General features: G+C 46.1%; 3 protein-coding genes and 1 long non-coding RNA gene across 6 annotated transcripts in view; 2 read left to right on the top strand and 2 right to left on the bottom strand.

Moving 5' to 3' along the window:
- The window catches only part of LOC134928198 (maternal DNA replication licensing factor mcm3), a 97,779-nt gene extending 6,060 nt beyond the window's left edge, over positions 1 to 91,719 (top strand). For both annotated transcript variants that reach the window (XM_063923660.1, XM_063923661.1), the window contains 15 exons: positions 26,316 to 26,524; positions 34,140 to 34,270; positions 34,431 to 34,669; positions 45,115 to 45,223; positions 45,299 to 45,452; positions 45,546 to 45,677; positions 45,849 to 46,057; positions 55,707 to 55,881; positions 74,697 to 74,820; positions 76,283 to 76,433; positions 77,741 to 77,881; positions 80,156 to 80,232; positions 80,319 to 80,410; positions 91,084 to 91,165; positions 91,429 to 91,719. In XM_063923660.1, coding sequence (XP_063779730.1) covers positions 26,316 to 26,524; positions 34,140 to 34,270; positions 34,431 to 34,669; positions 45,115 to 45,223; positions 45,299 to 45,452; positions 45,546 to 45,677; positions 45,849 to 46,057; positions 55,707 to 55,881; positions 74,697 to 74,820; positions 76,283 to 76,433; positions 77,741 to 77,881; positions 80,156 to 80,232; positions 80,319 to 80,410; positions 91,084 to 91,165; positions 91,429 to 91,627 — 2,224 coding nt within the window. In that variant the 3' untranslated portion in view covers positions 91,628 to 91,719. The remainder of the gene's footprint in view (positions 1 to 26,315; positions 26,525 to 34,139; positions 34,271 to 34,430; positions 34,670 to 45,114; positions 45,224 to 45,298; positions 45,453 to 45,545; positions 45,678 to 45,848; positions 46,058 to 55,706; positions 55,882 to 74,696; positions 74,821 to 76,282; positions 76,434 to 77,740; positions 77,882 to 80,155; positions 80,233 to 80,318; positions 80,411 to 91,083; positions 91,166 to 91,428) is intronic.
- An 11,147-nt stretch (positions 91,720 to 102,866) lies between these two features.
- Positions 102,867 to 103,505, top strand: LOC134929289 (uncharacterized). Its single transcript, XR_010178446.1, has 2 exons — positions 102,867 to 103,069; positions 103,379 to 103,505. It is a non-coding gene; the product is annotated as an uncharacterized LOC134929289 (long non-coding RNA).
- A 13,191-nt stretch (positions 103,506 to 116,696) lies between these two features.
- LOC134929649 (meprin A subunit beta-like) lies at positions 116,697 to 235,358 on the bottom strand. Its single transcript, XM_063925229.1, has 19 exons — positions 235,302 to 235,358; positions 227,580 to 227,598; positions 220,415 to 220,465; positions 220,291 to 220,331; positions 216,130 to 216,208; positions 199,671 to 199,788; positions 195,395 to 195,573; positions 190,447 to 190,665; positions 187,466 to 187,618; positions 165,598 to 165,813; positions 159,795 to 160,250; positions 149,955 to 150,134; positions 140,567 to 140,722; positions 140,164 to 140,284; positions 129,174 to 129,363; positions 128,746 to 128,801; positions 128,369 to 128,433; positions 127,878 to 127,991; positions 116,697 to 116,824 (listed from the first exon to the last, which is right to left on the bottom strand). The coding sequence occupies exons 1-19, from the start codon at positions 235,356 to 235,358 to the stop codon at positions 116,697 to 116,699; spliced, it is 2,598 nt and encodes an 865-aa protein (XP_063781299.1).
- A 24,780-nt stretch (positions 235,359 to 260,138) lies between these two features.
- Positions 260,139 to 288,358, bottom strand: part of LOC134928197 (meprin A subunit beta-like) — a 155,953-nt gene continuing 127,733 nt past the window's right edge. For both annotated transcript variants that reach the window (XM_063923657.1, XM_063923659.1), the window contains 4 exons: positions 274,037 to 274,489; positions 263,974 to 264,153; positions 261,093 to 261,228; positions 260,139 to 260,512 (listed from right to left, as the gene is read on the bottom strand). In XM_063923657.1, the coding sequence (XP_063779727.1) occupies positions 260,371 to 260,512; positions 261,093 to 261,228; positions 263,974 to 264,153; positions 274,037 to 274,489 (911 nt within the window). In that variant the 3' untranslated portion in view covers positions 260,139 to 260,370. The remainder of the gene's footprint in view (positions 260,513 to 261,092; positions 261,229 to 263,973; positions 264,154 to 274,036; positions 274,490 to 288,358) is intronic.

Below are 288,358 nucleotides of genomic sequence, written 5' to 3'. Positions count from 1 at the left end.
CGGCACCGAGGGTATTTACCAAGGTAATGGCCGAAGTACTTATTCCGTACTTGGACGATCTCCTTATAAAGGCGAGGTCCAGGGAGCAGTTGTTCTTCGGAGTAGCACTATCTCGGGAAGTGCTACAACAGCACGGCTGGATTCTGAATATTCCAAAGTCGCAGCTGGTTCCTACGACGCGTTTACTGTTCCTGGGTATGGTTCTGGACACAGAACAGGATAAAAAGGGTTTCTCCCGGAGGAGAAGTCCAAGGAGTTGTCGTCTCTAGACAGAGACCTCCTAATACAAATACAGGTGTCGGTGCATCAATGCACGCGAGCCCTGGGAAAGATGGTAGCTTCTTACGAAGAAATTCCATTCGCCAGGTCCCATGCAAGGATCTTCCAGTGGGATCTGTTGGACAAGTGGTCCGGGTCGCATCTTCAGATGCATCGGCGGATAACCCTGTCTCCAAGGGCCAGGGTGTCGCTGTTGTGGTGGCTGCAGAGTGCTCATCTTCTAGGGGGCCGCAGATTCGGCATACAGGACTGGGTCCTGGTGACCACGGATGCCAGCCTTCGAGGCTGGGGGGCAGTCACACAGGGAAGAAACTTCCAAGGACTATGGAAAAGTCAGGAGAGTTCCCTACACATAAATATTCTGGAACTAAAGGCCATTTACAATGCCCTAAGTCAGGCTAGACCCCTGCTTCAACACCGGCCGGTTCTGATCCAGTCAGACAACATCACGGCGGTCGCTCATGTAAACCGACAGGGCGGCACTAGAAGCAGGATGGCGATGGCAGAAGCCACAAGGATTCTCCGATGGGCGGAAAATCATGTGTTAGCACTGTCAGCAGTGTTCATTCCCGGAGTGGACAACTGGGAAGCAGACTTTCTCAGCAGACACAACCTCCACCCGGGAGAGTGGGGACTTCATCCAGAAGTCTTCCAAATGATTGTACACCGTTGGGAAAGGCCACAGGTGGACATGATGGCGTCCCGCCTCAACAAAAAGCTACAAAGATATTGCGCCAGGTCAAGGGACCCTCAGGCGATAGCTGTGGACGCTCTGGTAACACCGTGGGTGTACCAGTCCGTGTATGTGTTCCCTTCTCTGCCTCTCTTACCCAGGGTAAATGAGAATAATAAGGAGAGGAGTAAGAACTATACTCATTGTTCCGGATTGGCCAAGAAGAGCTTGGTACCCAGAACTCCAAGAAATGATCTCAGAGGACCCATGGCCTCTGCCGCTCAGACGGGACCTGCTGCAGCAGGGGGCCTGTCTGTTCCAAGACGTACCACGGCTGCGTTTGACGGCGTGGCGGTTGTACGCCGGATCCTGAAGGAAAAGGGCATTCCGGAGGAAGTTATTCCTACGCTAATTAAAGCTAGGAAAGAAGTGAACGCAAACCATTATCACCGCATATGGCAGAAATATGTTGCGTGCTGTGAGGCCAGGAAGGCCCCAAAGGAGGAATTTCAGCTAGGTCGATTTCTGCACTTCCTACAGTCAGGGGTGACTATGGGCCTAAAATTGGGTTCCATTAAGGTCCAGATTTCGGCTCTATCGATTTTTTTTCCAAAATAGAACTGACTTCACTGCCTGAAGTTCAGACTTTTGTTAAGGGAGTGCTGCATAGTCAGCTCCCGTTTGTGCCTCCAGTGGCACCGTGGGATCTCAACGTGGTGTTGGATTTCCTGAAGTCGCATTGGGTTGAGCCACTTAAATCTGTGGAGCTACAATACCTCACGTGGAAAGTGGTCATGCTGTTGGCCTTGGCGTCGGCCAGGCATGTATCAGAATTGGCGGCTTTGTCATGCAAAAGCCCTTATCTGATTTTTTATATGGATAAGGCGGAATTGAGGACTCGTTCCCAATTTCTTCCTAAGGTGGTATCAGTTTTTCATGTGAACCAACCTATTGTGGTGCCTGCGGCTACTTGGGACTTGGAGGATTCCAAGTTACTGGACGTAGTCAGGGCCCTGAAAAGTATGTTTCCAGGACGGCTGGAGTCAGGAAAACTGACTCGCTATTTATCCTGTATGCACCCAACAAGCTGGGTGCTCCTGCTTCTAAGCAGACTATTGCTCGCTGGATCTGTAGCACGATTCAACTTGCACATTCTGCGGCTGGACTGCCGCACCCTAAATCTGTAAAAGCCCATTCCACGAGGAAAGTGGGCTCTTCTTGGGCGGCTGCCCGAGGGGTCTCGGCTTTACAAATTTGCCGAGCTGTTACTTGGTCGGGTTCAAACATTTTTGCAAGAGTCTACAAGTTTGATACCCTGGCTGAGGAGGACCTAGAGTTTGCTCATTCGGTGCTGCAGAGTCATCCGCACTCTCCCGCCCGTTTGGGAGCTTTGGTATAATCCCCATGGTCCTTGCGGAGTCCCAGCATCCACTTAGGACGTCAGAGAAAATAAGATTTACTCACCGGTAAATCTATTTCTCGTAGTCCGTAGTGGATGCTGGGCGCCCATCCCAAGTGCGGATTGTCTGCAATACTTGTTTATAGTTATTGCCTAATTAAAGGGTTATTGTTGAGCCATCTGTTGAGAGGCTCAGTTATATTTCATACTGTTAACTGGGTATAGTATCACGAGTTATACGGTGTGATTGGTGTGGCTGGTATGAGTCTTACCCGGGATTCAAAATCCTTCCTTGTTGTGTCAGCTCTTCCGGGCACAGTATCCTAACTGAGGTCTGGAGGAGGGTCATAGTGGGAGGAGCCAGTGCACACCAGGTAGTCCTAAAGCTTTCTTTAGTTGTGCCCAGTCTCCTGCGGAGCCGCTATTCCCCATGGTCCTTACGGAGTCCCAGCATCCACTACGTACTACGAGAAATAGATTTACCGGTGAGTAAAATGTTATTTTTTTCTACAATATCACAGACATGCTGCTCTTAGCGCTCCCCCCGCTCTTAGCGCCGGTCCCGGCGGCCGCGGCTCACTCCCCCCGCACGGATTCCCGTTTAGCGCGGCTCACAGAGCCGGCACGGGGATCGTGCTGGAGGCGCTAGGCAAGTTTGAATTAGGCGCCTTTGCGGAGGGGGGCGGAGCTTAGTCCCGCTCTGCTCCGCCGGGCTCAGCGTGCGCTGGCGGCCATTTTCCGAGGCTGCAGCGCAGGGGGAAGAAGCGAATTGAGTCCTCTGGTCACAGTGAGCCGGTTGCAGGGGGCACAGGGGCACCTATACTTTATTAGGGCTTGCACAGTAACGTGCAGGATACATTGGAACGGCTGTGGCTGCGCTTCTCCCTGCTTCACCCCCCCCTTCCCTCCCTTTCTGCAAATTGCTGTGATTAGGGGAGGGTGACAGGTGCTAGGTCCTGCCATGGCATCTAAAGGCTCCAAGGCAACACAAAAACAGGGTCTCCAGTTATGTGAGGATGGTGGGTCAGAACCATCTGCCCAGTCCTCATCAAAACCCCAGAGCACCCCTCCATGGACAACACAGCTCGCAGACGTTATGTCCCTGCTGACTGGGGAACTGAAGGCCTCTCGGGAAGATAGAGAGGCGACCCGGTACCGGAGTCAGAACCAGCATGGGCTGTTTCCCTGGCAAAATCAGTAGAAGGGCTCTCTAGGGCTGTAATCCATTCCCAAACCCCATCCTTTAGTCCTCCCCCACAGGCTTCTAAAAAGAGATTGCTAGCCTCTGTGTTGCAGGAATCTGACGATGATATGCCTCAGTTAGTTGAGGCGGTGGTAGATATACAGGATACTGATGACGATCAGGTGTATGAGGACTCTGAACCAGTAGCTCAGGGTATTGAGGCTCTTATTACTGCAATTCGCTCAGTATTACAGGTGGAGGAGACTGAGCAGGACGCCTTACACCCTTCAAGGTTTGGCACCAACCAATGCTTGCCGGTGACTTTTCCAGTTTCGGAGGAGCTGGATGCGCTCATCACGGCTGCCTGGAAACATCCAAACGCGTAGTTTCAGGTATCAAGAAAAATGTTGTCTTCCTATCCTTTTCCCGCAGATAGCAGGACACGTTATGAGACCTCTCTGAGTGTGGATTCTTCGGTGTCTCATCTGTCCAAGAAGACTGTTCTACCGGTTCCTGGAGCGACTTCGCTTAAGGAGGCGTCGGACAGGAGGTTGGAATCCACCTTGAAGACTATTTACCCGGCGGCGGGGGTATTACATCGCCCGGCGCAGGTAAGTTGTTGGGTCAACAAGGCGATGGAAGCTTGGGCGGAGCAATTGTCCTCTGGAATTTGTGACGATTTGCCGGCGGATCAGCTGATAAAGTTGGCAGAACACATCCGTGAATCAGCCCTCTATCTTTGTGAGGCTTCCAAGGACATCTGTATTCTCGGTGCTAGGATTTCCGCTTTAGCAATTTCGGCCCACAGAGCTCTCTGGCTGCGGCAGTGGCAAGCGGATACGGAGTCCAAACGGGCTGCAGGAGCGTTGCCCTTTACGGGAGAGGTCCTGTTCGGTAAGGGTCTGGATGCCTGGATTTCTCAGGCCACCAGAGGTAAGTCAACTTATCTTCCTTCTGCTGCTCCAGGCCCTATAGGGGTCCATCCTTTCGTGCCCCCTCCAGGTTTCGAGGCCAGGGGAGGAGCTTCCGCCTCCCGTGGCCATAGGGGTAGAGGCAGAGGTTCCACAGCCTCAACCCAGTCAGAGGTAAAGTCCTCCACCACTACCACAGCATGACTGGCTTCCCTCTCACCTGGGAGACCACAGGGTGGGAGCTCGTCTGTGGGACTTCAGAGAGGTCTGGGTACAGTCCTGTCCAGATGCTTGGGTAAGGGATCTCATCATTTGCGGTTACAAGCTCTATTTTCAAACCCGACCGCCCTAGTGTTTTTTTACCACGGGTTTACCAGTTTCTGACGACAGAAGAGTTGCCTTACAGGCAGCGGTCCAGAAGCTTCTATCCGCAAAGGTACTGATCCCTGTTCCCGCTCATCATCGGAAACAGGGCTATTTCTCAAGCCTGTTTCTCGTACCGAAGCCGGACGGCTCGGTCAGACCAATCCTGAACTTGAAGGATCTCAATCTGTATTTGAGGGTATTAAAGTTCAAGATGGAGTCCCTCCAGTCTGTTATTGCGGGTTTGGAGCAAAACGAGTTTCTGGCGTCCTTAGACATCAAGGATGCATACTTACATGTTCCCATTTGGCCTCCTCATCAGGTTTTTCTCCGGTTCGCGATTCAGGATGCTCATTTCCAGTTCCAGGCCCTTCTGTTCGCTCTCTCTTCTGCTCCCAGAATGTTCACAAAGGTCATGGTGGTCATGATGGCCCTCCTTTGGAAGCAGGGTGTGACGATTGTTCCCTATCTGGACGATCTGCTCATAAAGGCTCTCTGCAGACCTGCTACTTCAGAATATCCGGATAACGCAGGACCTTCGGCACGGGTGGATCCTGAACTTCCCGAAGTCTCACTTATGCCCTTCACAACAGTTGCTGTTTTTGGGGATGATTCTCGACACGGTCCGTCAGGTTTTCCTTCCACAGGACAAGATCCTGTCTCTGCAGACGCTGGTAAGGTCGTTACTTCGACACCGTCGGGTGTCAGAGTATCTGTGCATTCATCTTCTGGGAAAGATGGTAGCGGCGTTCGAAGCTCTTCCGTACGGTCGCTTCCACTCTCGACCGTTTCAGCTGTGTCTTCTACATCAGTGGTCAGGATCTCATCTGTTCCTTCATCAGCGGGTGACGCTATCTCCAAAGGCAAGGTCGTCGCTTCTCTGGTGGCTCCAGTCAGCACATCTATTGGAAGGAAGGCGGCTCGGAGTGTGGGATTGGACTCTTCTCACCACAGACGCAAGTCTGTGAGGCTGCGGGGCAGTGAACCTCGAACATCGGTTTCAGGGGTGCTGGTCGATCCACAAATCCATTCTCCCCATAAACATTCTCGAATTATGGGCGGTATACCACGACCTACTTCAGGCACATCACCTGCTGCGCGGTTGAGCGGTCAGAGTTCAGTCCGACAACGCCACAACGGTAGCGTACATCAACCGTCAGGGCGGCACTCGCGGCCGTGCAGCGATGAGGGAGGTCACCAACATCCTTCTTTGGGCAGAGGAGTATGCTCTGTCATTCTCGGCGATATTCATTCCAGGAGTGGACAATTGGGAAGCCGATTACCTCAGCCGACAGGATATGCACCCGGGAGAATGGTCACTTCATCCCCAGGTGGTTTGGCAGTTGGTCCGCCGGTGGGGAAGACCACAGATTGACCTCATGGCGTCCCGCCTGAACCATCAGCTGCCTCTTTATTACTCTCGAATGAGGTACCCGGCGGCGGGGGGCGTGGATGCTCTCACAGCTCCTTGGAATTTCCAGTTCATTTACCTCTTTCCTCCTTTCCCACTGTTGCCTCGGGTTCTGCAACACATCAAGAGAACGCTTTGGTCCTCCTGGTGGCTCCAGATTGGCCACGCAGGGCTTGGTACTCCACCCTACACCTGTTGTCAGTGGCCGAGCCTTGGCCCCTGCCACTACGGGACGATCTTCTACAACAGGGTCCTTTTCTTTATCCAGACTTACGCAGGCTTCGTTTGACGGCGTGGCTGTTGAGAAGGCCATCTTGAAAAAGAAGGGGATTCCTCGTACGGTTATACCAACTATGCTTCGGGCTAGAAGTCGGTCACATCGTCTCACTACTACCGTATCTGGAAGGCCTATGCGGCCTGGTGTGAACGTCGAGAGTTTTCTCCTTCAGTTTTCCGCTTAGCCCGCCTTCTCAGGTTTTTGCAGGCGAGTTTCTCGGCAGGCCTAAGACTGGGTTCACTAAAGGTGCAGGTCTCTGCTCTTTCGGTTTTCTTCCAGAAGAAGTTAGCCTTGCTGCCGGAAGTTCAGACTCTTTCAGGGGGTTCTACGAATACAGCCTCCCTTTCGCCCTCCGACAGCGCCATGGGACCTCCATCTTGTCCTCTTTTCTGCGATCTTCGTTGTTTGAGCCTCTGGAGTCAGTGGAGATGAAATCTCACCTGGAAGGTGGTTCTTCTCCTAGCTCTCGCTTCGGCCAGATGGGTATCGGAACTTGGGGCTCCCTCTTGTCGACCTCCTTACCTAGTGTTTCATGCTGATAGGGCCGATCTCCGTACTCGCATGTCTTTTCTACCTAAGGTGGTGTCCGATTTTCACATCAATCAGCCACTTGTGGTTCCAGCCTTCTCTGTGGACTCCCCGGATTCGAGATCATTGGATGTTGTCAGGGCGCTCAAGATCTATGTGGATAGGACTTCAGCTATTCGGAAGTCCGACTCCTTATTTGTTCTATACGATGCTGCCCGCCGTGGTTGGCCGGCTTCTAAGCAGACCTTGTCTCGATGAATTCGGCTGACCATCAGACAAGCTTATTTGGCAGCTTCTCGGGAACCTCCGTCTTCAATTTCAGCGCACTCTACGCGTTCTGTGGGGGCCTTCATGGGCGGCTGCTCGTGGGGTATCCATGACTACTTTATGTCGGGCGGCTACTTGGTCAGGCCGACATACGTTTGTCGAATTCTACAGATTTGACACTTTTGCGGCCTCTGCATCACAGTTTGGCTGAGCGGTTTTACAGGACTCTCGGCGCTCTCCCGCCCGTCTTGGGAGCTCTGGGACGTCCCCATTGTAACTGCACTCCAGTGTTCCCTAGTGGATGAAGGAGAAATTGGGATTTTGGTACTTACCGATAAATCCCTTTCTCCGATTCCACAGGGGACACTGAACGCCCACCCAGCGCTGTTTCCTCCTTTTTTTTCTCTTAACGGTTCGCAGATCACTATGTGACTGCTTGTTTGGTTCAGGTTAACCTTTTGTTAGGTTAGGTTCCAAGTTGGTTTTTTCGTGTTATCTTGGTTTACATGGCGGCGTTAACCTCCTCTACTTTAACGTTGGTTTATTCCAGCTCTCCTCGGGCACAGTTTTACGTAGACTGGCTTGCAGGGGGGACATAGTAGGGGAGGAGCTAGCCACAGTGTGAGTTTTAAAGTGCCAGCTCCCAGTTACTGCCTACTATTTCCCCATTGTAACTGCGCTCCAGTGTCCCCTGTGGAATCGGAGAAAGGGATTTATCAGTAAGTATCAAAATCTTGATTTCGGTATGCTGTTTGGGCAACAGCATACCTGCGCCGTGGGAGTTAGGGGGGGGGGGGGGGGAGGGCGGACGGTCACTGGCCTCATGAGGGGCAGAGTTGCTTCTCCGTTGCAGGACCACCGTCCTGAGGGTCTGTTTGTTCAGCGGGGCACTGCGCCTTAGCTGTCGCAGCCGCAGCTTGCCGCATATCCCTAACAGAGCCTGAAGGTGATCGTCGTGGTGAGTACAAACCAGGGGCCCCCGGTTCATTGTGCGGCAGGCGCGTGGGTGAGGCATACGGGTCCCTCCTGGGGGGGGACCTGCGGGTGCCCCTGCGTGAGACTGGTGGGAGGTATGCTGTACCAAGCATTTATGTGAGGCTACTCAGCCTGTGGAGACATTGCCAGTATAAAAATCTTATAGTAGCTCCGGCGCCATAGCGGGGGGTGGAGCTACATCAGAGCGGGCTCAGCAGCATTTTGGCGCCTTCCTCTGCATAAGCGAGCAGCAACAGCCTCATACAGCTCCTCAAAACGGTCACAGGAATGCTGGTACCGGTTGTAGAGGGGGAGAGCCGCTATTAGTGCAGTTTACAAATTATCTGTACAGCAGTATCACTTTCTCTATCGTCCTAAGTGGATGCTGGGGTTCCTGAAAGGACCATGGGGAATAGCGGCTCCGCAGGAGACAGGGCACAAAAGTAAAGCTTTTACAGGTCAGGTGGTGTGTACTGGCTCCTCCCCCCATGACCCTCCTCCAGACTCCAGTTAGATTTTTGTGCCCGGCCGAGAAGGGTGCAATTCTAGGTGGCTCTCATAAAGAGCTGCTTAGAGAGTTTAGCTTAGGTTTTTTATTTTACAGTGATTCCTGCTGGCAACAGGATCACTGCAACGAGGGACAGAGGGGAGAAGAAGTGAACTCACCTGCGTGCAGGATGGATTGGCTTCTTGGCTACTGGACATGAAGCTCCAGAGGGACGATCACAGGTACAGCCTGGATGGTCACCGGAGCCACGCCGCCGGCCCCCTCACAGATGCTGAAGCAAGAAGAGGTCCAGAATCGGCGGCTGAAGACTCCTGCAGTCTTCTTAAGGTAGCGCACAGCACTGCAGCTGTGCGCCATTTTCCTCTCAGCACACTTCACACGGCAGTCACTGAGGGTGCAGGGCGCTGGGGGGGGGCGCCCTGGGAGGCAAATGTAAACCTTTAAAAAGGCTAAAAATACCTCACATATAGCCCCAGAGGCTATATGGAGATATTTACCCCTGCCTAAATGTACTAAATAGCGGGAGACGAGCCCGCCGGAAAAGGGGCGGGGCCTATCTCCTCAGCACACGGCGCCATTTTCTGTCACAGCTCCGCTGGTCAGGAAGGCTCCCAGGTCTCTCCCCTGCACTGCACTACAGAAACAGGGTATAACAGAGAGGGGGGGCAAAATAAATGGCAATATATTAATATAAAAGCAGCTATAAGGGAGCACTTAATCATAAGGCTATCCCTGTCATATATAGCGCTTTTTGGTGTGTGCTGGCAGACTCTCCCTCTGTCTCCCCAAAGGGCTAGTGGGTCCTGTCTTCGTATAGAGCATTCCCTGTGTGTCTGCTGTGTGTCGGTACGTGTGTGTCGACATGTATGAGGACGTTATTGGTGTGGAGGCGGAGCAATTGCCAAATATGAGGATGTCACCTTCTAGGGGGTCGACACCAGAATGGATGCCTTTATTTGTGGAATTACGGGATAGCGTCAACTCGCTTAAGCAGTCGTTTGCCGACATGAGGCGGCCGGACACTCACTTAGTGCCTGTCCAGGCGCCTCAAACACCGTCAGGGGCTGTAAAACGCCCCTTGCCTCAGTCGGTCGACACAGACCCAGACACAGGCACTGATTCCGGTAGTGAAGGTGACGAATCAACCGTATTTTCCAAAAGGGCCACACGTTATATGATTTTGGCAATAAAGGAGATGTTACATTTAGCTGATACTACAGGTACCACTAAACAGGGTATTATGTGGGGTGTGAAAAAACTACCAGTAGTTTTTACCGAATCAGAAGAATTAAATGACGTGTGTGATGAAGCGTGGGGTGCCCCGATAAAAAACTGCTAATTTCAAAGAAGTTATTGGCTTTATACCCTTTCCCGCCAGAGGTTAGGGAGCGCTGGGAAACACCTCCTAGGGTGGACAAAGCGCTAACACGCTTATCAAAACAAGTGGCGTTACCCTCTCCTGAGACGGCCGCACTTAAAGATCCATCAGATAGGAGGATGGAAAATATCCAAAAAGGTATATACACACATGCAGGTGTTATACTACGACCAGCTATTGCGACTGCCTGGATGTGCAGTGCTGGGGTAGTTTGGTCAGAGTCCCTGATCGAAAATATTGATACCCTGGACAGGGACAATATTTTACTGTCGTTAGAACAAATAAAGGATGCATTTCTTTATATGCGTGATGCACAGAGAGATATCTGCACACTGGCATCACGGGTAAGTGCTATGTCCATTTCGGCCAGAAGAGCTTTATGGACACGACAGTGGACAGGCGATGCGTAGAGGAGTTATTTGGGGTCGGTCTATCGGATTTGGTGGCCACGGCTACGGCCGGGAAATCCACCTTTCTACCTCAAGTCACTCCCCAACAGAAAAAGGCACCGACCTTTCAACCGCAGCCTTTTCGTTCCTTTAAAAATAAGAGAGCAAAGGGCTATTCATATCTGCCACGAGGCAGAGGACGAGGGAAGAGACAGCAACAGGCAGCTCCTTCCCAGGAACAGAAGCCCTCCCCGGCTTCTACAAAAGCCTCAGCATGACGCTGGGGCTTCGCAAGCGGACTCGGGGGCGGTAGGCGGTCGTCTCAAGAATTACAGCGCGCAGTGGGCTCACTCGCAGGTAAATCCCTGGATCCTGCAGATAATATCTCAGGGGTACAGGTTGAAATTAGAGACAGAGCCACCTCGCCGTTTCCTGAAGTCTGCTTTACCAACGTCCCCCTCAGAAAGGGAGACGGTTTTGGAAGCCATTCACAAGCTGTATTCTCAGCAGGTGATAGTCAAGGTACCTCTTCTACAACAAGGGAAGGGGTATTATTCCACTCTTTTTGTGGTACCGAAGCCGGATGGCTCGGTAAGGCCTATTCTAAATCTGAAGTCCTTGAACCTGTACATAAAGAAGTTCAAGTTCAAGATGGAGTCACTCAGAGCAGTGATAGCGAACCTGGAAGAAGGGGACTTTATGGTATCCTTGGACATCAAGGATGCGTATCTCCACGTTCCAATTACCCCTCACACCAGGGGTACCTCAGGTTCGTTGTACAAAACTGTCACTATCAGTTTCAGACGCTGCCGTTTGGTTTGTCCACGGCACCTCGGGTCTTTACAAAGGTAATGGCCGAGATAATATTTCTTCTTCGAAGAAAAGGCGTATTAATTATCCCATACTTGGATGATCTCCTAATAAGGGCAAGGTCCAGAGAACAGCTAGAGATGGGTTTAGCACTATCTCGAGAGGTGCTAAAGCAGCACGGATGGATTCTGAATATTCCAAAATCCCAATTAATGCCGACAACTCGTCTGCTGTTCCTGGGGATGATTCTGGACACAGTTCAGAAAAGGTTTTTCTTCCCGAAGAAAAAGCCAAGGAGTTATCTGACCTGGTCAGGAACCTCCTAAAACCAGGAAAGGTGTCTGTACATCAATGCACAAGAGTCCTGGGAAAAAATGGTAGCTTCTTACGAAGCAATCCCTTTCGGCAGATTCCATGCAAAGGGATCTGTTGGACAAATGGTCAGGGTCGCATCTTCAGATGCACCTGCGGATAACCCTGTCGCCGAGGACAAGGGTATCCCTTCTGTGGTGGTTGCAGGAGGCTCATCTATTGGAGGGCCGCAGATTCGGCATGCAGGATTGGATCCTGGTGACCACGGGTGCCAGCCAGAGAGGCTGGGGAGCAGTCACACAGGGAAGAAATTTCCAGGGAGTGTGGTCGAGCCTGAAAAAGTCTCTTCACATAAGCATTCTGGAACTAAGAGCAATCTACAATGCTCTAAGCCAGGCGGAACCTCTGCTTCAAGGAAGACCGGTGTTGATCCAGTCGGACAACATCACGGCAGTCGCCCATGTAAACAGACAGGGCGGCACAAGAAGCAGGAGGGCAATGGCAGAAGCTGCCAGGATCCTTCGCTGGGCGGAGAATCACGTGATAGCACTGTCAGCAGTATTCATCCCGGGCGTGGACAACTGGGAAGCAGACTTCCTCAGCAGACACGACCTTCACCCGGGAGAGTGGAGACTTCATCCAGAAGTTTTCCACATGCTATTAAACCGTTGGGTAAAACCAATGGTGGACATGATGGCGTCTCGCCTCAACAAAACACTGGACAGGTATTGCGCCAGGTCAAGAGATCCGCAGGCAATAGCTGTGGACGCGCTGGTAACACCTTGGGTGTACCAGTCGGTATATGTGTTTCCTCCTCTGCCTCTCATACCAAAGGTATTGAGGATTATACGGCAAAGTGGAGTAAGACTAGTGGCTCCGGATTGGCCAAGTAGGACTTGGTACCCGGAACTTCAAGAGATGGTCACGGACGATCCGTGGCCTCTACTTCTGAGAAGGGACCTGCTTCAGCAGGGTACTTGTCTTTTTCAAGACTTACCGCGGCTGCGTTTGACGGCATGGCGTTTGAATGCCAGATCCTAAAAGGAAAAGGCATGCCAGAAGAAGTCATTCCTACCTTGATAAAGGCAAGGAAGGAAGTCACCGCGAAGCATTATCGCCGTATTTGGCGAAAAGGTTGCGTGGTGCGAGCAGCGGAGTGCTCCGATGGAGGAATTTCAACTGGGTCGTTTTCCTACATTTCCTGCAATCAGGATTGTCTATGGGTCTCAAATTGGGATCTATTAAGGTTCAAATTTCGGCCCTATCAATATTCTTCCAAAAAGAATTGGCCTCAGTCCCTGAGGTCCAGTTTTTATCAAAGGAGTACTGCATATACAGCCTCCTGTGGTGCCTAAGGTGGCACCGTGGGATCTAAATGTAGTTTTAGATTTCCTCAAATCAAATTGGTTTGAACCACTAAAGAAGGTGGATTTGAAATATCTCACATGGAAAGTGACTATGTTACTGGCCCTGGCTTCGGCCGGGAGAGTATCTGAACTGGCGGCTTTGTTTTATAAAAGCCCTTATTTAATTTTCCATTCGACATAGGGCAGAGCTGCGGACGCGTCCGCATTTTCTCCCTAAGGTGGTATCAGCGTTTCACCTGAACCAGCCTATTGTAGTGCCTGCGGCTACAGACGACTTGAAGGACTCCAAGTTGTTGGACGTTGTCAGAGCCTTAAAAATATACATTTAAAGGACGGCTGGAGTCAGAAAATCTGACTCGCTGTTTATACTGTATGCACCCAACAAGTTGGGTGCACCTGCTTCTAAGCAGTCGATTGCTCGTTGGATTTGTAACAAAATTCAACTTGTACATTCTGTGGCAGGCCTGCCACAGCCTAAATCTGTTAAGGCCCATTCCGCAAGGAAGGTGGGCTCATCTTGGGCGGCTGCCCGAGGGGTCTCGGCATTACTACTCTGCCGAGCAGCTACGTGGTCAGGGGAGAACACGTTTGTAAATTTTTACAAATTTGATACCCTGGCAAAGGAGGACCTGGAGTTCTCTCATTCGGTGCTGCAGAGTCATCCGCACTCTCCCGCCCGTTTGGGAGCTTTGGTATAATCCCCATGGTCCTTTCAGGAACCCCAGCATCCACTTAGGACGATAGAGAAAATAAGAATTTACTTACCGATAATTCTATTTCTCGGAGTCCGTAGTGGATGCTGGGCGCCCATCCCAAGTGCGGATTATCTGCAATACTTGTACATAGTTATTGTTAACTAATTCGGGTTATTGTTTAGGAAGCCATCTTTCAGAGGCTCCTCTGTTATCATACTGTTAACTGGGTTTAGATCACAAGTTGTACGGTGTGATTGGTGTGGCTGGTATGAGTCTTACCCGGGATTCAAAATCCTCCCTTATTGTGTACGCTCGTCCGGGCACAGTACCTAACTGGAGTCTGGAGGAGGGTCATGGGGGGAGGAGCCAGTACACACCACCTGACCTGTAAAAGCTTTACTTTTGTGCCCTGTCTCCTGCGGAGCCGCTATTCCCCATGGTCCTTTCAGGAACCCCAGCATCCACTACGGACTCCGAGAAATAGAATTATCGGTAAGTAAATTCTTATTATTTCTCTTACGTCCTAGAGGATGCTGGGGTCCGCATTAGTACCATGGGGTATAGACTGGTCCACTAGGAGCCACTGGCACTTTAAGAGTTTAATAGTGTGGGCTGGCTCCTCCCTCTATGCCCCTCCTACCAGACTCGGTTTAGAAAATGTGCCTGGAGGAGCCGGTCACAGCTAGGGGAGCTCCTAGAGCTGCTTCAGTTTTATTATTTTTCTAAGAGTATTTTAGGCACAGGGAGGCTGCTGGCAACAGCCTTCCTGCTTCGTGGGACTTGGGGGGGGGGGGGGGGGGGGGGAGTAGTGTCCGCCCTGAGGGGTTTTGAGCCGCTATCTCCGCTGACAGGACACTGAACTCCTGAGGGTGATCGTTCACTCCCGCAGCATGCCGCCACCCCCTAACAGAGCCAGAAGATTCAGGTGGCAAGTGAGTCACCGACCCCCCTGGCAAGCGGGGAGCCGGTATGAAGATGGCGGCAACAGGGTGGGAGCACAGTACTAACTGCGATCCGGAGGCTCAGCGGTACACAGTGCGGCGCTTTGAGGGGCGCCCTGAGCCAGTGCCTATGCCCTACATTGGCCACAAAGGCTGTCAGGGACCTCAGTAACGCTGCCAGCACCATACCTCAGGCCAGTATAAAGAAGTGAAGAGCGGCAAGCAGCGCCATGTTTAGGGGGCGGAGCTTCTCAGAGTGGACACAGCAGTGTTCAGCGCAATTTTCCTGCCTGCAGATCCAGTACAGAGACGCTGACAGTGAGAGCAGTCCCTCCACGCAACTCCAGCTATCCTGTGCGGTACCAGGGGGTTGTAAAGGGGGGGGGGGGGGGGTGTGGCGGGCTGTGAAATTACTGTGTAGTCTATTAAGGTACACAGTCAGCGCAAGGTAGTTATATTATATCTACCTGTGAAGCGCTGTGTGTGTGCTGGCTCCAAGCTCTGTGTTTCTCTGTGGCATACTTGGGGGGGGGGGGGGGGGGGACTGTGTCTGACATTTTCCTGTGTGTGGGGGTTTGTTTTCTCACAGCCATGTCTAGGGACTGTGTCTTATTCTGCTGAGGACATTTCTTCACCAGAGGAATCCATTCCATGTACACAGGAATGTAATTTCTTGTCTCAGATCCCTATTAATGAGCGCGAGTGGTTGTCCGCTATTAAGGGAATGATCTCTCAGATCTCTACTAGGGTAGCTCATACGGAGACTGAAACTCTGGTTTTAAAAAAGGTCAGGTTATGTTCCTATTCCTTCAAAGTCCCCTAGCATATACTGTACCCACAGAAACGTGCACTTGCCCAGATTATGCAAGCCAACACGGATACCGACTCTGACACGGCAGACGGTGATGGGGATGTGCTGAGGGGGGTGGCATCCCTTGCAAAGGGGGTGCAGCTCATGATTGAGGCCATTAGAGATGTGTTACACATTACTGACACACCACCTGAGCAGGTTAAGGAGGCTTACTTTACAGACAATAAGAAAGCCTCGCTAACCTTCCCTGCATCTAAAGCGTTAAATGCTTTATTTGAAAAATCCTGGGAAGCCCCGGAGAAAAAATTCCAGATCCCCAAAAGGGTTCTGGTTGCTTTTCCTTTCCCTGAGGAGGATAGAAAAAAATGTGAAAACCCTCCTATAGTTGATGCATCTGTTTCCAGACTGTCAAAGAAGGTGGTTTTACCTGTCCCTGGATCTACCGCGTTAAAAGAACCGGCTGATCGTAAGATTGACACTACGCTCAAATCCATATACACTGCTTCAGGGGTGGTGTTGAGGCCCACTATTGCCTGTGCATGGATTTTGATAGTCAGTTATCTACCTTTTAACATTAGCTATATACTAATACCGTGTAGCCGTAATGGCCGCTAAACCACGTGCACGTGATACGCTCTCCGTACGCTATTTGCGTATGAAGGCCTCGCACGTGGTACGCAAATTACGTACACACGCTACGCTGGGTGTACGGAATACACACAGCGAGCGTACACACAGACAGCAACCTTTATAAACTTTAAACACAGAATATGTTCACACTGTATACCTTGGTACTGTAACACTAATAATGTACTGCTTATAGACCTTCTTAACCTTGTTAATATAAAAGCTGATTGAGACGCTCCAAATACCCTCAGCAATGTAATAAACACACAATACCTTGCTTTACTAACGAGATTTAGTTATGCAAAAAGGGAAAATACAGTTAACATCTTACACACTACAGGCTAACATCAATATCTAACAGAATAACTACACATAAATATACAATAGCGTCACAATCCTAACACTAACAGAGAGAGAGAGAACGTGGCAAAATACAGTCAGAGAATAAGGTGGTCACAGAGAACTTACACACTGGGGAATGATCGCTGCGCAGTCCTGGTCACCAGCTCCCTAGTTAGTCAATGATGAAAACCTTTTGTGGAGAGTAGACTGAGCTGGTCCAGTCTGGCTGTTCCTTATATACACTGCATACAGTACACTACAAAGGGACCTATATCTCATTGTTCATTGGACACAGGAATCTGTCTTCACATTACAACAAAAGGTCATAGGTTTGTTTGAACAGGTGGGCTGTGACTATTCCAGACTGCTCAGGTGGGAGGGAATCTCAGGATTCCCACCACATGGACAATGAACCGCAAATACAGTAAATGTCCAGAAACTATTTATAGACATAACTATACGCAGGAGCAATTAATCTCTACCTAACCAGCACCGGATTGTTTCTAATAAAATACTCTTCGGTTAGGTACCAAACACCATCGCTCAGACCCTATCTGACCCTTGGTATCATGCAAAGAGGAATTCCTTTGTTCATGAACCAGTTATACTAAACAAACTTAGTTATTATTAAGGGGACCATTACCTATAAAACATACTATTCGGATTAACTATGTAACGATCGAGTCGCCCACCAGACGCACACAAACTCTACCGTAAATGCACATACCACGCGCCTGAGCGCACGACCGTGGAGGCGCTGTCACGCAACTGCGAATATGCGCACGCACGGGAGAGAATGTGCACGTGCAGCGGGCAAGCGCATGGGGTTAATATATGGCAACGTGCAGCGTGATATTTTTCGACTTTGACAATTTCTAAGGCTATAGTAAAGTGGTCAGGCACGTTACTAGAGGATTTGGATACAATGGATAGAAGTGACTTTGAATTATTTTTACGTAACATACTGGATTCTGCGGGGTTCATGGTGGAATCCATGAAGGACCTGGGTATGCTGACTGCACGGATATCTTCCATGTCTGTCTCAGCTCGCAGGGGTCTCTGGCTACGCCAATGGTCTGCAGACGTGGAATCCAGAAGAAGTGTGGAGAACCTACCCTACACAGGTCAGGCTCTATTTGGGGAAGCATTGGATGCGTGGATTTCCACGGCAACTGCGGCTAAGTCACCTTACCTTCCCTCCGCTACACCTTCTATGAAGAAACCCTTTTCTTCATCTGCATCGCAGTCCTTTCGGATCGCTAAGACAAAAAAGGTCCAAGCCTCCTACCACCTTTAGAGGTGGTCGTGCAAAATCTAAAAAGCCTGCACCCGCAGGCTCCCAGGACCAGAAGCCTGCTTCTGGCTCCTCAAAATCCACAGCATGACGGTGGTCCGTGAAGCCTGGAAGACGGGCTGGTGAGTGTGAGGCTCAGACGTTTCAGCCACGTCTGGGTGTCGTCTGGCCTGGATCCCTGGGTACAGGACTGGAGTTTCAAGAGCTTCCGTCTCACCGATTCTTCAAATCAGGCTTGCCAGCTTTGCTGGTGGACAGGGCTATCCTACACGAAGCCATCCAAAAATTGGAAAAGTTGCAGGTCATTGTCCCAGTTCCGCCTCATATGCAAACCACGGGTTATTATTCAAACCTTTTCGTGGTATTGAAACCGGATGGTTCGGTCAGACCGATTTTTTTTAACTTGAAATCGTTAAACCCTTATCTAAGGGAGTTCAAATTCAAAATGGAGTCTCTGGGAGCGGTGATCTCAGGTTTGGAGGAGGGAGAATTTCTGGTATCCCTGAGTATCAATGATGCGTACCTCCACATTCCGATTTGGCCGCCGCACCAGGCTTATCTCAGATTTGCTCTGTTGGACTGTCACTGTCAGTTCCAGGCACTGCCATTCGACCTCACCATGGCACCGAGAGTGTTCACCAAGGTGATGGCAGAGATGGTTCTCCTCTACAGACAGTGGGTGAACATAATCCCATATCTGGATGATCTGATAAAGGCATCAACCAGGGAAGTTATTGCACTCTATTCTCACGACTCGTCTGCTCAGGGACCATGGTTGGATCCTAAACCTTCCAAAGTCACATTTGGAGCCGACAAGGAGATTGTCTTTCCTGGGGATGATCCTTGACACGGAAGTGCAGAGTGTTTCTACTGGAGGAGAAAGCGTTGGTGATTCAAACAATAGTACGGGATGTCCTGAAGCCAGCCCAGGTGTCTGTTCATCAGTGCATTTGCCTTCTTGGGAAGATGTTTGCCTCTTACGAGGCTCTACCGTACGGAAGATTTCATGCTCGATCCTTTCAACTGGATCTCCTGGACAAGTGGTCGGGGTCTCATCTACATTTGCACCTGAGAATTCATCTGTTGCCGAAAGCAAGGATTTCACTCCTGGTGGCTGCAAATGTCCCACCTTCTGGAGGGCCGCTGGTTCGGGATTCAGGACTGGATCCTTCTAACCACGGATGCAAGCCTCGGGAATGGGGCGTAGTCACTCAAGGGGAAACCTTCCAAGGAAGGTGGAGAAGTCTGGAATCTGGTCTTCCAATAAACATTCTGGAACTAAGAGCCATGTACAACGATCTTCTCCTAGCGGCACATCTGCGAGATCGAGCCATTCAAGTGCAGATGGACAATGTAACAACGGTGGCCTACATAAACCGACAGGGTGGAACGAAGAGCAGAGCTGCAATGTCAGAGGTGACTAGAATCATCCTCTGGGCAGAAAAACACTCATTGGCGCTGTCGGCAATTTTCATTCCAGGAGTGGACAACTGGGAAGTGGACTTCCTCAGCAGACACGATCTCCATCCAGGAGAGTGGGGCCTACATCCAGTGGTGTTCACGGAGGTAACAAATCTTTGGGGGGTTCCTCAAATAGACATGATGGCCTCCCGCCTCCACAAGAAGCTTCCGGAGGTATTGTTCCAGGTCGAGAGACCCGAAAGCAGTGGTGGTGGATGCTCTGGTGTCTCTGTGGGTGTTCCAGTCGATGTACGTGTTACCTCCACTTTCACTCATCCCAAGGATTCTAAAGCTCATAAGGAGAACAAGCGTTCAGGCAATCCTCATTGCTCCGGAAGAAGGGCTTGGTACGCAGATCTTCTGGATCTACTGCTGGAAGATCCGAGGCCTTGTCCTCTTCGGGAAAACCTGTTACAACAGGGCCGTTTGCTTATCAAGACTTACCGCGGCTACGTTTGACGGCATGGAGGTTGAACGCCAGATATTTGCTCGGAAGGGCATTCTGAACAAAGTCATTCCTACCCTGATACAGGCTAGAAGAGGAGTAATATCTAAACATTACCATTGCATTTGGAAAAAGTATGTATCTTGGTGTGAATCAAAGAAGTTTCCTACGGTGGAGTTTCAGCTGGGACGGTTTCTCTTCCTGCAGGCAGGTGTGGATATTGGGCCTGAGGTTGGGATCCGTAAAGGTCCAGATTTTGGCCTTATACATTTTCTTCCAGAAACAATTGGCTGCCCTCCCTGAGGTTTAGTCTTTTTTAAAAGGGGTTCTGCACATCCAGCCTCCCTTTGTGCTGCCTATGGCACCCTGGGATCTTAACGTGGTGTTGTAGTTCCTCTAATTGGATTGGTTTGAGCTTCTACAGGAGGTTGAGGTCAAGTTTCTCACGTGGAAGGCTGTCACTTTGTTGGCTTTGGCTTCTGTTAGACGGGTGTTGGAGTTGGGGGTTTTGTCTTGCAAAAGTCCCTACTTGATCTTCCATAAAGACGGGGCTTTGCTCCGGACACGTCAACAGTTCCTTCCAAAGGTTGTTGGCTTTTCATATCAACCAACCTATTGTGGTGCCAGTTGCTACTGACTCCTCAATTCCGTCAAAGTCCTTGGATGTTGTAAGGGCTCTGAAAATCTGTGAAGAGGACTGCTCGTTACAGAAAATCGGACTCTGTTTGTCCTGTATGATCCCAAGAAAATTGGGTGTCCTGATTATAAGCAGACGATCTCTCGCTGGATCAGGTGTACTATCCAGCATGCGTATTCTATGGCAGGATTGCCGTGTCCAAAATCTGTTAAGGCCCACTCTACTCGTAAAGTGGGTTCTTCCTGGGTGGCTGCCCGGGGTGTCTTGGCTTTACAGCTTTGCCGAGTGGCTACTTGGTCTGGGTCGAACACGTTTGCGAAGTTCTACAGGTTCGATACTTTGGCCTCTGAGGACCTAAAATTTGGTCAATCAGTTCTGCAGAAGCCTCCGCGCTCTTCCTCCCGTTCTGGGAGTTTGGTACATCCACATGGTACTAATGTGGACCACAGCATCCTCTAGGACGTAAGAGAAACTAGAATTTTAATTACCTACCGGTAAATCCTTTTCTCGTAGTCTGTAGAGGATGCTGGACGCCCGCCCAGTGCTTCGTTATCCTGCAGTGGTTACTTGGTCAGTACTGCTTTGTTCTTAGTTAAGTACTGCGTTATTACTTGGTTCAGTAATGTTGTTCAGCTGTTGCTGAGTTTCAAGCTAGTTAGCTTGGTTTGCCTTGTTTGTGTGAGCTGGTGTGAATCTCACCACTATCTGTGTTAAATCCTTCTCTCGAAGTTGTCCGTCTCCTCGGGCACAGTTTCTAGACTGAGTAGGAGGGGCATAGAGGGAGGAGCCAGCCCACACTCTCAAACTCTTAAAGTGCCAGTAGCTCCTAGTGGACCCGTCTATACCCCATAGTACTAATGTGGACCCCAGCATCGTCTACGGACTACGAGAAAAGGATTTACCGGTAGGTAATTAAAATCTTATTTTTATTGTACTACATAAAACGCTGACAGTCTCACTGGGGCTGTGCAGCGTTGGGTGCGCTGGGTTCCTCTCTTCTGTGTCTCCTCTCACATGCAATAGGGCAGGCTTGTATTGTTTTCAGTCTGTGTTGTATGTGTATATTGTCTGTATTTCATTATGGTGAAACAGAAATTATGCAGTGTATGTAATGCCAGATTCTCCACTATTTCATCTGGCTCCATATCATGTGAGCAGTGTAGTCAGTCATCACAAAATGCTGATAATTACATGGGGGAGAGTCCAGAGCCTTCCTGGCTGGGGGCTATAAAAACTATGATGTCAGATATGTCATCTCGGCTCACTGCCAATGCCAATAAAACACAAGAAGTGCAACAAGAGGAGGCTAACCTAACTGCTAAGGCTGATGCTTCCTATTCCTCGCTGTCTACAGGTGCACAAAAACGTGCTTTACCTGCAATCCTATCAGATTCTGATGTACAGGCTGATGGGGACCCCATAAGTGGGGATACCACCCCTACACAGGGTATAGAACCCCTCACATTGGCTATACGGGATGTGTTAAAGCTTCCCCTGGAGGATGCTACTAATCAGCAGTCCTTTTTCCTCCCACAAGACAAACTGACTGTCACCTTTCCTGATTCCAAAGAATTGGATGATTTATTTAAATTGGCTTGGAAAAAGCCAGATAAAAAATCAGCTGTCCAAAAGCTTTTTAAATACCTTCCCATTTGCCCCTGAAGGCAGGAAATTCTGGGAAGAATCTCCAGCAGTAGACGTCTGTCTCTCGCCGTTCTAAAAAGGCGGTGCTCCCAGCTCCGGACTTTTACGGTAAAGGACCCGGGAGATAGAGACCACGCTAAAATCTATTTTTCTATCTACACTACTGCAAGTGTAGCTCAGAGGCCGGTCATTGCTGGTTGCTGGATGACGCATGCCATTCATACATGGGCTTCTCAGATTCAGGAGGGTCTTTCGGGTGCTATGACCTTGGTTACTACTGTAACTTTCCTGAAACACATTCAGGACACAGCAAGAGTCCTCTGTGACTCCCTTAAAGAGATTGGCAATATAAATGCTAGAACCACTGCTATGGCTGTGTCTGAGTTTGATGGTGCTCCACCCCAACAATTTTTCAAATCAGGCTTGCCAGTTTTGGGAAATATGCGTGTTACGCTACTACTGGCCATCGACAAGTTGGTCCAGTCCCAGGTCTATCCAGTACCCCTGCACACAGCGAGGACAAGGTTACTACTCCAGTCTGTTTGTAGTGCCAAAACCAGATGGGTCTGAGACCCATTTTGAATCTGAAGTCCTTGAATCCTTACCTGAAGGTTTTCAATTTCAAGATGGAATCTTTGAGAGTGGTGATTGCGTGCCTGGAACAACAAGAATTCCTTGTGTCCTTGGATATCAAGGACGCCTACCTCCATATCCCAATTTGGCCTCCTCCTCAGGCCTATCTATGGTTCACCCTATTGAATGATCACTACCAGTTTCAGGCGTTGCTCTTCGGCCTGTCTACAGCTCCGAGGGTGTTCATGAAGGTGATGGCGGAAATTATGTTCAAGCTCAGAGTCCAGGGGGTCAACATTGTCCCTTACCTGGACAATCTCCTGATAAAAGCAAGTTCCAGGGAGCTTCTACTGCTCCATATAGATTGCACTATCCAGCTTCTGTCTCACCATGGGCGGATCCTCAATCTACAGAAGTCTAAACTGGAATCGTCTCAAAGGCTCCTGTTTCTGGGTATGATACTGTATACTGTAGCTCAGAGTGTACCTCCCAGAGGACAAGGTGAGAACACTGCAAGAGATGGTTCGCATGGTTCTCCGCCCTGCTCGAGTTTCTATTAATCTTTGCATAAAATTGTTGGGGAAAATGGTGGCTTCGTATGAGGCGATACGGTTCGGCAGGTTCCATGCCAGACCCTTCCAATTGGACGTCCTGAACAAGTGGTCCGGTTCACATCTTCAGATGCACCGAATGATTCAACTGTCACCCCAGGCCAGGATTTCACTCCTGTGGTGGTTACAGCCTTCCAACCTGCTTGAAGGTCGACGTTTCGGGATTCAGGATTGTATCCTCCTCATGACGGATGCGAGCCTGAGAGGATGGGGAGCTGTCACCCAGGGGGCGCAGTTCCAGGGCTGGTGGTCTGCCCAAGAGGCCCTACTTCCGATCAACATTCTGGAACTTCGGGCTATCTACAATGCTCTGATTCAGACCTCCCCTCTACTCAGGGATCAGGCGATCCAGGTTCAGTCTGACAACACCACGGCAGTGTCATACATCAACGGACAAAGAGGGACAAAAAGCATGGCCTGCATGCGAGAAGTGTCAAAAATACTTCTCTGGGTGGAAAGAAATGCAAGAGCGCTGTCTGCAATTTTCATTCCAGGAGTGGACAACTGGGAAGCGGACTTCATGAGTCGCCACGACCTCCACCCGGGGGAGTGGAGATTACAGCCTCAGGTGTTTCAACAGATTGTCGACGGGTGGGGATACCCGCAGATCGACCTGATGGCATCTCGCCTCAACAAGAAGCTTCGCTGCTACTGCTCGCGAACCAGGGACCCTCAGGCGCGTGCAGTGGATGCGCTGACGTTGCCTTGGCCTTAGCGGGTGGTCTGCCTATTTCCTCCGATTCCGTTGATCCCAAGGGTGCTCCAACAGATCAGACATCAGAGTCCAAGCAATCCTGATTGCACCGGATTGGCCCCGGAGGGCGTGGTACGCAACTCTACTGCACATGTCCATAGAAGACCCTTGACCTCTGCCGCTAAGAAAGGATCTTCTCCAGCAAGGACCATTCATCTACCCGGACTTACGGCATCTTTGTTTGACGACATGGAAGTTGAGCGGAATATCCTAGCTCACAAAGGGCTTTCCAAAAAGGTCATTGCCACTATGGTGCAAGCCAGAAAACCTGTGACGTCAAAACATTATCATATCTGGAGGAGATATGTCATTTGGTGCGAGGAACGCACGTATCCGCCTGCTGAGTTTCACTTGGGACGTTTCCTGCAGGCTGGTGTAGAAAAAAGCTTACGTCTGGGTTCCGTTACAGTCCAGATTTCATCTCTCTCAATTCTCTTTCAGAAGAAATTGGCTGTGTTGCCAGAAGTTCAGACCACCTTATAAGGGGTACTCCACATACAGCCTCCCTTTGTGCCGCCTACGGTACCCTGGGCTTTGGATGTAGTGTTGAAATTTCTACAGTCGTCCTGGTTTGAGCCTCTGACGGTAGAAGACAAGTACCTCACATGGCAGACGGTGATGTTATTGGTCCTGGCTTCTGCTAGACGTGTCTCAGAATTGGGGGCCTTATCGTGTAAGTCCATACTTGGTCTTTTACGAGGACAGAGCGGAGCTCCGGACTAGACAGCAGTTTTTGCCAAAGGTTGTCTCCGTGTTCCAGCTGAATTAACCTATTGTGGTTCCGTCCTGTTCTGACGCTTTGGCTCCTCTGGAGTCTTTGGATGTTGTGCGTTCCTTAAAGATCTATGTCAGGCGCACAGCTCGGGTCAGGAAGAAGGATTCTTTATTCGTGCTTTATGATGTGCAGAAAAAGGGTTGTCCTGCTTCAAAGCAGACCATTGCTCGTTGGATTAGGCTTACCAGCCAACAGGCCTATTTGTCGGCAGCCTTACCTGTTCCTCAGTCTCTGAAGGCCCACTCTACAAGGTCAGTGGACTCTTCCTGGGCGGCTGCCCATGGAGTCTCGGCCTTGCAACTATGCCGAGCGGCTACCTGGTCGGGGAAGAACACTTTTTTGTGAAATTCTACAAATTTGATACCCTGGCCAAAGAGGATACCCAGTTTGGGCAGGCGGTGCTACAGCAGTCTCTGCAAGTTCCCACCCGTTCTGGAAGCTTTGGGACATCGTACTAATTCTGTCCCCAATATCCCGTATGGCTGCTAGAGAAAATAGGATTTTAAATACCTACCGGTAAATCCTTTTCTCGTAGTCCATAATGGATATTGGGCACCTGCCTCTGTGCGGTGACTTCTGCACGTTATCTGTTCTGTGTTTCCTGTTCAGCTGTTGCTGTTTTTCTGTTGCCAGCCATTGCTGGCCAGGTTGTTATGGTGTGCTAGTGTGAAAATCTCACCACACTTCTCTCAAGTATGTCCTTTCTTCTTCAAGCACTGTTTTACCTATAACTGCCTGTAGGAGGGGTCAAAGAGGAGAGGAGCCAGCACACTCAGTGGAAGAAATTTAAAGTGCACTTGCCCCTTTGGACCCATCTATACCCCATCGTACTAATTCTGTCCTCAATATCCCTTATGGACTACAAGAAAAGGATTTACCGGTAGGTATTTAAAATCCTTTTTTTTTTTTCTCTGTATACAGAATACAAATAGGTTGGGAGAGAAAAAAATTGTTACAATACAGTATGTAAGAACAATGCATCACACTGCAGTAATTGGCTTGTCTGTACCATGGGAGCCCATTTATCATTGCTTGCATTTGAATTGCTGTCTCGGAAGAGAGATTAATTGGTGACATCTGTTTTTTAAACTTTTACACTACTTGACTTACCAAAGCAAAGAATTTGGAAACACTGTACATTTTCAAAATACCTTTAGAGAATACAGTAAGTTCATGACGTTTGTAGTTATGCCTACCGTAAATGGCTTTTTAAAAATTCCTGTAAGTTAATAACCACTGCTATATTACTGTATTATCACAATGCCTGTTTAATTTATCCAGGGATGTGGGAAACTTGCTTCTTATAGTATTTAGGGGGACTTGTACTAAGCAGTGGTAAAAGTGGAGACGTGAGCCAGTGGAGAAGTTGCTCATGGCAACCAATCTGCATTGACGTAGCATTTCGAATTTGCATACTATACAATTGTATGGAGCAGCTGATTGGTTGCCATGGGAAATTTTTCCACTGGCTCACTTCTCCACTTTTATCACTGCTTAGTTCATGTCCCCTTTAGTGTTGTAAGCAGTATCTGCTCCAGAGGGGGGGGCCTGCAGTACAGTCCAAAATTCAAATAGGGGAGCCACAGCAACTGCCACCACCAGCGCTGGTTTGTGCAGTATGTGATCTGTTTAGTTTTAGAAGACCCGTGTTATTAATTGTGCAGTTTCATTCCAGATTGCTGAGTAACGCATTTGGGCAGGTTGTGGCATTCCAGAGAGCGTTAAAGGACTTGGTAGCTTCTATTGATGCAACATACGCCAAGCAGTTTGACGAGTTCGGCATTGGATTTGAAGGCAGCTTTGGCGCGAAGCATGTGTCTCCTCGTTCTCTGACAGCAGGTTTCTTGGGAAATTTGGTCTGCATTGAAGGAATTGTAACAAAATGTAAATAATCATTGCTTACATTTCATGTTGTGAATTGTTTACCTGAAATATCCAGAAATACTTAGTTGCAGCACACAGCTGGAGTCCTGGGGACTGTGACATATACTTTTCCCAGAGCTCTGGTTCTGTACATAAGGGGCACAGAAAGATCATTACCTTTGTAAATGGAGGCAGAGGGTGTGAGTGAGATCAGAACACAGTCCTGTGGTTTCTGACCAGGACTATCAGATAAACTTAAGCTAACAGTCTATGGGGTCTATTTACTAAGCCTTGGATGGAGATAAAGTCCCAGCCAATTGCTCCTAACTACTATGCCACAGGCTGTGTTTGAAAAATGACAGTTAGGAGCTGGTTGGCTGGTACTATTATCTCCATCCAAGGCTTAGTAAATAGACCCGTGTATTAATTAGCACACGTACACACACACATCCACACTAGAGTTCATTTTTTGTTGGGAGCCAGTTAACCTACTACTGGATTTTGGGCGAAAACTGGAGTTCCCAGAGGAAACCCACGCAAGTACGGGGAGAATATACAAACTCCACGCAGTTAGGGCCATGGTGGGAATCTAACCCATGACCTCAGTGCTGTGAGGCGATAATGCTAACCACTACACAGTCCGTGCTGCCCGGTAGTATAGCCTTGACTCAGTGTGTATAAAAAACAAATGCCATAACCTTTAGGTGGAACTGTGGAAAGAACCATGAATTCAGATATGTACAGCAAATCATTTTTTACTTTACAATTTCTCTTACGTCCTAGAGGATGCTGGGGACTCCAAAAGGACCATGGGGTATAGACTGGATCCGCAGGAGACATGGGCACACTAAGACTTTTACTGGGTGTGAACTGGCTCCTCCCTCTATGCCCCTCCTCCAGACCTCAGTTAGATTCTGTGCCCAGGAGAGACTGGACACACACTAGGGGAGCTCTACTGAGTTTCTCTGGAAAGACTTTGTTAGGCTTTTATATTTTCAGGGAGACCTGCTGGCTACAGGCTCCCTGCATCGTGGGACTGAGGGGAGAGAAGTCAGACTTCTTCTGAGTTAAGGGCTCTGCTTCTTAGGCTACTGGACACCTCTAGCTCCAGAGGGTTCGATCACTTGGTGCGCCTAGCTGCTTGTTCCCGGAGCCGCGCCATCACCCCCCTCACAGAAGCCAGAAGAAAGAAGCCGGGTGAGTATTAGAAGAACAGAAGACTTCAGACGGCAGAAGACTTTAGTAACGGAAGTACTGCGCAGCGGTCGCGCTGCGCTCCTTGCTCCCACACACACCAACGGCACTCGCAGGGCGCTGGGGGGGAGCGCCCTGGGCAGCAAGTTACTGGAGCCTTGTTTTACACTGGCAATATACATATTAGGGGTGCCTGGGCACTGTGTATGTACCCCCGCCAGTATAATAATTAAAATTTTAGCGGGACTATAGCGCGCCGGGAAGGGGCGGGGCTTAGCCGCACAGCTTACAGCGCCATTTTCTCTTCTCCACAGTGCATGTGGAGATGCTGGCCCGGACCTCCACTCTCCTTACAAGTAAAAAGGGAGCAAAATGGGGGGGGGGGGGCACAGGCAATTGGTGCTATATATATGTATATATTCAGCGCAGACATCATATATTTATGTTGTAGTATATGGGCGCTGGGGTGTGAGCTGGCATACTCCCTCTGTGTTCTCTCTGCAGGCTTCCCTGTGGGTCTGTCCCCTTTGTCCAGTGTGAGTGTGGTGTGTCGGTACTGCGTGTCGACATGTCTGAGGCTGAGTGTTCCCCCCCGGAGGAAGTTACGGGGGGCGCGGAGAAGGATTTGGGAATGACTCTGTTGGCACAGCCGACTGCTGATTTGGGTGAATATGTTGAGTACATTGAATGCAAATGTGGCATTATTGTCTAAGAGGCTAGATAAATCTGATTCTCAGACACAAACGTGGAGAAAATCCATGGAGGATGCTTTGTCTCAGGTACAGGCCCCCTCAGGGTCACAAAAACATTAGTTTACCCAGAGGGCAGATACGGATACCGACACGGACTCTGATTCCAGTGTCGACTTCAATGAGGCCAGTTTACATCCGAAATTGGTTAAGAGTATTCAGTACATGATTGTGGCTATTAAAGATGTTTTACATATTTCTGAAGTGCCTGCTGTTCCAGATACGAGGGTTTGTTTGTATAAGGGAAAAAAACCAGAGGTGACATTTCCCCCCTCTCATGAACTGAATGCTCTTTGTGAAAAGGCTTGGGAGTCGCCTGACAAAAGGTGGCAGATTCCCAAGAGAATTTTTATGGCATATCCTTTCCCCTCTGACAGGGAGAAATGGGAGTCATCTCCCAATGTGGACAAGGCTCTGTCCCGACTGTCCAAAAAGGTGGCGCTTCCGTCTCCTGACATGGCTGCCCTAAAGGATCCGGCAGGTCGCAAGCAGGAGATTACATTGAAGGCCATTTTCGTCACTACTGGTGCACTCCTCAGGCCTGCTGTGGCGTCGGCATGGATGAGTAGTGCTATTGCTAAGTGGGCTGATAATTTAGCATCTGACATGGATTCCCTTGATAAGGATAACATTCTTTTGACTCTTGGTTATATCAAGGACGCTGCAGATTACCTAAAGGATGTGGCGAGGGATTTTGGCCTCTTGGGATCAAGGGCCAATGCCATGGCGGTCTCGGCCAGGAGGGCGCTGTGGATTCATCAATGGAATGCTGATGCCGACTCCAAGAAAGCTATGGAAGCTCTCCCTTTTAAAGGTAGTGTCTTGTTTGGTGACGGCCTTGCTGACCTGGTGTCTACCGCAACTGCGGGTAAGTAATCTTTTCTTCCTTATGTTTCTGCACAACAGAAAAAGACGCCCCATTATCAGATGCAGTCCTTTCGGCCTAATAATAAATACAAAAAAGGAAAGGGCTCGTCCTTCCTCACTTCAAAGGGTAGAGGAAGGGGAAAAAGGTCGCCTGCTGTGTCTGGCGCCCAGGACCAAAAGTCCTCCCCCCGCTTCTGCCAAGTCCACCGCATGACACTGGGGCTGCCCTACGGGAGTCCGTGCAGGTGGGGGGCCGTCTCCGAATCTTCAGTCAGGCCTGGTTTCAATCGGGCCTGGATCCTTGGGTCTTAGACATAGTGTCCCAGGGGTACAAACTGGAGTTTCAGAAGATGCCCTCCCACCGCTTTTTCAAATCAGCCTTGCCAGTTTCTCTTCCAGAAAGAGAAGTAGTAAATGCTGCAATACAAAAGCTGTGTCAACAGAGGGTCATTGTCCCGGTCCCCCCGTCCCAATGGGGGGAAGGGTCCTATTCGAGCCTCTTTGTCGTGCCAAAGCCGGACGGCTCGGTCAGACCGATCCTGAACCTAAAATCCCTCAATCCGTACTTGAAAACTTTCAAGTTCAAGATGGAATCTCTTCGAGCTGTGATCTCCAGCCTAGAAGGGGGGGATTTTATGGCATCAGTCGACATAAGATGCCTACTTACACGTCCCGATATATCCTCCTCATCCCATCAGGCCTTCCTAAGGTTTGCGGTGCAGGATTGTCATTACCAATTTCAGACGTTGCCGTTTGGGCTTTCCACGGCCCAGAGGGTCTTCACTAAGGTGATGGCGGAAATGATGGTACTCCTACGCAAGCAGGGTGTCACAATTATCCCGTACTTGGACGATCTCCTAATAAAGGCGAGATCAAAAGAGCAGTTGCTAAGAAATGTGGAACTCTCCCTGACGGTTCTGCAACATCATGGTTGGATTCGAAATTTGCCAAAGTCTCCGTTGATCCCGACAACTCGGCTACCCCTCTTGGGCATGATCCTAGACACGGAACTACAGAGTGTTTCTTCCGGCGGAAAAAGGTCTGGAAATCCAGACCATGGTCAAGGAGATTCTGAAACCGGCAAGAGTGTCGATTCTTCAATGCACTCGAGTTCTAGGGAAGATGGTTGCGGCTTACGAAGCCATTCTGTTTAGCAGGTTTCATGCCTGGGTGTTTCAGTGGGATCTGCTGAACAAATGGTCCGGGTCTCACCTGCACATGCACCGGAAAATAAGTATCTTCAGGGACCAGAATTGCTCTCCTGTGGTGGCTGCAAAGTTCTCACCTTCTAGAGGGACGCAGGTTCGGAATCCAAGATTGGGTACTGCTGACCACAGATGCAAGTCTCCGAGGTAGGGGTGCAGTCACACAAGGAAGAAGTTTCCAGGGAAAATGGTCAAGCCAGGAAACATGTCTCCACATAAACGTTCTGGAGTTAAGAGTCATTTACAACGGCCTTCTGCAAGCGGAACACCTTCTTCAAAGTCTACCGGTCCTGATTCAGTCGGACAACGTAACAGCGGTGGCGTACATAAACCGCCAGGGCGGAACAAAGAGCAGAGCGGCAATGGCGGAGGCCACAAGAGTTCTCCGCTGGGCGGAAAAGCACGTGAGCGCTCTGTCAGCAGTCTTCCTTCCGGGTGTGGACAACTGGAAGCAGACTTCCTCAGCAGACACGATCTCCATCCGGGAGAGTGGGGACTTCATCAAGAGGTCTTTGCAGAAGTGACAAGGCGTTGGGGAATTCCTCAAATAGACATGATGGCATCTCGCCTCAACAAGAAGCTTCCGAGATATTGTTCCAGGTCAAGGGACCCCCAAGCCAGTGTAGTGGACGCCCTGGTAACTCCGTAGGTGTTTCGGTCGGTATGTGTTCCCTCCACTTCCTCTCATTCCAAAAGTGTTGAGGATCATAAGACGAACAAGGGTTCCGGCAGTACTAGTCGTTCCAGATTGGCCACAGAGGGCCTGGTATACGGATCTTCAGGAATTGCTCATAGAAGATCCTTGGCCACTTCCTCTCAGAGAGGACCTGTTACTGCAGTGGCCATGCGTGTTTCCGGACTTACCGCGGCTGCGTTTGACGGCGTGGAGGTTGAACGCCAAATCCTAGCTCTTAAAGGTATTCCCGGGGAAGTCATCCCCACTCTCCTTAAGGCTAGAAAGGAGGTCACGGCAAAACATTATCACCGTATTTGGAGAAAATATGTCGTGGTGTGAAACCAAAACAGCTCCTGCGGAGGAGTTTCACTTGGGTCATTGCCTCCCATTTTTTTGCAGGCAGGAGTGGATGCAGGCCTGAAATTAAGTTCCATCAAAGTGCAGATTTTGGCTTTATCTATTTTTTTTTTTTTCAAAGAGAATTGGCCGTCCTTCCTGAGGTTCAGACTTTCGTGAAGAAAGTGCTGCATATACATCCTCCATTTGTGCCACCCGTGGCACTGTGGGATCTTGAAGTGGTGTTACAGTTTCTTATGTCTCACTGGTTTGAACCTTTGTGAACGGTTGAGTTAAAGTTTCTCACTTGGAAAGTGGTCATGCTTTTGGCCTTTTGACGAGTGTCAGAATTGACGGCTTTGTCTCACAAGAGCCCATATTTGATTTTTCATGTGGACAGAGCGGAATTGAGGACTCGTCAACAATTTCTGCCGAAGGTGGTTTCTTCGTTTCACATAAATCAACCTATTGTGGTACCTGTGGCTACGGATGCTGTGGCAATCCCAAAATCTCTTGATGTCGTAAGAGCTTTGAAAATTTATATCGCCAGAATGGCTCTTGTTCGGCAAACGGAGGCTCTGTTCGTCCTGTATGCTTCCAACAAAATTGGAAATCCTGCTTCCAAGCAGACTATTGCACGCTGGATTTGTAATACGATTCAGCACGCTCATTCTTCGGCTGGGTTGCCATTGCCGAAGTCAGTAAAGGCCCATTCTACCAGGAAGGTTGGCTCATCTTGGGCGGCTGCTCGAGGGGTCTCGGCACTTCAACTTTGCCGAGCAGCTACGTGGTCGGGTTCAAACACTTTTGCTAAATTCTATAAGTTTGATACCCTGGCTGAGGAGGACCTCATGTTTGCTCAATCGGTGCTGCAGAGTCGTCCGCACTCTCCCACCCGGTCTGGAGCTTTGGTATAGACCCATGGTCCTTTTGGAGTCCCCAGCATCCTCTAGGACGTAAGAGAAAATAGGATTTTAATACCTACCGGTTAATCCTTTTCTCCTAGTCCGTAGAGGATGCTGGGCGCCCATCCCAGTGCGTACTGTTACTTGCAGTTGTATTGTTGGTTGTTGTTTTCGGTTAACACGATGGCTGTGTATCAGTTATGTTCAGCTTGTTGCTGTTTTTTCGTTCATACTGTTATCTGGTATTCATGCTATTCCAGTTGTACGGTGTGTTTGTGGTGTGAGCTGGTATGTATCTCACCCTTAGTTTAACAAAAATCCTTTCCTCGAAATGTTCGTCTACCCTGGGCACAGTTCCTATAACTGAGGTCTGGAGGAGGGGCATAGAGGGAGGAACCAGTTCACACCCAGTAAACGTCTTAGTGTGCCCATGTCTCCTGTGGATCCCGTCTATACCCCATGGTCCTTTTGGAGTCCCCAGCATCCTCTAAGGACCAGGAGAAAAGGATTTACCGGTAGGTATTAAAATCCTATTTTTATAAGGTGATTCTTTAGTGACTGAGGCACTGGTTACATTTTTAACATGTAGGGCGAGATGTGATGAAGTCTCATTTCGGCGGGTTGCCGGCTGTACTCTGCCTTTTTTTTTTTTTTTTTTTTTTTTTTAAAGGGACAATCCTTTACAAACCATGCCTTGTACATGATTGCCTTTTTAAAAAAGTCTGCATTCAGCCGGCAACCCGCATGGCTGCCGAACACAGACTCCATTACATCCTGGCCGTAATGTAAGTTTATAAATAGCATTATACTATACAAGTAATAAATACAGTATATTGCTTAATGCCCCCAATATGGGTGTGGTCTGGGCCGCAAGTCTAGTAGAGACTAGAAAATGAAACGCCTGTACTAATGGGCAATACAGATTGTGTACTTACTGTGGAACAGATCACTGCACCCTGTACTTTGATGGTTATATTTGGCGTTATATTTTGAATAGCAATAGACACATTTATTGGTTAGAACGTGGGGATTAAACAATGTGACTACAGCTCTAGGCATCTGAGGGCTATCATACACTGGAGTTACAAACTAGTGTACATGTGGCATGGAGTCCTTGATATGCAGAGGCTGAGCTGTTATAATTGCTGGCTGTACCAAACTCCTTATGTCAGAAGGGTTCATTAACTTCCGAGCAATTATATGCAGAATGCAGGAACTGATGCACACTACAAAACACTTTGTGCTTATTTTGTGTTTTTCTAATTTAGCCTGACTAGAAGCTGGTTATAACAGATGAAGGACAGGATTAAGGTGGGCCTTGGGCTGAAAATGAAGGGCCTACTGTGAGAACCAGAGTAGGTGTGGCCAGTGCCATGTGGGCCTGTACACCACTACACTGCCTCAATGATCTCTCTAGATACATAAAGTAGAAGAACTGCATCATTTTGTGAGAAAAATACTTCTACTGCAATATTTATGCTTTATGCCCAAACGTATGGCTAGCTGGCAGCTGATCATGGTGATGGAACCATTTTTAGGTGGAGGCCTGGAACTGTAATCCCATCTGCCCCATTGTTAATCTAGCTCTGAACAGGTGACTGATTTAGTGTGTGTGCAGAAGCGGTGGTATGTACGTAACCTTGGATCCTACTAGAGGTTAGCACCTTGATAGAAATTTGAATATACTGTATCTGTTCTTTCTAGGTTCTTTGGTGAGACCTAAGGTTATGCGAAGTGTTCATTATTGCCCAGCTACAAAGAAAACACTGGAAAGGAAATATACAGACCTTACATCACTGGAGCCGTTTCCATCTAGTGCCATATACCCCACCCAAGTAAGTGATTTTATTTCTAGAATGGTTTATTGCATATTATGGCTTCAAAGTTGTCATCTGTATCACTGTAGTGTTTTGCACACTTTATTCCTTTTTTTTTTTTTACCTTGTCCTTGCTTTCTGATTACCCTCATTTTATTAATTTCTGTAATTAACTCAGGATGAAGAAAACAATCCTCTTGAAACAGAATTTGGGCTGAGCACATATAAAGATCATCAGACTCTGACTATACAAGAAATGCCAGAGAAAGCCCCTGCAGGGCAGCTCCCTCGTTCTGTTGATATAATTGCAGATGATGACTTAGTGGACAGGTGTAAACCTGGTGATAGGGTACAGATAGTGGGCATATACCGCTGTCTTCCATCAAAACAGGGAGGCTTCACATCTGGTACATTCAGGTATGACATTTTTAAATACACTCAATCTTTACAAATTTTTACAATATGTAGAAGCCAAGAGCAAGACTTTAGCACAGGGGTGGGCAATAAGCGTCACTCCAACTGTTGTAGAACTACACATCCCAGCATGTGATGCAAATGTTGTAATATGACCACATAGCAAAACTATGGCAGGGCATGCTGGGATGTGTACTTCTACAACATCAGGAGGGACGCTCCCTCCCCCTCCTCCCCCCCCCCCCCCCCCATGATTCCTGCTTTTAGCATCAAGCCATGGGTGGGTTGGCCTTCACTAGTTTGTCCTTTTATCTCATGTACGTGTTAAACCCAAAGTACAATTAGCTGGACTAAAATGCACCTTATTGTAGAAAGTTAATATTAAAAATGTATCTGGACATTATCTGAGAATAATCATGTTTGTGTAGCTGTAATGTAGACACGCAAGATTGCTGCTAACGCTCTTCTCTTCAGCGTAGACTGGGAATGGAGCAGACCTACTGGTTGTATGATCTTATGATAGATCACTGTGCTTTTATCCACGTTGTACATTTATGACAGTCACTAACTAATAATGGAATAGTCCACCATACAGACATTGGGAGTGGAAAATGTCAAAAGCTTATCTGCTGCCTGGATGAATAAAGGCTTGTACGTTTGGTGCCTTTGCATAGTAATCTTGCTACTATCAACCAATGTTGACCATTCCATTTCTTCTCTATGGGACTTCCATGGTCTAAAACTGTCCCTATGAACACCCAAAAAAGGAGTCTGCGCTCACCACTTCATTGTGTTAAAAACCACTGGTAGACCATGGTGAAATCTTATCCGAATTGTTTCCAAAAAAGGGTGAGTGCAGTTACTTGCACCATTTTGCTTTACTTTCTGGGTTCCATATTGGAATACATAAACAGAGGTAATGACCTGAGCTACGCAAGACTTCATTACACTGGACAACCTTTCTATAGATGTTTGATGGGAGCTTAAACAAAGAGCTCTTTCTTCCCTGGCTGCAACTCTTTGGCATTTTACTGCTGGCCCAGTTTAAATGCCCAGTTTAAATGTAAAAATTAAGGTGAAAGGCCACATCTGTCAATCCCCAATGACTGCTCTCTGCTTTCATTTCTTAACAGCTGTGGGAGGTACAATTGCGCAATATGCAGACATACAGTATGGGCCCATTAAAAGATCAATGGATTTTAGCTAATGTAGTATTTAGCTACAGATCTTCCATAAGCGCCCAAACTAAAGACTTTTGTATAGTCCAAGCATTCAGCAACTAGTGACTTTAAAACCTTTGCATGACAGTCTAGGGTCCTTTAATAAAGACCCAAAATTCCCTAGTTCTTTCAGATCAAGGCTAAGTGCTCTACTTTAACTATTTCTTGTCAGAAAATCCTCATGAGCATTTCGCACTACTCTGGACCTGAAGCAACTCTACAAATTTCTCAATGCAAGATACTTTTGCATGTAATGCATAAATGTAATTCTCCAGCCATCACAAAGGGTGCTTACTTTAATGTCCAAGTGGTAGTTCAGCACAGTAAGCCGTTCTGGATCATGGGACAACATTTCCAACTTGTCTCTCTTTCTTTTTGCCTGGTGAAGAGTCTAAAAACTATAACCCTCATTCCCAGTTGTTCGCTCACTAGCTTCTTTTAGCAGCATTGCAAACGCTAGGCCGCCGCCATCTGGGAGTGTATCTTAGCTTAGCAGAATAGTGAACGAAAGATTAGCAGAACTGCTACTAAATAATTCCCTGCCGTTTCGGAGTAGCTCCAGACCTACTCCTAGACTGCGATCACCTCAGTCAGTTTAGTTCCTGGTTTGACGTCAAACACGCCCTGCGTTCGGCCAGCCACTCCCCCGTTTCTCCAGCCACTCCTGCGTTTTTACCTGGCACGCCTGCGTTTTTTAGCACACTCCCTGAAAACGGCCAGTTTCCGCCCAGAAATACCCACTTCCTGTCAATCACACTACGATCACTCGAGCAATGAAAAAACGTCGCTCGAGCTTGTGTAAATCTACAAAGTTTTGTGTGAAAGTACTTAGCGCATGCGCGCTGCGTACCATGCGCGTTTCTGCAGTTTTTTTCACTTAATCGCTGCAGCGAGCGAACAACTCGGAATGAGCACCTATATACAAAGGTGTTGTAATTGATAAACATAGGGTCAAGATATGGCAATATTTGGATGACTTCCTGGTGATGGGAAGTTAGAACCATGCAGTTGAAAGACAATGGAGGTAATAACCTTACAAAAGCATGGCTGGATTGTGAACTAGTCATCTCCTCTCATCTGATCCCAGCAAATAAAATTCCTGAGTATGTAGCTATCTGCCAACTGTCAGAAAAACGTCACTATGCAGTCCTTGATGCAGATCGATCAGTGAGGAAAGGGCTTCAACTGTTTGAAATGTTCCTCAACCAAATGGTTGGACCTCTCCTTGCACATGTGCAGTCTACCGCTGATTTGGCTGACCCTTTGGCATCTTGATCACAACTTTAGGTTATCAAGATCCACCAAGAGGTCTATTACATTATGGCAACATAAAAGACTAAAGATAATGGACACATCAGTTAAACATAAAATGGCTAATACATAGGACAGACTACACTGCTACAGAAATTCCCCTCCTGACAAAATATATTGCAACGTACATAGTCACAGGAAGAGCAGATAAATTCACATAATGTATTGGGAGGGAGAGCAGTATGGAAAACAATGCAACATTTTCAATATATACCAGGAAATTGCCAGAAACAAATATATGATGGCAGAGATAGCAAAGCTGCTAGAAATCTGAAGTCCTTCCAGCCTTTTCATGGTGCAGGCTTCAAATTCTGTGGCTTGTTACCTAAGACGAGCATTCCAGGGGAATGGTCTCTACATCAGGAAGTCCTTCAACTACTGACAGATTCAGGTTTTCTTAACTGGACATTTTGGTAGCAAAGTACCCAAATTCTTACGTCTGCACAATGTTTCGTGGACTAAATGAGTGTAGTAACAGTCCCATGGACATTTCAGCTAGCCTATATCTTCCCTCATTTTTTATCTCGTGCTGAGAAGACAAAAACTGTGCCCACACCCCCTTTACCTCAGTTACTAGGTCAATTCCGGAAATGTATTTTGATGATGCTATCCATCTATATTCAGTTATTCTTTGTTCTTTGTGCAACCTTTTTGTTCTTTTCTGTTTGGCAAATTACAGTATCAAGATTTTTATGCTTTGACCGTATGTTATTCTGTATACGGATTCTTCTGTTTTGTATCAAATGTTTCAATATAAAATTTGACAAGAGGTCAAAAACTAGACCATAAACGCTGATGGCAATCGTTCTGTTTTAGATACATACCACATATGTTATCAGTAGCCTGGTTACCATTTGGCAAGCTTATGTTTTGGAAGGGTTCCTGATTGAATGGTGACCCATTCTACAATATCAGTGGCTGCCTCTTGGGTAATGTGAGTGTCTCTGGGAATCTGTTATCCAAGACAGCAATTTCTTCATCTGTTCGAACAAAGTTCCACAAAATCAATGTTTCTCATACGTCCTAGAGGATGCTGGGGATGCTTCAAGAACCATGGGGTATAGACGGGATCTGCAGGAGACATGGGCACACTAAGACTTTGAATGGGTGTGAACTGGCTGCTCCCTCTATGCCCCTCCTCCAGACTCCAGTTAGATTCTGTGCCCAGCGAGACTGGATGCACACTGAGGAGCTCTCCTGAGTTTCTCAGAAAAATACTTTATTTAGGTTTTTTTATTGTCAGAGAGACCTGCTGGCTACAGGCTCCCTGCATCGTGGGAGTGAGGGGAGAGAAGCAGACCTACTACTTTAGAGTTCAAGGGCTCTGCTTCTTAGGCTACTGGACACCATTATCTCCAGAGGGTTCGATCACTACGGTACGCCTAGCTGCTTGTTCCCGGAGCCGCGCCGTCACCCCCCTCACAAAGCCAGAAGAAAGAAGCCGGGTGAGTATGAAAGAAGATCAGAAGACTTCAGTGACGGCAGAAGACGGCTTGAGGTACCGCGCAGGCGGTCGCGCTGCGCGCCATGCTCCCACACTGATCACTCCACTACAGGGTGCAGGGCGCAGGGGGGACGCCCTGGGCAGCATGGGGGGCCGCAATTACCACTGGCATGCAATTTAAGTGCCCAGGCACTCGTTAAGGGACCCCCGCCAGTAAAAAGAATTTTGAGCGGGACTGAAGCGTGCCGTGGGGGGCGGGGCTTAGCCGCGTAGCTCTCACCAGCGCCATTTTTCTCTTCACATGAGGCTGCAGAGACGCTGGCCCTGATCCTCTACACTGCTGTGCAAGTAACTGGGTGCAAAACGGGGAGGGGGCCACTCGTAATTGGTGAAATATATTATTTGATAAAAGCGCTAGCACGTCTGGGCAGTATTGCTGACTTCAGAACCGGGATAGGCGCTGGGTGTGAGCTGGCTGAACTCTCTCTGTGTCTTTCTAACAGGCTCCGCTGTGGGTCTGTCCCCTATAGCCCAGTGTGTTTGTGGCTGTTGGTACGTGTGTGTCGACATGTCTGAGGCTGAATGCTCTTCCCAGGAGGAGGCTGGCGTGGGGACCGTTCTGTGAGAGTGACCGTGTCGGCACCGCCGACGGATGATTGGGTCAATATGCTGAGTGTTTTAAATACAAATGTGACTAAGTTGGCTAAGAGGTTTGATAAATCTGAGTATAAGAACCAGACATGGAGGAAATCCATGGAGGATGCTTTGTCACAGGTCCAGACCCCTTTGCGGTTGCAGAAACGTGCATTTGCCCAAATAGCAGATACCGACACGGACTCTGATTCCAAATTACATCCAAAACTGGCTAAGAGTATTCAGTACATGATTGTGGCGATAAAAGATGTTTTACATATCACTGAGTACCCTGCTGTTCCTGATACGAGGGTCTGTATGTTTAAAGGCAAGAAACATGAGGTAACTTTTTCTCCGTCTCATGAACTGAATGCACTTTTTGAAAAAGCTTGGGAAAATCCCGACAAAAAGATACATGTTCCCAAACGAATTCCAATGGCATATCAGTTTCCCTCTGGGGACAGGGACAGCTGGGAGTCCATCCCCTCGGTAGACAAAGCTTTGTCGCGTCTATCCAAAAAGGTAGCTCTTCCGTCCCCTGACACGGCTGCCCTGAAGGATCCTGCGAATCGTAAGCAGGAAAATAACCCTGAAATCCATTTATGTCGCTACTCCGGCCCGCTGTTGCTGCGGCATGGGTGAGTAATGCTATTGAAAAGTGGGCGGATAACTTGTCATCTGAGGTAGATTCCCTAGACAGGGATAGTGTGCTTTTGACCTTGGGTCATATCAAGGATGCTGCAGCGTATTTAAAAAAAGCGGTAAGGGATATTGGCCTTTTGGGATCAAGGGCCAATGCCATGGCAGTCTCTGCTAGGAGAGCATTGTGGATTCATCAATGGAATGCTGATTCTAAGAAGGCGATGGAGTCTTTACCGTTTAACGGTAAGGTCTTATTTGGTGACGGCCTCACTGACCTGGTCTCTACGGCTACCGCGGGTAAATCATCTTTTTTACCTTATGTTCCTGCACAGCAGAAGATATCGCCTCACTATCCGATGCAGTCCTTTTGGCCCAACAAATTCAAAAAAGGACGTGGGTCCTCCTTCCTTGCTGCGAGGGGGAGAGGAAGGGGAAAAGGTCACAGGCTGTGGCAAGTTCCCAGGAGCAGAAGTCCTCTCCGGCTTCTACCAAATCCACCGCATGACGCTGGTGCTTCTCTGCGGGAGTCCGCTCCGGTGGGGGCACGTCTCAGACTCTTCAGTCAGGTCTGGATGCACTCGGACCTGGATCCTTGGATAGTAGAAATAGTAACCCAAGGGTACAAGCTAGAGTTTCGAGACGTGCCCCCTCACCGAATTTTCAAATAGGCCTTGCCAGCTTCTCTTCCAGAAAGGGAGATAGTAAGCGCTGCGATACTAAAGTTGTGTCAAAATCAAGTGATTGTCACGGTACCCCAGCCTCAACAGGGGGAAGGGTTTTATTCGAGCCTGTTCGTGGTCCCGAAGCTGGATGGCTCAGTCAGACCGATTCTAAACCTAAAATCCCTAAATTTCTTTCTAAAAAAATTCAAGTTCAAGATGGAGTCTCTACGAGCAGTGATCTCCAGTCTGGAGGAGGGGTATTTTATGGTGTCGGTCGACATAAAAGATGCCTACTTACATGTCCCCATATATCCTCCACATCAGGCTTACCTGAGATTTGCTGTGCAGGATTGTCATTACCAATTTCAGACGTTGCCGTTTGGTCTGTCCACGGCTCCGAGGATTTTCATCAAAGTAATGGCGGAAATGATGGTTCTCCTGCGCAAGCAGGGAATCACAATTATCCCGTACTTGGACGATCTCCTCATAAAGGCGAGGTCCAAGGAGCAATTGTTGGAGAATGTTGCCCTTTCACTGACTTTTCTGCAACAACACGGTTGGCTCCTAAATTTGCCAAAATCACAGTTGGATCCAACGACACGGCTGTCGTTCCTGGGTATGATTCTGGATACAGAATTGCAAAGAGTTTTTCTTCCAGTGGAAAAAGCTCTGGAAATACAGAACATGGTAAAACAGATTCTGAAACCGGCAAAGGTGTCGGTTCTTCACTGCAGTCGGTTGCTGGGAAAGATGGTGGCGGCCTACAAGGCCATTCCGTATGGCAGGTTCCATGCCAGGGTATTTCAGTGGAACCTGCTGAACCAGTGGTCTGGGTCTCACCTGGACATGCACCGGAAAATAATTCTATTTCCCAGGACCAGAATTTACCTTCTGTGGTGGCTGTGCAGTTCTCACCTTCTGGAGGGACGCAGGTTCTGGATTCTGGATTGGATCCTGATGACCACAGATGCAAGCCTACGAGGCTGGGGAGCAGTCACACAGGGAAGAAACTTTCAGGGAAAGTGGTCAAGCCAGGAAGCTTGTCTACATATAAACATTCTGGAATTAAGAGCCATCTACAATGGCATACTGCAAGCAGAACATCTTCGAGGTCTGCCGGTCTTGATTCAGTCAGACAACGTGACAGCAGTGGCGTACATAAACCACCAAGGCGGAACAAAGAGCAGAGCGGCGATGGCCGAGGCCACGAAGATTCTTCACTGGGCGAAAAGACATGCCAGCGCTCTGTCAGCGGTCTTCATTCCAGGAGTGGACAACTGGGAAGCAGACTTCCTCAGCAGACACGATCTCCATCCAGGAAAGTGGTGTCTTTATCAAAAGGTCTTTGCAGAAGTGACAAATCTTTGGGGAGTTCCTCAAGTGGACATGATGGCGTCTCGCCTCAACAAGAAACTTCAGAGATCTTGTTCCAGGTAAAGGGACTCTCAAGCAATAGCGGTGGACGCCCTAGTGACACCGTGGGTGTTTCGGTCGGTGTATGTGTTCCCTCCACTTCCACTCATTCCGAAGGTGATAAAAATTATAAGAACAAGGGTTCAGGCGATCCTCATTGTTCCGGATTGGCCAAAAAGGGCCTGGTATCCAGATCTTCAGGAGTTTCTCATAGAAAATCCCTGGCCTCTTCCTCTTCGGGAGGACCTGTTACAACCGGGGCCGTGCGTGTGTCAGGACTTACCGCGGCTGCGTTTGACGGCGTGGCGGTTGAACACAAAATCCTAGCCCGAAAGGGTATTCCCAGTGAAGTCATTCCTACACTTCTTCAGGCTAGAAAAGAAGTAACTGCAAAGCATTACCACCGTATTTGGAGAAAATGTGTCTTGGTGTGAATCCAAGAAGGCTCCTACGGAAGAGTTTCACCTGGGGCGTTTGCTCCATTTCCTACAAGCAGGTGTGGATGCGGGCTTAAAGTTAGGCTCTATTAAAGTACAGATTTCGGCCTGGTCGATCTTTTTTCAAAAAGAATTGGCCTCCCTTCCAGAAGTTCAGACCTTCGTAAAAGGCGTGCTGCACATCCAACCTCCCTTTGTGCCCCCACTGGCACCATGGGACCTTAATGTGGTGGTGCAATTCTTGCAATCACATTGGTTTCAACCTTTGCACAAGGTTGAGTTAAAATTCCTTACTTGGAAAGTGGTCATGTTGTTGGCCTTGGCGTCTGCAAGGAGAGTGTCTGTCTGAGTTGGCGGCTTTGTCTCACAAAAGCCCCTATTTGATTTTTCATGCTGATAGAGCAGAGTTGAGAACTCGTCAGCAATTTCTGCCAAAAGTGGTTTCATCATTTCATGTTAACCAGCCAATTGTGGTGCCAGTGGCTACTGACGCCTTGGCGGGTTCAAAGTCTCTCGATATGGTCGGAGGTTTGAAGATCTAGGTCGCCAGAACGGCGCAGATTAGGAAAACAGAGGCTCTGTTTGTCCTGTGGGCTCCTGCTTCTAAGCAGACTATTGCGTGCTGGATTTGTAATACGATTCAGCAGACTCGTTCTACGGCTGGATTGCCGTTACCGAAATCGGTGAAAGCCCATTCTACCAGAAAGGTGGGCTCATCCTGGGTGGCTGCCCGGGGAGTCTCTGCGCTACAACTTTGCCGAGCTGCTGCTTGGTCGGGTTCAAACACCTTTGCAAAGTTTTACAAGTTTGATACCCTGGCTGAGGAGGACCTGTCTATACCCCATGGTTCTTGAAGCATCCCCAGCATCCTCTACGAACTAAGAGAAAAGGATTTACTGGTAGGTATTAAAATCCTTTTTGTTGACCGTCCCTACTTTTTTTTGCATGATGCGATAGTGGAGTTTACACACTCCCATTAGAGGCATCTTTGGAACATCCCTGTTGTATTTCTGTGCTAACCAGATTTGCTGGAGAATAGGATTTTTGGTAATCGACAATTAGATTGGTTTCTGTCTTAATCTGGGTACACTGTTCCCTCCCTGCCTGTTACCATCTGTTTGAATGTTTTCAGTGTGTTGAAACCACTTTCTATGGTCCTTTGTCACTATGTAGTTTCTTTGCACCATTATATGTAGAGGGGTAATAGGAGGCAGCCCACAAACCAGTTTAGATGCACATTGTACCTGTTCCTGGAACAGGGCCACTTATAACTTTTTCTGGTTTTGCAGTTTTCCCCAGATGAAGAGAAATGGATCTGATAATGGATCTGATAATAGGTCACCCTTGAGTTAAATTTACTTAATTTAATAAATGCAGAACTTCTCAAACTTTTGTGTTAGGGGTGCCATGGGAAAAATGCTGGTACTGTGATTCGGTTTGTAAGCACTTTCTTTAAAGGCAGTAGTTCCCAGAGTTTACACAAGGTGGTATTTATACTCTGCCATGTCAGACGTGTTGGTGGAAGAATAGTTTCCTTTATACACCCAAAACTCTTTCCTAGAAGATGTGATTCTTGCTCCTCTTGTTATGCTATTGTGTAATCCTTTTTAAATCCATTGAAAACCAAATCACCAGGTTATACCCCTTTCCCGCTGCCTTCAAAAACCCAGAACGTGTATCAAGCAGAGTATTTGCTCAGTGGAAACGTCTCCCTAAAACAAAAACAAAAAAACCCAGTGTCCAGTGATAAAGGAATCAGACCCGTGTTAAGGAGCAGTGCAAACTGGTAACCACGGTCATCCTACCGGAGACTCGTTTACAGCATGGTGATTGGGTGAAAACAGAAGGTGTCTAGACTGTTCCAGTTTTTACCCCATCCCTGCATTCATGGAAGGATGACCTGCTCTCCAAATGCCTGCATTGCACCTGTGTGCAGTGAGAGGTGCTGACCTGAAAATATCCTTAGTCTGCACCACAGGGGGAACGGGGTAAGTACTGGGTCTGACTTGGCTTGGAACTATAATTCTACTAAGCTTCAGGTAGACAAAGAATAGAATTCTCAACCATTCACAATTATGATTACTTCCAAACATTGGTACAAGGATTCAGCAGAATACCGGACAAGCTTACTTAATGATGCACACATTTTGTGACCTATGGTATGTATATACCAATCCCCAATTCCAGGGACTATTTAGATTTAACCATCTATGAGCCCTAATTGTTTAGCTCCAAATGACCCCTAAATGGGGTAATGAACCTGCCTCCTAACACATGAGCACTTCAGTTCTGAAGAGAAGACAGCTATTAATTTGGCTTCTATCTACTGGATACCTGCATTTTATCATTTTTTTTTCTTTTTTTTTTTTTTCTTTCATAAATCTTTTAACATATCTGTCTTACATTTTTAAGGTATATTATAGTAAAATACAGCCTGCCTCGGTCATTCAGTGTTATGTATAGTGACTGAGAATGGAATTTTTTAATGCTAGCATAGTGTGTTTTCAGAGTGTGTAGAATGTCTGTGGTGTCTTGTGTGCAGCTTTATACGTGGATGCACTCTAGAGGGCATTAATGAGCTTCAGCTAAGTACAGTGTATATAGCTGCAAAAATAAGGATTCACATTCATGATCCTTGTTTATCAGTCATGTTTAATGCATCGGCTGATTTTGTTATCCTATTTAGGACCATTTTATTGGCAAATAACATCAAAGCAATGAGCAAAGAAATTGCCCCGACATTTTCAGGTGATGATGTTGCAAAGATCAAGAAATTCTGCAAAGCTCATTCTAAGGTAATATACTAAAATGAGCGCATAAAATAGGAAGCAAGCATTGTAACTATGTTTTTAAAGCTTTATTTGTTACAGGATATCTTTGACCAGTTAAGTAAATCTTTGGCTCCGAGCATTCATGGTCATGAGTATATTAAGAAGGCCATTTTGTGCATGCTCCTTGGTGGTAATGAAAAGGTCCTGGACAATGGGACGCGCATAAGAGGCGATATTAATGTTCTGCTAATAGGTAAAGACTAAGACTATATACCATTGCCACATGTAACCCTGGAAGTTTGAGTTAAATATATGCACATACAGTACTTTTACTTTGCACTTCTAGGTGATCCATCGGTTGCCAAGTCTCAGCTGCTACGCTACGTGTTGCACACTGCTCCGAGAGCCATTCCCACCACCGGTAGGGGATCCTCTGGAGTAGGGCTAACAGCGGCAGTGACAACTGATCAGGAAACTGGCAAGTACATGTCATGTGCTCTAAATGTTGCAGTCGACTGAAGTGGGTACATTCAAGAACCTGAACTGTGCAGTAGTAATGTTTTAAAGAACAAATACTTCTCCAGGCCCTGTATAATTCAGCAGTGCTGCCGTGGTATACTCTACTAAATCCATTCTTATGGCTTTCTAGGAGAGAGGCGTCTGGAGGCTGGTGCCATGGTACTGGCTGATAGAGGGGTTGTCTGTATTGATGAATTTGATAAAATGTCTGACATGGACAGGACTGCTATACATGAGGTGATGGAGCAAGGTCGCGTCACTATAGCAAAAGCAGGAATTCAAGCAAGACTGAATGCTCGATGCAGTGTCCTTGCTGCAGCTAATCCAGTTTATGGAAGGGTAGGTCTCATAGGACGTTTGCTTAATGGTTGTGTAATTAATGGGAACATGTGACAGAAGTTGCATATACAGGATCTCTATCTTGAAGACTGCTACTAGCCAGTAGACTGGGGAATTTGCTACAGATCCAGCATGGGATCCATCCAAATGGTTCATGTATTTGTCTCTATTCATGTAGAGCATAACTAGCTACTGGAATGTTTCACTATATATTGCATCACATCATTGCAAAATATATTTCTCTAACGTCCTAGAGGATGCTGGGGACTCCGTAAGGACCATGGGGATAGACGGGCTCCGCAGGAGACATGGGCACTTTAAGAAAGACTTTGGATCTGGGTGTGCACTGGCTCCTCCCTCTATGCCCCTCCTCCAGACCTCGGTTTGATACTGTGCCCAGAGGAGATGGGTGCACTGCAGGGAGCTCTCCTGAGTTTCCTGCTAAGAAAGTATTTTAATTAGGTTTTTTATTTTCAGGGAGCACTGCTGGCAACAGACTCCCTGCATTATGGGACTGAGGAGAGAGAAACAGCCCTACTTCTCGGAGTTTCAAGGTCCTGTTTCTTAGGCTACTGGACACCATTAGCTCCAGAGGGAGTCGAACACAGGTCTCACCCTGGAGTTCGTCCCAGAGCCGCGCCGCCGTCGTCCTCACAGAGCCAGAAGAAAGAAGCCGGGTGAGTATGAGAAGAAAGAAGGCTTCAAAGGCGGCAGAAGACTTCGTGATCTTCACTGAGGTAACGCACAGCACTGCAGCTGTGCGCCATTGCTCCCATACACCTCACACACTCCGGTCACTGTAAGGGTGCAGGGCGGGCAGCAATATAAACCTGTATTATGGCACAAACACATATATACATGTACAGCTGGGCACTGTACATGTATATAAAGAGCCCCCGCCATGTTTTTGAATAATTTGAGCGGGACAGAAGCCAGCCGAGGGGCGGGGCTTCTCCCTCAGCACTCAACAGCGCCATTTTTCTCCACAGCACAGCGCTGAGAGGAAGCTCCCCGGACTCTCCCCTGCTTACTGAGGTGACACTGGGTTTTTCAAGAGGGGGGGGGGGGCACATAATTGGTGAAAAACAAGTTATTTCAGCGCTACTGGGGAAACATTCTGTGTTTTGCCTGGGTTATATAACGCTGGGGTGTGTGCTGGCATACTCTCTCTCTCTGTCTCTCCAAAGGGCCTGGTGGGGAACTGTCTTAAGATAAGAGCTTCCCTGTGTGTGTGCGGTGTGTCGGTATGCATGTGTCGACATGTATGAAGTGGAAGGCTCACCTAAGGAGTGTATGAATGTCAGATCTCCGTCGGCAGCGCCGACACCGGACTGGATGGAGATGTGAAATGTCTTGAGTGCTAGTGTAAATTTATTACACGAGATTAGACAAGGCTGAGGCTAGGGAACAGCCAGGTAGTCAGACCATGCCTGTCCCTGTGTCACCGGGACCTTCCGGGCCTCAGAAGCGCACATTGTCACAAATAATGGACACAGATACCGACACGGATTTAGACTCCAGTGTCGACTATGAGGAGGCAAAATTACAGCCAAAAGTGGCTAAGGGCATTCGATTATATGATTATTGCAATAAAAGATGTTTTGCATATCACGGAGGAACCCCCTGTCCCTGACAAGAGGGTACACATGTATAAAGAGAAAAAGCCTGAGGTCACTTTTCCATCCTCGTATGAGCTGAGCGAGCTGTGCGAAAAGGCTTGGGAATCTCCAGACAAGAGGCTGCAGATTCCCAAAAGGATTCTTATGGCGTATCCCTTCCCGCAGACGGATAGGATACGATGGGAGTCTTCTCCTAAGGTGGACAAGGCTTTAACACGTTTATCAAAAAAGATAGCGCTGCCATCACAAGATACGGCTACCCTCAAGGATGCTGCTGATCGCAGACAGGAGGTTACCATGAAGTCTATTTACACACATTCAGGTACACTTCTTAGACCGGCAATGGCGTCGACCTGGGTTTGTAGTGCTTTCACAGCATGGACAGACACCTTATCTACGGAAATTGAGACCCTAGATAAGGATACCATTTTAATGACCCTTGGGCATATAAAAGATGCTGCGTTATATATGAGGGATGCTCAAAGAGACATTTGTTTGCTAAGTTCCAGAATAAACGCTATGTCTGTTTCTGCTAGGCGAGTCTTATGGACCCGGCAGTGGACGGGTGATGCCGACTCAAAGAGGCATATGGAGTCTTTGCCTTACAAAGGTGAGGACTTATTTGGAGAAGGCCTCTCGGACCTCGTCTCCACAGCTACGGCAGGTAAATCGAATTTTTTGCCTTATGTTCCCTCACAGCCTAAGAAAGCGCCTCATTATCAAATGCAGTCCTTTTGTTCCAATAAAAGCAAGAGTACGAGGAACGTCCTTTCTTGCCAGAGGTAAGGGCAGAGGAAAAAAGCTGCACACAGCTAGTTCCCAGGAACAGAAGTCCTCCCCTGCCTCTGCAAAATCCACTGCATGACGCTGGGGCTTCCCTGGGTGAGTCCGCTCAAGTGGGGGCACGTCTTCGACTTTTCAGCCACATCTGGGTTCATTCACAGGTGGATCCCTGGGCAATAGAAATTGTTTCTCAGGATACAAGCTGGAATTCGAAGAGGTGCCTCCTCGCCGGTTTTTCAAATCGTCTCTACCTGCGGCTCCCTCAGAGTGGTCAAAGTTCCTCTACTGCAGCAAGGAAAGGGTTATTACTCAACCCTGTTTGTAGTTCCAAAACCGGACGGTTCGGTCAGACCCATTTTGAATTTAAAATCCCTGAACTTATACTTGAAAAAATTCAAGTTCAAGATGGAATCGCTCAGGGCGGTCATCGCCAGCCTGGAAGGGGTGATTTTATGGTTTCCCTGGACATAAAGGATGCATACCTTCATGTTCCAATATTTCCTCCTCATCAGGCGTTCCTGAGATTTGCTATACAGGATTGTCATTACCAATTTCAGACGTTGCCGTTTGGGCTTTCAACGGCCCTGAGGATTTTCACCAAGGTAATGGCGGAAATGATGGTGCTCCTGCGCAAGTGAGGGGTCACAATTATCCCGTACTTGGACTATCTCCTCATAAAAGCGAGATCTCGGGAGAAGTTACTGGACAGCGTGTCTCTGTCTTTGAAGGTGTTACAGCAACACGGCTGGATTCTCAATATCCCGAAGTCACGGTTGGTTCCTACGACGAGTCTGACTTTCTTGGGCTTGATTTTGGACACAGACCAGAAGAAGGTTTTTCTTCCAATGGAAAAAGCTCAGGAGCTCATGACTCTGGTCAGGAACCTATTGAAGCCAAAACAGGTGTCAGTGCATCACTTCACTCGAGTCCTGGGGAAAATGGTGGCATCGTACGAAGCCATTCCCTTCGGCAGGTTCCATGCGAGGACCTTCCAATGGGACCTACTGGACAAATGGTCCGGGTCACATCTACAAATGCATCAGAGGGTCACCCTGTCCCCCAGAGCCAGGGTGTCTCTCCTGTGGTGGCTGCAGAGTGCTCACCTCCTAGAGGGTCGCAGGTTCGGCGTTCAGGACTGGATCCTGGTGACCACAGACGCAAGTCTCCGAGGTTGGGGAGCAGTCGCACAGGGAAGAAATTTCCAAGGTCTTTGGTCGAGTCTAGAGACTTGTCTCCACATCAACATCCTAGAGTTGAGGGCCATATACAACGCCCTACGTCAAGCGGAGGCATTACTTCGCGACAAACCAGTTCTGATTCAGTCGGACAATGTCACCGCAGTAGCTCATGTAAACTGCCAAGGCGGCACAAGGAGCAGGGTGGCAATGGCGGAAGCCACCAGGATTCTTCGCTGGGCGGAACATCATGTAAGCGCACTGTCAGCAGTGTTCATTCCGGGAGTGGACAACTGGGAAGCAGACTTCCTCAGCAGACACGACCTGCATCCGGGAGAGTGGGGACTTCATCAGGAAGTCTTCGCGCAGATCGCAAGTCGGTGGGGACTGCCCCAAATAGACATGATGGCGTCCCGTCTCAACACAAAGTTAAAAAAGTATTGCGCCAGGTCAAGAGATCCTCAGGCGATAGCTGTGGACGCCCTGGTGACACCGTGGGTGTTTCGGTCGTTTTATGTGTTTCCTCCTCTTCCTCTCATACCCAAGGTGTTGAGAAAATAAGACAGAGCAGAGTGAGAACAATCCTCATTGTTCCAGGTTGGCCACGAAGGACTTGGTATCCGGATCTACAGGAATTGCTCACAGAAGATCCGGGGCCTCTGCCTCTAAGACAGGACCTGCTGCAGCAGGGGCCCTGTCTATTCCATGACTTACCGCGGCTGCGTTTGACGGCATGGCGGTTGAACGCCGGATCCTAGCGGAAAAAGATATTCCGGATGCAGTCATTCCTACGCTAATAAAGGCTAGGAAGGACGTGACATCAAAACATTATCACCGAATATGGAGAAAATATGTTTCTTGGTGTGAGGCCAGGAATGCTCCTACGGAGGAATTCCATCTGGGTCGTCTCCTTCACTTCCTGCAAACTGGAGTGAATTTGGGCCTAAAATTAGGCTCCATAAAAGTTCAGATTTCGGCCTTATATATTTTCTTTCATAAGGAATTGGCCTCTCTACCTGAAGTACAGACTTTTTTGTAAAGGGAGTACTGCATATTCAGCCTCGTTTTGTACCTCCGGTGGCGCCTTGGGACCTTAACGTGGTGTTAAGTTTCCTTAAGTCACATTGGTTTGAACCACTCAAGACGGTGGAGTTAAAATATCTCCACTTGGAAGGTGGTCATGTTGTTAGCCTTAGCTTCGGCTAGGCGAGTTTCGGAATTTGCGGCTTTATCACATAAAAGCCCCTATCTGGTTTTTCATATGGATAGGGCGGAATTGCGGACTCGTCCTCAATTCCTACCTAAAGTAATCTCATCCTTTCATATGAACCAACCTGTTGTCGTGCCTGTGGCCACGCGTGACTTGGAGGATTCCGAGTCCCTTGATGTGGTCAGGGCTTTGAAAATTTATGTGGCCAGAACGGCTAGAGTCAAAAACAGAAACACTGTTTGTCCTGTATGCAGCCAACAAGGTTGGCGCTCCCGCTTCAAAGCAGACTATTGCTCGCTGGATCTGTAACACGATTTAGCAGGCGCATTCTACGGCAGGTTTGCCGTTACCAAAATCGGTTAAGGCCCATACCACTAGGAAGGTGGTCTCTTCTTGGGCGGCTGCCCGAGGGGTCTCGGCACTACAGCTGTGCTGAGCTGCTACTTGTTCGGGGTCAAACACCTTTGCAAAGTTCTATAAGTTTGATACCCTGGCTGAGGAGGACCTCCTGTTTGCTCAATAGGTGCTGCAGAGTCATCCGCACTCTCCCTCCCGTTTGGGAGCTTTGGTATAATCCCCATGGTCCTCACGGAGTCCCCAGCATCCTCTAGAACATTAGAGAAAATAAGATATTAAACCTACCGGTAAATCTTTTCCTTGTAGTCCGTAGAGGATGCTGGGCGCCCGTCCCAAGTGCGGACTACTTCTGCAAGACTTGTATATAGTTTTTGCTTACCTAAGGGTTATGTTATAGTTTCTTTGGTTCTGGACCGATGCTATATTATTTTTTCATACTGTTAACTAGATAGTGTATCACAAGTTATACGGTGTGATTGGTGTGGCTGGTATGAATCTTGCCCTTGGATTAACTAAAATCCTTTCCTCGTACTGTCCATCTCCTCTGGGCACAGTTTCTCTAACTGAGGTCTGGAGGAGGGGCATAGAGGGAGGAGCCAGTGCACATCCAGATCCAAAGTCTTTGCGGAGCCAGTCTATCCCCATGGTCCTTACGGAGTCCCCAGCATCCTCTACGGACTACGAGAAAAAGATTTACCGGTAGGTTTAAAATCTTATTATAACCTAGTAACGTTCTGTATCCGTTCGTTAAAACGAAACTACCCAGAGATGTTCAGATATATGGCAAGCAGTGCGCAGACTGACATATTGTGAGTCTGATAAATTGTCACCACATTGTGCTTCAGCGTCTACCAACTTCACAGGGCTGATGCCAGACTTGAAGGACCGAGCGATGCAGTGTGGTACTTCCATTCTTCTCTGCATCGCTCTCCCCATACTAGTGTGTGTGGAATCGGGCACCACTGGAGAAATCTTACTTCTACACGTTATACTCTTGAATACAATGAAGCCGTGAAGAGCTCTGTTTTCTGACGTGCTTCATGAAACAGCTTTTCACTATATGAATGGATGCCATTACCACTTTCACAAAGCTTTAATGGCCCATTTATCTTTTATTTGTATTTGCAATGTGATCTGGAAGCGATATTGGTGCCCAAGATTGCATTGCAGTCCCTTCATACATCCTGGAGATACTTAATATTTGTGGCTAACCATTTGCAGGGGAAATGGCCACAAATATTTGATAAATGGGCCCCTTAATCTCTTGAACAATTGACAGTACTGCATACCATTGTTAACGTGGTTCTGACTGCTAATTATGTGACATACAAAACACAAACTGCAGATTCAGATGCCTATGTATCCGTAATCATGACACCGCCATGGATAACGGCCCGTATCGTGATGGAATTATCCCCAATATGTACCGTGTGTAACTCGCAGGGACACAAATAATAATAATGGGGACTGCGATCTGCTGTGCTAATAAGCCCTCTGCAGAAGATTCTCCTGTATTAGGCTATTACTACACAGTGCTGATATACAGGCCTGCCGTCAAATTGTGGAGCCCGGGACTGACGAAATAGGCAGGGTCCCCTTCCCCTCTACCTTAGTCATACACTAACATTTTGGTCCATTGTTTTGCCCAGTGCTCCACCCATATGTGATGTCACATAGAGGTGGAGCGCTGCGGACCTGTAAGTCCCCATGTGCAGGGGAGGCTTGTTTTTTTTTAAGAAGTCCTTTCTGCGCACTGGCCTGCTACTGTTATACAGCCTAGTGCAGGCGAGCTACCTATAGTTAACGTTTTCCAGTTCTCACAGAATCACAAGTGAAGTAATTAGCTCCACCTGTGGATCTTTTAAAATGTGTCAGTGAGTAATGAGTACACCTGTGCACCTGCTGGGTGGTCTAAAAAACGTAAACTGTTGGTAGCTCTCGAGGACCAAGGTTGGCTACCCCTGGCCTAGTGCACCTCTCCAGGTATCAGTGGTAGGAGCTGGAGCGTAAATTCATACCATCTGCAGTGGGACTGTGGTGCTCCCTCCCCATTCCCCCTCCCTCAACAGCACATGCGCAGTAGCACAGCTTGTGGAGATAATGTGGCAGTAATCCTACCATTTGTGAATAATCTGGAGGGGATTTCCACACAGGATTTAGAAAAATTACCTATCAACAATATAGAGAATTTAGAATATCATGTATTCAGAATGTCATGTTGGTGGTGGTCCCCTTGAATCAGTATATACAGCAACTAGAAACGAAGGTTTTCTCTGCAAGTGTCTGTACTAGGGCCTCTGGTATTTCTGCTTTCTATTCGTTTGCCTCCATGGCATTGGAACAATCCCTGTGTGGGTGCAATGCACATAAGGCAGGCGAAGGTCGTGTTGTGCGCAGTCAGGCCTGCATATCACTGGCACACCTCTGAATACTCCGGTGTTTCCACAATGCTCTCTCATCTGGACTCCAGAGCTACCCTGCAATGCTTGCCAATAATGAGTTTTAGGGGTTAACTTATACCGAAAGCAGAGGCATTTATCCTTTTTTCTATAATTTCTGTCCTGAAAGCTATCTGATATTCTCTCATCCATCGTCCAATGCCCAGGAGGCAAACAACTGGAAAGCAGAAATACCATAGACCCTAGTACCGGACGCCTCTTTCACATATATTTACATATTAATAGAGATATTCATTTTCACCTCTTGCAATTGAATATCCTTTTCCTTCTGTGCATATGCAAGCAGATATCACTGATAAACTGTACGAGTATGTGCTTATTGAGACCTCACAACCATCATGCTGTACAGATGTGTCTTCATACATCTAGTCTCTGCTGGCAGCTCTACTAACGTAGGGAGTCTAACGTAGCATTTCGTATGCAGCTGCAGTCGCATAGAATATAGGCATGCCACATATCATTTTACTCATGGCGTCGGCATGGCGTGACTGCAGCAAGGATGTGGGAGGACACCTCTATGAAAAATGTCTGTTATAGTCAATGCTGTCACTTTGTTAAAGGGATTAGAAAACAGGAACTACACTGACATCTGGTGACCAAAACTGGAGTTTCCTTTTTCCTGTTATGAAAGATAGCAGAGCAAGATATGTTTAATGTTATGCTATACAATTTCTATGAATAGCAAGAAATGTTAATATTTATACTGTGCCACTTTACATTATCACCCTGACTAAAACTTAATGCTTGGAGTACACACTGTGAATATTGATCCTATTATAGGTTTATAAAAATTGGATTGTGACCATATAGTACATTCTACTTTGAAGGCTAAATATGATTTTTACTATATTTGAATCTTACTGATCATTTTATGTTTTAATCTGTTTTACTTTCATTATGTATTTAAACTAATTTATTTAGTGTGCCCCCACAAATTAATCTTTTCTTCTGCACTTTTACAGAGAGAACTTTAAGTTTTTAATTTGAAGATAATCTCCAGCCTGTAAAGTCTCCCCAGTGCCAGCCCCCCTTTCAGTCTCTCCAGCTCCTGCCTCCTGCAGCGCGTACACACTTTCATTCTTCTGTGTCTTCTGGCTGCAGCTGTCCTCTTCACTCTGCGACTGGCTCCTCTAACAGCGGTGCAGTGTGACGTTATGCACTCTGTCTCAATAGAAAAAACGCAACTGTACCAGTCAGCTGCCAGCAAGCACCTGCCCGGTCCCAGACCCCACAGAGATATTCAGCATAGCAGGCACCGACGCAGGTGCCGGTTCCCACAGCCAGAGACCGCCTCGATCGGTACTGAGACTCTCCTGTGCTATCAGTGCTGGTAGAAGCTACATGTAAGGCTCCAGTGTGGAGCGGCTTTCTTACAATACCATGTTTCCTTGCTGAGTGGCAACATATTGAGGAACTCTAATACAAAGTAACTTTGCCTATTTCCCTTGAACTTCCCAGAGTCCCAGACAAACAATATTGTGCGTACACACTGAGCAATTTTTGCAAATGACCAACGATATACAGAAGTCATCCGATATTACCAAGTTGAGTTTCAATACTAAATCGTCTGTCGTTCAGTGTACACACTGAACAATATGAACCTAATCGTCAACGACATAGTAAAAATTGAGCTGCATGTACAGACGACAGAAGACCTCAAATAGTGCGCACCCACTGGACGATATTACAAATGAGATCGTAAAAAATATCGCTTAGTGTGTTTGGGGCTTAACTGTAGCAGATTGAGGGGTCTATTTACTAAGCCTCAGGTAGAGATAAAGTGGCTGGAGATAAAGTACCAGCCAATCACCTCTTAACTGTAATTTTTCAAACCCAGCCTGTGACATGGCAGTTAGGAGCTGATTGGCTGTTGCTTTATCTCCGCCCACTTTATCTCCATCCAAGGCTTAGTAAATAGACCCCTTACTCCGTTTTTCCATAATATGGCTAATCTGTTTAACAGCATAGCAGATCTCACTGTTACATTTAGGTTATTTGTCCACCTTAGCATATTAATGTTAATATACACATTTTTGTCATCACCAGTATGATCAGTTTAGGACGCCAATGGAAAATATTGGTTTACAAGACTCTCTGCTTTCGAGATTTGATTTGCTTTTTATTGTACTGGACCAAATGGATGCAGACCATGATCATGAAATTGCAGACCATGTCCTGCGAATGCACCGATACAGGACACCTGGGGAGCAGGATGGCTACGGTATGCTGTGCTACAATCTGTGTTTGGGCTATTAATCTTTTTTAACTCTCTTAGGCTTAATTAAAGGAGACTATAAACATATGGTACAGACCTGCAGTGGCAACATGAATATCCACTATGTAACCACTTAGCCAATAGGTGATGGTTCATTTTGGGCCACACTCAGGCTGAACCTAGCACTTTGCTTCTTTGCCTGATTCCAGGATCAGGGTCCTGATAGCATATATAGGTGAATAATGCTGGGCATACATTATATTGGCAGATTGCCCAGATGAGTGTACTGTTCATGCGCACACAGATACAGAAAACATTGATCAGTTGGACATACCAAATATTCCAGCATGTCCATGTGACATGATGTTTCTAGAGTTGCAGGTCAGCAGCACCCAGCAGAGCGTGTGCACCACAGCTGACTGACGTTTTTATTTCCCTTTCCTTCACAGGGAAGGAATTGTATCTTCCCCAGGGATGGAGCCCAGATACAATATTGTGTGGCCGTATACATTGTGACACGCGTCTGCCCATGCTGTCTTATGGTTGTCGTCCTGTCCGATAAAAATTTGTGTCGTCTGGCAGGCTTTTTATCTGTATGGAAAAGGGTTGTGATTCTGCACTGGCCTGGGTAAATTAAAATACAATAATATAGTCAAAGTATACAAGTATAGGGAAGGAAAGAAGACTCTTGTTTGGGCGCACTCTTTGTGTTATCAATCAACGACTGTTTCACAGTAAATTCAAGACTTAACTTTTATTAGTTCTTCACATAAAATAAATTAAAAATGACATCCAAAATGCTGCAATGCTTTAAAAACAAAGTATGTTCTGATCCATCAACATGTGAGAAGATTCCAGCAAAGCAAATTTGTATTAAGACCCTAATGCAGGGGTGGGCAAACTGCGGCCCGCGAACCGATCCTTCCCGGCCTGCTGTCTCCCACCACTGAGCAATGACAAGCGGCTCCACCTGCTGCTTGTCATTGCGCTAAAATATCTTCCAGCCACCACTGAGTGTTTGAGACCGAGTCTCAAATATAAACAACCCAACCTTCCTGGCGCTGTGATTAATCGGGTGAAGTGCCGCAATTCTCAGGGGTAATTGGTTAAGCCCCTTATAATAAAATCCAAAAAGAAAAAAATGTTTTTTTGCAAAAACAAATGAGAATGCGCTACCTCAATCTGATAGGATTTTTAATAATTATATAAAACAATATACATCACATTGATACCGGCCAGTATCTTAAATCTAAAAAACAACAATTGCTGTACACAAATGCAATTCAGAATATATATTCACTTATTAAAATGTATTCTTTCAGGAATAAAACCTCTTTAAATGACCAATATTAAGGCAGTCCGTGTATTTCTATATTTCATTAAGCAATTAAGGCATTCCTATGCACATATGGAAGTCCGTGCTCTCACACCTGTGAGTTTCCATTCACATATAATGATGTTTATGCAGCCTTATAACTCTTATGCAAAACTCGATCTTTGTTTCACTGCACCATATAATTTGTTATAGCTACCTTGTAGCAATGTCTCTATGCCCATTTTTTTCTCTGGGCAATCCTCCGTTCCCCTCCCGGCTATTGCTTTTAATTCTAGCCTTATCTGGAGTCCCGTGGGTACTTGGGGATAGACGCTCACCAGTAAACCCTTAGCACTGGGGTTTTCCGATGCTCTCACCGGCTGGCCAGTATAGTCGTGCTGTGTAGCAAGCTTTGCCCCATATAGGAAGATCCCGACAGTTGCACTCCGTGTCCAGAGATCCTCAGGATATTATATTATAATATATTCTGAATTGCATTTGTGTACAGCAATTGTTGTTTTTTAGATTTAAGATACTGGCCGGTATCAATGTGATGTATATTGTTTTATATAATTATTAAAAATCATATCAGATTGAGGTAGCGCATTCTCATTTGTTTTTGCAAAAAAACATTTTTTTCTTTGAGTCTTAAATATGGTGCAGAGTCCTCAGCCCATCTGAGCTCGCTGACTGGCAGCTCCTGATTGGCTGCCGGACCGCGAGCACAAACCGGTGCCATTATTTGAGATGCCCGCCGCCGTGTCCAGCACCCGTCCCCGGCTCCCTGCATCCATAGTCGGACAGCGTTCATGCCGCTGCTCAGGGGCTCCTCCCTAATGCCGCTCCCGCGCCTCTGTGTGCTCTACTCTCCCCAGCTGCCCTTATAGCGCTCCTGCACTAGCAGATCCCCTGCAGGAGCACTCAGGCCGGGTCAGAGCAGGCTGTTTTGTGCGTGACTGCCTCTGCCTTCTGCTGGGCTCCTTCTCCTCCAGGTAAGATTGTGGACTCTGCCTGCCTAATGTGTAAAAAGGGGGACTCTGCCTGCCGTAATGTGTAAAAAGGGGGACTCTGCTGCTGTAATGTGTAAAAAGGGGGACGCTGTCTGCCGTAATGTGTAAAACGGAAGCTGTCTGCCATAATGTGTAAAACGGGGGACGCTGTCTGCCGTAATGTGTAAAAAGGGGGACTCTGCTGTCGTTATGTGTAAAATTGTCTTGTATTGTATATACAAGATATTTTGTGTGTGGCCCTCGAATACTCATTGGAAGTGCTAAGCGGCCCCCCAGCTGAAATAATTGTTCACCCCTGCCCTAATGGGTCAATTAGTGTGAGATAAGACCCACTCACTGAGGTCACAATGCTGATAATGCCAGTTGTGCGTAACAGATTACAGGTATATCACAAATATCTGTATTAGTTGCTATTCACTGTTATACAGTATATAAAGTATGTAAAATGAGAGAGAAATGCCCTTTAGTTAAGAAGGAAATAGGTCAGTGTGGTGATCCTGCTTTTCGTGTTTGTCAGAAAAAACTTACCAGTGCGTTTCTACTCCACTGGGTATTCCCTGGGGATCTCTTATGTCTATTAGATACACACACATACTGGTTTCTCTCTCTCCTTATTTGGTGGACTCATTCACTATTCAGAGAGGCTAATCCCTGTTGCATGGCAGAGGATTACGTACACCTGTCTAACGTTGACAGCAGAGCCACATACTTTTTCCTTCCTTTCCCTTTCTTTTTCCTTTTTCTCTAACGTCCTAGTGGATGCTGGGGACTCCGTAAGGACCATGGGGAATAGACTGGCTCCGCAGGAGACTGGGCACTCTAAGAAAGATTTAGTACTATTGGTGTGCACTGGCTCCTCCCTCTATGCCCCTCCTCCAGACCTCAGTTAGAATCTGTGCCCGGAAGGAGCTGGGTGCATTTTAGTGAGCTCTCCTGAGCTTGCTAATAAGAAAGTATTTTAGTTAGGTTTTTTATTTTCAGAGAGCTTCTGCTGGCAACAGACTCTCTGCTACGTGGGACTGAGGGGAGAGAAGCAAACCTAACTGCGGCTAGGTTGCGCTTCTTAGGCTACTGGACACCATTAGCTCCAGAGGGATCGAACACAGGAATTTAACCTTGGTCGTCCGTTCCCGGAGCCGCGCCGCCGTCCCCCTCGCATAGCCAGAAGACAGAAGCCGGCGGGTTGAAGCAAGAAGACGTCAAAATCGGCGGCAGAAGACTCCTGTCTTCATATGAGGTAGCGCATAGCACTGCAGCTGTGCGCCATTGCGCCCACACACTCCTGTCACTGTAGGGTGCGGGGCGCAGAGGGGGGGCACCCTGGGCAGCAATTGAGTACCTCCTGGCAAAAAAGCAGCATATATACAGCTGGGCACTGTAATATGCATGAGCCCCCGCCATTAATTTTACACAAAATCGCGGGACAGAAGCCCGCCGCTATGGGGGCGGGGCCTTCTTCCTCAGCACTCACGAGCGCCATTTTCTCTCCACAGCTCCGCTGAGAGGAAGCTCCCCAGGCTCTCCCCTGCAGACTCACGGTAGAAAGAGGGTAAAAAGAGAGGGGGGGCACATAAATTTAGCGCATTAATCATATATACAGCAGCTACTGGGTAAGCACTAAGTTACTGTGTGATTCCTGGGTCATATCGGGCTGGGGTGTGTGCTGGCATACTCTCTCTCTCTCTCTCTCTCTCTCTCTCTCTCTCTCTCTCTCTCTCTCTCTCTCTCTCTCTCTCTCTCTCTCTCTCTCTCTCTCTCTCTCTCTCTCTCTCTCCAAAAGGCCTTGTGGGGGTCCTGTCCTCATATAGAGCATCCCCTGTGTGTGTGGTGTGTCGGTACGCTTGTGTCGACATGTTTGACGAGGAGGGCTATGTGGAGGCAGAGCAGGTGCAGATGAATGACGTGTCTCCGCTGACGGCGCCGACACCTGATTGGATGGATATGTGGAAGGTGTTAAATGATAATGTAAACTCCTTGCATATAAGGTTGGATAAAGCTGAAACTTTGGGACAGTCGGGGTCTCAGCCCATGCCTGATCCTACAGCGCAGAGGCCGTCAGGGTCTCAGAAGCGCCCACTATCCCAAATTGTTGACACAGATATCGACACGGATTCTGACTCCAGTGTCGATGACGATGATGCAAAATTGCAGCCTAAAATGGCTAAAGCCATCCGCTACATGATTATAGCAATGAAGGATGTATTGCACATATCAGAGGTAAACCCTGTCCATAAGAGGGTTTATATGTATGGGGAGAAAAAGCAAGAGGTGACTTTTCCCCCTTCACATGAGTTAAATGAGTTATGTGAAAAAGCGTGGGATTCCCCCGATAGGAAAGTGCTGATTTCCAAAAGGTTACTTATGGCGTACCCTTTCCCGCCAGCGGACAGGATGCGCTGGGAATCCTCCCCTAGGGTAGACAAAGCTCTGACACGCTTATCTAAGAAGGTGGCCCTGCCGTCACAGGATACGGCCTCCCTAAAGGATCCTGCGGATAGGAAGCAGGAAAGTATCCTGAAGTCTGTTTATACACATTCAGGTACTCTACTGAGGCCGGCAATTGCGTCGGCCTGGATGTGTAGTGCTGTAGCAGTATGGACAGATAATCTGTCTGAGGAACTGGATACCTTGGACAAGGATACTATTTTACTGACCCTGGGGCATATAAAAGACGCTGTCCTATATATGAGGGATGCCCAGAGGGACATTTGTCTACTGGGCTCTAGAATAAATGCAATGTCCATTTCTGCCAGAATGGTCCTGTGGACTCTGCAATGGACAGGTGATGCCGACTCCAAAAAGCACATGGAGGTTTTACCTTACAAGGGTGAGGAATTGTTTGGGGACGGTCTCTCGGACCTAGTTTCCACAGCTACGGCTGTGGAAATGCTTTCGATCACAAAGAAGCAAGAAAGTCAGAGGTGCATCCTTTCTTGCCAGAGGCAGGGGTGTAGAGGAAAGAAGCTGCACCATACAGCTAGTTCCCAGGAACAGAAGTCCTCCCCGGCTTCCACTAAATCCACCGCATGACGCTGGGGCTCCACAGGTGCAGCCAGGAGCGGTGGGGGCGCGTCTCCGAAATTTCAGCCACCAGTGGGTTCGCTCACAGGTGGATCCCTGGGCTATACAGATTGTGTCTCAGGGATACAAGCTGGAATTCGAAGTGATGCCCCCTCACCGTTACCTCAAATCGGCCCTGCCAGCTTCCCCCATGGAAAGGGAAGTAGTGTTAGCGGCAATTCACAAGTTATATCTCCAGCAGGTGGTGGTAAAGGTTCCCCTCCTTCAACAGGGAAGGGGATACTATTCCACAATGTTTGTGGTACCGAAACCGGACGGTTCGGTCAGACCCATATTGAATTTAAAGTCCCTGAACATTTATCTGAAAAGATTCAAGTTCAAAATGGAATCGCTCAGAGCGGTCATTGCAAGCCTGGAAGAGGGGGATTTTATGGTGTCTCTGGACATCAAGGATGCTTACTTGCATGTCCCCATTTATCCACCTCATCAGGAGTACCTCAGATTTGTGGTACAGGACTGTCATTACCAATTCCAGACGTTGCCGTTTGGGCTCTCCACGGCACCGAGAATATTTACCAAGGTAATGGCGGAAATGATGGTGCTCCTGAGAAAGCGAGGACTCACAATTATTCCATACTTGGACGATCTCCTCATAAAGGAGAGGTCCAGAGAGCAGTTGCTGATCAGCGTAGCACACTCTCAGGAAGTGTTGCAACAGCACGGCTGGATACTGAATATCCCAAAGTCGCAGCTGATTCCTACGACGCGTCTGCCCTTTCTGGGCATGATTCTGGACACCGACCAGAAGAAGGTGTTTCTCCCGGCGGAGAAGGCTCAGGAGCTCGTGACTCTAGTCAGAGACCTCTTAAAACCGAAACAGGTGTCGGTGCATCACTGCACACGAGTCCTGGGAAAGATGGTGGCATCATACGAAGCCATTCCCTTCGGCAGGTTCCATGCGAGGATCTTTCAGTGGGATCTGTTGGACAAGTGGTCCGGATCGCATCTTCAGATGCTCGGCTGATCACCCTGTCCCCCAGGGCCAGGGTGTCTCTTCTGTGGTGGCTGCAGAGTGCTCACCTACTCGAGGGCCGCAGGTTCGGCATACAGGACTGGGTCCTGGTGACCACGGATGCGAGCCTCCGAGGATGGGGGGCGGTCACTCAGGGAAGAAACTTCCAAGGGTTGTGGTCAAGTCAGGAGGCTTGTCTGCACATAAATATCCTGGAACTAAGGGCCATATACAACGCCCTGAGTCAAGCGGAGCCTCTGCTTCGCAACCAACCGGTGCTGATTCAGTCAGACAACATCACCGCAGTGGCTCATGTAACCGCATGTAAGAAGCAGAGTGGCAATGGCGGAAGCCACCAGGATTCTTCGTTGGGCGGAGAATCACGTGCAAGCACTGTCAGCAGTGTTCATTCCGGGAGTGGACAACTGGGAAGCAGACTTCCTCAGCAGGCACGACCTCCACCCGGGAGAGTGGGGACTTCATCAAGAAGTCTTCACGCAGATTACAAATCGATGGGAACTGCCACAGGTGGACATGATGGCATCCTGCCTCAACAAAAAGCTAAAAAGGTATTGCGCCAGGTCAAGGGACCCTCAGGCGATAGCTGTGGACGCACTAGTGACACCGTGGGTGTTCCAGTCGGTCTATGTATTTCCTCCTCTTCCTCTCATACCCAAGGTGCTGAGAATCGTAAGAAAAAGAGGAGTGAGAACAATACTCATTGTTACGGATTGGCCAAGAAGGACTTGGTACCCGGAACTGCAAGAAATGCTCACAGAGGACCCATGGCCTCTGCCTCTCAGACAGGACCTGTTGCAACAGGGGCCCTGTCTGTTCCAAGACTTACCGCGGCTGCGTTTGACGGCATGGCGGTTGAACGCCGGATCCTAGCGGAAAAAGGCATTCCCGATTAAGTTATTCCTACGCTGATAAAGGCTAGGAAGGACGTGACGGCAAAACACTATCACCGTATATGGCGAAAATATGTTGCCTGGTGTGAGGCCAGGAAGGCCCCTACAGAGGAATTCCAGCTGGGCTGGTTCCTGCACTTCCTACAGTCTGGAGTGACTATGGGCTTGAAGTTGGGGTCCATAAAGGTCCAGATTTCGGCCCTATCCATTTTCTTTCAAAAAGAACTGGCTTCTCTTCCTGAAGTTCAGACGTTTGTTAAGGGAGTGCTGCATATTCAGCCCCCTTTTGTGCCACCAGTGGCACCTTGGAATCTCAACGTGGTGTTGGGTTTCTTGAAATCCCACTGGTTTGAGCCACTTAAGACCGTGGAGCTAAAGTATCTCGCGTGGAAGGTGGTCATGCTATTGGCCTTAGCTTCGGCTAGGCGTGTGTCAGAATTGGCGGCTTTGTCATGTAAAAGCCCCTATCTGGTTTTCCATGTGGACAGGGCAGAATTGCGGACTCGTCCACAATTTCTGCCGAAGGTGGTGTCATCTTTCATTTGAACCAACCTATTGTGGTGCCTACGGCTACTAGTGACTTGGAGGATTCCAAGTTGCTTGATGTAGTCAGGGCTTTGAAGATTTATGTTGCCAGAACGGCTGGAGTCAGGAAAACTGACTCTCTGTTTTTCCTGTATGCATCCAACAAGCTGGGTGCTCTTGCTTCAAAGCAAACTATTGCTCGCTGGATCTGTAACACGATTCAGCAGGCTCATTCTGTGGCTGGATTGCCGCATCCAAAATCGATAAAAGCCCATTCCACAAGGAAGGTGGGCTCTTCTTGGGCGGCTGCCCGAGGGGTCTCGGCATTACAGCTTTGCCGAGCAGCTACTTGGTCGGGTTCAAACACTTTTGCAAAATTCTACAAGTTTGATACCCTGGCTGAGGAGGACCTTGTGTTTGCCCATTCGGTGCTGCAGAGTCATCCGCACTCTACCACCCGTTTGGGAGCTTTGGTATAATCTCCATGGTCCTTACGGAGTCCCCAGCATCCACTAGGACGTTAGAGAAAATAAGATTTTACACACCGGTAAATCTATTTCTCGTAGTCTGTAGTGGATGCTGGGCGCCCGTCCCAAGTGCGGACTTTCTGCAATACGTGTATATAGTTATTGCTTAATAAAGGGTTATGTTATGTTGGCATCCGTGGTTGATGCTTTGTTGTTCATACTGTTAACTGGGTATGTTATCAGAAGTTATATGGTGTGATTGGTGTGGCTGGTATGAGTCTTACCCTGGATTCTAAAATCCTTTCCTTGTAATGTCGGCTCTTCCGGGCACAGTTTCCTTAACTGAGGTCTGGAGGAGGGGCATAGAGGGAGGAGCCAGTGCACACCAGTAGTACTAAATCTTTCTTAGAGTGCCCAGTCCCCTGCGGAGCCAGTCTATTCCCCATGGTCCTTACGGAGTCCCCAGCATCCACTACGGACTACGAGAAATAGATTTACCGGTGAGTAAAATCTTGTTTTTTCCCTTTCCTTAACTTCTCACCATCCCCCTTTGCGTGTCTCTAGTTCTTTCTTCCTATTGGCCTGTTTCATAATCCCTTGTGATATATGGGCCTATTTTTCTAAATAGTTTGGTGCACTCTCATTAGTGTCTGAACTATCGACCATATTTTCCTGCTACCATACTCCAACGCGTATGCCCAACCTTGTCTGATCTTGGAAGCCAAACGGTGGTGGGCTTGGTTAGTACCTGGATGGGAGACGCAAGGGAATGCCCAGTGGAGTAGGAAGGCCCTGATAATCTCTCTTGCATCCATAAGGGATATTGGGGAGACTTGGTACGATGGGGTATAGACGGGGTCCAAAGGAGCCGGTGCACTTTAAATTTCATCGCTGGGTGTGCTGGCTCCTCCCCTCTATGCCCCCTCCCACAGGCAGTTTGAAGACGCCCATGTGTGGGGGCAGAACTTCGGCGCGGACCTCGTCTACTATGACCGTTACATAGACTATTTGTTTTTCATTTTTGACCGTGACCTAACTTTTTTTTTTTTTTTTTCCTTATTTTACCACTGGCCTTAATAATGATGATGATGATGATGATTATTTCAATTTATGTTTCACCAGCACTAATTGATGGGCTATCTATCTCTTTCCTTGATATCTCCTTGACTGTCATTGACGGTCACATCTCAACCAAAACGTATAGATAGGAGGTTGATACTTTGAACTTTCTACATTATGATAGCTCACATTACAAGCCATGGATAGATAATATCCCCTACGGTCAATTGCGACGAATCAAACGCAATTGTAGCAGTGTTCATGAATCTGTTACACAGGCAGATGAACTCTCTCTGTCTCTTCAGGGGAAGGGATACCCTCCGTCTCTTATTAGTTCAGCTCGGGAACGAGTTGACTATTTGGATAGAAAAGAACTTCTAGGATATAAAGAACACAATCAGAAATTTGAACAGGATAATCCTCACTTTTTCTCGCAGTATAATAATAAGTCTGCTAAAATTAAACAAATTATTTATAACAATCATTCTATACTCCTTACTGATCAGATCCTTAAAACTCAGTTGAACACTACTCCATCTGTGATTTTCAAAAAATCTGCAAATTTGAAACAGCACTTGGCGCCCAGTTTTTTTTTTTTATAGATAAGAGATAAGACCTACTGACAAACCAGTGAACCATTCCAATTGGTTGCCCAAGGCTATAGGTTGCTTCAGGTGTGGTTTGAACAACTGTACCACTTGTTCCTATATTTTGAATAATACGAAGAGTTTTACATCTTCAGATAATACACAATTTGAAATACGATCTTTCATTAACTGTAATAGTTCTTACATCTTATACATTTTAATATGCAGTTGTAACCTCATATATGTGCGCAGGACCACACGCAAGCTCCGAGTGAGGTTCTTAGAGCATAGATGTAATATCCTAAGGGGTTTTCTTTTCCATAGTTTCAAGACACTTCTTAGAAGTTCATCAAAAGAATCCTGATCACTTACATCTTATAGGCATAGAGACAGTTATACAAAGAAAAATGGAAAGTGGTGGGCGCAACACCATATAATCTTACATATAAGAAAACGATGGACTGAAGGATTCTCTTAATCCGACAGCAAGGGCTTAGTGGGTCTGAAGTGAATTCTCTGTCTTCTCAAGGTATGGTTTTTATCTCGGTATGAAGAGACAAATCATAGAACAGACCAGTTTGACAAAAGACAACAGATTTATTCACACTAAGCACTCACAATTTGACAGTTAAAACTAGCATGTAACCACATGTAAAGTGGATGGGGCTAGCTGGCATCTGGTACTCAAATTACCCTCCCAAAAGGTACTGGAAACTCCGGAATCCACAGCACATCAGGAGAAAACGACAGTCCAGGTCAAACAGCTAGAGCCCTTCACAATCGAACGCCACCAGCTTAACACGTTTCGGACTACACAAGTCCTTCCTCAGATGCTTCCGGAGGTACTGGAAACTCCGGAAGCATCTGAGGAAGGACTTGTGTAGTCCGAAACGTGTTAAGCTGGTGGCGTTCGATTGTGAAGGGCTCTAGCTGTTTGACCTGGACTGTCGTTTTCTCCTGATGTGCTGTGGATTCCGGAGTTTCCAGTACCTTTTGGGAGGGTAATTTGAGTACCAGATGCCAGCTAGCCCCATCCACTTTACATGTGGTTACATGCTCGTTTTAACTGTCAAATTGTGAGTGCTTAGTGTGAATAAATCTGTTGGCTTTTGTCAAACTGGTCTGTTCTATGATTTGTCTCTTCATACCGAGATAAAAACCATACCTTGAGAAGACATACAGAGAGAATTCACTTCAGACCCACTAAGCCCTTGCTGTCGGACTAAGAGAGAATCCTTCCGTCCATCATTTTCTTATATGTAAGATTATATGGTGTTGCGCCCACCACTTTCCATTTTTCTTTGTATATGTATATCTTGGAATTTTGGTGAAGGTTCCTGTGTCAGTGGTAGGCTGCTCCTACACCATTGATAGCACATTGTGATTTGTTTTTTCCATTTTTATAGAGACAGTTATGCCAACAGCACGGGGAGGAGACGCACAGAAAATTCTGCCTTAGGGAGAATTATTGGATACACAAGTTGAGAACCCTCGTTCCTGAGGGGCTTAACGAAGCTATCGAATTTGACCTTTTGAAGGCCTATTATGTTTCGTTTCCTTCCCTCATCTTCAATAGCAATATTTAGTTTACTTTTTTGAAAACGCATCATTTATTTTTAATTCTATGTTCATACTTACCCTAAGAATATGTAGGAACATTGTATTCATATACTCCTTATATCCAATGTGCACTCATATATTTAGTCTATCAGATACAGTGCAGTTAATTAAGTATGGATTGTGGTTACTATTTTCATATTAATATTACTAATTATACGGGACATTGACTACTATATAGGTTTGCTATCCTTTTTCTTAACTTGAGAATCAGTGGCACACCCAGCTAATGCTCCTATCAGCTCTTCAGAGAATAGAGTTCAAACCTGACTCTAGATTATTTAAAAAAAAAAAAAAAAAAATGTTTTTAATTGTTTTCAATAATTCTAATTTCTCTTTAGTCTATCTTGGTTTTTAATCAATGTTTCATTTTCTCTGAAATATATAAAATAAATACTATATGGTATAAATGCGTACAAAATGTTCACATATATTGATCTATCTACCTCAGAGTTTATAATTTACTGAATTTATTTTAGAGTAATAAGTTTCCTCTATTTTCCATGACACAAAAGGTCTATATAATATTGTCTGCCTTTTTGCTCCCTACAAAACACACTGAGAATCACTAAGTATTTTATCATCTGACAAGCTGACGTTGCTGAGTTTCTTAATTGATCATTGACACCTGCATGTATGCAATTATTTGCTTTATATACCAATACCTGGAATGAGGGGATATACCTTTGAGAAAGTCACGTGGAGCGTGACGAAACGCGTTAGGACCCCTCAATTCTTTTTTACCTACTGGACTTCTACACCCTGCCTAGCGAGCACTTTGCTCGACAAGCACTTTCATCTATACTATAAGACCAGCATCGACCTTGCAGCCCCTGCAGTGGTTCATCATTCACGTCCCGCCGAGCGGCACTGGCAACAGTCTTCATAGCGGCTTCTTTATACCTCCAGCAGCGTCTCCGTGTAGTACTCTGCCCGGTGCAAGCTTTGCACTCTCCCTCCCAGTGACAGCTACGTGGTGGGCAACGCAGGATAATCTAACCAAGGATGCTCGGTTAGAAACCTGTCCACGGGATAGGTAATTTTGACTCTATCTTACATCGGAGTATTTCTACATAACGGAGCTCTATTAAAACATTCATGGGACTGCAGTTACCATTCTAAAACCTATGAATTATTCTACATTTTAACATTTCATTCATATCCAGGATACGATACTGTTTGTACTTGTCTGATACAAATGTTGCATATTGTTACCACTCACATTATAAGTGCTTGTTTTATCTGATATCTAGTACAGGGTATTTGACTATTTTCCCTGTAAGGTTTAAGTCCAGACTATGTTTTATTGAATGAATTTTTATTTACATATGGTCATATTCAAAAAAAAAATTATTATAATATATCTCAGCATATGTCCACTTTTGTTCATGTTTCCAATTTCATTGCGGAGCTGAGTCCTTTTCCAATTTAGTTTCGAAAAAAAAGTGCCTTCAGGAGAGAATACACATCTCTGTAGCTCCAGAGAGTTTTCTTCAATTTCTTTTAATCTTTTATTTTTGGCATGCTGTTTGGCGGGGGGGGGGGGACGTTCACTGGTCTTGCGAGGTGCAAAGCCGCCTCCACACTGCAGGACCACCGTCCTGAGACGTTGGTTGTTCAGTGGGGCACTGCGCCTTGGCTGTCGCAATCGCAGCACGCCGCACACCTCTAACATTAGCCTGAAGGTGACGTCTGTGGTGAGTACAAGCCGGGGGCCCGCTAGGGGGGTCAAAGTGCAGCTGGCCGCAGCATAGAGGACCCTCCTGGTGGGGACCTGCTAGAGCCCCCCTGTGTAAACTGGGTCAGGATGGCTTAAACTAGCACTGGTGCAATGTTTTTAAGCATGTTTGGAGACATTGCCAGTATAAAAAAACGCTGTGGCTCCCGCGCCATTAGGTGGGGCAGAGCTACCTCAGAGCGGGACCAGAGGCATTTTGGCGCTTTCCTCTGCTTACTGCAGCAGCACTCAGCACACACAGCGCTTTCTGACTCCCAAGACATGCTGGAAAACTGGTACAGGGTGTAGCAAAGGGGTAGAGGAGCTATTGTACACAATCTGTGTCCTCTACAGGACGGAATGTACTAGTGTTTCACTGTAATATAATTAGCTGACAGCCTCACTGCGGCTGTACAGCTCAGGGTGTGCTGGTGTCTCTCTCTGTGTCTCCTCTCCCATACAGTAAGGGCAGGTTTGATCAGTATTACGGTCTGTATGTTATTGTGATTACTGTAAGCATGGGTAAACACAAACTCTGTAGTGTATGCCGCGCTAGATTATCTCCCTTATCTACTGATTCTGTTTTATGTGAACAATGCAGCTAATCTTCACAACTCTGTGAAGGGACTGGAGGAGAAAGTCCAGAGCTCTCCTGGCTAGGGGCTCTTAAAACTATGATGTCTGATATGTCATCACAACTGTCTGCTAATGTACACAAGACTCGGCTACTACAACAGACTGTTGCAGATTTATCTGCTAGGGCAGATGTTACACAGCCCTCCATCTCTCATGCAGGTCCACAGAAACGTGGTTTACCTGCCATACTCTGATTCAGATGAGGACATACAGGAGGATGGTAAGGGCTTAGATCCCATTAGTGGGGATCCTGATTCTGCTCAGGGTATTGAACCCCTCATTCTGGCTATACGGGATGTGTTAAAGCTGCGTCATAGCAGTTGTTTTTCTTTTATACGAAACAAGCCAAGTGTCACTTTCCCTGGTTCTGCAGTTAGATTACCTATTTTAAGTTGGCCTGGAAATATCCAGACAAAAAAATTCCAAGTGTCAAAAAATTTTGCGCTCTTTCCTATTTGCTCCTGCAGGTAGAAAATTCTGGGAAGAACCCCCGGGGGTTGACGTATCAGTCTCTCGACTGTCCAAAAAGGTGGTGCTGCCTGCTCCGGGCTCCTTTACCATGAAGGATCCTGGGGACCGAAAGATAGGCTACACTCAAATCTAGTTACAGGGCAGCAGGTATATCGCAGAGGCCAGTCATAGTAGGTTTCTGGATGACCCATGCCATTCACACGTGGGCTACTTAGATTCAGGAGGGCCTCTCGCGGACTATGCCTCTGGTCACTATGGTGACTCTCCTCAAGCACATTCAGGACACCACACGCGTCCTGTGTGACTTGCTCAAGGAGATGGGGAGTATTAATGCTAGGACTTCTGCCATGGCAGTGTCTGCGCGCAGGGCTTTGTGGTTGCTCAGTGGATAGTGGACGCAGAACCAAAGCGCAGTGTGGAATCCCTCCCCTTTTCTGGGGAATGGCTCTTTGGGGTTGAGTTGGATACGTGGATTTACAAAGTCACTGCTGGGAAATCCACGTTTCTACCCTCTGGGGCCCCGCTGGCTAGGCGTTCCTACCTGGGGTTGTCTGTTCAGTCCTTTCAGTCTAACAGATTTCATTCTAGGGCCAGAGGCGCCTCCAATGCAAATAGAGGCGCCAGAGTTAGTCAGAAAGACCTGCAACCACCGGTTCTCGGGAACAGAGCACCAGTTCTGCTTCCAACAAGTCCTCAGCAGGACGGTGCCCACCCATCCCGAGGAGATCGCGAGGTGGGATCCTGACTGTGTCACTTCAGCCACATCTGGGAAAGCTCCTGCCAAGATACCTGGGTAAAGGGACCTTATTTCTCAGGGCAACAAGCTGGAGTTCGACTGTGCCCCTCCCCAACAATTTTTCAAATTAAACTTATCAGCTTTGAAGGATACGCAGGTTAAGTAACGCCAGGCCATCTGAAAGTTGGTCCAGTCCCACGTTATTGTTCCAGTACCGATACTACAATGAGGCAGGGGTTGTTACTCCAACCTGTTTGTGGTTCCAAAGCCGGACGGCTCGGTACGGCCCATTTTGAATCTAAAGTCCTTGAACCCTTACCTAAAGGTTTTCAAGTTCAAAGTGGAATCCCTGTGGGCAGTGATTGTAGTCCTGGAAGAATGGGAGTTCCTGGTTTCCCTGGATATCAAGGATGCCTACCTTCATATTCCAATTTGGCCACCTCATCAGACTTTTCTGAGGTTTGCCCTACTGGGTAATCACTACCAGTTCCAGGCACTACCCTTTGGCCTGTCCACAGCTCCGAGGGGTATTCACGAAGGTGATGGCAGAGATGATGTTCCAGCTCCGGGTCCAGGGGGTCACTGTTGTTCCTTACCTGGACGATCTTCTCATAAAAGCAAGATCCAGGGAGCTTTTACTGCTCCATATCAACCACAATATCAAACTTCTGTCTCGCCATGGGTGGATTCTCAATCTACACAAGTCCCACCTGGAACCGACTCAGCGGCTCCTGTTCTTGGGGATGTTACTGGATACGGTGGCCCAGAAGGTGTTCCTCCGGAGGACAAGGCAAGAACACTTCAGGAGTTGGTCCACATGGTGCTCTGACCTGCTTGTGTATCCATCCGTCTTTGCATAAAATTGTTGGGGAAGATGGTTGCCTCCTTCGAGGTGATCCAATATGGAAGGTTCCATACCAGAACATTTCAATTGGATCTCCTGAACAAGTGGTCCGGATCACATCTACAGATGCACCGGATGGTTCGGCTGTCGCCTCAGGCCAGGATTTCCCTCCTTTGGTGGCTGCAGTCCTCCAATCTCCTGGAAGGCCGGAGTTTCGGAATTCAGGATTGGACCCTCCTCATGACTGATGCGAGGATGGGGTGCTGTCACCACAGGGGCACAGTTCCAGGGCAGATGGTCAGCTCACGAAGCCCTCCTTCCGATCAACAGTCTGGAACTTCGGGCAATCTACAGTGCTCTGCTTCAGGCCTCTCCTCTGCTCACGAATCATGCTATCCAAGTTCAGTCGGACAATGCCACTGCAGTGGCGTACATCATTCGGCAAGGAGGGACAAAAAGCAGAGCCTGCATGTGAGAGGTGTTAAAGATACACCTCTGGGCAGAAAGAAATCCAAGAGCAATTACAACAATTAATTCCGAGAGTAGTCAACTTTGAAGCGGACTTCCTCAGTCGTCATGACCTCCTCCCGGGAGAATTGGGACTCCACCCTCAGGTGTTCCAGCAGATCACCTGCCAGTGGGACTGCCTGCAGATAGACATGATGGCTTCTTGTCTCAACAAGAAGATTCACTGATATTGCTCTCTTAACCAGGGAACCTCAGGCGAGGGCAGTGGGCAGACTGATGTCGCTGTGGCCTGAAGGGCTTGGTCTAACGGTTTCCTCCGATTCCGTTGCTCCTAAGAGTGCTCAAGCGAATCAGAAATCACAGGCAATTCTGATTGCCCTGGATTGGCCTCGTAGGGCGTGGTACGCGGATCTTCTGGACATGTCTGTCGAAGGCCCTTGGCCTCTACCAAAGGTTATTGCTACCATGGTTCAGGCCAGGAGACCTGTGATGTTAACACTATCATCATATCTGCAGAAGATGTCTCTTGGTGCGAGGAACACACATCCACCTGCATAGTTCCTCTTGGGACGTTTCTTACGTTTCCTGCAGGCTGGGGTGGATAAGGGCTTGCGTCTGGGTTCCATTAAGGTCCAGTTTTTAACTCTCTCTCCAATTTCTTCCAGAAAACATTGGCACTGTTGCCAGAAGTTCAGACCTTTTTGGAAGGGGTGCTCCACATACAACCACCTCTTGTGCCGCCTACGGCGCCCTGGGATTTGAATGTGGTGTCGGAATTTCTACAGTCCTCCTGGTTTGAGCCTTTGATGACGGTAGAAGACAAGTACCTCACGTGGAAGACTGTGATTTTACTGGCCCTGGCTTCTGCTAGGTGCGTCTCGGAATTGGGGGCCTTATCGTGTAAAAGTCCATACTTGGTCCTTTACGAGGATAGAGCGGAGCTCAGGACTAGGTAGCAGTTCCTGCCGAAGGTTGTCTCTGCATTTCAACTGAATCAACCTATTGTGGTTCCGTCCAGTTCTGACACTTGTATGTATGTGTGATGTGTGTATGGCAAATAGTACACACATTTGTGATATACTGTACCTGCATTCTATTACGCACAACTGGCATTATCAGTATTGTGACCTCAGTGAGTGGGTCTTACCTCACACTAATTGACCCATTAGGGCAGGCATGTCCAAACTGCGGCCCTCCAGCTGTTGTGAAACTACATATCCCAGCATGCCCTGACAGTTTTGCTGTCAGAGAATGCTAAAGCTGTGTCAGGGCATGCTGGGATATGTAGTTTCTCAACAGCTGGAGGGCCACAGTTTGGACATGCCTGCATTAGGGTCTTATTAAAGACCAATCTACTTTGTACTGATCCAAGGCAGAGAGAAGTAGAATTGTGTTTATCTATTTTTCTGTCTGTAAACTTCTCACATGTTGATGGATCAGAACATAGTTTGTTTTTAAAGCATTGAAGCATTTTGGATGTCATTTTTAATTTATTTTATGTGAAGAACTAAAAACTTTAAGTCTTGAATTTACGGTTAACACAAAGAGTGCGCCCAAACAAGAGTCCTCCTTTTTTTCCCTATACTAGGCTTTTTATCTGACCAAATAAGACCAGCAGGTATTGCCTGGGACCATGCGGTCATAAGCTGTCACAAAGCCTGTTGAAATCCTTCAAATGTCTGCAGGGGAGGGTTAGGGACCCCCCCCCCCCCCTTCCCCACCCCCAAAGGGTTAGAGTCAAGCTGCGGGGGAAGGGTTAGGTTTGGCTGGGGGATGTGTGTATGAGGGAAAGGGGGGGGGGGGGTTAGGTTCAGGTGCCACCGGGGAGGGTTAGGTTTAGGCTGCAAGTAGGGAGGGTCAGGGTGACTACGGGGGGAATGTTAACACTGTCAATATTGTTGTGTCAACAGTTTTACTACAGCTCATAACATTTCTTGATGTCCGCGCCATCTAGTTTCTGTATTGCAGGGTGGCATAGGGTACAGTTGCCCCTTTAGATGGCTATAGTCATATTATCTCCCTTTGCTCATGCTTAGTGTGCGTGTGTTTTTTGCAAACCTCGCCCTGCCTACTGCATCTGCCAACATACCTTCTGTGGTGAATACATTTCATCTCTATCTACATGATTGAGGCAGTGATGTTTGTATCTTACCAGCTTCCAGATAAAGCTGCTGCTAAGTCAGTTCAAGACTAGACTTTGTACTTAAATGCACGTTAATCTGTGATTGTACAAGTATTACACTATGTACAATAGACTTTTTTACAAGTCAGAATTTTTTTTTTTTCATGTATATCTTTTAAAGCAAGGAATATTTACTGGTATCTTCTACACCAAATTTGATGTAAACTAGTGTTCTTTAATGAAACAATGGTGCCTTGTTGTTCCTTTGTTCTTTATTAAATTTGAGTTGTTTTCTATACACAGCAATGCCTCTCGGGTGCAGTGTTGAGATTTTTGCAACGGACGATCCAAATGCCTCAGACGTCGCTGATCAAGACCTTCAGATTTATGAGAAGCATGATAACCTGCTGCATGGCCCACGCAGAAAGTGTGTGACTGAGTAATGTGACTTGGGGATTTCTGTGCCATCTTTTATTTATTTTAATTTGACATTGGGTAAATACAGTATATCCATTTAATTGGAAAACGGTGATTGTTTTATAGATGGTTTAAACACTTCCACAGCACTGTCCGTCTTAAATGTTTAAAGATTGTATGATCCTATCTCGTATGAGTGCCAAAAATTCTGGCTATTTTTCTGTTTGGCCAAAACACTTGTGCCTACACACTACACCAGGGGTGGACAACCACTCAGACAAAGTCCAAAAATATATTTAGAGACATCAAAGTGCCAACATCATACGCGCGCAAAAATGGGGTTTGGCCTTGCTTCCAATTTTGACTGTGCCTCCAAGTATTTTATGAAGAGTATTTGTAACAAAAGCAGCAGGTCCGTAGTTTGGTTGCTATAGAGTACAGAGTGATACTTTCTCTGTAGGATTGTCACTATAAGAGCCAGTGACATACATGGCTGTATGTGCAGCATTATGGTTAGACTGATAGAGTAATATTTCCACCATAGCTCACAGATTGGGTACCATCTCGCAGCTGAACGGAGATTTAAACAGCTTTCCAGTATCTGGCTGTAATGAGGGTGGCCATCTGAGAGCTAGATAGTTGATCCTACCAATAGCTTATGTCTTTCTCAAAGATTAAGCGGTGCACATGCCATGCGTATGGCTCATTTTACGGTCTGTTTTGTAAGGCAATGCTGCAACAGATATGTCCAGACTGTTGGCGTCAGTGTCTTCCTCCGCTCTCACTCTGGAAGCTGGGAATCTGGTGATTGATGTTAGTTCTGTTAGGGCTGCAATGTCTCCACTGTCCAGTCCACCACCTCAGTGGGCAATATTCCAGTTGGTCTGAACGGACTCACCAGCTTGGGAACCGGTTTGTCCCGCGGGACTTTTGGTTTCCAAGTGTCACGAGAGCACCCTGATTAGCACTGATAGACGGCCGTGGATGGAGAGCGGAGAGCTTGTCCTGCATGCCTTCTCTGAACAGCTGTGAGCATGTCAGACGAGGCTGTCCGTGTTGGGAGCTGCATCTGAATGAAGAAAGGGCCGCATGTCGCTCGAGCGCCACAGGTTGGTCACTGCTGCACTATACAAAATCGATCAATCACAAATCAACCCAATAATTGTATAGTCTGTATCTAGTTTTACAGTAATTATGTGATTCCCCCTCCCCCCCCCCCCCCCCCCCCCTCCATGAAGAGCATTGCTGCATTAATGCTTCAGTACGGCTATTGTCAGGACTTATAACTAAACTACTTGTTTCATAAAATGAGTAAATAGTCACTGAAAGGATCAACCCAGAGGAACCCATCATCACTACTTATGTGCTGTTTCTGTGTGACATATAAATCATAAAGAACATTACTGTGTCATCGGCATTGTTTCAATTCTAATGTTCAGTTTTGTTTTTGTTTTTCTTCACTTTTCTTGAAGCAAAGCAAAGATTGTGAGCATGCAGTTTATACGGAAATATATCCATGTTGCTAAATTGATGAAGCCTGTTCTGACTCATGAGGCTGCAGATCACATATGTCAGGAGTATGCAAAGATCCGAAGCCACGATGAAATGAATGACCGTGCTAGGGTATGTAATTGTTAAATGTTGTATGTAGTGTTTTTACAGGGCAGGGTGAAAGTTTTTTTTTTTTTTTAAATTGCAACAATTTGCTCTTTGTAGCTTATTTCTGAAACCTGTTTGCAACAATGTTTTGATTCCACATAGAAACTGCTGGGGTTTGTGCATTATCTGGGACCTGGTGTGCCCTGACTCTTGTTCTTTTAAGCCTTATGTGACTACTTTATCTACCTAGTGGTATAAAGATAATAAAAACTAAACATCTCCATTTTTTTTCTGGCTGCCAGGAGAAATCATAGATCAGGAGATATTAAAAAAAAAAAAAATCTCAGTTCTGAATAAAAATACAATTGATGAATTTATAGTACATTTTTCCAAGGTGGTAACACATTTAAAAAAAAAAAATGGCTGACAGATGAATCTATAGTTATGGGCAGCCTGGCTTCATAGTGATTAGCATTGCATGGTTTTGCGCTACTCATGCTCAGAGGGATGTGGTTCATCAAATCGACAGTGGCTAGGTCGACAATGTTTAGGTCGACCACTATAGGTCGACAGTCACTAGGTCGACATGGATGGAAGGTCGACAGGGTTTTTAGGTCGACATGTGCTAGGTCGACAGGTCTAAAGGTCGACATGAGGATTTTTTTTTGGGTGTCGTTTTCTTCGTAGAGTGACCGGGATCCCAAATTAGTGCACCGCGTCCCCTCGCATGGCTCGCTTCGCTCGCCATGCTTCGGGCATGGTGCCTTCGCTTCGCTCGGCACACTTTACCGTTCCAATCGTAGTCCACGTGGATCGTTAAGTATGAAAAATTTTTAAAGAAAAAAATGTGAAAAACTCATGTCGACCTTTAGACCTGTCGACCTAGCACATGTCGACCTAGAAACCATGTCGACCTTCCATCCATGTCGACCTAGTGACTGTCGACCTAGTGACTGTCGACCTATAGTGGTCGACCTAAACATTGTCGACCTAGACACTGTCGATCTCCAGACCGGATCCTGCTCAGAGTAGTGGGTGCACGCACATGCAGATTTGTGACCTTACACCTGCTTCCATCTGTGGGTTAGATGAGGGTGTTCTAAAGTACAGTAGGTGCATATGCTGCTGTAGCTGACAAATCTGCCTCAGACCACACAGTTTTATAAATACACTGAGGCAAGAGGACATACGTTAGATACAGCTGCAAAGTACAAGACATACATTTGTGCACTGTCCTTTATTTGTATGTTCTAGACTTCTATTTAGCTTGTTTTACTTGCTCTTGTAATTCAATATACAACGGACTGTGTATTGTATTGATCTTCACCTAGACTATGCCGGTCACTGCTAGAGCCCTTGAAACCATGATCAGATTGGCTACTGCTCATGCTAAAGTCAGAATGAGCAAAACCATTGACCGCCAGGATGCTGAAATGGCGCTTGAACTTGTTCAGTTTGCTTATTTTAAGAAGGTATGTGGACACCAAAGCTTTATATACAATAAAGCCGACTGCTCCCAAGCATTGGCTGCACATGCATAACATGGTTTGCCTTGATGAAGCTAATAGGAAACGTATGTTGGTGATGTGGTCCTGCTGCGTGCTAATAACTGTCAATTCATCTAGATTGTATCATTGTCGCACTGTGACAAGGGCTTTATAACTTGCAAGAGATTGTGGGGTAAATGTATGAAACATTGATATGGGGGAGAAGTGATATCAGCACATGTTTGTATTACAGCGGTGCTGAGTGACAGGGGCCGCTATGCTATTTCGATAGCCGCAGTTGTCATTGACCATACATCACAGCAAGGGACAGTGCTATCCCTGACTTTGGTGGCTGCCAGCTCCAGGCTGATGATGGTGAGATCATGCACACAGGAGCCAGCCCTGGGTGAGACAATGTGCATCAGCAGTAGGCTTTTAGGCTAGAGCAGGGATCACCCCGGGGTGGGGGGGTTCACTCCTCCACTTCAGCATTTGAATGCAAATACGGTTAATGGTTCTTAACTAGTTCTACTTACAGTAGGAGCTAGTGCAGTCCATAAATCACACAGAGCATGGGTCTTCAACCTGCAGTCCTCCAGCTGCTGTGGAACTACACATACCAGCATGACCTGCCACAGTTTTGCTATTAAGGCATGCTAAAACTGATTCGGGGGAAGCTAGGATGTGTAGTTCCACAGCAGCTGGAAGTCCGCAGGTTGAAGATCCATCACAGAGATAAAATGGACTAAATGTAACAGCCTGCGAGTTACCTGTGGTGTGGGGACTTTGTGAGAGTCTGCCTGTTTTTTGTTGTTGTTTTTTTTTTTTTTGTAAAGCGGCAAACATTTACAAGGCAAAACCAACCTGCACCTCCTGGCAACTAGCAGGCTATTACATTTAGCCCAAAGTCTCTGAATGAGATTAATAAACAATTGTGACTGCTAATCTGCCCATGAGTTTATTGATTGTAATATTATGAAACCAAACACTACTCTACGGCAGTAACTAACTGCTGATTTTAACAGAAGGAATTTGGGTGAAAATGTAATAGTGCGAGAACCAGACTTCATTTGAGTTCTCATGTATTTTTAAAGCTGCAATCAGTTACACATCAAATCCAATAATAGAAGTGTGTTTATACATATGTCACCATATTGAGATTATTGCTGGAGGAGAATCTGCCACAATAGTATTTAAGGTATAATTTTAGCCAACACTTGTATTAATAGCCTTTATTAGTTGCAATATATTAACGTACAGTATTAATGAACTGGATTACCATCATTTAATCGATTAACACCCAATATGATAGAGATATGACCACAATAAACACACAATGGGTCAATTTGATTTTTAATTCACTTTATTCACCTCTTTATACACTTGCCTTTGCTTTTAATATTTCAATGATTTAGGGTACAGATTTTAATTGTACTTAATAAAGGTTACATTTTATCCATTAGTGCACCAAACAGGACTACTCTTTGGCGTTTTAGGTCTCATGGTTGATAATATACACAAACATTTTGTGGGAATACACTATACAGTTATCTGACTGTTCATTTCCATATCTGGCTGGTCGGAATAACAATCTGGTAATGGATGAGCGCAAATGACAATGGACCATATGCTCCCAAACACTGGCAATGGCAATACCTGTCGTTAAGACATATTTGTTAAATCATGGGTATAACCAATTTGTCTGAACCAGTTTGTCCGTTTTCCAGTTTTTGGGATCAAATGGTCCACTGTCACTTGCTCTCTTCAATTACTAATTTCAAGCTAGCCAGATCAAGCAGATCTACCAGATAATTGTGTATGCCCAGCTTAAGGGACCAAATCTAATTGGTACAATGCATAGTGTTGGACTTGCAAGGATCCATTATTCCAGTTTTCCCTTTCCCTTGAGTTTTGAACTCATGCATAACATGTAACATGTCTCTCTTCAGTCACTTTAGCTCATCAGAGCTCACCTGTACTTTTGGCAGGAGCTCTACAATTTGGTTATCTTCTAATTGTGCAATTGACCTTTGTTATACAGTGCCTGTTGTGTGTGTGTGTGTTTTTTTTTCTTTCTTCCCAGTTTAGAAATTGTAAACTAAATATTTATTGTGGCAAGATAAGTTTCTACTATTTTACAATAGTGCTTATTTATGCCTTCAAGTTAATAATTTCCAGTTAGAGGAGTCCTCTGTGTATCCGCCATATAAAAATTAAAAATTTTGCCAATTAAATATTATATCTGTATTTCTCATTAAGGTCTTGGCAAAGGAAAAGAGACACATTGACAAAGATCCAGATTTAAGTCAAGAAATGCCAAGTCAAGAAGGCATGAGGTACAACGGAGAGGGATTTAGCTCTTCACTATTAAAACATTTAATGCACTACAGCAAATGTTTTTTGTCTTTTTATTCCTCTTCAGGAAAAGTTCAAGGCATGCAGGGAAAATGTCTGACTCTCAAGACTCTATGGACCCCTATGCTTTTAGTCAGGATGAGAACAGTCAGAGTGAAAGTATGTACAGTGCCATCACTTCTGTAACTTGAGTAACATGGTGTTAATTTTTAAATGTATAATGACTAACTAGTATTGCTAGCAATGACTTTTCAACAAGTTACATTATTTACACACACACACACACACAGACATGCCTGCACTCACTCCTACTCCAAATAGGTGCCTGGGTGCCTCCCAGCAGGTCTCCCGACCGTACAGACAGATACAACTAATGGTGGCACTTGCAGGATTTCAAAACATAGAAAGAACAGACACGGAGGTCTCTGGATCAATTAATCAATATTTTGATAATTTAATACCTCGTCAGGATTACAATGATAACAGTGCATAAACGGTTAAATACCCTCTTACCTCACCCAGTGCATCCACGCCATCGTCCCAGCCGCCGGGTCCTCTGATGACACCCACTTGCGTCGCGCACTTCCTGCCCGGCTGCTCGGGCGGTAGCCTGGCAACAAACAATTGTGACCTCTGTCGTGCATAACGGAGAACGTGCTGGCAATACAGTTTAAGCTCCATATTACATAGTAGCTGCATGATGTATATAGAAAAAGCTCCAGACTCGCTATATAACACTAATAGTACTAGGTATGGAGACAGTCTTAGTAATATGTTGCTTCCTACAACCATATAGATATCAATCATTAAATAAAATACAGAGGGAGTGGGATACTGTTATAGGACTAAAACTGACAATATATAGAATAAAGTGCTTCTATCGTGAACACGATGGTCCTAGTACATAACACCTAAACGGGTATCGTCCGAGTATATCACGGGACACTAAGCGTAAGTATACCCCACACTAATTATATGAAACAATTCAGTGACAGATGTTTATTCAGACCCCTGGGCGCAATGGTAGTCAAACTGTGTATCCACCGTGCCTCTCCCTGCAATAAAGCCTTGCCTCTGTCACCACCTCTTAACCTCTTAGGAACAGAATCTATAATCTTATATCTCAAGGTGGCCAACCCATGATTTAGGAATTTAAAATGTCAGGCCCCGGTTGATTTTGACCACTCTTGCCACCTTCCAAAGCCTAGCGTATGGCTGACCTGTGGAGCGCCATCCGTTCTTTAATTTGTCTTGTGGTCTTCCCTACATAGCGAAGACCACAAGGACAGCGGATGATATATACAACATAGGTACTGCTACAGGTAAGCACCTGGCGTATGGCAATCTGCTCCCCGGAATGCAGGTGAGAAAACGAATCGCCATACTCCATAAAGCTGCACATAGTGCAGCGGTAACATCCAGGTTTTATCGTCTGGAAGTTAGTCGGACCACTTGGTTTAACTGAAGATATATCGTTTTTGGCCAGCCTTTCTGTTCCTGGCATAGCTGGACATTAATCAGGTTCTGCTAAGCATGGTGAATTCAGGATCCGAAGTCCCTATCGGCCATAAAGTTTTTGCTGCTTTGGAAATGGCAATACTAGAGGTGTTAAACTGTTGAACAAAAGGAATAATATCCTCCTTACTCCTCTTGGTTGTCTTAGTTGGAGTAAGAGTTCTAGTGTGAGGAATCGCTAGAGCTTTAGGTTTGGCCCTGATTAATTCATAATACTTGTAGCCCCTAACCAGGAATTGCTTCATCATAATGTCGATCTCCTTAATGGTGTTATTGATGTCATCTGATGTACGATGTATTTGCAGGAATTGGGAGAACGGTAGTACCTTTATGGTTGAGGAAGGGCGTTGGCTTGTTCCATGTAAGATGGTGTTGCGATCGGTGTATTTTTGGATAATGCAGTATGTATTCGTCCTTCCATTAATGAAATTTGGACATCCAGGTAATTCACACTGTGTGCACTGGTACTGTCCTTGGCGTTGACCCCTGTCATCAAGTTGGCAAACTTTCTTCCTCAGTACCCAACCATATCGGCAGCAGATCATCAATGTAACGTACAAAAAACAGGATTTTCTCAACAATGCTGGTCTCCCTGAAGAAGGCCTGTCTCTCTACTTCAAACATGTAACTGTTTGCAAAGGCCAGGGCCACACATGACCCCATCGCACAGCCTTGTTGTTGGACGAACCACCTGGAGTCAAAAAGAAAATAATTTCTAAGTGTCAATTCCAGAAGTCTGACAAAAAAGGTAAATTCTGGACCTGTATACAGCGGACTGGAAGAGCCCACCCACAGGGAGGATGTTAGTATATAGGCTTACTATATCCAAAGTGCACAAGAGAGCATTGTCTGGTAACACCGGTAGATTCTGTAAAAGCACAGTTAAGGCAGTAGTCTCTCTTATTGAAAAAAAAAAAAGTGCTCTGAGCCTGGACTACTGGCTGGAGGAAAACATCCAGGTACTGGGATACTTTATAGTAAATAGAGTCTCTGGCCGCTATAATTGGGTGGCCTGGCGGCGCAGTGGGGTGCTTGTGAATTTTGGGGAGTGTGTATAACTCCGGAGCTACTGGATTCTCCTGTAGCAGTGTTAATGGAGGTCCGGGTGATCACTCCATTCACCACCGCCTCCTCTAATAACCTCTTTAATTCAAAATTATAACTCGCTGTCGGATCCCCAGATAACTCAAAGTATACTGTAGTATCCTCCAATTGTCGATATATTTCATCCTTGTACTGTTGTAAATCTTGAATGTCCTTGTCGGCAGGGCGGATGACAATGGATTGATCCCGACTTTAGGTTTTTCAAAGTGTCCCATTCAGATTTGGACATATTGGGCCTTATGGGTTTTTGTTTTTTTTTAAACATAATTTTTATTCGTGGGATCACAAAAGCGAACAGAAACCACCAATAGATAGTGGTTATAGCATAATACATTGCAAATAAAGCATAATAGTTGGTAATTATAAAGACAACCAAAAAAAAAACCAGTGATCCATTTTTGACCCATAGAGCGGGTAGTATAAAACAAAGAATGGCAGTCAGTGGAGAAGCTAACCGACTGAGGTTGAAGAGTAAAAGTAGGAGGTCGAGAAGAAAGAGACAGAGAAGGGGAGAGAGAAAGAGAGAGAGAGAGAAAATAGGATAAGATAGAGTCCCCGGGACGGTCCCATCAAATATAGTACGGGGCATCACTAATTGAAAGGTGAAGGGGCGTGTTGGGTAGTCAGCCATGGACTCCATATTTTATTGAATGATTTAGAGCAGCAGTTTATGATGCTAGTCATGTAGTCCATGCGGTAAACGTACCAGATACGGGCAATTATAGACTGCATGGAAGGCGGGATAGGGTTTTTCCAATCTGCAGCTAATTGACATTCATTGCAGAGACTATATGACGCAACAGTTTATTTAGAAATTTTGTCAGCGTTGGCAGGTTTAAGGGGAGGAGAATGTATTTAGGGTCAGAAGGAATAGGAGTCTGCAATAAGCTAGAAATAAAATTAATCACTTCCCTCCATATATGCACTATTTTAGGGCATGACCACCATGTGTAGAAAAGTGCCCTCTGCGCCACATCCTCTCCAACACCTATCTGATGTATCCGGGTACATTTTGCTCAAACGAGATGGTACATAATACCATCTATATAATAATTTATAAACCTTCTCCTTGATTCTAACGCAGATGGAGCTAGACGCAGCGTTACCCCAGGCTTCAGACCATTCCTCGTCATCTAAGGCTGAGCCTAGGTCCATTTCCCATGCTCTCTCATGAGGATCACGCTGAGAGGGAGTTTCCCCAATGAGAGTAGTATATAAGAGGGAAATTAGGCCTTTGGTTGAGTGACGTCTGAAACATATAGTCTCAAACATGGTCAGGGGTCTGCTAGAGAGGATGTGGCTCAGTGAGGAATGAAAGTGTCTGAGTTGTAAAAATTGATAAAAATACCTGGATGGAATATCTGTATTTTCTTGAATCTGAGAAAATTGAGGAAAACTAGTGTCCCTGGTGATATCATTCAGATATAAGATACCTCTATCCTGTCAAGGAGCAAACAATGATTAATTTGTACCAGGAGGGAATGCAGGGTTGTGTAATATTGGGATGATAGGGGATGGGCTGGGGCCATGCTGTATTTCCTATTGGCAAAGTCCCAAACCGTTAGTGAGCGGGAAACTATGGGGTGGGATGCTACATTTCTAGGGTGGCAGGATTTCGGAAGCCAGAGAAGAGAGTAGAGACCTAGTTCGGCGGCTTCTATAGATACCCAGACCCTTTGAGATTCGGGGTTGCACCATTGTACACAGTGTGACAGCTGTGTGGCTAAATAATATCTTTTAAAGTCTGGGATGCCTAGGCCGCCACTATATGTGGGCGCTGTAAAAGTTTCACTCGGACTCTGGGACGCTTATTCGCCCATATAAATTGTGACGTGTGAAATTGTAAGAATTTAAAAACAGATGGAGGAATAAATATCGTTCATTTTCACTGAGTTTACCCTACCTATCCAGGAGATAAAGAGGCTAGACCAAGAAGACAAATCTGACTTTAATTCGATCTAAAAGTCTAGGGAAATTAGCTTGGTAAAGTTGATGATGGCTATGTGTTAGGAAAATACCTAAGTATTTAATCTTTTGCTTGTGCCATTGAAATGGAAAGGAATTTTCCAAAGAGCTTAATTGGGCCGGGGATATAAAAATTCAACACTTCAGTTTTACCCATATTAAGTTTATAACCTGAATGTTTAGAGTAGAGGCCTATCTCTGAGAGGAGCGGCTGTAATGACTGAGACGGGGATCCCAGGGATATTAGGACATCAGCGTATAACGCAATTTTATGTTCAGAAGGGCCTACCCGCACTCCAGCTATAGCTGTATTTGCTCGGATCCTTGCTGCCAGCGGCTCCATAACCAAGGCAAATGGCAGTGGGGAGAGCGCGCATCCCTGTCTGGTGCCGTTAGTGATACCGAATGTGGAAGAGGTAAGGCGATTAACAGAAACCGTGGCAGTAGGGGATCTATAAAGTGCCGAAACACCATCCAGAAATTTGCCAGAAAAGCTCATCCTCCGGAATACCGAGAAAGCGAAGGGCCAGGAAATTCTGTCAAAAGCCTTCTCGGCATCCAGTGCTAGCAACAATGAGGGTAGCTTTTGTTTATGGATAGAGTAAATCAAATCTATGGCTCTCCTGGTATTATCTGAGGCCTAACGGCCAGAGATGAAGCCCACTTGGTCCGGGTGTATCAATTGTGTGAGTGGGGGAGCTTAGCGGTTGGTTAAGATTTTAGCGTAAATCTTAAGATCAACGTTCAGCAATGAGATCGGGCGATAGTTGGAACATTGTGTTGGATCCCTCTCCGGCTTCGGAATCACAGTAATGTCTGCTTGCACAGTTGCTGGCGCAAATGATGCTCCCTCCAGAACACTATTAAAGAGCGAGGTAAGATAAGCGGCTAATTTCGTAAGGAATGTTTTGTAATACTGAGCGGTAAAGCCATCTGGGCCAGGTGCAGCAGACGACCGCATAGATTTGATAGCGGCAACCGTCTCTTCCAGCGAGAGATCCTCATTGAGAAGAGAAATCTGTTGCTCTGTCAGACATGGCAAGGGGGTATCTGATGGGTATGAACATGCTCCCTCCGGACCGTTGGAGGGAAGAGGAGAGGCAGGGAGATTATATAAGGAGCTATAAAAGTTCCGAAATTCTTCCACCATCAGTTTAGGATCATAAGTGAGTGAGTTTAATGTAGTAGAATGCAGTTTTTCGATCATTCCCATAGCTCGCTTACTTCTCAACTTATTGGCTAAGTGACTATTTTATCCGCTTTATCGTAAAATTTTTGACTGAGCATCTGTAGTATAGCTGCCGCTCTTCGCGATAAAAGGGTATTTAACTGACCCCTGAGGTTATTTATCTGGGAAAGTAGGGAGTCACTCTGGGTATTTTTATGTTGGGCTAAAAGCACAGAAATTTGAGATTCCAATGAGGAAACTTCCGGTGTTTCTTACGTATGGCTGAGGCCTTGGACATGAAGTGACCACGAATAGTGGCTTTATGTGCCTCCCAAACTAGACTAGGAGAGACTTCTGGGGAGGCGTTTTCCTAAATAAAAAAAAATTCAGGTTTAATTTAGTGTCTGAGAGAGTGGAGGAATGCGAAAGATGGGTGTCATCGAGACGCCATTTACGTGTCTTATTAGGGGATCTATAGAGTTCTACCAGGATATAAACTCCCGCATGGTCCGTCCATGAACAGGGAGTGATGCCTGCATCAGAAATAAACGTAGTGAGTGATTGAGACACATGTATCATATCTATTCGAGAGTAATGCTGATGAGGTGCAGAAAAGTGGGTATAATCTCTAGCAGTGGAATGTTTAAGACGCCAGGTGTCTCGTAGATCAAGCTGTGTGAGGGAGGATATTTAATGTGAGGGCGGCTTCAGTCGGGGATGCTTCCTTCTTATATTTAGGAGGATTAGATGCGTCTAAGAAAGGATCAATCACAGTATTAAAGTCCCCACCTAAAATGATGTGGCCCTGCGCTACTCTATTAAGACGCAAAAAGAGTGTGCGGAAAAAATGTGATTGGTCTTGATTAGGGACATATACTGACACAAGTGAATTTCAGTGCGGAGCGTACCAATCACTATGAGGTATCGGCCATCAGGATCAGCTATGGTTGTGGTGTGTACAAATGGGATGTTACGGTGGATCAGCATAGCTACCCCCCTTTTCTTACAGTCCGCAGAGGCAAAAAAGGTTTGGGTAAACTGCTTACCTTGAAGTCGAGAGTGTGTACCAGTGAAATGGGTCTCCTGAAGGAAAACTAGATCAGCCTTCTCTCCGACAGGCGGATAACATCACTGTACATTTCTTGGGAGAATTAAGCCCATTAACTTTTATATGAAACAACTTAAGTGCCATGTGATACCAAAGAACGGAAGAGGAGCAGTGGAAACCCATCCCGGGAAAGAAGGGAAAGGAAAGAAGAAGAGTAACAGCAAGAAACAAGAATCAGAGATGTAGGAGAAGAGAAAGTGTTAAGAGAACCCATATGGGATAAAACCCTGAACTATAGGGTCCCAATCAAGGGCCGCTACTCAAATGTTAAACATTATACTTCTACGTAACAAATAAAGGAAGCACGGGGGTAGCGGGAACAGCAAACCAATGTAGGAGAAACAAGTCCCTCTGGACCGCAATAGTTGAGTCTGCCGGAGCCGAAGATTCAGTTACGTAACCCAGAATATGAAAAACAAACGTACTGTGTCATGACCAACAAAAAAATAAGGGGGGGTGGAGAACAAGGGTAAATAAGGTGAGCCTGGTAAGCCCAGCGCAGTAGTATAAAGCTAGGCGTAACCTATAACAAACATTAAAGCCTGGTAAGCAATATCGGAAATTATGACATTCACTTAAAAGAAGTAAGATGGAAGCCAGAGTCTCCACCTGTCAGGAGACATATCCCTAAAGCATTGGGGACCATCTAATTATAGCCAAAAATGTCCGCCAAAATCAGGGAGGGTCATTGGTGTCATTGCGATGATGAGTTACCCTTGTCCATTTAGGCGGTGGGATCTGGGGGCGTCATGGCCCAGAGGAAGAGGCAGTGATGGTACAGGGAGAAGACCAAGTTTAGCCAACAGATCCTGACCTTGAGTTAAGGTTTTGACGGAATGAGTGGAATTGTTCGCTGTAACCTGTAACATGATGGGAAATCCCCATCTGTATCGTATTTGATGCTGACGTAATATCCTAGTAACGGGCTGGAGGTCCCGTCTCTTTTGAATGGTAGAAGGGGCCAGGTCCTGAAAAACTTGCAACTGCATATCCCGGAAATCGATCACTGGAGAGTCCCGTACTGACATCAGGATTCGTTCTTTTGAGCGAAATAATATAGACGAACTGACATCCCTGGGCGGTTGTATCGGAGCAGGTTTCTCTCGGAGCGCTCTGTGAGGCCCATCACAAAGACAGTCTGCATCTGAAAGGTCAGGTAAGACTTATTGAAAAAAGTCTTTCAAAGGACGGTAGAGCAGAGCTAAGAATTGATTCCGCCACATTGCAGATACGCAGATTGTTACGAAGGGAGCGGTTCTCCTGATCTTCTTGACGTTCTTTGAGGTCCTCCAGCTCATCATGGAGTCTAGAGTTCCGAATCAAGACGCTGAGAGCGGTAAAGGTTGTCAGTCTTAGATTCAAGAGCGTCTGTACGATTACCAAGGGCCGTGAGGTCAGACTTGAAATCGGCAATAACTGTGGAGAGTTCTTGCTTAAAGGCGGATTGGACCCCCTCAAGTAAACTGGTCATAACTGCTTGGATCTCTGGGACAATACCCGTCTCCGATGAACAGGGGGAGGAAGGAGAGTCCGTAAGCAATGCAGGAGTTGGGGGCCCTTAGATTTTGTTCCCAAAAAATTGTGGAGCCTGCATGTTTTTCTTATTTCTTTGCGCCGTAATGGAGGACTAAGAGGGTAGGCGGGGTATCACAAATGTAAAAAGAGACAGACGCTGTTTGTTGGATGTATATTAACTTTATTAAGTAGAAAAGGGAAAGGTATAAAGAAAACTATCACGGTCCAGGTAGGACAAATTGTGTTGCTAGGCCAGCATCCTAGGTAGTAGTGGGAAAAAAAGGAACAGTCGGTGCCCTAAGATGGTGGTCCCCAAACATAACAGAACGGGCGGCTGCAGTATCACCCTAGAGACTGACTCTCCGCTGACTGGGAGAAACGAAAGTCAGACAGCTTTAGAGGGGGAGATAAGGGCCAGTGGCCCTATCGCTGTCCTCCCAGGGCAGCTAACAGCTACTGAGCTGCACCTATATCATGAGGCTGCAGCGTGGCTCCAGAGCTGGGAAGAGCAAGGACCAGGCGGCGTCAGGGGGAGAGATGAGGGTTGGTGGCTCCACTATCGTACCTGGCTATCTGTGAGTGTCCCCAGGAGCTGGCTTCTGTAGTGTGGCACCGGAGCTCGTCCCCCCATCAGGTCTGCTGGCAAGTAGTGTGCGGCGCCGGGAGCCGGCGGTTATAACACAACTCTGAAGGTTTTCTCTTCCCAGGGCAGCTGGCAGACGGAGTGCGGCGTCAGAAGCTGGCAGTTGTATTGTGGCTCCAGGGAGAGCAGGGACCAGGCAGCATCCGAGGAGTGGCTCTCCAGGGCGGGCAGCAGCGGGTGTGCGGCACCAAATCGATCACTCCCCACCGGAAGCGCAGCCCAACATCCACCTTCAGCTCCGCCGCCGGGGCCCCGTGAATTATGCCTTCAGAGTGATCGTACACGCTGGGAGCAAGCAGGAGATCGTGAGGCACAGAAAAGTCTCCTCCAAAATGGCTGCCGGGCGTCCCGCGGCTCCGTCCGGCTACCAAGGGCCCTGGTGATTCCGGGCAGAGGAGGTAAGCAGGGGCAGTAGGAAGTGTCTCCCTGCAGTGTCCAGCGGCAGTGCAGGCACCAGGGGGCAGAGGGGAAGTCTGTGGCTCAAATCCGCGGTTCCGGAGGTGCGCGCCGGCTCGGGAGCAAAATCGAGGCTCTGGTCTGGGGGCTACATGTAGGCCGCAATCCGCGGGAGCTCCGAGAACTGCTCCCCGATTCTGTGGCACGAACCAGGGCACACCAGAGGGGTCAGGAGAGGCAGGGAAGCCGCCAGATGTAGGAGAGGTGCTCAGAGAGGGGATGTTTAGGGGATTTAGAGCCCCAAATCGCTGGAGCTCTTACTAAGTGTGTCTGCTTCCCTCAGTAGCTAGCGCCCCCCCACCCCCCGGGCCTTATGGTTTTTTGGGACTTAACGGACCCTTTCACTTGTTCCAGGGATTGATTGAAACACCTCAAAGAGGTATTCATACTAATGGGATCAAATGTTGACGGATTTCAAAAGGGGATTTTCTTCCCAAGAGTTCTCATTCTCAGTAGTCCCAAAGTGTTCACGAAGTCTGTTTCCTGTTAAAACGATAAGAGTCGAGTTTCCACTGGAACTAGTCAAACGAGCTGGAAGGCACAAAAGTCAGACCTTTATTGAGAAGTCCCCTTTCATCATCAGAGTTCTACTGGAAAGATTAAAAATTATTTATTTCTCTAGGATTTGTTGCGTTTTGAGGATCCTCTGCCACAGTCTTCCTCTTCTGGTAAACTGTCTCCTTTTGCTTCGCGCTGAGCGTGAGTACTGACCCCTAAAGAGTCAGAGAACATGCAGGCAATACAGTTTAAGCTCCATAATACATAGCAGCTTAAACTGTATTGCCAGCATGTTCTGTCATCCACGATGTCACAATTGTTTGTTGCCAGGCTACCGCCCGAGCGGCCAGGCACACAGGAAGTGCGCGACGCAAGTGGGTGTCGTCAGAGGACCTGCCGTCTGTGACGATGGCGTGGATGCACTGGGTGAGGTAAGAGGGTATTTAATCGTTTATGCACGGTTATCATTGTAATCCTGACGACTGTATTAAATTATCGAAACGTTGATTAATTCATCCAGAGACCTCCCTGTCCGTTCTTTCTACGTTTTGAAGTCCTGCGAGTGCCATCATTAGTGGTGTGTGTGTGTATACTCCCACCCACCCCAGGCGGCTTGCCAGTGTGGAGTCCCAGCAGTTCTTCGTTTGGGATCCCAACGCCGGCATTACAATCCATGTCTGGATGCCAGCATCGGTATTGTGACTACAGGGATCCTGACCAGATCCCATAAATTTTAGGTTGCATGGGTGTAAGGTTCTTTAAAATCCTGGGATCTATTTTTGTACATTAGCAGCACAGAGGACTGTAATGTTCATAAAGGAAATCTGCTCACAAACTATACTTGTATTTTTATTTCATAGATTCCCAACGTGTGAAAACCCCACGGAAGCGGTCGGAAAGTCAGGGAGAGCTGATAACAAAGAGTTCATTAAGTCAAGCCAGGTAACATTTGTGGCTGTCATCTGTCTAATGCTTCTGATTTGATGGTTGCTTCCCATGCACCTGCATGTCATTTGGAAATCTGTCATATTATTGGAAGAAACCCTCCTTACTTGCAGTATTTCTGCAAATGGTTTTTGGTGATGATCCCTGTAGGAATTTGATGCCTGATTAGTGTAAACTAATGTGTGAAGGTTTGTTCTCACAACCAAGTAATATATATATTTATTTATTTATTTTATTTATTTTTATTTTTTTGTTAATAGAATTAAAGAATTTAAAGCTGCTCTCTTAAAAACCTTTAAGGCCGCGCGTTCACAATCTGTAGCGGTAAGCCAGTTATTGGAATTGATTAATAAAGGAAATCATGAACCTTTTGAACTCTCTGAAGTCAAGCAAGCACTGAACAGTATGCAGAATGATAACCAAGTCATGGTTTCTGACGATGTGGTGTTCTTGATTTAAGATGAGGCAATCTCCTGTTCATCAATTTGTGAATGAAGTAAAATGTACTTTTGTATGTGTATTTATATAATAAAATGAGCTGATGCACTGTATTCTATATTTAATTAGTATAAACGCTGCTAACATGTTGTAATGGGTAATCACACACTTCCCATGTTATACTAGTTCGTAATGCTTTTACAAATGCTATTCTAAGTGATTGACTCTACTGTTTTAATTGGTTTTTAGCAGTGGGTGCATACCCATTTTAGCAATGTTGCCTTGCAGAGATACTGGAGGATGTGATAAACATCTGAACTTAAGGACCTCTATGGAAAATTGTTTCCATACTTCGTTCGGGATCCGGGCAGTCCAAATGCTGGTGCCAGCATCCCGAATGACATCACAATCCTGGCAGCCAGGATCCAGACACAGTGACTGCTGGCCCGCCAGAGAGGTAGGCCGCAAAGGGGAGGTTAGGTTTAACCTGTGGAGGAGGGAGGTTAGGTTTAGGCACCCACGGGGAGGGTTAGGTTTCGGTTGCTGGGGTGGGGAAGGGGTGTAAGGTATAGGCACCACCAGGCAGGGTTGAGGTTAGGCGGGAAGGGGGGAGGGTTGGCCTACTTATCAGAGCCCTGTTGGATTCTAACCATCAGATGCTGCAGTCTGTCTTCTGAATGCCGGCATCACAAACGCCCACTACGTTCAGTTACTGCATGCTCCTGGGCACATGTTCTGTTCAGGATATACTGTAGTTGTGAATTCAGCACCTGATACCTCTCCCAGACTAACGGCTGCTGAAAGTAACTATAAATTGAATCTGGCTGTATTGAGTGCTTGGTGTCAGCTGAAAGCCACTTCAGTCGTCAACTCCATACAGCGTTTTAGAGTTTACTTTTAAACCCCCTGTCTATTGGTCTAGGGACAGTTTCAGATGCAGCACTGGTAGTGGCCTGTTGGCACCCTGGGCATGAAACTTACACTAGTTTCATGTAAAATGTTTTATTAGGAACAACATTTCTGAAGTTAACATATCTTTGTCTTTACCCCCCCCCCCCCCCCCCCGCATACCCCTAAGTGGTGTAGAAGATCTATAGTAATTAGATAGTCTTTAGGCCTAACCCATATAGTCACATATAGTCAACGTGCATTAGGTCGTCAAGTACAAAAGGTCAACCAGGAAATGGTCGGCACAAATGTTAGACCCTATTATTTTGGTTGTAATATTTCTTTCTGTGACCACATTCGGTGTAAATGTGGACCCGCTACGCTTCAGGCAACGTTAATACTCCCATTTGTAGTCCACTTAGATGGTAAATCAAGCAAAAGTTAAAAAATATGTGAAAAAGTTTTTGACCATTGTCAGTTGGACCTTTTGTACCTGCTGACCTTAAGCACTTCCCACCTTTTAACTGTCACCCTTTTGAACTGGTCGACTTAACCATGTCGACTTATTGACTGGAGATAGATAAGCTCTATCTATACATTGGAACCCCCCAAAGTAACCCTATCCTGTTGCTAGGAAGAGAATCGTGACATTTTGGGGCTGAAAGTTAGCAGTGATCCTGGGCATTCTAGTTGCTAGGGTGGGAGAAATGCGCTCAGTTGAGCACTTGGTTGTAGTTCATCTGGATACTTACCTTGCACCTATAGGTATCACTGTACACCTATCCTCTAAACCACAGGTTCTCAAACTCGGTCCTCAGGACCCCACACAGTGCATGTTTTGCAGGTCTCCTCACAGAATCACAAGTGAAATAATTAGCTCCACCTGTGGACCTTTTAAAATGTGTCTGTGAATAATGAATACACCTGGGTTACCTGCAAAACATGCACTGTGTGGGGTCCTGAGGACCGAGTTTGAGAACCACTGCTCTAAACCAAGCAAAATAGCCCCATTAAGATTTTGCAACTTAGCCACACCAAAATGCTAATTCTAAGTACCTAGTATATGTGTCTTCAATGTGTGACCAGCATGCCCTGACACCATATTGGCGTGCCTTAATAGCATAATTGTGGCATGGCATGCTGAAATGTGTAGTTCCACAGCAGCTTGGACGTCCAAGTGTTGAGTACCCCTGACCTAGTACATCGTAAGTGAACTATGATGCAATTGAGTAAAGTACACAAGCCAGTGTAAAAAGGTAGAATAGGTCTGATATGTGTGCCCTGCATCGTTGTGCTTTTATCTGCCGCTTTTGTGTCAAAAGCTTAAATATTATACTTTAAGCGAAATACAGAATTGAGGATGTGCATAGCAGGCAAATCGCACCAGGTGTGATCTTGCACCATGTGGCGCAAAAAGGTGTAGGAGGACCAATCTGTGTCATGTTTTCTCTGAGATAATTTTGCTGTATGCAGTTCAACCAGGACTGTAACCCTGTCAATCTAACTAGATGTTTACTTTAAGAAACTCCAACTATAGGGAAATCCAAGTGAAATCTAATGTATTGACTTACCATGACAACACAATAACCAAAATCAAGATTATTATATCAAACAATGTAGTCTAATGTAATCACAAAGAGAATTTTTTTTTTTTATTGAATAATAGTGGTGTAGATTAAAGTATCAAATTGATAACATAGAGAAGAAATCATGGACCTGTGCACAAAGATGGCAGATGCTTCCAGCTGAGCTACATGTTTGCTGTTCCCTGGTGTTTCTCAGCCTCTGTCCATGTCTATCTATTCTCCACCAAGGGGTATATTCAATTGGTGTCGAATCCAGCCGTGGATTCGTCATTTTTCAGATTCGACAGCCGAAACGCTGAATTCGACATATTCAATTAAAAACTGATTTGGCACGCCCCCCGGTCGAAAACTGACAAATCGTCGAATAGTGGGCGGACTGGATTAGATTTACCGCCGCTTGGAATCGTGTATAGGGCTTGTTTGCTACGTGCTCAGCAGCCATTTTGTGAACCTGCAGAGCGGAGTGAGGAGCTGCAGAGTGATCAATTTGGTTTTGCTTGCTGTGGTATCGTTCACACACTCAGCAGACTTTCATCCAGGACGTACAGAAGACCAGCCACCCCAGAGGAGAGTCATTTTTGGAGCGAATTCGACATTTAGGTGTTTGTGTAATGTATGGGTGTTGTTTTGAGTGCTTGGCTACTTTTTTGTATGAGGTATGAGTGCAGAATGTAATGTTTGGGTGGTGGGGAGGGTGCCATGAGGTGTACATGTGGTGCTTCTTGGGTGGATTTGGGGTATGTATACATGTTCAGGTGTGTACTTTTAAGGAACCTGCTTGTATTGCTGCATGATTTTAGTGGAGTTTTGTGTTTGGGGATGGTTTTTTATGTGTTTGTTTTTTAAATTTGCTAAATTGTGTTTTTGGTCATGCTTCAACACTGGTGTACTACCAGCATGACAGTAAAGCCACCCAACATGTCATGCTGCTGGTAAATTTACTGGCCCTTTGGGTTGTTTGGCCGTGGTTTTTAATTTTTTTTTTAATGTGCTAATGTGTTTTTGGTCATGCTTCAACACTGGTGTACTAGCAGCATGACATGGTGTAGGGGTGGCTCTCGTGCTTTTTTTTTTTTTTTTTGTAGAATGAATTATGTAATGTGGGGTGCGCGTCTGTTATTTTTGGTGTTTGGTTGTGTTTTTTGGGGGTACAGATGTAAAAATGTCTTTTTACACCAGGGATGTCCAGGGACCAGGTCCCCCGATCTCTCCCCCCCCCCCCCCCCCCTCCCCCCTCCCCCCCCCCCCCCCACTCCCCCTTCCCCCCCCACTCAGAAGAATTGCTGGGTAGCAACGAGAAGTGGGCGCCGACCCAGTAGGAGGAGATGGCCGAACAGGCATCCAGCGATCAGCCGCAGTCATCAAGGGACCAACTAGGAAGTAGAAAGAAAAGGCCAAGACAGGTAATTACTTTCAGCACCTGCAGCCACAATAGCATCCAACTTGACACACCCATGGGCTAGTTTGCGCACTGCCAGGTACACTGACACACCCCAAGGCACACCTACAGGTATCTTTGTGCACTGCCAGGGACACTGACACACTCCCAGGGACACCTACAGATCATTGTGATAGTATTAATTGCATGTTTTATTTCCCTAAAAGGCAAGAAGCCAGCCAGAGGATCAGTCAGAGGAGGAAGCCTCTGGAGAAGACACAAAACGGAAGATTCGGCGTGGACCCCGGTACACCGAGGCGGAAAACTGTGCCCTAGTGGATGGCGTCGACAGGTCCTACGACGTTCTGTATGGACCAAGAGCACAGACAACAGCAGCAAAGAGAAAGATCTGGGACACCATCGCGGGTCAAGTCACTGCAGTTTCTGGAAACCGCTGGAGTACCAGAACTGCATGAAGCGGTACAGCGATTGCCGTAGACAGACCAAAAAAAAATGGGGATTCAGTGCTGACATGAGACAGGAACTGGAGGTGGTCCACCTCTCAATTTCAAGTGGCTGCCCTGGGAGGAAGTTATAAAAAGGCGCATGAACCCTGTCATGGTCCAAGGAGTTCGCAGAGGTGTGGACTCCACCCGTCCTGCTGGCTTTCCCGAGGAGGAAGAACCGCCCAGAAAACTGCGGGAGCCCAGCAGTCCAAAAGGAGGCATGATGGTAAGAATACATTCAGATGAGCTGTACTAAACTATTTTATTTCTTTGCTAATGTTTGTTCTTTCCTCTAGACACTCCTACCCAGAGGACATCACCAGTGCGCAGACCATCACCTGCATGCTGGACATCAACAGCGCCCAGTCCAGCACCTGGGCACCAAACTTCAACAGTACACAGTACATCACCTGCGTGCAGGGCCTCTACCACCAACACCGGCCTCAACATCTACACCAGCACAGCCACCAAGGCCAATACAATGTACTCAACAGCCGCCAAGGACAGTCGCCACCTAGAGGATGCTGGGGATACCATAAGAACCATGGGGTATAGACGGGATCCGCAGGAGACCTGGGCAGTTTAAGACTTTGAAAGGGTGTGACTGGCTCCTCCCTCTATGCCTCTCCTCCAAACTCCAGTTTTAGACTTGTGCCCAGGCAGACTGGATGCACTCTGAGGAGCTCTACTGAGTTTCTCTGAAAATACTTTGTTAGGCTTTTTATTTTCAGGGAGATCTGCTGGCAACAGTCTCCCTGCTTCGTGGGACTTAAGGGAGAGAAGCAGACCTACTTCCAGTGAGTTAAAGGCTCTGCTTCTTGGCTACAGGACACCATTAGCTCCTGAGGGTTTGATCACTAGGTACGCCTAGGGGCTCATTCCCAGATCCGGCCGTCACCCCCCTTGCAGAGCCATAAGTCAGAAGACAGGTGAGTAGAGGAAGACAGAAGACTGCCATGCTTCCACACTCAGCGGCACTACAGGGTGCAGGGCGGGGGGGCGCACTGGGCAGCATATACACCTCTAAAAAAGTGACTGGCAAGAGGGGACAAGGTGCCAAGCCACTGTCCTAACCCCCGCCAGTATAAAGATTGTGGAAAATAGCGGGGTTGAAGCGCGCATTTATGGGGGCGGGGCTTAGTCCTCACAGCTCACATCAGCGCCATTTTCTCTTCACAGAAGCTGCAGAGACGCTGGTCCTTCCTCACACTGCTGTACAAGTAACGGTGCAAAACGGGGGGGGGGGGGGGGGGCACAGTGATTTTTGGTGTAATATAAGTTATTATAAAAGCGCTGCAGGTCTGGGACATTCTGTAACTGTTTTAGAACCGGGTTTAAGCGCTGGGTTGTGAGCTGGCAAACTTCCTCTGTGTCTCTCTGACAGGCTTTATTGTGGGTCTGTCCCCTATATGCCCAGTGTGTTTGTGGGTGTTTTGTGCACGTGTGTCGGCATGTCTGAGGCTGAGTGCTCTTCCCAGGAGGAGACTGTATTGGGCACACAAACGGCTGTGGGGGTGACCCTGTCGGCACCACCGACTCCTGATTGGGTAAATGTGTTGAATGCTTTAAATGCTAATGTGGCTCTTATTACTAAGAGATTAGATAAATCTGAATCTCAGAACCAGGCATGGAGGAAATCTGTTGAGGATGTTATTACAAGTTTAAACCCCCTCGTGGTCACAAAAACGTTTGTTTGCCCAGTCGGCAGACACGGATACCGTCACGGACACAGACTCCAGTGTCTATTAGAGTGATGTCAGATTAGATCCAAAATTGGCAGAGAGCATTCAGTACATGATTGTGGCGATAAAAGACGTATTACATATCTCTGAAGACCCTGCTGTCCCAGATAAAAGGGTCTGTATGTACAAGAGAAAGAAACCTGAGGTAACGTTTCCTCCCTCTCATGAACTGAACACTCTTTTTGAAAAGCTTTGGGAGAATCCAGACAAAAAGTTTCAAATTCCAGCGGCGTATCCGTTTCCCTCAGGGGATAGAGAAAAGTGGGAGTCACCACCCATGGTGGACAAGGCTCTATCCCGGTTGTCAAAAAAAGTGGCTCTCCCGTCTCCTGACACGGCAGCCCTTAAGGATCCTGCGGATCGTGGACAGGAAACTACGTTAAAATCCATTTGTCGCCATAGGTACACTGCTCAGACCAACAATTGCATCTGCGTGGGTGAGTAGTGCTATCGTGAAGTGGGCAGATAACTTGTCATCTGTTATAGATACCCTAGATAGGAATAGCATCCTCTTAAGGCTGGGTTATATCAGGGATGCTGCGGCCTACCTAAAGGAAGCGGCAAGAGATATAGGCCTTTTGGGATCAAAGGCCAATGCCATGGCAGTGTCGGCAAGGCGAGCTTTGTGGATTCATCAATGGAATGCTGACTCCAAGAAAAATATGGAATCTCTACCATTATAAAGGTGGTGTTTTGTTTGGTGACTGTCTCGCTGATTTGGTATCTACGGCTACCGCGGGTAAGTCATGATTTTTACCTTATGTTCCTCCACAACAAAAGAAAACACACCACTATCGGATGCAGTCCTTTCGGCCCAATAAATACAGAAAGGGCCGAGGTTCCTCCTTCCTTGCTACTAGAGGGAAGGGAAAAGGTAAAAGATCACCGGCAGTGGCAGGTTCCCAGGAGCAGAAGTCCTCCCCGGTTTCTGCCAAATCCAGCGCATGACGCTGGGGCTCCTTTACAGGGGTCCGCACGGGGAAGGGGGGGGGCACGTCTCAAACTCGTCAGTCAGTTCTGGGTTCGCTCGGACCTAGACCCATGGGTATTAGAAATAGTGTTCCAGGGGTACAAATTGGAGTTTCAAGACGTTTCCCCTCGACAATTTTTCAAATCGGCCTTGCCAGTTTCTCTGCCGGACAGGGAGGTAGTATGCGACGCAATACAAAAGTTGTGTCAAAATCAGGTCATTATCGAGGTTCCCCCATCACAACAGTAAGAATGCCAAATTGATTTCTCACAAATTTAAAATGCCCGCACTAATGTATATTGTAAATGCCTGCATCTCTTATTACCATATCCCATGAATGTGCGCTATACATCGCAAAACACTGCATCCCATAAGAGAAAACAATACACCCACACATTATCTGAGTTCCAAAGCTCATTGATGTATATATTTGTTATTAAAAGGATATGGATTCAATATATATTACAAAGTACAGTATACCTATAGTTACATGGTTACACTCACACAGTAAGCAGTTAATACATACAATTACATACAGTTACAGGCCAGAGATACAATTACCATTCCCTCCAATGCATCTTATGTCTCCCTCTCTCTGTAAATAAATACAGGAACTGAACTGCCAGCAAGTCCATCATCGTCTCAGACCTTACAGCCACTAACTTCCTGTGTGGTCAATGTTATCTAGTTTCTGGGGGAGGGATTCTCTCTCATTTATGATGAGTCACTAGTTTCTTTGTATATGCTGAACAGGTTCAGCCTTGGGGACGTCCAAAGGGCTGGCCTGAGTTTCCTGTCCACTACCTGTTTGGTCTATGTATTGTTCTAATAAAAGTGATTTTAGCTTTTATACATGTAATCATAATTATCCGCTGCAATGTCCCACAACTTCACAACAAGCATCAAATGAATCTACACATCAATCTGGTTGCTTCAATAGTAAACATGACCGGTCTATCTGGTTTCGTTCAAATAATACACATACATGACGCCACTCCATCATATACAATTCTAAATCATCATGATGTCTGGCGCTTGATATTATTATAATGATGTACTGTATGAGAAGTGTCGAATCCATCTCTGTGGCATGTCCGTGTAAATGCGTGTGTTACCATATATTGCTGTGCTCGCTGCGCGCATTTGCAAGTATAGCGACTTATATGTGTGTAGTCTGTATGTTCTCTTTATGTAATATTTTTTTTGACTTCGACAACGGGGAGAAGGCTTTTATTCGAGCCTGTTCGTGGTCCCGAAGCCGGACGGCTCGGTCAGACCAATTCTGAACCTAAAATCCCTCCATTTCTACCTAAGAAGATTCAAATTCAAGATGGAGTCTCTCTGAGCAGTAATCTCCAGTCTGGAGGAAGGGGATTTTATGGTGTCGGTGGACATAAAGGACGCCTGCTTACATGTCCCCATATATCCTCCGCATCAAGCTTATCTGAGGATTGCAATTCAGGATTGTCATTACCAATTTCAGACATTGCCGTTTGGTCTATCCACGGCTCCGAGAGTTTTCACCAAGGTAATGGCAGAAATGATGGTTCTCCTGCACAAGCAGGGAGTCACAATTATGCCGTACTTGGACGATGATCTGATAAAGGCGAGATCCAGGGACCAACTGGTCCAGAACATTTCACTCTCCATGACAGTTCTGCAACATCATGGTTGGCTCCTAAACTTGCCAAAATCGCAGTTGACTCCGACGAAGCGGCTGTCGTTTTTTTGGGAATGGTTCTGGACACAGAATTACAGAGGGTTTTCCTTCCAGTGGAAAAGGCTCTGGAAATTCAGAGTCGGGTCAAACAAATTCTAAAACCAGAATCTCACTCCTGTGGTGGCTGCACAGCTCTCACCTCCTAGAGGGGCGCAGGTTCGGGATCCAGGACTGGATCCTAGTAACCACGGATGCGAGTCTCTGAGGCTGGGGAGCAGTCACGCAGGGGGAAAACTTCCAGGAAAGATGGTCAAGCCAGGAAACTTGTCTACACATAAACGTTCTGGAGTTAAGGGCCATTTACAATGGCCTTCTTCAAGCGGAACATCATCTTCGAAATCTGCCCGTACTGATCCAGTCGGACATTTATAACTGCAGTAGCGTACGTAAACCACCAGGGCGGAACAAATAGCAGAGCGGCGATGGCAGAGACAACAAAGATTCTCCGCTGGGCGGAAAGACATACAAGCGCGTTCCAGATCTTCATTCCAGGAGTGGACAACTGGGAAGCAGACTTCCTCAGCAGACACGATCTCCATCCAGGAGAGTGGGGTCTTCAAGAAGTCTTCACAGAAGTGACGAGTCTATGGGTAACTCCTCAAATAGACATGATGGTGTCTCGTCTCAACAAGAAGCTTCTGAAATATTGTTCCTTTCCCTAGTGACACCGTGGGTTTTTCAGTCGGTGTATGTATTCCCTCCACTTCCTCTCATTCCGAAAGTTCTAAAGATCATAAGAAGAGCAAAGGTTCAGGCGATCCTCATTGTTCCAGACTGGCCAAGGAGGGCTTGGTATCCAGATCTTCAGGAATTACTCATAGGAGATCCCTGGCCTCTTCCTCTACTCGAGGGCCTGTTACAACAGGGGCCGTGCGTATACCAAGACTTACCGCGGCTACGTTTGACGGCATGGCGGTTGAACGCCAAATCCTAGCCCAAAAGGGTATTCCCAGTGAGGTCATTCCCACACTACTTCAGGCTAGAAAAGGAGTAACGTCTAAACATTAGCACCGTATTTTGAGAAAATATATGTCTTGGTGTGAATCCAAGAAGGCTACTATGGAAGCATTTCAGTTAGGACGTTTTTCTTCATTTTCTGCAAGCAGGTGTGGATGCGGGCCTAAAGTTGGGCTAAATTAAGGTACAGATTTCAGCCTGATCGGTTTTCTTTCAGAAACCCTTGGCCTCCCTTCCAGAATTTCAGACTTTCGTGAAAGGTGGGTTGCACATCCAACCTCCCTTTGTGCCCCCAATGGCACCATGGGATTTTTAACATGGTGTTGCAGTTCCTTCAATCACATTGGTTTGAGCCTTTACAGAAGGTGGAGTTGAAATTTGTCACTTGGAAAGTGGTCATGCTGTTGGCCTTGGCATCCGCGAGGCGGGTGTCTGAGTTAGCGCCTTTGTCTCGCTCACAAGAGCCCTTATTTGATATTTCATGTAGATAGAGCAGAACGGCTCAAATTAAGAAAACAGAGGCTCTGTTTGTCCTGTATGCTCCCAACAAAATTGGGGCTCCTGCTACCAAGCAGACTATTGCACGCTGGCTCTGTAATACAATCCAGCATGCTCATTCTACGGCTGGATTGCCGTTGCCAAAATCGGTGAAAGCCCATTCTACCAGAAAGGTGGGCTCATCCTGGGCGGCTGCCCGGGGTCCTCGGCATTACGACTCTGCTGAGCAGCTACTTGGTCGGGTCCAAACACTTGCAAAATTTTACAAGTTTGATACCCTGGCCGATGAGGACCTCATGTTTGGTCAATGTGTGCTGCAGAGTCATCCGCACTCTCCCGCCCGTTCTAGAGCTTTGGTATAAACCCCATGGTTCTTATGGTATCCCCAGCATCCTCTAGGAGGTATGAGAAAATAGGATTTTGATACCTACCGGTAAATACTTTTCTCTTAGTCCGTAGAGGATGCTGGGCGCCCGTCCCTGTGCGGTTTGTATCTGCAGTTATTAGTTCTGGTTACACTCAGATTGGATTGCGTTATAGTCAGCCTGTTGCTGACATTGTTCAGGCCGTTGCCTTGTATTATGTTGAATGCCAAGTTGTATGGCGTGCTTGAGGTGTGAGCTGGTATGAATCTCACCTTAGTTTAACAATAAAATCCTTTCCTCAAAATGTCCGTCTCCCTGGGCACAGACTCCCTGGAGTCTGGAGGAGGGGCATAGAAGGAGGAGCCAGTTCACACCCTTTCAAAGTCTTAAAGTGCCCATGTCTCCTGCGGATCCAGTCTATACCCCATGGTTCTTATGGTATCCCCAGCATCCTCTACGGACTAAGAAAAAAGTATTTACCGGTAGGTATCAAAATCCTATATTTTTTTCTGCTTCCATTAGTTTTTTTTCTTCTTCTTTGTATTGTTTCAATTTAATGTGCTCCTCCCACCCCCGACCGGGTACTACCAAGGAGCTAGGTCTAGACATACATGCGCGGGCATGTAGGAGTGTGGTAACTGATGAAAGCTCCTTGTGGTTACATACAGTATATGATGGGCCAAAGATCAAATCTGATACCATTTTTTTATTTAGAAAACCCCTTTGATGGAAAGTTGTGTAAATTATTCATTCACTTCTGTGTTGCTTGACTAGTATATATTAATTTTTTTTTAATTCTTCATAGGGATGGTTGATAGTCGTGAACAGCGTTGTTGGTGTTGTGCTTACAAAGGTGAGTAATGCCATGTTTCACTATACACACACTTACACAAACTTTGTCCTGCCTGGACTTGGGGAACCACACAGTCCAGCAAAACCCATTGCTGGATTGTGTGGTTCCACAAGTGCAGGCGTGGCAAAGTGCAGAATACAGACACCACGACTCTTCCACTTTGGCCCGCCTGCCCTTGGGGAACCACACAGTCCAGCAAAACCCATTGCTGGACTGTCTGGTTCCACAAATGTTCTTGGAAAAGGAATGTGAACGTGACATCATTACAGTGCCCTTTACTTAAGTATGATTTTCTATTTTTTTCAACAGATATCTACACAAGAACAAGGAATGTATGAAGAACAAACACTATTTTTTTTTTTATTACAATTTATTTTTTCAGAACAATAGAAAATACAACGGTTTAATTTTCTTTAATAAAATTTTCAATTTACAAGTTTTGTGTTTTTCCTTTAAATTATAGTAAATGAAATAAACAATAGGGAATTTCAGGAATGCGGTGGTATTGAAGGTCTTGTGGTATGCTGTCCATGGTAGAGGGGGGTACTGTAGTGTCACTTTACATCCGGAGAGGGTACTTTTAACTTTGGGAGGGCTACTCCGTAAGACCTGTGGAAGAGAAAAAAGGATTAAGTTCGAGGTATTTGGAAGTGTGTCATCCCTCCTGGAAAAGAACAGGTACCAGCAACATTGCACAAAAAAACAGGTTACACCAGGCATTGTCCAAACTGCGGCCCTCCAGCTGTTGAGAAACTACACATACTAGCATGCCCTGACACAGCTTTAGCATTCTCTGACAGCAAAACTGTGTCGGGGCATGATGTGATATGCAGTTTCACAACAGCTGGAGGGCCGCAGTTTGGACATGCCTGGGTTACTCCGACAAGAGGGAGTTTTGGCCAATACATCTCACCTGAAGGGTGTCTTTGTAACATGGCGGTGGGGCAGGTCCACATCACAAGTAGGCCGTCCATGGTATAGCTGGGGTACTGTAGTTTCACTTTACATCCGGAGAGGGTACTTTTAACTTTGGGAGGGATACTCCGTAGGACCTGTGGAAGAGATAAGATTACTTTCACGGTATTTGGAAGTGTCATCCTTCCTGGAAAAGAACAGGTACCAGCAACACTGCACATACACACAGGTTACACCGACAAGAGGGAGTTTTGGCCAATACATCTCACCTGAAGGGTGTCTTTGTAACATGGCGGTGGGGCAGGTCCACATCACAAGTAGGCCGTCCATGGTATAGCTGGGGTACTGTAGTTTCACTTTACATCTGGAGAGGGTACTTTTAACTTTGGGAGGGATACTCCGTAGGACCTGTGGAAGAGATAAGATTACTTTCACGGTATTTGGAAGTGTCATCCTTCCTGGAAAAGAACAGGTACCAGCAACACTGCACATACACACAGGTTACACCGACAAGAGGGAGTTTTGGCCAATACATCTCGCCTGAAGGGTGTCTTTGGAACATGGCGGTAGGGCAGGTCCACATCACAAGTAGGCTGTCCATGGTAGAGGGGGGTAAACTGGCAGAAGAACTGCGACAACCCATCAACAGGATGCAACTTGTGGATAACAGGATATCAACAGGACAACTCTGTAATAAAAAACATCAATTTAATTAAAAATGACACTGATTTTACATGAAAATACAAATATTCCAAGTATACTCACAGGCTGAGTAAAAATACATCTCGATCAAAATTCTTCAAGCTTCATCTCCTTCGTCCATACCCACCGGTGGAGCAGAACGGTTCCCGTTGCGGATAGCCTTGCGATGAAGAGTCACCGGCAAACGGTTTTCGACACATATGTTGTGTAGAATACAACATGCATTTACTATGCCGCAAACGTTCGACGGGGAGTATAAAAGAGCACCACCGGAAGAGTCTAAACATAAAAAAAAAATACAACTTTCCTAACAGCCAGCCACCCGGCATATTTCCTGTCTCAAAATCCTGAAACAGCGATGACTGGTTTAGGATGAAGGAGTTGTGAGATGACCCAGGAAATCCCACAAAAAGGTTGGTAAATTTCATATCTGCATTACAGACCGCCTGAATATTCATGGAATGGAAGCGTTTTGAGTTCGGAAAAATGTTTTCGGAATTCCGTGGCGGCCTGATGTGCACGTGACTACAGTCAATCGCGCCGAGAACGTTGGGAAATTTAAATTTGTTGTGAAAGCCTAATTTGATCTCACGCCATCCGCTGTTCAGATCTAGAAATTTGATGAACTGGGTCGTTAATTTGCGGAACGCCTTAATGACCTGGGTTATACAGCGCGACAGTGTCGGCTGTGAAAAACCGCACGTTTGAGACAAAGTAGGCTGGAATGTGCCGGACGCCACAAAATTTAATGTAGCCAGCAGTTTCTGGAAACCACTGACTGTGTGATTGGTCCGTGCCCAAGGATCCAGGTCTGGCTCCAACAGATCGTACAGCGAATATATTTCGCAAGCCGATAAGCGATTAATTTTGTATCACCTCGAACTCTCAGAGATCCTTCCAGTACACACCTAGTGGAAATGATGCACGCACTGACTCACCCAATGCAGACATTTGCTGACCACGATCCTGAAGTTCCACAGCCTGTTCATCCTCAACACTTGCCACCAGCATGAACATCACAATCTGGTCAGAAAAAGGCTCCATTATTGTAGTCTGTGTTAAAAAATAGGATATATATGTTTAAAAACGCGGATTGTCCTAAAAAAATTATTCCACAAGAGAGCTGACTGTAATGGCTGCTCGTCTTCCTGAAGTCTCAAACACATGAGTGACTTAGGAGGAGTGGCTTTGGAGAAGTGTAACCTGGGTAAAACTGTGGAATCATGGGTACATTTCTTCCCTCAGCCGAGTACAGGAAAAAATATTCTTGGGAAAAATCTAAATATAGTAATGTGGGTCATAAATACAAAAAAACAAGTAGATAATTATTTCAAATATAAATAGATATGCTATTAGAAATCAAAAAAGCATCAAAAAATAAAAGTATTTAAGATTTCTTGTTGGCTAACGCCAGAAAACTTGGCACAATGAAACTGACTAAAGTAATGTCGAAAAGCACTGATACCGATTCTACATTGCATATACTTTTGTCGAAATGCCGCCTTTTTAACATTACAGACATTCGACTGTCGAATAGTCAAAAGTCGAAACTGAACCAACAGGTTTTTTGACTAAGTGCCGTATTGAATTGTCTAATCTGATTTGACATGTTTTTTTGACGAAAAAGACCTGTTTTTCGACAAATAAAGAGATTCAACATCAATTGAATATACCCCCAAGCCTTTGTGTGAGGAGCTTTCTATTGAGCTCACTCCACCAGCTCCAGGTTCTGACAGAGGACACCGGCGCCATATTCCCTGCCTCATCTACCCATTATCGGACTCAACAGTGGGCTTCACTAAAAGGCTCTTCTGATGCTGATCCCAACAAGTGACTTACTTTTCCAAATTTGGCACCTAACCCTGGCACTTGCTACCTTGTGGCAGGTATGTACCACCTTCTGGCAACGAGTTATTGATTTCCAATTTTGGCTATTTAATTAGGGTGTGGTTCATTAGGCCAACATGAGTTAGGTTGACATACATTGGGTCAACCACGTTTGGTCGACATGAGGTTGTTTTTTTTTCTTCGATAAGTGACGGGGAACCCCAATTAGTGCACTGTGACCCATCGCATGGCAAGCGAGCTTTAGGCACAGTGCCTTGCTGCGCTCGGTACAGGTTACTGTTCCCAATTGTAGTCCACGTGGATCATTAAGTATGAAAAAGGTCAAAATGTTTAAATTGTGGAACTCATGTCGACCTAACTCATGTCAACCTAATGACTGCCATCTATTTAATTACTCCTCTATGCCCACCTCTAAATGCAAGTAATAGCTTCGCAAACATCTTACGAATGCAGCTACTAAGGTGGTGATCCCAGTTCATTAAAGATCCTTATCGTTTGCTTCTGTTAAGGAATAGTTGTGGGGCATTCACCAAAACATGGATATGGAGGACATCACCATGGGTTACACTGGGTACACACCTGAAAGGTTTATCCTTTGACAACCCATCGCGCCAAACAAGCAACGGACTTGGTTAGCTATACACATTTGCCAATCAGCTGCTCTCCATGCCTGGGTGGACATCACAAATACCTGGGCATTTATATTTGTCTGCCCAGTTGTGATGGCACTGTCTGCAACATCTGCTAGATAGATTGTCTCTGCTGGTGCAGCAAGGTTAACCTGATATGATTGTAAATTACGTTGTTTACATATAGTCTGTGCTCACACACATGCACTTTATTGTTTACAGCTATATTGCATAGTGTGTACCCAACATTAGACAGGTATCCTGACGTAAAACTGGATATAATTCAAGTATTCCTCAATAGACCCTGGTTTGGATACAGACACTCAGGGTGGAGTTTATTTGTGGGTGAAGGGGGCAAACTGCTGTTGCTGGGGTGTTTAAACGCCAGCCCAACTTGCACCCTTTGCCTAGCAGATTTGTACCCATCTTAGCTTAAAAGTGCTAGCTACCCTGCAGGGCAACCCCCAGTGAGCCCACCCCCTCTAGCCGTTAGGTACCAGACTGAGCACTTGAATTATATATATATATATATATATATATATATATATATATATTATATATATATTTTTTTTTTTTTTATTTTTTTTTTACACACTTTATAATATATACTTATACTAGTTACCACCCCATCAAAATGATGGCACAACATAACCATCATTTCTGTGACAACAGCTGTGCACGCCCGAACAGAGCATCAATTGCATTTGTCTGTCGGGTACCATCTAGTGGCCGCCGGTGGGCATATCTCTTCAATTCCTCATATAGAGGTAAGGAGCAGTGTTAGCCTTTTATTACATAGAGAGTGTGTCTGTGTATGTATGTATGTATGTATGTATGTATATGTATGTATGTATGTATGTATGTATATGAATTCACCCTGCTGCAGCACTCGAAAGAAAAACAATGAGGCAGGTCTCCTGGTGTATGTATATGTGTGTGTGTAATGCCATACTCTGTAATAGTTAGCCAATCCTCTGTGGAGGCTAACCATGCCTCTAACTGTAGGCACTTATCACTGCAATCCATTGGTGGGCACCCAAGGTATGCATCGTGAGTCCACCTAAGGAAAGAAAAGCAGAACCAAAAATAAATATTTTATTACATAGCCACTATCTCTGCTGACAGGACACTGAGTTCCTGAGGGTGCTGATCGTTAGCTGCTCCAGGCGACCGCTCACTCCCGCAGCATGCCGCCACCCCATTACAGAGTCAGAAGACTTTGGTGGTGAGTGAGTCACCGCCCCTCCTGGTAAGCGGGGAGCTGGTGTGAAGATGGCGGCAACAGGGTAGGGAGCGCAGTACTAACTGCAATCCGGTGCTCAGCGGTACATAGTGCGGCGCTGTGAGGGGCGCCCTGAGCCAGCGCCTATACCCTACACTGGCCAGCAAGCCTGTCAGGATCCCTGGATTGCTGCCAGCAGAAATCCTCAGACCAGTATAATAAAATGAAGAGCGGGAAGCAGCGCCATGTTCGAGGGGTGAAGTTCCTGTACACAGACACTGACAGGGAGAGCTGTCCCTCCAAGCAACTCCAGCTATCCTGTGCGGTACCAGGGGGTTGTAGAAAGGGAGGGGGGAGGCTGTTTAAAAATCTGTGTAGTCTATTAAGGTACACAGACAGTGCTGTTCGTTTTGTTAGTTCTACCTCAGAAAGCGCAATCTCTGTGGCATACTTGGGGTGGAAACTGTGTCTGACATTTCCCTGTGTGTGGTTAATATCTCACATAGCCGTGTGTAGGGATCCATTCCATGTACACAGGATTGTAATGCTTTGTCTCAGATCCCTTTTGTTGAGCCTGAGTGTTTAACTTCTATCAAAGGAATGATCTCTCAGATCTCTACTAGGGTAGCTAATACTGCGACTGAAACTCTGGTATTAAAGAACTCTATAGCAGTTTGGTCAGGCTCTGTCCTTATTCCTGTAAAATCCCCTAGCATGTTCCCACAGAAACGTGCATTTGCCCAAATTATGCAAGATGACAGATACCGATTCTGATACTGCAGACGGTGATGGGGATGTGCTGAGGGGGGCGGCATCATTTGCTAAGGGCGTGCAACTCATGATTGAGGCCATTAGAGATGTGTTAAACATTAATGACACGCCACCTGAGCAGGTTGAGGAGGCTTACTTCACTGACAATAAAAAAGCCTTGCTAACCTTCCCTGCGTCTAAAGAATGAAATGCTATATTTTGCAAAAATCCTGGGAAAACCCAGAGAAAAAATTCCAGATCCTAAAAAGGGTTCTGGTTGCTTTTCCCTTCCCTGAGAAGGAAAGGAAAAAATGGGAAAACCCTCCCATTGTTGACACATCTGTCTCCAGACTGTCTAAAAAGGTGGTTTCACCTGTCCCTGGATCTACCGTGTTAAAAGAACCGGCTGATCGTAATATTGACACTACACTCAAATTCATTTACACTGCTTCAGGAGTGGCGTTAAGGCCCACTATTGGCACATTACTAGAGGATTTGGATACAATGGATAGAAGTGACATTTAATTTTTTTACGCAACATACAGGATTCGGCAGGGTTCATGGTGGAATCCATGAAGGACCTGGGTTCGCTGACTGCACGGATATCTTCCATGTCGGTCTCAACCCGCAGGGGACTCTGGCTACGCCAATGGTTTGCAGACGAGGAATCCAGTAGAAGTGTTGAGAACCTACCCTACACAGGTCAAGCTCTTATTGGGGAAGCATTGGATGCGTGGATTTCCACGGCAACCGCGGGTAAGTTACCTTTCCTTCCCTCTGCTACGCCTTCTACGTAGAAACCATTATCTTCACCTGTGTCACAGTCCTTTTCGGACCGCTAAGGCAAAAAAGTCCAAGCCTCCTACCACTTTCTTTAGAGGTGGTCGTGCAAAATCCAAAAAGCCTGCACCCGCAGGATCCCAGGACCAGACACCTGCTTCTGGTTCCTCAAAATCCTCAGCATGATGGTGGACCGCACAGCCTGGAGGACGGGTTGGTGGGTGCGAGACTCGGACATTTCAGAAACGTCTGGGTGTTGTCAGGCCTGGATCCCTGGGCACAGGATGTTGTGTCCCGGGGTGCAGGCTGGAGTTTCAAGAACTCCCGCCTCACTGATTCTTCAAATCAGGCTTGCCAGCTTTGCTGACACATGGCTATTCTGCAGGAACTCATCCTAAAATTGGAAAAGTCACAGGTCATTGTCCCAGTTCCACCTCATATGCAAAACATGGGTTATTATTCAAACCTTTTCGTGGTTCTGAAACTGGATGGTTCGGTCAGACCAATTTTGAACTTGAAATCGTTGAACCCTTACCTGAGGGTGTTCAAAATTAAAATGGAGTCTCTCAGAGCAGTGATTTCAGGTCTGGAGGAGGGAGAGTTTCTAGTATCCCTGGATATCAAGGATGCGTACCTCCACATTCCGATTTGGCTGCCGCACCAGGCTTATCTCAGATTTGCACTGTTGGACAGTCACTATCAATTTCAGGCACTGCCATTTGGCCTCTCCACAGCACCGAGGGTGTTCACCAAGGTGATGGCCGAAATGATGGTTCTCCTCCGCAGACAGTAGGTGAACACAATCCCATATGTGGACGATCTGCTGATAAAAGCATCGTCCAGGGAGATGTTGTTGCAGTCCTTTGTTCTCATGACTCATCTGCTCAGGGAACACGGTTGGATCCTGAATCTTCCAAAATCACATTTGGAGCCGACCAGGAGGTTGTCTGTCTTTTCTGGGAATGATCCTCGACACGGAAGTGCAGAGGGTGTTTCTGTCAGAGGAGAAAGCGTTGGTGATTCAAACAATGGTCCGGGATGTCCTGAAGCCAGCCCGGGTATCGGTTCATCAGTGCATTCGCCTTCTGGGGAAGATGGTGGCCTCTTACAAGGCTCTACAGTATGGAAGGTTTCATGCTCTGTCCTTCCCACTGGATCTCCTGAACAAGTGGTCGGGATCTCATCTACACATGTACCAGAGAATACGTCTGTCGCCGAAAGCAAGAATTTCACTCCGCTGGTGGCTGCAACTGCCTCACCTTCTGGAGGGCCGCAGGTTCGGGATTCAGGACTGGATCCTTCTAACCACGGATGCAAGTCTCCGGGGCTGGGGCACAGTCACTCAGGGGGAAACCTTCCAAGGAAGGTGGTCAAGCCTGGAATCCAGCCTTCCAAAAAACATTCTGGAACTAAGCCGTCTGCACTTGAATGGCTCGATCTCTCAGAAGATGGGCCGCTTGGAGAAGACCGTTGTAGTCGAACAATGTAACGACGGTGGCTTACATAAACCGACGGGGCGGAACGAAGAGCAGAGCTGCAATGTCAGAGGTAACAAGAATCATCCTCTTGGCAGAAAAACACACGTTGGTGCTGTCAGCAATCTTCATTCCGGGAGTATATAACTGGGAAGCGGACTTCCTCAGCAGACACAATCTCCATCCAGGAGAGTGGGGCTTCCATCCGGGGGGGTTCAAGGAGGTGACAGTTTTTTGGGGGTTACCTCAAATAGACATGATGGCCTGTCATCTCAACAAGACATTTCGGAGGTATTGTTCCAGGTCAGAGGACCCGCAAGCCATGGCAGTGGGCGCCCTAGTGTCGCCGTGGGTGTTCCAGTCGGTGTACGTGTTTCCTCCACTTCCACTCATTCCAAGGGTTCTAAAACTCATAAGAAGAACAAGAGTCCTCATTGCTCCGGACTGGCCAAGGAGGGCTTACTGCGGCTATGTTTGACGGCATGGAGGTTGAACGCAAGATATTAGCTCGGAAGGGCATTCCAAACAAGGTTATTCCTACCCCGATCAGGCTGGGAAAGGAGTAACGTCTAAACATTTACCATTGTATTTGGAAAAATTATGTATCTTGGTGTGAGTCCAAGAAGTTTCCTACGGTTGAGTTTCAACTGGGACGGTTTCTCCTCTTCCTGCAAGCAGGTGTGGATATGGGCCTGAGGTTGGGATCCGTAAAGGTCCAGATATCTGCCCTATCCATTTTCTTCCAGAAACAATTGGCTTCCCTCCCTGAGGTTCAGACTTTCTTGAAAGGGGTTCTGCACATCCAGCCTCCCTTTGTGCTGCCTACGGCGCCCTGGGATCTTAACGTGGTGTTACAGTTCTTCCAATCGGATTGGTTTGAACCTCTACAGGAGGTTGAGGTCAAGTTTCTCACGTGGAAGGCTGTCACTTTGTTGGCCTTTGCATCTGCTAGACGTGTGTCGGAGTTGGGGGCTTTGTCTTGTAAGAGCCACTTCCATGAAGATAGAGCTGAGCTCCGGACATATCCGCAGTTCTTTCCAAAGGTTGTATCGGCATTTCATATCAACCAACTTATTGTGGTGCCAGTTGTTACTGACTCCTCAGTTTCATCAAAGTCCTTGGATGTTGTAAGGGCTCTGAAAATCTATGTGAAGAGGACTGGTCGTCACAGAAAATCGGACTGTTTGTCCTGTATGATCCCAAGAAACTTAGGTGTCCTGCTTCTAAGCATGCTGGATCAGGTTCACTATCCGGCATGCATATTCTACGGCAGGATTGCCGTGTCCTACGTCTGTTAAGGCCCACTCTACTCGTAAGGTGCGTTCTTCCTGGGCGGGTCGGCTTTACAGCTTTGCCGAGTGGCTACTTGGTCTGGGTCGAACACGTTTGCAAAGTTCTACAAGTTCGATACTTTGGCCTCTGAGGACCTGAAGTTTGGTCAGTCAGTTCTGCAGGAGCCTCCATGCTCTCCCTCCCATTCTGGGAGCTTTGGTAAATCCCCATGGTACTAATGTGAACCCCAACATCCTCTAGGACGTAAGAGAAAATAGAATTTTAATTACCTACCAGTAAATCCTTTTCTCGTAGTCCGTAGAGGATGCTGGATGCCCGCCCAGCGCTTCGTGATCCTGCAGTGGTTACTTAGTTCAGTACTGCTTAGTTCTTGGTTAATTACTGTTTTGTTACTTGGTTAAGTAATATTATTCAGCCGTTGCTGATGTTATAAGCTGGTTAGCTTGGTTTGCCTTGTATGTGTGAGCTGGTGTGAATCTCGCCACTATCTGTAAAATCCTTCTCTCGAAGTTGTCCGTCTTCTCGGGCACAGTTTCTAGACTGAGTCTGGTAGGAGGGGCATAGAGGGAGGAGCCAGCCCACACTCTCAAACTCTTAAAGTGCCAGTGGCTCCTAGTGGACCCGTTTATACCCCATGGTACTAATGTGGACCCCAGTATCCTCTACGGATTATGAGAAAAGGACTTCCCGGTAGGTAATTTAAAATCCTATTATTATTTCTGTTGATTCTTATGTACAAAGCACATATGAAAATAAATAAGAATTGATTACAAAGGACTTCTGGTGGGTGGGCCATCCAGCATGGCTGCATCTTAATTTAGCTCTGTGCAGCTGCCTGAACATCTACCATCCCTGTTGCTTCCCTATCCTAGTGGCTTACTTTGGGGATATTTGCCCGCTGGAGACTGCAGGAATTCGGAGGATACCTTTAATACGTATGGGGCTCAAGTTTCCACTGGAGTCTGGCCATCACTCATAGAGGCCTGTATGACCACCTCGTGGTGAGGCGCGAACTGACAAAGATCGTTTGGCGTTATTGCTGTCTCCCCTCATTTCTTCCCAGGTGACACCCTTTCCAGATAAATACCCCAAACAGGGCTTACCACAGCCGTCGGGACTGTCTGTTGCTCCTTCTCGGGAAGCTGCCCTGGACTGCGCTGAGGAGTGAACGGTCTCTCCATTAGTCCACCCCTCGGGAGGCGAACACTGCGGATCGGGGAGTGCAGGGAGCGAAAAGGCTGCCGACAGAGTGTATAGACACCAGCGAGAGAGGGAGAGTGGGTGCTTCCGGGCGTGGACTGTGTAGCACCGTGCTGAGACCCTGATCAGTGCAGGGACGGAGATTGCACTGGATTGTCAGCTTGTGTGAGCAGGAGGTGCAGAAGAAGCCTACTCACCCCAGTGCCCTGCTTACTGTTGTGACCGCTGTCGGGAAGGTTGTTAATGGAGGGCTCCGGCATGTGCTGCTTCTGAGGTCCGCGGTGGTTCCCCCTAGGCTGCCCGCTGTTGCTTCTGGCTGCTGCACACTGAGGTGCACTGCAGTTGATTCCCAGCTCCACATGCAGTGTCTGCTGAGTGGTGCTCTCAGTGCCAACTTGGTTGGGGGCTGCTCTCTGATGACCGGACTCTCCACTGCATGTGCTAACACTCTGTGTGCACTATTCCATCCCTAGGTGTTAACCTTGTTCGTTTTCCTGTCCCTTTTCTACTAATGTCCACTCTAATAATCATTCTCCTTTTCTTTTTTCCAATACCCTCCTATTGTGTTATCCCTACCCCCCCTGCTGCCCTTTGCTCCTTCCCATTACATGCCTCTTCCTCCCCTCCCCCCCCCTTTTTTTTTCTTATCGTCTTTTTCTCTCCCAGCGACATCCTTGCTACGTATACTGCCTGGGAGATAAGGCTGTTAGTGCCTCAAGACACACCGCTGCTTTTTGGGACCATTTGGTACAAGACAAATTCCGGAACCTTGGCACATTGTGGGACTAGGGTGACATATATTGTGTTTCAGTATTGTTTACTGTGACATTTTATGTGTTTTATTAATTTTAGGGTACCCACTTGATATTTGTGCTCTTCACCCTAAAACCCTCTGCCTCTAGATAGACCTGCACACTTTTTGTAACCTGGTAACACCATATATTTGGTCCCAGCTTAAGTTCAGTTTCTTTTTCGTATATTTCACTGCACAGTCTCCTATTACTGGTAATATATGCTGTTTGTTTTGTTGTTTTTCAGTGAGGAGTGTTACCCTGATGAATAATAATTTTGTAATGAGGTAAATGTTGGTTGTCACTTAAGTAGCTCTGCCACATTTCTGCATTTTTTTTCTGATATAAGTTATACAACCTTTGCAGTATGGTGCATCAGTGTAGTTTTGAATACTCTGTACTACCGGTACCTTGTTACTAAAGGATTCTTGATAGGTGGGTTATGGACAAATATGTCCATAAAAATTGTTCATGCAAATCTAACCAGTCTACTGTTTCTACTAGAATGAGCAAGGCTAAGCAGACCACTGGCAAATCGCATCCACCTTCACCCCCTCACATGACTGATTCCCCAGATAAGATGTCTGACACCGAAGTTCCCTCGCGTCACTCCTCCTTGTCACAAATGGCTCAAGATTTTGTAAAATATTGATGCCTCAGATAAAAAACTTGAATATTCAATTCATTGATAAAAAAAACTTGAACAGATTCAGACTACCTTAGACACGACATTGGCCAAGTTGGAAACACACTCTACTAGGCTTACTGAGGTAGAACAGAGGGTGAGTGACATGGAAGATCATGTACATGGTCTCCAACATACAGCAGACACTCATACGACCAAAATTCAATCTTTACAAGCTAAGATTGATTTGGAAAACAGAGATAGGAGCTGTAACTTCAGATTTGTGGGTATTCCAGAGTCCATTAGGGATTCAAAATAGCCAGGATTTCTTTCCACCGAAGTCTTTGCAGCCCTGGAGCTTCCTGAAGAGACTTTTCTGCCACATATTTGAAAGGGCTCATAGAATTGGTCCATCAAGACCTGACAGTGATTCTAGGCCTCGACCTGTGATTGCGAGGTTCATGGGCTTCCGCATGAAGGAGCTGATTCTGCATACGTACTGCAGAAGCTCCCAACTGAAAGTGGGGGACCAGAAGATCCTCATCTTTCAGGATTTTTCACCCTCAGTGGCACAGAAATGTAGGGAGTTCTCCAATGTCTCTAAACTACTCTCTGATAATAATGCCCACTTTGCCCTTATGTATCCGGCAAAATTACGCATCCAAGATAATGGCAGAACGTTCTTTTTCACTGATCCCAGTACAGCTAAAACTCATGTCACAAAGATGTTAGGTTCTAGAAGCCTGGCTGATCACTAGTACACTATACTACAGTACATTGGCCTTAGTGTGTTTTACCTTTTACAAAGTATAGGGTTGTATGTCCATGTTGGAGCTACTTATATTTCATTCATAATTTTGTTTTATGTTTCTAAGCTCGTGTCAAGTGTTATTTGTAGCGATGATGCTTGTAAGGTTTCAAATGTTTGAGGAAAATGTTAGAAAATGTACTTTGAAATGATGTGTTATACTTTTTCTGCATACATTTTTGTTGTCTGTGCTCTGTCTCCCCCCCCCTCCCCCTGATATTATTTCAAAAGAACTTACGGTATACCATTCTACATTCCACCAGTGTCCAAAATGGCAGGTATCTAATACTGGATGTAGACGTGTGGGGACCTAAGTATACATTGGTAAATGTGTGTGCCCCAAACATAGGTACGTCTGAATTTTTGCAGGATCTTTCCAATACTCTTGTGCAGCGTGAGAACGTTGCGTTAGTGGTGGGTGGGGATTTTACCTCGTGGATGATCCTAGATTAGATAAAAGGCTCCCCCAAAACAACCCAAACTCACACTTATGGGAACTGATACAATCAATTAGGACATCTCTCCAGGTCACTCATATATGGTGACTACTAAACCCAACCGATAGGTAATTTACCTTTTATTCTAATGTTCACCACTCATGGTCTCGTATAGACTTTCTTAATTGCTGATTTGCTAGTTTCACAAGTGAAGCACACTGATATTCACAGCGTGCTGATTTCTGACCATGCTCCCATCTCACTGAGTCTAGAACAAATCCTACAATCGGGAGGTACGAGATTATGGAGATTTCCAAGTTTTCTCTAACGTCCTAGTGGATGCTGGGGACTCCGTAAGGACCATGGGGAATAGACGGGCTCCGCAGGAGACGGGGCACTTTAAGAAAGAATTAGGAATACTGGTGTGCACTGGCTCCTCCCTCTATGTCCCTCCTCCAGACCTCAGTTAGAATCTGTGCCCGGACGAGCTGGGTGCACTTTAGTGAGCTCTCCTGAGCTTGCTAATAAGAAAGTATTTTGTTAGGATTTTTTATTTTCAGAGAGATCTGCTGGCAACAGGCTCTCTGCTACGTGGGACTGAGGGGAGAGAAGCAGACCTACTAACTGCGGATAGGTCATGCTTCTTAGGCTACTGGACACCATTAGCTCCAGAGGGATCGAACACAGGAACGCACCCTTGGTCGTCCGATCCCGGAGCCGCGCCGCCGTCCCCCTCGCAGAGCCAGAAGCCGGAGTGTGAAGCAAGAAGACGTCAAAAGCGGCGGCAGAAGACTCCAGTCTTCATATGAGGTAGCGCACAGCACTGCAGCTGTGCGCCATTGCTCCCACATTATACCCACACACTCCGGTCACTGTAGGGCGCAGGGGGGGGGGGGCGCCCTGGGCAGCAATTAGAGACCTCTTGGCAAAGTGGGCATATATACAGTTGGGCACTGTATATATGCATGAGCCCCCGCCATTATTTTACACAAAATCGCGGGACAAGCCCGCCGCTGAGGGGGCGGGGCTTCTTCCTCAGCACTCACCAGCGCCATTTTCTCTCCACAGCTCCGCTGAGAGGAAGCTCCCCAGGCTCTCCCCTGCAGAAGCACGATAGAAGAGGGTGAAAAGAGAGGGGGGGCACATAAATTTGGCGTAAAAACAATATATACAGCAGCTACTGGGTTAACACTACGATACTGTGTGATTCCTGGGTCATATAGCGCTGGGGTGTGTGCTGGCATACTCTCTCTCTGTGTCTCCAAAGGGCCTTGTGGGGGAACTGTCTTCAAATAGAGCATCCCCTGTGTGTGTGGTGTCGGTACGTGTGTGTCGACATGTCTGAGGTAAAAGGCTCCCCTAAGGAGGAGATGGAGCTAATATGTGTGTGAGAGGGTGTCTCTGTCGACGACACCTGTTTGGATATGTGTAAGTGCTAAGGTGAATTTATTGCACAAAAGATTAGAGAACAGACAGGAAATCTACCCATGTCTGTCCCTATGGCGCAGAGACCTTCAGAGTCTCACAATGCTCACTATCCAAAATAATAGACACTGATATCGACACAGAGTTTGACTCCAGTGTCGACTACGATAATGCAAAGTTACAGCCAAAATGGCAGAAAAGTATTCAATATATCATTATTGTAATAAAGATGATTTGCATATCACTGATGACTCATCTGTCCCTGACACAAGGGTACACATTTTAAGGGGAAGAAAACTGAGGTAAATTTCCCTCCTCTCATGAGGAAAAAGAGCGGGAATCTCCAGACAAGAGACTGCAGCTTCCCACAAAGAATTCTCAGGCAGTATCCTTTCCCCACTAGGGCCAGGATGTGATGGGAATCTTCCCCTAGGGTGTCACGTTTGCCCAAAAGGTAGCCCTAGCTATTCTCAGGGATCCTGCAGATAGCGTGCCCATTTTGGTACACTATGCAGACCGGCGATTGTGTCGGCATGGGTTTATAGCGCTGTGGCGGCGTGGACAGGTACCTTTATCAGCAGAAATTGAGACCCTAGTATGTATGTGTGTGTGTGTGTGTGTGTGTGTGTGTATATATATATATATATATATATATAAAAGATGCTGTCTTAAGAGATATATATCATAAAACATGCCCAAAGAGACATGAGTATACTGGGTCCCAGAGGCAAAGCTATGTCGATTTCTGCTTGACGTATCCTGTAGAATATGCAATGGACAGATGATGCCAACTTAAGTGGCATATGGAAGGCTGAGGATTGTGTGGAGAAAGGTTCTCGGACCTGGTCTCCACAGCTATAGCTGGTAATGCTGATATTTTGCCTTGTATTCCTGCACAGCCTAGGAAAGCACGTCATTATCAAATGCAGCCTTTCGAACAAAGAAACAAGAAAGTCTGGGGTGCGTCCTTTCTTGCCAGAGGCGGGGGCAGAGGAAACCAGCTGCACAACACAGCTAGTTCCCAGGAACAGAAGTCCTCCCCGGCCTCTACGAAAATCCACCGCAGGTCACTGGGGCTCCACAGGCGGAGCTAGGCCCGGTGGGGACACGCTTTCGTAAGTTCAGCCACAAGTGGGTTCACTCCCTGTTAGATCCCTGGGCAATAGATATTGTGTCTCAGGGATACAAGCTGGACTTTGAGAAGATGCCTCCTCACTGACGGCCCTGCCGGCTTCCCCCCCCCCCCCCGAGAGGGAAACAGGGTTAACTGCAATTCACAAATTGTATCTTCAACAGGTGGTGGTCAAGGTTCCCCTCCTTCAACAAGGAGGGGGTTATTATTCGACCATGTTGTAGTCCCGAAACCAGATGGTTCGGTCAGACCCATATTGAATTAAAATCCCTGAACATATACTTGAAAAGTTCAAGTTCAAGATGGAATCGCTCAGAGCGGTCATCGCAAGGGAGGGGGATTTTATGGTGTCTCTGGACATAATGGATGCTTACCTTCATGTACCCGTTTATCCACCTCATCAGGCGTACCTCAGATTTGTGGTACAGGATTGTCATTACCATTTCCAGACGTTGCCGTTTGGTCTGTCCACGGCACCGAGAGTATTTACCAAGGTAATGGCAGTAATGATGGTGCTCCTGCGAAAGCAAGGAGTCACAATTATCCCATACTTGGACGATCTCCTCATAAAGGCGAGGTCCAGAGAGCAGTTGCTGATTAGTGTAGCACGCTCTCGGGAAGTGTTACAACAGCACGGCTGGATTCTGAATATTCCAAAGTCGCAGCTGATTCCTACGACGCGTCTGCCCTTCCTGGGCATGATTCTGGACGCAGACCAGAAGAAGGTTTTTCTCCCGACGGAGAAGGTTCAGGAACTCAAAACACTGGTCAGTGACCTCTTAAAACCAAAACAGGTGTCGGTGCATCACTGTACGAGAGTCCTGGGAGAGATGGTGGCTTCCTACGAGGCCATTCCCTTCGGCAGGTTCCATGCGAGGACCTTTTCAATGGGATCTGTTGGACAAGTGGTCCGGATCGCATCTACAGATGCATCGGCTGATCACCCTATCCCCCAGGGCCAGGGTGTCTCTTCTGTGGTGGCTGCAGAGTACTCCCTTCTCGAGGGCCGCAGGTTCGGCATTCAGGACTGGGTCCTGGTGACCACGGATGCAAGCCTCCGAGGATGGGGGGCAGTCACTCAGGGAAGAAGTTTCCAAGGGCTGTGGTCAAGTCAGGAGACTTGCCTTCACATCAATATCCTGGAACTAAGGGCCTTATACAACGCCCTAAGTCAAGTGGAGACCCTGCTTTGCAACCAATCGGTGCTGAATCAATCAGACAACGTCACCGCAGTGGCTCATGTAAACCGCCAAGGCGGCACAAGGAGCAGGGTGGCGATGGCGGAAGCCACTAGAATTCTTCGATGGGCGGAGAATCACGTACGAGCACTGTCAACAGTGTTCATTCCGGGAGTGGACAACTGGGAAGCAGACTTCCTCAGCAGGCACGACCTCCACCCGGGAGAGTGGGGACTTCATCAAGAAGTCTTCGCGCAGATTGTAGGTCGGTGGGAACTGCCACAGGTGGATATGATGGCATCCCAACTCAACAAAAAGCTACAGAGGTATTGCGCCAGGTCAAGAGACTCTCAGGCGATAGCTGTAGACGCACTGGTGACACCGTGGATGTTCCAGTCGGTTTATGTGTTTCCTCCTCTTCCTCTCATACCCAAGGTGCTGAGAATCAGAAGAAAAAGAGGAGTGAGAACAATACTCATTGTTCCGGATTGGCCAAGAAGGACTTGGTATCCAGAGCTGCAAGAAATGCTCACAAAGGACCCATGGCCTCTGCCTCTAAGGCAGGATCTGTTGCAGCAGGGACCTTGTCTGTTCCAAGACTTACCGCGGCTGCGTTTGACGGCATGGCGGTTGAACGCCGGATCCTAGTAGAAAAAGGGATTCCGGATGAGGTTATTCCTACGCTAATAAAGGCTAGGGAGGACGTGACGGCTAAACATTATCACCGTATACGGCGAAAATATGTTGCTTGGTGTGAGGCCAGGAATGCCCCTACAGAGGAATTCCAGCTGGGCCGTTTCCTTCACTTCCTACAGTCGGGAGTGACTTTGGGCCTAAATTGGGGTCCATTAAGGTCCAGATTTCGGCCCTATCCATTTTCTTTCAAAAAGATCTAGCTTCTCTAACTGAAGTTCAGACGTCTGTAAAGGGAAGGCTGCATATTCAGCCCCCGTTTGTGCCTCAAGTGGCACCTTGGGATCTTTACGTGGTGTTGAGTTTCCTGAAATCACACTGGTTTGAGCCACTTAAAACCGTGGAGTTAAAATATCTCACGTCGACGGTGGTCATGCTATTAGCCTTGGCTTCGGCTAGGCGTGTGTCAGAATTGGCGGCTTTGTCACATAAAAGCTCCTATTTGGTTTTCCATATGGACAGGGCAGAATTGCGGACTCGTCCGCAATTTCTGCCAAATGTGGTGTCATTTTTTCATATGAACCAACCTATTGTGGTGCCTGTGGCTACTCGTGACTTGGAGGATTCCGAGTTACTGGATGTAGTCAGGGCTTTGAAGGTTTATGTAGCCAGAACGGCTAGAGTCAGGAAAACTGAGTCGCTGTTTATCCTGTATGCATCCAACAAGCTGGGTGCTCCTGCTTCAAAGCAAACTATTGCTCGCTGGATCTGTAACACGATTCAGCAGGCTCATTCTGCGGCTGGATTGCCACTTCCAAAATCAGTAAAAGCCCATTCCACTAGGAAGGTGGGCTCTTCTTGGGCGGCTGCCCGAGGGGTCTCGGCATTACAGCTTTGCCGAGCGGCTACTTGGTCAGGTTCAAACACTTTTGCAAAGTTCTACAAGTTTGATACCCTGGCTGAGGAGGACCTTGTGTTTGCTCATTCGGTGCTGCAGAGTCATCCGCACTCTCCCGCCCGTTTGGGAGCTTTGGTATAATCCCCATGGTCCTTACGGAGTCCCCAGCATCCACTAGGACGTTAGAGAAAATAAGATTTTACTTACCGGTAAATCTATTTCTCGTAGTCCGTAGTGGATGCTGTGCGCCCGTCCCAAGTGCGGACTTATTCTGCAATGCTTGTATATAGTTATTGCTTAAATAAGGGTTATGTTATGGTTGCATCAGGGTTATCTGATGCTCTGTTGTTGTCATACTGTTGACTGGTTGTTATAATCTCATGTTATACGGTGTGATTGGTGTGGCTGGTATGAATCTTGCCCTGGATTACCAAAATCCTTTCCTTGTACTGTCAGCTCTTCTGGGCACAGTTTCTCTAACTGAGGTCTGGAGGAGGGGCATAGAGGGAGGAGCCAGTGCACACCAGAACCTAAATTCTTTCTTAAAGTGCCCATGTCTCCTGCGGAGCCCGTCTATCCCCATGGTCCTTACGGAGTCCCCAGCATCCACTACGGACTACGAGAAATAGATTTACCGGTAAGTAAAATCTTATTATTTCCTCGACTCCAGAAGTTCGTCTGCCTCTGAGCTGGTGGCTCCAGGAACAACGATTGAGCAGGGGTTGTCCCTTCTGGAGCTCCAACTGGTACCTCCTAATGACGGATGCCAGTCTGCGGGGTTGGAGCAACACTCTCTTCAGGGTCGGTGGACTAGGGAGGAATATCTCCTCCCGATAAATATTCTGGAGTTGCGGGCAGTGTTCAATGCTCTGGAACTTGCCCTGCCTCTGGTACAGAACAGGCCTGTTCAAGTACAGTCGGACAATGCCACCACGGTGGCGTACATAAGTCATCAAGGCGGCACTCGAAGCTGCATGGCAATGTTGGAAGTGTCAAAGATTCTTCAATGGGCGGAACGCCATCTGCCAGCCATCTTGGCAGTGTTCATTCCGAGGGTCCTCCACTGGGAAGCAGCGTGGCCCAGACGGCATTGGTTCTCAGACCTGCAGGGTCTCTTGATAGAGCGTCCTCTTCTGCTTCTGCAACGCCCAGATCTCCTTGATCAGGGCCCTTGTGTTTACCAGGATCTGGCCTGACTGGCTTTGATGGCGTGCCTCTTGAAGCTTCACTCCTCAGGGCCAAAGGATTTTCTGAGGCGGTCATTCAAATTATGTTGATAGCCTATAAACCAGCTTCAGCTCTGATTTATTATAAGGTCTGGAATTCTTACTTCACCTGGTGTGTGGCTAAGAATTACGATGTATACAAGTTCAGTACTGCCAAACTTTTGGCTTTTCTGCAACAGGGCCTGGATTTAGGCCTTTGTCTGTCCTCCCTCAAGGTTCATATATCTGCCTTGTCGGTGTGGTTTCAGAGAGATTGCGTCTCTTCCTGACATTCACACTTTCACTCAGGGTGTTTTACAGATTCAACCTCCCTATGTCCCTCCTGTGGCTCCATGGGATTTGTCTGTTCTGAATGCCCTGCAAGAGTCTCCATTTGAGCCTCTTGAGTCTGTGGACCTTAAATGGCTTACGCTTAAGGCAGGCATGTCCAAACTGCGGTCCTCCAGCTGTTGTGAAACTAAATATCCCAGCCTGCCCTGACACAGTTTTGCTGTCAGAGAATGCTAAAGCTGTATCAGGGCATGCTGGGATGTGTAGTTTCTCAACAGCTGGAGGGCCGCAGTTTGGACATGCCTGGCTTAAGGTCTTATTTTTGCTGGCTATTGCCTCTGCTCGACGGGTTTCAGACTTGGATGCCTTTATCCTGTCGGTCACCCTTTCTAATTTTTTACCTTGACCGTGCGGTTCTTAGAACTCGCCCTGGCTTTCTACCTAACGTGGTGTCATCTTCCACCTTAACCAAGAGATTGTGGTTCCAGCCTTTATCTCTCCTGGTTGGTCCTCCAAAGAGCGGTTGGATGTGGTACGGGCTCTCCGTATCTGTGTGAAGGGAACCGCCTCCCTTAGGAGATCGGATTCTCTTTGTCCTTTTTGGTTTTCACAAACGTAGCTGGCCTGCGAATAAGCAAACTTTGGCCAGATGGATTAGAATGGTGATTGCAGAAGTTTATGCGCAGGCTGGACTTCCAGCTCCTGCTGCTATCAAGGCCCATTCTACCCGGTCTGTTGGACCTTCTTGGGCAACCCGCCGTGGCGTGTCCCTAGAACAATTGTGCAAGGCGGCTACGTGGCCTTAGTGAACGCGTTTATAAGGTTCTATGCCTTTGATACCTCCGCCTCCCAGGATGCATCCTTTGGAGGCCGGGTTCTTGTGCCCGCTACAGTGCTTCCCCTCCCATGAGGAACTGCTTTAGGACATCCCCGATGTTATTCCCTGTGGAATCCCAGTGTACCCCGCTGCAGAAAAGGAGATTTATGGTAAGACTTACCATGGTTAAATCTTTCTGCGAGGTACACTGGATTCAACAGGGCGCCCACCCTGACGCACTTGGCTTCTTTTGGTTTGTATGGCATTAGCCGATGGTACCTTCTGTCGTGAGCATGTGGTTCTATGTGGCTAACATCTACCATCTCTTTTACCTGCTACTGCATTGGACTTGTTAACAAAACTGAGCTCCAGTGCCTGGAGGCGGGGATATAGAGGAGGTGGTGCAGTGCATCTTGGGAACAAACAAAGTTTTAGCCTGTTGGTGCCTTGGATCAAGATCCAACTCTACACCCTGATGTTTTTCCCTGTGGAATCCAGTGGGCCTATGGAAATCCTTTCTAACCCAGAGATATCCCGAATCTTTTACTGGAATTGTCAACGGCCAATATTTACTAAAAAATCGAGTTTGTCCGATTTGTGTTTTTTTTTCTAAGTCCCAACACGGGAATTTACTAAGCACAAATCTCGGCAGTGTTTGGACTATTCATAATGGTTTGAATGACAAAGTTCAGAAATACGAATGAATAGACCATCGGTCAAACGTGGCTGTTATTTCCTACAACACGGGTATTCACTATTCATTCGTATTTGGGTGTTTGTCTCTGAGTGCTCAAGTGCAGGTGTATTTTTTTGCGAATCGTTAAAAAAAGCAGCAAAAAAATAGACCTGCTTTTTCCAGTCGAGTTTGGATAACCATGCACGGATCAGTGAGATCTGTGCATGGTTATCTATGGGAAAGGGTCTGTTTAATGTAAAAACTGGGGGGGGGGAAATTGCGTGGGGTCCCCCCTCCTAAGCATAACCAGCCTCGAGCTCTTTGAGCCGGTCCTGGTTGCAAAAATATGGGGGGGAAATTGACAGTGGTTCCCCCATATTTTAACTACCAGCACCGGGCTCTGCGCCTGGTCCTGGGGACAAAAATACGGGGGACAAAAAGCGTAGGGGTCCCCCGTATTTTTGGAACCAGCACCGGGCTCCACTAGTCAGAGAGATAATGCCACAGCCGGGGGACACTTTTATATAGGTCCCTGCGGCCCTGGCATTAAATCACTAACTAGTCACCCCTGGCCGGGGTACCCTGGAGGAGTGGGAACCCCATAAATCAAGGGGTCCCCCCCCTTTAGCCACCCAAGGGCCAGGGGTGAAGCCCGAGGCTGTCCCCCCCCCCATCCAAGGGCTGCGGAAGGGGGGCTGATAGCCTTCTGAAAAAAATAGAATATTGTTTTTTGTAGCAGTACTACAATACGGGGGACCCCTACGCTTTTTGTCCCCTGTATTTTTGGCACCAGGACCAGGCGCAGAGCCTGGTGCTGGTTGTTAAAATATGGGGGAACCCCTGTCAATTTCCCCCCCATATTTTTGCAACCAGGACCGGCTCAAAGAGCTCGAGGCTGGTTGTGCTTAGGAGGGGGGACCCCACGCAATTTTTTTCTTGATTTTTAACACTTAATTTTTTTAAAAAAAGGTGCACAATGAAGCCCTGCACGGATCTCACAGATCCGGCCGGGATTCCTTGTGTTTTGTCAGGCAGTGTTTTACTCATCAATCCCATACCATTCGAGTTCAAACACCCTTAAAAACGGCTAAAACACGAATATTAGTAAATTTTGGCCAACGTGTTAATCAGATCAGTGCACCTAATGTCCCATAACTTGTTTCAAGACTTTCTCTTAAAAAAATAGGTCCTGATTGGCCAAGAAACACGAGGGACTATTGACATGACACGGGCTGATTTGAACTTTTTACAAACCGCTCACATTACAAGCACCACTGTGTCTAGTGTCTTTGATTCACTTGCAGCCAATCCCATGTTGGACCCTGGTCGTCTTTGGGTGAGAGGCTTTCCAGCTTATGGTCTGATATTGTAAATGGGAAATGAGGTTTAACCCTCTCCACTCGGAGAGGCGTTTCTCCATCCTGATTGTGTGGATGGTGACATTATTACAACAATAAACGTACATGTAGATTGAACATAAGAATCTGCAGGCTGCATACAAAATTGTTCATTTTAGGGAACTGTGTATCATCCTAATGGAGGTACAATTGAGCCCAGTAGTCTGCTTGGTTAACAACTAATTTGGGTGAACTACTAACATCAATGAGCAAGCAATTACATAAATTCCATTTCCTCAATTGTTATATGAACCTTATCTGACATGGCAGTATCAATTTATGGCGATATCACTAGAATCTCTGTTATCTTTATCCACAAGTTATGGATTTTGGGATCAGAATTGTTATTCACTCTTTTTTATATATGCGTGTGTTTGTCTTGTATGTTTAGTATACTGTAATCTGTGTATTTTAATTTGTGTGATTATTAGTATACTTGATACAGTGCTTTCTTATTCCTTACTGGTTGATTTTTATTTATTTTTTGGGGGGGATTTTTTGCGGGAGGGGCAGCAGCTGTCTCATTGGTGAGTTGGTTTGGTATTTGTGTGTTAACACCGTGTACTGTAGGATAATCTTATACCACTTTTCAACCCAAAACCTAGATCCAACATAGGTTTCTGGACATGGTTACAACCCAGGTCAGACCCCATTTTTACTGTACCTTGGACCCAGGTTATTCCTCTGTTGGCCCCGTTTACACTGAACCTGTGTCTGCCATTCATGTCACTTACATACACTCCCTTGAGGCCAGTGGTGCCAGTAGAATTTTTTTCTTAGTGGTACGGATAGTAAAAATGGGTGTGGTCACATGAAACTAGGGAAATGTCTACACACTGTAATGCCCCTTACACATTATGGCAAACACCGTAATGCCTTACATATTATACCACGCTCTGTAATGCCTATTACACATTATGACACTCACAGTTATACCACTGATACCATTTTATGTCCCACACACAAAAATGCCCCTTATAAATTATGACCCAGCGGTGGGCTGGTGTTACCATATTTCTTTATGGTTCTCTGTACCACCCTACTTTCAGCACTGCTTGAGGCGGACCTCTGCATACACAACCAATCAGCAGCTATTAAGCATAACTCGGCCCATGCTGCTTACACAGCACCCTTACCCGGGTCTAATGCTGGTAGCTACCAGACTGGAACTCTCCATTGTAATAGTCGCTGTTTCCATATGTGGAGTTTTGCCCTACACCGTTCTTTAATGTTTTCCCATTTTATTTTTGAAACCAGTAGAAAAAAAGTTTAAGCATTCTTTATATTTATTTTCAGGTCCACAATTTGCCTTAATCTTATAATATTTTGTGCTATTAGTATCCAAAAAACTAATTTGAATTTGCAAACTAATAGAATGTACACAACCTGTTCCCATGAAAACAAGTGTGCAAAATGTGTCTCGCTGTTTGTGTTTCCGACTCCATACTTTAACCTTAGAACAGTCCATTATCCCTGGAAGGAGCAGAATGGAATACTTGTTTCAGATCTTCCATCTTGAGTTTTACAGAAATTATAGATTATAATTCAGTTCTCTGAAAGAAAAAAAAAGTATACGTTTGTATCTTGAAATACACTTTATCTTGAACATTGCTATATTACACTTAATTACACAAATTTCTGAATATTATTATAATTATTATGAAGACTATCACTAATTCACCATTATGGAGACCCATAACTTCCAGCTCTTCAAAATTTAGTTGAGACATTCTTTGTTTTCTTGGACTGTTCTGCCAATCTGGTATCGTTCTAGACTTGCTAGAAGTTGACATGTCTTTTTAAGGGAGGGAAATATTAGGGTAGCATGGAGCTTTGACCATATAATACACCTCCTAGGTCTGTGGCACACCTACAACAAGGCATGGCTGCATCCATAGGTGCCGTAATAGGGCTGCGGGCAAGGGGGCAGCTTCCCCTCACAAACATTTGAGAGGTGTGAGTCAATGGACTAGGTCCCGGTGCGCAGTACAGCCACCATCTAGGGTTACCGTGGGAAATGTCAGGATGGAGACAGTCCCCTTTCTGGCTGCTCCACCTACTCCCTCCCTACAGCCCTTCTCTACCAGCCACCAGAGCTCTCTCCACCCAGCTTTGGCCTCTATAATGAGTGGCTTGTGACGGTGGGCTGGGACCAGCCCTGCGCCCTCTTACCTCCCATTTCATATGTTCCTTCACTGCTTCCACTCAGCTCCCCCTTTGTCTTTTCTATTTCTTCCCTTCACCCCCAGATAAATAGATAGATAGATATCTCTATTTCTGTCATCAGTTAGGTGGTGTGGTGTGTAATTCCAACTGCCCTTGAGAAGGCGACATTCAGCATTTTTGGGGTGCCAAAATTAAATTATATTTTGGTCACCCCCACTACGAAAAACATTGTGACTCTCCTGGCTAAATCCCCTTTTTGTGTGTGCACTGCTACACTTTCCCAGTTGTACAGGCACTGATGCGGTGAGGCACTGTATACAGGCCTGTATGGAGCTACGGTTTATATAAAGCTGCAGAACCTTCTGTTTTATTCTCTTATTCACTTTGCAACGGTGCCATTGTTCTGCATTAAAGACTTAACTATTTTCATAAAATTTCCCTACAGATGAATTAATAGAGAACAAATACTTTGTTGTTTGTTATGTTTAACTATTGTGGGCTACATCTGTCTTCTATGACTTAAGCTGAAGTTACTTTTACTAGAGAGGATAAGCACATGTTATACTAGTCAGCAGAGAATTGGATCTGAATTTCTGTATATACCTGCAACCAGAATAGGATCTGCAGTACATAGGGTACTGTACAGTGTATCATGGTTACCAGTACAATGTGTGAAAATATATCATTGTTTAATATGTGAGAAATCAAGAAATAAAATTGTAAGAGGTGAAATATTTTTGTAAACGTCACCACGGATGGCAGCTGGCCCTGTCGCAGTACTAGATAGTAACAGAAATCATATTATACTTACTAGATTATCATACGCCTTCCCAGTTTGCTTGCTGTTTTTTTTCACACAGTACACACTAACAAGTGTAATTACTAACATGACGACAAATATAGTCACTGAAGAAGACACAGCGATCACAACGGTGTCCTGGCTGGAGACTTTGCTTTGACATCTCTCTCCAACATACCACCAGTCTTTAGTAACTTTGCACCTAAGCAAAGATAATATTTTGTTAGATGCAATTAAATTGTATAGTGGACTTATAGGCTATGTTTGTCCCTAGTTTTACATGATTACTTTAGCTCACCCATTCACTGATAAGAAATCAGAGGGGACTTAACATATACCCTTCTGTCATATTGTAATAGGGTGATGCATTAATTTGCTTGTGCTGATTGCACTTCCGGTTGTGTACTCATATAAGGTGCCCAGTGCTCATTAGGAACACACAGTCACACTGAATGGACGTTCACCTTTGGCCTCCAGTGGTAAGAGTTATTTTGTCCTCTCCTGATGAGTACAGCTTTGACTATTTGATTTGATATCAGGTTTGGTTTACCTTTGAGATGTCCTTATGTTGCATTACTCATATTACAGAGGGCTTATTGACTGATGTGTCCTTGAATGGATTACTTTTCTGGAATTATGTGTGAAGTAAGTAGAGTTCTTTAACAGTTCTGCTCATGATAAATTTAGGTATCTTTAGTACCACACCTGATTGGGAATTTGCAAACATATATATATTTGTGTTGTTTTATTAATAGGGCTTATATGCCGACTTGGTCGTCTGTCCTATTACAGTGTTATACTGTTGAGTTATTTCATCCTAGTAATTATGATACTAGTACCTCTGGGTGATTGGTTCTTGTTGGGTGATACTGACCTACCTTTCTTCACCATATTTGGTATCCAGGAGGTATATCCATATGTTTGGTAGCATTACTCTTAGCACTTTTCTTTATTAGCACATTGCACTTTAGTGGTGAATTTCTGATTGGGCCCGTGAGACTGATTGCATTTATTTATTTCATGTATCTGTTATTCTGACAGGTTATGACTATTTGGCAATATGAAAATATGTAAGGCTTGTCTTGATAAAGGCTCTGCTTGTTGAGCCGAAACGTCGACCCAATAAAGTCGATTATGATCTAAGAATACGATTGGACTCGACTTTTGAAGGAGAGTGCCCCCCAGGTAACTGGAACTACGACTACATGTGTAGACCCACCATGATTGTGTGGATTCTACTGGGTGCACCCCACAGTTGATTGCACACGGATGTGAGTGCAGGACTTCCTTGGAGATATATATATATATATATATATATATATATGCTAAAAGTGTATAGATCGGGGGCGTGGCCTAGCTGGAGCTGCAGCGGGACGTGTGTTTGAGGAGCTCCTGCTTTATAAAATATAATTCAGACAGAAATACTTGGGGTGGCTGAAAATTTTCCCCCTCCTTCACAGCCTTCATAGCCTGCACTGTTCGGGGACCCCTAGGAGTGAGCTGCGGAGCCGGGAGGTCCGTTACTGGGCCTCTGCGGGTTGCGGCCTACATGAGCTCCTGAATCCCCGGGCTCAATTTATATACCTCCCCAGCTGCGGGACCGCGATCGGCGGAGAGGACGCCTGCCCTTCCCCACGTCTCAGCCGCTGCATACCTGATCCCTGGGGCCCCGTGGACCGACGCTTGCAGCACAGACGTGTTCCCCCCAGCAACTACAGCGGGGAGCTTGGAACTCGGAGGCGGCGGCGGGAGGCTGGAAACAAGTGCGCGGCTGGCGGCTTCTCGGCGGCACCCGGCGCAGGGAGCTTCAAAGCGGGACCAGAGGCACAGCAGAATCCCTGGACCCTGTCAGCGGTGGAGGGGGCCCAATCGGAGGGACGAGGTAAGACAGAAGCCTCATACACAAAAGAAGCCGGGTCTCCCCTGGGTTCCCCCCCCCCTCCCCCCTGCTCTTGGATGGTGGAAGAGAGTAAGGCCCCACAGACTACACGGTGGCCTGATCGATCAGCCTTAGAGCTGACTCTCCTGCACGGCTGGTCATAAAGCTGGACCCCATTCATATTTACTCCTCCAACACAGCCCCCCCTACGAAATACCCCTGTCCCCCAATATATTATATCACATTACCTACTACATTATAGCTGGCTGCTGGCCCGGAGGCTCCATCTAGTGTCCACTCTGATATACTACACTCCCCCTGGTGGGAAAGCTCCATCCACACATGATGGCTGCGATTTGATTTGATTACTACTTTTCCCTCCACCGTCCCGGCCCGGGATGTGCACCGATTGGTAACCCAGCGTGTGGAACCCTCGCTCTCAACACTTGCAACTCTGACAGTTCCCCCAAATCATCCTGACCTCTGTTATGGCTCCCAAGCGTCAGAAAGCCTCCAAATCTGTATCACAAATATCATTCTTTAAATCTTCCCCTCAACCTCCTAAAAAAATGGGAGATAAACCACAGATGAAGAAGGCTGACCCCCCGCCTATACCTCTTCCCTCTGACACATCTCCCCCGAGACAGCCCTCCCCATCCATGGCAGCTGTCAACGACTCTGATGCGTTAACAGTGGGTACAATGAAATTGCTCATGTCGCAATTTAAATCAGACATCGCGGCGGAGTTTCGCTCCACTCTCCAAGCATGTCAGCAATCCATCGACGAGATAGGAGACCGCACCAACCATCTGGAAACAAAAATGGAGGAGGTGGTGGGGTCACATAACCAATTATTGGACTCCCACGATAACCTAGAGGATGAGGTACACAAACTTAGAGATAAGATCGCAGATCTCGAGGACAGATCTAGACGGAGCAATATTAAACTGCGCGGGGTTCCTGAGGAGATATCTAACAGTAGCCTTCATGATTTTGCTGTTAACCTATTCGGAAAACTCCTACCGCAGGCCTCATCGGCTGATCTCCTTATTGACAGGATCCACAGACTTCCTAAAGCCAGAGCAGCCCCGGCCCACGCTACAAGAGATGTTTTGATGAAAATGCATTATTTTCATATTAAAGAGGCAATTCTTAAAGCATCAAGACCATCATCAGATACCGCAAAGGCTCTTGGGGACCTGCAACTATTTGGAGACCTGTCTCAAACTACCCTCCTCAGACGCCGCTCCTTTCATCCCATCACATTGGCACTAAGGAAAGCCAATATCTCTTACCGTTGGGGATTTCCTGTCAAGCTTCTCATTGCACGTGAGGGTTCCACGATCGCGATTGATAATGTCGATGAAGGAATGAAGCTCCTGAGCTCCTGGAATATTACGAGTTCACCCGGGGGAGATTCCTCTCCTCAGCGTAGACTTCAACAGGACTGGTCCACAGTGAAGTAGGAGTCAAGTCTAGGCGATGGCTGACTCTTCATATGTCGCATTTAAAGTATATATTGCTTTGATACATGCATTCCCTCCTTTCACCTAACAGGTTAATGTTCTCTCCAGCTTTTTCAGCGTTCTAATATATTCATGTTCTTTGAGAGGTTTAAATTTAAGAGGAGGATGTGTGTGGCCAAGAACTACCTTTAAGATAGACCGGTCAACTCAAAGTTTTTTCCTCTCCTCCTTCTTGTTACGGTTACCTATTTCGGTTTATTACAATATGTAGATTTAACGATACTGGACGCCTGGCTTGGCTTCCCCCCCCCCTGGGGCCCCCCCTCCCTCCTCCGGGGCGCCGTGGGTAAATCCCGGGCGGTGCGGGGGGGGGGGGGGGGACTCGGGGGGGGCGGGGCTGGGTTGGAGGTTCACACATATCCCTGGGCGGGGGTGGTGGATGGTTGTCATGCCACTAACCCCCAAAAGTTTTACACAGATGCCTGGTCAAGGCGTCTGGTTCTGGTCTCAAGGGAGACTAGTTATGTTCTTTGTTGTTTTTTATTTTCCACGTTTTATTTTTGTTTTTTTCCCATCTCCCAGTTTTGTAAGCCAATCTACGTCACCTCTATTGTCGAGTATGTTTTATTTACATCCTTTGAGTCGCTTATGCTACGCAGTCCCTTTTCTTGACCCATGGTGAATGTTATCTCAATTAACGCTAAGGGGCTGAACTCTCCCCACAAGAGGAAACTAGCCCTTACTTATTTCACTAAACAAAAAGCACATATTGCAGCCGTGCAAGAGACACACTTCCCAAGTACTAATCCCCCACGTTTCTCTAACCCTAAATACCCCCAATGTTATACGGCCAATGGCCCTGTTAAGAAGGCTGGGGTAGCTATTCTTATAGCCCATAACTGCCCGTTTGTGCTTTCGACCCAATACTCAGACCCAGATGGCAGATACCTAATACTGGTTGGCCATCTGGAAAAAGTTGAGGTAACCATTGCCTGCTGCTACGCGCCTAACACCAAGCAGATTCCTTTTTGTAGAAAGCTCTTTCAAACCCTCCAGGAGAAGTCCAGGGGAGCTGTTTTGCTTCTGGGCGATTTTAATATAGCCCCGGATTCTAACATAGATAGATCCAACCCGCCTATACTTCCTCATCTGCTAAAACCCCATAAGTCAGCCGGGCCCTTTAAAACTTTATTAGCTGAATACAACTGGTATGATGCCTGGAGAGTTAAAAATCCCACGACACGAGACTACACCTTTTATTCACATGTACATAGATCATACTCCCGAATTGACATGGCCATTGCAGATAGACCAACGTTAGCCTCTATACGCAAGATTACCATCTTGCCAATGACGTGGTCGGACCATTCCCCTCTATTTCTGAGCTGGGATGTCTTCTCATATAATGCCCCCCCGGGACCCTGGAGATTAGGTTCCCATCTATTAAATAAACCTGAGGGCCTACAGGCTGTACAGGCGGCTTTGGAATTGTACTTATGCACTAATCAACCATCAGACACCTCTACGTTCACCCATTGGTGTGCGTTGAAAGCCGTGGTCCGAGGCTCAGCGATACAAATCGCGGCTAAATTGAAACGAGACTCACGCCAACAGCTGGCCTCTGCGGAGCAGGAGGTCGCTTCACTAGAGAAGGCCCATAAAAAAGACCCCTCAAACAAAGCCATTTTCTCTAAGCTACTATCAGCCAGGGACAAAGTTAATTCCTTTGCGCTTGCTGAGGTCCACCGCAACATTCAGCGGCTTAACCAAACATATTATTCCTTAGGCAATAGAGCGGGAAGACTTCTTGCTCGTAAACTTCGTGGACGCAGAGCTCGAGAACGGATACAAGCAGTATATAATTCCAAGGGCACCAAAGTTATGGACCCCTCAGATATAGCCAACGCGTTCGCGGACTACTACTGCCAATTATATAATTTAAAAAATGACCCTGATACTCCTCAACCTGAGCCTCTGGAAATTTCTGAGTTCCTCCAGACTCTCCCCCTCCCATCTTTGTCGAAACAAGACACTGAACTCATTGACTCCCCATGGACTCTGGAGGAAATAAACACGGCTATTAACTCCCTTCCCCTTAATAAGGCCCCTGGCCCAGACGGATACCCGTCTAACTTCTATAAGCAATTTGATAAACTGCTCGCCCCTACCTTATTAAATGTGTTTCATGAAGCCTCCACCAACTCCTATTTCCCGAAAGAAATGCTAGAATCCCAAATTGTAACAATCCCGAAACCCGGCAAATCACCCACTTCCGTCCAAAACTATCGCCCCATAGCTTTGCTCAATGTTGATGTCAAACTTTTTGCGAAACTAATAGCAAATAGACTTGCTCCCCTTTTACCCGCCCTGATCGACCCGGATCAAGTTGGATTTGTGGTAGGTAGACAGGCTTCTGATAACACTAGGAGAGTGATCAATATCATTGAACACTGCCGACAGGCTGATCAACCTCTCTTGCTCCTCTCACTTGATGCCGAAAAGGCATTCGACAGACTCCATTGGAATTATATGCAGCATACACTCCGCAGGTTTGGCATTAGAGGCCGCTTTCTTAACTCTATATTAGCCCTATATTCCTGCCCATCAGCTAGAGTATTCACGAATGGGTGCCATTCTACGAGATTTGAAATTACTAATGGTACCCGACAAGGATGCCCCCTGTCCCCATTAATATTCGCTCTAGCGATTGAACCATTAGCGGAATGTATTAGAAGAGATAATCTAATCTTGGGTCCCCATATAGGCGGGAAACAGCACAAGATAAGTCTCTTTGCAGATGATATTTTGCTCTGTCTCTTGCAACCGAGATCCTCCTTACCCCACCTACATGCTATCCTTGACCAATATGCTAAAATGTCGTACTACAAGCTTAATACCGCTAAAACCGAAGCCCTCCCACTGAACATAAATACAGACGGAGTCCTCTCCCTGAAAACAAAATACAAATACTCCTGGCAATCACTATCCCTTCGATACCTGGGAGTCCACCTCTCTAGGGAGGAAGATCTCCTGACATGTAACTTTGACCCACTTCTAGCAGCATTTAGAACACTTACCAAAGACTGGATGTTGCAGGATGTCTCCTGGCTTGGGCGCGTGGCGGCGGCAAAAATGGTGCTCCTACCGAAGCTAATGTACCTTTTTAGAACTATCCCTCGTCCTCTCCCGAAGAAGACTTGTAACGATTTTAATAAGATCCTTTCCAACTACATCTGGGCGGGGAAAAAACCTAAAATAGCTAGATCCACTCTTTCAGCCCCTAAGGTCAAGGGAGGAGCAGCCTACCCTGATATAGAAAACTACCACAAAGCGTGCATTTTGAGCCAAATCAGAGATTGGATCGACGTAGATACAGTGAAACCATGGGTACTTGTCGAACAGACAACAGTGTCTCCATTCTGCCTGGCAGATCTGTTGTGGCTCCCAATGTCTGCTATCCCTATGTCAATTCATAAAAATAAAGCGATCCAATGCACATTAACTGCCTGGCATACTCTCCTCTCACCCGAAGCTAAGCAATCTCTCCCTTTCCCCCAGCTTTCATTAAAAACGATAACTCTAATGATCCCCAACCTGTCCCTACGCTCCTGGTCAGACCGGGGCCTACTGACGCTCCAGGATATCCATTCACAGGGTATGTTAGTCCCATTCACCCATTTGCAAACGCATTTCCACATTCAGAAACAGGACTTCTATAAGTATCTCCAAATACGAAACTGGCTCTCCAGACATCGCCCCAACCCCTCAGCTATTAAATATCTTCCCAAGATGCTCCCTCTTCTTGCTCGCACCAAACAGAGTAGAGGCAATGTCTCCAGATGGTATAATTACTTAATTTCAGAAATGACGACCCATACGTTTGGGTCCCAAAGTAGGTGGGAAGCTGACCTGCCCAATGTATTCACTGAAGAGATATGGTTGAGAATTTATCACTCATGCTTTAAAATTTCACGCTGTATAGGTCATTCGGAAATGTTTTTTAAATTAATCCACAGAGCATACCTCACCCCAGATCGGCTGCATAAGATATGGCCGGATGTCTCCCCCTACTGCTGGAGGGGGTGTGGACAGATTGGGAACATTATGCATGTGTTTTGGTCCTGCCCAATGTTACAACCTTTGTGGAAAGAAGTTTTTGTCCTAATCTCAGATGTGCTTGGATATACTGTCCCCTTGGACCCTCTTATAGCCCTATTTCACTACCCCCACCCGCACGTAGCTGTCTCAGATACGTACTTACTGGGACACATTCTTATAGCTTCGAAAGCCTCCATAGCCCAATTATGGAAATCAGCAAAATTACCTGACATTATAGCCATTAAAAAGAAAATTCATAATCATCATGTCTTTGAAACGTCAGGTAAACAATATTCCCAGTCTGGCTCCCGTGTTATTGCTGGTTGGCTGAAATGGGATGACTATATCAGAAGAAGTAACTCCCCCTGGGTTGACATCCCACACCTTACCATGGACAATCTTATATCACCCCCCTTATGCACATAAATTTGAGCTAGAAATGAATTTGACCACATAGACCTCAGGTCAGGAGATCTCCTAATTTCCTATAGGTTCATGTGTCTCAATGAAGTTAATATTCTTGACTATATTGTTTACCATACAGATAGGCATGTTGGCTTCTCCCCTTCCCCTCCCCCCCCCCCCCCCCTTTTTTTTTTTTTTTTTCTCTTTCTCTTTCAGCTCTATTTGTTTCTTTTTCTTTTCTCTACATCTATGTTTAACTGACTTCTTTATAGAAATGATAGCTAATACTCCGCTGTTTTATATCTAAATGCTCTTTATTGAATTTGTAACTGCTATTCATAAACTTCAATAAAAACTATTGTAAAAAAAAAAAAGTGTATAGATCAGTGCGCTAGTCCCAATCAGATATTCCTGTATCAACCGTATGATTACAGGATATTCAAATGTCCACAGTCCGTTGTATATTTTATTTCCTGTATCCAAATTTATGGAATGCATCGGGCATCTCAAGGACACAACTGGGCTCAATAGCCCTGTATCCACACCCTCCACTTCTTTGGGTGGCTGCTTAGTTCTTCGGGATGCCACACGCTAAAATGTAGCCAACAAATCTATAAACCAAAAAGAATAGCCTATGGTGTAGTAGTTCTCTCCAGAACGCAAATAATGGAATTGCGTACCAGAATATGGCTTGTCTCAACGCATATCAGTCCCCTGTTTTTTAATCCAAATATGGTCTCAGGGTAGTCTGGTCAGCTTGACAGTATTCTGGAATAGCAGTTCTGGGAGGATTTGCTATTTATTCTTGTTCAGGCGCATTCTCTCTAACTGCTTTAGGTCTTGAAATGCGCCTCGCTCTATGATACTGATTTGGTTGTCTTCCAAGTGCAGCACACAAAGATTTTTCATGCCAACAAAATCTGTGTTTGTAATCCTTGTTATATTATTTTTATCCAAGTCTAGTCTCTCTGCATTCCTAGAGATAACCTTTGGTACAGTCTTTAGACCAAGCCCATGACAATCCACATTAAGACCGGAGCAGGTACACTTGCTTGGACAACTATCAACAAGTGTAAATGTCCTTCAGGACTAATCTACCCATAATGAAGAAATAATTTCACATCTAAAATGCTCTGATTGTAGAAAAAAAACAACTAGAGTAAGAACCCACTTTGATATTAAAAAATCATACTAATGACTTGATAACCATAGACACCAACATTGGGTGCATCACAAAGTCAGACGCTGTAAGACTGAAAAACCCAAGATGGTATACATCAATTACTTACCAAACATCAATCAAAAAATTGAAAAACCTCCCGGTGACCATATAATCTCAGCCATTTGATCCTTTTAAATAAACCACTGGCACAATTTGTTGATACATTTCTTCTACCTGTAGTCTCAAAGATTAATGGCTTTCTTTATGATAAAACACTATTTTACTAGCTGTGCAGGATCTTTTACTTATCCCTAATTCTGCATCACTAGTTACCTTCAACATATATATATATCTACCTACGTATAGGCCTTAGAATCCATGTGGCTGGTAGAAGGGCTTAGTGTGCACTGAGGAATGGCATAATGATCTGTAGTAGTCGCCTGTCCCCAGTGGGTGCATAGGGCTATGGGGAAGGACTGGGATTGTGCCCCTTAAGGAAGGGTGTCTGTCCAGTAGGCGGGTGTAGTATGGTATGCCGGCGGCCAGCATACAGGCACTGGAATCCCGACCGCCGGCATACCGACAGTTGGGCAAGCGAAAATGAGCACCTTGTGGGCTATGCGCGCCACGCTATCCATTCTCCCTTTAGGGGGGTCGTGGACCCCCAAGAGGGAGAAAAGGTGTCGGTATGCCTGGTGTCAGGATGCCGGCGCCGGGATCCAACAGTAGGCAAACTGAAGACCACCCCAGTAGGCATATCACAGTGAAGTGTAGTAGGCTGCAGCACATACGTTGGGAGTGGTGTGTAACTGTTTCTGATACACATATGCACAGTGAAGGGTGAGTGTGCCCAGTAATGGGTGGTGGTGGTAAGTGTGCCTAGTACAGGTGGGAGGTGTTAACGCCAGCAAAATTGACCATTTTTACATATGCAGGGTACGTTTGCTCTCTCATCTTTTACAGACCTTCAGGGTCATAATCATCGGCCCTCCTCATGTCAATATCAGCACTTCCAGATAATTTGCTTTATCAGTTCTCAAACCAAATCCCATCCCAGATGTACCCATTTGAACGACTTTGTCTATACTCAATAGGTGGTAAAGGCAATACTTCTATAATTTACAGTTCAGTGTTCGCTATGGCTCCCCCCTGCATGGGAACGTCATGAGCTGGATTGGGAAGCCAACCTTCCAGTCCCAATTGACGATGAAAGATGGGCCACTTTGAGAAGATGTAATTGTAATGGTGTATACCCAAGTTCATGCTATATCTCTGGCTATGACCAGATCTGTGTGTTTTTCTAGCAATTTGCTTCTTTTAGTTTCAATCAAGGTTATTAGAGGATCTAAATTTATACATTTATTAATTTTATTTTTTTAGTGTCATTAGTGATGTCATGGGACGGGGTGATGCTGAGAGACAGATGGGGTGAGGATAAAAGTCACTGGGGTATGAGACTGAGTGACACAGGGTGGGGAATGAGGCTGAGTGACACAAGGTGGGGAATGAGGGTGAGAGACAGGATGGGGTGAGGATGAAAGTCACAGCGTGGGGAATGAGGTTGAGAGACACTGGGGGTGGGATGAGGCTGAGCGACAAAGTAAAGGGGTGGGTGTGAGGCATAGATGCACGGGGAGATGAGAAGATGGCTGGAGATAGAGAAACACGGTGAATGAGGCTGATTTGGGGTAGGGAGGGAGGGGTTGGAGGGTGAATGTGCCCCTCATAATTTTTCAAGCTTTTGGGGGCCTGGAGTGATCCCTGGCATTTTGATTGATATTTCCCCACTTCTAAATTCCCACTTCAAACAACATATATATATATTTAGAGAGTGGAGTGGAGAGAGTTATTCAATTAGAATTGTATTTCACAACCATTTCATAATACGAGCACAAAAGATCCATTCCAAGATCACGCCCACATTTTCCATTCATAGCAGAAATATATCTAGTTCACAATGATGTAAAATACAATGGTGCATCATAACTTTACCTGCAGACTGGCTTACTATCTTCCAGGGTACAGACACCATCATTTTCACAGCTATAACCATAACAGGGATGAGATGGGTCATTGATTGTAGTTCTTGTTCCAGATGATGTTGTTGTAGTAGTAGTAGTAGTGGTAGTACTAGCAGCAGTAGTAGTACTAGGAGAAGTAGTAGTAGTAGTACTAGCAGCAGTAGTCGTAGTAGTACTAGGAGAAGTAGTAGTAGTAGTACTAGCAGCAGTAGTCGTAGTAGTACTAGGAGAAGTAGTAGTGGTAGTACTAGCAGCAGCAGCAGTAGTAGTACTAGGAGAAGTAGTAGTGGTAGTACTAGCAGCAGCAGCAGTAGTAGTACTAGGAGAAGTAGTAGTGGTAGTACTAGCAGCAGCAGCAGTAGTAGTACTAGGAGAAGTAGAAGTGGTAGTACTAGCAGCAGTAGTCGTAGTAGTACTAGGAGAAGTAGTAGTGGTAGTACTAGCAGCACTTGTATTAGTAATAGTAGTAGTACTTGGTGGTGCAGCAGTGGATGGAGGTATTGGCTGAGTTGTATTTAGATGACTAATATCTGGTAAAAAAAAACATAAAAACAGCAGCAATAGTAGCACATTACCTAGGCCGTATACCAACTGGCAGTTTCTGTACCTTGCATTTTTCAGTGCTATTGCTAGTAGCATGCATGTCTAAATACAATTTAAGAATGCAGGTGAGTTTGACACCTTACAGCTTAGTTTGTGCAATTTACATTATTTTGCGGATACGTGTGGCACATGATATCTCAGCTGTCGGGATCCTGCGCTCAGCATAATGGCACCGGGATCCCGACCGCCGGGAGACCGACAACTATTTCCCCTCTTGGTGTGTCCTCGACCCCTCCTGGAGGGAGAATAAATAGCCTATCGAGCGTAGCGCGCCACCATACCCGCAGCGTGGTGAGCACAGCGAGCCCGCAAGGGGCTCTTTTGCGCTCGCCCTGCTGCCGGCATTCCGGCGAGCGGGATCCCGGTGCCGATATGCTAGGTGCTGGGTTCCCGACTAAAGGCCAAGTGTAGTAGACCTGCAGATACTGTACTTGCCTGCTTTTTGGACCAAGAAGGTGATGTAATCATGGAGCTGGCCCATGTAGCATCATGTAGCACTCGCCAGGGCCGAGTGACATGGGGGCTAATTCACCTGAGTCTCCAATCTATGTAAGTCTTATCTATTTACAGCACTAATGCACACTGTATGTAATAATACTCAGAGCAGCTAGTACTATTCCATTTTACATGCATCTATAAATAATGTTTTGCATGGGAGTCCTGATTCATGTATACCAGGGCTGGCCAAACCAGTCCTCAAGATCTACCAACAGTTCACATTTTCCAGACCACCTAGCTGGAGCACAGGTGTTGTCATAACTAATTAAGATGTGCTGCATTCATTCCTAACTGACAATTCTACAGATCTCCAGGAGGCCTAGAAAACATGAACTGTTGGTAGATCTCGAGGACTGGTTTGGTCAGCCCTGATGTATACAATACCAGGGAATAAAGCCCAGCCCACTATATGCATTGTACTGTAAAAAAAATGCCTCTAGTGGTTTCTGGTAGCCTTTTTCTCTACTGAAGTGCTGAGTATTTATTACCAGTTATTTATATAGCGCACACATATTCCGCAGCGCTTTACAGAGAATATTTGGCCATTCACATCAGTCCCTGCCCCAGTGGAGCTTACAATCTATTTTCCCTACCACATGTACATGCACACACATTCATGCTAGGGTTAATTTTGTTGGGTTCTAATTAACCTGCCAGTACTTTTTTGGAGTGTGGGAAGAAACCCACACAAGTATGGGAAGAATATACAAACTCCACACTATACCTCCCAACATTTGGGATAGTCTGAGAGGGACATTTGTGCGGCGTAGCCGCATCAGATTTTTAAAAGGGTTGTGGCCTATAGGAAAGGGGGTGTGGCTTTGTGCGAGTGCCACAATTGCAAGCCATGCCCCCAATCTCGTCATTGAGGGGGCATGCCCAGCGCTCTGTGAGTTGATGGCATGTCCCCTCTCCCGCTGCCCCCCACCGCGGGACACTTCGGCCTGCTGGTGGGACAGTCCCAAAAAACGTGACTGTTCCGTGAAAATCGGGACAGTCGGGAGGTATGCCACACGGTTTGGGTCATGGTGGGAATATCAAACCCATGACCTCAGTGCTGAGTAGGTATTAACATCAATCATCTGCCAAGCCTGTAAACCTGCCACCAAGCAGCACACTAATCTATATTATGGGCCTACATTAAAGTGTAATGATTCTTCAGTCATCGTTATATTTCTCTAACGTCCTAAGTGGATGCTGGGGACTCCGTAAGGACCATGGGGAATAGCGGCTCCGCAGGAGACTGGGCACAAAAGTAAAGCTTTAGAACTACCTGGTGTGCACTGGCTCCTCCCCCTATGACCCTCCTCCAAGCATCAGTTAGATTTTGTGCCCGAACGAGAAGGGTGCACACTAGGGGCTCTCCTGAGCTGCTTAGTGAAAAGTTTAGTTTTAGGTTTTTTATTTTCAGTGAGACCTGCTGGCAACAGGCTCACTGCATCGAGGGACTAAGGGGAGAAGAAGCGAACTCACCTGCGTGCAGAGTGGATTGGGCTTCTTAGGCTACTGGACATTAGCTCCAGAGGGACGATCACAGGCCCAGCCATGGATGGGTCCCAGAGCCGCGCCGCCGGCCCCCTTACAGAGCCAGAAGACAGAAGAGGTCCGGAAAATCGGCGGCAGAAGACGTCCTGTCTTCACCAAGGTAGCGCACAGCACTGCAGCTGTGCGCCATTGCTCCTCAGCACACTTCACACTTCGGTCACTGAGGGTGCAGGGCGCTAGGGGGGGGGCGCCCTGAGCAGCAATAAAAACACCTTGGCTGGCGAAAATACATCACATATAGCCCCCAGGGCTATATGGATGAATTTTAACCCCTGCCAGAATCCATAAAAAAGCAGGAGAAAAGTCCGCGAAAAAGGGGCGGAGCCTATCTCCTCAGCACACTGGCGCCATTTTCCCTCACAGCTCAGTTGGAGGGAAGCTCCCCTGGCTCTCCCCTGCAGTCACTACACTACAGAAAGGGTTAAAAAAGAGAGGGGGGCACTAATTAGGCGCAGTATTAACAATACAGCAGCTATAAGGGGAAAAACACTTATATAAGGTTATCCCTGTATATATATAGCGCTCTGGTGTGTGCTGGCAAACTCTCCCTCTGTCTCCCCAAAGGGCTAGTGGGGTCCTGTCCTCTATCAGAGCATTCCCTGTGTGTGTGCTGTGTGTCGGTACGTTTGTGTCGACATGTATGAGGAGAAAAATGATGTGGAGACGGAGCAGATTGCCTGTAATAGTGATGTCACCCCCTAGGGGGTCGACACCTGAGTGGATGAACTGTTGGAAGGAATTACGTGACAGTGTCAGCTCTGTATAAAAGACAGTGGTTGACATGAGACAGCCGGCTACTCAGCTTGTGCCTGTCCAGACGTCTCATAGGCCGTCAGGGGCTCTAAAGCGCCCGTTACCTCAGATGGCAGATATAGATGCCGACACGGATACTGACTCCAGTGTCGACGGTGAAGAGACAAATGTGACTTCCAGTAGGGCCACACGTTACATGATTGAGGCAATGAAAAATGTTTTACACATTTCTGATAATACGAGTACCACCAAAAAGGGGTATTATGTTCGGTGAGGAAAAACTACCTGTAGTTTTCCTGAATCTGAGAAATTAAATGAGGTGTGTGATGATGCGTGGGTTTCCCCCGATAACAACTGATAATTTCTAAAATGTTATTGGCATTATATCCTTTCCCGCCAGAGGTTAGGGTGCGTTGGGAAACACCCCCTAGGGTGAATAAAGCGCTCACACGCTTGTAAGAACAAGGGCTCTACCCTCTCCTGAGATGGCCGCCCTTAAGGATCCTGCTGATAGAAAGCAGGAGGGTATCCTAAAATGTATTTACACACATACTGGTGTTATACTGCGACCAGCAATCGCCTCAGCCTGGATGTGCAGTGCTGGGTTGGTGTGGTCGGATTCCCTGACTGAAAATATTGATACCCTAGATAGGGACAGTATATTATTGCCTATAGAGCATTTGAAAGATGCATTTCTATATATGCGTGATGCACAGCGGAATATTTGCCGACTGGCATCAAGTCTAAGTGCGTTGTCCATTTCTACCAGTAGAGGGTTATGGACACGACAGTGGTCAGGTGATGCGGATTCCAAACGGCATTTGAAAGTATTGCCTTATTAAGGAGAGGAGTTATTTGGGGTCGGTCTTTCAGACCTGGTGGCCACGGCAACAGCTGGGAAATCCACGTTTGTACCCCAGGTCGCCTCTCAACATGAGAAGACGCCGTATTATCAGGCGCAGTCTTTTCGTGGACAAGCGGGCAAAAGGTTCCTCATTTCTGCCCCGTGACAGAGGGAGAGGAAAAAGGCTGCAGAAATCAGCCAGTTCCCAGGAACAGAAACCCTCTCCCGCCTCTGCCAAGCCCTCAGTATGACGCTGGGGCTTTACAAGCAGAATCAGGCACGGTGGGGGGCCCGTCTCAATGAATTTCAGCGCGCAGTGGGCTCACTCGCAAGTAGACCCCTGGATCCTTCAGGTGATATCTCAGGGGTACAAATTGGAATTCGAGACGTCTCCCCCTCGCCGTTTCCTAAAGTCGGCTTTAGCGATGTCTCCTTCTGACAGGGAGACAGTTTTGGAAGCCATTCACAAGCTGTATTCCCAGCAGGTGATAATCAAGGTACCCCTCCTGCAACAGGGAACGGGGTATTATTCCACACTGTTGTGGTACCGAAGCCGGACGGCTCGGTGAGACCGATTCTAAATCTAAAATCTTTGAACACTTACATACAGAGGTTCAAATTCAAGATTGAGTCACTCAGAGCAGTGATTGCGAACCTGGAAGAAGGGGACTACATGATGTCTCGGGACATCAAGGATGCTTACCTTCATGTCCCAATTTACCCTTCTCACCAAGGGTACCTCAGGTTTATGGTACAGAACTGTCACTATCAGTTCAGACGCTGCCGTATGGATGGTCCACGGCACCCCGGGTCTTTACCAAGGTAATGGCCGAAATGATGATATTCCTTCGAAGGAAGGGAATTTTAGTTATCCCTTACTTGGACGATTCCCTGATAAGGGTAAGATCCAGGGAACAGTTGGAGGTCGGTGTAGCACTATCTCAGGTAGTGTTGCGGCAGCACGATTGGATTCTCAATATTCCAAAATCGCAGCTGGTTCCGACGACTCGTCTTCTGTTCCTAGGGATGATCCTGGACACAGTCCAGAAAAAGGTGTTTCTCCCGGAGGAGAAAGCCAGGGAGTTATCCGAGCTAGTCAGGAACCTCCTAAAACCGAGCCAACTCTCAGTGCATCAATGCACAAGGGTTCTGGGTAAAATGGTGGCTTCCTACGAAGCAATCCCATTCGGCAGATTCCACGCAAGAACTTTCCAGTGGGACCTGCTGGACAAATGGTCCGGGTCGCATCTTCAGATGCATCAGCGGATAACCCTGTCACCAAGGACAAGGGTGTCCCTCCTGTGGTGGTTGCAGAGTGCTCATCTTCTAGAGGGCCGCAGATTCGGCATTCAGGACTGGGTCCTGGTGACCACGGATGCCAGCCTGCGAGGCTGGGGAGCAGTCACACAGGGAAGGAATTTCCAGGGCTTATGGTCAAGCCTAGAGACATCACTTCACATAAATATCCTGAAGCTAAGGGCCATTTACAATGCTCTAAGCTTAGCAAGACCTCTGCTTCAAGGTCAGCCGGTGTTGATCCAGTCGGACAACATCACGGCAGTCACCCACGTAAACAGACAGGGTGGCACAAGAAGCAGGAGGGCAATGGCAGAAGCTGCAAGGATTCTTCGCTGGGCGGAAAATCATGTGATAGCACTGTCAGCAGTATTCATTCCGGGAGTGGACAACTGGGAAGCAGACTTCTTCAGCAGACACGACCTCCACCCGGGAGAGTGGAGACTTCACCCAGAAGTCTTCCACATGATTATAAACCGTTGGGAAAAACTCGACAGGTATTGCGCCAGGTCAAGGGACCCTCAGGCAATAGCTGTAGACGCTCTGGTAACACCGTGGGTGTACCAGTCAGTGTATGTGTTCCCTCCTCTGCCTCTCATACCCAAGGTACTGAGATTGATAAGATGGAGAGGAGTAAGCACTATATTCGTGGCTCTGGATTGGCCAAGAAGGACTTGGTAACCAGAACTTCAAGAGATGCTCACGGAGGATCCGTGGCCTCTACCTCTAAAAAGGGACCTGCTCCAGCAAGGACCCTGTCTGTTCCGAGACTTACCGCGGCTGCGTTTGACGGCATGGCGGTTGAACGCCGGATCCTGAAGGAAAAAAGGCATTCCGGATGAAGTCATCCCTATCCTGATCAAAGCCAGGAAGGATGTAACCGCAAAACATTATCACCGCATTTGGCGAACATATGTTGCGTGGTGCGAGGCCAGTAAGGCCCGACGGAGGAAATTCAACTGGGTCGATTCCTACATTTCCTGCAAACAGGAGTGTCTATGGGCCTGAAATTGGGGTCCATTAAGGTTCAAATTTCGGCCCTGTCAATTTTCTTCCAAAAAGAACTAGCTTCAGTCCCTGAAGTTCAGACGTTTGTAAAAGGGGTACTGCATATACAGCCTCCTTTTGTGCCTCCAGTGGCACTTTGGGATCTCAATGTAGTTTTTGGGTTCCAAAAGTCACATTGGTTTGAACCACTTAAATCTGTGGAGTTAAAATATCTCACATGGAAAGTGGTCATGCTGTTGGCCCTGGCCTGGGCCAGGCGCGTGTCAGAATTGGCGGCTTTATCCTGTAAAAGCCCTTATCTGATTTTCCATTCGGACAGGGCGGAATTGAGGACTCGTCCTCAGTTTCTCCCTAAGGTGGTTTCAGCGTTTCACGTGAACCAACCTATTGTGGTGCCTGCGGCTACTAGGGACTTGGAGGACTCCAAGTTGCTAGACGTTGTCAGGGCCCTGAAAATATGTTTCCAGGATGGCTGGAGTCAGAAAATCTGACTCGCTGTTTATCCTGTATGCACCCAACAAGCTGGGTGCTCCTGCTTCTAAGCAGACTATTGCTCGTTGGATTTGTAGTACAATTCAGCTTGCACATTCTGTGGCAGGCCTGCCACAGCCAAAAATCTGTAAATGCCCACTCCACAAGGAAGGTGGGCTCATCTTGGGCGGCTGCCCGAGGGGTCTCGGCTTTACAACTTTGCCGAGCAGCTACTTGGTCAGGAGCAAATACGTTTGTAAAATTCTACAAAATTGATACCCTGGCAGAGGAGGACCTGGAGTTCTCTCATTTGGTGCTGCAGAGTCATCCGCACTCTCCCGCCCGTTTGGGAGCTTTGGTATAATCCCCATGGTCCTTACGGAGTCCCCAGCATCCACTTAGGACGTCAGAGAAAATAAGAATTTACTTACCGATAATTCTATTTCTCGTAGTCCGTAGTGGATGCTGGGCGCCCATCCCAAGTGCGGATTGTCTGCAATACTGGTACATAGTTATTGTTACCAAAAAATCGGGTTATTGCTGTAGTGAGCCATCTTTTCTAGAGGCTCCTCTGTTATCATGCTGTTAACTGGGTTTAGATCACGAGTTATACGGTGTGATTGGTGTGGCTGGTATGAGTCTTACCCGGGATTCCAAATCCTTCCTTATTGTGTACGCTCGTCCGGGCACAGTATCCTAACTGAGGCTTGGAGGAGGGTCATAGGGGGAGGAGCCAGTGCACACCAGGTAGTTCTAAAGCTTTACTTTTGTGCCCAGTCTCCTGCGGAGCCGCTATTCCCCATGGTCCTTACGGAGTCCCCAGCATCCTCTACGGACTACGAGAAATAGAATTATCGGTAAGTAAATTCTTATTTTTGCATTATACCTTAAAATAGTGACTAGAGGCACTAGACATTATTTATATATTTAGAATGATGAGTTTATGTTAGAAACAGTGCATTGCTATTATATTTTACTCTTGTCTTATATTAAAGCTATAGCTTAGATACAGGTTGAGTATCCCTTATCCAAAATGCTTGGGACCAGAGGTAGTTTGGATATGGGATTTTTCCGTATTTTGGAATAATTGCATACTATAATGAGATATCATGGTGATGGGACCTAAATCTAAGCACATAATGCATTTATGTTTCATATACACCCTATACACACAGCCTGAAGGTAATTTTAGACAATATTTTTTATAACTTTGTGCATTAAACAAAGTGTGTGTACATTCACACAATTCATTTATGTTTCATATACACCTTATACACACAGCCTGAAGGTCATTTAATACAATATTTTTAATAACTTTGTGTATTAAACAACGTTTGTGTACATTGAGCCATCAAAAATCAAAGGTTTCACTATCTCACTCTCACTCAAAAAAGTCTGTATTTCGGAATATTCCGTATTTCGGAATATTTGGATATCGGATACTCAACCTGTATATGTAACAAGAATACTTAGACCACAGCGCTACTCGTTCCTGTCACATAGTATTACTTTTGTGCATTCTTATAGGCTGACCATACTAACCATTTAACCTGGGACACTCATGAATTACACAGGTTCTGTGGCTGCTTAAAACCAGGTGAAATGCAGGTTTGTAGTCAGCCAGACACAGAACCTGTGTAATTCATGAGTGTCCCAGGTTAAAGGGATAATATGGTCAGCCTACCTTCTACATACAAGTGGGCTGGATCCTCATATTACATTACTGTAATATTTATATTAACTTTAATTATAAGATTTTACTTTAAGCTGCAAATTCAGTTCCTGGCAATGGGGGTAATTCAGAGTTGATTGCAGCAGCAAATTTGTTAGCAGTTGGGCAAAACCATGGGGGGTAATTCAGACCTGATCGTAGCAGCAAATTTGTTAGCAGCTTGGACAGTGGGGGTAATTCAGACCTGATCGTAGCAGCAAATTTGTTAGCAGTTGGGCAAAACCATGTGCACTGCAGGTGTGGCAGATATAACATTTGTAGAGAGAGTTAGATTTGGGTGGGTAATTTTGTTTCTGTGCAGGGTAAATACTGGCTGCTTTAGTTTTACACTGCAATTTAGATTTCATTTTGAACACACCCCACCCTAATCTAACTCTCTCAGCACATGTTATATCTGCCCCCCACTCCCACCCCCTGCAGTGCACATGGTTTTGCCCAACTACTAACAAATTTGCTGTTGTGATCAACTCCAACTCTGAATTACCCCCAATGTCCCACCAGACATGTAATAGACAGGAAAAAACAGACACCCAACTGACTTTTCAAACATTTGAATTTGTCTTCGTTCAACTTTTCTGAATGCACTTTGTGGTCATTCTTCCAAATGTAATATCACCCCCCCCCCCCCCCCCCCCCTCATGCATTTTAAAAGCAAAGAGTTATATTTTGAGATTTCCTGCTGTCACTGTGGGCTTCTGATAACAAAATGTTTTCATTATGAACTAGGCCATAAATAAGAAAAAGCAATCAATGATTAGTTTATTTTGTAATTTAGCAACCTCTAATATTTTGTCACATTTCTTACATGTTATTGTAGGGAAGATGTATCAAGTCTTGGAGAGAGATAAAGTGGAGATGTTGCCCAAAGCAGCCAATCAGCTTGTAGCTGTCATTTCATAGAACTGCTGGATAAATGAAAATTATAATTTGATTGGCTCCACTTTATCGCTCTCCAAAGCTTGATACATCCCCCTCTGTATCTTCTACATTGTACTATAATTGTGTCACTTACCATCCACTGATAAAAGAAGGAATGCATCACCCCCTTTGAGAAAATCTCTGCTTAGAACTCTGTTTTGGGTGATGTATGCAGTGGTTCCAAGTCCTGGTCCACGGTAAAACTGTGTTCCATTAGAGTAATAAGCTTGGGTTCCAACAATTTCAGGTTTATCCCAGTAAAACTTGCTGCTGTCTAGAATAAACAAAGACTATTACTACTACCGCCATGTTGGCTAAACATTTAGATTGTGTGACATTCATCAAGATAATGTAAAGTCCTACTTGACTTCCATCTGGCAGTAAGCCAATTTGGTGGTTCTTACCGATAACACTAACAGTGGCAATTGATGGCATGGGTGGAGAGCTCATCAGCAACAACGTTTTCCTGTTTGAACCAGGCAAGTGGTTATAGGAAGGAGAGAGGATTGCTGCTCCAGATTTTAGCATCTGCAGGAATACCTGCTCTATCAGAATGGTGCTGGCCCAAGCGTTTGCTTTTTGAAGAATATAATACAAAATCTACTTTTTCTGCTATGGCTACAAAAATATTTCCAATTGTGTGCACACCAGCTTTATTGAAATGGAGTCACATAGTATAAAATAGTTACAACTTGGACAAAGTGTAGGCTACGGCAGGGTCGCAGGGGGCCACACAGTGCATGACAACACATACTGTACCCTCCAAGATGCAGGCAGTGGGTGCTCCACATCCATTCTGAATGCACTTTATTATAAACAATCAGAATAGTTGGGAAGTATTCTCTGCCATGCTGGTTAGTGGATGGCATATTCTTTTTATTAAATGATTCCGTTAAAATGTCTACTTCATCTGTACTGCGCCCAACAGCTTTCTGATGCTAGCCATTTTTGGGGTGTCAAAATCCCTAGGATGCTGCAATTGTATTGCTGGTTACTCTTATGGCAATGGGACTGCACACTGTGACCCCCATCCCCCCACTATAGCATCAGATGCCCTTGCTGGTTCAGCCTAGTGCTGGCTATTGATGAAATATAATTTCCCCCCTATTTTTAAATACTAGCCTAGGCTCTCAGGCCCGTGGCAGAATAACTATTTGGGGGGCGCTCACCCTTTTTTTAGAATATATATATATATGTCCAAAGGCGGAAATAAACGGCACTCACAGGGTACATCATGTAAAAAAACTGGTATATTGATGTGACGTTTCGGAGCACCAGCCCCTTCTTCCAGACAACACCAGAATATATATATTTTCATACAGTATTATGCTTTTTTTCAACTTTGTTACTACAAAGCCTGATCAGTGTTTGAATCAAAATTGCTTGCCACAGGTAGGTCTATAATTAGGGTGGGTTTGTATTCTTCCACTTAAAATAACATTGATGGTGAGCTGATGTTCTATTGCTTTCTAAAGTAAGAGTTCCTGCCAGATTTGTTTTTAGTAAATCAGCAGACTGCAAACCAACCGGAAATCTACCAAAACCCCCAAATGTAAACATACATACCCCAAGGACTCCGATGGCATTGGACAATAAGAATATGGCAAAAAGGAATGAGCAACCAACAAAATGTGACCGAAATATATTAAATGCAAATGTCCAACAGAACTGGTTTATTGAGTGTTTATATTTACTGTAGAATTGAGCATGGTTTGGACAGGCCAGAGATTGATACACTAGTGGGCAATGTAATAGCAATCAGTGGCACAGACAGAGAGAGCCTAGGGGTTTAATACACTTGTAGTCACACACAACAGCAGGCAAATACTTGGGGTCTGGTGCACAGGTAAACAGCAGGGATATAAGCAAGCACAGTAGCAATTGACAAGCAAGGCAGAAGTGGGTAGTCACAGTGGGGATCCAAGACCAAAAGATTCTGGTGGAAACTCATGCATGCACCGTTTCAGTTTCACTATATCATAGATTCATGCCAAGCTAGTTTCCATTTTCTCAGCATGTGGGAAATTCTTCCAGAAGTAATTGATCCATATTGTTTAGCAAGCGTCTCATAATGGCACACGAATACAGTTCAAGCATTCTGTGTAAATGTCACATGGATCGGATATACCTACATTCCCTTACTCCATGCAACTTATTCTATTGCCTGGAGATGTCTGCTCCTTCAGTACTATTTTTCTTTGCAAACCAATGCAGTTTTGCAGAATGTTGTTTTGTCAATGTGTTCAATCTTAGTTTACCCTTAGCCAGTACCTGTCAGACTCTCCACGTTCATCTCCTCAGGTCCTGATAGTATTTCTCACACAAGAAGTTTCACCACATATTGTATAAAAAGGTAATGCACGTACAATAAGTCAGTGCCGTAACTATACATTTACATTTTAGCGCTGTGTGCAAGAAACAGCATCCCCATATACAGAACAGGGCCAGTGTGCGCCAAAAATATAGGGGTGTGTCTTCATGGGAAACAGGAGTGGCCACAGAGCTCCCTTTTACACATTACGGAAGGTAGAGTACCCTTTTTTACGCAGTACGGCAGGTAAAGCTCCCTTTTACACATTACTGCAGGTAGAGTCCCCTTTTACATAGTACAGCAGGTAGAACCCGCTATTACACAGTACGGCAGGTAGTGTCCCCTTTTACACATTACGGCAGGCAGAGTCCCCTTTTTACACATTACATCAGCAGAGTCCCCTTTTTACACATTATGGCAGCAGAGTCCCCCTTTTTACACATTATGGAAGGCAGAGTCCCCCTTTTTTACACATTATGGCAGCAGAGCCCCCCCCCTGTTTTACACGTTAGGCAGAGTCCCCCTTTTTTTTTTACACATTAGGCTGACAGAGTCTGAGTGAGAGTGTGTAAGTATTATACTTACCTGTGACCAGCCTGCATATATCTCCTCTTCCCACCCTACGCTGCGCTCTTCGCAGTGCAGGGCATTGTGGGTGGACAGGGGGCGGGCTGGGAGAGACGTCATCTCTTTTAGCACACGGGGAGGTAGCGGAGGGGGAGCTGCAGTGCTGCATGGATACCTATGTGAGCGGTAGCCGGCCAATGCAGCTGGGCGATAACAGCAGGGGTGGGGGCGCGGGCACACACCTAGTTACGGCCCTGCAATAAGTTATACATTGCACAGTAAAGTATTTTTATTTAAGTGGAACACTTCCTCAGCTGCAACACTATTTAGTGTTTTATACAATGGGCTTGACTCATGTCTAGACAGTATTGCTATTTAAATGCAGTATACCGATGTTCAGTACACCACACATGCGCAGTACCTGTACTGCATATGTGCAGTATAGATCCTGCTTCCTTGCTTGCGATTGACAGCCTGCTGCCGATTGGGGGTGGGGAGAGGGCTGCGATGGTCTACGTTTCATAAAATGGAGATGAGTCGCCTCTGTTTTGTGGGAGTGCCAAGGCCAGGGTCTCCGTCTTCCAGTGGAGATTTCCTGTCCTTAGCGATCTTGACGGCGCCCTTGTTTTGAATTTATGCATTTGAAGCAGTTTCTGCATTTATGTGTTGCTACCTCAACAAGATAGTACCAAGACATGAGTGTGGACCCTGTAACACTATATTGTATATATTTAGTTGTAATGCATATATGTATATAGTATACATAGTTATAATGCATAAACTACCTGTGTTGCTGTTTCCTGCATTAAATAAACTCAAGTAGATTATGCATTCATACTGTTTCCATAGTGGCATTCCTTTCTCCATATATATAATTATTTTGTTCTGGCATCTTAAAGAATATCTGAAAGTTTGAGTGCCCACCTCTACCAAAATATTCTCTCTCTCTCTCTCTCTATATATATATATATATATATATATAATATATAAATATATATATGTGTGTGTGTGTGTGTGTGTGTGTGTGTGTGTGTGTATAGTAACAGGGTTGGGGAAATTAGAAATACATGACAATCACGTTCCCGGGATAACAGCGTTTTTTACTGGAAGCCTCAGCAAAATTAGACAGTGGCCTGGAAAACAGACCTAGTAATTAAATAAACAGTTGTACTCGTACAACCCAGCACCAAAGTCTCTAGAGTTTATTCTGCTGCCCTGGAGTGCAGCCATCTCCTGCCATGCTTCCTAGCACAGCTTTTCAGTTAGCCGCTGGCACTAATCACACTCTGGCCTTCTCACTGGCCGCTATCCAACATCAGTGCTCAGAGCACCGGGCAGGTGGCAGTTTTAAACTCTTCCTGTTCTCTGCTGATGATTCCCCGCTGACTCTGGCAACCTGGAAATCCAGAGTTCCAAACCACCATTGTTGCTATTGAGTGCACAGGCTTTGCTTTCTTCTCTCTTGGAGGGAGCTGATGAGACAAACCTCTCTTACCACAACATCCCCCCTTACACTTTTCCAGGCTTGGAGAAGTGCAAATTTTCCTTTTTGATACTTAACACCATTCAGCTTTTTAAAAATGTTTGGAACAACAAATCTGCATTTCTAAGTTGTACACTCGTCCGGTGTTGTATGATAAACTTATACTGTTGAAGGGTCAAGAACCAGCGTGTAACCTGGAGGTTTACTTCTTTGTTGAGGTGCATCCACATCAAAGGTGCGTGATCTGTGATCAAGACAAACTTCCTTCCCAGGAGATAGTATTTCAGGGCTTCCACCACCCATTTTCTAAGCCAAGCAGTCTAACTAAATTACGATGTATTTTGTTTCTCGGGGTAACAGCTTTCTACTTAAGTAGAAGATCTGCTTTTCTTTCCCTGCAATGGACTGTGATAACACTGCTCCTAAGCCTGTTGTGGAGGTGTTGGTTTGCCAAAGGAAAGTTCTCATCTGTTTCTTGGTGGAGGGCCTTGGCCAGGACTGAATCACCTCCACTTTCCGCAGTTGGAGTTTCACTTGTCCATTGCAAATCAGATACCCAAGTTAATTGGCCTCTGAAACTCCAACGGTACACAGCTGGATTTGCTGTAAACATATGCCATCTCAAGCTGTCTAGCACTTCCTGGATTTTCCAATCTTTCTATGTCGTCTAGATAAGCTCTGGTATACCCCTGGTGTGGCTTCAGCAGGCGATCCATGGCACTCTGAAATTATGCTGGAGCCCCATAAAAGCCAAAAAGAAGTACTTTATAGAGGAACAGACCATCGGGCATCGAGAAGACAGTCTTCTCCTTGGTGGCCTCACTTAGGGGAGTTTGCCAATATCCCTTTTGTGAGGTGTAAGGTACCAGCTACTCTCCAAACTTTCCACTAGCTCATTCACCCGTGGTAGCGGGTAGGAGTCGAACTGGGAAACTTGGTTCAAACACCTAAAGTCATTACAAAAACGTATTGTCCCTGACGGCTTAGGGACCAAGACAAGGGGACTTATTTCTGGACTTCTCAGTGACCCCAAGTTGGAGCATCTCTTTTACTTCTTGTTGAACAACTTGATGTCGTGCCTCAGGAATGCGATATGATCACTGCTTTACAACCACCCCTTCAGGAGTATTTATATTGTGTGTTATACCAAGGTAGTACGCCCCAACAGGAAAGAAAACACATCCCGATTGTTTGCGAACCAAGAGCTCTGCTTCCTTACGTTGCTCTGCTGACAATGTGTCCGCCAGTGGGACATCCAAAGGTCCAAAGAAAGACGCCCCGGATACCCGGGGGAAGGTGGTTTCTAGCACACCCTTGGTGTTATCTGTATGGGGTATAACATTCTTCAGGGTAATTTTTTTCTTGATGTACTCAGGCCAAGCTTTGCAGATTTCTATCATTGAGAAAAGTACCCCTGTCCAGTGTAAAAGTATCCTCTAATAGGAATTGTTCAGAGGTTCCTTCTCCAAAGTGGACTGGTTGTCTCAACACACGCCTTTTTACTTTGTGAGGTAGGGCTTTAGAGACTTTATTCCTATCCTGTCTCTGAAGTGCCTTTAAAAGCTCAGTGAACTCTGGGAAGTTGCGTCCCAATATCAGGGGGTAAGGGAGTTTAGGCCCAACCGCAGCTACTACCTCATAAGTGCGCTCCTTTAGGGTGAGACTCACTTTTACAAGGAAAAAACATTCCGTGGATCCATGTACACATAATACTTCCACTAACCCTGAAATCGGGGTCAGCTCACTTCCTGAATCAATTATAGCCGGTAGTTCTCAACCACCTAACAAAACAGACTGCCATATTAATGGGGGTCTGGAGTACAGGGGTATCATAGTAGAGAAACAGGGTTGGACTGGACAACAGAGGTACTGATCCTCTAGGAATCAGGTTCTAGACTGTGCACTTGAATTATATATTATCCATGTGTTACCTTATACTGTACAGGGCTAAGGTGTGCATTGCTACAGTATTATTAATCTGGTATATTATCAATCATGCATGCACTAGAAGTATTTGCTATATATATATTTATCAAGGGGCCCAGACCATTCTCTCTCTAATGGTTAGCCAAACCTCTGTGGTGGCTGGCCACACCCTAAACATGGGCTCCTACCACTGCATTCCCCTGGTGGGCCCTTCATGCCCCAGTCCGACACTGTAGATAAAGCTGGATATAAAGCGTCCGTGTTAGTGATACCACACTTGATCGACCTGACTCCTCGCGTTCATATCAGATGACCATGGGGTCTGCAGCAGTGTCTCCTTGAATAGGAGTTGCAGTTGGGGTCTTAGGCCAGCTGGGTGCCAACTTAACGGGACACCCATTGCCTGGTCTCTTTTACAGCATTTTTGCCATATTTCCTGCAGTTTCATACTGCTCTAATACAACAACTAATTCCTCCAGGTTATCTAGACCAGTGTGTACGATCCAGCACTGCATATTTCAACTTGGGGTCCTTATGCGCTGGTTGACAACCACTGACTCCACAATCTCTGCGGCACTGCAGACTTCAGGCTGGAGCCAACTCTGCCCCTGCATAGCGAGTTCTGTCACCTGCTTCCAAATAGGAAACCCCTAGAAGTAGGACCTATTCGTGAAAGCGATGCGCCTTTCTAGCACTTTGCCTTTCCCTGACCAGGCCAAAATGGCAGTTTTGACCAAATCATACTCCTCATCAGTGAAGGATCAGTTAGCATATGCTTTTTGTGCCTTGCCTGTGAAGTGAGGGGCAAGTTTATCAGCCCAAAAAGACGACTGGCCACTGTAAACATTTTGCCACTCCCTCAAATATTAACAAATGTGCCTCTGGGTCATCTGAGGCAGCCATTTTCTTTAAATGCCCTGCAGCTGTAGTTTCCACTGACTGCGCCACGAGCTGCAACATTTTCTACTCTGTCCTTTGATGAGAGGCTAACAAATTTGTCATAGTACATACCTCCCAACATGACCCTCTCCAGGAGGGACAGAATGTTCTGCTCCTGGACTTCCCTCTTAATTTATAATTACCATCACCTGTGCTGAAACACCTATCTTATCCATGAACCTGTTCAAAACAGGTGCCAGCAATCATAAATGAAGAGAAAAGTCCAGAAGCAGAGCATTTTGTCCCTCCTGGAGAGGGTCATGTTGGGAGGTATGGTAGTATGTAAAAGCTTCCTCCATTGTTGCTTCTGGAGGTTTATGCAAAAATGTAGGCACTTTTAAATAAGGTCAATGAGAAGACAGTATTTTATCAAAAATAAATAAAACACAAATGTGTTCACTTTTACAGCTTCCCAGCATACCTCCCACAATGTTCTACTCCTGGACTTACCTCTTAATTTATGATTGCCAGCACCTGTTCTGAACAGGATAATGTAGAAGAAAGGCGTTTCACCACAGGTGATGACAGTGCCACTCATAGATTGAGAGGAAAGTCCAGGAGCAGAGCATTCTGTCCCTCCTGGAGAGGGTCATGGTGGGATGTACAGTATGTTCCCAACAAAGTTTGCTCTCACTTTCAGTAATGCAACAGTCACAAAGTATAGCATATAATTTCTCAAGCATCATATTCAGGGAAAAGAAAGTACCAATTTTCCCCTCCAGCAATGCAGTGGTTAATGTGAGTTTTTCTCTAGTTCAGCCAGCATGTGGTCTTTAACTACACAGCATGCAATTAACACCTGGTGATTATGCTAGTGGCATTTGACTTGTACTAAATGAACTAAGCACCACAGAAATGGGGGGAAAAACTAACTGGGTCCCCCCACCCCCCACAGAACACAGCAATTCATATCAGATTCAACTGTGTTTTTTTTTTTTTTTTTTTAATGGCCTGTCAGCCATATTCAAATATCCTGGAACGGTCTGCCTTGTTAGTTTCTTGGCCACGCTGGAGCATACTTGCCTACCTGACCCTCTCCATGAGGGAGAAAATGCTCTGTTCCTGGACTTTCCTGGTAATGTATGATTGCCATCACCTGTGGTGAGCTAGTTAATTGATAAGAAAGGTGTTTCACCTCAGGTGATGGCAATCATACATTACCAGGAAAGTCCAGGAACAGAGCATTTTCTCCCTCATGGAGATGGTCAGGTAGGCAAGTATGCGCTGGAGGCAGCTTGCAGGTTATTACATTTAACCCATGGCCTGCACAGGGGCAGTTTAGGAGAGGAGAGGGCACATGTGCAGGCTCCGTTAGGGCCCCCTACTCTCTGACAGCCCTACAGACTCTGGCTAAGTGCCTTAGTGCCCATTCTAGGGGTGTAGTATGGTATGCCGGCTGTCGGGGTCCCGGTGCACAGCATACCGGCGCCGGTATACTGTGCGCCGGGACCCCGACAGCCGGCAAACTGAAGACCACCCCATTTTAGCTACGTCCATTACCCAGCACATACAGTAGGTTTATGTTACACAAGCATACCTCCCAACATGACCCTCTCCAGGAGGTACAAAATGCTCTGCTCCTGGACTTTTGTGACAGGTGATGGCGATCAAAAATTAAGAAAAAAGTCCAGGAGTAGAGCATTCTGTCCCTCCTGGAGAGGGTCATGTTGGGAGGTATGCACAAGCACTATTTCACAGTATACATTCAATTTTATCGCACACATGAATACTGCGGTAGAGAACTTAATAGGCTCTTCCTACTAATAAACTGTGCCGAATTGTGCTAAAACTTGCATATCACTGTATAAAAGTGCAATCAATAAAGAATATTGCTTATTTTAAAATCCTATGTTCCTGAATGTCTCATAAGTCCAACTGGACCAAAAGAAAATGCGTATATATAAAGAAAGAAAAATAGGGGACATCCAATGACATACAATTGACACTGAATGCTATACAATGATTTCACCCAAATAGAGAAGAATTTCTGTATAGTTCATGTTACCCACTCTTTGTTCCATAGTGTGTTGAAACGTACCCTTAATTCCCTGTGTCATCTTCAGAAATTCAAAGAAGCCTAATGGACAAATGATGGCCATTTGTGTCTGTCATTGGGATGCATTTGGATCTGGTAGTAGCCAGAGCGGAGGTTGAGTAACTGTAAATCAATTGCTTCCGTGTAAGCAGTCTGAAGCTTCCTCAGTTTTAGATTTGTATACTGATCAGGTATTGGATGCTGATTCGGCATTCTACAGTCAATACTCTTCCTAAAATGCCCATTTTTCTTACCAGCCTCAACAATTGGGAAAGCAAATATGTCCATTCTCTGAATGAAAAAGAAATGGGGTGGGATGTAATACCGCCCGAGTTCAGCAGCCGTGCGGGATGCCTGTTGAACTCTGACATTTTTTTAAAGGGGCAATCACTTATAAGGCAAAACCATGCTTTGTAAGTGATTGCCCCTTTAAAAAAAAATCTGAGTTCGGTTGGGATTCCGCCAGCCGCCAAACTCGGGCGGGATTACATCCGGCTCATGGTTTCTATTTTCCAAATTCTTGAACAACTCAGTTCTATCAGCCACCTCTATGTCACTTCTCTGGAAGATGGTAATCAGGTTCTCTCCTGGAACAGATTGATTTAGCAAAATATCCATTGATTTTGTTAAACTAACGTCACCACGTATTACCTTTTCTAAAGAGAGAACTTACCTGTCAAGAGGTATGGATCTGTAGTGATGCTTCTCAAATTTGACATACGTTTCCGAATATCTGGGTTTTGGTCCATGAGTACCATCGTTCCCTGTCTGAGAGAACAGGGCCATTGCAGGCTGTTATCATTTTCTCCAGAGACAAGATGGAAAAATATTCCCAGGTCATAGATATTATTTCCAGAAGAATTGGCTCTCAGTTGTACTTGAAAAGCATAACCATCTTTAGAATAATACGGTGGACTGTAAAGCCTAGTAGTCACGCTGTTGAGCTGGTTAGTAAAGTTTCTGATGTGCCATATATAATGTGGGCACTTTGCCTCTGAGAAATTGATGTCGTCAATTGAAAATCCTCCATTGGAGTTTCCATTGCCTTTAACCCCTTGAAAAACAACACGAAACTTGTTGCTTGTAGACAGAGAGACATGATACAGTTGCCAGTAGTCTGCTGGTTGACCTGGAAAGGCATGTTATCATTAGACAAATACATTAAAAATGACAATAATCATACATTATGTCTTGCAAATATGTTTTCTATTTGCTAAAGATGGTGATATGGGGGATAATTCAGACCTGCTTGGTGGGCAGCGAATTTTGCAGCCCTTTGATCAGATAGTCACCGCCTACGTGGGGGAATTAATTTTAGCTGTGCAAGTGTGCGATCGCATGTGTAGCAGAGCTGAACAAACAGATTTTGTGCAGCCTCTGCGCAGCCCAGGACTTACTCAGCCGCGGCGATCACATCAGACTTTACGACACCGGATTTGATGTCAGGAACCCTCCCTGCAAACGCATGGACACGCCTGCGTTTTTCCAAACACTCCCAGAAAATGGGCAGTTGCCATCCACAAATGCCCTCTTCCTGTCAATCTCCTTGCGAACGGCCGTGCGAACGGATCCGTCGCACAAACCCATCGCTGAGCGGCGATCCTCTTTGTAGCCCTGCGACACACCTGCGCATTGCAGTGCATATGCAGTTTGTGTCTGATCGCCCGCTGTGCGAAAATGAATAGCAGCAATCAGGTCTGAATTGCCCCCATAGTTTTGAAGTGTTGGCTTACATGTGTTTGGATTCTATCTCTAGTTTGTAGTACTGTTGGGGTCATTACAATGGGTCCGTTATATAAGATGGTATGGTAGTTTTCTAATGTACAACAGATATACAGGATGACATGTAATAGACTGCAAGTTGCAGGCTGTGCGGGACTTCGTGCGAGTCTGCCTGTTTTTTTAAAGCGGCAATCATTTACACAACAAAACCAACCTGGTTTTGCCATGCAGTGGCGGATCCAGGGGGGGGGCACTCGGGCCCGTGCCCCCCCTGTCATTTGTGGCAGTGTTTTACTTTTTTTTTAATTGGCCTCAGCTCTGCTGCAATCTCCCCGTAATAGAGCCAGCGGGCACTAGGGCACGAGTTCCAGCGCAAGCGTCCCGGCGGTCAGAGCCGGATTACAGAAGGGGGGCTCTGAGGGTAAGTACACCGAACCCCCATCTGAAAGGGAGCCCTGCCACCCGCCACGGATCGGATTTCTATTACCGACCCGTGGCGTAGTGCTGTGCTCCCGACCGACTGCCGTCGTATTCACACGGTCAGCCGCCAGCGCTGCACTGCACCTCCTCCTGCCTCGTAACCAATGCAACCCGGCACCCACACACGGTGTGAACACGTCACGTCACACTGTGCGCTGCCGCTCTCTCCTCCTGTACCGCGCCGCACGCTGCCGCTCTCTCCTCCTGTGCCTGCTGTTTATGAGCACCGTTAGGACTGGAGTCACAAACGCTCACTCCTGTCCTAGGATGCCAGCCAGTGGGGCAAAGCCACAAGGTATTTGCTAAGTAAATGTGGGAGGGGAGGGGGGGCTGCAAGTTTGTCAGGGAATCCTTCATTGTTTCTTTCCTGACACAAAGTTATGTTCCTGTATCTCCCCCTCAGCACCCTCACCCTCCCTGTCTCTCCCCCTCAGCACCCTCACCCTCCCTGTCTCACCCCTCAGCACCCTCATCCTCCCTGTCTCACCCCTCACCCTCCCTGTCTCTCCCCCTCAGCACCCTCACCCTCCCTGTCTCTCCCCCTCAGCACCCTCACCCTCCCTGTCTCTCCCCCTCAGCACCCTCACCCTCCCTGTCTCACCCCTCAGCACCCTCATCCTCCCTGTCTCTCCCCCTCAGCACCCTCACCCTCCCTGTCTCTCCCCCTCAGCATCCTCACCCTCCCTGTCTCTCCCCCTCAGCATCCTCACCCTCCCTGTCTCTCCCCCTCAGCATCCTCACCCTCCCTTTCTCTCCCCCTCAGCACCCTCACCCTCCCTGTCTCTCCCCCTCAGCACCCTCCCCCTCCCTTTCTCTTCCCCTCAGCACCCTCCCCCACCCTGTCTCTCCCCCTTTTTATGTGTATGTGGTATATTATGCAAGATGACAATACACATTTTTTTGTATAAAAAAAAAATGAAAACTTTTTTTTTTTTGTGCAACCTGTGCCCCTTTCCCTCCCCACTTATATGTGTGTCATAGGGGCCCACATCACACTGACTTATATGTCACCCTCTCTCTGTCACCTACTGCCAGTCATCCTCTCCCTGTCACCCACTGCCAGTCTCCGTGTCACCCACTGCCAGTCTCCCAGGCATCCACTGCTAGTCACTCTATACCCAGTCACATTCTCCCACTCACCCTCTCTCCCACTGCCAGTCACTCTCCATCAACCACTAGCTGTCACCAACTGACAGTCACTCTCCCTGTCACCTACTGCAAATCGCTCTCTCTCACACACTCTCCCTGTCCTGTGAGGCCACACCCCTTGTAGTGGGGGGACACCCCTTTTCTGGGAGTGCATGCGCTGCAGTCGCACGCAAATGTACTTGCCCCTTCCATGGTGCCCCCCCTGTCATTTTCTTCTGGATCCGCCCCTGTTGCCATGTATATGATTTCCTAGATCGCATAGCAAAAGCAATCAATGACAAATAGGCCCCTTAAGCTGTTGGGAAGTTGTAGTGTTAAGTTCATCCGATAGGTAGATGGTAGATTTAAGGTGTGGCACGTACATGCAGATATCAGCTTTGCTCATAAACTGAGATAGCTTCCAACAATAGATGTCACAAGATCTATAATTAACCCATGATCAATGAACAGGGTTGGGATTGATTTGCCAGCGGTCAGAATGCAGACCGCAGCATCCCAATGGTTAGAATCCTGACAGGGGAAGGTAAGTATACTTACCTTCCCCCATGCTGGCCCACTAATCCTAACCCTCCATTTCTGTAGCCTAAACCTAACCCCCCTCCTCGCAGCCTATCCCTAACCCTCCCCCCAGCAGCCTAACCCTAGCCATTCCTGGGGGATACCTAAACCTAAGAAAAACAGTTTCTGCAGTGTTCAAGGGGAGAAAAACAATAACAGAAATTGAACACTGCAGAAACTGTTTTTCTTTCCCCCATCAAAACCCCCACTCCCCCCCTTCCCTTTATATTTTTCATTATATTCTTATATGCATGCACCACTTTTTTGATTAAAAATACGTTTTAATTCCCAAAAGAATACATAGTGTAGGTCATCATTTCAATTGATATTTGTATTGACGATTTGTCATTGACAACATTTATGACAGTTATTTGTGCACACATTTATTGTGTTTATTGACTCAGGCGCAGTTGTATAGCTCCATTTTGTATACCTTTAGAGGTTTGGGTTTTACCTCATTTACAACGTTGCTGCCAGAACAGATATCCAGACAAGCAGGGCGCTAGATACGAACTTTATTGCTATCTGTCTCAAAATCATGTTACATGCATCTAAAAAACATATCCAAAATACGACCATACCTTACACAAGACACTGCTAAACCTCTAATCCATGCTCTCATTATTTCCCGCATTGACTATTGTAATAGTCTTCTTACTGGTCTTACCAAAAAGAGACTCTCACCACTACAATCCATTCTGAATGCAGCTGCAAGGCTAATCTTCCTTGCTAGACGTTCATCGTCTGCAGATCCACTCTGTCAGTCCCTCCATTGGTTACCTGTATTCTACCGTATTCAATATAAAATACTTTTACTCACACATAAGGCCATTAACCATACTACAGCAGTGTACATCTCTTTGCTCATCTCAAAATATCTCCCAACCCGACCTCTCCGCTCTTCACAAGATCTACGTCTCTCATCCACACTCATTACTTGCTCCCATGCACGGTTGCAGGACTTTCTTCGGGCTGCACCCACTCTGTGGAATGCCCTACCACGCACAATATGACTCTCCCCTAGTCTCCAAACATTCCCTGAAAACTTATCACATTCCAGAACCGGTCACTCAACCTTCATAAGATTTCCTAACCGATTATATCCCGCTGTATAGTCCGCACATATCCTCCACATATTTTCTCTATCTTCACTTTCCCTTCTTTCTGACCATGGTTCATCATTGCTGTGATGTGATATCATGCAACCCACCTAGAACCTTTGCAATCTGGTGCAATAGATAGTGCCTTTCCTTGTGTATCAATGCCTATTTCCCTATAGATTGTAAGCTTGCGAGCAGGGCTTTCCTACCTCTATGACTATTTGTTTATTACCCAGTTTTGTTTTATCATTGTGTCCAATTGTAAAGCGCAACGAAATTTGCTGCGCTATATAAGAAACTGTTAATAAATAAATGGCGACTCAATGCAGATGTGTTGCAACCATGTCAGGGGCATGTCACAGCTGGTGACTGCAGTCCTGTACGTAGCTACAATGGCTTTGTTGTCTTACTTCAAGCGGCTATCCTGCGCAACCGTAGTGTTACTCAGAAGGTGGATATCTGACCAATGTGCACCTGGCACCACCAGTGAGCGACTCAATATAGATCCCGGAGACTGTGTAATTTGCATATGTTAGCACAGGCCCTGCATACTATGTGGAGGCTTTAGTGGCATTAGTGCATGTCTCTGTATCAGGCACAATGATGTCTATAGTGATAAGTAACCAATTCATATGACAAAGGGCGATAAGTTTTCATTTCACATCATCCTGCACACATTATACAGATGCCTCACATCTCTACTCTGTGGTATACTTAATAATTAGATGATGTACTTGGCTGAGAAGGAATTTCCAGAGCAGATGTTTATGTTCTAATGCTCTGATACCTGGTCCATATGTGTGGAAATACACTATGGGGTATATTCAATAAGAGTTAGAAACTGCCGTCTTGTCGGAAAGACGACAGTTTCTGACTAATTGAGATCAGAAGGGGTTCCGACCTATTCAATCTCGGGCCGTTTCTTCCGACAAGTCACATGTATTGTCAGAAGCGGGGCCAAACCCGACAGGTTTTAGAGTTTCCGACAATGTCAATCCAACTTTAAAAAAAGTGGGCTTGACACTGTTGGGAACGGGCCAAACCTGTCGGGTTTGGCCTGGCATTGAATAGAGAGCTGTCGGGTCCTTTCCATCGGAAAGGACCCGACAGCTATTGAATACCCCCCTTTACTTTTTAGCAATTTACACCAACTTTGCTGCCAACTGCACACCAGTCCCATAAACATATGGCTATCTGTATGTAACCAGCTTTGACGGACAAATGCAACATTGGTAGTGATGGTGGGATTTTAAGAGATGAGCCTGGTGAACCTACAAATCAAAGGTTGACTTTAAAAGGCCTTGGGATGTTAACTGGTCAGTTATAGCAGAAGGCTGTATGGTAACTTATGATTATGTCTCTCCTGCAGGAAGAAGCTTTTCTATTTGTATTACACCTACTGTACTTGCTTAAGGTGTATTTTTATTACACTGAACAACAAAAAATTTAATAATTCAAAATTCTCACCATTGACAGCCTCAATGAATTTCAGAGTGCCATTAGGAAAGGCTTCTGTGTACTCCCTGATCCAGATATTCAGCTGGTCACTTTCATGTCCATTGTGGTAATAGAAGAATTCCAGGCACTGAAATCCTCTCTTTGGGTAGAAAAGTCTGCTTTCCAGTAGTGACGTATCCATTGCATTCAGTGTTGCAGTGCTGAGGTGCATAAAATAGCCACTATCTGTGGGGGGGGAAATTGAAATGTATGAATTGTAGTAAACTACCTAACAAAATGTTACTTTGGGGCTGCAGGGTGATGACAAAGCAAGGGTCACATATTTTTCTAGACCTATTTCAGCTGTGCCATTGTACGCTATCCAGTGCCAGATTAAGGTCCACATGGGCCTGGAGTTGAAATCTATGAAGGGCCTATTGTGTGCACTGGAAGGAGGTGTTACAAGCGCTGTGGCGGTGAGAGTAGTGATGTGACCAGTTTGATGTGGGTGTGATCTAAATAGGGGGTGTGACCTGTGCCATGAGTATGGCTATCACCGTGGAGGTCATAACTAGTGCTTACCTTCAACGACTTAATACTTAACTATAACAAGAAAAAGTTTGTGACCACCATATAATACAGAGCATCAGTGACACCACTTACTGACACAGATACTATTTACTAACACAGACACCACTTAATGATCGATACCCCTTACTGACACAAACATTTAATGACAGTTGCTACTTAAAGACACAGAAAACACAGATAAACTTACTGCAACAGACAACACTTAAATATAGGAGAGGAGATCCCAGGGCCTAGTGTGTGCTGCAACTCGCCAGGTTTTGCACGCCAGCTGTGCTCTGCATCTATGAAGGCAGGGAAAGATTGGGATGGAAAAGCAGCCAGGGAGATCTCCGAAGTAGCTCTAAATAGGGGGTGGAGTCTATGAGGGGGCGTATCTAATTGAAGATATATAAGGGACATCTGGATGGTATGATCACATATAAAAAACGTGTTAAAGGCAGGGTAGGGGGTTCCAAGCTGAGACTTTTTCTCGTGGCCCACATACACCTCACTCTAATATACACCAAAACAGCAACTCTCAAAAGCAATACAGGATCATACATATTATTAGCATTAACTACTTAACTTCAAACTGTGCTCTACATCTTCTTTACAGTCCTGGTGACTGCTCCCTTCTAGCTCCTCTACATGGACATTCCTCACACTCTCCTACATTATCCTGCTCCTTCCCTCACACCCCAGCCCCTTCCTCTCCTCCATCACACTGCTCCATCCCTCACACTTCAGCCCCTCCTCTCCTCCATCACAATCCTCCATCCCTCACACTCCTGCCCTTCCTCTCCTCAATCACTCTGCTCCTTCTCTCATACTCCGGCCCCTACTCTCCTCAATCACTCTGCTCCTTCCCTCATACTCCGGTCCCTTCTCTCCTCAATCACTCTGCTCCTTCCCTCATACTCTGGTCCCTCCTCTCCTCAGTCACTCTGCTCCTTCCCTCATACTCCGATCCCTCCTCTCCTCCACTCTGCTCCTTCCCTCATACTCCGGTCCCTCCTCTCATCAGTCACTCTGCTTCTTCCCTCATACTCCGGTCCCTCCTCTCCTCAGTCACTCTGCTTCTTCCCTCATACTCCGGTCCGTCCTCTCCTCAGTCACTCTGCTCCTTCCCTCATACTCCGTTCCCTCCTCTCCATCACTTTGCTCCATTCCTCACATTCTGGCCCGTCCTCTCCTCCATCACACTCCTCCATCCCTCACACTCCAGTCCTTCCTCTGCTCCATCACGCTGCTCCATCCCTCACACCCCAGCCCTTCCTCTCCTCAATCACTCTGCTCCTTCCCTCATACTCTGGTCCCTCCTCTCCTCAATCACTCTGCTCCTTCCTTCATACTCCGGTCCCTCCTCTCCTCAGTCACTCTGCTCCTTCCCTCATACTCCGGTCCCTCCTCTCCTCCATCACTCTGCTCCATTCCTCACATTCTGGCCCGTCCTCTCCTCCATCACTCTGCTCCATCCCTCACATTCTGGCCCGTCCTCTCCTCCATCACTCTGCTCCATCCCTCACATTCTGGCCCGTCCTCTCCTCCATTACCCGCCTTACTATACAGCAGAAGTGCTCAGTAAAGGTCAGAGAGAACAGGTCTACAGTATTGCAGCTGCTCCTCACATGTTTCCATGCCTGCCCCCTCTACCTCTGCAGGCTGCGCCGCCAGTAGGAGAAATAAGGGAAATAAGAAAATGGTGCTCCTTGAAAACTATTTTTTCAAAGTCTGCTGGAATATTTATGATGGTTATTAAATAAGCCCACCCTGAAAACACAAATTAGGTAAATACACTAACATTGGCCTCTCTCTGGTAATTCAAATATTCTATGCCTAGGTAACCATAAAGGTGAGCAGTTTATGACTATTTGAGCTACAAGTGTGTGGGTAAGAGCTATCAATCCATAGCCCCAGTGGCACTTACAATCTATATTCCCTACCACATCTACTGTACACGCACACACATACAGTACTAAGGTTAATTTATGTTGTGAGCCAATTAACCTGTGGGTGGAAACTGGAGTACCCAGAGGAAATGCACACAAGGGGAGAATATATAAACTATACACATAACAATGGTGGGAATCAAACCCACAACCTCAGTGCTGTGAATAAATGGAGTAATGATATTTTTTTGACAAATAAATGACCTTTAATGGGAGAGAACTTCACCCCTCTATAATACACTTTCAGATTATTGACACAAGTTCCATTCTATGATATGAGAGCAACACCAAGGGGTTGGGGCTGTAATGCCGGCGGTCAGGATCCCAGAGGTCAGCATACTGACCCCAGGAGCCCAGCCTCCAGAATACCGGTGGGGGGGGGGGGTGCCTGCAACGGAGCCCCTTGCGGGCTGGTGGCAAGCTGCGCTCACCACAGGTTCTATTCCCACTCTATGAGTGTTAATGGTCCCCGTTGGTCGGCAAGCCGACTGTCGGCATTGACAGCGGTCAGGATTCCGGCGTTTGTATCCTGACTGCTGGGATCCTGACCGCCAGCAAATCAACTACATCCCATACCAAGCACATCCTACATTAACCAACAGCAACAATACCCTGGGTTAAAAGAAACACATACTGTATGTGACTATGCAGTTTGACCCATAGATTGTGCCAGCCCCACCCCTCCCTTTGATAACACCTGCACACACAACCCCCATTTATATTTAAGTTGTGCCTCCTGTCCCCCCTTATATATTAATTTAATTTATGCCTCTATCTCAAATCAAATAATATATTAATGATTGCTTTTATTAATTTATGCCACATGCAGTGGCGGAACTAGGGAGCGGTGGGCCCAGGTGCGACAAAATGCTTTGGGCCCCCCCATCCCATCCAAGTCCACCCCCTCACCCCTGGAGAGGATCTGGTGAGGGGGAACTGCTCGGGGCCAGGGAAATGGATACCTAGCAACAGTGCCGTAACTAGACATTTTAGCGATGTGTGCAAGAAACGACATCGGAGGCCCCCCCTATGTAAAACAGGAGCAGTGCGCGCCTCAGGCGCGCACAAAAAATATAGGGGCGTGGCCACAAAATAATACCAATTCATTTAACGGTGCACAGTAGTCTCCATTATTCAAATTACGCTGCACAGTAGCACCACTACACCAGATAGAGCCCCTTTTACACATTACAGCAGACAGATTACCTTTTTTACACATTACGGCAGACAGCGTCCCCTTTTTACACATTACGGCAGACAGCGGGGTATATTTACTAAAAATCGTATTTTCCTGTTTGAGGTCAAAGTTCAATCACGAATGACATCGAAAGTGTAAATATGCAACTTTTTGAATTTAGTACGACTAATTTACTAAGCTGCCGTATTCTGCATTTTCGGTTTTACCGATGTCGATGTCATTCGTTTTTTTAGGCAGTGTTTTACGTGAGTGACTTGTAAAACACTGCCGACTTTAATACAATGAATCTCGGCCGGATCGAGATCCGTGCTGGGCTTCATTGTGCACCTTGTTAAAAAAAAAAAACTGTGTTAAAATCCCCAAAAAAATTGCGTGGGGTCCCCCCTCCTAAGCCAAACCAGCCTCGGGCTCTTTGAGCCGATCCTGGTTGCAAAAATATGGGGGGAAAAATGATAGAGGTTCCCCCATATTTAAACAACCAGCACCGGGCTCTGCGCCTGGTCCTGTTTCCAAAAATACGGGGGACAAAAAGCGTAGGGGTCCCCCGTATTTCTGAAACCAGCACCGGGCTCCACTAGCCAGATACATAATGCCACAGCCGGGGGACACTTTTATATAGGTCCCGGCGGCCCTGGCATTACATAACCAACTAGTCACCCCTGGCCGGGGTACCCTGGAGGAGTGGAGACCCCTTCAATCAAGGGGTCCCCCCCCTCCAGCCACCCAAGGACCAGGGGTGAAGCCCGAGGCTGTCCCCCCCATCCAAGGGCTGCAGATGGGAGGCTGATAGGCGTTTTGTTAAAAAATGAATATTGTTTTTAGTAGCAGTACTACAAGTCCCAGCAAGCCTCCCCCGCAAGCTGGTACTTGGAGAACCACAAGTACCAGCATGCGGAGGAAAACCGGGCCTGCTGGCACCTGTAGTACTACTACTAAAAAAATACCCCAATAAAAACAGAAGACACACACCTTGAAAGTATAACTTTAATACATACATCCACACCTCCATATACACATACTTACCTTATGTTCACACGAGGGTCGGTCCTCTTCTCCATGTAGAATCCATGGGGTACCTGTGGAAAAAATTATACTCACAAAATCCAGTGTAGAAGCCTCTTCTTCTTGTAATCCATTTGTAATCCAGGTACTTATCAAAATAAAAAAACGGACACCCGACCTCGCACTGAAAGGGGCCCCATGTTTTCACATGGGACCCCTTTCCCCGAATGCCAGAAACCCCCTCTGACTTATGTCTAAGAGGGTTCCATCAGCCAATCAGGGAACGCCACGTTGTGGCATCCTCCTGATCGGCTGTGTGCTCCTGTACTGTATGACAGGCGGCACACGGCAGTGTTACAATGTAGCGCCTATGCGCTCCATTGTAAACAATGGTGGGAACTTTGTGGTCAGCGGTGAGGTTACTTTCGGTCACCCGCTGACCACAAAGTTCCCACCATTGGTTACAATGGAGCGCATAGGCGCTACATTGTAACACTGCCGTGTGCTGCCTGTCATACAGTACAGGAGCACACAGCCAATCAGGAGGGTGCCACAATGTGGCGCTCCCTGATTGGCTGATGGAACCCTCTTAGACATAAGTCAGAGGGGGTTCCTGGCATTCAGGGAAAGGGGTCCCATGTGAAAACATGGGGCCCCTTTCAGTGCGAGGTCGGGTGTCCGTTTTTTTATTTTGACAAGTACCTGGATTACAAATGGATTACAAGAAGAGCCTTCTACACTGGATTATGTGAGTATAATTTTTTCAACAGGTACCCCATGGATTCTACATGGAGAAGAGGACCGACCCTCGTGTGAACATAAGGTAAGTATGTGTATATGGAGGTGTGGATGTATGCATTAAAGTTATACTTTCAAGGTGTGTGTCTTATGTTTTTATTGGGGTATTTTTTTAGTAGTAGTACTACAGGTGCCAGCGGGCCCGGTTTTCCTCCGCATGCTGGTACTTGTGGTTCTCCAAGTACCAGCTTGCGGGGGAGGCTTGCTGGGATTTGTAGTACTGCTACTAAAAACAATATTAATTTTTTTACAAAACGGCTATCAGCCTCCCATCCGCAGCCCTTGGATGGGGGGGACAGCCTCGGGCTTCACCCCTGGTCCTTGGGTGGCTGGAGGGGGGGGACCCCTTGATTGAAGGGGTCCCCACTCTTCCAGGGTACCCCGGCCAGGGGTGACTAGTTGGTTATGTAATGCCAGGGCCGCCGGGACCTATATAAAAGTGTCCCCCGGCTGTGGCATTATGTATCTGGCTAGTGGAGCCCGGTGCTGGTTTCAGAAATACGGGGGACCCCTACGCTTTTTGTCCCCCGTATTTTTGGAACCAGGACCAGGCGCAGAGCCCGGTGCTGGTTGTTTAAATATGGGGGAACCTCTATCATTTTTCCCCCATATTTTTTCAACCAGGACCGGCTCAAAGAGCCCGAGGCTGGTTTTGCTTAGGAGGGGGGACTCCACGCATATTTTTTTCAAAAAAATAACACTTTCCCATCCCCTTCCCACTGATAAACATGCACGGATCTCATGGATCCGTGCATGCCTATCCAAACACGGGATAAAAAAGCAGGTCTGTTTTTTTTTAGCACTTTTTCACGATTTGTATTTCTGCACGGCAGTGTTTGGCTATTGGCCCTCATTCCGAGTTGATCGGTCGCAAGGCGAATTTAGCAGAGTTACACACGCTAAGCCGCCGCCTACTGGGAGTGAATCTTAGCTTCTTAAAATTGCGACCGATGTATTCGCAATATTGCGATTACTAACTACTTAGCAGTTTCAGAGTAGCTCCAGACTTACTCTGCCTGTGCGATCAGTTCAGTGCTTGTCGTTCCTGGTTGACGTCACAAACACACCCAGCGTTCGCCCAGGCACTCCCACCGTTTCTCCGGCCACTCCTGCGTTTTTTCCGGAAACGGTAGCGTTTTCAGCCACACGCCCCTGAAACGCCGTGTTTCCGCCCAGTAACACCCATTTCCTGTCAATCACATTACGATCGCCGGAGCGAAGAAAAAGCCGTGAGTAAAAATACTTTCATCATAGTAAAGTTACTTGGCGCAGTCGCATTGCGAACATTGCGCATGCGTACTAAGCGGATTTTCACTGCGATGCGATGAAAAATACCGAGCGAACAACTCGGAATGAGGGCCATTGTCGGCAGTGTTTGTGATTTGCACTTTTTAGTAAATTACCGATTTCTACCAAATTGCAGGCGTATTTGACCGATGGTGTATTGATTCGTGAATTTTTCCTAGGACTTCCAAAATATTACGAATGCCCTCATCACTGCCGAGATTTTTGCTTAGTAAATTCCCGACATGACACTTTGAAGAAAAAACGTCATCTCGGTCAAAATCGGGACCTTAGTAAATATACCCCAGCGTCCCCCTTTTTTACACATTACGGCAGACAGCATCCCCTTTTTTACACATAACGGCAGACAGCATCCTGTTTTTACACATTACGGCAGACAGCGTCCCCTGTTTACACATTACGGCAGACATTGTTCCCTTTTTGCACATTACGGCAGACAGCATCCCCTTTTTACACATTAAGGCAGACAGCATCCCTTTTTTACACATTACGGCAGACAGCGTCCCCTTTTTACACATTACGGCAGACAGCATCCCCTTTTTTACACATTACAGCAGACAGTCCCCCTTTTTAACACATTACGGCAGACAGCGTCCCCTTTTTACACATTACGGCAGACAGCGTCCCCTTTTTTACGCATTACGGCAGATAGCGTCCCCTTTTTTACACATTACGGCAGACAGCGTCCCCTTTTTACACATAACAGCAGACGGCGTCCCCTTTTTACACATAACGGCAGACAGCGTCCCCTTTTTACACATTACGGCAGACAGCGTCCCCCTTTTTACACATTACGGCAGACAGCGTCCCCTTTTTACACATAATGGCAAACAGCGTCCCCTTTTTACACATAACGGCAGACAGCGTCCCCTTTTTTACACATTACGACAGACATCGTCCCCTTTTTACACATTACGGCAGACAGCGTCCCCCTTTTTACACATTACGGCAGACAGCGTCCCCCTTTTTACACATTACGGCAGACAGCGTCCCCTTTTTACACATAACGGCAGACAGCGCCCCTTTTTATACATAACGGCAGACAGCGTCCCCTTTTTTACACATTACAGCAGACAGCGTCCCCTTTTTACACATTACGACAGGCAGCGTCCCCTTTTTACACATTACAGCAGGCAGCATCCCGTTTTTACACATTAAGGCAGACAGCACCCCCCTTTTTACACATTACGGCAGACAGCATCCCTTTTTACACATTAAGACAGCCAGTCCCCCTTTTACACATTGTGGCAGACAGACAGAATATATAGATAGATAGATAGATAGATAGATAGATAGATAGATAGATAGATAGATAGATAGAAAAGATTATACTTACTGTCTCCGCTGGCAGTCAGGCTCCTCGGTGCAGCTTGATGGCGGATGATGATCCTGGGCGGGGAGAAGAAGGAGGAGGGAGGTGGAGGAGGGAGCCGCAGCAGCGCAGTGTAATTGGTGGAGGCGCTGCTGCTGCTGTCCCTCTCCTTCACCATAGGCTTCCCAGCATTCACAGCGGCGGAGGGCAGCCTATGGTGAAGGAGAGGGTCAGCAGCAGCGCCTCCACCAATTACACTGCGCTGCTGTGGCTCCTTCCCCCCCGTGGCGCAGCGCTCCTCTTCTCGGTGGGCGGCGGACAGCGACATGTAATGAGTCAGTTTGACTCATTACATGCCGTGCTGGATTTGGGCTACTGGACAGTGGCTGGCGGTAGTTCCGCCACTGGCCACATGCCCCCTTACATATTTATGCTGTCACCTCCCCCAATTACAGTATATATATTTATTTATGCTGTTCCCCCATTCCCCCCTTTTATTTTTAAGCTGTGCTTCCTGACCCCCTGTACATTGAACTTGTGGCCCTGTTCCTCGTTATGTTTATTTAACTTATGGCCACTAGCCTCCCTTATATATTTATATAACTCGTGCTTCCTGCCCCCTCCTTTATAATATATTTAACTTGTGCCAATTGACCTCTTAACATACATACTGAAGTTATGACACCACCCCTCTCTCCACCTTCCTTGCTGTTCTACTGTCGTGTTACATTTATTATGTGCTGCCCAGCTGCTCCAGAGTCCACACCAGACAGAAGAGGCTTATTTACAGCCAATGAAACCTTGGGTGCTGGGGGCGGAGCTTTGTACGGATGGAGGCGGAGCCTCAGATCGGTCTGGGGGCGGAGCCTCTGGCATAATCAGGGGCTGGAGGCAAACTTTCAGACGTGGCCTGGGCTGGTCGGAACTTCGCCGGCTGCTCCGGGGTGCAGGTGACTAGGCTCTGGCAGCCGGGAGGTGAGGGAGCTGAGCTGCTGGTGATGACAGGATTATTTTTCCTGTCATCACTGGCTGCACTGCCGGGGAGCCTGTGGGCCTTTTTTCAATGGGGGGCCTAGAGCTGCAGCTCCATCCGCCCCATTGTTAATCCGGCCCTGACGCTATCACAAAATATTGTAAACAGAATCTTTTTTTTTTTTTTTTACTGCCGGCTTGGCTCACAACGTTTGGAGTGAGACCGCTTTTATGCACATGCACTAGGTTACTACAGTGTACTGGGTGGGGTGCAGTACACAGTACAAAGAATTACAACAATTTTTTTTCTGTCAGATAATAAGTCACACTGTGTGGACGCAGTGGGTGGGGCCTGTGGAGTCAGTGCAGCACCACTGTGATGGAATTAGACTAAGGGGACTGGACACAACTTGTGGATGAGTACAGCACAGCCATTGAGATGGACACAGTGACAGCACAGCCACTTAGATGGACTCAGTGACTGCAGCACAGCCCCTTAGATGGACACCGTGACAACAGCACAGCCCCTTAGATGGACACAGTGACAGCAGCTCAGTCCCTTAGATGGACACAGTGACAGCAACTCAGTCCCTTAGATAGACACAGTGACAGCAGCTCAGTCCCTTAGATAGACACTGACAGAAGGCAGAGCTGGCCCTAACCAATATGATGCCCTAGGCAAGATTTTGGCTGGTGCCCCCTGGCACCGCCGCTAACTTTGCCACTGACCATGCATCCCTTTCCCAGCACCAACACCCCTCACCTATAGCAGTCCTCATTTTGGTGCTCCTACCCCCTATATTTTAAATAGAAACAGTGCACACATGTGTTCTTGCTGGGAAGGGGCATGGCCAGTGCCACACAATAGTACCCCAATTCAAATTAAGCCACACAGTTGTGCAAATTTGTTCACATTTATCATGCAACGGTGTCCCTTATTCCTGTTACATCACACAGTAGTACCACTTTACCTTATATATTTTACTCCTCACAGTAGTGCCCCTTATTCACATTACATCCCACTGAATTGCTCCTTATTCACATCACACCACACTATATTGCTCTTTATTCACATAAGACTACACAGTAGTGCCTTTTCTATACATTAGAGTAGAGCAGTAAAGCACCTTATACACATAATGCCAAACATTAGTAATGCATTTATACACATAATACCACACAGTAATGCCCCGTACACATGACACACAGTCTTAATTTCCTTATAAACATAATGCGCCTTACACATTATGTCAACCTTTATTTATGCCCTTATGCACATAATGGGGTATATTTACTAACATTCGTAATTTTCGGGAAAAGGTCAAAGTTCAATCACGAATGACATCGAAAGTGTAAAACTGCAACTTTTTGAATTTATTACGCCTAATTTACTAAGCTGTCGTATTCGGATTTTTCATTTGTTCCGATGTCGATGTCATTCGTGTTTTTTTCCCGTTTTTTACGGCAGTGATTAGCAAAACACTGCCGACTTTATCACAATGAATCTCGGCCGGATCTGTGTGATCTGTGCTGGGGTTCATTTTTTTTTTTTAAAATAAACACTGTAAAACTTAAAAAAAAATTGCATGGGGTCCCCCCTCCTAAGCATAACCAGCCTTGGGCTCTTTGAGCCGATCCTGGTTGCAGAAATATGGGGGAAAAAATGACAGGGGTTCCCCCATATTTAAGCAACCAGCATCGGGCTCTGCGCCTGGTCCTGGTTCCAAAAATACGGGGGACAAAAAGAGTAGGGGTCCCCCGTATTTTTAAAACCAGCACCGGGCTCCACTAGCTGGACAGATAAGGCCACAGCCGGGGGTCACTTTTATATAGTGCCCTGCGGCCGTGGCATCAAAAATCCAACTAGTCACCCCTGGCCGGGGTACCCTGGGGGAGTGGGGACCCCTTCAATCAAGGGGTCCCCCCCCCCCAGCCACCCAAGGGCCAGGGGTGAAGCCCGAGGCTGTCCCCCCCATCCAATTGGCTGCGGATGGGGGGCTGATAGCCTTTTGTGAAAATGAAAAGATATTGTTTTTAGTAGCAGTACTACAAGGCCCAGCAAGCCTCCCCCGCATGCTGGTACTTGGAGAACCACAAGTACCAGCATGCGAGGGAAAAACGGGCCCGCTGGTACCTGTAGTACTACTACTAAAAAAATACCCAAAAAAAGACAAGACACACACACCTTGAAAGTAAAGATTTATTACATACATCCACACAAACATACATACATACTTACCTTATGTTCACACGAGGGTCGGTCCTCTTCTCCAGTAGAATCCATGGGGTACCTGTTGAATAAATTCTACTCACCAGATCCAGGGTCCCAGGCTCCTCGTAGCATCCATTTGTAATCCACGTACTTGAATAAAATAAAAAAACGGAAAGCCGAGCCACGCACTGAAAGGGGACCCATGTTTGCACATGGGCCCCCTTTCCCCGAATGCCAGAAACCCACTCTGACTGATGTCTAAGTGGGTTTCTTCAGCCAATCGGGGAGCGCCACGTTGTAGCACCCTCCTGATCGGCTGTGTGCTCCTGTACTGTCTGACAGGCGGCACACGGCAGTGTTACAATGTAGCGCCTATGCGCTCCATTGTAACCAATGGTGGGAACTTTCTGCTCAGCGGTGAGGTCACTTTCGGTCAACCGCAGGGCAGAAAGTTCCCACCATTGGTTACAATGGAGCGCATAGGCGCTACATTGTAACACTGCCGTGTGCCGCCTGTCAGACAGTACAGGAGCACACAGCCGATCAGGAGGGTGCTACAACGTGGCGCTCCCTGATTGGCTGAAGAAACCCACTTAGACAGAAGTCAGAGTGGGTTTCTGGCATTCGGGGAAAGGGGGCCCATGTGCAAACATGGGTCCCCTTTCAGTGCGTGGCTCGGCTTTCCGTTTTTTTATTTTATTCAAGTACGTGGATTACAAATGGATGCTACGAGGAGCCTGGGACCCTGGATCTGGTGAGTAGAATTTATTCAACAGGTACCCCATGGATTCTACTGGAGAAGAGGACCGACCCTCGTGTGAACATAAGGTAAGTATGTATGTATGTTTGTGTGGATGTATGTAATAAATGTTTACTTTCAAGGTGTGTGTGTCTTGTCTTTTTTTGGGTATTTTTTTAGTAGTAGTACTACAGGTACCAGCGGGCCCGTTTTTCCGTCGCATGCTGGTACTTGTGGTTCTCCAAGTACCAGCATGCGGGGGAGGCTTGCTGGGCCTTGTAGTACTGCTACTAAAAACAATATCTTTTCATCTTCACAAAAGGCTATCAGCCCCCCATCCGCAGCCAATTGGATGGGGGGGACAGCCTCGGGCTTCACCCCTGGCCCTTGGGTGGCTGGGGGGGGGACCCTTTGATTGAAGGGGTCCCCACTCCCCCAGGGTACCCCGGCCAGGGGTGACTAGTTGGATTTTTGATGCCACGGCCGCAGGGCACTATATAAAAGTGACCCCCGGCTGTGGCCTTATCTGTCCAGCTAGTGGAGCCCGGTGCTGGTTTTAAAAATACGGGGGACCCCTACTCTTTTTGTCCCCCGTATTTTTGGAACCAGGACCAGGCGCAGAGCCCGATGCTGGTTGCTTAAATATGGGGAACCCCTGTCAATTTCCCCCCCATATTTCTGCAACCAGGATCGGCTCAAAGAGCCCGAGGCTGGTTATGCTTAGGAGGGGGGACCCCACGCAATTTTTTTAAAGAAAATAACCACTTTCCCACCCCTTCCCACTGATATACATGCACAGATCTCATGGATCCCTGCATGCCTATACAATCACGGATTAAAAAAGCAGGTCTGTTTTTTTTTTAGCACTTTTTTACGAGTTGTAATTTTTCACGGCAGTGTTTTTTTTTTTTTTTGCTTTGCACTTCTTAGTAAATGACCGAGATTCATACTTAAACAGCCGCGTTTTGACCGATGGTGTATTCATTCGTATTTTTTTTGTGGGACTTCCAAAAAATTACGAATGCCCTCATCACTGCCGTGATTATTGCTTAGTAAATTACCGAGATGACACTTTGATGAAAAAACGGCATCTCGGTCAAAATCGGGACCTTAGTAAATACACCCCAATGTTTCTTACAGATATGCCGCACATTATTAATGCCCTTATACACATATTGACACACATAATGCCCCTTACACATATGCCGCACATTAATGCATTTATACACATGACACACGTAATGCCCCTTACACATACTACTGCACAACCATCTCACCCACACAAACCACTCACATGGCCGCTAACACTGTGACCTCTGCCTCTGCTTGGATACAGATGTGTCCTCATACAGTACATCTTGCCTTAATACGCCATGCAGCAGAAGATGTCTGAATCAGCTGCTAACATTGTGCAACTTTTTTTGATGAAAATGCATACTATGTGGCTAGGATGCACAAGCAGCTTCTGCTGAATAAAATGATATGCGGCATGTGTATATTCTGTGTGCGACTGTGGCTGTATCTGCATGTGAACTGCTACGTTACAGTGATTTCCGGTAATACACTGTAACGTAGCATTTCGTAGGCAGATACAGCCGAAGTTGCGCACAGAATATAGGCATGTCGCATATAATTTTAATCAGCAGAAGCTGCTTGTGCCCATAGGCATACCAAATGCCCTAGGCAATTGCCTAGTTTGCCTATGCTTAGGGCTGGCTCTGACAGAAGGACACCCCCTTAGATGGGCACAGTGACAGCAGCACAGTCTCTTAGATAGACACAGTGACAGAAGCACAGCCCCTTAGATGGACACCGTGACAGCAGCACTTCCCCTTAGATGGACACAGTGACAGCAGCACAGCCTCTTAGATGGACACAGTGACAGCAGCACAGCCCCTTAGATAGACACAGTGACAGCAGCACAGCCCTTTAGATGGGCACAGTGACAGCAGCACAGACCCTTAGATGGACACAGTGACAGCAGCTCAGCCCCTTAGATAGACACAGTGACAGCAGCTCAGCCCCTTATATGGACACAGTGACAGCAGCTCAGTCCCTTAGATTAGGCACAGTGACAGCAGCACAGCCCCTTAGATAAGCACAGTGACAGCAGCACAGCCCCTTATGGACACAGTGGCAAAACTTGTATTCCGCACAACCACTGAATAAACATTGCAGAGCGGTGTGAAGTATGGAGCTTTCTCCTTGTTAAAAAATTTTTTTATCACTTAATCTGCACCTTATTCTCTGCATTTTACTATAATTCAACTATTTCAGTTGAAGAGGTATGCCTATTTAATATACTATGTGGTCATAAGCTGAATACTATTTATCAATAGAACCCAGCGGCGGATTGGGATGCCGGACCAGATTCCATTTGGCTGGTGCGGGCGTCCCCTCAGTGGCCGCCGTCACCCCCCATGCTGTCCGGCTGCCGCGATCGGAGCTTAGCTCTGATCGAGGCATCGTTAGCCCAGCACAGCCTGCAAGCCACCATGGAGAGCTTACAGCACAGCTCCCTCTCCAGCAGCCGTGGAAGCAGCGGCGGATCCCTCCCCTTCTCTCCTCCCACCCCCTGCATGTTGGGAGCTGCAGACTGTGACATCCAGGAGGCGGCGTTATGGGGGAGCTGGCACGGAAAGCAACTTTTGCTGGGGAGTTTGACGGCCTGGGGCAGCGAGGAGCTCATAGAGGCTGGAGGAGGAGAAGGAGTGGCCGGTGCCAAGGTAAACTCAGCAGCTCCATAGGCTGGCACTGTGTGTAGGCTGCTAGTACTGTCCTGTGTGGTGTTATTGTGGGCTGTCACTGATCAGTTGGGAAGGGGGGCTGTCACTGACCTCTGTGTGTAGGTGACGTGTGTGTTTGTGTATGTAGGTGACTTCTGTGCGTGTAGGCTGGCACTGACTCCTATGTGTGTGTGTATAGGTGACCTCAGTGTGTATGTTTATGGGTAGGCTGGCACTGACCCCTGATTGTGGAAGTGACGTGTGTGTGTGTGTGTGTGTGTGTGTGTGTGTGTGTGTGTAGGCTGGCACTGACCTGAGTGTATGTGTATAGTGTGAGTTCCAAGCGGCTGTAGTGGCCGATCATTAGCCTCTCTCCCTCTTATTACCAACGGACGGTGCGCGCCCAGGGAGTATTGGAGGAGATTCACAAAACGCTGGATCCTTGTAGCAGCTTCCATTCAATCAGCCGCACACCTGTCTTTCCCCACACACTGCAGCGGGCGGTGCACGCCCAGGGGAAATAAGCTTACAACAGTGGGATTCCGGCCTGCACGGACAAACCCTCCAACTCTACAACCTATTGGGCATTTTGGACTTACCCGAGGACGCTCGGGTCCTTTAGCCCTATTGGAGAGCTAATTCAACACTCTATTTCCATTTATGTACCGGCTTCTGGAACTCTGAGGCGATTCACAATACAGCCCAATAATTTTGAGCCTATAATTGCCCTCAGTATTCTTTTTCATATTCAGCAACTGTGTTTCATTTAACAGCTAAACAGCTTTATATAGCAGTCTTGGCAACAGTGTTGCAATAGTCGCTACATTTGGACTGCCGTCAGCCATTCAGTCTGCATCATTGCTCTCATTGGGGGTAATTCCAAGTTGATCGCAGCAGGAAATTTTTTAGCAGTTGGGCAAAACCAGTGGCGGATCTTGCCACGGGCAAGCAGGACTTTTGCCCGGGGCGCCGCCTTCCGGAGGGCGCCGGCGCCATCCGGAGGGCGCCGCACCATGGCAAGATCCTCCACTGTCAGTGTGCACCCCAGCAGTGTCCCCCCGCTGTGCCCCCCCTCCCGCTGTGAGAAGGGAACCAGACGCTATGCGTCTGGTTTCCCTTCGTGGCGCTGGTCCTCCCCCGCTCTGAAGGGAATCAGACGCTAAGCGTCTAGTTTCCCTTCATGGAGAGGACCTTTGGTGTGCGGTGCGCGATGACGTCATCGCGCACCGCACAGCATTGTGGCATAGATGCTAGGGGTCATAATTGACCTCTAGCGCTTATGCTGTGCTATGGGAGAGACGTCATGACTGACGTCTCTCCCATAGATCCGAGGAGAAGAGCGGCGCCGGTCTGCAGGGTCTGGAAACAGGAGCGGGGTACAGTAAGTATACTTTTTTTTTTTTCTTTTTTTTTTCAGCGGCGCTACAAATGGGGGGCGTGACTGACCACGCCCCCATGTTAAGCCACGCCCCTAACTTTTGCCCGGGGCGCCGCAAGGGCAAGAACCGGCCCTGGGCAAAACCATGTGCACTGCAGGGGAGGCAGATATAACATGTGCAGACAGAGTTAGATTTGGGTGTGGTGAGTTCAATCTGCAATCTAAATTGCAGTGTAAAAATAAAGCAGCCAGTATTTACCCTGCACAGAAATAAAATAACCCACCCAAATCTAACTCTCTCTGCACATGTTATATCTGTCCCCCCCTGCAGTACACATGGTTTTGCCCAACTGCTAAAAAAATATCCTGCTGCGATCAACTTGGAATTACCCCCATTGTCTGTTGAAACAATACATGCAATTTATGTGAGCCTTAAATTTTAATACACGTGGCAACTCAGTGAGGATAGGGATCACGCATTATATTTTACATATGAGCTTGTTCTAAACAAAGTGTGTTTTATATTGATTTATTTTGATAATAAATATTTATTTTATATCTTTATCTGACTCTTTGGTTGTGAAAGAACTAGGACTTCACAGTGTCAAAATGAAATGAGCGCCTCTATTTAATCTTCTTTTTTCTATGTGTATAGGTGACCTGTGTGTGTGTGACGTGTAGGCTGTCACTGATCCCTGTGTTTGTGTGTAGATGACCTGTGTGTGTAGGGTGGCACTGACCCCTTTGTGCTCAAAACAGTGGGAGTCATAAAAAAACAAGAGGGCTCACATTATGTATAAGTGTATAACGTGCTCTACCTGGTGCAATGTGTATAAGGTGCTCTACCTGGCGCACAATGTATAACGTGCTCTACCTGGTGCAATATGTATAATGTGCTTTAACCAGAGCCGGATTAGGGGGGGGGCAGGGGGTACATTACCCTGGGCCTCCATCTCCCAGGGACCCTGCCGTCCACCACAGGTTGTGTGGACAGTACTTTCTCCGGCCATAGCTGCGGGGCGCGAAGGTGCAGGCAGCGTGTGGGGATCCAGCAGGACTGTCAGCTGTGTGCCGGCTCCTGAGTAGCACAAGACCTATGCGGGGAGAAGGGGGCTCGCGGACAGTCAAAAGTGCCTCCGGACATTAGTGGAAACCGAGGCTGCCAGAGTAAGAGGGAGCTGCATTGCCGGAGGGCAGTGGCGGTTCCTGTGAGAGTGGATGACGGAGCTACCGGAGGTTGTCCACAGAGGCAGCTCTTCTGATACAGTGCTTCGTAATGAGGGAGATCTCAGTCCCTGAAAGCAGCCATCGCGCCGCTGACACTTATTTTTGCTGTGTGGCGTCAGGGTCCTGATTAGGAGGTGGACTGGCTGGTGATCTTCACAGCAGGTGGTGCTCAGCCCCATGGAGGAGCCAGTACAAATACTGTCAGCAAGAGGCAGAAAAGTAAGCCAACCGCCTGCCTGCTTGCCTGCCTGCTGTGTCTGAGAGACTGCAGAGTCGGACTTGACTGAAAACAGGTCTGTTGAGTATTGCCTCTTTTTACACATGTCTCTGGAGAACCCATCAATACTTATACAAGCCCCAGTCATCATATTAATATATGGAGATAAAATTAACTCTGACTCCCGTCCCATAGCTTAACCCTCCCCTAGTGCCTAATCCTCCCCTCCTACAGTCTGACCCTAACCCTCCCATCCCACAGCCTGACCTAACCCACCCATCCCACAGCCTGACCCTAACCCTCCTCCTAGTGCCTAACTCTCCGCCCGCAACCTGACCCTAACTCTCCCCCTAAGTTGCTAACCCTCCCCCCACAGTGTGACCCTAACCCTCCCCCTAGTGCCTAACCCTCCCCACGCAGCCTGACCCTCCCCCTAGTGCCTAACCCTCCCGTCCCACAGCCTGGCCCTAACCCTCCCCCTAGTGCCTAACCCTCCTCCCGCAGCCTGACCCTAAACCTCCCCCTAGTGCCTAACCGTCTCCACGCAGCCTGACCCTAACACTCCCCCCAGTGCCTAACCCTCCCGTCCCGCAGCCTGACCATAACCCTCCCCAAAATGCCTAACGCCAACCCTTCTGTCCTACAGCCTAACCCTCACCTCCCACAGACTAATCCTAACCCTACCCCTACTGCCTAAATTTGGGTACACACTGGCGTATATGTCTGCAGATCAATTGATGTGCAGCTATATCTACAGACGGACCATTCACTGTGTTGTGCATACACACTGCCCGATCCGTCTTGACTGACATCACAAACTGGGCGGGCATTTACATGCGCCACCCAGTTGTGCTGTCAGTCACTGCCGGCTTGTGCAGGAAGCGTACGGGTTACATACAGAATGATGCACCAGTATATCTGCAGGACCGACGCAATATGTCTGTGAACGACAGTGTTCACAGACATAATGTTGGTACACACTGTCTGATGGACCAGCGATATATCGGCCGTTACTCTAACCCTCCTGTCCTGCAGATTAACACTAGCCCTCCCCTCCCATATCTTAACCCTAACTCTCCTCCTAGTGCCTAACCCCCCCTACCCCCTTACTTACGTCAGAATGCTGACTGTCGGGATTCCAGCGTTTAAATTCTGAGCAGTTTCGGGATACTGGCACCGGTCTTCTGACTGACAACATCTTGATCATCGAGATGGGGGGCGTTAAACCATATTCATGGTCATATAGTGTATTAATGTCTTTAAAATAGGTTATATACACTTCCAGTGTGTTTGGTAGCACTGGAGGTGTTTCTAAGCAATCACACAAAGACATTGGGGTATATTTACTAACATTCGTAATTTTCGGAAAAAGGTCAAAGTTCAATCACGAATGACATCGACAGTGTAAAATTGCAACTTTTTGAATTGATTACGACTAATTTACTAAGCTGCCGTATTTTGCCTTTTCGGGTTTTCCGATGTCGATGTCATTCGTGTTTTTTTTCTGTTTTTTACGGCAGTGATTAGCAAAACACTGCCGACTTTTTCAAAATGAATCTCGGCCGGATCTGTGTGATCCATGCTGGGGTTCATTTTTTTTTTTTAAATAAACACTGTAAAACTTAAAAAAAAATTGCGTGGGGTCCCCCCTCCTAAGCATAACCAGCCTCGGGCTCTTTGAGCCGATCCTGGTTGCAGAAATATGGGGAAAAAAATGACATGGGTTCCCCCATATTTAAGCAACCAGCATCGGGCTCTGCGCCTGGTCCTGGTTCCAAAAATATGGGGGACAAAAAGCGTAGGGGTCCCCGTATTTTTAAAACCAGCACCGGGCTCCACTAGCTGGACAGATAATGCCACAGCCGGGGGTCACTTTTATGTAGTGCCCTGCGGCCGTGGCATCAAAAATCCAACTAGTCACCCCTGGCCGGGGTACCCTGGGGGAGTGGGGACCCATTCAATCAAGGGGTCCCCCCCCCCAGCCACCCAAGGGCCAGGGGTGAAGCCCGAGGCTGTCCCCCCCATCCAATTGGCTGCGGATGGGGGGCTGATAGCCTTTTGTGAAAATGAAAAGATATTGTTTTTAGTAGCAGTACTACAAGGCCCAGCAAGCCTCCCCCGCATGCTGGTACTTGGAGAACCACAAGTACCAGCATGCGGCAGAAAAACGGGCCCGCTGGTACCTGTAGTACTACTACTAAAAAAAATACCCAAAAAAAGACAATACACACACACACACCTTGAAAGTAAAGTTTTATTACATGCATCCACACAAACATACATACATACTTACCTTATGTTCACACGAGGGTCGGTCCTCTTCTCCAGTAGAATCCATGGGGTACCTGTTGAATAAATTCTACTCACCAGATCCAGGGTACCAGGCTCCTCGGATAATCCTTTTGTAATCCACGTACTTGATTAAAATAAAAAAACGGAGACCCGAGCCACGCACTGAAAGGGGACCCATGTTTTCACATGGGTCCCCTTTCCCCGAATGCCAGAAACCCACTCTGACTGATGTCTAAGTGGGTTTCTTCAGCCAATCAGGGAGCGCCACGTTGTAGCACCCTCCTGATCGGCTGTGTGCTCCTGTACTGTCTGACAGGCGGCACACGGCAGTGTTACAATGTAGCGCCTATGCGCTCCATTGTAACCAATGGTGGGAACTTTCTGCTCAGCGGTGAGGTCACTTTCGGTCAACCGCAGGGCAGAAAGTTCCCACCATTGGTTACAATGGAGCGCATAGGCGCTACATTGTAACACTGCCGCGTGCTGCCTGTCAGTCAGTACAGGAGCACACAGCCGATCAGGAGGGTGCTACAACGTGGCGCTCCCTGATTGGCTGAAGAAACCCACTTAGACAGAAGTCAGAGTGGGTTTCTGGCAGTCGGGGAAAGGGGACCCATGTGCAAACATGGGTCCCCTTTCAGTGCGTGGCTCGGGTGTCCGTTTTTTTATTTTATTCAAGTACGTGGATTACAAATGGATGCTACGAGGAGCCTGGGACCCTGGAGCTGGTGAGTATAATTTATTCAACAGGTACCCCTTGGATTCTACAGGAGAAGAGGACCGACCTGCGTGTGAACATAAGGTAAGTATGTATGTATGTATGTATGTTTGTGTGGATGGATGTAATAAAACTTTACTTTCAAGGTGTGTGTGTCTTGTCTTTTTTTGGGTATTTTTTTAGTAGTAGTACTACAGGTACCAGCGGGCCCGTTTTTCCGCCGCATGCTGGTACTTGTGGTTCTCCAAGTACCAGCATGCGGGGGAGGCTTGCTGGGCCTTGTAGTACTGCTACTAAAAACAATATATTTTCATTTTCACAAAAGGCTATCAGCCCCCCATCCGCAGCCAATTGGATGGGGGGGACAGCCTCGGGCTTCACCCCTGGCCCTTGGGTGGCTGGGGGGGGGGGACCCCTTGATTGAATGGGTCCCCACTCCCCCAGGGTACCCCGGCCAGGGGTGACTAGTTGGATTTTTGATGCCACGGCCGCAGGGCACTACATAAAAGTGACCCCCGGCTGTGGCATTATCTGTCCAGCTAGTGGAGCCCGGTGCTGGTTTTAAAAATACGGGGACCCCTACGCTTTTTGTCCCCCGTATTTTTGGAACCAGGACCAGGCGCAGAGCCCGATGCTGGTTGCTTAAATATGGGGGAACCCCTGTCCATTTTTTTCCCATATTTCTGCAACCAGGATCGGCTCAAAGAGCCCGAGGCTGGTTATGCTTAGGAGGGGGGACCCCACGCAATTTTTTTTCACAAAATTAACACTTTCCCACCCCTTCCCACTGATATACATGCACGGATCTCATGGATCCTTGCATGCCTATCCAAACACGGATCAAAAAAGCAGGTCTGTTTTTTTTTAGCACTTTTTAACGATTTGTATTTTTTCACGGCAGTGTTTTTTTTTTTTTTGCTTTGCACTTCTTAGTAAATTACCGAGATTCATACTTAAACAGCCGCGTTTTGACCGATGGTGTATTCATTCGTATTTTTTTTGTTGGACTACAAAAAAAATACGAATGCCCTCATCACTGCCGAGATTTGAGTTTAGTAAATTCCCGAGATGACACTTTGAAGAAAAAACGGCATCTCGGTCAAAATCGGGACCTTAGTAAATATACCCCCTTGTTTCACTATCTTGCACTTTAAATATATCATGGTGCTTGGGTAAAACCTGTGTAAAATTTAACAGGAATTTGCAATGCATAACTTCAAGCAAACCGTGTCAGGTCAAAGATTCTAGCAATACACTACGTTAGAAGATAAGAAGTTGCTTACCTTTACAATTCCCCAGGTTAGTGTGATCAGTACTGGGTCCTGTAGGGGCCTGGAGAACATGCTTCCAATCAGCATTATCTTCTGTACCTTGTATCATTCCACAGATGTTGTTGTACTCAAAATCACACGTGTCCAAGAAACTGATAAACTTAGCTAAACAGGGAACACGGAATCAGTGCTTTGTCATGGTGACCATAACAATATAATTTAATATTTAAAGAAAACATTGGTGGCCCAATAGTCTGTAGTTCATGTCACAATAACTACAAATACATATTTAAATATTTTCAGGACCTTTCGTGTTACTGAAACAAACCTCCTCTCACCCATGTTTACACAGATGAGAGTAGTGTACACTGTAAATTATTTGCAAATGTTGATACTGCGGACACTTTTATTATTGTTAGATTATTATTATTTTTTATTATCATAGATATGTAAGGCTCCGCAGTGCCAGACAGTGGGGAATACAGGGCATTATTTATTAGCAATTACTTCCATAGCTCCAGAATGTTCCGGTGCACTTTGCAATTGGGAACAAAGTAATACAACAAGACTGAACAAGAATAGACAAGACAGAAGCGTACAATTTATAGGAAAATAGGAAATAGCCAGATTGCAGAGGTCCTCGGTGGGCTATATTGTCCAGTCACACAGCAATATTGTCTTGGGATCAGCGGGATGTGTAAACGTAAAGAGATCATCATTGGTGGGATGTAATGGAGTCAGAGATTGCCGGAGGTACAGGTTGCTGGCCGATCTCAGCCATTTTTTTAAAGGGACAATCACTTACAATGCAAAACCGTGCCTTATAAGTGATTGTCCCTTTAAAAAAATATCCGGGATCATCCAACATCCCGCACCTCCAGTGATCTCAGACTCTATTACATTACATCCTATCGCATATGTGAAGTTATGCGGTGTATAAGGGAGATAATTATTAGACTAGCTTACAGTGGTTATGTGGGTGGTTCTGGATTGATAAGTTTGCCTGATGAGCTGAGTTTCATGGAGTGCTTGAAGGTTTAGCGATTAGAAGGAAGTCTTGTACGAGGGAGCTAGTACTGAGTGTGGAGGAGAGACGCAGATCTTGCACAGAGTGGAGGGGTAGAGATGGGAGATATTTTGAGATAAGCGATGAGATGTCTGTTGGTGTAGTTTGGTTGATAGCTTTATGTGTACTGTAAGTAGAATAATTTATATTTCATTTTGAAAAATAGAAATAGGCAACCAATGTAAATACATGAGGGGTATGGTTTATTGTCATATTGTCAACTGAAATAGAGATGTGAGGTCGGTAACTCCTATTGGCCAGGACATACATAAAACAGTGACATAAAAGGGAAAAACAATAAATGCAGTAATGATAGCAATGGGTATTGAAGGCTCTGCTCATGTAACATGGGAAGAAGACTCAGAGTGAAGATGGGATAGTTGTAAGCGTGCATTAATGTGAGCATAATAGATGGAAGAAGGATTAGTGCCAATAAAGAGATATTTTTACAGGGTGTCTAAAGATTTTAAGAACGTGGAAGAGTCCGATCAAATGTGCCAGGGAACTCCATAAGTAGGTCATGGAACAAAAGAGGTCTTGTTGGCTGCAGTGAGAGGTACCAGAAACAAGTTACAGGTCAGCACTAGATCTGAGAGGGCAAGAGAGAAAGCATTTTGAGATGAGATTTCAGATATATAAAGGGTTAACATTGTTGAGGACTTTGTCGGTAAGGGCGAGTAATTTGTATTGCATTCTTGAGATGGAGAGCTAGAATTTGCACAGGAGATGTGGAGAGATGAAACAGGAAGATCTGTCTTGTTGCAGTATTTAAGATGTATTAAAGCAAGGCTAGATATGCGAGGGGATGCCAGGTAGGAGGCTGCAGTAGTCAAGGCAAGAGATAATGAAAGAGTTAATAAAATGAAGGCCGGAGATGGTGAGAGAGTGAATAAAGTCAAGGCAGGAGATGGTGAGAGTGAATAAAGTCGAAGCGGGAGAAGATGAGAGAATGAATAAAGTCAAAGCGGGAAATGATGAGAGAATGAATAAAGGCAGGAGATGGTGAGAGAATTAATAAAGTCAAAGCGGGAGATGATGAGAGAATGAATAAAGTCAAAGCGGGAGATGATGAGAGAATGAATAAAGGCAGGAGATGGTGAGAGAATGAATAAAGTCAAAGTGGGAGATGAGAGAATGAATAAAGTCAAAGCGGGAGATGATGAGAGAATGAATAAAGGCAGGAGATGGTGAAAGAATGAATAAAGTCAAAGCGGGAGATGATGAGAGAATGAATAAAGTCAAAGTGGGAGATGATGAGAGAATGAATAAAGGCAGGAGATGGTGAGTGAGTGAGTGAGTGAGTGAGTGAGTGAGTGAATAAGAGATTTCCAGTAGTAGCATCGTGGGGAAAAATGGTATATTCTAGAAATATTTATATTGTTAAATCTACAGTAACAAGAAGGTCGAAACAGTTAATAAGTTAGTATTTATTTTGTCTCAATTCAATCAACTAGAATTTGAAGTCTCAGTGTGTGTTATCTGAACTGTCGAGTACTTAGTACTTTGAGAGACATTACCCTTTACCATGCAGATCTTACAGATTTGCATAAATGGTATAAGTCAGTATATTTCCTTTAAATCTATTTATTTAGGTACATCAGGTATATCTGAATTCTGATTAAATAAGATTATTGTTATTAAATATTTCCATTGGCAAATATTCTTATATTAAGTTCACAGACTCTGATGAAGAACTGCCCTTAATGTCATATAAAACCATATTTGGGTGATGGCACAAACCATAAGGACTGGGACCTAATACAGTATATAAAGAATAAAAATTGTTGAGATTGCTACCTATTGGTTTTTATCACTACCCATTGACTCTGCAGCAAATAATATTAAACTTTATTCATTAGGTATCCTATAGCCCCTCAGTTGTACCAGTGTTGTAAATACATATACAAAAAGCCTTAAAGAGACTTACTGCAGTTGTACAACCGATTGAGCTTTTCAAGATCATAGTCGCTGAAATCCATCCTTTGTCCAATCACATCACTGAAAGCTGGTATCCGAGTAACAATAGTTGGTTCATTGCTAATCTGGAAGGCTGTCTTACTATAGTGCATAACAGATGTGTAGTCATATGGGACATTTAGGGAATTGGACCGTGAATCATTGTATGTATTGAAATTGTTCTGCGTCCCTGTATAAAGCAAGATGTTGTTATTTTTCATACAGAAACTCATAATTATCAGTCAATGTCAAATGTCATTAAACAAGGAACCATAAAGCTAAAATAACTTAATTTGAGGTCTGACAATTAAGTTTGCAAACTCATTGCGGCAAAAGTGCTACATACCACATTGCCGAATATCACTGTGGGGATCCCCTTCAAAGTACTTCCCTTGGGAAGCTATGCACAGACGCCAGTAGTCCACCCTTCTAAACTATTTTTTACCTGGTTTTACGGATTAGCCTTCAGAACTCCTTGTTGGCAAAAAGTTTGGGTCGTTTCCATCTAACTTTTTCATGCAGCCTTTTCAGTACTTCAAAACAGTAAACTTGGTTGACTGTTTGTCCAGCTGGTACAAACACATAATAAACAATCCCTCTAATATAAAAATAAAATAAAATGATCAATATAATTTTGACTCTTGATTTGGACTGAAGGAACTTTTTTAGTCGTGGAGAATTGGCAGTCTTCCATTGTGCACTTTGCCCCTTCATTTTAGGGTTGAATCGGTAGACCCATGTTTCATCACCTGTGATGGCACGACCCATAATGTCATCTTGTCTCTCCAAAAGATCTTGGCAAATTTCGACTCTTCTTTGCTTTTGTTCTTTGTTGAGATCCTCAGTTAAGATTTTCCAAACTGTTTCTCTGTCAATGTTCACATGCTCTGCTACAGAATGCTCCTGAGAGTCAACCGACGATATTCACACACAATTTGATGAACTTTTGCAATGTTTTCTTCAGTTCTGCTCATTGCTGGCTGTCCTGATCTCTCTTTGTCAGTGACACTTTCTCTTCCTTCATAAAAACATTTCACCCACTTGTAAGCTTCTGTTTTCTTGGGAAGTGGTTACCATCCAGGCGGTCAGCATACCGATGCCGGGATCCCAGCCGCCAGAATTCTGGCAGGGGGCCCAGGACTATTTTCACTCGTGGGTGTCCATGACACCCATAGAGTGGGAATAGAACCTGTGGCAAGCGAAGCGAGCCACCGAGCCCGCAGCGTGGCGAGCGCAGCAAGCCCACAAGGGGCTTTGTTATGCTCGCCCCCCTTCCGGCATTCTGGCAGCTGGGATCCCGGCATCGGTATGCTGGCCGCCAGTCACCCAGCCTCAACCCCTTCTCTTCATGGCATTATCCCAGGAAACTTGCACTAACCGCTCTCTGATTTTGCTTCCAATCTTGCCAAGTTTAACAAGAAATGTAATGTTAATTTGTTGCTCTAATTCAAGTTCCGCCATTCTCGCAACAGCACACCAAAACACTCACAGATAATAATCGATGACAGTCAGGAAGAGGGCTATTTCACACACTCAGGTTTTGTCCGTATGGCAAAAAGATGTACAAAAGTCGTCCGTTTTTTCACTGGCTGGCAGAGCCTGTTACACACAACGGCTTTCAGCCGTGCTGACTGCTGTGCGCATATGCAGCAGCAGAAGAAAAAAGCCGTTGTGTGTGAAAGCTCCCATTCACACACATACTACACTGCCTTCAGGAACGGCATGGCCACGGCCCGGCAGCTGGACATTTCAGTGGGTAGATCCGGCTGCAAACCGGCAGCCATGCCATGACCATGCTGTCTGAAAGCCCCCAATAGCAACAATACTTAATTAAAAAACACACACTGGAAAAAAACAGATGGCTTTTTGCGTCTGGTCAAAACCGTAATGTGTGAAATAGCCCAGACACTGGCGTAGATAAACACCAACACAGCTGTGGAACACTGAAATGCCAACATCACCAAACCATACTGAGGTTTCTGACCAGTGCTGCCATGGCAAGCACACGGTGACGAGTTTGCAAACTTAATTGTCAGACATATCTTTAACTAAAAGAACTGTACATCCCAACGATCGTACTATGTCATTAATTAAATTGCAAATGAAATGATTGCTTGGATTCCTCATACAGGACACTACTATTTAGTTGTAAGTACAGATGGAGCCCTGCTCATCTGTCCCTTTAATAGGATTAACTGAGCCAGTGCTGTCGGACTTAATCCCCTGCTGTAATGACTTAATCCCCTGATGTATTGTTCTCTCTGTATTGTATTGCAGATGAGAACAATAGATGAAAGGCTTATGCTCCTTAACCTTGGAGCACCTAGGCGCACCAGAGAACGCTGGATGAGCGAGGCTCCATCTGTATAAGGGGAAGATATATCAAAGCTCGGAGAGAAATAAAGTACAGAGAGATAAAGTACAAACCAACCAGCTCCTGTCATTTTACAGGCTGCATTTGAGAAATTCTAGGAGCTGATTGGTTGGTACTTTATCTCTATCCAAGCTTTGATAAATCTTCCCTGTGTCAATTATTTTTAGCCATCTGCCATCTTTATAGTGAATTGAATTTGTCAGAACCTTAAATGTATGTTCATGTTTGAAATACAGGTTGAGTATCCCTTATCCAAAATGCTTGGGACCAGAGGTATTTTGGATATCGGATTTTTCCGTATTTTGGAATAATTGCATACCATAATGAGATATCATGGTGATGGGACCTAAACATAAGCACAGAATGCATTTATGTTACATATACACTTTATATACACAGCCTGAAGGTAATTTTAGAGTTAGACAATATTTTTTATAACTTTGTGCATTAAACAAAGTGTGTCTACATTCACACAATTCATTTATGTTTCATATACACCTTATACACACAGCCTGAAGGTCATTTAATACAATATTTTTAATAACTTTGTGTATTAAACAAAGTTTGTGTGCATTGAGCCATCAAAAAACAATGGTTACACTATTTCACTCTCACTCAAAAAAGTCCGTATTTCGGAATATTTGGATATGGGATACTCAACCTGTAATTGTCCTGCTAAGCAGTCTGCATATTCTTACAGGAACTATAATGAGAGTTAAGTATAGTGATGCATTTTTTTTGTAAATACCAATGGCAATATTCAGTCCATGGGGCTTATTGAGTTAAAAGTAATTTGAGATCCAAACATCTACTGAAATATGGTGCTCAAATATTGGAGTCATGCATGATTGTGTTGAGTTGCAGGTATTAAGCACAAGCTTTGGTACAGTATGTAATAACTCTACAACCAACTGTACATAAACCATTATGGGGATGATGCACAGTCAGCAGTGGTGGATTTTACCTATGGGCTGCAGGATTGCAGCCCCCCCAGTTAAAATTCACCACCCCTTCAATGTCAGTGAGCTAGACGCAGTCAGTGACTGTACTGGCTTCACTGTGACTAGCAGGGGCATCCAATTGGAATTCCTTCTTGTCAGTCCAAGACACTACAGGCAGTCCCATTGGAAGGTGTTTCCTCCCTCTGGCACAGCCCAATTCAGCTTCTATAGGCTGCAGGTGATGCAGTCCATAGAGTCCGGGTGTTTGCACATGTGCAGTCACACCACGGCATCTGCGCATGCACCGGTCCTGGCATCTCCTAAATCCATTGCTGGGCTGTTCTCTCCTCTCCTGGCAGCGGCACCCCCCCCCCCCTATTAAATGTAAGTAGGTACCGCCACTGACAGTCTGCCATAATTGCTCCAGCATTGTGTGTACGTAAGTGTACACATCACTATGGCTGAGGTCCACATCTGTACGCATGGCTTCATAGCCAGCATGATTATCACTGTGTACTTGCAGCAGTCCCACCCTTGGTGCAGCAAAGAATACAACTGAAAGCACCCGGATTTACATGTACATAAAACTCTGCATAGCCCACAATTCCATCTGCACCCTCTCTCTAAACATGGCCACATTACCACTCCGCAACGTCTCTCTGACACAAGGGGAGATGCAATGAAGTTGTGTGTGACTATGAATCATCAATAGTTGCATATGATAAGCTACGGAACATGCGCAGTGTGAATACGCCTACAAAACTGACTTGTGTTTAACTCCACATCACTCACTGTGAAAGTATTCCTTATTTCAATGCATGCAGTATAACTAATTTAGGGAGATCAAAGATAGACACGAGGAGCAATTCAACTTGGTGTTTGTCTACCTAACTCTGATGACCAGCAATTTGTCAATATCTAGACAACATATGTTAATGCTAATACATTGTAACATACTTTTTAACATACATATAACATACATATTTCACAGTGCAAAGCAAAGGAATTTCAATGTGACAATGTAAAACAAATGTATTTAAATTGCACATGAAAAACTTAAATATTCATCAGATATATTAGTATTCCTAGGCTGTTGTTTTTGTTATTATTATTGTTTTTAGTAGTTTGTGTTCGATGTCTTTCCTGCTTTATGCTTTTTATATTCTTATATGCTAATACTGCAAAGATTTTCATTTTGTCTTGGAATATTTATGGACGCAATACATATGTGTCTTCCATGGACTTAAAGGTTGTTTTTTCACTTTCATTTTTTTAAAGTATATTGTTCTGCCCATTTTATATCAAGCTACAGATACTTACAGTATGCCAGTTCTAACACAAGAATCATATCTACACATACTAATTCATTTTTGTATAACACATGTATGGGATGGGCATTATAAATGCACAACTTTTCATTAAAAATAGATATTTTGGGTTTCAAAAAGCAAAATGTAAATAACTTTCTGAAATGACTTATTGCCTGTAACTTTATTATCCAGTATATGAGATCCAATAACGGCAACCTGCATCTTTCCAGTCTGACTGGGCATATAGTTCCTGTATAAAAGGTGGCTAATAAAATGTACAAGATGATCTCTTACCACTCTGGATCCTGTCCCACATTATAATGACATAATCATCTCGGTCTGAACGGGACTGTTCATGCCAGAACCCCAGTGAATGGAGGAACTCATGCTGAATTGTAGCTATCCGGTCACAGTTGGCACCGAGGGAAAGTTGTTGCTTTCCTCTGCGCAAATTACCAATGTATGACCAACATCTGATGGATTAAACAAAAAATTTAATTTAAAAATGTAAATGGTATAATTCAGAATATGTCAGATTACTATATTACTGCAGTAGTCTGTATAGAAACATAAATTGTTATTCAGAGAAATGTTAAATTATTATTATTATTATTATTACCAGTTATTTATATAGCGCACACATATTCCGCAGCACTTTACAGAGACTATTTGACCATTCACATCAGTCCCTGCCCCAGTGGAGCTTACAGTCTATGGGGGTCATTCCGAGTTGTTCGCTCGTTATTTTTTTCTCGCAACGGAGCGATTAGTCGCTAATGCGCATGCGCAATGTCCGCAGTGCGACTGCGCCAAGTAAATTTGCTATGCAGTTAGGTATTTTACTCACGGCATTACAAGGTTTTTTCTTCGTTCTGGTGATCGTAATGTGATTGACAGGAAGTGGGTGTTTCTGGGCGGAAACTGGCCGTTTTATGGGTGTGTGCTAAAAAATGCTACCGTTTCTGGGAAAAACGCGGGAGTGGCTGGAGAAACGGAGGAGTGTCTGGGCGAACGTTGGGTGTGTTTGTGACGTCAAACCAGGAACGAAACTGACTGAACTGATCGCAGATGCCGAGTAAGTCTGGAGCTACTCAGAAACTGCTAAGAAGTGTCTATTCGCAATTCTGCTAATCTTTTGTTCGCAATTTTGATAAGCTAAGATTCACTCCCAGTAGGCGGCGGCTTAGCGTGTGCAAAGCTGCTAAAAGCAGCTTGCGAGTGAACAACTCGGAATGACCCCCTATATTCCGTACCACATGTACACGAGCACACATTCATACTAGGGTTAATTTGTGTTGGGATCCAATTGACCTACAGTACCAGTATATTTTTGGATTGTGGGAGGAAACCGGAGTAACCGGAGGAAACCCACGCAAGCACAAAGAGAATATACAAACTCTGCACAAGTAGAGCCATGGTGGGAATCAAACCCATGACCTCAGTGCTGTGAGGCAGTAATGCTAACCATTACACCATCCGTACTGCCCCAAATGTATGTCAGTGTTTCATAGTCACAGTACATTTCCATATAAATGATGCACTACTACAGTTTTTAATACCACATTTGCACATTTAAATAAAAAATGTATATAATTTGTTTTAGATGAAACAGTAACTAGCAGCTCTTATATACAGTATGTATCTGTAATATATTTAGTGGTCTATGAGAACTTGACACAATCCCTGCTAAGAATTCTGTGCTCTGGGTGTGAAGTATGCTTGTGCTCCCTACATCCTGTCCAATAAGGAATGGGAAGGAACAAGACAAAAAAGCCTGGGCTTTCTTATGTCACACCTGATTGGACAGCATAGAAGTGATTACAGTTACAAACAAGCCAGTTTGCAGATAAGCTTTGTGGACGCTATTAAGTGAGAAATATCGTCTTGATTCATGGACAAACGCAGGAGCGAAGTTATCATAGTTTTCTGATGTTCAGAAAACTGCTTTTGCACAGGACCTGTACAGCGCATGTTCAGGTCCTGCGTCCTCACATGCAGTGTGGCTGCAGATATCAGGTGAGTGACAGTCTGCAGCCGTTTGGGGGCAAATGGACTCTTTCACAGAGGATCTGCGTCTCCAGATGAAGACTCCCTGGCCCCAGCAGAGCAATTGCAGCAGTCATTCTGAGAAACCTGAAGGTTATTTAGATGATGGTCCCACAGAGTGATCTGATGCTAATGTATGTCCCCAGACACAGCAGCAAATCACAGAAGCAGCAGGAGGCATCTATTACCACAAGACACCTCCTGCTGCATTAACATCATTTCCACAGTAGCTGCATATAAAGATGTAGCTACTGTGCTACTGTGTCAATCCATGAATCTGGCCCAGTGTCTATTGCAGGGGTGGCCAACCCGTGGCTCTCGAGCCGCATGCGTCTCTTTGTGTTAATGTGGCCCCCGGCTCCCTGGCTGCCGCTGCTCACCATTACACACATGAAGCCTCCTCGGACTGACGTTCAGCAGTTCAGAGGAGGCTTCATGTGTATCTCAGCTCATCTCCGCTCCGCTCTGTGCGTGCAAAGTGACTTCATGATGTCACAGCCGCACAGCGATTGAGAGGCGGAGCCGCAAGGAGGACGGATCCCCGGAGCGGGAAGACTGCAGACAGCGGGCGCCCAGAGAAGGGAGAACGATCGACAAGGCATGGTAAGTGAGCGTGTGGTGCTCTGCCCTGCCCTACTATGCGACCAACAAGAGGTGCGGGGGGGGGGGGCTGTTGTGTTGATCTGGAGAGTCACTGTCTAAGAGCCGGTGGGAACAGAGGACAGAGGAGCTGTCTAAGAGCGTGGGGGGGGGAAAGGACAGAGGCGCTGTCTAAGGGGGGGGGGGGGGAGGACAGAGGAACAGTTTAAGAGCGGGGGGAGGACAGAAGCGCTGTCTAAGAGTGGAGGGGGGGAGGTGCTGTCAGAGAGCGGGGGGGGAGAGGAGAGAGGTGCTGTGTGAGAGCTGGGGATGGGGGGGGGAAGAGAGATGTGCTGTCGGAGAGCTGGGGGGGAGAGGAGAGAGGTGCTGTGTGAGAGCTGGGAATGGGGGGAAGAGAGATGTGCTATCTTAGAGCTGGGGGAGAGAAGAGAGAGGTGCTGTCTGAGAGCTGGGGGGGGGGAGGAGAGAGAGGTGCTGTCTGAAGACCTGGGGATGGGGGGAGAGGAGAGAGGTGCTGTCTGAGAGCTGGGGATGGGGGGGAGGAGAGAGGTGCTGTCTGAGAGCTGGGGGGGGGGAGAATAGAGAGGTACTGTGTGAGAGCTGGGGATGGGGGGGAAGAGAGATGTGCTGTCGGAGAGCTGGGGGGGAGAGGAGAAAGGTGCTGTCTGAAAGCTGGGGGGGAGAGGAGGGAGGTGCTGTCTGAGAGCTGGGGATGGGGGGAGGAGAGAGGTGATGTCTGAAAACTGGGGGGAAGGGGAGGAGAGAGGAGTTTTCTGAGAGCTGGGGATGGGGCGTGAGCTTGTGCCAGCTAGACCACACCCATTTTTACTAGGCCACGCCCATTGGTGCGTGTGCATGATACTGGCTCTTCAGCTTTCTTGGAGACAATTCTGGGCTCTTTGACTAGGACTAGTTGGCCACCCCTGATCTAGGGTTATCTGACTCTCAGTATCTGAGGGAATATTTTAATGGGGGCTGCATAGTTTTTAGTGAGGAACAGCCTTTGCTCTTCCCAGCCCTAACTTACTTTGCTCAGAGAAGAAGTTCCTATTCCATCAATTCCGAATTCACATCTTGTGCCCTAGAATGCCAAGACGTGCACTTCAGAGGTGATGTGTGTATCCCCTCATTCTTTTGCCTGCAGCACATGGATATGACGCTGTTCTCCTCTGAGCACAGGACTTCGGAGATATACTGTAGCATAGGTGACTGGAGCTTGAAAAACATTGGTGGCTTGATGGGTCATTTTACTGGGTTCTGCAGTAGTTTCAGTTATGGCTATGCTTGCATGTAAAATGCTTTGCAATCCAGGCATACACTAGAGTTAATTTTATTTTGTGATCACCACACCTGAAGGAATTTCTAGCAACCACAAAGCGCTGAGTAGGGAACAGCTCAGGCACAATTAAAGGAGGTACAGCGTGCTCCACTGGTTACAGAGGCACAATTAATAGGTAGAAATGTGGGATTCGGTTGTCCAGAAATCCGAATCCATCCAAATTTTGTGGATCCGAACTGAAACCCGGTCCAGATCTCCTGAGGAGATCCTACCCGAACCGAGACCCCGTTTGGATCTTTCCGCGGTTTGGAATTCGGTATTTCATGATTTGGGTCCCTCCAGGTTCTGCTCTGAGAGAAGAAGAGCATAACATTCCATAAGAGATAAGAATGCATCAAAACATTTGACAGCTTTACAGTTTGTTCATAGTGAGTATTTTGACCTAAAGGTGTAATAAACTCACACTATTAAACGGGATTGCACATGACCTAATTGCTTTATTGTACATTATTGTGTATAACTGCACAATATTTAACTATTTTATTGCACACACCAGAAATATTGTGATTTATGGCCAATACTGTTTGGTAAATGAATTGTAAAACAATTGATGCTGAATAGTGTCTATAGAAAAAGTTTGCATACCCACTTTCCTTGAACACAGAGATGTAATTTGGTTCTCCCTCCCAAGGTTTGAAGTCAATACATGTTTTGAGTCGGTAGCGTTCAAAGGCTTCTAAGACAAGCGCTTTTGCATTAATTTCTGAAAAAATAATATATTTTTAACCTGTAAGCAGTATACTAGTTATCTCATATTATTTACTGCTGCAACAGCAGCATATTACACAGTATAACACAATTACTAACTTTTGTCCAATGTCACTGACACTGATTGCTGACAAGGTAATGTTTAAGAGAATCTTGTGTTCCACTATCTTTGTATTCTAGATGTCATATATTGGATAGGTTATAATACAGATGTAGATAGCTATAATATATTGGATAGGATATAATACAGATATAGATCGATATAATATATTGGATAGGATAATACAGATTATTGTGACAAGAACACTGGGATAGTGTTTGAGGGCAGGTATATTTGTCCCAGGTTCTTGTCTTACATGTTTTAGAAAATGTTAACTTCTAGGAAAAATGCTTTTTGTTTTGTCTGAACCTTTTCAGTTTGCTGTAAAATCTGGGTAAAGGCTCTGAGAGAGAGATAAGGCGAGTTCTAGACATTGGGCCCAGTTCGGGTCTTTGGCCTCACAGAGGGCTAATCAGGGTTTCAGCTGTGTAAGAGTGTTATAGTGCTTCTAACCTGATTAGTATGGGCAGACTGCCTGGGAAGGCTGCAGGATCTGTGTGTGAGAGACACGTTTTCTGATGCAAGGAAGCTATACAGTATGTACTGAAGAACTCTGTGTTTTGTTTAGTGACAGTTAGGAATATCTTATGTTTAGTTAGTGCCGGACAGGCAAGGTATTTTTATTTTGGGGTTTGTTTTATTTTCTGTTTCAATAAAACTGGCCGGGGTCAGTTGTACCAGAAACTGGACTTGTGTTGTTCCTCAGCTGCTGCGTGCGGCCATATTCCCCAGGAAAAGGCGCCTTGCACCCCTACAGTGTTACAACTTGGTGGAGAATGCGAGCACACCGTTCTGCGCATAAGTGAAAGCAGCAGCTTTGTGAGGCCTGCAGAAAACGGTGGTTTATGCAGATACAGCCCAGTGTGAAGTTACTGAGACTCACCCCTGAGGGTTTGATATATGTCCTGGGTGAAAGCAGCTACAAAGCCGCCTGAAAAATCTGTCGACATGGAGGATCTGCTTAAAGCCTTGCTGCAAGCTACAGCGGCTCAGCAGGAGGCCAACCGACAGCAGCAGGTGGCAATGGAGGAAAATAGGAGACAACAGCAGGTGGCAATGGAGGAAAATTGGAGACTACAGCAGGAGGCCAACAGACAGCAGCAGGTGGCAATGGAGGAAAATAAGAGACAACAGCAGGCAGTTGTTGATGAACTTTACAGGCAACAGCATCAGGATAGAGAGGCCTTAGCAGAAGTGGTGCAGAGACTTGCAGCTCGGGTTGGAGATGTGGCCGTCAGTGCTCCAACCAGCTCTAGTTCTATACGGGCCAGTCACTTCCTGCAGAAAATGACAGAGGCTGATGATGTGGAGGCCTATCTGACCACGTTTGAAAGGACTGCCGAGCGTGAGAACTGGCCGAAAGCACAGTGGGCCAGTCTGCTGGCACCTTTCCTGTCAGGTGAGCCCCAAAAAGCTTACTTTGATTTAAGCCCTGCTGAGGCTCGGGACTATGATAAACTAAAGACTGAGATCCTGACCCGCCTGGGAGTCACGCTGTCAGTACGAGCACAACGGGTGCACCGTTGGCTGTACGCCATGGAGAAGCCTCCGCGCTCCCAGATGCACGACCTTATTCAGCTAACAAAAGAATGGCTACAGCCAGAGACATTAACTGGTCCCCAGATGGTGGAAAGAGTCGTCATGGACCGCTACTTGAGATCTTTGCCCATGGTCCTGCGCAAGTGGGTGAGCCATGGAAACCCGGGTACTGCTGACCAATTAGTGGACATGGTAGAGAGGTATTTGGCAGCAGAGGAACTACTGATGACCACCCAGCAACCCATAGATCCTCGACAGCGCCCTTCAGTAAAGACTGGTAAGACTGTTCCGTGGGAAAACGTTGCTGGGCGGTTAAGAGAACGCAAGGCTGGAGAGACTGTAAACACTGGCCCTGGAAACAGGCCAATGGGGCTAGAACGGTCTATGCTGCCCAAACGGGTTGATAATCGTGTGATTAAATGTTTTAGGTGTGGTATGCCAGGTCATGTTATTGCCAATTGCCCAGTCACGCAAGAACCCATGCAATGTGATGCTGCCTTTGAATGTCGCAGAATGTCTTTCTTTGCTAGGTTAGCCTGTACTGTGGTACCTTCACCTGAGCTGGAAAAACAAATGTGTGATGTGTTCTTAGAGGGTAACCGGGTAGAGGCCTTGCTAGATTCAGGAAGTTTAGTTACCCTCGTGAAAGCTGGGTTAGTGAACCCCTTAAAGGTCCAGCAAATACCTATTGGGGTAACTTGCATACATGGGGATACCCAACATTATGCCACTGCTGAGGTGAATATAGAAACTTGTTGTGGGTCAGCAATAGTTAAAGTGGGACTGGTCCCTACCTTGGTGCATGAGGCCATAATAGGGAGGGATTTTCCTCATTTTTGGAAACTGTGGGAATCACGGTTATCTACAGATGTGAGAAGTAAAAAGCCAGTTGATAATACCGGTGATTTTATGGATGTACGTGGGTCTTCGGAACTTTCTGGCCCTTTGCCTTTTGCTAGTTTGGCTGGGGAAGTGACAGATGGGGAGTCCAGTGAGGACCCTCTTGCTGGGAACAGAGACATAGTAGTTAGAACTGAAAGCGTGCCTGACCTGGAGGTAAAGAAGGATCTGTTTGCGTCTGAACAGTTAAAGGATCCTACCTTAATAAAGGCTAGAGAGAATGTTAAGATTGTTAATGGGGAACCTGTGGTACCAGGTGACAGGGTTACGTATCCCCACATGGCCATCTGTAATGAGCTCTTGTACCACATTGTCAAAAGGGGTGAGGATGTGGTGGAACAGTTGGTAGTTCCCCAGCCTTATCGGAGAACGGTACTAGATTTAGCTCATAGTCACGTTACCGCAGGACATTTAGGGGCAGAAAAAACCACTGAAAGAGTTTTACAAAGGTTCTTTTGGCCAGGGGTTTATAAAGAAGTGTCTGAATATTGTTCTTCCTGTCCTGAATGCCAGTATCATGCCCCTAGACCCCATTTCAGGAGCCCACTAGTTCCCATGCCTATTATAGAGGTCCCGTTTGACAGAATAGCCATGGATCTCGTGGGGCCCTTGTTAAAGTCTGCTCGGGGCCATCAGTATATCCTGGTAATTATGGACTATGCCACTCGATATCCTGAGGCTGTCCCTTTACGCACTATCACAACCAAGGCGATAGCTAGGGAGCTGGTGCAGGTATTTAGTAGAGTGGGAATACCAAAAGAAATTTTGACTGACCAAGGTACTCCATTTATGTCAAGGATCATGAAAGAATTGTGCAAGTTATTTAAGGTCACTCACCTCAGGACGTCCATCTACCATCCCCAAACTGACGGGTTGGTGGAAAGGTTTAATAAAACATTAAAAAGTATGTTAAAAAAGGTTGTTGAGAGAGATGGGAAAAACTGGGATTGTTTGTTGCCCTACTTGTTAATGGCCATCAGAGAAGTTCCTCAGTCCTCTACGGGGTTTTCTCCATTTGATTTGTTGTATGGTAGACACCCCAGAGGGCTGTTGGATATTGCCAAAGAGACGTGGGAAGGACAGCCCACTCCTTATAGAAGCGTTATTGAGCATGTAACACAAATGCAGGATAGGATTGCAGCCGTGGTACCTGTTGTCAGAGAGCACATGGAACAGGCCCAAAGTGCTCAACAGAGGGTCTATAACCGGAGTGCCAAGATACGGGAATTTGCTCCTGGAGATAGAGTTCTTGTTTTGGTACCCACTGTGGAAAGCAAATTCCTAGCTAAATGGCAGGGTCCATTTGAGATTAGGGAAAAAGTGAATGAGGTTAATTACAAAGTATACCAGCCGGGAAAGAGAAAACCCGAACAGATCTACCATGTTAACTTAATCAAACCCTGGAAAGATAGGTTGTCTCTGTCAGCGGAGCCTTGCCCTTCGGTGTCTTCACCCCGGTTGCTTCCCGCAGTGAAGGTGTCAGAGACATTGTCAGCTGATCAGAACAATCAGGTTAAAGAATTTCTCATCCAAAATAGGGAGGTATTTTCAGAGCTGCCTGGCCGAACGACCATAATAAAACATGACATTGTCACAGAACCAGGGGTCAGGGTTCATTTAAAGCCATATAGGATTCCTGAAGCTCAGCGAGAAGCTATTTCTAAAGAAGTTAAAACCATGTTAGAACTTGGAGTCATAGAGGAGTCTAACAGTGAGTGGTCCAGTCCCATAGTGCTCATCCCGAAGCCCGACGGTAGCATACGCTTCTGTAATGACTTTCGTAAGTTAAATGAGGTGTCCAAGTTTGACGCATACCCCATGCCCCGTGTGGATGAGCTTGTAGAAAGGCTGGGAACAGCCAGGTTTCTCACCACATTGGACCTGACCAAAGGTTACTGGCAAATACCTTTATCTGATAGCGCCAAAGAAAAAACAGCCTTTCCGGTTCCGGAGGGGCTGTACCAGTATAAGATGTTACTGTCACGATCCGGGTATCTGGACGCCATTACTTACCCTTCAGATGCCTCCTAAGGCGGGCTCAGCGTTCCAGGACCAGATTCCGCTGTTCCTGAGTTTCCACATGCAGAGTGTCAGAGTGGTGTTTTCATCAGCCGCGGCCTCCGCTGTGCCCGCGTGGTTAAATGTGCATCTATCAGCCTGGCGTCTCCTGTCTCCGGTGGCCGGCGCCGCCATTACTGTTTCCCAGACCACATGGATTACAAACCAAACTTCCCTCCAAGTGTCTGCATGGGCGCAGCCATCTTGGATTCTGTCATCTGATCATTTCCACCAATCTGCTGTTTGTATTGTTGATTTGCATAATTGCCTAGCCAACCCCTTCCTTGCTGCAGGTATAAGTAAGCTGTGCCTGAGCAAGGAAGACGTCAGTGCTTTGGTTGTCAAACCTAGTTCCTGTTTGTCTCTCTTCTATGATTGTCTTCCAGGTTCCAGCTCCTGTCTCAAGACTTCCACCATAGAGACCCACACCAGCATTCCACCTGCGGTGTAGCCTGACTCTCCAATCCATTGTGGATTCATCTGTTTCCAGCTACAACACTACCTGCTTCCAGCCTCAGCTTCCAGCAGAATACAGCTTCCCTTAAAGGGCCGGTGTCCTTTCTACACTTTACCACTCTCCACCGGAATTATTATTTCTCCGCTCTCAAGTTCTACATTTCAGTTCACATTTCATCGCTCCCAAAGTTCATTTATTATTTAACTGGTTCCAGCCAGTATCCACTCCGTGCTAACAACAGTCTGGTTCCAGCCAGTATCCACAGCAGCTGTTTTACCTTCAGCAACCCAGCTCTTCCTGGAACATCAGCTGGTACAATCCTGGGTTATCTCCATTGCTACAGCCGGGCCTGGTAAGGACTTTCCATCTAGAAGATCATAAGAACTATCTCACACTACCAGTGCCCTGTGGCTCCTGCCATGCTGTAGTACTCAGGAACTGTATTTATTCTTTGCTGACTTTTACGTTTTCCTTTATTGCTGCTGTGATGCGGAGTTGTCATAATAAACATCATTGACTTTTATCTAAGTTGTCGTGGTCACGCCTTCGGGCAGTTATTATTCATGTTACTTACATGTCCAGGGGTCTGATACAACCTCCCAGGTTCCGGTACATCTCAGCCCCTACAACTGAGGCTGCCTCCCGTCAGCTCAGGCCCTCAGTTGTGACAGTAAGCACTGACCTAATGAATCCAGCCGGAGACCAGGATCAAGCGGCCAGGCCGATGCAAGAACTGGCAGCCCGACTAGAACATCAGGAGGCTGCACAGGGCCACATCATCCGCTGTCTCCAGGATCTCTCTACTCGGCTGGATGGGATTCAGACCACTCTCCGTGGATCAGGCGCGTCTGGTGCGTCAACCACAGTGACTCCAGCTATAACCCCACCCACCTTACCCATTCCTGCTCCACGTCTTCATCTTCCAACGCCAGCAAAATTTGACGGATCTCCAAGATTCTGCAGGGGATTTCTCAACCAGTGTGAGATTCAGTTTGAGCTACAACCTGGCAATTTCCCCAGTGACCGTACAAAAATTGCCTACATTATTTCTCTTCTCAGTGGCTCAGCCCTCGATTGGGCATCACCGTTATGGGAGAGGTCCGACACCCTGCTATCTTCTTACACTGCATTCGTGTCAACATTCAGGCGCATCTTCGACGAGCCAGGCCGGGTAACTTCAGCTTCGTCTGAGATTCTCCGTTTACGCCAGGGATCACGTACTGTAGGACAATATCTTATACAGTTCCAGATCCTGGCATCCGAACTGGCATGGAACGACGAGGCCCTGTATGCTGCATTCTGGCATGGTTTATCCGAGCGTATTAAAGATGAGTTAGCTACCAGAGACTTACCCTCCAAGTTAGATGAGTTAATCTCACTTTGTACGAAAGTTGACTTACGTTTCAGAGAGAGAGCAACTGAGCGTGGAGGATCATCTGCTCCAAAATCTTCTGCTCCTCCTCCTCGCCAACTGTCACCAACTAAAGATGAACCCATGCAAATTGGCCGTTCCCGTTTAACTCCTGCTGAGCGCCGAAGACGTCTCTCCGAGTTTCTCTGTTTGTACTGTGCAGCTCCGTCTCACACCATTAATGCCTGTCCCAAACGTCCGGGAAACTCCAAATCCTAGCTCGCCAAGGAGAGGGCCGGCTAGGAGTAATGATCTCCTCTCCATCTCCTCAAGATTGTAACCTCCCAGTCTCGCTTCAAGTTGCTCAACGTTATCAGAACGTCATTGCCCTCCTGGATTCCGGAGCAGCTGGGAACTTTATTACCGAAGCCTATGTTAAACGGTGGTCCCTACCCACCGAGAGACTTCCTTCGTCCTTTTCCTTAACTGCTGTGGATGGCAGTAAAATTTTTGATACAGTTATTTCTCTAAGGACTCTACCAGTTCGTCTGAGAGTGGGAGTTCTTCATTCCGAACTTATTTCACTTTTAGTGATTCCAAGAGCCACACATCCTGTGGTCCTGGGCCTTCCATGGCTCCGTCTTCACAATCCTACAATTGATTGGACGACTACGCAAATCCTGGCATGGGGTTCCTCCTGTACTAAGACATGTTTGTTTAAAGTGTTGCCTGTCTGTTCCTCCTCCCCCAGGTCGTCTGATGTTCCACCTCCTCCATATCAAGATTTCACGGATGTGTTCAGTAAAGCTTCTGCTGATATCCTTCCCCCTCATAGAGAATGGGACTGCCCGATTGATCTCGTTCCAGGGAAGGTTCCACCTCGAGGCCGAACTTATCCGTTGTCTCTCCCCGAGACGCATTCTATGGAGGAATACATAAAAGAGAACCTAGCAAAGGGGTTCATTCGACCTTCTTCTTCTCCAGCCGGCGCAGGCTTCTTTTTTGTAAAGAAGAAAGATGGTGGTCTGCGGCCGTGCATCGACTACAGAGGTTTGAACGACATTACCATCAAGAACCGCTATCCTTTACCCCTGATTACTGAGCTCTTTGACAGAGTTAGCGGAGCTACCATCTTTACAAAGCTGGACCTGAGAGGTGCATACAATCTCATCCGGATCCGTGAGGGTGACGAGTGGAAGACCGCATTTAACACCCGTGACGGACATTATGAGTACCTCGTCATGCCCTTCGGATTGAGCAATGCTCCAGCTGTCTTCCAGCATTTCGTCAATGAGATCTTCAGAGACATTCTATACCGTCATGTCGTGGTCTATCTAGATGATATCCTCATTTTTGCCAACAATTTAGAGGAACATCGTTTCTGGGTAAAGGAGGTTCTGTCCCGTCTCCGTGTCAATCATCTCTACTGCAAATTAGAGAAATGCGTCTTTGAAGTCAAGTCCATTCCGTTTCTAGGGTACATTGTGTCCGGTTCCGGACTAGAGATGGATCCTGAGAAACTACAAGCAATCCAGAATTGGCCAGTACCCTTAACCCTCAAAGGGGTCCAGAGGTTCTTAGGGTTCGCCAATTATTACCGAAAGTTTATACGAGACTTTTCCACCATTGTGGCGCCTATTACTGCTTTCACCAAGAAGGGTGCTAACCCGTCCAAGTGGTCTGAAGAAGCCATGCAAGCTTTCCATCTTTTAAAACAGAGGTTCATCTCTGCACCTGTCCTGAAACAGCCTGACGTCGACTCTCCTTTCATCTTAGAGGTGGATGCCTCCTCCGTTGGAGTAGGAGCGGTGTTATCTCAGAGGGCTAAAGATGGTCATTTACATCCTTGCAGTTTCTTCTCACGGAAGTTCTCCCCAGCGGAGCGCAACTATGCCATTGGCGACCAGGAGTTGCTAGCCATCAAGCTCGCTCTAGAGGAGTGGAGATATCTGTTGGAGGGAGCTTCTCATTCAATCACCATCCTTACAGACCACAAGAACCTTCTATATCTAAAAGGCGCACAATGTCTCAACCCTCGTCAGGCCAGATGGGCACTTTTCTTTTCCAGGTTCGACTTTAAACTCCAGTTCTGTCCGGGCTCTCAGAATCGCAAGGCCGATGCCCTTTCCCGCTCATGGGAGCAAGAAAATGAGTCAGAGTCTTCAGACAAGCATCCTATTATAAATCCGTTGGCATTCTCCACGGTAGGGATGGACTCTACGCCCCCATCAGGGAAAAGTTTTGTGAAGCCGACACTAAGGAAGAAGCTCATGCATTGGGCCCATGCTTCCCGTTTTGCCGGACATACAGGTATCCAAAAAACCCTGGAGTTTATCTCTAGGTCCTATTGGTGGCCAACTCTGAAAAAGGACGTTTTGGAGTTTATTGCATCTTGCCCAAAGTGTGCTCAACATAAAGTATCCCGCCAGTCGCCTGCGGGGCAACTGGTTCCACTATCTGTTCCCCGTCGACCATGGACCCATTTGTCGATGGATTTTATTACAGATTTGCCCATGTGCAACAAGTTCAATACCATCTGGGTGGTAGTTGACCGGTTCACCAAGATGGCACACTTCATTCCTCTCACCGGTCTTCCGTCAGCTTCCAAGTTGGCTCAAGTATTCATACAAGAGATCTTCAGACTCCACGGTCTTCCAGAAGAAATTATCTCAGATCGAGGAGTTCAATTCACAGCCAAATTCTGGCGAAGTTTATGTCAAGTCCTCCAAGTCAAGTTAAAGTTTTCCACGGCTTACCATCCTCAGACCAATGGTCAAACTGAGAGGGTGAATCAGGACTTGGAGGCCTTCCTCCGCATCTATGTGTCCTCCTCTCAAGATGACTGGGTTCAATTACTTCCCTGGGCCGAGTTCTGTCATAACAACCAGTATCATTCTTCATCTTCTTCAACACCATTCTTCACCAACTTTGGATTCCACCCTAAAGTCCCTGAGTTCCAACCGCTTCCAGCAACTTCTGTTCCCGCAGTGGATATCACCTTGCATCAGTTTGCCAATATCTGGAAGAGCGTACGATCAGCTCTGCTCAAGGCATCGTTCAGGTACAAGAAGTTTGCGGATAAGAAGCGTCGAGCAGTTCCTGCTCTCAAGGTGGGTGATCGGGTATGGTTATCCACGAAGAATTTGAGGTTAAGAGTTCCCAGTATGAAGTTTGCACCTCGCTACATCGGTCCTTTTAAAATTGATCAAGTCATCAATCCTGTTGCTTACAGACTCCAGTTACCTCCCTTCTTAAAAATACCCAGGACATTCCATGTTTCCCTGTTGAAACCGCTAATCTTGAATCGGTTTCATTCCTCACTTCCACCAACTCCGAAAGTCCAAACTCAACGAGGCGTTGAGTATGAAGTGGCCAAGATCCTGGACTCACGTCACCGTTACGGTCAACTTCAGTATCTCATTGACTGGAAGGGCTATGGTCCTGAAGAACGCTCTTGGACCAATGCCTCTGACGTCCATGCTCCTGCCTTGGTCCGAAATTTCCACGCAAAGTTTCCTTTAAAGCCTAAGAAGTGTCCTGGGGCCACTCCTAAAGGGGGGGGTGCTGTCACGATCCGGGTATCTGGACGCCATTACTTACCCTTCAGATGCCTCCTAAGGCGGGCTCAGCGTTCCAGGACCAGATTCCGCTGTTCCTGAGTTTCCACATGCAGAGTGTCAGAGTGGTGTTTTCATCAGCCGCGGCCTCCGCTGTGCCCGCGTGGTTAAATGTGCATCTATCAGCCTGGCGTCTCCTGTCTCCGGTGGCCGGCGCCGCCATTACTGTTTCCCAGACCACATGGATTACAAACCAAACTTCCCTCCAAGTGTCTGCATGGGCGCAGCCATCTTGGATTCTGTCATCTGATCATTTCCACCAATCTGCTGTTTGTATTGTTGATTTGCATAATTGCCTAGCCAACCCCTTCCTTGCTGCAGGTATAAGTAAGCTGTGCCTGAGCAAGGAAGACGTCAGTGCTTTGGTTGTCAAACCTAGTTCCTGTTTGTCTCTCTTCTATGATTGTCTTCCAGGTTCCAGCTCCTGTCTCAAGACTTCCACCATAGAGACCCACACCAGCATTCCACCTGCGGTGTAGCCTGACTCTCCAATCCATTGTGGATTCATCTGTTTCCAGCTACAACACTACCTGCTTCCAGCCTCAGCTTCCAGCAGAATACAGCTTCCCTTAAAGGGCCGGTGTCCTTTCTACACTTTACCACTCTCCACCGGAATTATTATTTCTCCGCTCTCAAGTTCTACATTTCAGTTCACATTTCATCGCTCCCAAAGTTCATTTATTATTTAACTGGTTCCAGCCAGTATCCACTCCGTGCTAACAACAGTCTGGTTCCAGCCAGTATCCACAGCAGCTGTTTTACCTTCAGCAACCCAGCTCTTCCTGGAACATCAGCTGGTACAATCCTGGGTTATCTCCATTGCTACAGCCGGGCCTGGTAAGGACTTTCCATCTAGAAGATCATAAGAACTATCTCACACTACCAGTGCCCTGTGGCTCCTGCCATGCTGTAGTACTCAGGAACTGTATTTATTCTTTGCTGACTTTTACGTTTTCCTTTATTGCTGCTGTGATGCGGAGTTGTCATAATAAACATCATTGACTTTTATCTAAGTTGTCGTGGTCACGCCTTCGGGCAGTTATTATTCATGTTACTTACATGTCCAGGGGTCTGATACAACCTCCCAGGTTCCGGTACATCTCAGCCCCTACAACTGAGGCTGCCTCCCGTCAGCTCAGGCCCTCAGTTGTGACAGTTACCCTTTGGGTTGCATGGGGCTCCAGCAACCTTTCAACGGGCGATGGATAAAATTTTGAGGCCCCATAGAAAATATGCAGCTGCCTATTTGGATGATGTGGTAATTCACAGTAAAGACTGGGGGTCCCATTTGGTTAAAGTACAAGCAGTACTGGACTCAATCAGAGAGGCAGGGTTAACTGCTAACCCAAAGAAGTGCTGCCTCGCAATGGAGGAGGTCAAATACTTGGGCTTCACCATAGGCAGAGGTCTGATTAGGCCCCAATTGAATAAAGTTGATGCTATTCAAAACTGGCCTCGTCCAGTGAATAAAAAACAGGTAAGGGCTTTTTTGGGAATTACTGGGTACTATAGACGGTTTATTCCCAATTTTGCGACCACAGCGGTGCCGTTGTCAGACCTTACCAAAGGGAAGCAGTCAAATGTGGTGAAATGGAACCCTGATGCAGAAAAGGCGTTCCAAGCGTTTAAAGTGGCTTTGTGTTCACAACCGGTGTTGATAACACCAGATTTTTCAAAAGAATTTGTGGTACAGACAGATGCCTCAGAGGTAGGGATAGGTGCTGTGCTGTCCCAAACCAGAGATAGGGACGAACACCCTATCATTTATTTGAGTAGGAAACTCAATGAGCATGAAAAAAGGTATGCCATTGTGGAAAAGGAGGCTTTGGCCATTAAGTGGGCACTAGATACCTTGAGATATTACCTCTTGGGTAGACAATTCAGACTAGTGACGGATCATGCCCCTTTAAAATGGATGTATGTAAATAGAGGCAAGAATGCTCGGGTAACTAGATGGTTTCTAGCGTTGCAGGATTTTAAGTTTACTGTTGAATATAGACCGGGAACACAATTGGCCAACGCAGATGCATTGTCTCGCATCTTCTGTTTGGGGGCTACAAGTGTTCCGGCCCCTAGGTCGAAACAGGGGAGGGGGATATCTGACAAGAACACTGGGATAGTGTTTGAGGGCAGGTATATTTGTCCCAGGTTCTTGTCTTACATGTTTTAGAAAATGTTAACTTCTAGGAAAAATGCTTTTTGTTTTGTCTGAACCTTTTCAGTTTGCTGTAAAAGCTGGGTAAAGGCTCTGAGAGAGAGATAAGGCGAGTTCTAGACATTGGGCCCAGTTCGGGTCTTTGGCCTCACAGAGGGCTAATCAGGGTTTCAGCTGTGTAAGAGTGTTATAGTGCTTATAACCTGATTAGTATGGGCAGACTGCCTGGGAAGGCTGCAGGATCTGTGTGTGAGACACGTTTTCTGATGCAAGTAAGCTATACAGTATGTACTGAAGAACTCTGTGTTTTGTTTAGTGACAGTTAGGAATATCTTATGTTTAGTTAGTGCCGGACAGGCAAGGTATTTTTATTTTGGGGTTTGTTTTATTTTCTGTTTCAATAAAACTGGCCGGGGTCAGTTGTACCAGAAACTGGACTTGTGTTGTTCCTCAGCTGCTGCGTGCGGCCATATTCCCCAGGAAAAGGCGCCTTGCACCCCTACAGTGTTACATTATATATAAAATCGGATAGGATATAGGGCCTAGAACGCGATCCAACTGCAAAAATTACAGAAAAGATTCGGGTGCATGCGCCCGTCCTGCACATGCGCCCACATTTTCTGCAGGGGGCCGCAGAAAATGCAATCGCCTCTGCCTGTCAATCAGGCAGAGGTGGTCGTGGGGTGGGGGCGGCAACACTCCATTACCTAGGTGTAGACGGAGTGTTGAGGAGGCGGGCAAATGGGGGTGGCGTTGTGAAAAGGGGGCATAGTGTGGGCGTGATCGCGGTGGCTGCATGATGTCTCACGCTGCTGCTGCGATCAGTAATGGGGTGGTGGGCCACCTGTGGGCGCAGCTAAGCTACGCTGGCAGAAGGCAACCTTAATTTCTGTTATCAAGTGGAAATTGCGATGCAATCACAATTTCTGCCTGTTCAAGGGGGGGGGGGGGGGGGTAGGGGAACAGCAGTCAGCATGCTGGGCGGTCTTGCCCTGCGATAGGCGGCCCCCAGCATGTGTTCAGAAGGATTGCAAATTCTGCTAATTATTCTTGTCCTTACTGAATTAGGCCCATAATACAGATATACAGTGATAGATATAATATACTGATAGTGTATTATACAGATATAGCTAGATATTATATAATATATTGGATAGGATATGATGCAGATATACATTAGATATAATATATTGGATAGTGTATTATACATATATATATATATATATATACATACACTGTATATGTATATATATATATATATATATACACACACATATATAGAGATATAGATATTATATAATGCTAGCTGTTCTGCCCGTTCTTCGCACGGGAGTTTCTGATTTTCATGTTTGTAAATTTAAATCAGTGTTAAAAATGTGGTAAATCTATAGAGATGTAAATTTGAGACATCTTAATGTAAGTAATATTAATCCATGGTTATTGGCGTTACCCGATGAGCACCCGTAGCAGACATGGTAAAAAGTGACAGGACCATTTTTGTAGTTTATTAAATTCTATCCACTGGAGGTGCAATCCAAATTTTGATACAATTGTCTGTTTGGGAGTTATCGTTCATCCAACGCAAGCCACGCATCGGTATTGACGTCATTATGTCAACCCCCTGTTCATCCCCTTAGATGAGGTTTTTTAAAATTCTAATTACGCAGTTTTCCTATTTCCCACCTGAAGAATACCTATGTTAAATTTCATAGCTAGTCACTCTTTCAAGCTAGTCACTCTTTTTGAGAATCATAAATGGACAATGTTAATGTTATGGTGCACTGATTTAAGTCCAATTTAAGACCTATACCAGTGGGTTTTTCTTGCTCTTGCTGCGCATCATCCAATTTTGGACTTAAATTGTGAATTACGTTAGAGAGTAGTAAGCTCGCGTATACAACGGTAACATCAACTTGAATGTTTACTGTGCAGTTTTAACTTATGGGGAATCGTTATTTTAAACAATAATAATAACTGTTGTGTTTTAAGCTTACGTTACTTTTCTTCTATTGAGTCAGTGCACAATAAAAGGGTTTTTCTTTCTTTTTCTCTTTCCATATTTATGAACAGTAAGCAATTACTGACCCCTTGGTGCACCACCAGCAGGTAGAACAAAGACGTGTCCTACTGAATATACGAATGTTGGCATTTATCCCTTCTTGTTAATCTACGACCAGTGCGGGAGCTCACCTTATTAGAAAAATATTATATAATATATTAGATAGGGTATAATACAGATCTAGATATTATATAATATATTAGATAGGGTGTAATACAAGGGCTGGGTTCTGGTGACAGGCGGTTGGGAAACTGCCGGTCACCATACAGACTCTGGGATCCCAGCAGTTAGATGGCCGGCGCAGGGCGCAATGAAACCCCTTGCGACTCGGTGGCTCGCTGTGCTCTCCACAGGTTCTATTCCCACTCTATGGGTGTTATGGACACCCATGAGTGGGAACAGTCCCTGCTGGTCGGCATGCCGACTGGCAGGCTATTCATCGTTCGGGGTAACATAACCGCATCCCTAATACAGATACAGATAGATTTGTTATAATATATTGAAGAGGAGTATTCTGACAATCTATGTGTGATGTACTGTAAAGAGAGCCTAACTGGAAAATGTATAAGATTATGGAGAGATTAGTGTTATGGTATAATAATATAAATACGCATATAAAGAATATTTACACAATTTGTAATTTTTAGAAATACCTTTTATATTGTAATCATTTGAGTTAATGCTTTACATGCTGTGGGGCTGGTTTGGAGACAGACTGGTCTCTGTGCACAAACACATATAGCGAGTTGTATACAGCGCCTGCGCAGATGCAGATGTACGCATATTTGCATATCTCCATTCTATTCGTACAGACCTGCATTGGATCTGCCTTTCCGTGAAATTAGGCATTTAGGAGCGGCAACAATGTGAGCGCACAGAACCGCCCTGAGTGCTGGGACTGCCATGGGAGTATCTGAAGCTCTGTGCAATTCTAAGTTGTGTGTATGGGGAGAGAAGCCAATTTCTTGCATGTGTGCAAGTTATAATACTAATGATGACTGTTGCTGACATAATAATGAATGGGTGGCACGGGTATCCCCTGGCACTCGCACAAACCCTGCATTAGTTGGACAGACTCCCACATTAGCATATGGTGATAAATCAGGTTCCCGCAGCTGTCCACAGCTACAGCCTCCTTGCATGTGACTCAGAATCAGCCTCTGAGTGTTTGGCAAGCCATAGCAATAACCTACACTGATGCTGTGCCTCAGAGAAAGCAAAGTGGGGTTCTGTCTCAGTGCAGATCCGTGTTATGCTCCGAGTACTCGGTGGGTGAAAGTGCTGCTTTGTAAATGGCCCCCAATGTCTGTAATTGAGATTGCTCTGCATATACTGTAGTTACTATAATGGAGGCTCTTTCAATTTCTGATATCCCTAACCTTACCCTTTTTTCACAGTACTTTGGGAGTAATTCAGATCTGATCGCTGCTGTGCGTTTTCACACAGCGGGCGATCAGGTCCTAACTGCGCATGTGTACGTACCGCAATGCACACGTGCGTCGGACAACAACAATGGGCATTGCCAGTCAGCTAGGGAATGGTGTGAAATATCTGATTGCACGGGCGTTCGCAAGGTGATTGACAGGAAGAGGCCGTTTGTGGGTGGCAGCTGACCGTTTATTGGGAGTGTCCGGAAAAACGCAGGCGTGCCCAAGCATTTTCAGGGAGAGTGTGTGACGTCAGCTCCAGCCCTGATCAGCCTGATGTGATCGCACTGTAGGAGTAAGTCCTGGGCTGTGCAGAGACTGCACAAAGTGGATTTTTAGTACAGCTTGGCATACACATGCGATCGCACACTTGCATGTTGAATTTAAACTCCCCCTGGAAACAGCGACTATCTTATCGCAGGACAGCAAATTTACCAGCCCAGCAATCAGATCTGAATTACCCCCTTTGTGTGCTACATACCTGCCTGCTGTGCTAGAACTTCCAGATACCCCTGGATTTAGGGGAGTTCTCCCAGGCTCCCGTAAGGCTAGAGAACCCTCTGGGATTCCTACACTTCACCACTGAAATGGAGCCCCAATGATACGATTCTCTATGAACCCAATCATCATCCCAGCAAGACAACAGACAAATCCTAGATGTTTGTAAACCTACCCAAACTGTCCTCTAAGTAGTATGGAACTGGTATTGGCCACCGATACTGATCTCCAATGATTGAGTTCCTGTCCTTCAGCTGCATAAATACAGAAATACAATGTATTACTTGTCTTGCTAAGGTACCACATTCTAATTATTTATTATTTACTGTTTTACCTGCAATTGTTTCATTCAAATTTAATTTAATATAATTTCATGTCATTCTTATGCATAGATAAGGTATAGGCTGCTGTTTTTGTACACAATATGTTACAAAATAAATGATATATAGTTGTAGGTGCAAGATGGATGTGTGGGAGGAGGAGAGGCGTGGGGCATAATCCAGGAGTGCTCTGTGTTGTTTGCGGCTCCTGAAGTTATGGCCACACTTTGTACTTACCTGTCTGATATACAGTAGGTTCTGATTGTTGGCACAAAACCTAAATTCAGCAGGTTTTGGAAAGATAGTGGTGTGTCTTTTCCTGAGTTCCTAATTGGTGGGGATGCTTATCTAAGGGCATGTTCACAAAATTATAGAATGGTATGTATAGTAGCCACCATTATATTTAGCTCAATGCGGAGCATTATTACAGCAAGTCAGTGTTGACCCAAGTGTTATGGGGTAGGTATGAGGGGGTCGGTGGTTACTGATGTATCAATAGGAACATGCATTATTGAACACAGAAATATGTCCTATTCCAAAACATTTGCAGCCACAATGAGCTGCCAGGGAGCCTGTCTGAGGCTTATGAGGAGCCCAATTAGAAAGGATCCTATCGGAGAGATAGAGAAACTTTCAAGAGAGATAAAGGGAAGTAGTTGCACGTAGCAACAAATAAGCATCTACTGTATCTTACACAGGGAGATTTATCAAATCTGGGAGAGAGTTAAAGTTCCAACCAACCTACATCTGTAATTTTGCTTGAAAATTGTCAGAAACTGATTGGTTGATACTTTACCACTCTCCACTCTATCACTCCAAGATATGACAACTCTCCACCTCAATCTTTAAAGATTGCTTACTACAGCATACCTCCCAACATGACCCTCTCCAGGAGGGACAGAATACTCCGCTCCTGGACTTCCCTCTTAATGTATGATTGCCATCACTTGGGCTGAAACACCTTTCTTATTCATTAACCTGTTCAATACAGGTGCAGACAATCATAAATTAAGAAAAAAGTCCAGAACCAGAGCATTTTGTCCCTCCTGGAGGCTGACATGTTGGGAGGTATGATTGCTTACAGGGGAAATTACAAAATGCCCTGTCCATCTGATAAACCAAATAATTAAGGAAACTGACTACTGCTGGGTTATGTGTTTTTTTATTTTTTCACAATAAATATGAGATTATTTTACTTCTAGCTTGCTGTGCTGGTAATCTTGGCAATGCATGAATACTGATCCTCTATGCAACATAGCCACTGCATACCTCCCAACATGACCCTCTCTAGGAGGGACAGAATGCTTTGCTCCTGGACTTCCCTCTTAATTTATGATTGCTATCACCTGTGGTGAAACACCTTTCTTATCCATTAACCTGTTCAACACAGGTGCAGACAATCATACATTAAGAGAGAAGTCCAGAAGCAGAGCATTCTGTTTCTCCTGGAGAGGATCATGTTGGGAGGTATGCCACTGTAAACCCTTTGGCAGACAATTGTGAAAAAATACATATGAGGCAAATTAGGTATCAACTATGTTTCGCAGGAGAAATGATCCGTCTGATTCTATGTTGTGCGGGTTTCATGGCATGAATGCAAAAGTGTTTGTATACAGCACATGTGCAGAAGTGAATTTATTCATTTTTGTGTATCTCTGTTCTGAGTTGAAAAGAACTTGGAAGGATCTGTCTTTCTGTGAAATAGGGTGTTTCGGGTGGGAACTGGGCAGTGACAATGTGATCTCACGCAATACATTTTCTTTTTCTTATATATGGGCTCAATGTTATGTTCAGATCGCTGTATGTGTTAGTTGCGGTGCATACAGTATTGCATACCTCCCAACATGACCCTCTCCATGAGGGACAAATTGCTCTGCTCCTGGACTTTCCGCTTAATGTATGATTGCCGGCACCTGTGTTGAACAGGTTAATGGATAAGAAACGGGTTTCAGCACAGGTACATTAAGAGGGAAGTCCAGGAGCAGAGCATTGTGTCCCCCCTGGAGAGGGTCATGTCGGGAGGTATGGTATTGTGGTGAGAGTATGTGTTAGTTGCGGTGCATACAGTATTGTGGTGAGAGCAGGGTGTCTGGACCATCTAATGAAGCATGGGACAGTGTTTCGAAAAAGTTATTTTGTATGTGAAAACGTTGCCAGGTGCTCTCTGGATAATTATCAAGCGTGTCTCATAGACTGTAGTACCATGCAACACCAGGAGACAGGAAGCCCCCACCAACTAGCAGTATGTTTTAGTGGAAAAGTAGTATCATTGATTAAATTGGGAGGTAACCAGTCCTTTCCAGGTTTAGCAACTTAGTTAACTTAAGTAGGTCACTATTGAGATGGGCAGTTATATAGCAGCAAGGGTCTCTGGGGGTGTGGAAAGGATCATAACAGTGTCAGACCCCTTAGAACAGCTGCCAACCCTAAGGGAACCCTATTTATGGCCAACCTATAGGGAGTTTCAGGATCCTGGGAATCTGACAACTTGTAGGAAAGGGGTCACAAGTATGGTGCCAATTTGGAGAAGTCCAGGTTTTGCAAATGTTAAATTACTTCAATTGTTTGACAAAAATGGCTTGATTAATGGTAGGAGCAATTCAAAATCAAGAGCAAAGCAATTTGCTCCTGGAATAAACCATGTTGCAATGTAAGGGGTGCACTGCAAGCATAGTCATTTTTGGTGCATGTAGCAGAAAAATACGGGTGGTATTCAGTATGCCGGCTGTTGGGATCCTGGCGCTCAGTATACCGGCGCCGGAATTCCTACACCTGGCATACCGACACCTATTCTCCCTCCTGGAGGTCCACGACCCCCCTAGAGGGAGAATAAATAGCGTAGCGTGCCACCTTGCGAGCAGTGTGGCGAGCGCAGCGAGCCTGCAAGGGTTCATTTGCGCTCGCCCAGCTGTCGCTATGCCGGTGGTTGGGATCCCGGCGCTGGTATGCTGCCCGCCGGTATCCTGGCCGCTGGCATACCATACTACACCCGAAAAATACTTGCTAGCATTGTTTTTATACTGACGTTTAGCATTAAGCTAGGACACCCTCTTTCCAACTATAAAGCTGGACATTTTTATCCTTTTTTATTTGCTCTAAGGGACTAATTCAGCATGGATCATTTTTCTGAGAAATTGCAGTTGTCTGCGAGTATGAAGGCGCTGCCCTGACAGGAAGAAAAAAAGCCCTGTGCAATTTTGTGAATGCATCACAGATGCATATGCAATTTTTGGAACATCGAAGATTTTTTGCTGTCTGAGCAAATGTAAGTAGGTCTAAACTGCAACTAATATGCGACTGTGAAGGCCTGGAAGTGGTCTATGCTTCCCCAAACACGCCTGGGCACACCTGCATTTTTTCTGACACACCTAGGAAACGGCATGTTTCCGTCCAGAAACGCCTACTTCCTGTCAGTCAAACAGCAGCTACATTGTGATTACGATCTGTACGCATTTTCTGTCGCTATTGCCCCTGACGTGTGCGCAATGCGAAGCTATGCATGCGCAGTTGTTCGATAATCGCTCAATTTGCAAATTCTTTGAATAGAGATCCATACTGAATTAGTGTGAATCATGCCTGAATGTTGGGATCTGTATTTCAGCAATAGCTGGAAAATCACAAGTTTCCTAAATCTACTCTCAGCAGTCTTTAGTACGAAGAGTGTGACTTGACTAAAGGTCAGTTAATTACATGCACATTATAAAAGACTACTGATTGACTGTAGATACAATTAGTGGCATATTCACATTCCTTTTGTATGGTATTATCAGATAACACCTATACTTGAGTCAGTGACAGTGTTACATATTGATAGGGGTAAGCTGATTCGTGTCTCATGTGCATTGGTGAAGATTATAAACATAGTTAAAAAATGTAAAACAGAGCCACTTGCATAAAATGTCCATATAAAGCACACAACTGTCTGTAACTCCCAGGAGCAATTAGAAATGTACAATAATAGCTATTTATGTATTACAAATCACATCAATAGTTTTAGGTTTTCAGCATGTACTCACTTCAAGCTTGATGTCTCCTTCAAAAAGATCCAGGCCTAATCCTTAAACAATAAGAATCATAGTTTCATAAGTACATTATTTTGTAAAGTACTGTACTTAAAAAAAATCAGTAATCATAATTCACCTTGGTTGATGTCAAATATGTCTTTGTCTTTTCCACCGTCCACATCAACCTCTGTAAAAATAAAGCAATCTCTTGTTATTGCAGTGTTATCTATATACTGTAGCTTACTATATTGCATGACAATCATGATGCCGTACCCATACCACATTGTCACTTATAGAGATGAGCGGGTTCGGTTTCTCTGAATCCGAACCCGCCCGAACTTCATGTTTTTTTTCACGGGTCCGAGCGACTCGGATCTTCCCGCCTTGCTCGGTTAACCCGAGCGCGCCCGAACGTCATCATGACGCTGTCGGATTTTCGCGAGGCTCGGATTCTATCGCGAGACTCGGATTCTATATAAGGAGCCGCGCGTCGCCGCCATTTTCACACGTGCATTGAGATTGATAGGGAGAGGACGTGGCTGGCGTCCTCTCCATTTAGATTAGGGTTGAGAGAGAGAGAGAGAGATTGACCTGAGGCTGTGATACTGTAGAAGAGAGTGCAGAGTTTAGTGACTGACGACCACAGTGACCACCAGACAGTGCAGTTGTTTGTTTTATTTAATATATCCGTTCTCTGCCTGAAAAAAACGATACACACAGTGACTCAGTCACATACCATATCTGTGTGCACTGCTCAGCCCAGTGTGCTGCATCAATGTATATATATATCTGACTGTGCTCAGCTCACACAGCTTATAATTGTGGGGGAGACTGGGGAGCACTGCAGTGCCAGTTATAGGTTATAGCAGGAGCCAGGAGTACATAATATTATATTAAAATTAAACAGTGCACACTTTTGCTGCAGGAGTGCCACTGCCAGTGTGACTAGTGACCAGTGACCTGACCACCAGTATATATAATATTAGTAGTATACTATCTCTTTATCAACCAGTCTATATTAGCAGCAGACACAGTACAGTGCGGTAGTTCACGGCTGTGGCTACCTCTGTGTCGGCACTCGGCAGCCCGTCCATAATTGTATATACCACCTAACCGTGGTTTTTTTTTCTTTCTTTATACATACATACTAGTTACGAGTATACTATCTCTTTATCAACCAGTCTATATTAGCAGCAGACACAGTACAGTGCGGTAGTTCACGGCTGTGGCTACCTCTGTGTCGGCACTCGGCAGCCCGTCCATAATTGTATATACCACCTAACCGTGGTTTTTTTTTCTTTCTTTATACATACATACTAGTTACGAGTATACTATCTCTTTATCAACCAGTCTATATATTAGCAGCAGACACAGTACAGTGCGGTAGTTCACGGCTGTGGCTACCTCTGTGTCGGCACTCGGCAGCCCGTCCATAATTGTATATACCACCTAACCGTGTTTTTTTTTTCTTTCTTTATACATACATACTAGTTACGAGTATACTATCTCTTTATCAACCAGTCTATATATTAGCAGCAGACACAGTACAGTGCGGTAGTTCACGGCTGTGGCTACCTCTGTGTCGGCACTCGGCAGCCCGTCCATAATTGTATATACCACCTAACCGTGGTTTTTTTTTCTTTCTTTATACATACATACTAGTTACGAGTATACTATCTCTTTATCAACCAGTCTATATATTAGCAGCAGACACAGTACAGTGCGGTAGTTCACGGCTGTGGCTACCTCTGTGTCGGCACTCGGCAGCCCGTCCATAATTGTATATACCACCTAACCGTGGTTTTTTTTCTTTCTTTATACATACATACTAGTTACGAGTATACTATCTCTTTATCAACCAGTCTATATATTAGCAGCAGACACAGTACAGTGCGGTAGTTCACGGCTGTGGCTACCTCTGTGTCGGCACTCGGCAGCCCGTCCATAATTGTATATACCACCTAACCGTGGTTTTTTTTTCTTTCTTTATACATACATACTAGTTACGAGTATACTATCTCTTTATCAACCAGTCTATATATTAGCAGCAGACACAGTACAGTGCGGTAGTTCACGGCTGTGGCTACCTCTGTGTCGGCACTCGGCAGCCCGTCCATAATTGTATATACCACCTAACCGTGGTTTTTTTTTCTTTCTTTATAGTCATACTAGTTACGAGTATACTATCTCTTTATCAACCAGTCTATATATTAGCAGCAGACACAGTACAGTGCGGTAGTTCACGGCTGTGGCTACCTCTGTGTCGGCACTCGGCAGCCCGTCCATAATTGTATATACCACCTAACCGTGGTTTTTTTTTCTTTCTTTATACATACATACTAGTTACGAGTATACTATCTCTTTATCAACCAGTCTATATATTAGCAGCAGACACAGTACAGTGCGGTAGTTCACGGCTGTGGCTACCTCTGTGTCGGCACTCGGCAGCCCGTCCATAATTGTATATACCACCTAACCGTGGTTTTTTTTTCTTTCTTTATAGTCATACTAGTTACGAGTATACTATCTCTTTATCAACCAGTCTATATTAGCAGCAGACACAGTACAGTGCGGTAGTTCACGGCTGTGGCTACCTCTGTGTCGGCACTCGGCAGCCCGTCCATAATTGTATATACCACCTAACCGTGGTTTTTTTTTCTTTCTTTATACATACATACTAGTTACGAGTATACTATCTCTTTATCAACCAGTCTATATATTAGCAGCAGACACAGTACAGTGCGGTAGTTCACGGCTGTGGCTACCTCTGTGTCGGCACTCGGCAGCCCGTCCATAATTGTATATACCACCTAACCGTGGTTTTTTTTTCTTTCTTTATAGTCATACTAGTTACGAGTATACTATCTCTTTATCAACCAGTCTATATTAGCAGCAGACACAGTACAGTGCGGTAGTTCACGGCTGTGGCTACCTCTGTGTCGGCACTCGGCAGCCCGTCCATAATTGTATATACCACCTAACCGTGGTTTTTTTTTCTTTCTTTATACATACATACTAGTTACGAGTATACTATCTCTTTATCAACCAGTCTATATATTAGCAGCAGACACAGTACAGTGCGGTAGTTCACGGCTGTGGCTACCTCTGTGTCGGCACTCGGCAGCCCGTCCATAATTGTATACTAGTATCCAATCCATCCATCTCCATTGTTTACCTGAGGTGCCTTTTAGTTGTGCCTATTAAAATATGGAGAACAAAAATGTTGAGGTTCCAAAATTAGGGAAAGATCAAGATCCACTTCCACCTCGTGCTGAAGCTGCTGCCACTAGTCATGGCCGAGACGATGAAATGCCAGCAACGTCGTCTGCCAAGGCCGATGCCCAATGTCATAGTACAGAGCATGTCAAATCCAAAACACCAAATATCAGTAAAAAAAGGACTCCAAAACCTAAAATAAAATTGTCGGAGGAGAAGCGTAAACTTGCCAATATGCCATTTACCACACGGAGTGGCAAGGAACGGCTGAGGCCCTGGCCTATGTTCATGGCTAGTGGTTCAGCTTCACATGAGGATGGAAGCACTCAGCCTCTCGCTAGAAAAATGAAAAGACCAAAGCTGGCAAAAGCAGTAGCACCGCAAAGAACTGTGCGTTCTTCGAAATCCCAAATCCACAAGGAGAGTCCGACTCCAATTGTGTCGGTTGCGATGCCTGACCTTCCCAACACTGGACGTGAAGAGCATGCGCCTTCCACCATTTGCACGCCCCCTGCAAGTGATGGAAGGAGCACCCGCAGTCCAGTTCCTGATAGTCAGATTGAAGATGTCAGTGTTGAAGTACACCAGGATGAGGAGGATATGGGTGTTGCTGGCGCTGGGGAGGAAATTGACCAGGAGGATTCTGATGGTGAGGTGGTTTGTTTAAGTCAGGCACCCGGGGAGACACCTGTTGTCCGTGGTAGGAATATGGCCGTTGACATGCCTGGTGAAAATACCAAAAAAATCAGCTCTTCGGTGTGGAAGTATTTCACCAGAAATGCGGACAACAGGTGTCAAGCCGTGTGTTCCCTTTGTCAAGCTGTAATAAGTAGGGGTAAGGACGTTAACCACCTCGGAACATCCTCCCTTATACGTCACCTGCAGCGCATTCATAATAAGTCAGTGACAAGTTCAAAAACTTTGGGTGACAGCGGAAGCAGTCCACTGACCAGTAAATCCCTTCCTCTTGTAACCAAGCTCACGCAAACCACCCCACCAACTCCCTCAGTGTCAATTTCCTCCTTCCCCAGGAATGCCAATAGTCCTGCAGGCAATGTCACTGGCAATTCTGACGAGTCCTCTCCTGCCTGGGATTCCTCCGATGCATCCTTGCGTGTAACGCCTACTGCTGCTGGCGCTGCTGTTGTTGCTGCTGGGAGTCGATGGTCATCCCAGAGGGGAAGTCGTAAGCCCACTTGTACTACTTCCAGTAAGCAATTGACTGTTCAACAGTCCTTTGCGAGGAAGATGAAATATCACAGCAGTCATCCTGCTGCAAAGCGGATAACTGAGGCCTTGACAACTATGTTGGTGTTAGACGTGCGTCCGGTATCCGCCGTTAGTTCACAGGGAACTAGACAATTTATTGAGGCAGTGTGCCCCCGTTACCAAATACCATCTAGGTTCCACTTCTCTAGGCAGGCGATACCGAGAATGTACACGGACGTCAGAAAAAGACTCACCAGTGTCCTAAAAAATGCAGTTGTACCCAATGTCCACTTAACCACGGACATGTGGACAAGTGGAGCAGGGCAGGGTCAGGACTATATGACTGTGACAGCCCACTGGGTAGATGTATGGACTCCCGCCGCAAGAACAGCAGCGGCGGCACCAGTAGCAGCATCTCGCAAACGCCAACTCTTTCCTAGGCAGGCTACGCTTTGTATCACCGCTTTCCAGAATACGCACACAGCTGAAAACCTCTTACGGCAACTGAGGAAGATCATCGCGGAATGGCTTACCCCAATTGGACTCTCCTGTGGATTTGTGGCATCGGACAACGCCAGCAATATTGTGTGTGCATTAAATATGGGCAAATTCCAGCACGTCCCATGTTTTGCACATACCTTGAATTTGGTGGTGCAGAATTTTTAAAAAAACGACAGGGGCGTGCAAGAGATGCTGTCGGTGGCAAGAAGAATTGCGGGACACTTTCGGCGTACAGGCACCACGTACAGAAGACTGGAGCACCACCAAAAACTACTGAACCTGCCCTGCCATCATCTGAAGCAAGAAGTGGTAACGAGGTGGAATTCAACCCTCTATATGCTTCAGAGGTTGGAGGAGCAGCAAAAGGCCATTCAAGCCTATACAATTGAGCACGATATAGTAGGTGGAATGCACCTGTCTCAAGCGCAGTGGAGAATGATTTCAACGTTGTGCAAGGTTCTGATGCCCTTTGAACTTGCCACACGTGAAGTCAGTTCAGACACTGCCAGCCTGAGTCAGGTCATTCCCCTCATCAGGCTTTTGCAGAAGAAGCTGGAGACATTGAAGGAGGAGCTAACACGGAGCGATTCCGCTAGGCATGTGGGACTTGTGGATGGAGCCCTTAATTCGCTTAACAAGGATTCACGGGTGGTCAATCTGTTGAAATCAGAGCACTACATTTTGGCCACCGTGCTCGATCCTAGATTTAAAGCCTTCCTTGGATCTCTCTTTCCGGCAGACACAAGTCTGCTGGGGTTGAAAGACCTGCTGGTGACAAAATTGTCAAGTCAAGCGGAACGCGACCTGTCAACATCTCCTCCTTCACATTCTCCCGCAACTGGGGGTGCGAGGAAAAGGCTCAGAATTCCGAGCCCACCCGCTGGCGGTGATGCAGGGCAGTCTGGAGCGACTGCTGATGCTGACATCTGGTCCGGACTGAAGGACCTGACAACGATTACGGACATGTCGTCTACTGTCACTGCATATGATTCTCTCAACATTGATAGAATGGTGGAGGATTATATGAGTGACCGCATCCAAGTAGGCACGTCACACAGTCCGTACTTATACTGGCAGGAAAAAGAGGCAATTTGGAGGCCCTTGCACAAACTGGCTTTATTCTACCTAAGTTGCCCTCCCACAAGTGTGTACTCCGAAAGAGTGTTTAGTGCCGCCGCTCACCTTGTCAGCAATCGGCGTACGAGGTTACATCCAGAAAATGTGGAGAAGATGATGTTCATTAAAATGAATTATAATCAATTCCTCTGCGGAGACATTGACCAGCAGCAATTGCCTCCACAAAGTACACAGGGAGCAGAGATGGTGGATTCCAGTGGGGACGAATTGATAATCTGTGAGGAGGGGGATGTACACGGTGATATATCGGAGGGTGATGATGAGGTGGACATCTTGCCTCTGTAGAGCCAGTTTGTGCAAGGAGAGATTAATTGCTTCTTTTTTGGGGGGGGTCCAAACCAACCCGTCATATCAGTCACAGTCGTGTGGCAGACCCTGTCACTGAAATGATGGGTTGGTTAAAGTGTGCATGTCCTGTTTATACAACATAAGGGTGGGTGGGAGGGCCCAAGGACAATTCCATCTTGCACCTCTTTTTTCTTTTCTTTTTCTTTGCGTCATGTGCTGTTTGGGGAGGGTTTTTTGGAAGGGACATCCTGCGTGACACTGCAGTGCCACTCCTAGATGGGCCCGGTGTTTGTGTCGGCCACTAGGGTCGCTTATCTTACTCACACAGCTACCTCATTGCGCCTCTTTTTTTCTTTGCGTCATGTGCTGTTTGGGGAGGGTTTTTTGGAAGGGACATCCTGCGTGACACTGCAGTGACACTCCTAGATGGGCCCGGTGTTTGTGTCGGCCACTAGGGTCGCTTATCTTACTCACACAGCTACCTCATTGCGCCTCTTTTTTTCTTTGCGTCATGTGCTGTTTGGGGAGGGTTTTTTGGAAGGGACATCCTGCGTGACACTGCAGTGCCACTCCTAGATGGGCCCGGTGTTTGTGTCGGCCACTAGGGTCGCTTATCTTACTCACACAGCGACCTCGGTGCAAATTTTAGGACTAAAAATAATATTGTGAGGTGTGAGGTATTCAGAATAGACTGAAAATGAGTGGAAATTATGGTTTTTGAGGTTAATAATACTTTGGGATAAAAATGACCGCCAAATTCTATGATTTAAGCTGTTTTTTAGGTTTTTTGGAAAAAAACACCCGAATCCAAAACACACCCGAATCCGACAAAAAAAATTCGGTGAGGTTTTGCCAAAACGCGGTCGAACCCAAAACACGGCCGCGGAACCGAACCCAAAACCAAAACACAAAACCCGAAAAATTTCCGGCGCTCATCTCTAGTCACTTACCTAAGTGTTCATGGAAAGGCTGCAAAAAAGGATAGAAAGTGATTAAAATTAACATGCAAATATTAAATGAAATAAAAATTAAATTTATAATATATCTTTTTCTTTAGTTTGCAACACTGTAAGTTTGTGTTCCTTCTAACACTCAGCCATAGTAAGTAATGAGCATGCATTATTGCTCCGAAAATTTGCAGAAATGCAAAAAAATTGTGTATGTGCTGTACACAGGAATATTGTATGCGACATCTCAAAACCATAGTGAAGCATACAAAAGATGCAATGTTTTCACTGCACTGTAGCTTAGAGATACAGCTTGTCAGTGTTAGCAGCGAATGCTAAATTCTAATTACCTTATTTATATACAGTCTAATATAATAATATGATAAAGTGTCATATACACGAGAGCTAAATATTTTTACTGTAAGTCATTAAACAGCACTGCAGATATCATCATCATCATCCTCATTGTGTCTCTTTGCACCCATTCTACAGTACCAGCAAGAGATCACCTCCTAAAGGAGTGTCTTGAGGTGCCTTCACATCTATTTAGATTTAGAAAGATAGACTGTGCAGGCAAGTCAATATTGATATATAGTGTACAATCTATTTCATAGCATAGTCAAAATTGTCACTTAGTCAAAATCTCACACAGTCAAAATCGGTGGTTCAGATCTCCAGGGAGTTCAGGGGAAATCGCAAAGTCAAAATCTGAGATAGTCAATATCTCACCGTGTGTATGCACCTTTAGGGTTATACACTGGGGGGGTGGGGGGGGGGTTAAGTCCTAACCACCACCCTCCATTGGTTATGGTAGGGGATGGGGGACGTGTAAATACCCCCTCCGATGTCAGTATCTTCACTGTCAGGATGCCGCAGTCGGTCATGTGACCGCCGCATTCCCAACTGCTGGGATATACAGTAGTATGTATTCCAGTAAAGATGTTGCTGTGACAGATGACATTATCAGTGCTGCCAGAGCCGGCCCTAACCAATATGATGCCCTAGGCAAGATTATGTCTGGTGCCCCCTAGCACCGCTGCTAGTTTCGTCTATGACCCTGCACCCCTTTCCTAGCACCATCACCCCTCACCCATAGCAGTACTCATTTTGGTGCTCCTACCCCTATATTTTAAATAGGAACATTTAACATTCGGCGCACAGTTCAAAAAGGGGCGAGTTCTTGCTGGGAAGGGGCATGGCCACACAATAGTACCCCAATTCAAATTATGTCACACAGTAGTGCCCCTGCGATAGTGTCCCTTATTCACATTACATCACACAGTAGAACCACTTTACCTTATATACATTACTCCTCACAGTAGTGCCCCTTATTCACATTACATCACACTGAGTTGATCCTTATTCACAATTCACCACAGTATATTGCTCTTTATTCACATTAGACCACACAGTAGTGCCCTTTCTATACGTTACGCCACACAGTAAAGCACCTTATACACATAATGCCAAACATTAGTAATGCATTTATACACATAATACCACACAGTAATACCCCTTACATATATATGACACACATTAATGTCTTTATAGACATAATGCGCCTTACACATTATGCCAACCTTTATTAATGCCCTTAAACACATAATGTTCCTTACACACATGCAGCACATTATTAATGCCCTTATACACATAATGACACACATAATGTCCCTTTCACATAGGCCGCACATTATTAGTGCACTTATACACATAATGACACACATAGTGCCCGTTACACATATGCCACACATTATTAATGCATTTATACACATGACACATAATGCTCCTTACCCATATGCTGAACACTACTGCACAACCAACCCACCCACACACAGCACTCACATGACCGCTAACACTGTGACCTCTGCCTCTGCTTGGATACAGATGTGTCCTTATATATCTTGCCTCAATATGCCGTGCAGCAGGAGATGTCTGGCGTGAGTCAGCTGTCAGCTCTGCTAACGTCGGGCGGCTTTTTTAAAAAAATAAAAATGCATCTTATGCTGCTTTCAGATCGCAAATGCCGGATCCCACCCGGTAAGAGAAACGTGTCCTTACCGGGTGGGATCCGGCATTTGCGCTCCTTTGCTGGCTTTCCGACCCGGCAATATACCGGGTCGGTTGCCATAGCAGCGGGGGCGCAGCAGCAGCAGGGGCGGGGGTGGAGGCAGCGCTGGGAGATGAGCTCATCTCCTGCGCCGCCTCTCCCTATGCTGTGAATGGGAGCCGTGTTGCATCGGAACGGCTCCCATTCACACTGCACCTGACCCGGTATTCAACCCGGTAATAACCCTTCTTTTTTACCGGGTTGAATTACCGGGTCAGGTGACCCGCTAATTCACCAAAGGAGCTTTCACATCGCACACTGACCCGTTTCGACACGGGAATATGCCGTGTCGATACCGGGTTATTTGTGCGATGTGAAAGGGGTATCATTTGCATTACTATGTGGCTAGGATGCACAAGCAGCTTCTGTTGATTAAAATGATATGTGGCATGCCTATACTGTGTGTGTGACTGTAGCTGTATCTGCATAAAAAATGCTACGTTACAGTGATTTCCAGGAATACACTATAACGTAGCATTTCGTATGCAGATACAGCCGCAGTCACACACAGGATATAGGCATGCCACATATCATTTTAATCAACAGAAGCTGCTTGTGCCCCCTGGCATACCAAATGCCCTAGGTATTTGCCTATGCCTAGGGCCGGCTCTGAGTGCAGCCAGGGAGACTATGGAGGGAGAGGCAAGGAGCAAGAACAATATGACATCACTGGTAGTATGGCTGCTGTACAGCAGATACGCCTGCAAGTTCTAAGATTTGAAATGACAGGGATGTGAATAGCATTGTAGATGCATTATGTAAACTAAGGGAACTGGGGCATAATACAAACTGGGGCACTACAGTGTGTTCCACACATTTGTGGTACTGGCAGTATTTACACATTATGGGGCCAATTCAGTAAGGATAGCAAATTCTGCTAATCAAATTCTGCTAAACCTTTTGCACGCATGCTGGGGGCCGCACAGCTCTGGGCAAGGCCGCCCAGCATGCTGACCAATGTCTCCCCCCCTGCTTCAAGCTGAAATTGCGATCGCCTCGCAATTTCTGCTTGTCAGCAGAAACTAAGGTTGACTCCTGCAGGCGCAGCTTAGCTGCGGCCGCTGGAGTCCCAGCGCCATCTTACCTGTTGCGGCGGCTGCGTGTGACGTCACGCAGCCGGCACGACCACGCCCCCAACACGCCCCCGTTCGTGCCGCACCGCCCACCGTTCGGGTTACCATGCCCCCGCAATGCTCCATTTCCTCCCTGTAAACGGAGCATTGCCGCCCCCCTCCCGCCCCACAACCGCCTCTGCCTGATTGACAGGCAGAGGCAACCGCATTTTCTGCGGCCCCCCGCAGAAAATGCGGATGCATGCGCAGTAGGGAACGCTGTGCATACGCCTGCGGCACCCCCGCAAAAAGTCCGTGACCTGAATTAGCCCCTATACTTTTTAATATCATCACCAGTATATAATTTTGACAGTTTATTGGTAGGGGGCTGCCACAAGAAAGCTGCACTGGGATCGCCACAAGTCGTAATCATGAACACAGCTTATATGACCATTCAGGCGTAAGGGGACACGAATCTACCTTATGCTAAAATCTAGATATTGTTGGTGTGCAGGCACAGTACAGCAATGCATATTAATGCCAAAAATCAGATTAGATGTACAGTACTATATAAGACCCAATATGTAGGACCTGGGCACAGCAATGCACTGGGGCTCCTACCCACCCATTCGTGGGAGCCAATTAAAGAAAAATCCGAACTTACCCCTCCTACGGTCCTGAATGATCTCTCTGCATGGTTTCATACAGTGAATGGCTGTCAGCACTCTGAATTGGTGGAGAGCTGCAGCCATCCACCAATCAGCATGCTGACAGCCATTCACTGTCTGGCTGCAGGCTGCGAGGCAGGTAGAGAATGCTGGCTTGCTGCTCTGATTGTGTGATCACCGCCCGTCCCTGCTTGAAGGCATCTAGAATTGTGGGGACCTGGGCAGCTGCCAGGTGCGCCTATACATTATGATGGTCCTGAATGTCTCAGCTTCCAGAATTTGTAGAGATACCCGCAGACTGCCTCGCAGATCCAAGCAACTGTGTGCAAAGATGCAGCATTGGTCGCTGATCATTTGATTGTCACGGTCATGAATAACGCTATGGCTGGGCAGAATAGCTAGTGAATCACTGCACAGGTGCAGTGCCACCACGATGCTTGAGCTCAGGCCAGTAATCGCTGAACTCCGTAAATATCTGCAATTTCGTAAAATTTGAAATAAGGCACTAAATTGGCTTAGTCTTGCAATATGTTTTTATTATTTATTATTATTTTGATCCTGCCTATCAAGCTGAGGGGAGATGATGGTGTGCTGAGAGATGACTCGGGTGGGGGGGGGGGGGGGGGGGAGGTGATGGTGTGCTGATACACGACACAGAGGTGATGGTGTGCTGAGACACGACACAGGGGGGAGATGATGGTGTGCTGAGAATCGACGCGGGAGGGGTGGGTAGATGATGGTGTGCTGAGAGACGACTCGGGTGGGGGAGGTGATGGTGTGCTGAGACACAACACAGAGGTGATGGTGTGCTGAGACACGATGCAGAGGGGAGATGATGGTGTGCTGAGAGATGACCCGCGGGGGGAGATATGATGGTGTGCTGAGAGACGAAGCAGGGGGAGATGATGGTAGTGCTGAAAGATGATGTGAGGGGAGATGATGGTGTGCTGAGAGACGACTTGGGTGGGGGGATGATGGTGTGCTGAGAGACGAAACGGGGAGATGATAGTGTGCTGAGAGATGACTCGAGGGGGGAGGGAGCGGTGATGACGGTGTGCTGAGAGACGAAGCATAGGGAGATGATGGTGTGCTGAGAGACAATGTGGGGGGGGATGATGGTGTGCTGAGAGACAATGTGTGGGAGGGAGATGATGGTGTGCTGAGAGACAGGGCCGGATTAAGCCTTCGGGGGCCCAGGGCACTTAAAACAGGGGGCCCTCTCCCTCATGTCAGCACAGCACTACTGACACAGGTGCACATGCTGAGTATGATTCATTCTACTCTCCGGACCTCTCTGCCGGCAGCCACAGCAGCTCTTCCAGCAACTGCCGCTGGTCATGGAGCCTGGAGATGGGCAGAATCGTCCTTGGGTGCTGAACAGCAGCTCTGGCTGGAGGGCCCCCGAACTCAGGGGGGCCCGGGGTACTTACCCCCTGGGCCCCCCCGTAATCCGGCACTGCTGAGAGATGACACAAGGGTCAAGAAGTGACACAGAAGTCTGGTTGAACCGTTGTATGATGATGAACTTGTTAATCAAACAGGCATCTTCTGGACAATGTTATATCCTACATGAATGATGTTTACCAACTGAAGATATAATTTTCCTAGGGAGGATACATTTCTTCCGAGGTTCCACATTGTGAGAAACCATTACATAGGTAAGGTGAATATAAAATGTAAAGGAATGTTCCCAAAGTGATGTGAAACGGGTGGCATGTCATGTTGACACTCCCCATTTTCAGCAGCGACGCTCCTTCTGGCATGTGGCGCTGTACTTCATCTTGCCCTGGGCGCCGAAGACTCTAGATACACCTCTGCCTCTAGCATATGATTGCAGTTATAAACATTTGTCTGAACAGTACAATAGATATATGCATTGCTGTACTATGGGTATGTGTACTATGTGTACATATTAGATTTTCATTTGCATGCACAGAATAAGCTGATTCTGAGTTGGGAGGAAAGTATGTTTGCATTACAGACACTTTTACTTACATTTAAAAATGAAAATAAAAAATAATTTGGTAGTAAATGTGTGTTTTAGCCCCTAAAAGCCAACATTGATTAAGATACATTTTCATCGATTTGAGATTGATGAGAATCGACCTTTAGTAAATAAATCCCTTCGATTTTGGGGTTGCATTCCCAAACTCATATCTGATTTGCAGTGTAAAAAATTAAATAACACTGAGTGTTATGTACATTGCCAATCCAAAAGAATATAAAAACACATATAAAATACACAACACTAAAATAAGGGAGAACATATGGTGATTGTAGATGGATTTTTTTTTTAAATAAAACGTGCAGTTTTATAAAATTAAATTACAAAAAATATATCAAATTATAATGTTTACTTTGAAAACAATTTTCCACCTAGATAATATCAATTAAATAACTCCAGACCACATGAATAAATGTGGTTAGCTGGGATTTTTTTTCCTGTCAATAGAGCCACACTTTGCCGACCTGGCCCTAGGCATATACAGTGTATGCAAATGCCTAGGGCTGTGGTTCCCAAACTTTTTTGAACTGCGGCACCCTAGAGCAGAGGTTCTCAAACTCGGTCTTCGGGGGCCCACACAGTGCATGTTTTGCAGGTCTCCTCACAGAATCGCAAGTGAAATAATTAGCTCCACCTGTGGACCTTTTAAAATGTGTCAGTGAGTAATTAATACATCTGTGCACCTGCTGGGTTACCTTCAAAACATGCACTGTGTGGGCTCCCGAGGACCGAGTTTAAGAACCTCTGCCCTAGAGTATCAGAATTTTTTTCACGGCACCCCTAAGCCAAAAGTTTCTCTGAGAAATTTACAAAGAAGTATTAAATTAAGTAAATTGTGTTTATGTCATCCTTAGGTTCAATTGTGTGAGGAGGGACAAGATTTGCTTCTCTTTGTCCACATATTTTATGACTGGCAGCCATCAGCAATGGTTTTGCCTATTACATTGACCATAAATAATTTGAATTGGTCCTGGACTACTGATCCAAGGCACCCCTGCAAATGTCCTGAGGCACCCCAGGGTTCCTAGGCACACAGTTTGAGAACAACTGGCCTAGGGGCATCTGGACAGACCTAGGGTCACATCAGCATCATTCACAGGAGAGAGCACGCCGTGGAGGTGAGAAGCAGAGGAAAGGTAATTAAGTTATGAGAGCTTGTTAGAGAGGTTGGGGATTTGATTGCATAGAGACACACAAGGGGTAGAGACTTGATGGCTAGAGACAGAAGGTGGGAGAAGACTTGATGGCTGGAGACACGCAAGGGGGAGAAATGTGATGACTGGAGACACACAAGAGGGACAGATTGATGTCTGAAAACTCACAAGGGGAAAAGACTTGATGTTTGGAGACACAGATAGGGGAAAGAATAATGGCTGGAGACACACAATGGGGAGAGATTTGATGACTGGAGACACACAAAAGGGAGATATTTGATGACTGGAGACACAAGAGGGAGAGATTGATGGCTGGAGACACAAGGTGGGGGAAGACTTTATGGCTGGAGAAACACAAGGGGGAGAGATTTGATGACTGGAAACACAAGGGAGCGAGATTTGATGGCTGAAGTCACATAAGGGGGAAAGACATTATGGCTAGAGACCCACAAAGGGAAGAGATTTGATGACTGGGGACACACAAGAGGGAGAGATGATGGCAGGAGACACAAGGAGGGGAAGACTTGATGGCTGGAGACACAAAAGGGGGAGAGATTTGATGACTGGGGACACACATGCATATGCATACGCACTATATATATATATATATATATATATATATATATATATATATAGTACGTATGCATATGTATGTACACACATATATATATATATATATATATATATATATATATATATATATATATATATATATATATATATATATATAAAAACTTACCAGTCCAATTGCAGATTGAGAGAAAACCAAAATTATAGCCAAGGTAATTTGGTCCATGATAGATCCCCTGGTTAATAACATGTTGTGGACAATGATCCTGGTTCTGTTTTGCCTTATATATAACAGTTTTTTTTTTCACACCAATTTTGGACTTTGCTCTAGCATATAATTCGTAAGCTGTACTGTATCTATGCTAACAGATCACTGGGCTCCAACTTGCAATGCACCTGTAGTTCCACAGGTGTCCTGGCTCTAGGACGAGCATGTAGAGGTCGACAGTCATTAGGTCAACCACTAACAGTCGACATGCATTAGGTCGACAGCTTTTTTTTTTTTTTTTTTAAGTATTGTAATCAACTTTTTCATACTTTATCATTCACGTGGGCTATGACTGGGAATAGTAATCTGTGGCAAGTGCAGCGGTAGCAGAGCAAGGCACCTTGCCCGAACCATGGTGAACAAAGTGTCGTGGTACACTAATTGGGGTTCCACGTGCTTTGACAATGTAAACAACATAAAATAAAATAAAATGTTGTGACAACCTGTTTTGTGTTGACCTTTTTATATGTCAACATTTTAACCCTGTCAACCTTTCCTAGTTAGGGCTGCTTCTAGACAATTTGGCTCCCAGTGCAAACAGTAAAAAAAATGCGCCCCCCGCCCATAGACATAAAAAATCGTGCCCCTAGTGAGGGTGTGTGGCCTCATTAAATTTAAAATGGGCATGGTCTCGCTAAAATGGATGTGGCCTTGCAGAAAAAGACTACCTTACACCACCTAGTTTGTTATGGAATGTCTCATGGTAACAATGTGTAAGAATATGTGAATAGAAACTATGGTGGTCATTCATGGTTGATCGCAGCAGCAAATTTGTTAGCAGTTGGGCAAAACCATGGGGGTAAATTTGAGTTGATCGCAGCAGCAAGTTTGTTAGCAATTGGGCAAAACCATGTGCACTGCAGGGAGGGCAGATATAACATGTGCAGAGAGAGTTAGATTTGGATGGGTTATTTTGTTTCTGTGCAGGGTAAATACTGGCTGCTTTATTTTTACACTGCAATTTAGATTGCAGATTGAACACACCACACCCAAATCTAACTCTCTCTGCACATGTTATATCTGCCTCCCCTGCAGTGCACATGGTTTTGCCCAACTGCTAACAAAGTTCCTGCTGCAATCAACTCAGAATTACCCCCTATGTGCACTGCAGGGGGGCCAGATATAACATGTGAAGAGAGAGTTAGATTTGGGTGGGGTGTGTTCAAACTGAAATCTAAATTGCAGTGTAAAAATAAAGCAGCCAGTATTTACCCTGCACAGAAACAAAATAACCCACCCAAATCTAACTCTCTCTGCACATGTTATATCTGCCCCACCTGCAGTGAACATGGTTTTGCCCAACTGCTAACAAATTTGCTGCTGCAATCAACTCTGAATTACCCCCTATATTATTGATACACAGTTGTGATCATTTATGCTGAAACCTTGTTTCTTGGAAACAATGCAGCAGTGGCGTGCGGTGAGGTCAGTGGCTGGTGAGGCACTGCAGCCATAATGTCCGCCGAGTCCTGCCAACGAAACCTACCACCGTGAAACCAATGCCCGCTACCGCCGCCATCCCTGATGCCCGCTACCCCCACCACTAATGGCCACCGCCCTCACCGATGGCTTACAAAATCACCCACCATCAACTGCCCAGGCCCCCCGCCACTAATTTGCATCTCAGTCCAATACCGTCGCTGCCAATGCCCGCAGCCTGCCTGCTCAGAAAACTTGTGATGAGCAGGCGGCTAATATAGTGTACATTTTTATAAAATAAATATTAGTGTTTAGGACTGGAGACGGAGTGGGAGGAGGACATAAATGCAATTTTGTTGTCCAGGGCTTCCATTAACTTAATAGAGCCGTGGGTGCGGCGCTATTAATTTAATGGAAGTCCTGGACAACAAAATAGCCAGCAGTGGGTGACAGGGAGACGGTGACGCCAGGTAGTTGACAGCAGTGGGTGAGAGGGAGAGGGTGACAGGGAGATGGTGACGACAGAGAGAGGGTGACAGCAGTCGCTCACAGGGAGAGGGTGACACCAGCGAGAAGGTGACAGGGAGAGTGTGATGCCAGGGAGAAGGTGACAGCAGCGGGTGACAGGGAGTGATGCCAGGGAAAAGGTGACAGCAGCGGGTGACAGGGAGTAACGCCAGGGACAGGGTGACAGCAGCGGGAGACAGGGAGTAACGCCAGGGACAGGGTGACAGCAGCGGGAGACAGGGAGTGACGCCAGGGAAAGGGTAACAGCAATGGCAGTGGGTGAGAGTATAACAGAGAGAAGTAAAAGGTAATGGGGATAGGCAGTGAATGACTTATAGTGCTATTTACTTACCTGGTCCTGGGCCTAGAACTGCAGTGTGGCGCTTAAGGGCTCCATACACTAGACCGATAATGCCCGATTTCAGCCCAATTTGGGCATTCGGCCTGATATATTGGGTGAAATCGGGCATTTTTGGTGTGCTTTTCCCCCAATCCGATGCACGTTCCTGTGTGAATTGGATCGGATCCCCCTAGATCCGACATATCATGAGTGCTGAACTCGTTATATGTCGGATCCCGCAGTTAATGGATGGGAAAGTAAAAGATACAATGGGGTATATTTACTAAGATTCGTATTAGTACCGATTTGTAGTGAGAATCATCACGAATGTCATCGAAAGTGTATTTGTGCAACTTTTTGAATTTGTTACGCCTCATTTACTAAGCTGTCGTATTTGTATTTTTTGTGTTTTATGATGTCGATGTCATTCGTGGTTTTGTAAGGTATAATGCGGCCGATTTTGCGGTTTGTCGTCCGTGTTCTGTGGTTTTGTTACGAATGCGTCACATTTCGGTTACGGCAGTGTTTGTCCGTTAACTGGCGCCTTTTTTTCCTAAGTTTCGTTTTTGTCACTCGTCCGTGATTGGTTAGATTCGTGATGGAGGAGTGTCTGTGCACATTACTATAAAAAAGCCCCAAAGCGGCCGAACCTCATGGGTTTAGCTAGTGGAGAGGAGAGAGGAAGGTGTATTTGGAGTTGGTGAGTTTTGTGGAGTTTGTGGAGGTTTTGAGGCGGAGTTTTGTGATTGTTGAGTGCTGTACTGTGTGTGTAAGTAGTCTTGTCATACTTGTTGTGGAGTTATTTAAAAGTCTGTCTAGTTTTTTGTCTTTTGTATTTTAGTTACGTCTATTGTCATTGTTTGTGAGTGGGTGTGTGTGTGTGGTGTGTAGTGGTAGTGGAGGAGTGTGTTATTTGTATTTTTTTCTCTGTTTTTTGTGGTTTGTTCTGATTATGTCACAGTCAGAGGTGAGTGTGGTGGAGGAGGTGAGTGTGGTGGAGGAGGTGAGTGTGGTGGAGGAGGTGAGTGAGGTGGAGGAGGTGAGTGAGGTGGAGGAGGTGAGTGAGAGGGAGGAGGTGAGTGAGGTGGAGGAGGTGAGTGAGAGGGAGGAGGTGAGTAAGGTGGAGGAGGTGAGTGAGAGGGAGGAGGTTAGTGAGGAGGAGGGGGAGGTTGCGGCATCGGCTTCCACTAATAGTGATAGTGATGGTGTTGTGGCTCCGCAGCCACGCACCACTACAAAGACGGGCCGCAATGTAAAGTTTAGTTACTCCGAAAATATGGCTCTGTTGCGGGAGCTGATGAGGCATCATCGCCAGTTGTTTGGGTCTGATGCAGCAAAGGTGTCGACCCGCAGGAAGACTGTTTTGTGGGGGAAGGTTGTTGCTGCTGTGAACAGTGAGGGTGTGGTGAGGCGGACCGAGGACACCTGTCGGAAACGCTTCTATGACATCAAGCGCCGTGTGAAGGCGAAGATGGCTAAGGAGGCAAAATCTGCCCGTCAAACCGGGGGTGGACACCCCTTCCGAGCGTCTTATAAAGATTGGGAGGAGCCTATGCGTACGCTGATTCCGCCAGAGGTGGTTTCTGCCATTCATGTCCGGGATTCGGACCGGCCAAGGGCGGATGGTGAGTTTTTAATATTTCTGTCTTTATTTATAACATCTGTGCTTTGTCCTTAGTTGTGTGTAAATTCATTATGATAATTTTTTTTGTTTACATTTTTTTTCAAAATGTGTTGGTGATGTAGTGCAGGCCAGGCCACCCTGTGGTTCTCCAGCTGTTGTCAAACTACAAGTCCCATCATGCCTTACCACAGTTTGGTACTTAGTGAATGACAAATGTGTTGGTGGGCATGCTGGAATGTGTAGTTGCACTACATCTGGAGAGACACAGGTTGGGCCGGGATGGTGTATTGTGTGTCTTAATTATGTTTTTTAAGCCATTATGTATTGTGAATGTTTATTCTTGTGTTTGTCATTTTCTGCTGTCTGCTTTACAAAGTAAATGTTATTTAGAGTTTATTAATGAAGTGTGATGACTGTGTTTTATGCATATGTTTTGAAATATTAACCTTTTTCCCTGGATGTATGTTTATTTTGTGTTGTTCTGGTTTTTCTTTGGTTTTGATGATGTGTATTTGCATGCATTAGTAGATTTTTTGGTTTTATTTTAGTGCAGATATTTGTGGCTACTGTAATTTTTGTTGGTGTTACAAAAAAATAACTGAGCATGCAATATTGTGGCTGTGTAAAGCTACGACGTATGTGTTTTAAGTAGTATAATATTGGACATTATTAGCATTTCTGAATGTATTCTATGGTTTTTAATTTTTGACAATGAAAGTATACACAGCCAATGTAGTCATGCATGCAAGGCTAAGCATCGCTTAGTTTAAGTCACAGCAGCTACCACATATGTTTTCAACCCTAAAAAAAATTTGCATAAACTTAACAACCGAAGAGTATGTTCATATCGACATTCTTCTTCTTTCTACAGTACGCCAGAGAAGCAGCACATCCAGGCCACAGCCAACCCTGCCTAGAGCTGATGATGGTGGGAATGCTGGTAAGATTTTACTGTAACCACATATTCTGCAAACACATTTTAAATATGAAATCTAATGAGGATACTATCACACAGGTTCTTCGTCTGTTCCGCGTCCACTAAGGCGCCCATCACAGGGCAGCGTTACTGTGGCTACAAGGCCACCCAAGAGGCCCCGTGTTCAGGCTCCTGCACCAGCATCACCACCCCAAAGGCGCATCTCTGCAGTGTCTGCCGTGCCACCACTCGCTCTTTTGGCCAGCCCCCAAAGTGATGAGCCACAATCCCCACAGTTGTCTGGTGAGTAATGTTTTATTTATTTATACAAAACAATTAGTAAACAGTGTAGTAGATTAAATAACCAGGTGAAGGCATAAGGAAGTGAAAAAACACTGTTATGTGCAAGATGATAAAGGCAGCAGTACAAAAATTAGTAAAAATGTAAAGGTACATTTTGGAGATGCTTGCCTTGTGCCTTTAGCACCTTGCACATATCACTGGTTTCTCACTTACTTATGCCTTCTCCAGGTTTATACATCGGCACCACTGTTAGTACTGTAAGATCATAACTCAAAATTACCACTCAAACTTGCAATAATAAACAACTGCAAGCAGATGCTGTTAACGTTATTTTAGGATGTTATTTGCAAAATTAGAGGATGTCCATATCCACACATTTCGCCAAAAATTTATGGCAAACAAAAATAAAAGCAACAAAATTACATAAAATTATATTAAAAAAATGACATGGTCCAAAAATCCACTTCTAAACATAGGGCACCTTAAAAAAAAAAAAATAACATTGTTAATGTGTACATTTTAGACCACTATAAACGTTTTAGACAGACCACTGACTGCCATGACCAATGTATGATTGTATTGTTCAACACATTTTAATATTTTTGTGTGTTGGCCCAAAGGAACCTTCATAATCCAAAATAAAATGTAGTACTTTAAATTTGTAAGAGTACATGGAGTGTAAACAGTAATTATGACTCTGAATCCTACAATTTGCACAATAAAAAACCAAATGAGTAGTATACGTTTGGAGCCACATCATTTAACTAAAAGGTGACCAACATTGTTAAGTTTATTCAATAATCGATTTAGCCATTACATTAATATTATGAAGTAATGCATGTTGCCGAAAAACTATTGTAAGACCAATGCGCCATATGTACTAAATATTGCCTGTGTTCAACCCCATACAGACCCAGCCATCATGAGCGATGATGGCCAGCAGGACCGTGCCCAGGAGACCTTTACACTCCACCTGCAGCCCATCGACCCAACACAGGCAAACATGCCTCAGGACATTCCCCAACCACCTCAAGCATCCCAAAGCCAACAAATGAGCACAACACCAGGGCCAATACAAACGGACCAAGAGTTTTGGTCAGGTTGGGCCGCACAACAGGCACAACACTCCGCGTGCCTCACCACCCAAACACAACACCTGTCAAGTTTGCCCCATCATTTGCCAAAAGTGAGTCGCAACTCAGCCAGACTCATAGTGCAGGTGGGGCGAATAGCAAACACTATGGAGCAGATGAGGGCAGACAACACACAAATGCAGGCTAACCTTCAGCGCATCATGGATGATCAACAGCGGCAACAGACAGCACTAATACAGATGATCCAGCATAACCAAGTAATCAATGACAATCTGTCTCGCATCATTGCCAACAACACTGCCGCTTATACCCAGCTTACGGCAAGTTTAAATATTTTAAGCCAAAATCTAAGTGTGATGGGCCCACACCATGTGACCTCAAGCTCAGGCACAACAACCCCTAGCCAAACCCCAGTTCAATCACCAGTTCGACGTTCAAGTCGAAGCCGCACCCACGAGCCACCACAAGCCTCTGCACCCAGCACCCAAAAAGGCAAAAAATAATATTGAGTGTCCAGAATATGGAGTCCATTTAATTATTTACAATATGTGTTATGCCTAAATTGGTATCTTGTTTAAAATAAATTGATAACACCAAATATGTGTATTGCTTATATAGCTACCAAAAAAACCAACACATTAGTGTCTAGGGCCAGATGAGTATTGAGACAGGGCGAGAGCGTGCTGCGTCAGGGTCTAGGGTCAGTTTGTCCAGATCATACAGAGTGAAATAAGTTATAACATTTAGTCTAAGCATCTGTATAACATGGGCATCAGCAAGTTAGTTTTAGTTTAAACGGCCAATAAAAAAAAAAAGGCATGGCCAGCCTACGCGGAACATGTACAACCTGCTGACCCTGTTGTTTTTCCTGGCCTGGGTTTATTGTAGCCTCATAGAGCAGTGTCAGGTATCCCCCAGCAAACAATACAGCAGTACGACACACAGTAGCAGCCATTTCAGATTGAGAGTGTTGAGAAATGTGTTGGAGCCCCTTTTAAAGGTCAAAAACGTCAGGTGTGAGTAGTGTATAATTGACAACACATGTAAACACGCTTCTCAAAAGCAGGTCTACTTTTTTTTAGGCTTTTTGTACGAATAGTCAAATATTACGACCGCAAAACCATTTTCACGGTATAAAATACAAATACGAATGCTTAGTAAATGACCGAGTTTTATATCTAATCAGCCGCGTTTGACCGATGGTGTATTCATTCGTACTTTTACTACACAGCCGTAATAAAAATACGAATGCACTCTTCACTGCCGTAATTTGAGTTTAGTAAATTCCCGAGATGACACTTTGAAGAAAAAACTGTATCTCGGTCAAAATCCGGACCTTAGTAAATATACCCCATTGTATGCAAAAAAAACAAAAACTGAGGCCCTCATTCCGAGTTGATCGGTCGCAAGGCGAATTTAGCAGAGTTACACACGCTAAGCCGCCGCCTACTGGGAGTGTATCTTAGCATCTTAAAATTGCGACCGATGTATTCGCAATATTGCGCTCACAAACTACTTAGCAGTTTTAGAGTAGCTCCAGACTTACTCTGCCTGTGCGATCAGTTCAGTGCTTGTCGTTCCTGGTTTGACGTCACAAACACACCCAGCGTTCGCCCAACCACTCCCCCGTTTCTCCGGCCACTCCTGCGTTTTTTCCGGAAACGGTAGCGTTTTCAGCCACACTCCCATAAAACGGCCTGTTTCCGCCCAGTAACACCCATTTCCTGTCAATCACATTACGATCGCCGGAGCGATGAAAAAGCCGTGAGTAAAAATACTATCTTCATAGCAAAGATACTTGGCGCAGTCGCAGTGCGAATATTGCGCATGCGCACTAAGCGGAATTTCACTGCGATGCGATGAAAAATACCGAGCGAACGACTCGGAATGAGGGCCTGAATACGATATATCTAATACTATCCTACAAACGGGGAGGCTGCCAGGAGGTTGGAGGAAATCTTATATGACATGACGGACCGTCATGTCGTACAAGTGTATAAGAAACAGCATTGGCACCCCCCTCCTCCTCATATTTAAAATAGGGCCAGTGCGCGCAACAAAAATATAGGGGCATGGCTTCATGGGGATAGAGGCGTGGCCACAAAATAATACCAATGCATATTAATTTGTACAATAGTCTCCATTATTCAAATTACGCCACACAGTAGCGCCACTCACACACATTACACCAGGTAGAACCTCTGTCACACATTACGCCTGGTAGAGCTCACTTTTACACAGTACGGCAGGTATTGTCCCTATTTACACAGTACGGCAGGTATTGTCCCTTTTTACACAGTACAGCAGGTATTGTCCCCTTTTTACACAGTACGGCAGGTATTGCCCCCTTTTTACACAGTACGGCAGGTATTGTCCCTTTTTACACAGTATGGCAGGTATTGCCCCCTTTGTACACATTACAGCAGGCATTGCCCCCTTTTTACACAGTACAGCAGGTATTGTCCCCTTTTTACACAGTACGGCAGGTATTGTCCCTTTTTACACAGAACAGCAGGTATTGCCCCCTTTTTACACAGTACAGCAGGTATTGTCCCCTTTTTACACAGTACGGCAGGTATTGCCCCCTTTTTACACAGTACGGCAGATATTGCCCCCTTTTTACACAGTACAGCAGGTATTGTCCCTTCTTACACAGTATGGCAGGTATTGTCCCTTTTTACACAGTACAGCAGGTATTGCCCCCTTTTTACACAGTACAGCAGGTATTGCCCCCTTTTTACACAGTACAGCAGGTATTGTCCCCTTTTTACACAGTACAGCAGGTATTGTCCCCTTTTTACACAGTACGGCAGGCATTGTCCCCTTTTTACACAGTATGGCAGGTATTGTCCCCTTTTTACACAGTACAGCAGGTATTGTCCCCTTTTTACACAGTACGGCAGGTATTGTCCCTTTTTACACAGTACGGTAGGTATTGCCCCCTTTTTACACATTACAGCAGGCATTGCCCCCTTTTTACACATTACAGCAGGCATTGTCCCCTTTTTACACAGTACGGCAGGCATTGTCCCCTTTTTTTACACAGTATGGCAGGCATTGTCCCCATTTTACACAGTACGGCAGGCATTGTCCCCTTTTTACACAGTACGGCAGGCATTGCCCCCTTTTTACACAGTACAGCAGGCATTGCCCCCTTTTTACACAGTACAGCAGGTATTGTCCCCTTTTTACACAGTATGGCAGGTATTGTCCCTTTTTACACAGTACAGCAGGTATTGTCCCCTTTTTACACAGTACGGCAGGTATTGCCCCCTTTTTACACAGTATGGCAGGTATTGTCCCTTTTTACACAGTACAGCAGGTATTGTCCCCTTTTTACACAGTACAGCAGGTATTGTCCCCTTTTTACACAGTACGGCAGGTATTGTCCCCTTTTTACACAGTACGGCAGGTATTGCCCCCTTTTTACACAGTACGGCAGGTATTGCCCCCTTTTTACACAGTACGGCAGGTATTGTCCCTTTTTACACAGTATGGCAGGTATTGTCCCTTTTTACACAGTACAGCAGGTATTGCCCCCTTTTTACACAGTACAGCAGGTATTGCCCCCTTTTTACACAGTACAGCAGGTATTGTCCCCTTTTTACACAGTACGGCAGGCATTGTCCCCTTTTTACACAGTACAGCAGGTATTGTCCCCTTTTTACACAGTACGGCAGGCATTGTCCCCTTTTTACACAGTATGGCAGGTATTGTCCCCTTTTTACACAGTACAGCAGGTATTGTCCCCTTTTTACACAGTACGGCAGGTATTGTCCCTTTTTACACAGTACGGTAGGTATTGCCCCCTTTTTACACATTACAGCAGGCATTGCCCCCTTTTTACACATTACAGCAGGCATTGTCCCCTTTTTACACAGTACGGCAGGCATTGTCCCCTTTTTTTACACAGTATGGCAGGCATTGTCCCCATTTTACACAGTACGGCAGGCATTGTCCCCTTTTTACACAGTACGGCAGGCATTGCCCCCTTTTTACACAGTACAGCAGGCATTGCCCCCTTTTTACACAGTACAGCAGGTATTGTCCCCTTTTTACACAGTACGGCAGGCATTGTCCCCTTTTTACACAGTATGGCAGGTATTGTCCCTTTTTACACAGTACAGCAGGTATTGTCCCCTTTTTACACAGTACGGCAGGTATTGCCCCCTTTTTACACAGTATGGCAGGTATTGTCCCTTTTTACACAGTACAGCAGGTATTGTCCCCTTTTTACACAGTACAGCAGGTATTGTCCCCTTTTTACACAGTACGGCAGGTATTGTCCCCTTGTTACACAGTACAGCAGGTATTGTCCCCTTTTTACACAGTACGGCAGGCATTGTCCCCTTTTTACACAGTATGGCAGGTATTGTCCCTTTTTACACAGTACGGTAGGTATTGCCCCCTTTTTACACATTACAGCAGGCATTGCCCCCTTTTTACACATTACAGCAGGCATTGTCCCCTTTTTACACAGTACGGCAGGCATTGTCCCCTTTTTTTACACAGTATGGCAGGCATTGTCCCCATTTTACACAGTACGGCAGGCATTGTCCCCTTTTTACACAGTACGGCAGGCATTGTCCCCTTTTTACACAGTACGGCAGGCATTGTCCCCTTTTTACACCATACAGCAGGCATTGTCCCCTTTTTACAAAGTACGGCAGGCATTGTCACCTTTTTACACAGTATGGCAGGCATTGTCACCTTTTTACACAGTATGGCAGGCATTGTCCCCTTTTTACAAAGTACGGCAGGTAGAGCCCCCATTTACACATGCCAGATTTGGGGGGAGGCTAGGGTCTGCAGAACCCCCTGATTGGCAGCATGTCTGGGAATGGAGGGGGTGAGGGCAGGAAGCTGGGGTATATAAGTTGTGGGGACTGAAAAGGGTGGAGACACAGGGGCAGCAGAGCCCCCACTCACCTCATGCTCCCCCGGGCCGTGCTGCTTGAAGTGGGTGGAGAGGGAGAAGGGGGCACCACCGCCCTGGAGTTCCACTGCTCCGGCTCCTGCCGCACGTGGATGGCCTCAGTGGTGAAATTCCTCGAAGTTGCCCAGTGCGGGGAACTGCTGCCGGGTGCTCTGCATTGCTGTGGCCAGCCCTGATGCGGGCACTGCGTGGGCTCCGGCTAATGGGAAGAGCTGGCCAGCACTGTCCCAGCATTGGCTGGGGCGGGGACATCATCACTGGGAGACAGGGCTGCCGTCTGCTGTCTCCGGCCTGTCTAAGCCTCGCCTCCATGCAGAAGTGGCCTGCAATACTAGCGAGGTAGTGCAGAGGCGGGTGGCGAGAGAGTGATCAGCTAGCCGTGCGGGTGATGTTGCCAGATGGACCATGCCTAGTTACCATTCTGGCAGCCTGCATACACTTCCCTGGCCAGGTCTGTCACTATACAAGGGGACGGGCTGCGGGATAGGCTGGGGGACGGCCGGGCGGGGATGGCTGGGCATGTTCCTTGGTGCCCCCCCTCCCGAATCAACTACTGACCAATCGATTCTGACTAAAGTGACAGGGGCGTGCTTTCATATGGGCTGAAACCATGCCCCTGTCAAAGCGGCACTTCCAGTGGGTGCCGCTTACAGGGATTTTTCCAATGTGTTTTTGCTGTCTAACGCTTGGCACCGCCCCCCGCTTTCGGCCCTGTCACACTGACATCGGGAGGCACCAAGAAAGGTGCCTCCAAAACACTTTAAAAACAGTTTTTTATAAAGATACTAATGATTAAAATAATATTAAGGCTAAAGCAGATACTTATGACACAGAATATGTGTCATAAGTATCTTCTTTCTATTATTTTAATCATTATGACAGGGGAGGCACTGCCTCCCCTGACTGCACGTCCCTGCAATGCAGTCCCGCTGCTAATATATATAAAGTCATAACTCTTTTCATTCAGAGACTAGGATAACTCAGCAATTCTCTCATTGCTTGCGCTGTTTTAATATTCAAAATCCAATAGCAGAAAGGAACGGGTTTCAGAGTCTCTGACACCCACAGTACTGTATTTCTAAGGACTGGCACTAATAAGAATCTTTCATCCCTCATTAAAATGCTTAGGCAAATTGAGGATAGCAAAATTCTGAAAATGCTTTAGTAGTCCTGTCTATCGTTAAACTTTACCAACTAGCGGACACCTTACAACAACGACAATTGAAATGATACATCTCTTTCCATGGCTATGGAAATTATCTTTTTCAAAGGCCTAAGTGCATACCTCCCAACTTTGAAGGGGGAGGAAGAGGGACCCCTGCGCGGTGAAGGCGCGTGCGGACCGAAAGGGGGCGTGACTTGCCATGGAAGGGGCGTGTCATCTGTTGAGTAGGCGTGGCCGAGCACCACGGATCCGTTTTCGGCATTTTGGGGGCGTGTCCAACGCTCCTCGAGCAGCTAGGCAGCCCCCTGCTCCCCTCCCAGCATTGAATAGATGCCGTGCGTGTGCGCACGGCATCTATTCAGTGATCACCGGCTGCTTTGCAGAGCAAAGCAGAGAGTGATGAAAGCCTCCCCCAACTGCCGCCCCGCCCGCGGGACACTGCGACCAGTAGCGGATCTTGCCACGGGCAAGGAGGACTTTTGCCCGGGGCGCCGCCTTCCGGAGGGCGCAGGGCGCCTTCCGGAGGGCGCAGGGCGCCATCCGGAGGGCGCCACACCAGGGCAAGATCCGCTGCTGCTGTGTGCCTCCCGCTGCCCGCTGCCCCCCTGCTGCCGCTGGCCGCTGCCCCCGCTGCCGCTGGGAAGGGAAACTAGACGCGTACGCGTCTAGTTTCCATTCGTGGAGAGGTCCTTTACTGTGCGGTGCGCAATAACGCGTCTAGTTTCCCTTCGTGGAGAGGACCTTTGCTGTGCGGTGCGCGATGACTTCATCGCGCACCGCACATCATTTCAGTCTGTACAGGGGGCGTAAATGACCACGCCCCCTGTATGAAGCCACGCCCCTAATGCCGCCCGGGGCGCCAGAAGCCCCGGAACCGGCCCTGACTGCGACCCACGGGAGGGACAGCGGGACAGTGTCCGAATAGCGGGACAGTCCCGCTGAAATCGGGACAGTTGGGAGGTATGCTAAGTGGCCTAAGGCCAGTGCCAGCGGCTCTTTGCTATTACCGACTACCCCTCCTCCCAGCCATAGTACTCCCCTCACTGGGCAGAGTTTCATAAAATGACGCGGTTGCCTAGTGACGTCACGACGCAACTGCGTCATTTCTCAAAACTCTGCCCAGCGAGCGGAGTACTATGGCTGGGAGGAGGGGGAGGTAATAGCAGCATTCAAGTGCCACGCCTGCCCCTAGAAACTGCACTGTTCCTACGGTCTACCTTTTGTCATGTCGCCCTTTTCATGTGTCAACTTTTTGACCCTGTTGACCTAATGACTGTAGACCTTTTTCATTACTAACAATCAGTAATGTTGTTCACAGGAGGGGAAACACTACTGCTGATATATAAAATAAAAATACTAAAACACACACAAGCATTCTACTATACGCATGAGGAATTAACACTTATCAGTGTCTGAGGTGAATTTGCAACCAGCCAATCACTAGTGGATTGCTAGTGTCATCATCAGTACAAGTGTACCTGCTCCTGACCACCTACAAAAATTACGTATATATGCATCTGTATCATGACGACATATGTTCACAACTACACAAATACAGTGCATCCGCAAAGTATTCACCGCACTTCACTTTTTCCACATTTTGTTATGCTACAGCTTTGGGGGTAATTCTGAGTTGATCGCAGCAGGAATTTTGTTAGCAATTGGGCAAAACCATGTGCACTGCAGGGTAGGCAGTTATAACATGTGCAGAGAGAGTTAGATTTGGGTGGGTTATTTTGTTTCTGTGCAGGGTAAATACTGGCTGCTTTATTTTTACACTGCAATTTAGATTGCAGATTGAACACACCACACCCAAATCTAACTCTCTCTGCACATGTTATATCTGCCTCCCCTGCAGTGCACATGGTTTTGCCCAATTGCTAACAAAATTGCTGCTGCGATCAACTCAGAATTACCCCCTTTATTCCACAATTGAATAAATTAATTTTTTCCCCTCAAAATTCTACACACAATACCCCATAATGACAATGCAAAAAAAATTTTTTTCTTTTTTTGTGCAAATTTATTACAAATAAAAAAACTAAGAAATCACATGTACATATAGTAAGTATTCACAGCCTTTGCTCAATACTTTGTTGATGCACCTTTGGCAGCAATTACAGCCTCAAGTCTTTTTGAATATGATGCCACAAGCTTAGCATACCTATGTTTGGGTAGTTTCGTCCATTCCTCTTTGCAGCACCTCTCAAGCTCCATCAGGTTGGATGGGAAGCGTTGGTGCACAGCCATTTTCAGATCTCTCCAGAGATGTTCAATTGGATTCAAATCTGGGCTTTGGCTGTGCCACTCAAGGACATTCACAGAGTAGTCCTGAAGCCACTCCTTTGATATCTTGGCTGTGTGCTTAGGTTCGCTGTCCTGCTGAAAGATGAACCATCGCCCCTGTCCGCTTTGGAGCAGGTTTTCATCCAGGATGTCTCTGTACATTACTGCATTCATCTTTCCCTCTATCCTGACTAGTCTCCCAGTTCCTGCCGCTGAAAACATCCCCACAGCATGATGCTGCCACTACCATGCTTCGCTGTAGGGATGGTATTGCCCTGGCTTCCTCCAAACATGACGCCTGGCATTCACGCCAGTTCAATCTTTGTCTCATCAGAACAGAGAATTTTGTTTCTCATGGTCTGAGAGTCCTTCAGGTGCATTTTTGGCAAACTCCAGGTGGGCTGCCATGTGCTTTTTACTTAGGAATGGCTTCTGTTTGGCCACTCTACCATACAGGCCTGATTGGTGGATTGCTGCAGAGATGGTTGTCCTTCTGGAAGGTTCTCCTCTCTCCACAGAGAAATGCTGTAGCTCTGACAGAGTGACCATCGGGTTCTTGGTCACGTCCCTGACTAGGGCCCTTCTCCCCCGAACGCTCAGTTTAGACGGCCGGCCAGCTCTAGGAAGAGTCCTGGTGGTTCCGAACATCTTCCATTTACGGATGATGGAGGCCAGTGTGCTCATTGGGACCTTCAAAGCAGCAGATATTTTTTTCGGTACCCTTCGCCAGATTTGTGCCTTGAGACAATCCAGTCTCGGAGGTCTACAGACAATTCCTTTGACTTCATGCTTGCTTTGTGCTCAGACATGCACTGTCAAGTGTGGAACCTTATATACAGATGGAGCCGCTCTTATCTGTAGTAGCCCCATCACAAACGTGCACTCCCGGCGTGACTAGGCAATCCGTCTGCCTAGTCACACCAGGAGTGCACAGAGACGCTTCCCATTCAGAGCGTCTCTGTCTGGGCGCGCCCGCCCGGACGGTTACGCTTTCCATTCAAGTGAATGGGGCACATTTCCATCATGGGTGCGCGCGCCTGACCAGACGGAGACACTCACAGCATCCAGGCGCACCTAGTCACAGACGGAGCCATGACTAGCGTGGCTCCATCTGTAGACAGATGTGTGTCTTTCCAAATCATGTCCAATCAACTGAATTTATCACAGGTGGATCCCAATTAAGCTGTAGGAACATCTCAAGGATGATCAGTGGAAACAGGATGCACCTGAGCTCAATTTGGAGCTTCATGGCAAAGGCTGTGAATACTTATGTACATGTGATTGATTTTTTATTTTTAATAAATTTGCAAAAATCTCAAAAAAAGTTTCTCTTACGTCCTAGAGGATGCTGGGGACTCCGTAAGGACCATGGGGGTATAGACGGGCTCCGCAGGAGACATGTGCAACTAAAAGAACTTTCTAGTATGGTGTGCACTGGCTCCTCCCTCTATGCCCCTCCTCCAGACCTCAGTTAGATCTTGTGCCCAGAGGAGATAGGGTGCATTACAGGGAGCTCTCCTGAGTTTTCTGTAAAAAGAATTTTGTTAGGTTTTTTTATTTTCAGGGAGCTCTGCTGGCAACAGACTCCCTGCATCGTGGGACTGAGGGGAGAGAAGCAGACCCACTTCTTAAGAGTTAAGGGCTCTATTTCTTAGGCTACTGGACACCATTAGCTCCAGAGGGAGTCGGAACACAGGTCTCACCCTGGGGTTCGTCCCGGAGCCGCGCCGCCATCCTCCTCACAGATGCCGGAAAAAAGAAGCCGGGTGAGTATGAAAGACATATGAAGACGTCAGGCGGCAGAAGACTTCAGATCTTCATGAGGTAAGCGCGCAGCAGGAAGCTGCGCGCCTTTGCTCCCGCACTTACACACACACTGGGCACTCATGGGTGCAGGGCGCAGGGGGGGCGTCCTGGGCAGCAATAAACCTCGTTTTGGGCATTAAAGCATGTAGTTAGGCTGCGGAGGCAGTAAACTACAAATCCCCGCCATTTTTTCAAATTTACGAGCGGGATCGAAGCCCGCCGCACGAGGGGGCGGAGCTTGATCCCTCAGCACTAACCAGCGCCATTTTCTCCACAGAGGCTGCAGAGAATGCTGGCTCCCCGGACTCTCCCCTGCTGAGCATCAGAGGGCTGAAAAAAAGAGAGGAGGGCACATATTTGGCGCAGTGAGTGGGGAAAATCTATATATATATATATATATATATAAGCGCTATCTGTTTTTTTTTTCCTGGGTCAGTTTGGCGCTGGTGTGTGCTGGCATACTCTCTCTCTGTCTCTCCAAAGGGCCTGCTTTAAGGAATTGTCCCCTCAGCATGTCTGAAATGGAAGGCTTATCCAAAGAGGAGGTGGAACAGATGAGTGGTGTGTCTCAATCGGCGGTGCCGACTCAGGATTGGATGGATATGTGGCATATGTTAAATGCTAGTGTAGCTTCACTGCATAAAAGGCTGGACAAAGCAGAGTCCAGCGCGTCGGCAGGTAATCAATCTACGGATTGTACCGACTCACAGGACCCGTCGGGGTCTCAGAAACATCCCTTCTCACAAATAAGGGACACAGATACCGACACGGACTCTGATTCCAGTGTCGACTATGATGAAGCAAAATTGCACCCCAGGGTGACAAAAAGTATTCAGTGCATGATTATTGCAAGAAAAGATGTCTTACATATCACTGATGAGCCCTCGGTACCCGACACGAGGATATACATGTTTAAGGGAAAGAAGCAGGTTATAAACTTTCCTCCTTCACATGAAATTAATGAGTTATGTGAAAAAGCATGGGAAACTCCAGATAAGAAGCTGCAGATTCCCAAAAGGGTTCTTATGGCGTACCCTTTCCCTACACAGGACAGGGTACGTTGGGAATCCTCTACCACAGTGGACAAAGCCTTAACAAGCCTTTCCAAGAAGGTGGCGCTACCGTCCCCTGACACAGCGGCCCTCAAGGATCCTGCGGACCGCAGGCAAGAGACTACATTAAAGTCTATCTACACTCATACTGGTACTCTGCTTAGACCGGCAATTGCGTCGGCATGGGTATGTAGTGCAGTAGCAGCTTGGACAGATACACTGTCAGCTGACCTTGATACCCTAGATAGGGATACAATTTTGTTAACATTAGCTCATATTAAGGACGCAGTCTTATATATGAGGGACGCTCAAAGAGACATGGATTACTGGGTTCAAGAGCCAATGCTATGGCTATTTCGGCAAGAAGAGCCTTATGGATCCACCAATGGACGGGGGATGCAGACTCAAAAAGGCATATGGAGGTTTTACCTTACAAAGGTGATGTAATGTTTGGGGACGGCCTCGCGGACCTGGTTTCTACAGCTACCGCGGGTAAGTCGACCTTTTTACCTTTTGTTCCCCAACAGCAAAAAAACACCACAATATCAGATGCAGTCCTTTCGGTCGCATAGATCCAGAAGAGGTCGGGGCTCCTCTTTCCTCGGCAGAGGTAAGGGTAGAGGCAAGAGGACACCTGCTGCGGCTGGTTCCCAAGAGCAGAAGTCCTCCCCGGCTTCCGCTAAGTCTACCGCATGACGCTGGGGCTCCCCTGCGGGAGTCCGCACAGGTGGGGGCACGCCTTCGACTATTCAGCCAAGTCTGGGTTCAGTCAGACGTGGACCCTTGGGTGATAGAAATAGTCTCCCAGGGCTACAAGCTGGAATTTGAAGTGGTGCCCCCTCGCCGATTTTTCAAGTCGGCCTTACCAGCTTCTACCCCAGAGCGGGAAGTAGTGCTAGCTGCAATTCAAACGCTGTGCCAACATATATCCCCATATATCCCTCTCACCAGGAGTTCCTGAGATTCGCGGTACAGGATTGTCATTATCAGTTTCAGACGTTGCCGTTTGGGCTGTCCACGGCCCCGAGGATTTTCACCAAGTTAATGGCGGAAATGATGGTGATCCTGCGCAAGCAAGGAGTCACAATTATCCCATACTTGGACGATCTCCTGATAAAAGCGAGATCAAGAGAGCAATTACTGGAGAACGTGTCACTCTCTCAGAGAGTGCTTCAGCAACATGGGTGGATTCTCAATCTACCAAAGTCACAGTTGGTTCCGACAACTCGACTAGCGTTCCTAGGCATGATACTGGACACGGAACAAAAGAAAGTTTTCCTCCCGTTGGAAAAAGTCCAGGACCTCCAGAACATGGTCCAAGAACTACTAAAGCCAAAAAGAGTGTCAGCTCATCAATGCACTCGGGTTCTGGGGAAAATGGTGGCAACTTACGAGGCCATTCCCTTCGGCAGGTTCCATGCAAGGACGTTTCAATGGGATCTTCTGGACAAATGGTCCGGGTCCCATCTACAATTACATCAAAAATAACACTGTCCCCCAGGGCCAAAGTATCTCTTCTATGGTGGCTGCAGAGTGCTCACCTTCTAGAGGGTCGCAGGTTCGGCATTCAGGACTGGATCCTGGTAACCACGGACGCGAGCCTCCGAGGATGGGGAGCAGTCACCCAAGGAAGAAATTTTCAGGGACTGTGGTCAGACCAGGAGTCCTGTCTACACATCAACGTGTTGGAGCTAAGGGCCGTATACAACGGCCTTCGACAAGCGGAGAATCTTCTTCGCAACGTACCGGTTCTGATTCAATCAGACAATGTCACAGCAGTAGCTCATGTGAACCGCCAAGGCGGGACAAGAAGCAGAGTCACGATAGCGGAAGCCACCAGGATTCTTTGCTGGGCGGAAAATCACGTAAGCGATCTGTCAGCTGTCTTCATTCCGGGAGTGGACAACTGGGAAGCAGACTTCCTCAGCTGACACGATCTCCATCCAGGAGAGTGGGGACTTCAGCAAGAAGTCTTTGCAGAGATAACGGCTCTCTGGGGAGTTCCTCAAATAGACATGATGGCGTCACGCCTCAACAAGAAGCTTCGGAGGTATTGTGCCAGGTCCCGGGACCCTCAGGCAATAGCAGTAGACACTCTGGTAACGCCATGGGTGTTCCAGTCGGTCTATGTGTTTCCTCCTCTTCCTCTCATCACAAAAGTGTTGAGGATCATAAGACGAAAAAGAGTACAGACAATACTCATTGTTCCAGACTGGCCTCGAAGGGCCTGGTACTCAGATCTTCAGGAGATGCTCATGGAAGAGCCCTGGCCTCTTCCTCTAAGGGTAGACCTGTTACAGCAGGGGCCCTGCATGTTCCAAGACTTACCGCGGTTACGTTTGACGGCATGGCGGTTGAACGCCGGATCCTAGCGGAGAAGGGTATTCCGGAGGAGGTCATACCTACTCTAATAAAGGCTAGGAAGGAGGTGACGGCAAAACATTATCACCGTATCTGGCGGAAATATGTCTCTTGGTGTGAAACCAAGAATGCTCCTACGGAAGATTTCCATCTGGGTCGTTTTCTCCACTTCCTACAGACAGGAGTGGATATGGGCCTAAAGTTAGGCTCTGTTAAAGTACAGATTTCGGCCTTGTCAATATTCTTTCGGAAGGAATTGGCTTCTCTCCCAGAAGTCCAGACATTTGTAAAAGGAGTACTGCACATCCAGCCTCCTTTTGTGCCCCCAGTGGCACCATGGGACCTGAACGTGGTGTTGCAGTTCCTTAAATCACATTGGTTTGAACCCCTTAAAACGGTGGAGTTGAAATTTCTCACCTGGAAGGTGGTCATGTTGTTAGCCTTGGCATCTGCGAGGCGTGTGTCAGAATTGGCGGCCTTGTCTTACAAGAGCCCTTACTTGATTTTTCATGTGGATAGAGCAGAATTGAGGACTCGTCCTCAATTTTTACCTAAGGTGGTGTCTTCGTTTCATATGAACCAACCTATAGTGGTGCCTGTGGCTACGAGTGACTTGGAGGATTCCATGTCCCTGGATGTAGTCAGGGCCTTAAAAATTTATGTAGCCAGGACGGCTAGAATTAGGAAAACAGATGCATTGTTTGTCCTATATGCTGCCAACAAGATTGGCGCGCCTGCTTCGAAGCAGACTATTGCTCGCTGGATCTGTAACACGATTCAGCAGGCTTATGTTACGGCTGGATTGCCGTTACCGCATTCAGTAAAGGCCCATTCCACTAGGAAGGTGGGCTCTTCTTGGGCGGCTGCCCGGGGCGTCTCGGCATTACAGCTTTGCCAAGCAGCAACTTGGTGGGGGTCAAACACTTTTGCTAAATTCTACAAGTTTGATACCCTGGCTGATGAGGACCTAGCGTTTGCTCAGTCAGTGCTGCAGAGTCATCCGCACTCTCCCGCCCGATTGGGAGCTTTGGTATAAACCCCATGGTCCTTACGGAGCCCCCAGCATCCTCTAGGACGTAAGAGAAAATAAGATTTTAAACCTACCGGTAAATCTTTTTCTCCTAGTCCGTAGAGGATGCTGGGCGCCCGTCCCAGTGCGGAAAAGACTTGTATATAGTTATTGCTTACATAAGGGTTATGTTACAGTTAGAATCTGTCTTGGACCGATACTGTTGTTTTGTTCATACTGTTAACTGGTTATGTGTATTCCAGGTTATATGCTATGATTGGTGTGGGCTGGTATGAATCTTGCCCTTAGATTAACAAAATCCTTTCCTCGTATTGTCCATCTCCTCTGGGCACAGTTCTCTAACTGAGGTCTGGCATAGAGGGAGGAGCCAGTGCACATCATACTAGAAAGTTCTTTTAGGTGCCCATGTCTCCTGCGGAGCCCGTCTATACCCCATGGTCCTTACGGAGTCCCCAGCATCCTCTACGGACTAGGAGAAAAAGATTTACCGGTAGGTTTCAAATCTTATTTTTTCACGTTGTCATTATGGGATATTGTGTGTAGAATTTTGCGGGGAAAAAATGAATGTATTCCATATTGGAATAAGGTTGTAACATAACAAAATGTGGAAAAAGTGAAGCGCTGTGAATACTTTCCGGATGCACTGTACGCCTTTACTGTTCCGGATGCACTGTACACCTCTGCTTATGTTAGAATGCTGTGTCCTCCTTTTATCTCACCCTTAAAGGCGCAGGTAGATGGAATGCCAGAATCATGCGAGTCTTCGCAGGTGCTTATGCATATATTTGCTTCTATATGTAGGCTCAATGCAATGCCACATCATAAATACTATGGTGTATACTCACTCTGCAACCTTTTTCAGATAAATAACTATATTAATTGTAAATATGGGTCCAAATGTAATAGGCCCCGATGTGCTGATACCGGAGCAGTTCCATTGATATGCCTGCTAGATTTAAAGCAGCATTTAATTGAAATCTAGCAGCCGCTGTATATCGCTGGAATCGTGCCAAAAGCAGCATGTTGGAGCCTATTACAATTGGGCCATAGACTCAAAAGATATTTTCCATCAACTAATCTTTTATTTTTATTTGAAATTTGTGAAATGTTACTAATGTATATGATTAGTTTTTTCTTATTAATGGGATAATTACTTGCTGAGGACTTATGTGTAATCTTACATTTATTGTACATCTTTTTTGAATAACGTATTCATTTGACCGCTGTATTTTTTTACTTGATTTTGCTACAAGTTGCTGAGCTGAAAATATATATTTTATTTGTTCTGCAAACTGTGGTGGAATATCCTTATATTATGATAAAAAAATAAAAACAATAATGTAATAGTTCTGACATTTTGGGGGTTATTCAGAGATGGACTGAATTCCTGCCATAATATACAAAACAATACAAATATATAGCCCAGCACTCACTTTAATCTCTCCAAGTGCCCCAGTGTCCAAGTCATACAAGGGTTAAATCCTGCAAACATATATTCTTAAAGAAATTAATGACACTTGATTGGGGTGGCCAAGATGCAATAAAGTATCAGCCGATGACCTGCTCTTCAGTCAAGTGTTGCACAATTGAAGTGATTCTTATCGCCACATCACCATCTGGTGCCAAAATGTAGAACTACAGTATATTGTATATCTTTTTTTTTTCTCCCTTTCTTTTCTCTTCTTGTTTTTTTCTATCAATAATAGCTAGTATGTCATCTGAGGTACCTATTGTCCAAATTGTTCTTCATTGCAAACCTTAGAACTCACTCCAGATTCTCTAAGTGGGAATATTTTCATTTTAACAATCCTTTATATACAGTGCATTTCTTCAGTAAGTACAAGAAGCTCTTAGGCACAACAGTAACAGCCACCCCTGCCTAATTTTATTATTTTCACTGATTATAAGCCCTCATTTGATGATAGCCAATTAAATAGAAAATTTTTAAAAAGCGACTAGCTATGATTTCTTTTAATTTTTAAGTGTGTATACACAGAGCCAACCCTATGCATAGGCAAACTAGGCAAATACCTAGGGCATTTGGTATGCCTAAGGGCACAAGCAGTTTATGCTGATTACAATGATATGCGGCATGCCTATATTCTGTGTGTGACTGCGGCTGTATCTGCATACAAAATGCTATGTTATAGTGTATTCCTGGAAATCACTGTAACGTAGCATTACTTATGCAGATACAGCTGCAGTCTCACACAGAATATGTTCATGCAGCATATAATTTTAATCAGCAGAAGCTGCTTGTGTATCCTAGTCACATAGCAAAAAAGGTGCCCGACGTTAGCAGAGCTGGTCTAGAGCTGCCAGCTGACTCACGCCAGGCATGTCCTGCTGCATGGTGTATTGCGGCAAGATGTATGAGGACACATCTGTATTCAAGCAGAGGCAAAGGGCAAAGGCAGTGTTAGCGGCCATGTGAGTGCTGTGTTCGGGTGGGTTGGTTGTGCAATAGTGTTCGCCATATGTGTAAGGGACATTATTAATGCCCTTATGCACATAATGACACACATAATGTGCAGCATATGTGTAAGGGACATTATATGTATAAAGGCATTAATAAAGGTTGGCATAATGTGTAAGGCGCATTATGTTTATAAGGACATTAACAATGTGTACCAAAGAAAAATGATCAGAAACCCAAGGCGCAACCTCACTTATGCAGCTGTTTGAGCAAGTAAGGGCCACTCAACCCTCATATGAATATGACAGACAAAAGAACAAAAACTCAAATAAAAGCGCTCAGTGTGTTACCATAAACCAATAATACTTATTGTCCATATGTAAATATATGAAATAGTCCAAATCCCAAAAGACTCCTCCTGTTTATGATGAAAAGACGGTCGAATCCTCAGCTCCGTGACACGTTTCAAGATGATATACAATAAAAGCAAAAATAAAACATCATGGTGTAGTACGTCTTTAAATGAGATTAATGATGCATAATGCTGGCAAGGACAAACATTCTCTATGGAGATAGATGGCATACCCCACTCACAGTGAATATGGCACATTTCCGCATATAAAGGTATCTTTATCTCTAATGCATGTGTACCATTACTCACTCAGGAAAAGGCGTCAATCCTCATGTAGCGGTTTCTTTGTATGCTCCTCCAAAAATAATGGTAAAAGTGATAATAATAAAAACACTTTATTTTTAAAAAAAATGTAGGCAGGACACCTTACATACACCAACTCCTGGGCGGACAGTAAAACAACTGGTATGGCCGTCGGCTGAAAACGGCACTGACCAGTGAGATGTAAAAACACAATTCCAGCCTCAAGAGAAATATATGCAGGAGCCCCCTATAGTCACTCTTCCAACGCGTTTCTCCCCTTATTGGGGCTTCTTCAATGTGTGTCATATGTGTAAGGGGCATTACTCTGTGATATTATGTGTATAAAGGCATTACTAATGTGTAGCATTATGTGTAAAAGGTGCTCTACTTTGTGGCGTAACAGAGGCGGAACTAGCGGCGGTGCTAGGGGGCACCAGCCAAAATCTTGCCTAGGGCATCATATTAGTTAGGGCCGGTTCTATGTATACATACAGTATTTACTAAGTAGGACAGCTTACAGGGGCACTATGTGCATGTCCTACCCATTTATACCCTTTTTACACAAATACCCGGATTTGAACATGGGACAATCGGACACATCGGACCTGGCTTCAGACCCCATTTACACTGTACATCTGCCCCTTTGCACAGTCTCCAAATGTTTTATAAGTAACCAAGTGGATACAAGGCAAGGAACACCTGAGTGTTCCACTTACAATCCTAAGCAGAGTTTGCCTTATTAGCCAAGCACAGGCAGAGAAATAAAGAGGTGACCTTTTTTTCTATCACAAAACCTTTATTTCACAAAATGTCTTGTTTTAGCCAGAAAGCAGAGCTACTTAACGCAAGCTGTAGCAAGGCCGATAGTCATACTGATCAAAAAAATTATGTGCAAAATTATTAAAATAATCATCAAATACATTTTTGGTGGGTAGATACAGTAATTGTAATTTTGATTGATACCAACAATGGCATTGTGCTCTTTATCAAAATGTTTTTTTTTTTTTTTTTCATTTTACATGTTTTACAGATTATGTAAACCGTTATTATTTATCTGACATTATGTAGTGTTCATAAAAGAGATTGTGAACAATGCAAAAAGTAGTGGAGATATGGAAGACGCTTTCCACATGTGGCCTTCACTGGAGACCCTAGTCTCACATCGCTCACCCACATACCACCAGTCTCCAGAAGTTATGCACCTGTAGGATACAAATAGCATGTTCAAACTTATATACAGTATGTAAACATAGCAAAGAAATGTAAATATATGAAATTCCTGTTCCTTGGAAATATATAAACACACTCATATAGTTTGCAAGGGATAAATGAATGTCTGAAGCTACAGTAATACTGTATGTGGTCCCCACTGCTTTTACCCCAGGCTAATCAGAGTTAGCCTCTCTCCCCAATAGACTCAGGCAGCCATAATACACATGATGATTTAATAGTCGGGAAGAGAAATTCCCATGAAAATCTCACAACGGATTTTTTAGGGTGCTTCTTAGGTGTTATCTTACGGTATGCAAAATGTATCATTCCAAATTGGGCCCCAACATTTTCACTGGAAGACTCTAATCTGTCTAGATGATTTACACCATTGCCTGCTAGCGGAGAGCCAGGAAAATGGTGCTGAGAGTGTGGCTGGCAGTAAGTCCCAGGGCAGGAACTTACTCAGGGCCTGATGGCTCAGGCTGGACTTGGGTTGCTTTTACAAGTAATCTAAAAGTCACTATTTTTTTCAAAATCCCTAAAACTCAACAAAATTATTGTATTAATTACCTGCACACTGATTTTAAATCTTCAACAACACAGAGTCCATTGTTCTTACAAATATTTTCTTTGCAAAGTACCGGAACCTTGGGTGGTGGGGAGGTTGGCTGAGGCAATGGTTGAGACTGCTTTAGGTGTGAAATATCTGTAGGAATAGCATATGCAGGTTAGATAATAATGACATTTGTGAATGGATTGATTGATTGATTGATTGATTGATTTGCTACTGTGTATCTGATGAGTAACAATCAAACCAGGCTAGAATGAATCTGGTGTTGACAGGTATATAATATAATGTGTTTGTCCATTTTTAAATGTATGAAAATACAGGTAGAGAACCCTTAACTGTTAAATTTTTCAGGCCGACAGCCTGTGATGTCACACGCAGCCACTGCGAACCGGGGCAGCGACGAGAAAACTCCCGGCCAGCCGCAGGAGCTGCGCTGGCCGGGAGTTACTCTTCAAGTACAAAAGCATCGCCGCTGTGCGATGCTTTTGTACTTGTGCGGGGGGGAGGGGCTGACATGCGGGGTGGACTAGCCCTGTGCTGGCCGTCCCCCCGCATGTCTGGGAAGATGATTGTAGCTGTGATAAATTTAGCACAGCTATGATCAACTCAGAATGACCCCCTTACCCTGCACAGAAACAATATAACCCGCCCAACTCTAAATCCATTATTCTGCTACAGTATATTAGTTTGCTAACAAACCTAAATAACTCTCTGAGTCTCTGAATCTGTATACAAAGTGCTAAGATGGAGAGGCCACAGTTATTTTACATGGCACGTTCTATTGTGCTCTATATACAGACTCAGGGGCAGATTTATTAAGCCTGGTGAAGCGATAAAGTGGAAGGTGATAACAGGGGCATAGCCAGATCTTTGTGGGCCCCATAGCAACATTTTGGAGGGACCCCTGTCCCAATGCTTCTAGAGAAACACCACTCCCAGCAGTTGTTAATTTTATGCCCCATAATAGTGTCCCACAGTAGTTCATTTTCTAATTCATAGTAGTGCCGTAGTTACTGTATTCCCCATAGTAGTGTACTAGTTTATTTTATGAACATTAGTAGTGCTGTAGTTCATATTATGTCACATTGTAGGGCTGCCAATTTATATTATGTAACACAGTACCCCCAATTCACATTATGCCATAGAGAGCCCCCAGTTCATATTGTGCCACATTACAGTGCTCCCAGTTTATATTATGCCACAGTACAGTGTACCCACTTCATATTATGCTACATTATAGTGCCTCCACTTCACTTTGTTTCACATTACAGTGCTCCAGTTCATGTTATGTAACATTATAATGACCTCCAGTTAATTTTATTTCACATTACAATGAGCAGGTCCAGGGGGATAACTAGATATTTTGTAGGCCCCAAGGCAAATGTTTGTAAGGGCCCCTATGTACCACCCAGTGGTGAAAAATGTTTATAACACCTGTAACTGTGACATGGAACCTCTTAGTTGTGGGCTCCAAAGCAGCTGCACTCCCTGCATCTATAGTAGCTACGCCCTTGGGTGATAATGCACCAGCCAGTCAGCTTCTAACTGTCATTTTTCAAACCCAGCCTGTAACATGGCAATTAGGAGCTGATTGGCTGGTGCATTATCGCCTTTCACTTTATCACTTCACCAGGTTTAATAAATCTGCCCCTCTGTCGCACGCAGATATACAAGTATTATATCAGCTGAGATGCCTGGCAGCTCACTCGCACCTGGCATCTCCAGCTGCATGGCGTATTGAGGCTTGTTGTAGGAGGACACATCTGTACCTTGTGCACAAGTTGCTTACCAATGAGCCCTCTTAGTGATACAGGAGCCAGGTTGGGAAATACCCAAGGCAAACCATGGTAAGAATAAGATTATTCTACTGTCTGAGGGCCGCAAACAAAATTTTGGAGTAGGCACTATGGGGTCTATTTACTAAGCCTTGGATGGAGATAAAGTCGCTGGAGATAAAGTACCAGCCAATCACAGTCTAACTGTAATTTTTCAAACCCAGCCTGTGACATGGCAGTTATGAGCTGATTGGCTGTTACTTTATCTCCGGCCACTTTATCTCCACCGGGGGCTTAGTAAATAGACCCCTAAATGTATTAAAATACCCTTGTATGTGTAAAATCTAGGGATTATATGAGGAAGACTTACAGCCCACTAGTCTCATATAAAACTATTATTGGCTGAATCCTGTCAACTAATCAGAAATTTGGGACCAAATTCACAACTGATCCCATTTTTCACATACTTCTTATTGGCGAGAACTCTCATAGTGACAAAGTTACCAGCACTAAGGGACCTGCAAGTGAATATATTGAAAATATTAAAGGCCTAGGTAATATTGGGCTGTGTCTCAGAGTTTTGCCATCTCTTATGGTACATGGATTAAAAAAGAATCACCCACCATGTGTACACGCAGGGAGTGTAAATCTACAAGAGGGATCTGTTCAGAGTCTGAAGACATCCTAGAAAATGATAGACTTTAACAGGCTGTAATGGGAAACATCAAAACCTCAGTTTTAGGAGCTTTAGAAAATCTACCCCAAAGACTTACAAACATTTGGTTTTAGAGCAGTTATGTAAGGCAAGGATATCCTCTTTTCTGAGTCAGGTATATTGTGCCCTGGGTACCAAAATTGCCACAAAATGGGCTCAAAATTGCCTGCCAAAACCACATAGGCTACATGTTTTGGCAGCCAAAATGTAAAAGTGGTCCATGAAGAATACTGGTAAATCGAGGGAAGAATTAAGATGTGTAAGGTAACGGTTCAGGAATTTTGCCATTTTTAGCACTGTTATTGAATTACAGTACACCATCTATCTGGAATGTTGCTGTTCCTAAAAAGTAATTGCAGCTATATATTCTGAATGATAAGTTGAACATACCGTCCATGGATATAAGAATAAATGCATCTCCTCCTTTCAGGAAGTCTCTTCGATAGAGCCATTCTTCAGATGTAAATAGATACTTCCCATACCCTCCAGAAATCTTGTAAAATGTTCCATTGGGGAATACGCTTGTACTTCCAACTATTGTAGGGTTATCCCATAGCAAGTTGGAACCATCTGAAAGTATGCAAACCAGTCAATATACATACGTGTGTGTGTGTGTGTGTGTGTGTGTGTGTGTGTGTGTAAATGTGTATATATATATATATATATATATATATATATATATATATATATATATATACATATTATATATAGGTTGAGTATCCCATATCCAAATATTCCGAAATACGGAATATTCCGAAATACGGACTTTTTTGACTGAGAGTGAGATAGTGAAACCTTTGTTTTTTGATGGCTCAGTGTACACAAACTTTGTTTAATACACAAAGTTATTAAAAATATTGTATTAAATGACCTTCAGGCTGTGTGTATAAGGTGTATATGACACATAAATGAATTGTGTGAATGTACACACACTTTGTTTAATGCACAAAGTTATAAAAAAATATTGGCTAAAATGGCCTTCAGGCTGTGTGTATAAGGTGTATATGTAACATAAATGCATTCTGTGCTTAGATTTAGGTCCCATCACCATGATATCTCATTATGGTATGCAATTATTCCAAAATACGGAAAAATCCGATATCCAAAATACCTCTGGTCCCAAGCAGTTTGGATAAGGGATACTCAACCTGTATGTATATATATATATATGTATGTATATATATATATATATATATATATATATATATATATATATATATATAGATCCACATACAAGTATATAGATACTAAGGAAAGTGCACATATACTTAAGAGTAACACGGTGTCAGCTCTAAACCTAGGTGTTGTGCGTTTGTGAACCACAGATACTATATACACATCAAATAGTATTGGAAGTGCCTACTACTACTATTGTGTATTATTTTATTCAACTATGTATGGGTAACACGCTGTGTAAAGTGCACATAAATGATGAGTAAATCCAGCAACTTATCTTATTCAGATTGTCTTCAGTCACATGTCCACCATATGAGAATATATGTAATAAAACAGAAACATAGCATAGTGGGCCTAATTCAGATGCGTACAATTGCTGATACATCATTATCATCATTGCAAAATAGGTCATATCTTGGATTCTGAGTGCCTATGAAGACGTGCAGGCTGAGCTGTTTCCTGGGACGCAGAAAGCTCTCCAGTATGCAGGATCGCAACTGCTAATTTATGCATGCCCAGAAAACGCCATCTGAAAGGCCATAACATGTCTGCATTCACTTGACCAGTTACTCTTACGACTGTTACAGTTACTCCTTTTGCAACTAAATCCGTCGTTGTGACCGTCATTGCAAGAAAACATCAACATCAGCGATTTGCATACAATAGCCACTTTGCAACACATCTGATTTAGGCCCAGTGTATACTGTTTTAAACTGCAAATGCATCAATATACAGTAGACTATGAATTAGGAACATTATAGTCCCAATAAGATCCTTCAGTTCAGATTCATTTAGTATAAAACCACAGTGTAATTCAGCAGTAAAAAAAAAAGGTAGGTAGAAAACAAAATCAATAGAGCTTATCTGTTAATGGGAGAACTCCAGTTTAGAGTGTCAAATCCCAACATATTTTCTATACAGTATATGGGTAACAGGGTTGAAAAAAATAATACATACTAGTAGGCGCTTTTCACACTTTATTTGTTTTATAGATAGATAGGTTGATTTATTATTATATATTTTGGCCATTCACATCGGTCCCTGCCCCAGTGGAGTTTACAATCTATATTCCCTACCACATGTACATGCGCACACATTCATACTAGGGTTTATTTTTGTTGGAATCCAGTTGACCTACCAGTATATTTTTGAAACTCTTACCACTTAAAAGAGTGGGGCAGAGAGCTGGCGACTCCACAACACAAGGCGGTCTGCATTCTGCAGTTCACCAAGATTTAATCCGTAATTGTGGTTGTGTGTGTTTTAATAGCATTTTGGCAGTGATCCGCCAATGCCAAAGAGCATTCGTCGTTGGTTCCGACATTTTGAGGCTGTTTATGTAAGGTTAAGAGCCGAGGGCGACCAAAAGGAAAACGTGAGAAGAATTCAAGAGAGTTTTCTGCATAGTCCGCGCAACTCCTGTCTGGCATGTGTTAAGGCAATGTGTAGTCATGAAGCCAAACTGGTTGCAACTGGTACAGGCTCTTCATGCAGGTGACAAATTAAATTTAGAATTTAATGATGTGATGTTACAGAACATGGAAGACAACAGCGTCTTACAGTGTTTGATTTTTAGTGATGAAACAATGTTTCATCCAAGCTGTAAAGTTAACCGTCACAATTTACGCATATGGGGATTAGAGAATCCACGCGAAACTGTGGATTCTCCAAAAGCGAACGTGTTTTGTACCATTTCTCAAGGAAAGGTTTATGGCCCTTTCATTTTCGAGGGAAACACAGTTACGGGTCAAACATACCTCAAAATGCTGCAGATCTGGCTCTTTCCACAACTTAATAAAGATTCTGATTACTTCATTATTCAGCAAGCTGGAACACCATCACATCGGCACCTGCAGGTTCAATGTTTTCTAAATGACATACTGCCTCAATGTTGGATAGGTCACACGGGACCCCAAGATTTGGCGCTATATTCTTGGACCCCAAGATTCCCAGACACTACACCCTGCAACTTTTTCTTGTGGGGATACGTCAAAGACCATGTTTTTGTGCCACCATTAGCGACTAATGTGAATTACCTGGAAAACAAAACCACGGCAGCATATTTTTTAGAGAAAGAAAACTTACTTGACATCACTTATCCTGGAAAGCATTGAGTTCATCTTAACAAACAACTTCTTCTGGTTTGATGGTTCATATTATCTGCAACTACATGGGACTGCGATGGGCACCCCCAAGTTGTGCTAACTTGTTCATGGCCCACTGGGATGAAAGATCAGTGTATGGGAGCCATGAATTTGTGGCGAACCTGATGCTATGGAGAAGATATATAGACGACATAGTATTCATTTGGAACAGTGATGATACTTCATTGGATACCTTCTGTGACTATTTGAATATGAACGATAAAAACATCAAACTGACAATTCAAAGAAGCAAGGAATCCGTTACTTTTTGGGATTTGGTCATATTCATAGAGGAGAACAACATACAAAACAAAAACTTACATTAAACCCACGGATTGCAACTCATTTATTCTGTCGAGTAGTAACCACTATCCGAACTGGTTATCATCAGTCCCCAGTAGTCAGTTCCATAGAATCAGAAAAAAATAGTTCGAAACTGAGAGACTATTAAGAACAAGGTACAGCATTGAAGGAACAATTTAAAAAGAAGGGATACAGTAACGAAAAATTGGAGGAACCATGTGAATAGTATAAAGAAATGGATAGAGGACTAATGATACAACCAGCTGCACCGGAAGAACAAAAAAAGAATACTAAACACAACCATATGGTGACTTTCATCACCAAATATAACAGCCAGTATAAACAGTTTGAAAAAATTGTGAAGAAATATTGGGGTTTATTACTCCAGGACCCCATTATTAAGAACTATATCCCCAAACAACCATGTTTTGTGTACCGCAAAGCAGATAACATACGGAAACAGATAGTGAAAAGTGCATAGGAAATCCCAAAGAGAACAATTACCATTAAAACAAAAGGATTCCATAGATGCGGATCATGCCAGATGTGCACAAATTGTAAAAGTAAAGAATCGGTTATAACCAGCTATGCCTCTACAAGCGCTAATAGGAAATTCGAGATTAGAGACTTCAAAACTTGCGACAGCAAGAATGTAGTCTATCTGGTACAATGCAAATGTAACAAACAATATGTGGGGAGGACAACTAGGAAACTAAAGGAGAGAATGAGTGAATACCTCCGAAACATCAAAAAAGGTGTAATTACTGATGGAATATCAGCCCACTTTACGAAAGAACATGAATGCAAAATCACAGAACTGGCCTTCTTCTGTGGCATCCAATTGGTCTTTAGCAACTGGAGAGAAAAAAAGACACAAAAGAGACTAGCACAAATGGAAATGAGGACCATTTTTAATTTGGGGACTCTAAACCCCAAAGGTCTTAATTTAGACTTTGAACTAAAATGGTTCCTATGAATGGTCTTTACAGCTTCCACCAAAGTTCTTTCCCCCTCCCCCCTCTTCCTCATCCTCAAAAGGGAGAGTGGCACACCAACACAAAGCAGATCACAGTCCTGGCCCTGACATCCCGACAGCCGGGATCCCGGACGAGTGACTGCCCGGCCCACTGGAGAGGTACGGAGCCCACAGTCTGGGGAGAAGAAGCCATCAGAAGTCCCAAAGAAACCTTTACGGACACATCTCCATGCATGAATTGTGAGTTTGGGTACATCCCATATGTGCATTGTGGTCTCACTTATTTTTTGGGGAGTCCTGTTGGTGCATAAAGAGTTAGAATCACCCCATAATGAATACAAGCGTTGGGGAAAAAAAAGATACCTTTATATGTACCCTCCCCCCTGATAGATGTGAGTATGGTACGCATACCGTCCTCATAAAGGGGAAATTAATTCCTGCACTTTAGGGAACTATTTGGCCAACAGAACCTACTACTCGATTGGTCGCCCCTTGTCTTCCTCTTCCCTTTTTTGTTTCCGAGGATCCATGGTGGGAACCACTTCATCACGTGGAGACTATACCAAGGATCACGAAATACGAAAATAAAAGACACCTTTATATGAGGAAATATGCATGCTCCCATGTGAGTATGGTATGAACACCAGTGCCTCCTTTGATGTCACAGTTTTCTATGTAGAAGAATCTAAGAAAAGGAGACTATCAATTTGGACAAACTTTTCATACTTCTATTGTTCCATCTATTGAGAGACCTTGGACTTTTGTATGATATTATCCATACAACTTTGTCATTCAGTGTGAGCGCAGAAGAGATATCCATATTGTTGTGGCTGTTGAGTGACATCCTATAGACACCCCCACTGTGACCCACAGGGGCGCTGCAGTTCTTCTTAACATTGTTCCCAAAACCACGGCAGTGGTGACTTCAGTGGAAAAAGACACTTGGGTCCATCTTTTTGAAGGACTCTGTATATATAGCAAGGAACAAGAAGGTGGCACTCAGACACTTACAGTGCATCTGGAAAGTATTCACAGCGCTTCACTGTTTCCACATTTTGTTATGTTACAGCCTTATTCCAAAATGGAATAAATACATTTTTACCCTCAAAATTCTGCACACAATACCCCATAAAGACAACGTGATAAACATTTTTTTTCTTTAGATTTTTGCTAATTCATCAAAAATAAAAAACTAAGAAATCACATGTACATAAGTATTCACAGCCTTTGCTCAATACTTTGTTGATGCACCTTTGGCAGCAATTACAGCCTCAAGACTTTTTTAATATGATACCACAAGCTTGGCACACCTATCTTTGGCCAGTTTCACCCCTTCCTCTTTGCAGCACATCTCAAACTCCATCAGGTTGGATGGGAAACATAGAAACATGGGCCCTCATTCCGAGTTGATCGGTCGCAAGGCGATTTTAGCAGAGTTACACACGCTAAGCCGCCGCCTACTGGGAGTGAATCTTAGCTTCTTAAAATTGCGAACGATGTATTCGCAATATTGCGATTACTAACTACTTAGCAGTTTCAGAGTAGCTCCAGACTTACTCTGCCTGTGCGATCATTTCAGTGCTTGTCGTTCCTGGTTGACGTCACAAACACACCCAGCGTTCGCCCAGGCACTCCCACCGTTTCCCCGGCCACTCCTGCGTTTTTTCCGGAAACGGTAGCGTTTTCAGCCACACGCCCCTGAAACGCCGTGTTTCCGCCCAGTAACACCCATTTCCTGTCAATCACATTACGATCGCCGGAGCGAAGAAAAAGCCGTGAGTAAAAATACTTTCATCATAGTAAAGTTACTTGGCGCAGTCGCAGTGCGAACATTGCGCATGCGTACTAAGCGGATTTTCACTGCGATGCGATGAAAAATACCGAGCGAACAACTCGGAATGAGGGCCATAGAATTTGACAGCAGATAAGAACCACTTGGCCCATCTAGTCTGCCCTTTTTAAAAAAAAACAAAAAACATTTTTATCTCAAAACTTATTTGATCCTTATTGCTTTGTAAGGATATCCTTATGTCTATCCCATGCATGTTTAAAGTGCTCTACTGTCTTAGCCTCTACCACCTCTGATGGGAGGCTGTTCCACTTGTCCACTACCCTTTTTGTGAAGTAATTTTTCCTCATATTTCTCCTGAACCTCCGTCGGTGCACAGCCATTTTCAGATCTCTCCAGAGATTTTCAAAAAGATTCAAGTCTGGGCTCTGGCTGGGCCACTCAAGGACATTCACAGATCTGTCCTGAAGCCACTCCTTTGATATCTTGGCTGTTTGCTTAGAGTCGTTGTCCTGCTGAAAGATGAACCAGCCCCAGTCTGAGGTCAAGAGCGCTTTGGAGCAGGTTTTCATCCAGGATGTTTCTGTACATTACTGCATTCATCTTTCCCTCTATCCTGACTAGTATCCCAGTTCCTGTCGCTGAAAAACATCCACACAGCATGATGCTGCCACCACCATGCTTCACTGTAGGAATATTGGCCTGGTGATAAGCGGTGCCTGGTTTTCTCCAAACATGACGCCTGGCATTCATGCCAAAGAGTTCAATCTTTGTCACATCAGAACAGAGAATTTTGTTTCTCATGGTCTGAGAGTCTTTCAGGTGCATTTTGGCAAACTCCAAGTGGGCTGCCATGTGCTTTTTACTAAGGAGTGGCTTCCGTCTGGCCACTCTACCATACAGTCCTGATTGGTGGATTGCTGCAGAGATGGTTGTCCTTCTGGAAGGTTCTCCTCTCTCCACAGAGGAATGATGTAGCTCTGACAGAGTGACCATCAGGTTCTTGATCACCTCCCTGACTAGGGCCCTTCTCCCCCCATCACTCAGTTTTGATGGCCTGACAGCTCTAGGTAGAGTCCTGATGATTCCGAACTTCTTTCATTTACGGATGATGGAGGACACTGTGCTCATTGGGACCTGCAAAGCAGCAGATATTTTTCTGTACCCTTCTACAGATAATTCCTTTGACTTCATGCTTGCTTTGTGCTCAGACATGCACTGTCAAGTGTGGGGCCTTATATAGACAGGTGTGTGTCTTTCCAAATCATGTCCAATCAACTGAATTTACCACAGGTAAACTCCAATTAAGCTGTAGAAACATCTCAAGGATGTTCAGTGGAAACAGGATGCACCTGAGCTCAATTTTGAGCTTCATGGCAAAGGCTGTGAATACTTATGTACATGTGATTTCTTCGTTTTTTATTTTTAATACATTTGCAAAAGTCTCAAAATAACTTTTTTTTCATATTGTCATTATGGGGTATTGTGTGTAGAATTTTGAGGGAAAAAATGAATGTATTTCATATTGAAATAAGGCTGTAACTTAACAAAATGTAGAAAAAGTGAAGCGATGTGAATACTTTCCGGATGCACTGTATTACAGGTAGAACATTTGACATTTCAGGGAGATCCTCCCCTTTTTCAGGACACACAAGCCAATACAGTGCTCATAAAAACATTTAAATACCTTATAACCTGATCCCCTCAGTATCTGCCATGCATGCTAAGCGCACTTCCGGATATGGCTTGCGTCCGTGTACTGGAAATTGGATCACTTGGGGCGTGCCCGGTATGTGCAGCAATGAAGTCACAGCAAAACAAATGGAAACTATGGAAACCTTCCAGCAAACCAAATGGTGGCTAGATATAGGCAACAAGTACTTTACCGATGCACAAAAACAACACAGAACAAGACGGTCACTTCCTGAAAATAATACAACCGGATTGCTGCTCTTTTACCAAGTATGGGTTGCTGAAACCCAAAAAGTGAAAGTACTAATATAAACCAAAGGGAGTGAGAGCGCAGCGTGACTGTATATCTCTAAAAACTTAGGGAGTAATTCAGACCTGATCATAGACACCGTGACCGGCATACGCGCATACGCACATGTCCAAAAATCGCTTCATAACTATTTTTGCACACTTGCGACAGGGTCTGAATTAGGCCCAAAATCAGTTCAGATACTAATGAATAAAATAGTAAATATAAATTATATACCTGTATAAAAACAGTAATCACAAATAAATTAATTAAAAGTCTTTAGTAGTAAATGCACTTGTTAGCATCTCCTCAGGGGATGCAGTCAATTTACCTACAATCCAAATCCCGACAGTCAAAATCCCGACAACCATAAACCGACTGTCAAAATCCCGACAAGGTCAAAATCCTGACATGGTCAAAATACTGACATTTAAAATACTGACAAGGTCAAAAAAACTACATTTAAAATGTTGACAGGTCAAAAAGTCGACATGAGTTTTTCATGATTTTTTCATTGTAACCGACTTGTTCATACTGTACAATCCCAGTGGACCTGGGGAGGAATATAATAGTGTGCCGAGTGCAGCAAAGCACCGCGCCCAAGGCATGGCTAGCACAGCAAGAGGATGCAGCACATTTATACGGTGTCCATGTTGACCTATGTCGACACACACTCAAATATGAAACCCTCATGTCGACTTTTTGACTTGTCGGTATTTTAAATGTCAGGATTTTGACCGTGTCTGGATTTTGACCGTCAGTCAATTGTTGACGGGATTTTGATCGTCGGGCTTTTGATTGTAGGTATTTCATATTGAACCCCTCCTCAGGAAAACTGAATAGTGCAAGAATTGTATTACAAGACACAAATTGTAGCTTTCCAGGAAAGTCAATGTGAAAATTAAAGTGTCAGTAGGTTTTTGCAAATGCGACACAGTATCCAAATGGACTCCTCTGAATAATAGCAGTATAATGGGGCTGTTTTTATATTGGTGCTGTATATGTTTTATATGTACTATTTACTATTTCATTTATTAGACTCTACTTTCATCTCCGCCTCCCACTCTTTTCAACTTTATGTTTGTGTCCTTGGCTCCCCCCAACCTGTTTTTTTTTTAAAACACCTTTAGTGCATCCTTTTCTCCTACACTTTAAACTCATCCTCCCATATCTCCAAACTCATCTCAGCCCACACCCCCTAAGTAACTTGCTGTTCCTCTGACTGCCACCTCCACTCCATGTTTTTTTTATTTTTTTATTTGCTTCCTCCAAGTCCCAGATCCAAGTCTTTTCCTGTACTTCATACTTGCCCCTAAATTACACCTGTAAATTAAAGCCTCCCAGCCATCCTCACAATCTTATTTTATACCATCTATTCTCCCTTATCGCTTCCCAGTGTCCTCCACTCCAAAGACTATAGGCTCTCACTGGCAGGTCCTTCCACCATCTTGGTTTTCCCCATGCACTATTCTTGTCTCCAGTGTGCCCCCACTCAACCGTCAGCTCTGAGCCGTTCTGTTTGCTTTCCCAGGGCAATGGAACACTGACTGCTATTGTTATTATCTGTTATTCAGTATAGAAATCATACTGTTTTATTCGGGTGTAGTATGGTATGCCGGCGGCCAGGCTCCCGGCAGCCAGCATACCGGCGCCGGAATCCTGACTGTCGGCATACTAACAGCTCAGTGAGCGCAAATGAGCCCCTTGCGTGCTTGCTGTGCTCGCCACGATGCAGGCACAGTGGCACACTACGAGCGCCACGCTATCTATTCCTCCTCCAGGGGGGTCGTGGACCCCCAAGAAGGAGAAAAGGTGTCGGTATGCAAGGTGTCGGGATTCCGGCGCCGGTATACTGTGCACCGGGATCCCAACAGCCGGCAAACTGAAGACCACCCTTTTATTCCCCCCTGTACTGTATGTTTTAGTATATTGTATTATTTGTGTGTTTTATTGTCATTTCTCTGTATGGATCTATAGACACTTTGTGGCACTAGATAAAGAAATTATAATAATATTAACAGAATACATTATTTCTTACAATGCAAGTTATAAATGACCTAATATGAATTATTGTTATATCTAACCTGATGTACGTTGACTTGGATCTGTTGTAATACTCTTCATACTTGAGGTGCGCTGTTGAGCATTTGGATATTTGTCCAGGAACTCTACTGTGGCTTGTCTCCAGGGACATGGCCATTGGAGGGTATTGTCATTGGCTCCAGATATCAGATACAGAAATGCTGCAATGCTGATGGACGAGTCTTGCATTGTAGATTTAGATAATACGATCTGATAAGCATAACCATCTTTAGAGTAGAAAGGGGGACTGAAAACTATGCCAACTTTGAGTAAATCAGCAAAGTTTCCGATGTGCCAGATATTTTGAGGACATTCCGTTTCTGACAAGTTGATGTCATCAATTGAAAAACCGCCAGTGGAAATTCCAATTCCCTTTACTCCTTCAAATACAAATCTAAACTTGTGTGTTGCATTTAATGAAGAATAATGGAGCTGCCAGTACTCAGCAGGTTTACCTGCAAAAAGAACCCAAAGCACCTTAAACCAATCACACGATACATTCACAGTACGAACAAATGGGTAAATCATTCGTTTTTAATGATTAATTCTATGGGGGTCATTCCAAGTTGTTCGCTCGCTAGCTGCTTTTAGCAGCATTGCACACGCTAAGCCGCCGCCCTCTGGGAGTGTATCTTAGCTTAGCAGAATTGCGAACGAAAGATTAGCAGAATTGCGAATAGAAATTTCTTAGCAGTTTCTGAGTAGCTCGAGACTTACTCACAGATTGCGATCAGCTCAGGCCGTTTCATTCCTGGTTTGACGTCACACACACGCCCAGCGTTCGGCCAGCCACTCCCCCGTTTCTCTGGACACTCCCGCATTTTTCCCTGACACGCCTGCGTTTTTCTGCACACTCCCAGAAAACGGCCAGTTTCCGCCCAGAAACACCCACTTCCTGTCAATCACACTCCGATCACTTCAACGATGAAAATTCTTCGTTCGGGCGTGAGTAAATCTACTATGTTTTGTGCTAAAATACTTAGCGCATGCGTACTGCGTACCATACGCATGCGCATTTTTGCCTTAATCGCTCCGTTGCGAAAATCGGCAACGAGCAAACAACTCGGAATGACCCCCTATATCTGTTACATTTTTGCTCCTCCCTATGAAAGGAGTTATCATTGTCACAAAGTGTTAAGCAGCAGGACATCTGAAAGGTAGCTAGGATGCGAAGGTGTCACATGAAGATATACCTAGCCAGTAATGTCTATGCTTTTCAAAGGGCCTGCAGCTTAATTGTTGTAAAGTATGATGACCGGGAGGGTGGAGAAGACACTACACAGAACTATTGTGCAACTGAGATTTGCGCGAAAATAGGTGAGAAACATGTCAATCATCTGATCCGCCTATCTGGTGGGTTCTGCTAAGCTACTAATGGTCTGGAAAGGAGATCTTCTATCCTGCTTAGGGTAGGCTTTGGTCAAACTCCTAATGGTGTCATACTGTATCCCCACCCCAGGCTTCACATTTTGCTAAATAAGAAGTTCATGGATGAAGGGCCTTGACAATGTAGCTAGCAAATAGATGAGATGATCTTCTGCTTTGACTGTTCGTTTAGCAATACTCCCTATGCAGCCGTCCTCTATGGCCATTATTGCATCCCCTCAGGAAGTTATTAGTCTCATGCCTTTTTAAAAACATGAATCAAAAATAACTGCAGCACAGTCACCCCAGAAGCACTGTCTATGTGCCACCTGGAGGAGACAGAGAGAATGCCCCAGGATGCCATGCTCAGAAAAGCTTTCTATTTCATCATTACCTGTCTGAGCTTGTGATAACCCTTGATGGCTCGCCCATTGATGGTTGATGGCTTCTCACTATTAGTAATTAACCATGGATGATTAGAGAGATGGCCCTGCTAGAGGTCATGAGCTCCTTCTCATTGATGTTTCAGATTTTTTTGATGAAGGGAATTCTAGATAGGGATGAAGATTTCCAAGTACTGTCAAGAACACAGGTGATGGGCTAGATTATTAGCATGGTTGAAGAAGTCTGGGAGGAAGTAAGGTAGCAAATGTACTTAAAGTGGAATGGGATAGCGGAGCTAGGTAGAGAAACAAGGATAGATAGCATGCACTTCAGGCCAGAAACCGTACATGGCTGGGCATTCCACCCATACGTGTATAAAGCAACCTGTCATCTGGTAGTTTCTCCAGATGAGAAGGGATGTGTGGAACTAGGTAACGACTACCAAGTACGACTAAATAAAAGTTAATATGCAATCTCTTCAACTCCTATGGAAGCTTTAGCAGTTCCCAATAATATATCACACCAATCTCCAACAGCTATGTAAACAGCCAAATTGGCCTTACACTGTGATACATCAGGGACGGCTTTACCGCTAGGCAACCTAGGCGCATGCCTAGGGTCCGGCTGTACCAAGGGGCCCATGATTGGGCCCTCCCAAAATCCTTCCCTGATCGGGGGTTCCTGGGCTACTGTCTGCAGGGGAGGATTGGGGGATCCCAAATCTGTCACAGTGAGGTACGTTAACTGTGACCCCGCCCGCCGTAACGTATATTCTCTGTGCTGAGCTCTCTTGACACCATGATGGTTCCTGGTGAATTGGGGGTCTGGAAGTATTGGATACCACCGTGCGGTGGTCCCAACATGTTGATGGACAGGGAGCAGAGCTATAGGTCTGTGTAATGTATATGCTGTGCCTGACCTGCTCACACTTCTGTCCTGTATACACACCAGGGGGTATATTTACTAAAGTTCAATTTTGTTCGATTTCATAATGATCTTAATTGATGTTGGGCTTCCATGGTTAAAACACACATTTATAGTACTAAAATGTAAAAATTAATATAAGAAAACATCTGCTAGTAAAAGTGTGTTTTAACTCTGGAAGCCTAACATTGATTAAGATTGATCTGAAATCGATCTAAATTGAACAATTTCGATCTGTAACATACAGCAATGCAGGATGTATCTTAGAACTGACATTATAGTATTAATAATAATAGGATTTTAATTACCTACCGGTAAATCCTTTTCTCGTAGTCCGTAGAGGATACTGGGGTCCATTTAGTACCATGGGTATTGACGGGTTCACTGGGAGTCATGGGCACTTTAAGAATTTGATAGTGTGGGCTGGCTCCTCCCTCTATGCCCCTCCTACCAGACTCAATCTAGGAAACTGTGCCCGAGGAGACGGGCATACTTTGAGAGAAGGATAGATAAGGATAGTGGTGAGATTCCGAACCAGCACAAGAGGAAAGCCAAGCTAACCAAACTTGAAAAAGGAACAGCAATGGTTAAACCAACAATGCTTAACCAAGTAACAGTGCAGGAAGAATGCAGCACTGGGCGGGCGCCCAGTATCCTCTACGGACTACGAGAAAAGGATTTACTGGTAGGTACAGTAATTAAAATCCTATTTTCTCTTACATCCTACAGGATACTGGGGTCCATTTAGTACCATGGGGATGTACCAAAGCTCCCAAACCGGGTGGGAGAGTGTTGAGGTTCCTGCAGAACTGATTGAACAAATGGAAGGTCCTCAGAGGCCAAAGTATCGAACTTGTAGAACTTAGCAAACGTGTTCGAACCTGACCAAGTAGATGCTCGGCAGTGCTGTAAAGCCGAGACAGCCCGGGCAGCCGCCCAGGAAGAACCCACCAACCTAGTAGAGTGGGCCTGTACAGATTTTGGACATGGCAAACTTGCCGTGGAATGAGCATGCTGGATAGTAAGTCTGATCCAGCGTGCAATTGTCTGCTTTGAAGCAGGACACCCAATCTTATTGGGATCATAAAGAACAAACAGCAAGTACGTCTTTCTATGACAAGCTGTTCTTTTCACATACACCTTCAAAGCTCTCACAACATCCAAAGACTTTGAAGTAGCAGAGGTGTCTGTGACAACCGGAACCACAACAGGTTGGTTGGGGATCAGTACGAGATCCCGCCGGTTGTAATACCGACACCTGGATCCCGGCCGGCAGAATCCCGACAGGGGGGCGAGCGCAACGACACCCACAGAGGGAGAATATGTCGGGATTGTGCCGGTCAGGATCCTGGTGTCGGAATTACGACCACCGGGATCTTGACCGCATCCCGTTGGTTGATGTGAAATGCGGACACCACTTTAGGAAGAATGGGTATACCAAAGCATATTGTCGGGCGCTAGAATGGGGTGTTTTCCTAGCTGCTGTATAAGGGAGATAGTCAGTCTCCCTACATATACATGAAGTAAAAGAAAAGGAAAACAGCGCTAGATTCAAATTCCTGAACACATTTAATAGATTGGTGTTAAAAAGATAAGATTAAGATAAAATTAAAATTAAGCTAACAAATCTCACATGAGAATATAATGTCCATTGACAAATGGGGATAAGGAAAAAAATTGACTATATACTGCTGTTGTTTAGCAACACCTTATGACCGTGTTCCTGATAGATTAGTCAGATTCACACATAAGGACTTAAAGATGTCAAAATATCCAATGTTACCAGCCTTGTGTTCCTATATGAGGATCCATAGCGATGGTGCCTGAAAGCAGCTGAACTCCACGCAATTTTGGTAGGTATCCTGGTCCACAAAAGGCTTGGAAGGCTTGGAAATAAAGCCGGATTGGTGAATTACCAGAAAAGTCCTCCAGAATCTTGTAAAGGCAGCAATAGAACCACAGGTCTTTCTTGGTGTAGTCGGTGTATGTAGCAGTTGATTTCTCTGAGAAATCAACTGCTACATACACCGACTACACCAAGAACAAAGGTAGGTTGGATGTGCAGAACACCTTTCAAGAACGTCTGGACCTCAGGGAGAGAATCCAATTGTTTCTGAAAGAAAATGGCCACGGCCTAAATCTGGACTTTTATGGAGCCCAGACGCAGGCCCACATCAACGCCTGCCTGCAGAAAAAGCAGAAAACATCCCAGATGAAATTCCACTGCAGAATAATTTCTTTTCTCACACCAAGAGACGTATTTCTTCCAAATACAATGGTAATGCTTAGACGTTACCTCCTTCCTGGCTTGGATCATAGTCGGGATAACCTTGTTAGGGATCCCTCTCCTGGCTAGAAACAGCCATTCAACTTCCACGCCGTCAAGCATAGCCGCGGTAAGTCATGATAGATGAACGGGCCCTGTTGCAGAAGCTCCTCGCGAAGAGGTAGAGGCCACGGATCTTCGAGGAGCATCTCCAGAAGGTCCACGTGTGAAGATACGGATTCTCAGATCACTCAGGTAAACAGTTTAGTAAAGTGGCAAATGCCCTTTATTGTAAAAATACACACACAGTACACAATAACATTAACAATTACAAGCCAGGATGGTATCTTACTTACTAAGTCCCCACAGTAGTTTAGAATTACAGTCTCCTGATGTCACATGCCAGCAGTAGTTCTGTGTCCATAATGCATCCAGACACAATCCTTACTCAGCACACTGGAAGCGCTATCCTACTAGTAGCTTTCAGAAGCAATCCACCTCATTCCTCTCAGGTCAAAAACTCCACTCTCTCTGTCCTAATAGCTCCTGTTTGTTATCCTCAAACCTTTGTCTGTCCTACCATAAGGCGACACCTTCTGGCTCTGCATTGGGTGGGTTACATTAAAGGGGCTGACTACAGAACACTTTCAGATAGACCTACTTTCACATGTCCAGGCATGTCCTCTACGCCACAATAGATGTTAACTAAATTAACCTTACTTAATCTGATTGTGTTGCCTGGAATCCATTGTGTGGGAAAGAAAGAGGGGGGTGTATGGACTGACATCTGAGACTGGCTGTATCTCCAACAGCAAACAAACAGGTTATCAGAGCAGTCACATGGGGGAACATTATTTTACAAACTATAACACAATAACCAATACATTCATATATATACATCGTCATATGCATTCTGTACAAAACATCAGGCTAGAAATATTATTCCCTGATAAACACAAACACATATAACAGAGGGATAATGTTTCACAATAATATGTGATGTCCAGTTCTATTGGGAATCCAGGCAGCATGCTGTATAGGTGATAACACAGTTCTGTCCTGTCTCTTTACACTAACGCACTGAATCCAGAAACAGGCTGGCAAAAAGTACTCCTCATGAGCCAGCTGGGGCTGCGTCTGTTACAAACCTCCCCTACTTTTTCCAGCCAATGCGATTCAGTGACAAGAGTAACCCATTTGGGATGGGCAGACATCACATCTGGACCGCCTGGGTCAAACAAGTGTGGGCTTACGTTTCCATCTGGCGGTGGAGGGTCTGGGCTCAGCAGTTCCCAGTTTTTAAGACCCCTCCAGTATCCCAGGCACTGGGTTTAAACAGCCGGATTGATGGTGGGTATCCCCTATCATCAGAGGTGCTTCCCTCACCACCCTCCTTTTTGGATGACAACACTCCCTTTATCTTTGGTGCATCAGAGAGGAGAGTGATCTACATCAACAAGATCTGGTCTCTGAGGTCCTCACTCTCCCTCCCCAACACTATATTCCCTGGGATCTCCACCTCCATCACCTCTGGTGCATCTGGACAGTGGCTTACCTCCCCCTCCCCCATTTTGAGTGACATTACTCCCTCTACTTCTGAGATATCACAGGGTAGCACAATCTGCATCACCAGGCTTGCATCAGGAAACCTGGCAGGGATAGTCAGTGGCTGGGGCCCTTCTTCTGCCCTTAACCACTGGGCTGAATTTGGCTGCAGGGGAGCAGTGAGTATCTGTAATTCTTCTCCATGTGCTCCCCCCTCAAAAGCCTCTACCCCCTCCCTTGGGTCTGAAATGTCTTCTACACCCTCAAATGATAATTGCTGGGCCTCCACTAGCATAGTAAACTGGACAGCTGGTTCAGGTGCCACTGGCAGACTAGACCTCACCTGCAGCGGTGAGTCCTCGGCCCTTATCAGCTCCTTGGTACCCTTGACACCAACATCTTCTTGGTACTGGCATTCATTCACCAGTTCCTCATCTTCCATCTCTGAAAATGGAAAGCTTGGAAGCTGCACTTCTCCCAGGTCTATTGCTGTATCAAGCAGATCATGACTCTGGGTCTTGTCCTCTGTGTGTGGTGCATTGAGCCCTCCCACCACAGGCACCTTAGCTGACTGGTTAGTCCTTTGTAAAGGAATGCTATAACTCAGCTGTTCCTGATATATTCCTTGCATAGGGTAGCACAGGGTAGCATTCACTGCACTTACCCGCACTGTATGGTCCAGACTCCATGTACGCCTTTCTGGGGATAACTGCCTCCTGGAGTGATCCAACACACCTTGCTCCCTGGTCTGTTCACGCCACCTTAGAGTGGATTCCATCAGCCGACTGCTCGAGCTCTCCATCCTCTGACCCAGTTGCTGGCTTGGCAAATCTCCTCCATGCAAAACTTCAGACACCAGGTTGCGTTGCTGGCCCATTTCCCTGGGCACATCCCGATAGGACAGGGGAGTCTGTAGAGTATTGGACACTGTAGGACTGTTGTCTGGTAATCCCAGCATCTCCTTTATTACCCGCATCCGATCCTCGGGTGTCACGCCATCTCCCAGCGCTTCTAGATGGGCCTGTAATACCTCCGGTGTCCTATCAAACGTTTCTCCAACCTTCCCCTCTCCAAGGGCTTTCAGACGGGGTTGTACTAACCCTCCGGATCCCACCTCCGATCCTCTGCTCTCCCTGCGGTTACTTGCATTGAATGTCCTGGCTGAAGGTCTCAACCATTCCGTCACTTGTTCCTTCTCATCTGACTCCTCAGAATCCTCCTCCTCATCACAAGGGTGTTCTTGATCCCATTGCAGCAATTTCGCAATTAGGGATTCCTTTCCATCTGTTGCGGTCACCTTAATTCCTCGCGCTCGACAGACCATATGCAGGAATCTCTTGTTGAGGTTTTTGTACATTTCTGTTTCTGCCTCCATGCTGCTGACTTTCCAAATGTGCCACCAACTTTTCAGCAAGATACCTGGCTACTGTGTGCCAAACTGTTTACAAGGCTTTTAGGTGCCCTCCGCTGACACCTCTTGCAGCCTTACCCAGGGTAAACTGGGACTGAGTGACCCCACTGCTTGCCACCAATTGTGAAGATACGGATTCTCAGATCACTCAGGTAAACAGTTTAGTAAAGCGGCAAATGCCCTTTATTGTAAAAATACACACACAGTACACAAAACAGTAACTATTACATGCCAGGATGGTATCTTACTTACTAAGTCCTCACAGTAGTTTAGGGTTACAGTCTCCTGATGTCACATGCCAGCTGTAGTTCTGTGTCCATAATGCATCCAGACACAATCCTTACTCAGCACACTGGAAGCGCTATCCTACTAGTAGCTTTCAGAAGCAATCCATCTCATTCCTCTCAGGTCAAAAACTCCACTCTCTCTGTCCCAATAGCTCCTGTTTGTTATCCTCAAACCTTTGTCTGTCCTACCATAAGGCGACACCTTCTGGCTCTGTATTGGGTGGGTTACATTAAAGGGGCTGACTACAGAACACTTTCAGATAGACCTGCTTTCACATGTCCAGGCATGTCCTCTAGGCCACAAAAGATGTTAACTAAATTAACCTTACTTAATTAATCTGATTGTGTAGCCTGGAATCCATTGTGTGGGGAAGAATGAGGGGGGTGTATGGACTGACATCTGAGACTGGCTGTATCTCCAACAGCAAACAAACATGTTATCAGAGCAGTCACATGGGGGAACATTATTTTACAAACTATAACACAATAACCAATACATTTATATATATACATCGTCATATGCATTCTGTACAATACATCAGGCTAGAAATATTATTCCCTGATAACCACAAACACATATAACAGAGGGATAATGTTTCACAATAATATGTGATGTCCAGTTCTATTGGGAATCCAGGCAGCATGCTATATAGGTGATAACACAGTTCTGTCCTGTCTCTTTACACTAACGCACTGAATCCAGAAACAGGCTGGCAAAAAGTACTCCTCATGAGCCAGCTGGGGCTGCGTCCGTTACACCACGTACCAGGCCCTTCTTGGCTAGTCCGGAGCAATTAGAATTGCTTGACCCTTTTCACTTTTTATTCATTTTAGAATTCTTGGGATCAGAGAAAGTGGAGGAAACACGTACACCATCTGATAGACCCATGGAGTCATCAGGGCGTCTATTGCCACCGCCTGTGGGTCTCTCGACCTGGAACAATACCGCCTGCACTTCTTGTTGAGACGAGAGGCCATCATGTTGATCTGTGGATATCCCCATTGACTTGTCAAGCACCTGAACACTTACGGGTTAAGGCCCCACTCCCCCGGGTGCAGGTCGTGTCTACTGAAGAAGTCTGCTTCCCAGTTGTCTACTCCTGGAACGAAGACCGCTGACAACGCCACAGCGTTTCTTTCTTCCCAGAGGAGAATTCTTGACACCTCTGACATTGCTGCTCTGCTTTTCGTTCCGCCCTGCCGGTTTATGTTGTTACTCCCGTCACATTGTCCGACTGGACCTGAATTGCCCGATCTTGAAGAAGATGTGAGGCCTGCAGAAGGGCACTGTATATGGCCCTGAGTTCCAGAATGTTGATTGGAAGGATGACTTCCTGACTTGACCATCTTCCCTGAAACTGCACCCTCTGAGTGACTGCTCCCCAACCTCTGAGGCTTGCATCCGTGGTTAACAGAATCCCGTTCTGAATTCCGAACCTCCGTCCTACGACGAGGTGAGAAGACTGTAGCCACCACAGAAGGGAGATCCTGGCCTTTGGCGACAGACGGATCCTCTGGTGCATGTGAAGATGTGATTCAGACCATTTGTCCAACAGATCGAGCTGGAAGGGTCTTGCGTGAAACCTTCCGTATTGAAGTGCCTCGTAAGAGGCCACCCTTTTCCCCAGAAGGCGAATGCACAGATGCACCGACACCTGGGTTGGATTCAGGACATCCCGAACCATCGACTGGATTACCAATGCCTTTTCCAGTGGAAGGTACACCTTTTGTGACTCCGTGTCCAGTATCATTCCCAGGAATGGGAGCCCCCATGTTGGCTCTAGGTGACATTTCGGAAGGTTCAGAATCCACCCGTGATCCTGGAGGTGTTTGGTTGAGAGAGCAATGGTGTCCAGCAACCTCTCCCTGGACGGCGCTTTTATCAGGAGGTCGTCCAGGTACGGAATTATGTTCACTTCTTGTTTGCGGAGTAGAAATATCATCTCTGCCATCACCTTGGTGAACACCCTCAGTGCCGTGGAGAGACCAAATGGCAGTGCCTGGAACTAGTAGTTACAGTCCTGCAGTGCAAACCGGAGATAAGCCTGATGAGGAGGCCAGATCAGACTATGAAGGTACGCATCCTTGATATCCAGAGATACTAGGAATTCCCCCTCCTCCGGACCTGAGATCACCGCTCTCAGAGACTCCATCTTGAATTTGAACACCCATAAGTACGGTGTGACAAGAACACTGGGATAGTGTTTGAGGGCAGGTATATTTGTCCCAGGTTCTTGTCTTACATGTTTTAGAAAATGTTAACTTCTAGGAAAAATGCTTTTTGTTTTGTCTGAACCTTTTCAGTTTGCTGTAAAAGCTGGGTAAAGGCTCTGAGAGAGAGATAAGGCGAGTTCTAGACATTGGGCCCAGTTCGGGTCTTTGGCCTCACAGAGGGCTAATCAGGGTTTCAGCTGTGTAAGAGTGTTACAGTGCTTCTAACCTGATTAGTATGGGCAGACTGCCTGGGAAGGCTGCAGGATCTGTGTGTGAGAGACACGCTTTCTGATGCAAGTAAGCTATACAGTATGTACTGAAGAACTCTGTGTTTTGTTTAGTGACAGTTAGGAATATCTTATGTTTAGTTAGTGCCGGACAGGCAAGGTATTTTTATTTTGGGGTTTGTTTTATTTTCTGTTTCAATAAAACTGGCCGGGGTCAGTTGTACCAGAAACTGGACTTGTGTTGTTCCTCAGCTGCTGCGTGCGGCCATATTCCCCAGGAAAAGGCGCCTTGCACCCCTACAGTGTTACAACTTGGTGGAGAATGCGAGCACACCGTTCTGCGCATAAGTGAAAGCAGCAGCTTTGTGAGGCCTGCAGAAAACGGTGGTTTATGCAGATACAGCCCAGTGTGAAGTTACTGAGACTCACCCCTGAGGGTTTGATATATGTCCTGGGTGAAAGCAGCTACAAAGCCGCCTGAAAAATCTGTCGACATGGAGGATCTGCTTAAAGCCTTGCTGCAAGCTACAGCGGCTCAGCAGGAGGCCAACCGACAGCAGCAGGTGGCAATGGAGGAAAATAGGAGACAACAGCAGGTGGCAATGGAGGAAAATAGGAGACAACAGCAGGTGGCAATGGAGGAAAATTGGAGACTACAGCAGGAGGCCAACAGACAGCAGCAGGTGGCAATGGAGGAAAATAAGAGACAACAGCAGGCAGTTGTTGATGAACTTTACAGGCAACAGCGTCAGGATAGAGAGGCCTTAGCAGAAGTGGTGCAGAGACTTGCAGCTCGGGTTGGAGATGTGGCCGTCAGTGCTCCAACCAGCTCTAGTTCTATACGGGCCAGTCACTTCCTGCAGAAAATGACAGAGGCTGATGATGTGGAGGCCTATCTGACCACGTTTGAAAGGACTGCCGAGCGTGAGAACTGGCCGAAAGCACAGTGGGCCAGTCTGCTGGCACCTTTCCTGTCAGGTGAGCCCCAAAAAGCTTACTTTGATTTAAGCCCTGCTGAGGCTCGGGACTATGATAAACTAAAGACTGAGATCCTGACCCGCCTGGGAGTCACGCTGTCAGTACGAGCACAACGGGTGCACCGTTGGCTGTACGCCATGGAGAAGCCTCCGCGCTCCCAGATGCACGACCTTATTCAGCTAACAAAAAAATGGCTACAGCCAGAGACATTAACTGGTCCCCAGATGGTGGAAAGAGTCGTCATGGACCGCTACTTGAGATCTTTGCCCATGGTCCTGCGCAAGTGGGTGAGCCATGGAAACCCGGGTACTGCTGACCAATTAGTGGACATGGTAGAGAGGTATTTGGCAGCAGAGGAACTACTGATGACCACCCAGCAACCCATAGATCCTCGACAGCGCCCTTCAGTAAAGACTGGTAAGACTGTTCCGTGGGAAAACGTTGCTGGGCGGTTAAGAGAACGCAAGGCTGGAGAGACTGTAAACACTGGCCCTGGAAACAGGCCAATGGGGCTAGAACGGTCTATGCTGCCCAAACGGGTTGATAATCGTGTGATTAAATGTTTTAGGTGTGGTATGCCAGGTCATGTTATTGCCAATTGCCCAGTCACGCAAGAACCCATGCAATGTGATGCTGCCTTTGAATGTCGCAGAATGTCTTTCTTTGCTAGGTTAGCCTGTACTGTGGTACCTTCACCTGAGCTGGAAAAACAAATGTGTGATGTGTTCTTAGAGGGTAACCGGGTAGAGGCCTTGCTAGATTCAGGAAGTTTAGTTACCCTCGTGAAAGCTGGGTTAGTGAACCCCTTAAAGGTCCAGCAAATACCTATTGGGGTAACTTGCATACATGGGGATACCCAACATTATGCCACTGCTGAGGTGAATATAGAAACTTGTTGTGGGTCAGCAATAGTTAAAGTGGGACTGGTCCCTACCTTGGTGCATGAGGCCATAATAGGGAGGGATTTTCCTCATTTTTGGAAACTGTGGGAATCACGGTTATCTACAGATGTGAGAAGTAAAAAGCCAGTTGATAATACCGGTGATTTTATGGATGTACGTGGGTCTTCGGAACTTTCTGGCCCTTTGCCTTTTGCTAGTTTGGCTGGGGAAGTGACAGATGGGGAGTCCAGTGAGGACCCTCTTGCTGGGAACAGAGACATAGTAGTTAGAACTGAAAGCGTGCCTGACCTGGAGGTAAAGAAGGATCTGTTTGCGTCTGAACAGTTAAAGGATCCTACCTTAATAAAGGCTAGAGAGAATGTTAAGATTGTTAATGGGGAACCTGTGGTACCAGGTGACAGGGTTACGTATCCCCACATGGCCATCTGTAATGAGCTCTTGTACCACATTGTCAAAAGGGGTGAGGATGTGGTGGAACAGTTGGTAGTTCCCCAGCCTTATCGGAGAACGGTACTAGATTTAGCTCATAGTCACGTTACCGCAGGACATTTAGGGGCAGAAAAAACCACTGAAAGAGTTTTACAAAGGTTCTTTTGGCCAGGGGTTTATAAAGAAGTGTCTGAATATTGTTCTTCCTGTCCTGAATGCCAGTATCATGCCCCTAGACCCCATTTCAGGAGCCCACTAGTTCCCATGCCTATTATAGAGGTCCCGTTTGACAGAATAGCCATGGATCTCGTGGGGCCCTTGTTAAAGTCTGCTCGGGGCCATCAGTATATCCTGGTAATTATGGACTATGCCACTCGATATCCTGAGGCTGTCCCTTTACGCACTATCACAACCAAGGCGATAGCTAGGGAGCTGGTGCAGGTATTTAGTAGAGTGGGAATACCAAAAGAAATTTTGACTGACCAAGGTACTCCATTTATGTCAAGGATCATGAAAGAATTGTGCAAGTTATTTAAGGTCACTCACCTCAGGACGTCCATCTACCATCCCCAAACTGACGGGTTGGTGGAAAGGTTTAATAAAACATTAAAAAGTATGTTAAAAAAGGTTGTTGAGAGAGATGGGAAAAACTGGGATTGTTTGTTGCCCTACTTGTTAATGGCCATCAGAGAAGTTCCTCAGTCCTCTACGGGGTTTTCTCCATTTGATTTGTTGTATGGTAGACACCCCAGAGGGCTGTTGGATATTGCCAAAGAGACGTGGGAAGGACAGCCCACTCCTTATAGAAGCGTTATTGAGCATGTAACACAAATGCAGGATAGGATTGCAGCCGTGGTACCTGTTGTCAGAGAGCACATGGAACAGGCCCAAAGTGCTCAACAGAGGGTCTATAACCGGAGTGCCAAGATACGGGAATTTGCTCCTGGAGATAGAGTTCTTGTTTTGGTTCCCACTGTGGAAAGCAAATTCCTAGCTAAATGGCAGGGTCCATTTGAGATTAGGGAAAAAGTGAATGAGGTTAATTACAAAGTATACCAGCCGGGAAAGAGAAAACCCGAACAGATCTACCATGTTAACTTAATCAAACCCTGGAAAGATAGGTTGTCTCTGTCAGCGGAGCCTTGCCCTTCGGTGTCTTCACCCCGGTTGCTTCCCGCAGTGAAGGTGTCAGAGACATTATCAGCTGATCAGAACAATCAGGTTAAAGAATTTCTCATCCAAAATAGGGAGGTATTTTCAGAGCTGCCTGGCCGAACGACCATAATAAAACATGACATTGTCACAGAACCAGGGGTCAGGGTTCATTTAAAGCCATATAGGATTCCTGAAGCTCAGCGAGAAGCTATTTCTAAAGAAGTTAAAACCATGTTA

The sequence above is a fragment of the Pseudophryne corroboree genome, chromosome 5 (genome assembly GCF_028390025.1).
Source record: "Pseudophryne corroboree isolate aPseCor3 chromosome 5, aPseCor3.hap2, whole genome shotgun sequence".
NCBI classification, from domain to species: Eukaryota; Metazoa; Chordata; class Amphibia; order Anura; family Myobatrachidae; genus Pseudophryne; species Pseudophryne corroboree.
This window is presented reverse-complemented; position numbering and strand designations above follow the sequence as displayed.

Bases quoted from the DNA above. Each gene is read 5' to 3' on its own strand.
- LOC134929649 (XM_063925229.1), bottom strand. From the start codon at position 235,358: ATGGACCAAATTACCTTGGCTATAATTTTGGTTTTCTCTCAATCTGCA. The intron at 129,364-140,163 runs GTAAAGTTATGA...ATCTTTGCTTAG, and splicing joins GATAGTAAGCCAGTCTGCAG to GTGCAAAGTTACTAAAGACT. The intron at 116,825-127,877 runs GTGAATTAGTGA...TCCCGATTGTAG, and splicing joins AGTTATGGGTCTCCATAATG to GATTTGTTCTAGACTCAGTG.